General features: G+C 42.9%; 12 protein-coding genes, 1 long non-coding RNA gene and 1 other non-coding gene across 22 annotated transcripts in view; 5 read left to right on the forward strand and 9 right to left on the reverse strand.

Moving 5' to 3' along the window:
* Positions 1-3,410: 3,410 nt before the first annotated feature.
* LOC130190649 (E3 ubiquitin-protein ligase SMURF2) lies at positions 3,411-60,009 on the reverse strand. Its single transcript, XM_056410171.1, has 20 exons — positions 59,622-60,009; positions 36,663-36,701; positions 34,801-34,909; positions 30,441-30,574; positions 26,073-26,138; positions 25,272-25,356; positions 24,764-24,847; positions 23,272-23,483; positions 21,592-21,676; positions 20,115-20,273; positions 19,195-19,248; positions 12,812-13,025; positions 9,799-9,902; positions 9,569-9,683; positions 8,910-9,088; positions 8,149-8,286; positions 7,868-7,988; positions 7,565-7,766; positions 6,755-6,830; positions 3,411-6,625 (listed from the first exon to the last, which is right to left on the reverse strand). The coding sequence occupies exons 1-20, from the start codon at positions 59,671-59,673 to the stop codon at positions 6,526-6,528; spliced, it is 2,328 nt and encodes a 775-aa protein (XP_056266146.1). The 5' UTR covers positions 59,674-60,009; the 3' UTR covers positions 3,411-6,525.
* A 1,238-nt stretch (positions 60,010-61,247) lies between these two features.
* LOC130190259 (importin subunit alpha-1-like) lies at positions 61,248-63,961 on the reverse strand. The gene is made up of 5 exons (XM_056409578.1): positions 63,943-63,961; positions 63,484-63,716; positions 62,999-63,181; positions 62,351-62,500; positions 61,248-61,567 (listed from the first exon to the last, which is right to left on the reverse strand). The coding sequence occupies exons 1-5, from the start codon at positions 63,959-63,961 to the stop codon at positions 61,478-61,480; spliced, it is 675 nt and encodes a 224-aa protein (XP_056265553.1). The 3' UTR covers positions 61,248-61,477.
* Positions 63,872-70,293, reverse strand: LOC130190653 (importin subunit alpha-1-like). Of its 2 annotated transcripts, XM_056410175.1 has the most exons (11): positions 69,945-70,293; positions 69,549-69,667; positions 69,325-69,459; positions 68,897-68,985; positions 68,305-68,573; positions 67,963-68,057; positions 66,890-67,153; positions 66,090-66,323; positions 65,613-65,795; positions 64,965-65,114; positions 63,872-64,184 (listed from the first exon to the last, which is right to left on the reverse strand). In XM_056410175.1, the coding sequence occupies exons 2-11, from the start codon at positions 69,612-69,614 to the stop codon at positions 64,095-64,097; spliced, it is 1,575 nt and encodes a 524-aa protein (XP_056266150.1). In that variant the 5' UTR covers positions 69,615-69,667; positions 69,945-70,293; the 3' UTR covers positions 63,872-64,094. The 2 variants fall into 2 exon arrangements, with proteins under 2 accessions (XP_056266150.1, XP_056266151.1); XM_056410176.1 differs by having other exon boundaries at positions 69,549-70,293.
* Positions 70,294-70,678: 385 nt separating this feature from the next.
* Positions 70,679-70,751, forward strand: trnar-ccg (transfer RNA arginine (anticodon CCG)). The gene has a single exon. It is a non-coding gene; the product is annotated as a tRNA-Arg (tRNA).
* Positions 70,752-72,537: 1,786 nt separating this feature from the next.
* On the forward strand, positions 72,538-76,324 carry LOC130190656 (UPF0450 protein C17orf58 homolog). 2 transcript variants are annotated; one of them, XM_056410179.1, is made up of 4 exons: positions 72,538-73,185; positions 74,077-74,163; positions 74,329-74,520; positions 74,810-76,324. In XM_056410179.1, the coding sequence occupies exons 1-4, from the start codon at positions 72,780-72,782 to the stop codon at positions 74,995-74,997; spliced, it is 873 nt and encodes a 290-aa protein (XP_056266154.1). In that variant the 5' UTR covers positions 72,538-72,779; the 3' UTR covers positions 74,998-76,324. The 2 variants fall into 2 exon arrangements, with proteins under 2 accessions (XP_056266154.1, XP_056266156.1); XM_056410181.1 differs by having other exon boundaries at positions 74,077-74,154.
* A 3,737-nt stretch (positions 76,325-80,061) lies between these two features.
* LOC130190644 (nucleosome-remodeling factor subunit BPTF-like) lies at positions 80,062-119,967 on the reverse strand. 4 transcript variants are annotated; one of them, XM_056410160.1, is made up of 36 exons: positions 119,172-119,967; positions 114,924-115,746; positions 109,738-109,789; positions 109,353-109,521; positions 107,401-107,619; positions 106,539-106,733; positions 105,415-105,594; positions 104,847-105,013; positions 104,317-104,493; positions 104,012-104,193; positions 103,697-103,828; positions 102,843-102,972; positions 101,997-102,132; positions 101,319-101,621; positions 99,033-101,118; positions 97,530-97,654; positions 96,966-97,094; positions 96,657-96,807; positions 96,411-96,450; positions 96,036-96,261; positions 95,398-95,547; positions 92,213-92,343; positions 91,710-91,824; positions 91,294-91,505; positions 90,915-91,155; positions 90,455-90,723; positions 90,179-90,292; positions 89,902-90,063; positions 89,382-89,464; positions 87,016-87,241; positions 86,444-86,766; positions 85,436-85,609; positions 84,757-84,949; positions 83,914-83,998; positions 81,980-82,166; positions 80,062-80,119 (listed from the first exon to the last, which is right to left on the reverse strand). In XM_056410160.1, the coding sequence occupies exons 1-36, from the start codon at positions 119,743-119,745 to the stop codon at positions 80,083-80,085; spliced, it is 8,898 nt and encodes a 2,965-aa protein (XP_056266135.1). In that variant the 5' UTR covers positions 119,746-119,967; the 3' UTR covers positions 80,062-80,082. The 4 variants fall into 4 exon arrangements, with proteins under 4 accessions (XP_056266135.1, XP_056266136.1, XP_056266134.1 ...); XM_056410161.1 differs by having other exon boundaries at positions 90,461-90,723; positions 105,415-105,597; XM_056410159.1 differs by having other exon boundaries at positions 105,415-105,597.
* Positions 119,968-123,326: 3,359 nt separating this feature from the next.
* Positions 123,327-126,493, reverse strand: LOC130190662 (uncharacterized). 3 transcript variants are annotated; one of them, XR_008831011.1, is made up of 5 exons: positions 126,350-126,493; positions 125,056-125,524; positions 124,687-124,714; positions 124,034-124,491; positions 123,327-123,951 (listed from the first exon to the last, which is right to left on the reverse strand). It is a non-coding gene; the product is annotated as an uncharacterized LOC130190662 (long non-coding RNA). The 3 variants fall into 3 exon arrangements; XR_008831012.1 differs by having other exon boundaries at positions 124,447-124,491; positions 125,056-126,493; XR_008831010.1 differs by having other exon boundaries at positions 125,056-126,493.
* A 7,950-nt stretch (positions 126,494-134,443) lies between these two features.
* cep20 (centrosomal protein 20) lies at positions 134,444-139,582 on the reverse strand. The gene is made up of 4 exons (XM_056410185.1): positions 139,524-139,582; positions 136,803-137,000; positions 136,413-136,497; positions 134,444-134,917 (listed from the first exon to the last, which is right to left on the reverse strand). Exons 1-4 carry the CDS (start codon positions 139,549-139,551, stop codon positions 134,788-134,790), a joined length of 441 nt encoding a protein of 146 aa, XP_056266160.1. The 5' UTR covers positions 139,552-139,582; the 3' UTR covers positions 134,444-134,787.
* A 279-nt stretch (positions 139,583-139,861) lies between these two features.
* abcc6a (ATP-binding cassette, sub-family C (CFTR/MRP), member 6a) lies at positions 139,862-166,938 on the reverse strand. The gene is made up of 31 exons (XM_056410163.1): positions 166,545-166,938; positions 163,934-164,110; positions 163,675-163,800; positions 156,403-156,540; positions 153,753-153,875; positions 152,605-152,666; positions 152,341-152,472; positions 150,856-151,062; positions 149,590-149,767; positions 149,008-149,169; positions 148,827-148,919; positions 148,151-148,354; positions 147,586-147,732; positions 147,400-147,487; positions 146,767-146,836; positions 146,549-146,675; positions 146,144-146,320; positions 145,884-146,051; positions 145,583-145,766; positions 145,380-145,464; positions 145,161-145,278; positions 144,867-145,074; positions 144,459-144,769; positions 144,059-144,258; positions 143,728-143,854; positions 142,950-143,051; positions 142,680-142,826; positions 142,434-142,592; positions 142,106-142,272; positions 141,803-141,997; positions 139,862-141,335 (listed from the first exon to the last, which is right to left on the reverse strand). Exons 1-31 carry the CDS (start codon positions 166,584-166,586, stop codon positions 141,227-141,229), a joined length of 4,533 nt encoding a protein of 1,510 aa, XP_056266138.1. The 5' UTR covers positions 166,587-166,938; the 3' UTR covers positions 139,862-141,226.
* A 13,199-nt stretch (positions 166,939-180,137) lies between these two features.
* Positions 180,138-183,003, forward strand: coq7 (coenzyme Q7 homolog, ubiquinone (yeast)). 2 transcript variants are annotated; one of them, XM_056410182.1, is made up of 6 exons: positions 180,138-180,325; positions 180,849-181,027; positions 181,389-181,503; positions 182,267-182,406; positions 182,568-182,636; positions 182,840-183,003. In XM_056410182.1, exons 1-6 carry the CDS (start codon positions 180,256-180,258, stop codon positions 182,915-182,917), a joined length of 651 nt encoding a protein of 216 aa, XP_056266157.1. In that variant the 5' UTR covers positions 180,138-180,255; the 3' UTR covers positions 182,918-183,003. The 2 variants fall into 2 exon arrangements, with proteins under 2 accessions (XP_056266157.1, XP_056266158.1); XM_056410183.1 differs by lacking the exon at positions 180,138-180,325 and adding an exon at positions 180,350-180,531.
* A 12,139-nt stretch (positions 183,004-195,142) lies between these two features.
* notum2 (notum pectinacetylesterase 2) lies at positions 195,143-203,371 on the forward strand. Its single transcript, XM_056410187.1, is given in 12 exon segments — positions 195,143-195,345; positions 195,448-196,150; positions 196,323-196,375; positions 196,943-197,038; positions 197,155-197,215; positions 198,279-198,391; positions 198,492-198,594; positions 198,877-199,073; positions 199,383-199,472; positions 200,727-200,874; positions 200,982-201,029; positions 201,988-203,371. Coding segments are annotated over 11 exon segments (1,917 nt in total). The 5' UTR covers positions 195,143-195,345; positions 195,448-195,449; the 3' UTR covers positions 202,295-203,371.
* A 1,942-nt stretch (positions 203,372-205,313) lies between these two features.
* On the forward strand, positions 205,314-207,312 carry rps15a (ribosomal protein S15a). Its single transcript, XM_056409580.1, has 4 exons — positions 205,314-205,331; positions 206,305-206,442; positions 206,605-206,684; positions 207,223-207,312. Exons 2-4 carry the CDS (start codon positions 206,310-206,312, stop codon positions 207,310-207,312), a joined length of 303 nt encoding a protein of 100 aa, XP_056265555.1. The 5' UTR covers positions 205,314-205,331; positions 206,305-206,309.
* Positions 207,313-228,611: 21,299 nt separating this feature from the next.
* LOC130190262 (uncharacterized) lies at positions 228,612-233,023 on the reverse strand. The gene is made up of 4 exons (XM_056409581.1): positions 232,712-233,023; positions 232,197-232,389; positions 231,366-232,120; positions 228,612-228,836 (listed from the first exon to the last, which is right to left on the reverse strand). Exons 1-4 carry the CDS (start codon positions 233,021-233,023, stop codon positions 228,612-228,614), a joined length of 1,485 nt encoding a protein of 494 aa, XP_056265556.1.
* A 32,400-nt stretch (positions 233,024-265,423) lies between these two features.
* The window catches only part of xylt1 (xylosyltransferase I), a 121,415-nt gene continuing 98,480 nt past the window's right edge, over positions 265,424-288,358 (reverse strand). The window contains exons 8-11 of the mRNA XM_056410165.1: positions 285,411-285,676; positions 279,560-279,758; positions 273,042-273,375; positions 265,424-268,288 (exon numbers count right to left, since the gene is read on the reverse strand). Coding sequence (XP_056266140.1) covers positions 267,966-268,288; positions 273,042-273,375; positions 279,560-279,758; positions 285,411-285,676 — 1,122 coding nt within the window. The 3' untranslated portion in view covers positions 265,424-267,965. The remainder of the gene's footprint in view (positions 268,289-273,041; positions 273,376-279,559; positions 279,759-285,410; positions 285,677-288,358) is intronic.

Genomic DNA, 288,358 nt, shown 5'->3' on the forward strand with positions numbered 1-288,358 from the left:
TGGTATGAGAAAGTACTCGGATCTTTTACTAAAGTAAAAGTACTACCACAGTTACAAGAAATAGTCTTGCATTAAAACATATAATTAGCAAAATAATACAAGTTTTCCCATCAAAATATACCGTGAGTACCAAAATGAAAGGTCGGAGTCATATATAACTAGTCGTAACTAATGTCAAATAAATGTCATGTTGCTGGAGTAAAACATGCAACGTTTCCCTCTGAGATGTAACTGGTGGAGTTAAAGTACGAAGTAGCAGAAACAAAGTAAACACACCCAACATGTACACGAGTACCAGAGCGGGGAGTACTTGTACTTAGTTGAGGTGAAGCGCTGCTTCAATAAGATCAACCCTCGCAAGGCACCTGGCCCGGATGGCATATCAGGTCGGGCCCTCAGGGGTTGCGCTGACCAGCTCGCGGGGGTCTTCAGCGACATCTTCAACCTCTCCCTCAGCCTGTCTGCACTCCCCACATGCTTCAAACGGACCACCATCGTCCCTGTGCCCAAGAACACCAAGGTCACCTGCTTGAATGACTACCGCCCGGTGGCACTGACCTCTGTGATCATTAAGTGCTTTGAGCGGCTGGTCAAATCATTCATCTGCTCCTTGCTGCCTCCCACCCTGGACCCGATGCAGTTTGCATACCGGTCCAACCGGTCTACAGACGATGCCATAGCCCTGACCACGCACACCGCCCTCACCCACCTGGACAAAGGGAATACATATGTGAGGATGCTGTTCATTGACTACAGTTCAGCATTCAATACCATCATCATCTCGTGGACCTGGGACTCGGCACCTCCCGATGCAACCTCATTGTCAAGTTTGCTGATGACACAACCATTGTGGGCCTCATCACTGGCAATGATGAGTCAGCCTCCAGAGAGGAGGTCGCTACCCTGACTACATGGTGTCAGGATAATAGCCTCTCTCTCAACATCAGCAAGACAAAGGAGACGATTGTGGACTTTCGGAGACGGCAGGTGGAGGAGCACGCACCCCTGCATATCAACGGTTCTGCAGTGGAAATGGTCAGCTGCTTCAGGTTCCTCGGGGTCAACATAAATTTCCCTCGGGATTAATAAAGTATCCATCTATCTATCTATCAGTAACGACCTCACCTGGTCTGCTCACACAGACAAGGTGGTCACAGCGGCCCGGAAGCGCCTCTTCTTCCTGAGGAGACTGAAGAAGTTTGGCATGGATTCAGTCATCCTCACCAATTTCTACAGATGCACAATAGAAAGCATCCTGACTGGGTGCATCACAGTGTGGTCTGGGAGCTGCACGGCCAAGGACCGCAAGGCCCTGCGCCGTGTGGTCAGGACTGCGGAGCTCATCATCGGTAGGGAGCTCCCAGCCCTGCAGGACACATACCACACGATGCCTCAGGAAGACTGGCAGGATCCTAAAGGACGGCCATCATCAGCCTTCAGCCTGTTCACCCCGCTGCCTTCTGGAAGGCGGTACCGTAGCATCCGGTCTCGCACACACAGACTGGAGAACAGTTTCTTCCCGAGAGCCATCAGGCTGCTCAATGGACACCGACACACGATCGACACTTTTGCACTCGTCACTTTACATACACTGTCACTTTCAGATCACTGCTTGTACTTACACTTACATACTGTCTCTTACACGACAAATACATATTTATCAGAATTATTGCACTACCTGCTACTCCCATTTGTCTGTAGTTTAGTTTATTATATGTTACCATATGTGTAGTATATGTTATATGTATATATGTTAGTATTATATGTATAGGTTGGTATATGTTTTAGCATATTGTATTGTATATGTATCTTGGATATTTAGTAAGGTCATTATATGTTATTACATGTAAATTATGTACAGAGTGTATGTCATGTTATGTTATATTATGTTTGCTATGTTATGCTATGGTAGTTGTGTGGTGCCTTGTCCTAAGAATTTCAGTGCCCAGTCTGACCCTGTGTCATTCTGTGCATCTGACAATAAAAGACTTGTAACTTGTAACTTACATTCTACCTGTGGTAAGTGGTCCTACCATCTAACAGCGCATGCGCGCACACACACGGCTCTGACTGGTCAGCACGTATCTGTTGGTCAGTTCGTCAGCTGGTCATCGACTTCACGTGGACACGTGAGCACACCGATGACGCCTTTGCACACGGCGTTACGTCATTGGTCATTCTAATTCACGTTATAGTCAGTTACACCGATACAGACCTGACGTCACATGTCCGGTCGTGCGAGAAGCATCTTTGAGTCCGTTGTTTTAATCTCGCGTTGTTTCCTCGCGCGTTGCCGCCTCGTGACGGGAGCTCCCGGTTTTCGCGCCTTGTGTCACTTGTCGAGGCTCGGTGGTCTTCCTCCGAGCTGACCCTCCTCCTCTGAACAGAACGGGCGAAGCTGACTTCTCGGAGGCTTTCGCCACCGTATTTTTTATCAACAGCGTCCTGACATCACTTCCGGTGGAAATACTGATGAGTTACAGGATGGGGCGCAACACTTGCTCGTTTATTAATGAGAATTAAATGCCCGATTTGTTTTTAGTTAATATGTACTTTACGTTTTTACATTGTATTAGAAACATACAACTAATTTACACTACGACTTTTTTTCCACATACTATAATACGTATGTTCTTTTCCGACAGACACTTTTATTTTTAAAATTTACTATATTACTTTTTTGACACCGATTCTGTTTTTCAAGCAATGCTATGACTTGTTTCGAAATAGTTTACTTTGGATATTTTATGGCATACTGCACGAAGCTTTTTTACATTATTGTTTTATTTGACATTAGACACAGCAACTTTAACACATATTAGTGTTTTTGACATTGTATACTCTTGACTTCTGGATTCTCATTTTTATTCGACAAACAATAATATATATTTTTTATTGGGAGTTTCTAATTTTTTTCCCCCGGCATACTTTTGTTTTTTTCTTCTACTTACTATCCCATTTTACAGTATAATACACAATTGTATTATCCATGTTTATCCATTATTATACATGTTTTTTGTAAATACAATTATGATGCCATCTACCTGTCTTTCAAGTGTTGTTTGGCTGCCTGATGCAAAGCATACTTCTAATCTTAAAGGTGCATTATTGTTTAGAATAACAATTAATCTGGCAAAAGTGATCCGAAGAAAAGACTGGGGTCAAGCTGCACTTCTTCTCCTTAGGGTTCAGAGGTCGTCACCTCAATCTTACCTAATGAAGCCCAACACATGCAAATCTAAATCCAACATAAAGGAGCACTCCACTGTTAGCCGCTGTCTGTGTATTTAAAAACTACAGAGATGTTAACAGTGTTGAGTTTGTCACAAGGCTACTCCCACTTAACTCCTATTAAATATTTACAGAAGGAAAACTTTCAGCATAAAAAAAAAAAGACAGTAGCAAACATGGTTCTTATCAAACATAATGCTGTGAGGTCCAAACAGCATAGTTTTATTGCTCAGCTTTCTGCAAGGGTACAAGAAGTTTATTACTTTGCTTCTTTAGTGTACAGGTGTCAGTTACACGCTCACAGAGCAGCTGATGTGAAAAACTATGAACACATACAGTATACTGTAATAATAAATACAAAAACAGATAGGAAATCAAAAGAAATAAAACATGGTGCAGTAAAAAAAAAAAACTACAATTTTCTTTTTACTGTTTTGTACTGAATTTAATAAAAATCATTCTCAAACACGCGAGCACACATATACATTTGTACTTAAACTGTGGGGAGAGTGTCGAACATTACACAGCTTGTTCTGGTTCATAACCAATTAAACCAGCATGAGAGTAAATCAGTGTGGCCCGAGCTGGCTCTCAATCTACTCAGATTCATCAGACAAAAAACTTCATATCACAGGGTTTCAAAGCTTGAAAAAGTTAACAATCTACCCTTTTTTCTTCTTTTTTTTTTACCAACAACACAACCCACTGTATTCTTGAACATGTCAGATCAATTTGGCTGCTGCACTGGGGGAAAGTGGCATTTCCCCAGTCTGGAAGCTCTCAACCCCCAAAACCTTTGCACTGAAGACTGAACCAGCCAGAAAACATGGTGCCAACTAAAAGTTACAAAGAGCAGAGGACTGTGTGCACTGGACAAACATACATGTGCGCATATCAAGAACATGTGTGTGTGTTTATATATATATATGTGTGTGTTATCTACATTAAAACAACTTGATCAGTCCATTAACTATTTGATAAATAGAAGGAAGTGTCTGATTATAACTTGGAGCTCAAGTGTGCATAATGTGTGTAAAAAGAAAAGAAAAGTGTAATGTATTTGTTTTCTTCCTCCCAGTCAGGTAATTAAAAAAGGTAAAAATCAAATAACTCCTATTTAACTTTACAAAGATGACAATTGTATCTGTTGTTTCTCGGTTTCGTCTCATTACTACAAAATGAAAAACTCAAGCTTTCTGAGTATCAGCTAACAAACTGTTTGTGGTTACAAATAAATGCAGGCAGTATACATATACATATAAAAAAGGAACATTTAACAGATTCTTCCAATTCAAAGAGTAATAATTATGCAAATAAATAGGCATCATCTCTCCAGCGTCCATTCATGCAGAGGTTTTCTTTGGATGGAGGCGGCGGTGACGGAGCTGCTGCTCACTGCCGCCTGTCGGCCTTTTGGTGACTTTTCATTGTGATTGAACATTTTCACCGCGTAGCACCCGCGACCCGCAGCACTCAACCTCTGACATTTGCAGCTCTGAGGGTTTGACGCCACCGTCAGCATTTCAGTCCATTCCGTCGCTTTAAAAAAAGATTCATGTTGCAGCCAGACTGCTCGGTGCAAATGAAATACCATTGTCGTCTGTGCTGTTCAGCAGCGGCACAGACCTCCAGAGCAGCAAATATGGCCATGCATGCCTCCTATGAAGGTGTGTGTGTGTGTGTGTTAATAAGTGAAAGCGATTGACCAAAAGAAAATATCACTTTTCAACTGCCAACCTTCAGGCTCCATCATGGGTTTAAAGACAGGGCCCCCGAAATATAGTTTTCATTACAACCAGATGTACCCTCCTCACACACCGACCGAATGAATGTGAAACTAAACAAAACGACTTCACCTGAGAATGCAAAGAGGCCTCTGACAGACACCAACATGCTTGCATTTGAATAGAAAGGAAAAAAGAAAACCATATACAAAATAGCTATGTATTTGTACATATATACTTAAAAAATGACAGGTGTATAGATATACTTTTACTCTGTATAATTCTAATGGCGTCACATAGCGAATTAAACGATATATTTCAATCCGACGTGAAGAAAGCACTCCTGCTATCACTGCTCAGTTTGTAAAGTGCTCTAAAGTGACGAGAGAGAGAGAGGAGACTTCGGCCTTTTTAAACTGAGGGCAGGACTAAAAACATCTGGTCCCATCTGGACAGCTGTTTCCTTTAACATATCGTCTGACGGGAAGTGTGCCGGGTTATTCTGAATTGGATGAAACAAAGACAAATAAAAAGACAAGCGTACTTGTACCTGCCGGAGACGAATGTGAGAGATGGAAGACGAACCGGGCTCCACGAGTGAGGCTGAATGAATCCCCTCCGCCGCGAGGGACGATGGGAAACTCATCTATGAACTGTCGATCTTCCTCGCACACGAATGTTGAAGCATGCAGAAACATGTTTACAAGTGCTGTGGCCACACGGCAGTGATCATGGGAAAGAATATTCACCTTCCTCACCCCCCTTTTTTTTTTTTTTTTTTTTAACACCACAAAACCACAAAATATCAGACCCCCATCCAAGCACGAGCATGTCAATGAAATGCTTCTGCAGTTGAAAAACGACTGCCGCTATGAGAATCAGACTAATTATGATGCAATGTTGTGGAGGAAAAGAAGAAAAAAAAAAAGAAAAAAAAATCTATTCTGAATTTGAATTAAATGAGCTATCGATACACAACATTTTGGAATGAAACCCTTCAAACAGCAAAGGATTACACAGAGGTAGGATGAATTTGTGGCGCCAATACAAAATATGTGTTGGTTGAGGTTAAGATGGCAAGTAAGGGCAAGATATGGCTACCTGCATTGTTAAAGATTCAGTAGCATGACATGGACCCATTCAATCGGTTTGAATTGAACAACAACATCGTGACTCTGCTCTCATGCCTGGGGACGACTTTGAAAACGCTTTTGTAAGATGTTGAACTGTAAGTCGATGAACTACTTCCTGGTTTGATAATCTGTAAAGTGAGATGACCGGGCGGCGCCGTTTCTTTTCTCCGAATGCAAAAGGAGGCGTGGAGAAAACCCACAGCTCTCAACTGAGCCGCCGTCACTCTGCCCTCCGTACTCCACACACACACACACACTACACCAAAACTAAACCCAAACAAATAAAAGGAGCTGTTCAAACAGACATCGATAAGGGGAGAACGTGGAGCGCGGCGAGAGAAGAGGAAGACTGTCGGTGCGCCGCAGTGACGATAACGGTCCATCAGAGTCCTGCACATGTACACACACACACCCCAACACACTCTCCAACGGGCCTCTCACTCCACGGCGAAGCCACAGGTCTCCTCGATGGCAGTCAGCAGCTTGTCGTACAGCTTGTCGTAGCTCTCGTAGGGCGGGATGTCAATCCGGTTGAAGCTGGGAGAGAAGAAGAAAGAGATGGTGTGAATGGAGCCGGGAGACACTCGGGAGACACTTGTGCCTGCAGGTGTGTGTGTGTGTGTGTGTGTGTGTGTGTGTGTGTGTGTGTGTGTGAGAGACACGCACCAGGTGTGGGCTTTGGGCAGGTTGTTGGCGTTTGCGTCGATCTGATGAATGGTGAAGAGTCTGGGCCCGGCAGCGCCTGCAGACAGAACACAAATGGGACGCATCAGGCGGAGTTCAGTTACGTGACCCACCAGGATGACAGCCAACTGAGGCCGACGCCTTTTTAATCCGGCCTCCGCTGCATCGGCGGCGGGCGGAGTGCTTTTTCATCAGAGGGTTGTTTTGCAGGTCAGAAATATGCTACTGGTCAAAAGTTTTAGAACACACTCATTTTTCCAGTTTTTATTTAAATGTCAGCAGTTTAAGTCCAGTGAATAACCTGAAATGGTACAAAGGTCAGCGGGAAACTGCCAGAGGTCAAATTAAAAAGTTTAGATTACCAAAAACTGAAAAATAAAGTACATGTCAGAGTTATACAAAAAGGCCTTTTTCAGGGGAACAAGTGATGTGTTCACAACTTGCAGCTACTCTGCTCAGTGTTGGGAAGAACTTTCTGAACAATATTTGATTTCCGTTGTAGAAAGAGTGTGTTCGGCTGTTATATCTGCACTGGGTGGCTACTTTAATGATTTTAAAATGTTGATTACATTTTGTTAAACAAAACGATTCCATGGTTTATTTTTTTATTTCAAATTGTTTATTTGTTCTACGCTTTAATTTCAGAGTACATTGAGAAATTAAACTGTGTGCAGATAAAAAAAAATGGAGAAATTGAGGCGTTTTAAAACTTCTGACCAGTAGTGCACGCTCCTGGACCTTTCTGTATTCCAAAGGTCATGACAACTGGTCTCTGCGTATGTTGACACGTACCCTGGAGAGCCTTGAAGCCTTGCAGTGGGACTCGGGAGGAGCCGGTGACAAACTGCAGCAGCCGGGCCCTCCTCTCCTCGTCAAACGTCTCCACGGCTTTCCAGAACCACTTGACGATGTTGCTGTCCAGGGTGCAGTGCTTCAGGCGGGTGTTGGACTTCCAGTCAGCGACGTCGATCTTTCCCAGGCCGCACACGATGAGCTGGAGGTAGAGCGGGAGATGGAAACTTCTTTAAGACCACACGAGACAAGAGCCTGTATCTTTTCGGAGACATACTAGATGTTTCTTCTCTTATCTCCTACCTCCAGCTCTTTTTCATCAAAGGATTTGAGCAGGTGTTGAGGGATGACCTCATTGAAGCCTTTCTGCAGAGCCAGAAACTGAGCCTCGATGCCGTGCAGGAAACGCCAGTTCACATACAACCTGCAGGGGGCATGCGAGAGGAGTGAGTGGGGGAAACAGTCGGTTTGCTGCAAATACAGATCCAGCTCCGTGCCACGGAATTCCTTTCGTGACGGTCTGGAATGACAGAGAAGCCGTATAAAAACCGGGATCCATGGCTCTGAAAACTGAGCTTGCTGACCTGACATACTCCTTCTTAGTGTCCTCTGTGACCGGGAGACTCTGGCCGTTGGGCTTGAGCTCGTGTTGGATGATTTCTCCGTAGGCATTGTGCTCGACACAGAAAGTGTGGTCCAGGACGCAGGTGATGTCATTGTCCCTGAAGAGGTTAGAGAGAGAGAAGCAACAGTAAGAATCAGCTCTCAGCTTCTGCAGACATTATTTCTATTTATTTCACCCTCATTTCTTCTGGGATTTGATCCGACAAAATGAAGACACGGTAATCTGCAACTCAACAAGTACACTGTGTTTATATAATGGGTTATATTGTAGTTATTTTTAGCAACTGCTCCCCTGTTGAGTTTAGCAGTTTCTTTTATCTGCTGCAATTACAAAGCAGCGTTTATCATCTTTAACCTGCACATGGTCAGTGACGGCTCAGCAGAGATAACTATTCAACAGACCAAATAGTTATTGACATGATCATAAGTTATGATTTCTGAGATCAGAAGTCATGAGCTTCACTGGCAGAAGAGGGCGCCGCAGCCAATAGATGGCAGTGCGGTCAAGTTGTTGTGTGTGTCTTAAGTAAATGTGCAGATGCTTTTTGTGTATGTGTGTTTTTTTTCCTGTTCCCCTTCTCACAGGGCACACCTGCAAACAACTGCTTTCTGATTTACTCCACAACATATAATCACAGCGGTATCAGTGTCCTCCAACTTTGAGTTGCCCCTGAGATCATTTAGAAAGTGGAACGGGTTGCTTAGAAGCCAAAAGTCTCACAGGATCCAGACGAGGCTGTTGTGGAGGTCCGGGTCGACGGACTCCATGTCGTCCAGCGTGATGGGTTTCCCCAACAGCTGTCTGTAGAAGGGCAGCGTGAAGCCTCCGTCGATGTAGTGGCCGTGGAACACCGCCATGCCCATGATGCGACCCACGAAGTGGAAGTACGACAGGTGCTCCTGCACATTGAAACAGGGGCATTGTTACGAAGGCTATCATTCATATCAGATTTTGTTTTATTATTATAATAAGATCAGATTCAGATTATACAGCTTCAGTTTTTTCGCAATACCAATAACCCTAAGAGTTACATACAGAAGAGGTGAGTCGTTGTTATTTTAAACTTTAGCAAAATATAGAGCATGCAAAAAACAATCTATTCAACCAAATAAATCATGATCAAATTCAAATCATAATGATAAATCTCTCAAACCTTTCTTTTGAATCCACATGAAACTCAAAGTGTCCCATGGCAGATGAAGTTAGTCTGTAGATTTACTGCCCTTTAAACTAGGCTAAGCATTTCTTTAAGTAGTTTACTTGATTTAGTTTAATTCTAGTCTAGATAACAAAACAGCATCCTTGTAGAAATAAATGTCCTCGCTCTGTGTGGATACATAAACTATCATCGCATGTCTGTAAAACTAAATAATTCCCACCGGGTTGACGGCAGAGTCCGGATTAATCTGTAGAGTGTAGATGTCGTCTCTGGAGTACTGGAACAGGCCGTAGTAGGGGTTCAGCATCTCGTGGGACAGCAGGTATAACCATTCCCTGACACACACACACACACACACACACACACAGATTGACTGTGAAAAAATGTACTTCAAACTAAAATGTTTGCAGACATGTAAAAACACATCAACATAAACATGTGAATAAATACCTTGCCACCCCACCATAGTCCAGACCCTCTTCGCCTCTGAATTTGATCATCAGTCTTTTCCAGAGGTCCTTTGGACGCATCTTCATCACCTGCCGGTACGACTCCTACAACCCAACACACAGAGCACATTTCATACACTGCAGCACACACAACAAGAGATGTACCTTTTCTCTGGGAGTGTGCACTCATGAGGCTCTCTGGACTGAGATCAGTGGGTGTGACAGAGCAGCAGTCGACCAATCACCAGCGAGACGTGCAGCTGTGAAAGTGCGTACCTAATGACCAATCGCTGAGCCCCATTGTTTCCATTCAAAATGCTTTAACTATACTATCTACGATTGATTTTTTTCTTGTCAAAAAAGACAAATGTGAATTCATCTGCAATGCTGCAGTGCAAGGTCATCGCTCTATTCACGGTACTCCAGTTTCAGAGTCAGTCCAACAGCCTGCACAAAGCGTTTGATATCAGAATATAGCTAGTTAGTTACATTCACACATACATGTTCATGTGAATGTTGAATGACTCACACCTAAAACAAAACACATCTCACTAGTAGAGTATTGATCCCAGTGCATCCTGGTAATTCACTGTCGGCCTGGCTAAACAAATAAACGGTCAGTGTATTTCCTTATCGTCATCCCTCTGCCTGTCCTCTCAGGAGTCAGAAAGACTCAGCGGCCACGCCACAGTAAACAACTTCCTGTCTGCAGGAACAGTAATGCTGCAACAGTGAAAGCACGAAGGAGACGAGGCTGCACAGTCAGCCGTGAGACGCCATCACACACATCGATAGTCTCACCTCAAGTGGTCCAACATGTTGAGGAGCACAAACATTTGTGTGCAAAGTGATACACAACACTGAAAACCCCCATTGGACCTTTGATGGCCCGTACACGGAGTGACGCATGTCGACTCGTGGCACAGAACACATGTAGAGGAGGAAACAAGCAGCAGTCTAAGTACATGCACACATTTGCGTGAACACACTGCCAACGCGTCACTGCAGCGCTGGGTTCTGCACAAAAACCCCAAGTGGCTGTGCAGGGCTGGTTTTCACACTTCACTTTCACCTTAACCCAGCTGTCCCTTGGAAGGGGGGATGAAGTCATATTTCTCATTGCTCAACTTGTAGTTCTGAAGTTATGCCTGGCCTCGACTACTTGCCACTGCTGCCTTAAGCTCCTTTCCTCCCACCCTTCCCTCTTTAGCTGCTGAAATCATCCAGAAAGAATGCCTCGCTTTGGTAGAACAAATGATTGGGAGAGCAAGAAAGAGAGAGAGAGAGAGAGAGTAGAAAAGAATCGGAGAACATTTTTTGTGGTGTTGTGAAGGCTGTTCTGCTTTTCCCTGGAAATCATAAAGCGGTTTTGAGTAGTGGTTCCGTGTTGCCCTGGGCGCTTTTCTGGTGCACGTCGTAAACGGGGTGAAAGAATGCCTGTAAAGTGCAGAGATCTGCGTTTGGGAGCGTTCTGCTTTTGTTTTCATGGACGTGTTCAGTTTGTCAGCGTGTGATGCTTTGGTGAATGCCAGATGGGAAATTATAAGAATCCATGGTCAATGCACTTTATTTATATATATATATATATATACATACACTACCGTTCAAAAGTTTGAGGTCACCCAGACAATTTTGTGTTTTCCATGAAAACTCAGGCTGTGTCTACTACCGGACACTTGAGCACTTCGAGCACTGACTTTCAGTGCTTAGGGCGCCACACTGACAAAACCAGCAGAATTCAGTGCACTGAAAGTACCCGGATGGCGCACTGCAAACGGGCAAAAAATGTAGTGTAAAACGATGGACACTACTCGCCCTAAACGGGCGCCATCTTGGCTACGTAGTGGAAGAGGAGGAGCCCTTTCGCCAGCTTTTCATTTTATTTCTAAAACAATGGCGGACGAGATGGCTACGGTAGCACAAGCGGTCGACCACGGAGGCTCCTGCCGCGATTGTGGAGGTATCGCAGTTTCCACATGGGGTGGAGAAAGGGGTAAACAAGGGACAACAAGAGGGCAAGAAGTGCATTCATTTTGTCAGTTTAAGTTTCGCGGTTATCGCAAGCAGATTTGCGTACTTCACTCCCGGCTTAATTTCGCGGGTGCCGTGAACAGATTTGCGTCCGTCACTTCCGCCAAGTGGTTAACGTAAGTGTTCCATTTGATACAGCACTTATCAGCGACGGCATGCACTACAGATGTCAGTGCACTGTATTGCAGTGTACTTCGTAAAGTGTCCGGTAGTAGACACAGCCTCACACTTATTCAAGTGAATTGCAGAATTAATAGAAAATATATTCAAGACATTGACAAGGTTAGAAATAATGATTTTTATTTGAAATATTAATTTTGTTCTTCAAACTTCTAGCTCAAAGAAAGCCCAGTTTTATAGCTTTTCTCACCAGCATAACTGTTTTCAGCTGTGCTAACATAATTGCAAAAGGGTTTTCTAACCCTCCGTTAGTCTGCTAAGGTGATTAGCAAACACAATGTACCATGAGAACACTGGAAATGGGCCTTGATACACCTATGTAGATATTTCATTAAAAAACAGATGTTTCCACCTCGAATAGTTATTTACCACATTAACAATGTATAGAGGGTATTTCTGATTAATTTAATGTTATCACTATTGAAAAAAACAGTGCTTTTCTTTGAAAAATAAGGACATTTCTAAGTGTTTCTTTCTTTTTCTAAGTGACCCCCAAAAATGTTATGGTAGTATATATATGAAAATACATAACTAATGCTGATTTTGCTTTTGCATTCATTTAGGCAAATGTGTTCAACAGTCAACTAAACGTTTCCTTTTATGTTTTAAAGCACTCCGTAACTTTAGGTTGCCTTTCAAACATACCCTTTGGGTATCAGAGTGGTTCATAATCTATAAACAGAGAGAAGTAGAGTTTGTGTTCTTCTTGACGTTTTTTAAATGAAGATTAAACCAGTGCATTCTTAACATGTGGTTTGTGTGTGTTTCAGTGTGTGAAAATGTCATCCTCTTGTTCGTTTTACCTCAAATATCTCTTCACGGCAGACCTCGATGCGACAGTGGCCGGCCTGGGGTTGCTGCTGGGACAGCTCCTGCCGCAGGATCTTCAGCTTCTGCACCAGGTCCCTCTTGTACTTGGGCACCGTCAGGCACTCGGCCTCCTCGGGCAGCTGGGCGGGGGACAGCGCCTGCTGGGGGACGCCGGGACCACCCTGGTCCTTCAGCGGCGGCGGATGACTGAAGGGACAATAAGGTTCAAGGGGAGGCGCAGGATGAGCAGTCGAGGAGAGATGGAGGAGAGTCGTCGAACAGACGAGGTATGAGTGGGCAGATATGGGACAAGAAGGAAGGGAAGAAGGGAGGAGACAAAGGAGAAGAGTAACATGTCAGTACGATTCACTGTTCACTTTCACAGTACTATTAAACAGTTTGACCTCAGGAGCTCTTCTCACATGTATATTTGGTGTGCTTCAGCTATTTACTGTCATATGGTCATTTTTATGAGATTTGTTTTCTTTGGATGCTGCTTTGAGGCAAAAGATTTATACAAGAAGAAGGAGGGATATGTCTTGTAGGGAAATCCCCAAGCCCTCCAGGTCAAACATCTTCGAACCGCTGAACTACGACCATTTGTAAGAAACTTCCCTCTCAAGCCCTCCTCACCCTCCTCACGCCTCTAAACGGAGCCCTAAACTCAGAGTACATCTGATCCAGACCTGTGGACAGGCTGAGCCTTTGAGCAGACGGTTGGTAAATAGCACCACCAGGAAAGACAGAGAGCGGAAAATAAATATACAAAGGAAGGTGTCAGAGTAGCACCACTGGCCAACTAGTGTTCTCTTCAAGTCTAACACATCAACTAAATTATTTTAATTTCCCCTAAATCATTACTCCAGCTGCCAAGCAAAAAAAAAGCTGACAGCCAAGGTTAATTAGCCCCCCCCCCCCCCTGCCCACCACCAACCCCCAACTGGAACTTCCACCAGCCGACCACTGGAGCTGCCACCCTTCCTCATACTTTGAGGTGAAGGGGAAAAAAACAGCAACATTTTTGTAAACTTCCAGTCTTGTTTCTGTCGATCAGACCAAATACTGAAGATGCCTTTCTCTTGGCTGCAGACGGTGGTCTGATAAATGTGGATATTCCAGCCGCTGATCTGAGTTCATGATTGGCCGGCCAAAGGGCTGCCTTGTTTTGAATTTTGTTTTGATAATTTGGCAAAGTGTCGTGAAGGCGTGAGCAGGGGAGTACGCCTGTTGCACAGCGGCCCGAGGAAGTAAACCCAAGGAACTTTGCTCCTGACCTTCATCCCTTTTCGCTCTCTTGCCATTCAGGGCCTTTATATTCTAAAACAGACAACTATAAAATACAATCTTGACTAAAGTGTGCCATGGTCAATGTTCTAGTGCTGGTCTCCTCCAGCCCGCATTGTGGTGTTGGCGGTGGGACGCCTGGGTGGGCCTCGTAAAAACAGAATCCATCCCTCCCGTCAACGGGACAGAGAGCCCTGTGAGGAGACGCTGAGCCAGCAGAGGAGTTCTTTAAAAGAAGCTACTGTCCTCTGCTGGGAGCGGAGAGTCGAGGCTGCCGTTGGCCAAACAAAGACTCAAGTGGTGTATAAAAAGGAAGGAGAGACCTTCTAAGGTAGCAGGACATAGCCACCCACTTATTCCGACACTTGTACATTTGGGTTCTCTGGTTCAGTCGGTTGAAAAAGGCCTCAACTATTTGGGCTTTCCAAACTAAACGGGTGCAGTGTTTCGCCCGTTTATCCCTGTATAATCAAGACGGCTGCTATTTGTTTTATTGGCAGGCACTGGGGCTCCTAGCATGTCAAAGAAAGGGTAAGACTGCAACAGAGCAGTCCTGAAAACCGCTTTAGGAAGGAGGAGGGGAAGAAAAGATGGCCTTAAAACAAAATCAAATGAGTTGCCTTTGGCTGGGAGGCTGAAAAACCATATAATAAAGCGAAGTTTCAGCGCCCCTTTTTTTCCCTTCGGAGGGCACAATGTAATTAAAAATACGTTTCACCATAGTTCATCGTCTCTGGTTTCCAAACGAGATGAGTTCTGCATATTTGATGGTAAATATAGAAAATACAAGCCCAGCAAAGCTAAAAGAAACTGCCCCAGCCAAAAGAGAGAAATGATTCCAATTGGGTTGACAGTTTGAGTAAACTACTACTTGGGGAGAAATATAACTTTTGAAATTCAATATCGGAGCCAAGGGATTTTATCATTGTTATTCCAAGGTGGAAGGAAAAGAAGCTGGAGAAGTGGAGAAATGAAGGGGTGAACATTTTGCCAGAAGTGGGTCAACTGCACCTGAACCTGCAGTCATGACGGTCCCCCAGCCCCGTACTGAGGCAGACGGGGTGTGTGTTAGGTGAGAGAGTGCATGAACAAGAGTGTGTGTGTGTGTGGGAGGAATCTTTTTCATGGAAGCTGCCACAGGTGGGCTGTAATGAGTGTTGAGTAGGTGCCACCCCAACACCCGCCCGGCCTATAGAATCAAAGGGCCCTTAATGAGAACGAGCCGTTGCGTTGCCCTTTCACACAGCAGAGCACAGGGAGGTTGGCAGTGACGCCGACTACAGAACATAAAGTCAAAGTGTGCGTTCGTGCATGTGTAAGCAGAATCATTTATTTGGACAACGTTTGTGTTTTGACAACAAATGTGTGATCTCCATCATTCTTCCCACCTAACAAAGCTCCACATCAGCATCTTTCAGCTGGCTTCAAAAACACAGGAACGAATTATAGCGCTGCACACCATTTCCATTCGAGAACACAATCTACTGTACGTTATGCTTTTATTTTATCATTAATCATAATGTATACAGCATATATAACAAAGAAAGCAGCTAGCGCCAGCTGCACAGTGCAGTAGATTGTGCACGCAAATTAAACAGAAGAAAATTTCTGTTTGTATGGAATTAAGATTTCAATTAGCCAGACCAAGACCCTGTACTCCTATATCGACTTCCCTTTAATGCAACACATGCAGACAGATTGACCCTGATATATAAATACACTGTCTAGAAGCTAAATAACTGGAATGTACCGTTCCATCAAGTTAGATGTGAGGTTTGAAAAGTACAGTTGATGTTAAATACTGTATATATTGCACACACTATATATATATATATATATATATATATAGCTTACCCAATAATTTGCATTTATATTTATCTTTCACATCCATCCATTATCAATACCGCTTCATCCTCATTAGGGTCGCGGGGCGCTGGAGCCGATCCCAGCTGACATTGGGCGAAGGCAGGGGACACCCTGGACAGGCCGCCAGTCCATCCAGGGCACACAGAGACACACAACCATTCACACCTATGGGCAATTTAGAGGTCAATTAGCCTGAGCTGCATGTCTTTGGACTGTGGGAGGAAGCCGGAGAACCCGGAGGGAACCCACGCTGCCACGGGGAGAACATGCAAACTCCACACAGAAGGACCGCCCCGACCGGGAATTGAACCCACGGCCCTCTTGCAGCCCCATCTTTCACATGTTAAATAAAACACACAACCATAATGTACCAAACTGAATATGTAATCTCTTTTAAAAATATCAGTACAAATGTTGATGTAAATGGCATGAAGATGTATAACTTGGTTGGGTGAATACCTGCCGATTCCCACTGAACCTAAATCCAGCAGCAACTAAAAATACCTTCAGCAAACACTGATGTAATCTCTTAAACATATACCATGTGCTGGTGCAAGGAGGAAGTATGTGAGAGACAGAGTGGCAGACCACAGTAATGTAGCCGTGTCTGACAAGTCAAGGCCTTCATTAGTCCAAGAGTCTCATTTAAACCCAGATGCATCCTGGAGGGCCAGGAGACTGAGGCGCAAACTGCAACTCAATGTAGTATAAATTCAAATGATGATTTAAACGACTCAGAAAATGTAATTATGAAAGCCTTAACCGAGCCAACACAGTGATACGAGGTATTTTTCTTGTTTATGGAAACATTGGAACAAGTGTTTGTATGTTTTTTTAACCACGAGTGACTTTTTAACTGCAGTGATTGTACCCGTGTCCTCGTATTGTTTTGTATTTCATATATTGTTGTTGCATTTGTTGCTTTATGGATTCAGGAGTCTGGAATAAAAGAAATTTACGATATCTAATCTCCCAGGCACAACACAACCCGTTTCTACTGACTTAGAGTAAAACCTGCACCCACGAGAGAACGGAGTGGGCTAACAGATGCAAGGAAAATCAAAAAGTGTTAAGTTCTGTCCTCACCCAAAAAAACCTGTTCAGTTTGCAGTTTTTGTGCATCCACAGTATGCGTCATCAGACGGCCGTCTCCTGCATGCGTCCCCGTGTGGTCTGTGTAATTCCGCTTGCTGCTGTTTTTGTTTATGGGCTTGCCGTCAGTGCGTCAGGTGTTTAGAGTTGGCCTCTCACCCAGTAAACAATCCAACATTATGTCCGTTTTGTTTGTAAGATTTAGCACACCCTGTTACATTTTAAGAGGCTTACATTCAAAATGTGTTTTTTAGACAACTGCTCCACACTAATCTATTCCAAGACTGCTCGGAGGAAAATCTGGACCAGGTTTTTTGACAATTAGCTGAGGCTCTTTTTTCTGGCCACAGATTTATCTCCAATAAAATACGGAATAATTTATTAAGACGGATTTCGGGAGAACCGACATCGACAGTTTTTTGGTCAAACAGACAAATTTAGCTCAACAGATGAGATTGAGCTCATTAACCTCTCCAGTGGGCCTATTATACAACATCAATTTCTTAAGATAAAATACAAATTCTCTTATTTCTCTTGCGAATAATACGTTTGACTTTTACACTCTTTAAAATACAGTTGGCTGATAGTCTTAAAGGAACAGTGTTTATGCTTCAGGGGGATTTTTTTATACAATATTCCCAACTATGTCTTCATTAGTGTTTGATCACTTGGTCAATGGTTGCGTTTCATTCCCTTAGAATGAGCTTTTTATATCTACTTAGGGAGTGGGTCCTCTGCACAGAGTCCTCCATGTTGCACCTCCATGTGTCTCCAGTAGCCCAGAAGAGACAAACCAAACACAGGCTCTAGAGACTTTTGCCTCTTTACGTTAGCTGAAGGCTACGTGTAGCTTCTCTGGCACGCTTGGAAGGGTAGGATGAGCAAAATTGAAAAAGGTGTCAAGTTAGATGGAATCTACAACATCACCTCTTAATGCCTCTACATCCAAAACACTGATCCTTTAAAAGACAGGAAAAAAACTGCCTTACTTCAGGATCTATTCCACTTCTTTCCAGAATCTAAAATACAAGCGCTCCAAATTTGGATGATCAACATTTTTCATATAGATTTACTTTACTCTTTTATTAAGAGTGTTGGACATTGCACATCTTATGCAGTGGCACAGACTGTATTCAGAGTGAGTTTTAATTTTGTTTTTGTAAATCAGTGTGTATCACAGAAAACGGCATGAGAAATTGGCCTGTTAATTTGGACCTTTCCGAAGTTCTAAAACGTTGTCTGGACTCTCTCAAATGTCTCCTAATAAGGACTCAGACAAGCAGTTAATGATGCTGACTGGATAACATAGCTGAGTTTCAGCTCACAACCAGAGGCTGTTCTGACACATATGGATACTATTTGACCAAATGACCAGATGTTGATTTTCCAAACATGTCTGTCGTGCCAGCCGCTGTTATTGAAAGAGGGTTTCACTCAGAATTTGCACTAAAAAAGCAATGGCGAAAATCTCTACATCGCTCCGTGTTCCTCTTGTTCTAATGATTCAAAAAGTACAGTGAGCTTCCTGACAGCCCAAAAAATCCAGAAGAACCATCCTAGAATCCAGTTTATCATATCAGGGATTTGCATTGCTCACAGGTTCACTTCCATACACATCACAGTTCAGTCATCATTCTTTTCTAAACTACTCCGTTAACACACCGCTAAAGTATCTATCCTAACTACGAGTGTTTGACGAGGAGATCAAAACTAGTGCTAAGCTAACAGCTGCTGTGCTAACATGTGTTTAGTATTATTTTCCCGAGCGAGGTCAGCCTCACTAGACCTCTCCGCCTACGAGATTATCTTCAGTGGAGGCAGACTGCTGACTGACAGGACAAACACACTAAAAGATGGACTGACAGCCACTGTGTTTGTGCGTGTGTATGTGTGTGTGTGTGTGTGTCTGTGTGTGTGTTGAACTTTAAGGACATCCACATGAAAGTCACCACTGAGGAAGGTTATGCATGTACAAACACAATGCATGTCGGACATTCATTCTCCTGTGGAAAAGTATCTCGGTCAGCATTTTTTCTAAGAGGGTAACGTATGTGTGTGTGTAGGGTAACAGTGTGTGTGTGTGTGTGTACGGTGTGTGTGTGAAAGAGAGTGTGAGTGTGTGTGAGGGGGTTACCTGAGGTTAGTGTTTTGGCTGTCCATGGCCACACGGGATCCATTTGGACTTGGGCTATTCGAGGAAATCGGGAGGAGAACAGTGAGGAAAAAACAAAGAATGAGAAAAGCGAACGAAAAGAATGTGAATGACAGAGACGAGGATGGGAGCATTTAAAACAACATGGGACAGGATTAAAAAAGGACAGATGGGACAAGAAGAAAAAAAGAGCAGCGATACAGCGGTGGCAAGTAAAAGCCACCAGAAACAGAATGCAGGTAGATGAAAATAGCAGAGGGTCAGTGAGAAAGGCAGGAGGAGGGGAAGGGACAACAAGAGGAAGATAAACATAACGGTGAGATTATTAAAACCAAATGCTATTTCTAAACAAAACAATAAACTGATAACAATCCGCCAACAAAATCCAAACCGAGACAGACGATACAGTCGTGTGTCCGCAGTGAGCCAAATATTGGACTTGTTTTAGAGCCTTAACGTGTAAGCATCAGCTCATTTGCTGCCTTTAAAGGAAAATGTCTGACTCTCTTCCAGGTCGTTTGCCCTAATTTGCCAAATAAATTAAAGTCTTCGCACGCAACGCTTGTTGGAGGGTAAGTCGTATTTTAAAAGCCATCAAATTAAATGGCTTTTAGTTAGAATACCCTGGCTGCAGTTGGTTCACAGCAACTATTGTTGATCTCTGCATTTTTGTCCCCTCTAGCGTACATTCTCAGGGTAGAGGGGGCTGTTCACATCATTTGTATTCAGAAACCATGTCAGTTTTTGAAGAGTTGTGTTAAAGTACACTATTGCTTTTACACTTAGTAAGACGCAAATGCTGTGCAAACAGCAACGTGCTCTATGTCCTAAACCACAGCCAAGTGATGTCCTTGAATATCCTGTCCCGAGGGCTCAAACGCATCTCTGATTTATACACTTACTTGAGCACACGATGCAGGTTAGCGGATAGCCGCGGGTCCGTGAACTGTGTGGTTCGATTGTTGTGGTCGACAAAGTAGACGCGACCTGTGGCTGTGTTTCTGATCTCCCAGCCTGGTGGCAGTGGACCCAGCTCCTCACAGTTCACGTTGCTTAGGTCCCTGAATGAAGACAATGGAAACCATCAGAGAACACACAGACCAAAACAAACAGCATTGATCATCAGACTGAGACTCGCTTCAGTACCGTAGAACCGATTGGTCTCAGATGGGATCAAAAGTCCTCCTTGCATGGATAATAAAGTTATAATGTAATTAACCGACTGAACAAACTTCTTGGATGCTGATTCCATTCAGTCGCTTCAGTTATTTTATTGCCGTTCAGATTTTATTGAAGTGCAAAATTAAACAAGCATCCCAGCCCTGCTGTGGTTTTACATATTTGTAGTTAGGAATCATGTATCGTTAGCTGCTTTTGTTAAGTGTAATGGTTTGCATTACCTTTTACATTAATACGTTCCCAGAATTATTTCCTTTTCCAGGACTCAATCAGACCACAGACCATCAAATAAATGAACATTGTCATTATCCTTCTGACAAAGCATGTGCTCTAATTTCTTGACTCCCTCTCCTCTTCTCTCCTGCACCGACATTCCCGTCAGTCGGAACCTACGCCCTGCTCTGGGACGATGCTGTAGCCTGAGGACGACCTGTGCGAAGTGAGGACACATCACTCGGGGACAAACGCACATGTCTCGCTGCACTCATCACAACCCACTGGGTCATTTTAGAAGCTCGGTCCAAAATGGCCCAACCCAGAGGTTGCTGCTGTGTGCTGGATGTTAAACGCATTTGTTTCCTCACCGAGCGGCAGCTTCACCGAGACACGGCCAAAAATGGAACGCAATAGCAGTGCCTGAAGTCTCTGGTGAATTAGCAAGTGGACTACTGAGAGTCGGTGAAACAGTTTGATTGAATGCAGAACTGCGAGTCCTTGGTGTGTCCAGCTCAACATCTGTCCAAAAATGTTTATCCAACTCCACATCGGATTCCGAGGTCATTAGTTTGGCTGACCCGGACTGGAGTATGAAATATGACGATAGTGTTTTTAAACATAACTGAGAAGTTAAAAGGAGAAATTAGGTCTGATCTAGACGAGTCAAGTCCAGTCAGCTTAGATAATATATGTAAAGCTGTACAGTAGGATCAAAACATAACAGGCTGTCAGCACTGCAGAACATGTATCATGTATGTCTAACATATTAAATCTATTAATAAATAATAAATACAAATCTAATTTTATTAATCTATTTTGTCTGTCTAATGTGTATACACCAGCCGCCAAGTCAAATTCTTCGTGTGTCTAACACACGTAGCTAATTAATGTTTCTGTTGTGTTTTAGTAAATATGGAGCTGAGCAAATAATAACTGCACAAATCTCGTCAATAAACATAAAAAAACTGTAAAACAAAAAGTTACCTGGGCACCCGAGGGTCATGCCAGGTGCTGACTCCAGTCTGTGTGTGGAGGAAGTAGACTTGACCCTGCTGAGTTGTTCTTTGCTCTAAAACAGAGAAAATATTATTTGGAATTAATATATGTCGGAAATGCAAAAACAGCACTGGTACACGCTTGGTCCTGTTGCTAAGGCAGTTAACAGTCTAGCGGTGTGGGCGCTAGACAGGGAGTTTTTGTATTTGATTGAACTCTGTTTATAATTGCAGGGACAAGAGTTTCTCGATGTGTGCGCCAATGTAATCAATTGGTTCCTCTCCAGTCGGCCTGTCTCAAGAGGATGGGGGGGAAATAAAACGCTATGGAAATTTATCAAAGACACCCATGAATGTTTTTCCTTGATGCATCCTAGATTTTCTCTTAACAGGTTGGTGTGTGTGCTATGAAAGTAATCTCTTCCCATTCCCATGTCCAAAACCAAAGGAAAAAGAAAATGCTGTCTCTCACTCAAAACCCACTAAGAAAATATATAATAAACAAATCGGGGAAGAAATCCAAAGAGAATGGACCATCATTCACTTGTTGGATCTCTCATTTCATCCATCTTGTGGATGAAGGGAGAGTGAGCATTGGCACAAAGTGTGTGTGCTGCACAGGCGTGGTTTCAGTGTGTGTTCATGGACCTACTAATCCATCACTGTCCCCCACCCCAACTTCCTACTGGCACAACTCATTTCCTACCCACGTCTCCCTCTTTTTTTCCCCTCACGCACTCTCTCCCTCTCTCTCTCTCTTCCTCCCTCACCACGCCCAGCCGCTGGTTCAGGGGGTTCAGCTGAGGAAGAAAACTCACTCGCCGTTGGGCCTCAGTGACTCACTTTGTCCGACCTTGGCCAGCCTCAGTGGACACAACAGGACATCTCAAAAGGGGGCACAGGACCAAGCGTACCATTCTCAATCACTGGCAAAGAGGACCACGGTTAAAATAATTATTGCTATCGAGAAAGTTTGAGTGAGCCCAAGGTCAGCAGAAAGAGAAGAAGAGGGCCGAAATAAAATGTTCAAATTATCACTTCCTCCAGGCTACAAAGAAGACACCACCGAAGGATGACTCAGGTCATTAAACAGTACATTATAACAACTGCATACTCTAGTATGAATCAGCGAGTTAAAAGCATTCACTTGGTGTCCCAGGTGTTAAGTATTCCCTGACACGTCACCTTGACTACCAGTGGGAGGGCCCTTTGCACTGAAACATCTTGTAACATGTAAACGTCAACAATGATTATGTACTGGCAATGAAACGGTAGTGACAAGGCGGAGCTCTGTCAGATATAAGCAACATTTGTTGAAAACAGCAGACAGGCGGCATTCAGAGGGGTGAATACATATTCAATGTTTTCCAGAACGGCATTCATTTCCAGCGCGTCGGCTTATAACCGCTCATGTAGCTAGCATCAAGTATTTACATGCTTCTGACCGTCAGCCAGCCAACACACTGCAAAACATTACACAAACGGATCAGCGGCTACATGATTGTAATCGCACAACCTTTTTTACAACTACTCATATTGAGGAAGATGGAGATGACATGCAACAATTTATTGAGACCATTTCTTCCTATTCCACCAGATTGAATAAATGGTAAGCAGTCAGCAAAGTGAGGGTGTATGTGATTGCGTGTGTGGCGGCGCTGTCTCTCACCATAACCCTCGGGCAGGTCAGGCGGTGTGTGCAGGTGTGTTCGACTCATGTAGTTGCGATGCCGCTGCGATCGAACCCGTCTCTCCTGGATCCGCGGTTCGCCCGGCGGGCAGCTGGCCTCGGCCCCATTAACCGGCGTCATCACTGGCGTGTTCTCGTCCACCACGCAGCTCAGCGGCCGCCCGGATGGGCTGGAGTACTCCGACGCCGGCCTGGGTAAAGAGGAGTGTAAGTCCATCTCTCTTTTCCAAGATAGGATTTCTAATGAGCATTTTGTCTAAACAATACAAACTTTCTTGCGGTGAACTGGATGAATTGACACAGACGACACAAACGTTTGTTTTCGTTCCAAAGAGTTACATCCATGTGAGTGTTTCAAAATCTTATTTTGTGATCTGCTTTCAGGAACCTGGGTGTGTTACTGTGCGTTATATGTGTGAGGACTTCAGTCATAGGTGTCGCCAGTTTATTTGTTCTTTGTGTTGTGTCTAGACATACACACAACAAGTATCGTGTAATTATCTGCAAAACAGCATGTGTCATCAGTCCGAGAAGAAAATGGATTGTATGACTGAGATTAAAGTGGCACAAAGGCTTATGGGTAACATAAAAGCACACACAAAGTTCTCACAAGACTCCAGTAGACTCTTTAGTGTGTTTGAGTGCTACTAAATTGCCGGACTTATGAAAACATAAATCTGATAAGCTGGCATAAACCGAGACAGCCTGACTTAGTGTGTGTGTGTGTGTAGTGTGTGATCACCGTCTGGATGTCCGGAGTCCCTGACGCCATGGCTATCTAATACCTCCTCCCACACACTCTTCCTCCCCCCTATTTCCTGTCTCTCCCACTTCTCTTATGTCCCACCTCCCTCTCCACTTCCCCTGTTCTTTCCTTCATGTTAAACCGCTCTTATTTACAATGTCTGAGCCATTTCCCCAAATCTAGACCCACAATGTCTCTCGACTATCTCGTTGTCCAGCTTACACTTGTACATGGTATTTATTGCACCTGCTGTCGCAGAAAATGGGAATAAAGCAATCCTTCTTCACTTCCCCTCCCAACTGTTATTCTCACTCTTCGCTACTTAACCTCTGACATCTCTTCCTCATGCACAGTCCCAAGGTGGTCATCTTCCTTTTCAGCATCACCATTTCCACCTGTCTAAATGACCTGCCACTAAACCCTTTCATCACCATCTGTCATACTGCATTCCACTATGCTGCCTGGGGCCCACTGGTGATGTGTGGCAAGAGTGGGTTAGGCGGTGGCGGTGTGGGTTGGGGCGTTACTTGTTGGAAGGAAATTGACAGCAGTTCACTCATTACCGACATGCTGTTTGTTATTTTTGTGAGTTAAGCTTGTTGGAAGTTGTTTCTGGAAGGGCAGGTGGGGGAAAGTACAACCACTTTAATAGATTCCTGATGCGTTGTTATAAAAGGTCATGTTTGTTGTATTTGAAGTCCTAGTTGAGGATGTGTGCAGATGTACCTCGTAGGTCTCTCCCACTGGGTGGTTCGTGTGATGTGGTTCAGGTACTGTATCCTTCCAGAGGCGGTCCTCCTCTCTTCCCAGCTGTTTTGTGGTAGAATATAAAAACAGGTGAGAAACAAACATTAACATTGTACTTGTAGTAAAACAATATCACAAATAAAACAAACTCATATTTCATCATTGAGAACATGTTAATCTAACAGCACTGTAAACAATGTATCCATAATGTTATAGGCAGTACACAGAAGAGAATCACCAACGTGCGTACAGCTGAACATATACATATTATACATATCAAGGATTGCACAGGAATTAGCAGATGGATATTTTCCCTTTCCAAACCAGACCAAATTATCATAGAACAATATGATGTTAACATTAAACCACTGATTACTTTAATGATATAATTTGTCTCTGACATAGTTTAAGATGGGAGACTTCAAGAAAAGAAAAATAAAGAATAATTTGTGCGCTCAGTTCTATTAAAACCTGTGATAATACTGACCCATCGGGTAAGTCATTGTCGAACAAACGACTGCAGTCCACCACCGGCCCTCCTGTCCCAATGCGATCTCTGGACTGAAGACTTACTGCACAGTGAACAGAAGACAAGGAAGACAATAGATCAATATCATTATCAGAGCTGCACTATATTGGTAATAATTAGTATATTTATCATTTTTGAATTAAGTCCCAATGGAATGTAGTTTCACTAATGTTTTTCATACATGATGTTTTCTTCATTGTTGTTTTTATCTTCCGACATTAAGACAAAGGACATTTTAAAAAGCATTTTATTTTCTTATTTTTCCTAAGTAATGACCCGAGTCGTAACCGAGCATATTGACACAGAGGATGCAGTCTGGGTCAATTTGTGTTCTCTAGTGTTTAAATAATACAATGCTGCGAGACATCCAGAATGAACTCTTGCAGGACACGGTTCAACCGCTGATATCAAATTTATAAAATTTAAAATGTTTAATTATTAGAGCGATTAATGATAATTCGCTTTAAAAAAAAATCAATAACTGCAAATGAAGTTGCAACACTGTCTTCCAGCTGTTAATTGGTTCAGTGGTTTTAATAAATGTACAGTGGAAAGAGTCTCTGGGATTTGACTAAAAGTGTCCATCTGAACTTCTGTTTTGACGTCATGGAAAACTGGATGTAGACTAGAGTGTCAGAGATATGCAAGGCAGACTGACACAAAACTGCACGTGGCTTGATTTCTTTCCACTTAAGATGACATTTTCCATTGTGACATACAGTATGCGACTGAAAGTGTGTGTTTGTTTGTGTTCCTTACCGACTATTTGTCCTTTCACAGTATCGTTGTCATTGGGGCCCAACTTATTCAGGTCCAGTCTCTGATCTGCAGGGAAAAACCAAACAAGACACATAACGATTGATTAAGCATCTGCCCACATGTACAACCATGAACACATCCAGGTACTGAGCAACTTGATATAATTCTCCAAATAACATGTTCAACTTATATAACAATTAAGTAACGTACTAGGAACGTGTGCCTAACGTATTTGATTGGCCAACACGGAACATTGCCGGATAACTTCACATTGTGTTGTGCCAGACAACGTTGCAGCGTCAATGCTTTGCCAGTGAAAGGAATGTGGAGGCTGTGTGTTCTTACACAGCGCTTATGACAGACTGAAGTGTCTGCAATATGTCTGCATACAAATGTGCCTTTACAATGTAAAAAAACCAAAACATTAACAATTCTTTCTGCAGAAGAAACACTGCTAACGTTTGTGCTTGAGAAGAGAAAACTGGGCACAAAAACAAAAATGTTTGGACACAAAAGGTGTTGGCAGTTGTTGTTTCTGGTTAAGATATAACTAATTGTCTGCTCAGCACGAGAGAGCACTGCCAGACATGGACAACAAAACCCAGGAAGACTCGGAACAAGATCGACACACGCACACGCGCGGCAAGAGTCCTGCAGGGGCTTTGGCTTACTAAAAATGTAAAACCTAATCAGACCTCAGAGTGTAGGAGGTGGAGCGGGAGGGAAATATGCAGAAGAGGCCGCGAGAGTGGGAGTGAAAGAAGATAGAAGAGATGCCACAGTTCTCCATGTGCAAGACTAAAACCAAAGCCAAACTGAATGTGTCATGTCTTTGGTTGCCTGTGTGATGCTGTGTGCATATAAAATGGTGTGTCTGCTTCGATAGATTAAGCAGATTAACCCTATAGCTTGTTTCCAGAGGGGTATGTGTGCGCGCGCGTGGGCGGCCGTGCGTTTGTGTGTGTGCGCATCTGTTCCGGATACGTGTCTAGACTAAAACAGGGATGGTCTAAGCCTTACATGGCTGGAATAGTAAGCAGATTTTTCTCTTCAATAAGAGAAGGCACAAACGGAGAGCAAGAACATTTGCAGACCTTTAACCACACGTCCTCACTGCACCGTTCAATTCCTCAGAGCTAGGGAAAGTGGCTGCTACAATAAACAAACCACATAAAGTTGTGTAAATATGTGTATGTTGACCATTATGAGTGTGTCAAGTGTCAATATATATATATATGCACATCTGTATCTCTGTGCACGTTTGTCTTTATGCCTGAATGCATGTGTAAAACCATCAGCAGCATCACAATCAGCAATTCAGTAAATATAAAAAGCCGTTATATCAACACTATAAATATGACACAAATGAACATCAGGGATCAAAGCGAGCCAGACCATCACGTGTAGTCGGTGATAATTTAGTGGGTTTGTGGTTTACGAAAGTAGGACAGAGGAGTCAGAGATTTGTGTCTGCGATGCGGCAGGAAGTGGAGCTCAGTGTAGAGCCAGACAGACTTCTAGTAAACTAGATGATAATGCCAGATCTACTTTTGGTTTGCACTGTGTGTGTGTGTGTGTCTGTGTGAGAGAGTTAAATATGACTTCTAGGAACCATTGCAGTTTTAGTAGCATTGTATTTCATTGAGTTTGTATCTTTGTCTCAATGTGTGTGTGTGTGTGTGTATATATATATATATATATGTGTGTGTGTATATATATGTGTGTGTGTGTGTGTGTGTATATATGTTTGTATGAGTGCGAGTGAGTGAGTGAGTGTGTGTACAAGGACAGGGGGGTAATGTGAGCGCCGGTGTCTTGTCATAGATCATGAGCCGTCTCCATGTCCTCTTCCTGTGGCTATAAAAAAGTATAATTCATGCCAGGTTGGCGGAACAGTAAGTGGCTGCTCTGGAGCCGAACTGGAGCCGATACTGTCGGTTTCTGGAAGCTGTGGGTAAACCTAAGAACAAGTCATTTGGCACCAGGCTTTCGTGGCCTTTTGTGTTGTTTTTGTGGATGAGGAGGTGAACTTTAAAGTATGTTCCAAGCATGCCATTAAGGAGCAAACATGACACATATTATGTACTCTTATTTAAAGTATTTAGCTTCTTGGAGTTAGCATAGGAGTCTATTGCATTTGGGCCAAGAAAATTCTGACATTCATGGAAGTATCCAACTATGCAGTTTGGATAAAAAAAAGCATCCAACAAATGGCAATTATATTCAGACAGACAACTCCTTTAGTGGTTGTGGCCTGTGACGGTGTAGAATGAAAGGATGGAAAGAAGAAAAAGGATGGCTAAAGGAAAGAACATGTAACCCAGTGGGGTTGTTCTGTTACATGTCTGACATTTTTTTATTCAAGACAGGCAGAAAGATGGATTGAAAAAAGAGATAAATGTGCAAAAGGATGTTAATTTGATAATATGTACAACAGTGTATATGAGCGAGTGAGAATCAGTTGTAAATAAAAAGGGCACAACACAAGAGCCGCAGCAACGCAGATCTAAAAACTGTTTGAGAACATGTCTGTGTTCATTGCTGTTCTTTTGTATGTTCCACACTGGCCTGGGGTCATCTTTATGGTCACACAACTATCCCAAAAAATCATTCATATTTCCATTTTTTCATTAATTTGCGCAAAACCGTGCCACGACGAGCAGGAATTTGTTCCCAAGAATAAAAGCGTTTTGCTTCGACAGACATTTGCATTGCTGTAAAAATGAGGATTTGCTTGTGTATTGTAGACATAAATCTCATGGTAATGCATGTCTGGCACCAAAGCAGCAGCAGGCTGCAAGCGGAGGATGGGACCGCTGAAAGAGCTACAGTGCCCGACAGAATTATTGGCACGCTTTAGTAAACATGAGCAAAACGAGATGCGAAAAAATTGCTTTATTGTTGATCTCATGATCTTTCATAAAAGATATTCACAAAAATCTAACCTTTAACTTAAGTAACAAATAAAATAAACACAAATTTGTATATTTGCCACAATTATTGGCACCCCTTCATTTAATATTTTGTGCAGCGTCCCTTTGCCAAGATAACAGACGAGTCTTCTCCCATAATGTGTGATAAGGTCGGTGAACACATGGCACTGGATCCGTGACCAGATTCAGAGGTCGACGGTTGTGGACTCTCCTCTTCAGCTCATCCCAGAGATGTTCTATGGGGTTTAGGTTGGGGGTGATGGCCAAAGCACCACCTTTATTCTGTGGTCAGTGAAACATTTATGTGTACATTTTGAGGTGTGCTTCGAATAATTGTCCTGCTGGAAGGTCCAACCATGGCCCATTTTAAGTATCATGGCAGAGGCTGTTGGGTTTTCATTTAATATCTGCTGGTATTTGATGGAGTCAATGATATCATATCCTAAGAAGATGTTGAGGGCCTTTAGGAAGAAAAAATGCCGCACAACATCAAAGATCCGCCCCCATATTTCAGTGGGTATGAGGTGCTTCTCTGGATGCCTATCTTTCCATCTACGCCAAACCCACCTTTGATGTTTGTTGCCAAAAAGCTCTATTTTGGTCTCATCTGAACACATAACAGTCTTATTGAAAGTCCCAGTCAAATTTGTCAAACTGTCGGCGCTTTAGTTATTGATTGACAGCAGACCAACTGGCAACCCTCCCAAACAACTTATGGTGATGTAGGTGGCGTCTGATAGTGGTTTTGAGACTAAGAGTTCCTAATCAAACAGGTGAACTTAAACATTTAACATATGACTGGAATAATACTTCAGTTGGATTTTAACCATGGGATTTTTCTTGGGGTGCCAATAATTATGGCACATGTGTTTTGGAGAAAAGTATTTGTTTAATGTCAACATATATATTTTCTTTAATTAAGTTTACTTCAATGAAAACGTAAGATTTCTGCAAATATTTTTGCGTGAAAGACCAAGAGAATAAACAGCAAATACATGTTTTCAAGACCTGTTTTGCTCAGATTTACTAAGGGTGCCAATGATTCTGGAGGGCACTGTACACATGTAGCAGCAGGCTAGATCGCTATCAAACTGCTGCAGGCATACAAAATAGAAGCGCATGAAAGGTTCCTTAAAATTAAGTTTATGCCTGTTGTTGGAGACACTATGTCTTTCTGACTATGTGTGCTGAGTACAGGATGAGTGTGCATAGATGTGTGAAGAGAGGTGAACATGACTCACTCAACCACTTTTAAGTTAGTCATTAATAAATTCTGTATTTGCCAGTGGAAAAAGAAAATAGAGCTATCACTCTTCACTCACAAGCCAGGCTGGCCCCAGGGTAAAGGCCATGGTAAGCATGCAGAGGGAGCATGAAGAGACGAGACCGCAGCACCACACAGAGCATGCACACAACAACAACAACAGGTACTTACAGCCAGTGTCTTTGAGTCTGTTGATGGCGTTGGACAGGAGGCGGACACAGCCGAGGAAACCTGCGCCCTGCTTTTTGTGGATCTTCTTGTGGTTCCATACACTGATGGTGATCGAGTCTGCCTTTCCAATGTATCTGTCAGAGGAAAGAAGGATTGAAGGAAAGCAGTTCAACCCACTGGGTATGAAAAATGAAACTCAAGAAAGTTTCCAAAATTTAACAAATACACAGACTAAAAAAAACAAGAGTAAAAACTGAAACTAGTATTTCACATCTCATCAAACTGATTCTCCCTGACAGCAAGAGAACAATGCACACCATGTTTGCGGCGTAGACTTTCAGACTGTGTAATGAGACCGATTAGCTGATTCAAAGTACCGTGTGTGTACGTGCTCGAGTGTTTGTGCAGATTAAGCGCAGCTGAGGCCCGTCTAGTCGTGGTTGAAGTACAGAGGAAGTCCCCGTGATGGGCTCCACCACTGTCTGAGACCACACACACACACACGTGGGGTTTCCAGGGATTCCGTCTGTTGATGCTGTATTAAATGATCGGGATGCGGTAGCAGTGGGTAGCATCTTGGCACGTCCACTTTTTCTCTCTCAGCAGATGCTGATGTGTCGGCCTGGGCTTGGACACTCGTCGAGATTAGGGTCTACTAAATGGATAGTAAATAGTCAGTTAACATTATTAGAAGAAAAATAGTGAAAGGGCATGTTTTTCTGAAGCTGAACTTTACATTTTCTGCTGAAATAAAGAGTTAATTAAAGGCTTATTTCCCAATAAATGGATACTCATAGACTGGAACCAACTGGAGGAGAGAGGTTCCAAATGCTCCTATGTGTCATGCCATAATATGTTATTATACAAAATAGTTTACAAGTCAGGAACATTTTACCAGCAACTAGTCGTGAGAAAATAAATAAAACGGCTGAATGGATTTTTCCTGTTATTTGTTTATTTGCATTTCTAATTGCAGCAGTGCTGTTTATGACTAAGCTCTGCCAGCTTTGTACCGTTAGGGTTCAATTTGGTTCCCTGCATTCTGTGTGCTGTGGGGAAACTCAAATGCTCTTTCTGAGCACAGTGCCGTTTCAAGGTTAACAGGTCAACGTGATGCAAAGATGTGATGTACAGAGCATCGTGGAGCAAAAACTGAAATTGCTGACAAGACAATGAGCGAGTGTCTGAATGATAGAGAAAGGTAAAACATGTTGTTTCCTCACTAACAATGTGTTGGGATAGCTCGTGCTCCGACATAACATTGCAGGTACTGAGGCAATTATTGCAACACTGCTATCGACAGCAGATTAATACAGATTGGAGTGGGTTTAACAGTCAGCACTGATTAGTAAGTGGGCTGCGAAACAGATGGCGGAACGGTATCTACGCACATGACTACAGACTGGCTGACTGTGACTGCCTGTCTTTTACAGGTGGCTGGTGTTGCTCTGACAGCCACAGGATACTTGGTGTGCAAACTATCGAGAAAAGGGCAAACTGGACCATATTTATAAACGGGACCAGTTCACACTGTGTCGACCATCTGAAACTGTTCAACATCTCTTATTGGCTGTGTCGCCATGGAGAGATGTGTCTCTGTTCAAGTTCATCACCATTAATTGCATCGTAAAGCTAAAATGTTATCCATAATTCCGCCAAAACATATCTCGGCTTGATTTTGGAAAAAACGCAATTTATAAAGATCCTCATGTCTTTGCACAGGACATAGCATGCCAGCACAAATATTATGCCAGCATGCTCAAAATAATTAAAATATGTCCAAGTAAAGATAAATATGCTCCAGTACGATAAATATAACCCTGAATATTATGCCAAACGTAATAAAAGCCATTAAAGTCATCCATTTCCAGAGAATGTTATGACATTGCAGAACACATACCGTGAATTAGAAATGAATTAATAATGACATGATGTAAGCCATTATATTCATCTTTTTCTTCCCCTTGTGAATACTGCTCAGGACTCAAGCAGAACAGTATGTGCAGGGTTCGCCTCGTGTACTTGGCACACTCCTTCTATTCATGGTGTTGAATTATTCAATTTCCAGCACTAAATCTACTTTAAAAACAAGAACAAGAAACTCTCATATGATTCACGACCAAATGCTGTAGGGCAAGCACAGAGACAACACAATTAAAAACAGTCTTTCACTTACGCACTTCATAAGGTAGTTAAAAACTAAAAGGATTAGCCCTCCTAATGCTACAGACAACAGCAGATGAGGGAAATATTCTTGGGTGAAATCCAGATTAGCTTTCCAGGACGTACTAAATTCAGACCCTCGACTTGCCACACTTTCTTGCCATGGGAACGCACATTACATCGGGATCTCACAAATACGATTTAGTTCCCAATCGAATAGATTTCATATTAATGTTTGACAGCCTTCAGTTGTTAACATCTATTAAAAGACACAGATAAATCAGAGAGGAGATTCTACAGCGCTGGCTCATCCATATCAGGTATCTTGATCTGATTTATGTAAACTGGGTTAATGCCAAAACATTCTTCCTCGATTCCACTGTTCCTTGCTGTTACATTGAGCCGACCACCCCATTTCACTTCTACAGACTTTTCCTGTCTCTCATTACAGAAAATTGTGAACATTTAAGCAATAACGTCACTAAAAAAGATTTCTGGCCGCAATGTAGGTATGTCTGGCAGGAGAGCTTCTTGAAGGTAGCTGAACCTTTGCAGTCAATCCAAGACGGAGAGAGACAAAAATAAAAACACTGAATATACAACCAACACCATACCTGTTTCCAAGCACAGAGCAGACAAGTTGTTCTCTTTTTGCATTCTCCTGGGTCAACCCACGGTGTTACTGCGCCAACTCAGAGCAGACAGGAATGAAGTCGAAAGACATCTTCCGACGGTTAGAGCACTACTAATCAATGTCTGGAGGTACTTTTCTGATTATACTGTCGGTGGGTATGTCTGCCAAGGTGTGATAGGTAGGCAGTAATAAAGCGGCAATTTGTTGGCTACCGTCAATGAATTTTTTATATGGATGGCCACAGGGGAGAAATCTGACTGCCTCACTGACTGCTGTGTTCAACATCCTATTACTGGGCACAACCAAATGTTGCTCAGGCCGTATTTGTGAAGCCCTGTTAGTCGACACAGGCTCCCCCATTAGGCAGCATGGCATGTACAGCATTTATTATAGCGTGAATGTAGAGGGAGCAGTGAAGCACATCTGACCCTCTAACCAAAGCAATGCGAGGAGTTTATACTAAAAGGGCTGGAAACAGATGCCAAGCATGAGCAGGCAACATGCCAAAACCAGACCTACGTACATATTACTGCAAGTTCATGAACTTTCAACACATGCAAAATGTTTTCAAAAGGTTGTCTGACCCAGTTAGCTCTTACACATTTTAGGAGCATCAACTATAGCTAAGAGATATGCGTTTTTGCAGGGTATGTATGTAATGCAGAGCACCAAGGATGATGGTAGTATCAGTGTCATGTGACAAAAAGACCCCACACGTGTTAGCCACTTCCTGAACCAAAGGAAGAGGCCAGGGGTCGCTGGAGGGAAACAAACTCCTCCGAGAGGGTGGGGACCGAGAAGGGAGAGAATTATGTAAAGGAGGGGATGTGAGGTTAATGTTGACAGTGCACAGGCACAGGTGTGTGTGTAAGTATGAATGTGTGTGTGTGTGTGTGTGTGTGTGTGTGTAAATGTAGGTGTGCCTAGAAAGGCAAGACGCCTCAGTTGTTATTGTGAAATGATAATGAGATTTTGTTTGAAATAAATCATCTTAATTTACACTTTATTTTTGTAATCACTTAAAGCTGCACTCTAAATGTGTGTGTTGTCCGATGTAAAGACACATTCGGCTCAGAAAAGTGAGCAAGCCAGAAAAATATGATGATATTTACTATTTAGCCAACTCCATCTTCTAATATCCAAAACAGGATGAATCTGCTATCTGAGGAAGAAGGAATTCATAACAGTACGTGTCATATTTTTCTCCCAAGAAATCTCATATGCATTTGACATTCGTCAGGGTAAGGCCAGAGGTAAGCGATGTCTCCAATCTCACTCTACAAGATGTTTTGTTCGCACATAAAACAGCTCAAAAGCTTTATAGATGGCCGTCTGCACAGTGAAGAGACGACTCAATCTGCATTCCTGAAACACTCGTCATAGCAGTTCCACACGGAGACATACGACAGAGCAAAGCCAGCATGGCATCTTTCTGTAATAACAATGCTTCCTGTACGGCTTCAGATTTTCAGTCGCGTATGACCTCATACACAAATGCACGCACAAATACTCGCTGCATTTGTTTCAAAATGAGGCATCAGCACAACAGGATTGTGAACTTACAGATCATAATGTTGATTCCACTTTGGGTCCAGCGTATTTCTCACAGTATCTGTAGAGTGGCATTGTCCTGAGCCGTCCACCACCACTTTGGCAAAAGGATCTGGCAACCCTGTAAAACCAAACAGAGGCAAGAAAAAAGGTTTAATTGAAAACATAAAAAGGTCTTTAATGAAGCAACCATGTGACATGTTCAGCCCCCCATTTGACTGATTTATATGAGACTGCAGTAGCAAGTTTATCTCACAATCCAGTTATTCGGCAGCACACTTATCACATTTCAAACAGAATGTTTGGCCTGCAGCACCAGCCTCGGAGAATTTCCCCTCTATTGCCTTTTTAGCTGTTTCTCTGCAACCTTTTTACCTGCCAAGAGAATCTCCTAACATATTTACCACAGTTGTTTATATCACCGTAAAGCAAACGTGCAGCAGCAGCAGCTCACAGATCATATCCCCTGATGCACCCATCTTTATTATGGGTGATTTTTTTAGCTGCTCTGTGGATAAGTCCCGTAGTCATATTTTCTTTACACAATACTTGGCCTACAAGACATGTTATTGTGTTGGACCTTTGATGTGGGACCATCAGGGGAGTCTACAAATCTAATTGCAAAGTTCCTCTGATCATAATACTGCTCATTAAGTTAGTTCTCCCAGACTATTTTTCATGAGATACTAGTATCCAGTGCAGATTTAGCCATTTTTATTCATAGCATTTAGTAACATTGACTGACGTATGTGAAACAAATCTCCTTTCTAGGACGTTGAAGCTTTACTCTACACTATACGCTTCTCTATAACAATTAGGATAACCTTGAAACAGTATCTTATTTTGTTGGAAGTCTGACAATCTGATAATGAATCCTTTCCGCCGTGTTTATCTGGTGTTCTCAGTGTGGCTGTGCATGTGTACGTCTAGGCACCGATACTTCAAGTCAAACCTGTTCAGTCACCCTCATGCTTTTGTGAGACTTCCCTTTTTGTGATGACAAATTAACTCGCTATTGTCCGTGTTCATGACTTCTAGGTTAATGGAGAACCAAACCACAAGCTAAACACCAAATACAATTTAACACTTTTATTCTGGCCAATTAGTTTAAAAGACGCAAGTTGCTCAGGAGGTATTCTTTTGTGAGAAATGTCTCATGAGCGAAATAACACGTCTCCTCTTACATTAATGCCAGCGACAGGATGAGCGGCATACACCTAAACATTAACTAACAGTAAATTAGAAGCCAGAGAGAAAACAACACACCTATTCATCCCACTATGACCTCCAACTATCAGTATTTCAGTCTTCGTACATTTGTTTTCACTTGTGTTTTATAGTCTACTCTCACTAAAAGGGTGGAGCACTGTTTAGTCTCTCTGTATTCTCATTGGCTCGCTTTCTAAAAGAAAGGCACACATGGCAAGCAGGGCCTACTTGTATCAAACGGAACATATTGAAGTCTCCTTTTTTCCATACTTTGCAAAATTAGCATGATACGACTTGCCATGTGATGCTTTTACAACAAAATGCTAAATCAGGAGACGAAATGTCTTAATTACACAGTGAAGTTTGTGTTTATTATTAGATTATAAGATGTTCTTTTTATCAAGTTTAATTAAAGCCTTTTTTTATTTTTAAATGAAGTCTACTGGCTGTTTCAGTGGACCTGATATGTTTTGCTGGAGGTTTGGGTAGCGGTGGGTCCATCTGCGTAACAAGCCTCCTGGTGTGTGAAACAGACACACAGCTCCTGAGGGACTTCCTTTACAGCACGGCTTCAAAAGGCCAGCAAGCTGCCACTGCTGACAAAGCCCGTTTCGATGCACAAGGGAGGGAAAGGGACAAGAATAGCAACATGCAAAAATACTTACGGAAGAAGTCTTTTTTTGCCAGGTTCTTTGCACACAGGACTGGAAGAGAAGAAGTACAGAGATGTTAGTGTCAGGCAACAAATTAGATGAAAAATAGGTGATAAAATAAAAAAAACAAGCCAGAGATGATTTTTACAATCAACTTGGCTGTGATCATATATATAGTCAACTTTAAATGGCACGTAATCGTTATACATCTTTATACACCTGCAATTAAAATGAAAAATTCTCCAAAATAATCTTTGAAATTATGTTTAAAGCACAGTTGTAACACATTGACGGTTTCTTTTGAGTGATTATTAATCACATCTTTTTGCTAACATATAGCTTAGCCCATTCTCATCGTCCCATCACAGGCAATGGATCAGTCGTAAGAGTTCCTCATTTTTAAATATCGAGTGAAGGAGCACTTTTTCCTGTCTGAAGCAAGTCCTTCGGGGTTTGCATCACAGACAACGTGCAATAGCTTTCAACAGAGGCCAACAAACTAAGACAAGTCTGTAAGTCTGTGTTTTGTCTGCTGTTGTCTTTTTTTTAATCTTTCTTCCTAAACGTCTACCTCCTTTGTTAGAGAGCCTGGGTAAACTGAAGCAGACCAATGCTTTGTTTGGAGCTGGCTAGACAATCCTGTGACAATTACAAAGCGAGACAAAGTAGGCCCTAGCCCAGCAGCAACAACTACGAGCAGTGGCAGACAAAACCAAAAAGACAATAAAAACGGGTCAGATTGAGAGATGTGACGGACCAATAACTTCTCTATATGAATCCGAGTTGGTGCTAAACTCAAAGCACATTACAAAGCTATTTATAAAACTGCTCAATCTCTCTGCAAGTGCTTCCAATCATCCGTCCAGTTTTTTATTTTTCAAAACTTTTGATTCATGGAATGTGAAGGTGATATACAATGCAGGTAGACTTTTGGACCACGTCAGATGTTGATACAAGCACAGAAATACACATGTATTAGATTAAGATCCCAAACAATGCTGTGCTGAAGACATGTACATGGTTTACTCAATAGATCATGTTAGAGCCTGTGAACCTGCCACGATGAAGAAACAAGCACCACTTCCGAAAAAGATATGGACAGGCCTGGGAAACCAACCTAGCATTAAACCCATTCAGTGTGGAGACCTTGACAGTGACCAAAATGACAGTCAAGACCAATCAGACAGAATCACAACACGGGAAAATAGACGATCTTAACACAAACCAAATTATACTGACTGAGATGCCTGGATGAACACTAACCATCAGCTTGTCAGGGGAAATTACACTGCCAAAGCCGACAGTATGGGCACAGGCCAAATCAGAGGCCGCCAGAAAAGCCTCATGTGGGACTAAATGGACACAGTGTTGACGGCAGACGGGAGGAAAACAGCAGACAGAGGCCTGAAACCTTGGCAGACCATTTGTGGACAGAGATTCCAACCAAAGTTAAAATGGCTCATCATCTTAGGCCTTAACCCGTGCCTTAAAGATACATGTATCAGCCTATTCTTTCCACTTGTATTCCAAGATATTAGCAGCAGAGGTTTAGTGACAAACTGCACGTTGTCTATTGGTTTGGAAATGTTATTTAAAAATAAGCTTTTTGTGGCGCTTTCTCATAAACAAACAAAAGTCATGTTCACATTTAGTGTTACCAAAATGCAGTGTGTTTATCTTTGAGGTCTAACGGGCATGTAGAGTGAATTTCCTTCCTCACAAAACATTTGCAACGCCGATTTATTCCCAGGCTAACAAACTACTTCAGAAAAGTTTTGAACCATGCTGTGTGAAATTCACCTATTATTCATATATATATATAATATATATATATAAAGAATTAACGTTCACTGCTCCAGTGGCTCAGACACGATTGCCACAGAGGGGAAAAACCTTTCAGGCATCACTCACGACTAAAGCAAAGGGCAAAGTGTAATTTAAAACAAAGTAAGGCAGGCTGAGAAATGTCCAGAAAACCTCTATTCAGCTAAATACTGCTTCCATAGATTTCAATTTCATTTTAAAAGGAGCCCCACAAGGATTTAGATAAACATTCCTAAATATGTTCATAATCTTATCTGGGCTTATGCAGACTCTATAACTGTGGACCCGAGCATCAATGAAGAATCAAATCTCATCCCTGTAGGGATCCAGCAGTGTTGAATAATTGCCACGTGAGCAGGCAGGCCATGGTGACCCGGATCTGGCCGAGGACCAGACTCATTCGGATCCGAACACTGAAAGCTAGGTCAACTAGGAATCAGTGAACGACCAGAAAGCCGTGGGGCGAAGCTGCCCTCAGTGTCCGTGGATCATCCACCCCACCACTAACCCCCATTTTATCAGTAAGAGGAGAGGCAATACATCCGGCTTTAACACCACTGGCCTGTCAACAACCAAGCAGATGAGTAGATGATAACCATTTCCCCATCACCACACTGAAATATTTTGGGAGGGGATTCTTCTAATCACATTCCTGCAGACTGTGAGCGAAAGACTGAAATTCATTCTCGGCCTTTTGAGTAACTTTTGAGCAATTCTCATTTTATCACCCCTTTTTTTTTTAACCATAAGAAGGTTTCAAAACATAATGACTAAGACAGAATACATAAGACAGATGAGTCATACCCTGAAGTTACAATTTAATCTTTTTATATTCGGCTACCCTTGACATAAGAAATCTGGTGTGGCTGAATACTGGATGAGCAACAAGGTCTCACAACAGCATTATTATCTGGAGAACGTTCAGACAGCTGATCTTCCCACCAGCTTAAAGATATTGATGGCAATAGCAATCCTTGTAACAGTACTAAAGCCAGATGAACTGTTCTCTAGCATGCCTCTGGTGGTGATGTGACTCTTTCCATGATCAACACATGAGAGTTCACATTAAAGTCTCTGCAAAATGACAAATACCCTTTCTCAGCTTTAATCTTGGGTCTGTAGTCAGGCATTTTTATTCAGTATCTTTTGTAATTCAAATCCCTCTCTCGGCTTCAAATTGTCGATGACTCATCCTCCACTCGGGGTGTTTACAGCTGTACACCGTTCAAATATTCTGTATTTACTGTGAAAAAGGGTAACGGCACAGAAACTTCATTGACCACCCAAAGCTGCACTTGCGTTAAACCAAGCTGTAATAGTAGTTAAAGGGTCAAAAGGGGGTCAACTCTGCGCCATTGTTTATCAAAAGGATCTGAAACAGCTGTCGTTTCAGGACCATTTGTAGGCGAGTCACCCCCATTCCACAATGTGAAACAAGCCGTAAATCAAACTGTCACACTAAAAGCAAGCCTATCCATCTCAGCAAGTAACGTGCTGCGATGCCTTTACCACCGTCTGGTAGCTTAAAGAGGAGGAGGCAGACAGCGGCCTGTCATTTTTTTATTTTTCGTTTTAGGATAGTATCTTAATTTATAAAGTATACAACAGCACAGGTGTAGTATTCAAATTATACCATCCTGTCTTTCAAATTAAATAACATTGAACATTTTTGGGAGAGTGTACATACAAACAGAAAAATACATCAGACAAGGGGGAGACTAGGGAGGGAGAGGGATAGAGGTCGGAGAGGTTTCCTAAACTAAAGCAGCGTTGCAGGGTCATTCATTTATTATCTCCACAGGATCTGTCCGTTTTGGATTTGCATATTTCACCCACTTGTCCCAGAGTTGAATAAACATACTTCTCTGAAGGCGGAGGGAGAAGGTAATCCTTTCCATAGCATAAATGTCATTTACGATGTCTATCCACTCCTGAATCGTGGGGGGCTCAGGAAGCAGCCAGCGTCTGGTGAGCGCTTTTTTACAAGCGGTTATTAAAATGCCAAACATGTGTTTATCTTGTCGCCCTGTTTGAAAATCAAATTTTCCAAAGAATAAAGTTTCAAATTCCAGGGGCAAGTCAGTGTTAAGTATGATTTCCAATATTTTATGAAAGTCTGCCCAGAAAGGCCTGATGACAGGGCACTCCCAAAATATGTGCCAGTGATTTGCTTCCTGTCATTTGAACCAGACAATATGACCGTAGGCCGACCATCGCTTCCCATCTCCAGGGGAACTGGTAGTGTGCCGTGTAAGCCCACCCCTTTATTAAGCTCCCAAACAAGCATGTGAAGACATTGAAAGTAGAGAAACTATTTATTATGACGTCTCAGTGCTTTTAAATATGTGCAAATGACTCATGGTTAAATGTGTTTAAAGATGTCATACTCAACCTGTGTGGGTATCACGATTGACTCGTCGCCTCATGTTAACAATCAGGGCACTAAAGAGTTGAGTCGGTAATCCGACGTGGATGAGTACGGACGCGCCTTGTGTTCCACGATACGAGTTTGCTTGACTCCCCAAACACCGTCTACATTGTGGGAGAATCGTCTGACCATGATCTTAAAATTGCTTCAGTCCTTACTAGCCGTCCATGTTTGTTGTGCGGAAGTCAAGCCGCTGCTCTGTGGTCGCCTGTGTCCTAAACAACATGTAGTACTATTACACATCCCTCTGAAATAGGACTTATGCTAAATATATATACACAACACCCTGATGGAACATTGACATATACATACATCACTGCAAAAGTATGCACACTAATAGAGTGCCCGTTCTAGTTATAATATGCATTACAAAAAGCAAGGCCCTAAGCATTCATGACAAAATATGCACAATGGGCCCTTAGACCACAAAGAGAGGCAGTCGGCGGGGTGGGGGCTTTGTCTCGGTCTGTCGGAAGACAAAAGGTCAAGCTAACGGGTAGCATTAGTTGTGGTCAAAGGGTGAAAGGTCTTAAACTGTCAGGCATGGGGGGGGTGCCCGTTGTTTTCTCGAGGGAGTCTCCATTTGTAATGGATGCTTAACGCCTCGCGCAGTTCGTTGGAAAGGGGCGGTAGTTGTTCAACTCCTTTAGAGCCGAAGAGGATGCTCTCTTTGAAACCTGCACCACAGTTTGACGGGTCAGGTCATTTAGCTTGATACTCAGTGGAGTGTCTTTAAAAAATAATTAAAAAGAACAAATACTGCTGGGAGGGCTATCAGAAAGCATATTAATGAAGACATTTCATTCTGAGTGGTTTGAATCGGCCCTTCATTAATGGTGGTTATTATTAATTCTGAATAAGAATTGAAAGCCGTGTGAAAATGTGCAGCACAAGAGCAAAAAGTTTTTAAAAAATAGTTTGTGCCATTGGTTAACCCTTGTGTTGCCTTCGGGTCATTTTGACCCGATTCAATATTTAACCCTCATGTCGCCTTCGGGTCAATTTGATCCGATTCAATGTTTAATGTCGGTGTTCTTTCGGGAGTCAACAAACAAACATAAAGTACCTCACACTTAAACTTGGAAAACAATATTAATTCTAATAATTTTCTGGAGATTTTAATAGCTGGGGTCATATTGACCTCAAGGGTAAAATATGTTAGTAAATATAAAGGTAACAGGAGGGTTAAACATTGAATCGGGTCAAATTGACCCGAAGGCAACACAAGGGTTAATGGTATCAATGCATAAAGTAGCATATTTTATAGAGAAGATAAAGATTGATCAAATGACCTGAAGGTCTTGTAAATTCATTGTCGTGGGGAAATTATATTTCGTCTGTGAGGAAAGGGGACGACAAGACAAAAGGACATGGGCTGCACTCGAGTTCACAATAGCGTACGATTTGCACTCGACCACCAGCACGCCGCTAGCCTCTTGAACATTATTAAACCACAGAGCTGGGCTGCTCTGCCCAAGACCAAATGGTTTGCGGTCAGTAGCTCCACTGGACCATGATGTGATGCGTGTGCACTGCCAACTCTACGGTCAAGTGTGGCCATTTTGTGGTCCATTTGTTCAAATAATTCTCAGACAGCGCTATAAGGACATGAAAGTAGACTCGCACTGCATCAACATCCAGTTGCTGAGCGTAGCTGCTGATACGGTCATGAAAAACAGTGTTTGAGAGCAGTGGTGATTCTAGGCTCTTTTAATTTCATCTGTATTTGGTTCCGTCAGTAAGTGTCACCAACATACCATTAGTCAAATTCAAGGTGTCATCCTGAAAAGAGATTATGTGATTGTTTATTGCTGTTTTCGTCTTTAATCAACACCATTCAAAAGATGAGAAGTGTCACCAAATATTAACTTGGTCAACAGTGTGAGTGCCATTTAATGCTCAGCACACTGGAGTGTGACTTTGGCTGTGTAGGAAACTCAAAAAGATTTAAGTCTCAGTTAAAACCCCTAAGGGCGACATCTTTTCGGGTGAAAATAGGCTTATTACATTTCATTTAGCTGACGCTATTATCCAAATCGACTTACAATCCTGTTGCATTCATACACCATAGATACAGCTACAGGGAGCAACTCAGTTAAGTATCTTGCTCAAGGACACATCGACTGATTGAAAGACGGACCTGCTAACTACTCACCAACAGTCGCCACTGTAGTCTTGCAGTACTTCAAATATTGTTTTGCAAAACATCAGTTCTTTCCAAAAAGCCTTTCTAACACACAAATACAGAAGAACTCATTTCCAACAAAACAAAAACACAAGACAACAACAACACACATGTTCAATGTCCAGAAAGAGGAACTGGAAATATATCCTGGTGGAGCTAAACATCAAATGTGATTCATGAACCGTAGAGACATATTTCAGGTTGTGGTGTCGAGCGTGATTATCAACTCGATAATTGTAAACTCTACTTTAGAGTGCAGAAAGCCATAAAGTTGATCATGACTCTTTCAAAGGGTACTGCTGCTTTTAGGTCATAGGCATGCGATGCCCTAAAAACGTCCTGCCTATCCACAAGTAGGACGTTAGGATAACAATGTTTTTGGAATCAGGTAGCACCACTGACAGGACATTGTACCAAGACACCATCAAAGAGGGAAGATGAATAATGCAAGGGAAAAGTCACACACTGAAGGAACATCAATATTCTCCAAAAATCTAGGTTACCGAGTAATGAAATGTGCATGTGGGCCACGGCCAGAATTTGATTCCCATTACCTGTGCACACTCTACCTGATGCCAGCCAACGCGGGCTCTGTGCAGAGGGCTGCTTCACTGATTCCACAAAGACAAGACACTTTCAAAGCATCCTATATTTCTGGAACCGCATTGCTCGATTTAAAAATCAGCTAACGTAATCTTACTTAAAACAAATAGGCCATTATTGAAGCATAGCACAGTTTTAACAATTTTTTCAAAACAAGAGACCTCCTACATTTAGAGACGCAAACTGATTTTGGAGTAAAGAAAACCGTAAAAACGAATAAGAAAAATCGGCAAACACACCCCACTGACGTCCCCCGACTCATTAGTGTCAGTCAATCAGATTTGAAAGGGAAGGCCCACATCCTTCGCTCCTGTTATGACTCTTGCTTCAGCCCCATGCTGTCTCATTCACAGCATTGTTCAACAGTGAAACAAAACACTTCCTTTTCCCGTCCTCACGCCTCCCTGGCGGGCTCGCTCCCTCACTAGAAAACCCTGAGAGTACATGTTGGAAAAAATGTCGCGCACAAGCGCACTGTGTGTATGTTGCCAACTTCATGCTACAGCGGCAAGTACACACATTGATGAAGTAGGAATTAGCATTTAGGTGACTACAACTGAGAAATGTTGCCTAAATGGGGATCTGTTCTACAGTGAACTTCCTCTGGAAAGCCATTACTACATTTCCCAACCTCCCACTCTGAGCCGGGCTCCAGCCCAGTGAATGCTCAGGATGCCAATTATGTCATTTATTTGAGAAGCCAGCCGTCTACAGCTGACACTCCCCTTCCTCTCTGCTCCCCGAGGAGACGCCAACAATCTGGAGTCAGGAATCTGGAGTTGAACGTAGTCACTACCCAGAGGAGGAGGGTTGGTTTCGAGAGGGGTGAGAAGGTAAGGACGAAATGTTCATCTGGAGACATCTACGGTGGAATGGAGGGAGGAATGTGGGGAGGGTGGAGAGAGGTCCATCTAGTGTCACACATCTGTGGAATGCAGACAGTCGCGGGGGGAGAAAGGGAGAGAAATATGGGAGAGCAGTGGGAGGGAAAGAACAGGGAGAAGTTAATTTGGACCAGACTTTTGATGGTGATGAAATTCTGGCAACAGTGGAAACACTAAGGGAGTAGTAGCAGGGATGGGGGAAAGAGATAAGGGGAGATGAGGAGCCATACAAGAATGAGCAAAGTAGACTATAATCTAGAAACAAAAGGTATGGTGTGTGTTGGGGTTATTCAGCATTTAAAATCAGTGAAATCTCCAATATTGGACGTCTCAAAATTTGTTAGATGACATTTACCATCCCATGCTATTGTCATGCAGTGATATCGAGAGTCATCTCATCTATCAAGATGTATGCTACTCTGAAATACACCTTTATACAATACACCTGAAAGACACCTTTTTTAAGTCTTTCATAAATGCTTCTACAAACAACACTAAATAAAAAAGAAATGGCCAGAGATGGATAGGAGGTAAGCGGGGAAAAAAAGATTTTTAGGTAGAGGCAAGCTGCCACATAATGAACAGATGGTGAGTTTTGATGGTAGGAAACTAAAGAAGAAAGGTGATATAAAGGAGAGAGGAAACGGATATGGGGGGGGGGGGAGAAACAAAAGAATTAAGAAGGTGGAGAAAATAAGCCAGAGGGATTCAAGTTTATCTGAAGCCTGAGTCACAAAGTAAATGAAATATTCATAGGGAAGCTGACACTGGACTTAGAGACAGCCAGGTGTAATATCATACCACGGGAAAGTAATTCCCATATGACTCATTTGGTACCGTAATCGTGCGTCAACATGGGAGATGTTTCAGTCCAGTTTTTCCAGTAACCATTAGCTTGGCCTTGTGGATGCTGCATCAATAAGTTTAATCAGTAAACAAATACATAAAATAGAGGCCACAAGGTAGAAAATCACACAGACTGTATAATTAATTCACCTAAGCATCAGTGCATGAAAGTATTTTGGCCTCATCAGAATTAAAAGGTACGGTTTCTTTCCTTTAAGATTGTAGTGCGTATCGGGCTCAAAACTGCAACTACCTGCAGCTGTTTGTCTAAACCGTTCACATAGTGCATTCGAGGGTGTATGTGTATTCCCATATGAGAGCAAGGATTCCCTTCTTCAGTCTGTGTATGCCCAATTAGCCCTTAGAAACAAGGGAATGAGGGATGACAGAGGGAGAGGAAGATAGCGACCATGACTGTGGAAAATAGTATTCAGAAGTTGTGGTGGGGAGGTGGAAATCTAGAGAGCGCTAAGGAGGAACAGAGAGCAATAAAAAAGGAGAACTGCAGTGATGGAAGAGAGGACAGGAACAAGGAAAAGAAAAGAAGAAGGCTGAGAAATATGTGGGGAAAAATAAAAGCAGCAAAGAGGCGATACAGAGGAGAGGGTGTGATGGAGAGAGGCAGAGAGGAAGCACTGGGTAATAGATCATGTTATCTCTGCATCCCACACCTACTGAACAACAAGGGATAGTTGTACTATTGAACAACTGTTTATTTAGTATAGACTCCACAAAAGCGCACACACACGTATTATGCTCAGACATATATTGATTTCTACAGACTGAGACTGTAAAAATACATCAAATCAAACCTCCATCAGTCTCTCGTGTATTGTGGTCCATGCCAACTACAACAGAAATGTCCACATTAATAATGTAGTGTTCTGCAGTCAGTGGTTTGTCAGACAGTTTTCAATATGACTTATTGTCAAGAGTTGTTGAACTTGTTCAAGTTCCTCAAATTGCTACTGCTAGCATTGCAGTTTGTTCAGCTTTCCACACCTTTTTAACCCACACATATCCATGTCGTCTACAGTCCACATGTTTCAACTGTGCTTCAGACTCAAACACACAGGTGCAGTAGAGTTGCTGCTAAACAGATACCAGATTGGGAAATGCCTGAGAAAGCTGGATCGGGTATCCGAGTACGCACCAATAAGATATCACCATATCACAATTTATCTCCAAAACGTGACACTCGCTACCGGAACAGTTAGCACGATGTGTTCGTTAGTGGTGTAACTGATCATAAAAATCTTGGTAGGGATCGGAGCAGCATCATTAATGATCCATATTAGCAGATACAGATCCCTTTGTTGTATGATTATAGCAGCTGGTATACAAGTCTTCAGACTATTTACTTTGTGCAACCATCCCAAAAATGATTTCAACCAGTCTGAAGTCAGTGAAAAACATCAATGTTATTGTCCTCTATAGTAGTTATGTTCTTCATAAAAGGCAAACAATTCAAATGATAAGGAAATAAAGGATTGTAGTTTTGGGTATCAGAATTGGTATCGGAAAGGAAACATTATATCAAATCATCTCTACAATGAACCAGTTTAAAGTGGCAAATATGCTGAAACTGTCAGGAATTATTCAGTCTGATGTGTACAGATAGTGGGCCATACACAACAGTCTGCTGTTGTAAAGGGTTAACGGACTTGTACACTCAACGCGCTTGTGTTATACATATGGGCGTATGAAAGTTCACATGCACAATATGGCTAAGCCACTGGGGAAGTGAAATGCCATTACAATTACGGTAAATGCCAGTTGTAGCTAATATCTCTCTATTTGTGCTGTGTTTCTATTCACTATCCTGAACAGAAGAACAGATTGAGAGGAGCAACCCTCAGAGGGAAGTGTTTAGAAGTGCGAGACCGAATGGTGAGAGACAGCGCAGTGTGAGCGATGAGGCAGTGTTTGCCTGGTTTCCAGTCGCTCTGAGAATGAATGACAGAGAGAGAGGTTACTTTAGGCTACAGTAGTTTTCCTCATCTCTGGGTACACATAAATATGCAGCGACGCCTGGCACAGTTTGATGGTGGAATCCAGGGCTGTTTGTTGCCTGTGGGTGGGAAGTGGTGCCGTGTGGCACCGAAGGACATCTATGACGAGACAGCAATAACCTGACACTGAGCAAATATAGTTCTTATGGACTGAAATGATCCAACAACGGAACATCTCATTACTTAAATTAGCATTGGTTGCATAAAAAACTAGAGCGGGCACTCGGTAGAGTGCATACCTTCGCATATCATAAGATTGGGCATTGAATTATGAACATTTTGGCATTAGTTGCATGCCAATTGGATACAAATTGACCAAATTTCATGCGATTCAAAGAAGATGTTGACATTTTCATGACCTTGACCTTTGACCCGATCGATCCCAAAATCTAATCGAATGGTCCCCGGATAATATCCAATCATCCCACCAAATTTCATGCGATTCGGTTTAATACTTTTTGAGTTATGCGAATAACACGCATGCACACAAATAAATACACGGCGATCAAAACATTACCTTCCGCATTTTCAGTGCGAAGGTAACCATCAACTCTAAAAGGGCACCGACACACCAGGCTGACAGTCGGCCATTGGCGAACGCCTGTCATCCCACTTCTTGGAGCGTGTCCCGCACCGATGGCACTGGTCGGCCCTCGTTGCGGTGCGTCAGCCGAACGCTGCTCGTTCTTTGATTTGTCGGGTTTAGGCCTTCATTCACATTTTCATGAAACAGACCAGGCCCTTATACTGCTACATTGAAAAAGGGATTCAAACTAAAGTGTGTCGTCAGGTAGCTGTAATGCCATGCATGCAGGCATTTTGCTAAATCTTGTCAAATCTTTTACAATTCCTAATATGACGATTACAGCCTTTAAGAATGCAACAACGTCTCTCGCATACACATGTGAGCTTTTAATTGCTCTAAAACTAATAGACTAATTAATTGATTTAGTAGTAGTATCAAACGTGTCTACTGTTGGTGCAAGAGGGGTCGAAGCCTTTGTTTCTCACACAAGATAGTTAGCATGTAAGCAATCCTCTTTCATCATTCTGGCCCTTCGTAAACAGGCGGGAAATCCTGCCCTCACTGTGACGATGTAGAGTGGAGACGGATGGCGTGGCACACCGGCGCCGTCCTAGCAACTTGATCCTCATGATTAAAACCACGGAATCACTCACGTCCTCCGACTGTCTCTCTCTCCCACACTGAAAACAGACTCGGAGCAGGGGGATGCAATTTGAGTGGCAGTGAAAGTCTGCGTGTGTGTTTGTGTGTGCGTATAGCAGACATGCTGAGTGGTCTACCAGACACACACACACAAACACACACAGGGCAGTCTGACTGCAGAAACAGTAGCAGGAGAACAGTGAAGGTGAGGAAAGGGTGATCCTTAGAGTCTAACACTTCTGTTATTATTATTTTCTTTTTTTTAAACCACCACTAAAACGTCATCTTTTAGTCTTTTAAGAAAAAAACTAGTAGAGTTAAAAGTTTTTGGTTTCGTTTCATTCATTATAAGAGCATTCCAGTTAGTTTGGGATGAAAACGTTTTTATTTTATTTTATTTAGCAACAGATTCTGTCGTTTCCCCTCGTTTCAGTTCTTATTGAAGTTAAAGGCAACTAAGTATTTTGCAAAAAGACGTCTGGACTAGATCAGCGGGGGGTGGGGGGAGAGGAAGGAAAGAAAGAGAGAGAAATGACAAAAAGAGATGAAGGACATCCTGTTTAAGAAAGAAAAGAAAACCGAAGAGAAAGAAGGAGCATTAAAGTCAGACGCACATAAAGAGACACTGCAGTGGGGTAGAGAGTTCAGGCAGTGAAAGGAAGAGGGCCAGGCAGGATGCAGTTAAGTGCAAAAGAAACACTGAAGTTAAATCACATTTGTAGACCGATTACCTGCCTTTTCACGTGTTCCAAATGTAATTTCTGAGAGAGGCTGTGAGAGATATAATGCTCTTGCCCTATATAAAGAAAAAAAGGTAATATTTTTTCTCCATATTCTGCAGGGAAATCATCCTGAAGCCCTTGGAAAGTTTAATGTGTTCTGCATATTGAAGACCACCTCCGTTCCAGTTGGAGGCTGTTATGCAATAGTGAGGTGTTCAGTCTTTCCATTTTCCTTCTCAGAAGTACGCGGATGCCACCAAGTTCAACAGTAATTTGAAAAGCAGATAAAACGAAAAGGGCTGACCGCAGTCAAAAAAGTTGCACACTGCAAAAGCCATATTTATAGGCTTTATTGTGATACAGTTAATAAGAAACCAATACATAATAATGTAAATGCATTCCATCAACATGTGTTATTTGTAGGGCTGTCAATCGATTAAAAAAATGTTACTAATTAATTGCACATTTTGAAATTCATTAATCGCGATTAAAAGTTTTTTTTCTTCTAAAGACGAAATCTTCTAAATGAACGAGTAATCCCTTCAGACAGCGTGTATTTTAGACACTTGTTTAATTGTATTCTTTTTAAAGACAAAACTTCACACAGAGCTGTGTTTTCAAAGAAGCTCCTACCTATAAAGTGCCAGCGAGGTATTTAATATCGTGGATGATAAATTGTTTCTTCAGTGAAACATCCAGATTAGTAAACAAAGGTGTATTTGAGACCCCATTGGTCCTGTCATCTTTAACACTGAACAACAGCAGAACCAGTGGCCTTGGTAAACTGACAAATATGTCACGTTAACCCTCTGGAGGCTGGGCTTATTTTCTCGATTTTACACAAAAAATGTAAATTCACCTTTTAAAGTCTTTTGCATGTGACACATCCCAGTGTTTCCCCCACCATTCTATCAGGGTGAGGCCCCGCCCCCCTGTAATGTTCTCTATCGCGCCAGATTACAGCAGAAGTAATGTACGGTTCTTTTCTTCAAGACGTCTTTGTTCTTTTATTAAACTAAACGTCTGTTGTTGGTCGTCTCTACAGCAGCATGTCATTCTGTCTCCACGTGTCGGTCACTCTTCTCGGCTCTCCGTCTCGCGCGCCGCAGAGCTCCATGCCGGAGCAACAAAAAAAGTCACCTGCACCCTTCCGCCCCGCGTCACCGACACGTCGCCCTCTGTTTCTCTGTGAATATCGAGGAGCAGACGGGAGGAAGGCGGCGGACTGCCGCGGCTTGACACTCACAGGAGTGCAACAACTTCAACGCACACCGGAAGTAAACAAAGTTGCGTTAATTGCATTAAAATATTTTAGTGCGTTAATCGCGGCCAAATTAATCGCATAGATTAACGCGTTAACGCTGACAGCCCTAGTTATTTGTATTGAATCGATTCAGTTGTTGTCGTAAAGTACCGAACTGAAGTTTTTTCGGCCAAATATCATATGCACAAAAGGTTTGAGTCCAATTGAAAGCACGTAAGCTCCCAGTGTTGCTCATGAGTGAGAACAGTAAAGCTGAGTTATGAGTGTGGCAGCGCCCCGCGAGATTTCATTACAGAGTCAGTCTCTCCTCACATGCCAAATACTTCCTAAAAACACAGCACTGTGTCGAGATACGCAGACGGTGGCTGAAAATGCTGCGCCAGCTGGAATTTGTCATTTTTAACGGTAATGTTTCAAAACAAATAATTTTGGGCCAATCGGATATCAAGTTTCATCCATCTCGAGTTAATAGAGGGTTACCAGCTGCACACATCTGACATATCTCCAAAGCAATGCTCCTGTATGTCTGAGATACTGTGGTCGTGTTAAATGTGCTAAAACCTTGCCGGAAAATCCACAAGTCAACGAAAAACAAATGTATCAATGAAACAAAAGGGTAGAATTCAACCCACCAGAGACCCAGGGGTCCCCCGCTGCATGACATATGAGCAGAGGAGAAACTGAGATGACCACAAACTGTGCGGAGCTCTGCGTTTACTTTTTTTCACCCGCATTATTGAATTACATCCCCGTAAATCAGTATCAGCAATACCACAATCCAAAACAAAAACCCATACCAAGAGCTTCATTTCGGCAACTCAAAGATGGACAGCGTAAGGAGAGCAATTTAATAATAATAAAATATGCGTGTGGTGTGTCCACTTTCAGAGGCCGTCATGTTAATTAATACATTTTTATTTATACAAAAAAAATCCCTTCTCGAACAACTCTTCAAACCAAACCGTAGATGTTGAGGGCAGTGGGTTTAGGTTATCTTACCGAGACTCTAGCGTTAAATCCACATTGTGATACTAAAAAGACAAAAACAGCCTGCTGTGTGCCACCATCACAGCATCCAGACTGCTGGACCTAAGCGACTGCTGGCCAGGAGAGCCGTGGGTTAGAGAATACTGCATTGGCTCTGGCTCAATGTCAGCAGATTAGTGGAAAAGCAAGAAAAATGGGTGAGCCAGCACTGTGGCGATGTAAACTCCTCTCTGCATGAATGACTCAAGGAGTCTCACAACAAAAAGGAGCCCCATAACATAAACAAAGCAGCCACTCAATTACCATCCACATTCCCTGCACTTGATAGTGTGGCGCTAGCGTGTCAAACGCAGTCGCATTCAGCAGGAAAGCAATGGAGACAAAAAAAAGTGCTAGACTTGGCAGGATAATCTCGTCTGTGAATCAGACAGCAGGGAAATCAAAGTGTACAAAACGTACAGTTTCCACTAAAAACATCCTGCGTTCTTCCAAATGTTTCACCACACAAACACGCAGAGGCCTGTGCTTTGCCACAGCAATACACTTGCATAAATCAAAGATTTTATTTTGTGGAAAAACATTCAGATGAAATGAGACATCATACAAGTGTCACCATCCTGCTATTGTCCAATTTAGAAACATTGGGTTTGGATTATCTCGGGTCGGTGAAGATATCCGAAAGTAAAATATAGAAACTTGTTTTGGATTAACACACGAGCAGAGATCATTTTTCATGTTTCCACTACAAAGTAGGCACAATGTGCTGCACTGTTTCGTGTTGTCTGCTGCATCTGAAATCCATCAAGCCCTGCATTCTCCCTACAGATATACAGATAACGATAAATACAGCTGGGACAGCTGCATGACAAAGTGAATACAAATGCTTCAATATGATGAAAAGAGCCCCATGAATACTGAAAGAGTGTATAGTGTAGTGTGTGTGTGTGTGTGTGTGTGGTCAATTGAAGTACGTGCTTGTGATGCAGACTAAACAGAGCGGGAGGAAGTTTGGGTATAGAGCTCCACCACAACACAGCGACCCCAGACACTAGAGGCAGGACCAAGCAGTAATCCAGACAAAGAGACTCAAGAGCATCTTCTTTTCCTTGACATCTGTGCACAGAGACCAGCCGTTTTCCCGAGCGCCTATGACAAATCCCGAGCGCCTAAGGCAAAAAAAAGTCTGCGATGGAAAAAAATTTAAAAAAATCGCCGCTGAGCGAGGCGCGCGCGAGCCGAGAAGAGTTGTTGACGGGGGGGGAATAGTAGGGGAAACACTGGAGTAAATAAGCGTGTCTTCTTGTCTGATCAATACGCAACTGTGAGGTGCGCGAATGTACCGAGCGGACAGCTGCTGATCACTCACTCAACAGCCCGACCTGCATGAATAGACGGTGCGCAGAAATTTTTTGGGAGCACCGAAGACCCATTTTGACCCAGGAAAAACCCTGGAGACTAACCTATAGTTCAGAATATTGACACGAGAGGACACACACACACACTTTAACCAGCCTTATTTCTCATGACCATGAATTTTTACACGGAGGCATGCATCCCATAAAGTAAGACTAGTTTACACTTTATTAAAGAGTCTGCCACTACCTCCTGCCTCAAATGCCCTGGGCAACAGATTTAAGCATAGACTAATGTTCTTTTGTGTTTTTAACATTTAAATGGAGCCTTTTAAGATCGGAAAAGGTGCATGTCATCAGTGCGAAGGCGTCCGTCTTGTGCCAGACTTCTCACTGGGGCTGCGCAATATATTGTGTCTGAATCATTTGCCCTATAAGCACATGCTTGCAGATGAATAGCATGTGTCCAGTAACCTGTAGCACTATAGTGCAATTTTTGAGATAAAAAGGCACTAAGTCAATGTTTTATATGAAAACACAATTGAATTTCAATTTTGCACAAAAGAAAAGTATTTTGAAATGTCTGAAACAGATGAGACAAATGCAATTGGTGCATCCCTAAAAATTGGAGACCATCTTGTGACGGTCAAACCAGAATTTCTGCCAAATGGGACCAGAGGCGTGAAGTGGGTTGGCCAATGGCCCCTTCAAATGTAGCCGTCATTTTGATCTCACCTACAAACCTGTAACGAAACCTGTGTGCGAGGTATGTTGGAGGGCACAACGAGTAAGAGAGGACTTAAACACGAGAGAAAACTCATTACCAGAGACATGATGAATGATAAATGAGAAGAGTATGAACGTGAGATGGGCGGAATGACGACAGAAGGGCTGATGACAGCGGCGGCGGAGGACTGCCCCGTTTGGGCAGCTCTCTGGTCTTGGCTGATCAAATGGAAAGTTTGAGCTAAATCACATAAACACAAAATAGCAAAGAAACAAAGAATGTACACAGACATTGAAAACCTCTATACCCTCGCAGATGTCTAAAGACGAGGAGTAAAACGTTGTGATACACCATATGATCACAAAGACACATTTATAAAAGTCAAAGCGGATGTGTCTGTTTCTAGAGAGCAAAAGCCAGAAGAAAGCAGTATGCGAATGTGCATGTAAGCTTGAACATCAAACTTTAGTGCATGCTGTCGACAACAGAAGGCTGAACCTCAGACATCAGAAAGGCAGAGGAGTGCAAAGATCAATTGCCCATTGCCCACCCCAGACGACACACTGCGTTTCCAAAGTAGAGTAGAGTTGCACACGGAATAGCTCAGGGTTACGAGGGACTTTCTACATGGGGTCGTCCTTATGATACGAGATTCAATCTGCATCATATTATCAGATTTCCTTCCATCATCTTTACTCTTTCCTGACAACATATATTCTGTTTTATGAAATGCACCAACTAACCATCAATGTTGTTGGTGCAGGCGATGTTTTCAAGGCAAGGCAATGTCACCCCCCCCCCATATTTGTCAATCTCTGTGGTATTTTATATTTTATTCTTGTGTGTTTAGTTTATTGGTGCTGCTACTGTGACGACAAATTTCCCCTTGGGGATTAATAAAGTATATCTATCTATCTATAGCAGAAATGTAGGCTGGATAAATCTGGGGGAACCCTTAGGAAACGCTCAGTATTTTAAAAAGGCAATTTCTACAGGAATATGGAATTTTGAGCAGTGCCTATTAATTACCTCATAACTGGGTCAAACTTCACTTTCTGCCAGACTCGAGGCATCACTTGTTCCGAAATTAAGCTGGTGCCAGGGATACATAAAACAGAGAGCCACAACACAGACGCGTCACAGCATGACTCAGGTCCATTGTGTGCGGATGAATCATAATCCCCAACTCTGTTCCACATTTCAACTGTCAAAACTCAAATAAATTACACACATGCATCGTCCAAGTCCCTTCGCGACACGCAGCTCACAATGTGTTGATTGAATGTGACCATCTATGTAATTAGCTTTCATTGAAAATCATACAGGGAGGCCAAGCAAGCAGAAATAATATGACCAACTTAATGCATTCGAGGTGAGGATGAAGAAGTGTCAGAGACCGATTATAAATACAAAAGAATATATGTCTCACACACCTGCCAGATTGGGGCGAACAGAGAGAAACATTTCTAAATAATTGTGTTAATTTCCTTCTTTAAATTTTTTTTTTGATCAAGAACAAAATCCAAAAAAGGCAGTTCATAATTACCATTTAATAATAATAATAATCCATTTCATTTATATAGAGCTTTTTAAGATACTCAAAGAAGCTTAACCTGTTGCATGTTACATTTCATACACCGTAGACACAGCTACGGGGAGCAAATCAGGGTTAAGTATCTTGCTCAAGGACACATCGACTTGGGCGCGGATTGAACCGTTTGAAAAGCAGACCTACTAACCACTGACCGACAGTCGCCCCAATTTTGTCTCTACTGCGTGTGGGAAACTTGACAACTCTTGTCTGTTTCTCACCATCACCACGGCGCGCTCGCCATGTATCATTCATTCCAAATATTCTAGGAAGCCGACAGGCCTCATTTAGCTCAACATCGCGTGCCGACAGTACATCCTGTTGAAGCTCAATGTGGACCGGAGTATCTGCAAGCATGTGTGCGTGAAATTGTGTGTTTGTCTTCTGTTTTGGGAACACACAACACCACGCTTGCACATATAAACAAGCTGACCCACACAGCTGTACTTGGTCCGCGATAACTTCCCTGCAATGCAGTCTGCCCCAACACCGGGCCAGGGACGGAGGCTTGATCCTTATTAACAGCGTACTGACCTCGGGACAAGATTCTCAATGTTAAAATGAGGGAGAAATACACACACCGCATGAGAGATGAACCATGTACATGTGGGCCTCCTTGCTTGCCTGTGTGTCCTGCACTCACACTCAACAGGAGGAATCCTGAGATGATTCTTCCAGTCGCTCGCTGCATGCCAACAGGAGATATGTGCAGCCAAGAGGCCATATTAGAAAAGGGGGGCGAGCGATGGATTCATCCCCTCGTATGTCTCATGTCCTTCACTTTGAGAAACTCCAGATTCCATCCAGTGAAGGAAAGCAAGCGAAAACACCCTGTTCCTGTTTGAATTCAGTAGATCATACACCAACTCTCACTGAGTGGGAGACAGAGGGGGAACGACACCAACAGCTCTGGAAATCCAACATTGCTTGTTTTTACAAGCTTGGCAGCGAGCTCTGTGGGGACACGACGACACACCGCCTACAAGCAAAATCAAGCGAAGATGCATTTTGTTTTATTATTATTAATTGAAACTTTAAAGGGCAGCTGTCGCAGATAAATATTGCAAGCAGAAGGAGGAGCTCCAAAAAAATGCCTTTGTGAGAAGTCAGAAGGTGGCATTTGAATGCAGTGAGGGATGAATAAACTGGGGATGAGTTCCATCAAAATCCTGCGGTGCATGTGTAAACTCACATTACGCAAATTCTAATCCACTGCCATGACGAATCCCAGTGAGGGTGGCAAACTAAAACAGCGGCACACTTTAAATTCAGCTGACGCATAGCTAGGAAAAGCTTCATTTTAGTAGAGGATAAATTTCAAGAACAAAGCCAGTCCAATTGTATATCAGAGTGAAGAACACAGAAAGTTGTTTTTTTTAAATAGCGCTGACCTTTAGTTTGCATCAGCAGTAGCAATAATTAATGTTTTAATTTTAATTAAGACAAAGCTGCAACTGAGAAAAAATGGGAATAACGTGCAATCATGTATTTGTCTGAAGGGTTACCTGGCAAGCTGGATATTGATCAAAGCTTTATTATTGACAGCACTGTGATTAGACTTGCTAGTGTTTCTGCAAGGATCTACAGCCACATGAAGAAAACTGGAAAAATTGGAGGTTAAGCCTTCAGAAATCTACTAATGAGTAGGGATGGGTATCGTTTGGGTTTTTTCCGATACCGGTGCTAAACCGGTACTTTTAAAACGATACCGGTGCCTAAACGGTGCCTGAACCGATACTTTTTTTTAAACGCACAATGAGGACATTAAAAACCTCTTCGGCCATATTCCCTGTAGAAGCCGTTATCATGGAGCACTGACACACAACGGATATCAGACTGTTAACATACACAATATATGTTCTCCATTATATGTGATATGTATTGTCATGTCCAGAGTTTATAGGGTTAATCCTGTCACTGTGTTGATGGGCAAAGAGAACAACCAATCAGAGGTACTGAAGATGACACGTGACAAATAAAGTTTTGCTTCTGACAGCGAGAGTTACACTGAAACAAAGTGATGCCCCACGGTCTTTATTCCTCCGTCATTATATTCCCGGTAACACCGGGTATACAGCCGGGACCGCTGGACATAAACACATCTGCTAGCAGACTGTCACGCTCATAGCTAGCGCTAGCTACGAGCTACGAGCTAGCTTAAACATGGTTATAATGGCTAATTTATTATTTCTTGGGCTACTTTTATGAATGCAAGACTTGCAATCAACGTTACGGAACTAATCTGAGTTCAGGCTGCTCGTCATAATCGGTCTCCACGTGTTCAGGGGGACCGGTGACGGTCTGCCATCGCGCCCAGCCTGACGCTGGTGTGCTCGACGCGGGCTCACGTAGTCACACACGGCGCAGCCTCCGCTGTCAGAGTTAAATATGAGAGGCTCGTAACCTGCTGACAGGGCGGAGTCACCAGAGAAGTTCACAACAATAGTTTTTTTCAATTTCAATCGGCTCAGGCACCGGAATTAAGCACCGAAATGTGCGTTGCGGTCCGGGTAATACCGGTTGTATTGGAACCGGTACCACATTGGCACCGGTTTCCGGTACCCAACCCTACTAATGAGGTATTAAAATTATTCATTCTAAAAAAGAATTATGTTACAGAATTCTAGTTCAGATAAAAAAACAAAAGCCCTGTTTGATGCAATCAGTGTTTACTTTGATTGGCTCAAAGTTACAGAAAATATATGGTGGCCAACAGGGATGATGACTGGGAAAAGGCCACAATGAAGCTACAAACTGCATTTATCAGATGCAGTCACATAACACTCCGATAAGTCACCAACCAGCACAACAGGTCCATCTTTTCTTTTTTTTATGTACTTTATTATATTTTTTGTATGTGCTCTGTGAAAGAAAAAGAAAAACCTATGAGAGAGACCGCATAGCAGACAGACTAAACTGGGCTTTGACTGGAATGCAACGTTGGGTCTAAATGCACATGGTCTACGACGTATCAAGTGCGGCCACAACTAAACACATACAAACACTTAAAGTGAATTCTAAAGTCTAAACGCAGACTTAGCATCACTGATCATCACTGTGTGAGCAGCAATTGGTCGCTCACAGCCATATGAACCCGAATGTCTGTCTGTCTGTCCCCCCCACACACCACACAGCTCCCCTTATCCTTTCTCTCTTGCAAAGGATAGACAGAGGATGTGTCTATAATCGGGAAAGACTCACATTTCCTGAGGTTTTACATTCCTGGGATTCCGTCTGTAGACCACTGCAGCCCATTTAAAACCATTCCCCATATGGAGGGGGGAAAGACCCTGGGCAGGAGAGCTGGGTAGATTTTAGAGCTTGAAAACTCATTTCTCTTTACAGTATTACTCAACGTTTCGAGGTCAATGAACCTGCTCCCGACCATTAATATGATGACTATCAATAATAATGCCATGATAGAACACCTGTCCTTATTCCCTGCTGTGGGAATTAAAAGTTGTTGTGCACACTTTAAGTCCTTAAAGAACAGCAGTGATCCATTACCAAATACAGAAAATGAGACATTAGGTGCTCGCTTCTGTCTTTCAGCTCAGCAGTTCTACCTTCTAAACGCTTTCAGATACATCATTTGAATCAGAAGATGATGGGGGTGGCTGGATGTAAGTCTGGCTTTGGCATACATCTATTCATGCAAGTTAAAACACAAGAAGCCCTCTTGCTCCTGTCAGATCACAGCTCCTCACAGCTTCAATTAATGTGTGTAGCACACACACACACACATATATATTTTAGTTATGATAGTAAGATATTCGTACAATTTCTACATACATAAACGCAATGGTCGACCAAAAATTAAACATGTAATTTATGACTCCACATTCACTAAAGCCTAATTATAAAGCCCCACACAACAAGTTCCTACCTCCTGAAATATTATCGGAACATGAACACACAAAAGAGGACCAGTGCTAATAACTCATTCAATGACGATACGGATAAAAGTAGTGTTACAGATATCCATATCAATTAGACTGACAGGCCATCGGGACAGATGGACTTTATCACAGATATGTAGCGTACGTATTTCATCTCAGCTAACTTTTGAGAGAAGCCTCATTATGAGCAAAGATGCCAAGTAGCGTTGACGTTAGCAGCTAACGTCAACGAGGTTGATGCAACACAATCAGCGGCGTTTGCTAACGAGCTCGCGGTGTCTGGAGGCTGCTCGGTAGGTTCATCGGGAGTTACATTCGACTCAACACATAATTAATTAAATGTTTTTAAAACATAAACATAGATATAATACGAGGGGAACATTGTGTATAACACATAAGACACATGTACCGCCAGCAGACGTTAGCCGGGTAGGCTAGCAGGCTAACGGCGCAGGAGCAGCGGGTTTACTTTTGCTTACCGGTCAACCGCAGCTTCACTGGGCCGTTTCTCCTCACTCCTTGGCTAGACATATCCCTTTGTGTTCCAGCTTGATGAAAACTCACAAAAAGCGTCTAATTCATGTGTCACCGTACAGGTCTGGAAAATGTATCTCCCAAAACAATCCCTCTGCTAACGTGGGGTAGCTGGTAGTATCACCATAGCAGATCACACTAACTGTGTCTGCAACATGATGGGATCATCGTCTCTGGAATATCACTTTCACGTGAGCCCCTCTTTCATTAAGCAAATAGCTAATCCTAAATACGTGGCCGAATGTTGTTCACGCCGCGAGCGACGGGTATTGCGAAGAATCAACTGGACCGCTTGCCCTCCATCCAGACAGGCGTCTGCTCCGTCCGTGCTGCTTCAGTTGAAGTTAGTGGTGATGATCGTGAAGACGGAGCTACTGTGGCAGGATCCGGGAGGCGAGATGAGCACATCCGGTACAATCTTTCAAAATAAAACACATGCCCAACATTTTCCTCATACTAACTACGATACATATTAACTATTCATTATGACTATAATAATACAACCGCCATAAACTTAACCCTTGTGTTGCCTTCGGGTCAATTTGACCCGATTCAATGTTTCACCCTCCTGTCGCCTTCGGGTCAATATGACCCGATTCAATGTTTAACCCTCCTGTTACCTTTATATTTACTAACATATTTTACCCTTGAGGTCAATATGACCCCAGCTATTAAAATCTCCAGAAAATTATTAGAATTAATATTGTTTTCCAAGTTTAAGTGTGAGGTACTTTATGTTTGTTTGTTGACTCCCGAAAGAACACCGACATTAAAACATTGAATCGGGTCAAATTGACCCGAAGGCGACAGGAGGGTTAAATATTGAATCGGGTCAAAATGACCCGAAGGCAACACAAGGGTTAAGGTAATAGTATTGCGTAATGTCTACCTTGTTGCAATTGATTGTACAATCGTCACATTATTTTACTTTGAATTTAAAATGGTCCTCATCCGGCATTTATCTGGTGACGGTGTATGGAGACACGAACAAACTGGACAGTTTCTGCGAATAGTTAGAATATACATCTATAATTAAGTGGTTAAAACGTCTGGCATAAATATATCAATAGATTTCGAATAATATTACTGTAGTTCAATCAGCTATGATCGTCGTAATTGCATATAGGGGACCAATTTATCCATTGTAAATTATACATATCTTCACAAGTAAATGTAATTTAATGATATGCTGGCTTACGACAGAAGGGTCTAAAATAAAAATGATCAAGACAAGTTAACATGTAGGTCCTTCCACATTAAACCAATACGCATAATGATATTTGTTCTGAAGGTAGATAAAGTAGATGCAGGTCTACAGTGGAGAGTTACTTTAACATTAAGTGTCAGTCTGGTTCTGCTCCTTCCCTTTAGATGATCCATCATGGCCATATAGTGCAATGCTTTCAAACGTACTAAAACATATATTGCATTTGTAAAATAGTGTGTGATGTACCATGAATAAAACAGGGCACTTAAAACATGTAGGCTTCACAAGTATAACAAATAACCACAGTGTCACCTAGTGGTGAAGGAACAAACTCAAATTCTCACAATAATTAATTCTCAACACATTCACATATTTTCAACATATACATTAGGTGCTTGACCCTGTACAGAGGCTGTTTATTTCTGAAACAGAAATCCATACAGAAAAGTAACTTGTGCATGAATACCATTTATTTACAAATCTTGTTTTGAAACTGGGAGATTTAGTCCTTGTACTGTCACATACAAGGATGAAATGTCTAAAAAAAAAAAAATACAAAAATATCAACAAGGTACAAAGAGACGGCCGAGTATGTTAAAACTGGAAAGTGCTTTGGTCATTGGCCATCTGGAAGGTATAGCCATCTGCAGTAGCTTCAGGAACCACAGACTCGTCATTTTCATTCTGAAAGACAGGAGAGAAGCATTACAGGATTTACCAAGTCTTAGCGTGTTTTAAGGATAATTTGCTGGAATAAAAAAAATTCGTCAACGAGAAACATTTCTTTCAGCCGATAAAATAGTCTACTGTGAGTAGCATTACATAAAGTAGGCAACAGAAGCCTTTGGTCAGTGATTTGATGAGAAAAAAAGCTAAAAACACCCTATTAACATTAAAATGAGCATTATGTCAAAGAATCAGGAACTTTCAATAACCAGCACACATCTAGCTCAGGAGACTATTGTTTCGTCACACACGGCACATTCTTCGGCAATAAGGAGCGATGATCTACCAAGACTGTGCTAATTTAATCTGTGAATACAAGGATGGTATTAACATCCTCCTCCTGTTCACTGTTATTCTATGTGAAAAACTGAATGAAAAAACATTCTCTTCCAGTGGGGAAGCACATTCACATCTTCACACTCGCACGGTGAACTTTCAGGCGAATGTTGCCCCTGCAGGCGATCTAATAATAGACAACTTAGTCATACTTCCGATGCCGGTTTAAATTATTTTCTTGTTTGTGTTGAAGGGTGTGATTAACATCTCAATTGCAGCAAACTATCCAATTGCACAGAGGGATTTTTCTCAGCAACGTCTTCAGCTCTTGTGAATTTTTTTTATAAAAAAAAAAGCATCACAGATGCAGAATACAATCCAATGTAAACTCAAGTATAAACAACATGTAGCTCTGATTTCCGCTCGTCTAGTCTGTAGGGACCCCCGTTACGTAGTAACACTTACCCCGTCAGAGAAGAATCTTTCTATGATGTTGAGAGAGGATTTGTAGACAGATTCATTGTCGTGGGCCTGAAGTGCCTCAATCTTGTCCAAACCTCCCACCTCCTCAATCATTTGGCAGAGATTTTCAATCTCTCCAGTTTTTCTTGCCATCTGTGTAGTGAAAAAGAAAAATCGGTAAAACTAATACTTCCCGTGATAATCCACTTTAATCTGCATTATTCAGACTGAGATTAAATCCTGCAAATCTTCCTGTTTCCTAATCTCAGACAGCCACCGTTTTAAATCCCTATTTCATCTGGACCTAAAAATAAAAACCCGTCTGCTGGCAGAAGAATATGAAAGTACTTTGAAAAGCATATTTCTTTTGAATTATTTTCTTTCTGGAAGTTATAAGCAGTCGTCCACCATCTACGAATAAATTGCAGATAGTGTATAATGTGATACATCACCGACAATTTACTCAAGTATGAATTGAGTGCATGCAACACTCAGATTAATGGATAGGCTGTACAGTAAGCCTCAGAGGTCACCTGCAATGCCAGTCAAGTGTTTGGTAAAAATCCACTTGACAAGCAGCATTTTGATTGAACCAACCGGACACGCCTGCTGCAATCCACTCCATGTAAACACATGTTCTTGACAATGTACCTGTAACATATTGTAGATGGCCTCCAGGATGACCAGGGTAACTTTGCTGTCATTGGCTGTCAGCAGGTTGAGCAGAGGCTCCAGCACATTGCAATGGACCAGGTAGGCCACTTGCTCTACCGTTCCTCCACTGGTATAATTGGTGACAGCCCACACAGCCTCCCTCTGAGACTTATAGTCACCCTAAACAGAAAAAAAGACATCCGATGTTAAACTAGCAGAGACGCAAAAGTAGTTTATGAGAATCATGCGTAATCCGTAGCAGGTTGGAAAGTAGAGTTAGAGGGAAAAGGCAACGGACTGCGTGCTGGTCAGGTAAAATCAAATTAAAGAATACATCTATACTCTTGAGATTTTGTAAAATACAGAAACTCCCCCCCTCCCACACCAATCAATAAAATATAACTTGATTTATCCATTATTAGAACTCATTTAGACTATTGTAACAACCCAGCTATATGTTCTTTCTGCTCTTGTGTTCTGACCTGTTGGAGGATCTCCACCAGCATGGGTATCAGTCCAGCATTGACCACCTCCTGAATCTGGGTGTTTTTGCCAGCAGTGATATTGGACACCGTCCAGGCTGCCTCCTTCTGGATGTTGGCCTTATGGTGACGCAGCAGGCTGGGGAACATCACCAGAGCGTCGGCATTCAGTACATATTGTGTCTGCTCATCTGTCCCAGTCACAATGTTGCCAATTGACCAAGGGTTGGAGTCTGGGAGGTGACGGAGAGCAAGACAATCAGCTCTAGTGTTCACAATTTAGGAAAAACATGTAGGCTTCACAAGTATAACAAATAACCACAGTGTCACCTAGTGGTGAAGGAACAAACTCAAATTCTCACAATAATTAATTCTCAATACATTCACATATTTTCAACATATACATTAGGTGCTTGACCCTGTACAGAGGCTGTTTATTTCTGAAACAGAAATCCATACAGAAAAGTAACTTGTGCATGAATACCATTTATTTACAAATCTTGTTTTGAAACTGGGAGATTTAGTCCTTGTACTGTCACATACAAGGATGAAATGTCTAAAAAAAAAAAATACAAAAATATCAACAAGGTACAAAGAGACGGCCGAGTATGTTAAAACTGGAAAGTGCTTTGGTCATTGGCCATCTGGAAGGTATAGCCATCTGCAGTAGCTTCAGGAACCACAGACTCGTCATTTTCATTCTGAAAGACAGGAGAGAAGCATTACAGGATTTACCAAGTCTTAGCGTGTTTTAAGGATAATTTGCTGGAATAAAACAATTTCGTCGACGAGAAACATTTCTTTCAGTCGATAAAATAGTCTACTGTGAGTAGCATTACATAAAGTAGGCAACAGAAGCCTTTGGTCAGTGATTTGATGAGAAAAAAGCTAAAAACACCCTATTAACATTAAAATGAGCATTATGTCAAAGAATCAGGAACTTTCAATAACCAGCACACATCTAGCTCAGGAGACTATTGTTTCGTCACACACGGCACATTCTTCGGCAATAAGGAGCGATGATCTACCAAGACTGTGCTAATTTAATCTGTGAATACAAGGATGGTATTAACATCCTCCTCCTGTTCACTGTTATTCTATGTGAAAAACTGAATGAAAAAACATTCTCTTCCAGTGGGGAAGCACATTCACATCTTCACACTGTACGGTGAACTTTCAGGCGAATGTTGCCCCTGCAGGCGATCTAATAATAGACAACTTAGTCATACTTCCGATGCCGGTTTAAATTATTTTCTTGTTTGTGTTGAAGGGTGTGATTAACATCTCAATTGCAGCAAACTATCCAATTGCATAGAGGGATTTTTCTCAGCAACGTCTTCAGCTCTTGTGAATTTTTTTAATGAAAAAAAAGCATCACAGATGCAGAATACAATCCAATGTAAACTCAAGTATAAACAACATGTAGCTCTGATTTCCGCTCGTCTAGTCTGTAGGGACCCCCGTTACGTAGTAACACTTACCCCGTCAGAGAAGAATCTTTCTATGATGTTGAGAGAGGATTTGTAGACAGATTCATTGTCGTGGGCCTGAAGTGCCTCAATCTTGTCCAAACCTCCCACCTCCTCAATCATTTGGCAGAGATTTTCAATCTCTCCAGTTTTTCTTGCCATCTGTGTAGTGAAAAAGAAAAATCGGTAAAACTAATACTTCCCCGTGATAATCCACTTTAATCTGCATTATTCAGACTGAGATTAAATCCTGCAAATCTTCCTGTTTCCTAATCTCAGACAGCCACCGTTTTAAATCCCCATTTCATCTGGACCTAAAAATAAAAACCCGTCTGCTGGCAGAAGAATATGAAAGTACTTTGAAAAGCATATTTCTTTTGAATTATTTTCTTTCTGGAAGTTATAAGCAGTCGTCCACCATCTACGAATAAATTGCAGATAGTGTATAATGTGATACATCACCGACAACTTACTCAAGTATGAATTGAGTGCATGCAACACTCAGATTAATGGATAGGCTGTACAGTAAGCCTCAGAGGTCACCTGCGATGCCAGTCAAGTGTTTGGTAAAATCCACTTGACAAGCAGCATTTTGATTGAACCAACCGGACACGCCTGCTGCAATCCACTCCATGTAAACACATGTTCTTGACAATGTACCTGTAACATATTGTAGATGGCCTCCAGGATGACCAGGGTAACTTTGCTGTCATTGGCTGTCAGCAGGTTGAGCAGAGGCTCCAGCACATTGCAATGGACCAGGTAGGCCACTTGCTCTACCGTTCCTCCACTGGTATAATTGGTGACAGCCCACACAGCCTCCCTCTGAGACTTATAGTCACCCTAAACAGAAAAAAAGACATCCGATGTTAAACTAGCAGAGACGCAAAAGTAGTTTATGAGAATCATGCGTAATCCGTAGCAGGTTGGAAAGTAGAGTTAGAGGGAAAAGGCAACGGACTGGTCAGGTAACATCAAATTAAAGAATACATCTATACTCTGAGATTTTGTAAAATACAGAAACTCCCCCCCTCCCACACCAATCAATAAAATATAACTTGATTTATCCATTATTAGAACTCATTTAGACTATTGTAACAACCCAGCTATATGTTCTTTCTGCTCTTGTGTTCTGACCTGTTGGAGGATCTCCACCAGCATGGGTATCAGTCCAGCATTGACCACCTCCTGAATCTGGGTGTTTTTGCCAGCAGTGATATTGGACACCGTCCAGGCTGCCTCCTTCTGGATGTTGGCCTTATGGTGACGCAGCAGGCTGGGGAACATCACCAGAGCGTCGGCATTCAGTACATATTGTGTCTGCTCATCTGTCCCAGTCACAATGTTGCCAATTGACCGAAGGGTTGGAGTCTGGGAGGTGACGGAGAGCAAGACAATCAGCTCTAGTGTTCACAATTTAGGAAAAATAGAGAGGAGGACTGATGGTGACAATGAATGTGATAAGATACCTACATTCTGAGAATGTTAATGTGACAATGGAGCACCATATATCTGAAGCCGCTAACAATGCATCCAACAGCAGACTAAGCTAGACTTACAATGGTCCACATGGCACACCTGCACCAAAGACTTAAAAATATGTCACCGTAATCGGTCCTAAACTCAGCCAACAACCCACAGGACTGAACACAAGTTAGAGAAGTCATGAGAGCACGAGTTTTAAAAAATTGACATCGACAGAAAGTGGTTTCCTTCAACTTTAAAAAGGGAAAGGTCAAATATAAAAGGAGGATGTACACCAAAAGGGAGGTGTGTGTGGGTTATGACAAAATTATTGAAGAGGGTTGTTATTTATGACCATAAAAGGAGAACTCTTGGATCCAATGGAACCGGCAATTATGGTCAACGTTCATCAAACACCGTAACGAATTCAAAATCCACAGATGGATGAAGGTAATCTCCACTGAGACGCATACCACAATGGAGAGCTCCCCACAGCCGAGCAGCTGCACGAGGCGGGGCACCAGGCCAGCCTGCACCACCACCTCTATCCTCTCATTGCAGCCGTCGGTCAGGTAGGACACGGCCCAACAGGTGTCGGCCAGAATCTCCTGGTCGTCGTGGTGCAGGAGGCGCACCAGGGCTGGAAGCATCTCCTGCACCGCCTTTATAGGAGGGGCGGGGTTCTTGTTGCGACACAGGTTGGACAGCGTCCAGGTGACATTGCGCAGGTAGCCAAACTGGTATGGTGGGTAGAGAACAAACCATTATGTAACAACATCCAAGTGTCATAACATTATTGTTGTCAGAGTAACCGACGAGGTCATGGCAATAATGCAACATGATCATTTATAATCTTTGATTGGAAACATAATCATGATGAAATTATATATCAAGATATCATAAATATAAGTACTTTGTATATATTGCTAAATAAGCACATACCAACTCAAACTTTTCAACAAATAAAACCCCTCAATTTTGCAATCGCAAACATGCACGTAAACAGTCAGGAAATTAATTTCACTTCAAACTGTCATGTTCATCTTGGACTAGAGTTCTTTATCAAATTTAGTACTTCTTATATTTGTCAAACATTTTTCACACAGGAAAAGGAAAAATAGCCGTTATCCTGTAGTTATGTTAGATTTTTTTATGAATACTTTTTTGAAATGTATCAATCCATGAAACGGTGACTTTGATTCTCTTATATGCAGAATCTGTTTTCTGTTTGTAGTCCCAGTTCTATTAATACATCAGGTTTGAGCAGGTTTTGTTTGAATACAGATAAAGAGGTCATGTGCAGAGCAAGTGAGGCAGCTCGCATTGGCCGCAATGCTTTTTATCGGTTTAAAAATGAGCTTATCAATACATTATTTATGACACGTGATCTCTCAACTCAAGTCTCGCATCTCAACTTGGTAATCGGACTTTGAACGCTGAGCAGCACACAGAAAAGGCAGTCTTGGCTCGGATATCACAACATGCCAGGGCTCTGCAACATGAAAACGTCTCATAAAATCAGCAGTTTAATAAATTCGAAACTCACAGGATACATAGACAGGTCAGGAACTGTCATCAGGGCTAGGAGTGGCTGGAGACCCCCGTGTATGATCACTAGGTCTCTGTAGTTGGATCCATCACCTAGATGTGGGACGAAATACAGTTGGGTTATTTCAATACTTGGTTGAGCATTTCAGAGACAGACAGACAGACATTCCCTCAACATTAAAGCCTGTAAAGACCAAGAACAGCCTAGTTACACACAACAACAACAGATCCTCACGTCTATAGAGGCAAATAAACTGAACATCATAACGTAATGGAGGGTCAAACGTAAAACAAGAGACTCAAACACACAGAGATGTTGAATGTCATCAGCATACAATACCTGCGATGTTACCAAGGGCCCAAATGGCCTGCTCGCTGATGTGCGTGTGGGGTGATCCCACCAGACTGATGAAGGCTGGGATGGCCCCACAGTCCACTACAGCAGTGGTCTGGTCTGAGGTGCCCGAGGCGATGTTGGTCAGGGCCCAAGCCGCCTCAAATTGGATGGGGGGGCATTCAGATAGAGCAAGAAAGCTAACAAACTTCGGGATGAGGCTGGCAGCAATGATGTGGTCAATAGGTGGATGCTTCTCTCTGGAGAGGAGTCTCCTGTACACACAAACAGTTTGGGAGTTAATGAAGAGAAGGTAACTTCAAGGAAAGAGAGAGTTAACTATGAGCATTGTTTAAATGTCAGAGTAATGACAAGGTTGAACAACTTTATTTAAACAAGTCCACAAAATAATATGCTTGAGACATGGTGTGATGAGGCGTGTCATAATGCATAGAATAGATAGTGTTGCAGATGAGGAAAGGCTGGAGAATACAGAATTACTGCCATACTCTATGACAGTATAACTGCTAACCAGTCAAATTGCAGTTTGCATCCATGTATGTCCAACACTCCATCAAAGTCTTTAAAGTTATTTTACCTGGCTGCCTGCGTGGCCTCCAGCTGGTACTCTATAATCTGGCTGTTTACTCCTCCTACAATCTCCTCCAAAGACCAGGGCTGGGGAGGCTAGGGGAAAAGGAAAAGAAGCAGATTAAACTTGTCCATGTTGAGGATTATTTGTAACAAGTTTCTCATTGACCTTTGGCCACCGGCTACAAATAGAGTAGGCATAGCTTTACCAGTCTTTAGGGTTGAAACTGACCAGATTTATTCTCTTAAAAGGTTTGTTGAGGCTGTTGTAGATAAATCATTTGTGGTCGACTAGCTAAATGATAGAACCAAATATAAGACATGTAAACCAGTTGCGTTTATTTAAAAAAGGTGCATCCTGTTTACTCTTTCTTCCCAGACAAATCAAGAAACTAGTGCATGAGACGGGAAGGAGAGCTGAGAAAGATCAGCTACCTGTGCGTTGGGTTCTTGCAGAGGAGAGGTCGGGTCGTCCAGAAGAGTCTGGACGTTTCTCCTCTTCAGGATCTGATCATCCTTCTTTGCTTTTCGTAACTCCACATTGACTTCCGCTCTTCTTCGTCTCAGCTCCTGAAAAAGTCAAACCCCCATAATATTATATGGCGGCATGCATTACGATGAACGTACATGTTCGTGTTCCGGGGCTGTCTGTTACTCACGTTGGCGTCTTTCCCCTTGTTCTTGAACTGGGGGAGACGATCTCCGCTGTCGTTAACCGCTGACATTCCTGACCGTTAAACAAGACAATCGATTCCAGCAGAATGGTTGAAGACAATTCCTGTTTAAAGATAATAATGTAACGTTACAAATTGACCGTACAAAAACAGCGGCTGCCTTCCCCTGTTAGCGCGCTAGCTGGGCGGTGAATCAGCGCGAGCTAACGCTAGCGGTCCACCGGCTGCTCGTCTAGAGGCCAGGCCGGTTATCTAACGCCATGTGGCGCGTCGCACACGGAGCCTCTCTGGTAACGTTAAACACTCACAACCCCGCTAGTCTTCAGAAGAGGCACGGTATAAAATCGGAAACAATAACATTAACTACTAATGCTACCATACATTCGCAGGGCTCTCATGTTTTGAAGACAGGCAAGCGTGAGATTTCCATCAGCACCCGATACAGCTGACCGTTGCGCGCGCCGGCATCGAGCCGAAAAGAGTTGTTGACAGGGGGGGGGGGGGTGCTAGTGACTATTTTTTTGCTCCATCCCAATGCTCGCAGACCGGCGTCGGAGCTCTGCAGCGGAACAATCGATCGGCGTATTGAGCATCCCTGCATTCAAGCATTAAATAGCCGAGAGGTTTTTTCAGCGTGAGGAATTCGATGTGTGGCGGGAGTGCGTGAGATAAGACCGAAATGCGTGAGTCTCACGCTCAATGCGTGAGACTTGAGAGCCCTGCATTCGTTTAAAATGTAAGCTACATGTGGACAACAGCATGGGCGACGTGCTTACCTTGGGTTTCTTGTACATTTTTTTTTTACTACAGACCTGACGTCATTTATATACAGCCTGTTTTTCATGATTGTGATTGGTCGGTCGGGTGCAAGCACCGCCCATTTAAAAACAACAAATACGTTGTCAAAGGCAACCGCTGTTGGTATCGCGAGATAAAACTCCCACATCTTTGTACACTGGTTGGATTTTATTGTGCACCTTTGCGGCCATGTCTGAAATACCCATTGTAGCGCGGGTAACATTTACTCTAAATAACAATGTGGAATTATATGTAAAAAGTGCACGCGACGATGTTTTATCTTTATAAAGGTTGTTTTCCCACATAAGCCACGTATTGACCCAGTGGCCTAATGGATAAGGCATCAGCCTCCGGAGCTGGGGATTGTGGGTTCGAGTCCCATCTGGGTCGTATATGCACTCCTTTTCAGTGATGTTTAAAATGGAATGAATATAGTCTCTTGGTAATGGCTGAAATCATCCTTAATCGGCATTCTAAACAATCTCGTACAAAACTCCTTATTAATTAAATTAAACTACCAAATACAAGTTAAATTGTATTTTCTATATATAATAATTATATACTTAAATGTACAGCACTTACATAAATAAGCAACATTGATGATATACAAATAACCTCACTCAAGCCATTATGTAAAAGTGAAGAGCAGCAGTGTTCAAATACATGTTCTTATTTATGCAATAAAGAATTTTAAAAAACTGTGACCACGAGAGATCAACATTCATTTGATGTTAATTTGTTATCGTATCGGATTGCTTTAAAACGATGCTAATTTAATGATGTAACTAAATGATGCGATGCAGTTTCTCAATGTGGCCACCAGGGGGCAGTGGCACCTCGTTTTTATTGAATACACTGATAAACCAACACCGATCACCTCCACGTCGCATCAAGGTGCGCCAAAGCTACGAGATAAGTTTATAGTATCACTTACCCTAAGGTTGAGTGTATCTAGCCAGTCATCTAAAAAATAAGAGCAGGAAAACTATCATTACCGAATGTTTTGATTATTGGATGTAGGCTACTAGAAGATAAACTCATTTCTCTTTAACATAAATCCTATTGGTGAACAAAATCAACACATAACCGTATTTCCCCTCGTATTGTAAACAGCGACGGCAGCATTATGAGGATCCATTCATGAATGAAAGGCGTGTCACTCTAACGTGTTTACTTGTGTTTCAGGACCTCCCTCCCTCTCCCTCTCCCTCTCCCTCCCCCTCTCCCTCTCCCTCTCCCTCTCCCTCTCCATCGCTGAGCCGCTCGTATAAAAACGTCCGGGATCCGGTCTCTCTGTATAGCAGACCTTAAAGCGTGTGCACACTGAACATCTATGATGACAGGGATTATTCTGTTCATCTTGTTTCTATGGTTTCCTCTTGATAAGACAACAGAGGTATATTTTATTACATTGTACTATTTTTATTTTAATCTAGTATTTGTACTTCTGTAAATTTGTATTTTTTTGTTGTTGAGAAAAACGTTGTTTTTTTCATGTTTTTTTCATGTTCACTTTACATCTTGTCTATATGTTTACATGTTCTTTTACTATTTTTGCACTTTATGTTGTCTATGCACTTTATGTTGTCTATATGTTGCACAATTCACTTTATGTTGCACAATTCAATTCATGTTATGTTGGACAGAAGAGAAACGTAATTTCAATCTTCTGTATGTTTGCACATATGAAAAATTGACAAATAAAACTGACTTTGACTTTGACATGTTGCCTTCTTTTAATTGGGTCTATTCATTTTACAAGTATAATTTCAAAGCAACATGTTTCGACATGAAATACAATGTGAATAATATTTGGCAGCATTTCATAACTTTGATGGATTGGGCTTCATTATAAAATCTAATATCTGGGCTGTAGATTCTTATCGAGCCAGACATTATGCTCAGACCAATGAGGGTCATACTCGAGAGTAGTTCTCACGATCAAAGTTCCTGATAAACCTCCAGCCAAGGTACTAATAATAACCGTTGCCATATTTTATTAATTAAACTAAATAAGATTATAATATGTGTCAAAGGACGTCATTTAAATTAAATGAATACATTGTTGTACCTTTAGAAGAAAAGGGCCTTCGATGTCACCTTAACATGCACATTGAAGGAGTTGTAAAGTGAAGCCTGCTCTGTGTTTGTGTCCACGCAGAGCTGTACACGCTGATGGAAAAGGGTCCGCCCGGCTTCGTGGACCCGGCTCCAAACAACCAGAGCTGGGTGCTGGTCAAAGAGCACTCCCTGCCCATCAATGAGCTTCTGGAGAAGAGCAGCAAGCCCGGCGAGTCCAAGTTCTCCCTGCACCCTCTGCCCTCGGCCGTCTGGCCGAAGCACAGTGACCTGGCCCCCGTCCCTCGCCACCATGGCCCCCACAACAAGGCCAAAAAGGGCCCCAAGAGCGACCGTCTGATGGAGCACAACAGCGAGAAAACCAGAGGAGAAATGGCCGGACTGCTCCCCAAGACTCCGCTGACCGGAGCCACAGCTGCCGCCACCAACCGCACAGTGCAGAAGAACAGCCAGGAGACCCAGTCCAACAACAGTCCTCCTCAGCAGGGGGAACTGGATGGACACCCCAACTCCAGACCCAGGGGTCCGGCCCTCACACAGCTTCAGACCCAGCCGCACCAACCGGCCCCTTCCCCACGCAGAGACCCCCCCAACCGACGACTGGACCCAGAGGAGAACCGGCCGGGGAAGTCCAGTCTCTATCTGTCTGGTATCTGGGCCGCGACCCGGAACAACAGCCGCCCGCCAGTCGTCTTCAACCGGCGCTCCTCCAGCCTGCTGTACCACTTTGACATCCTGAGGCGAGGTACGGGGAGACCTTTTGGGATTATTTCCAAAGATTGAAATTATGTAAGAGTTTAGCCATCTGGAAAAAATATAATTAACGCTTAATATCCTTGTATTTATTGCCAGTATTTTAATAGGACACTCTCACAGTGACACATAACTTTAACCAATCACAACATGTTTGTATTAGTCACTAAATTAAACCACAAACTGTCAAATAAGACAACACAGTCAGAAAACTTGTGATGCAACAAGCTGTTCGTGCAGGTGCTCATAGAGCTGGCAGCTTCCCAAAATACAAGTATGAACCGGAACATTAGAACGATATGTCCCTTTTAACTATTTCTTCAAATGTCTAATTAATCTCCTGCAAAAGTTAGAAGAGGAATAACATTTGAACACAAAGAGGACCGGTCCTGACAAAACTACAAATGTAACACAATTAAACAAGTGCTCAAAAGCCAAATGTGCTCCCTGGTGGCCTATAGGTTCAACATATGTTAAATGTCACAGCATTGTCCCCCGGGTGGAGTCTGGCCGAGGGCCTTGGTCCCTCATCTCTGTTCCCACATTTCCCGCCACTCTCCTGTGTCTTGTCCAATAGAAAGCTCCGAAAAACCACCTCATAAAACGCCTAAAAAACAAGACACGTTAGTTTTGACCTCTGTGGGAATGAGTCAGCCAGGCGGTGATATCATGCACTCTGGAGTTCACACAGTTCACTCAGACAGTGATAAAGACAGCCGAGGCTCCGCCTCCCCCAGTCCCGCGTGGAGGAATGCGACGCCTGGGTTTTGTAACGGCAACCGTGTTCTCTTCTCGTGACGCTGGAATGAGAGTCTGGCAGCCGACTGTCCCTCTTTTTTTCTCATCCCTCCATCCTGTCGTCTGCTTGTCTTCTTCTCCGCAGACTCCGACTTCACACACGACGCCTTCTGCATGAGCGAGTGCAGGAAGGAGAAGGAGGAGAGAGAGTATTACTGCTACAGTGAGTTCGGTACGTACCCAGCCAGAGGTCAATAAAGGTCAAATAATGGCCATGCCTGAACATGCTTGAACACATCCATGGCTTAATGGAGGTATAAATCAACTCATTGCTCAATATCTACTGCTTAAAAGGAGAGTTGGAGAGATAACGTAGAGAGTTGTGTGTGTTCGACAGCTGTCAACGGGATAGTTCACGACATCGAGGTGCTGCGCAAGGGAATCCGCCTCATTACGCTGATGGTGAGCAGCGACGGCTTCTACAAGATGAGTCGCCTCTACGTGACCCCGGACAGCTTTTTCTTCAAAGTTCGCCTTCTGGTCCTGGACACCTACAAGTGCAGCAAGCCATGCCCCGAGATCAAGCTCGGTGAGTGAAGCCAACTCTGTCTCGTTTGGTCCAAAAATAAAGAGAACACTAGCAACTGTGAAAGATAACTTTTAACTATATCATACATCTTTATTCATTTAGAGGTTTGTTAAAATTTGTTTTAAACTTGTCTGATAGTCAAGATCGGTTCCGATTTAAGAAAAGCTGAAGTGTCGTGACCCATGTACGAAGTTTCCGCCGACGTATTTGTGTACGGGATGTGGGAACTCGGTCTTCCTGGGGTCAGCGGCGACGTCGTTTCAACGTGTACCCCCCATTCCTTCTCAAGGGACCAGATACATCATTATGGGTCAGATCTACCACCGGAGGCGCCACCTGCCCAGTGACCTCCTGAACCTGCTCGGGGGTAAACTGAAGCCCGGAGACGGCCTCCTGCGAAGCAACAACTACATCAAGAGATTCAACAAGCGGAGGCACCAGAAGGCCCTGGAGGCCACCCGCTCCAGGTGTAGGTGAACCAAAGATAAGGACTATCGCCCCCTGCTGCAAGGGAAGAGACATTGCAGCTCACCTGAACTGATCGTAACTACCCCCCCCCCCAGTATTATCCAAGACGGAAGACATTTTGCAGAAGGCATGGATTTATTTTCACATGGACTGCTGTGACGTATCCAAACCCCGGTTAATTTTTTTTTTTACTCCTCCGTAAAGTTCCTGAAGCACGGACTTGTGCTCTCTTTGACAGACGACACGAGCAGCTTCAATTAAATGGGTTTCGCATCGTCAGCTTTTTACTGTAATCTTCTCCAAATAGCAAAACTCCTCATTCATTCATGGCTGGTTCATGAAGTCCCGACATTAATAAAAGTATAAAACTGGCTCGCTTTTAAAGGAAATTTGTCTCATCTGAAGAAAATGAAGCCATGAAATTTAGTTTTTAGAAATGGGTATATTTTGTCAGATAACATCAGCGGTCACATGTGTGTTTAGCAATAATTTTTTTCTTCCCGCTGAGTCAGATCCAGCCTCTGTGTTCCCGCTATAACCCAAGCACACATTTGAACATGCATACAGGTAAGGTCATTGGTTTAATGTTGTTTTTCTGGCTAGGGCAGTAACTTCTTAAAGCAGGCTCCCATATTTAACAACATACAGAAATACAGAAACTTAATGTCAATGCAAACACACACTGGCTTTTCAGTCCTGTTGATTCCTTTGATTAAATAATGCTCCTAAATTGATGTGAATGCAAAATATTGGATAGTAGCAAACAACACTCTTTTGCAACACTCAATCCCGTGCATGTTGTCACTGTGCTTGTTATTGGTGAGCAGGAAATGCACTGATATTTTTACAAGAACCAAAGGGAGGGAATGGAGGGCCTGAAAAAGCAACGACAACCTCCAGTGGAGAAGGAGAGAAGAAAAGGGATATATTGCGTTGGGCCATTGCTTGTTCATGAGAACGGCTTTTTTCCCCTTTAATTATGTGTCCACGATGAAATATCTGCCCGAGTACACTGGGGCATCAAAAGGGGCCTTGCTGAGGTGGGGGTGGGGTTCTTGTCGGGACTCAGCCATACGTCTAATCGCAGGAAGAGACGTGGGCAGGGTGGCGGAGAAGTAAATGTGGTTACGTAAGATGACACATGGAGGGGGATTGAAGCAGGAGAGGGGCAGTCGGGCCGGGCTTTCTAAAGGGATAGCGTCTTATTTCATCGGAGATCTGTGGCTTGATTGCTGTACGACCCTGAGGTCATGAGAGGGAAACCTTGCACTGAACGCTTACTTTGCTTACCTAGACATGAACCCAATAAAAAATGTGTCTATTTTGTACTCAACGACCACGTGAGGAATTTATTTGTCTTCAAACCAACCCCTTCCACGCATGCTATTGCATACATCTGACCACTGACCGACACATCGCTCCTCATTATCTTTCCCAGTGGTTGCCTGGGAAGGAGCCCCCGAAGTAAGTCACTCTAATTGAAGTTCAACAAGCGTGGTCTGCGTCTGGCCTCCGGGAAGAGAGCTTGGGAACTTGGATGTGGAGGCCGGCAGTGCGAAGCCTCTTTTCTCCCCTTCTCTCCGCCCGGTTCCCAGGCTGGAGGAAGCCTCTATCGGAGATCAGCGCTGGAGGGGACAGATGCAGGCGGGCAGGAAACAGGAGCCTGTTCCACATCTTGGCTACTATCGCAGCGGGAGGACATTCCTCATTGCAGAGGATGTAAAGGAGGATGAGAAGTGGAGAGGGAGAGCGAGAGTGGGTTGGAGAGGAGAGGGAGCTGGGGAATATCTCAGTTCCTGTGTGATAGCCCCCAAGCCACAAGGGGGGGGGGGGGGAGAAAGAGACGAGGGCGGTGGATTGGAACCACATCTGCACCCGAGCTTCTGGATTCATTTAGCGGTTTGTGTGTGTGTGTGTGTGTGTTGGTGGGGTGGGTGGGTAATCTGATCTCAGGAAGAGTTTGTATGAGTGTGCTGGAGGTTATGACCTGGTCCAGATAATTGATCCGATTGAAGAAAGGGATTGAACTTGCCGTGTCGGGTCAGGTTATTCACTAAGAGGCCCTGGGGGGTGCTGGGCCCGTTATCTGTGCATTGTAAATAGTAATTAGTTTGTTGTTTCTTGGTTCATTTATTTCGTACATTTATTTTAGAGAATACACACTCCATAATGTTATTCCAGAGATAACATATTATCTCTGGAATAACATATTGCTATGCAGGCGATATTCAATTAAACGTCTCACTAAAGCCTCACAATTGTATCCTCATAACTTCCTAAACTCTGCAGAGTTTATTTAGTCATTATGAAACAGATGTTATTTCTGCCACACATTGTCCCAAAGGCATTGGAGGGCCTTTATATTTTCCTTCCTCCGACGTTAAATGTTCTGTACAAAATCTTGAGGTATCCCTTTGGACCAGGCAGACTTTTGCCAACATGACATCTCGTCTCAACTCCATCTCGACACGCCTTTGCAAAGCTTCCCAGTATGACTTCACAAGCGGTCCAAAAAGCTGATGCTAACCAGGTCCTCCAAAAAAATCTGGATTTATGTCCACGGCCTCGACATTACATTCAGAAATCAATTTAAGATTCTTGAGCTCACTTTTAGAGCTCAGCAGGGTCAGTTTGGTAGAAACGTGGATAAGATAAACTCCTCTTCAGGGTGACCTTAATGAGCAGAGACAATACAAACACAAAAAAACACAAGTCTTTGGAGAACTGGTGTCAAAAACATTACTTTATTATCTAGGATGAAATGTCCTATAAAGTACAAAAGAGAATCTCTTCAGAGTGGCCACAATCAGTTAAAAACAGAGTATTTTTTTTATCTGCGGTTAAGCTTCCTCAACATTACAAAAAAAACTAAAAACATTTCATTGATATGAATAAATAATACAAGAAATGCAATGTCAATATAGAAGTCATGTTGAACTGGTTTTTTTTTTTTTTTTTTACAAAAAAGAGAAAAACTCTTTGCAAGAGTTACCTGTCGCTCTACCCCAGTATTCAATACCTGTATGCTCACAATATGCAGCGCTTTTAATATAAAGGGCAATTTCACCTAAAATGTAGAGTTCACTTCAATTTAAGAAGAAAAAAAAAATAGACAGTTAAAATATACAGACGGGCTTAATTGCTGGTTCAAAGAGTGGAAAATAAAAGTTTCTACTGCTCTAAAAGAATTTCATTTCTACATATTCGGACAGCCGTATTATACAATAGAGATTACAAACAGTGGATGCAACACGTCGTCATCAGATTACAAAGTAACAGACGTTTGTGTGAGACACAAAGACGGTAAAGAAGACGGCAGCAACATTATCTCTCAACTCTGCGAATACACACACAACAACTGACTGGAACCAAAACATTTGCTTAATTTTAAAGTTTTTTTAAAAACAACTTAAAGAGAACCTCATGACTGCTCCCCAGCCTACAAAACTGATAATCAGTTTACAATTTTTTTCTCCCAAATATGATATAAATGCAGCTATAAAATGTTCATACAAACCCCACGGTAGACTCCCCAGTCCCCACTCAAAGTTAACTCCCAGACATGCTGCCGCAGACCGCAACATAACTGAGTCGATGCTGAGTGGAAAAGTCCATTATCCAATTACTTAACCGTGCTTTGAGGGCGAGTTGAGAGACATGTGAGCCAACCTGTCAACTTCAATGAAATATGTTGGAAGTGTCTGACAGATAAGGGAAAATAGACTTAGACTCAGTCGCTGAGAGAATCAGAGCTTTTGACGAAGTGTGTATGTGTGTGTAGGTGTGTATGGAGGGAAAGACAGTAGACCTGAAAGCCTCAAGGAGAACAGAGCTCGTTAACATTCTTCACTTGCGTTTCAGAAAAACACAAAATGGTAAAAGGTCAGAAGAGAGACAGGAAGTGGTGGATGGCCCGTCCCACCCCGGCTGTTTCCCTCTGGAAATTAAAGCGACCCTCGGACCACGTATAGACCCCCTTGAATTACTCCAGTGAGTGACCTCATGATTTCTTTTGAATTGTTTAAAAAAAAGAAAAGTTTGACATTTGTTCCTACAGCAACAATAAAACGGTGCTTTCAGGCATAGTCTGTAAATAGCAGAATGAACTCCAAGGTCCTGTACATGAAGGTGACGCCCACTTTCAGCCACATGTGACGCAAACAAAAGAGTATTCTCATATCGACCTCATGAACATCTCCGTGCGAGGCAGGGACTCGGCTTTAATGGGATGTTTGTGTCATCGAAATGTGACGAGGATGAAATGACAGTTGCACCTCTGGGTGGGAAGATCGAAGCTGACACTTTGCTATATAGGACACACAAAAATAGTGATCAGCTACAGAAATAAGACATAACTCTTTTTCAAAATTCCGCTGCTGAAGTGAGATCAGTGAACATCCAGCGAGACAACTTCTTTTCTTCTCATGGATGGGACGCTCTGGTGGGGATGAGGCAGGCTGCCCGCAGAGTCCGAGGCCGCCCTGCCCCGGGCCTGAAGGTGGGACTCCTCTGCCGCTACGTCCCAATGACACTTTGGATGAAAAGGGGCTTCTCTCTCTCTCTCTCTTTCTCTTGCTTAACCCTTGTGTTGCCTTAGGGTCATTTTGACCCGAATCAATATTACACCCTCCCCCCGCTTTAGGATTAATTTGACCCCATTCAATGTTTAATGTCGGTGTTCTTTCGGTAGTCAACAAACAAACATAAAGTGCCTCACACTTAAACTTGGAAAACAATATTAATTCTAATAATTTTCTGGAGGTTTTAATTGCTGGCGTGAAATTGAACCCAAAGGGTAAAATATGTTAGTAAATATAAAGGTAACAGGAGGGTGAAACATTGAATCGGGTAAAAATGACCCAAAGGCGGGGGGAGGGTGTAATATTGATTCGGGTCAAAATGACCCTAAGGCAACACAAGGGTTAAGGGGTTGGAGGTTGGGCGCTTCGACACCAGAGCGAGCTGATGTTCATCTGGGAGCGTGCTCTGCTCCAGAGAGGGCTCGGACCACGAGGCGGAGTCATTCGGAGGGAGCCTCAAGGCGTGCTTTTTTTTTTTGACGCTTGGATTTTAGGGGTGTGGGTGGGGGGGGAGCTAAGAGGCTGCTGATTGTAGTTTGTTGTTATGAGACCTATAGAGACGGGCAAAGAGAGGAGGAAGAAAACAGTTGGAAAACGTCTTGGTGTTTCCTTTTTTTATTAAAAGCTTTACAATATGACAAAAATATGCACTAGGGGGAAATACAAAAACAACAACAAAAACAAACAAAAAGGTGAATTGGATGCCAGTGGGTCAGACACTTCGACAGACCAAGCAGCCATGTTGGTGAGATGTTATGTACGGTGTGATGTCGGCCCAGCAGCGTATGTACAAGGACTTTCAACTGGAGACTGTCGAGCTCGCCATATTTAGAACAGGAAAGCTAAACTATATCTTTCTCCAATCTATCTTTACAGATCCTACCATTATTTTTCTTTAGAAAATAAAAATAGTCCTTCACAAAGAGATATAATATGCACAGAAAATAACATTATACATGGGAACCGCCAATAGAAAGAAACGGATGAATGTCGAATGCTTTTTAAAATTCTCGGCTAAGAAATGAGGTAAAATGTTTGGCTGCAGCTCGTTACGATCAACGAGGGTTGTGTCCAATTAGAAGATCACTTATCGGTGGCTGTTTGTGGAGATCAGACTTTACAATCAAAATCAATAGCTTTATGTTTGTTTTTTCAAAACTAAATCGTAAGAAAGAGATTAACAAACTTCATATTTTGTCTTATATTCAACTCAAACATTAACAAAATATCAGTCATCTGTTGCGAGAACTGTAAGAAAATAACGTTGCCCTCGAATGCTTTGCGTTACCAACATGGATGCCATTGTTCGACAGTAGAAACTTTTTTTTTCCTTTCCTTTGCTTCTAAAATAAAAAAAGAGCACACCTACAGTGCGGCTCAATAGATGCACTCTTACAAAGTTCTGAACGCTGTTTTAAACAAGTAAAAACAGCAACGTCCGGGGGGATAGCAAATTATTGTTTTGTTTGTTTTAGGAGTGACCCCGTCACCCAGGAGTTTGACATCACAATCTGCAAGAGAGAGAGAGGGAGGGAATGGATGGTGTAAATACAAACGGGTGGAGCACATAGCTGGATGCAAACCACAAGACTTTATGAACTAATTAGACACCAGAGCTAAGATGCTTAGAGACACTCCACGTGTGTGTGTGTGTGTGTGTGTGTGTGTGTGTATCTCACTCCCTCCAGTTTAACTCGCCATTAAATGTTCTTCAGTGAATAACCTAATTGAAGCACAGCAAAGGCATGTACACAACTGGTGTTGTATGAAAATATAAATGATATAAATCTTGTAGTGTGCATCCACCTAAAGCAATGCAGTGAGGTGAGTGAAGAGGCACAGCCCGATGGTGGAGTGATTAGGGCTCTTTTGTTACGGCGCAGGTGGTCAGAGCATCGAGGACACGACGAACCGGGGAACACTTCTTAAAACGGCTTCACGTCCTCTGGAGGAACGAGAGCTTTGGTTCTCACCCTGAACACGAAAGGCCCCGATTTAGCAGATTTAATTTACTGTTCTTTAGAGACAAACGAGCTGACTAAAGGCGGAAGAAAGACATGAATCTGGAGAGGATCAAGAGAGTGAAAGTCTATACAGCAGGAAGTAGGGAGGATACGGAAAGGCCTCCCTCGCAGGGCATTTTAAATGGAAGCATTTTTTTGCTTTTTATTAACGGCAAAAATATGCCTTTATCAACAACTCAAACTCGACCCTTCAGAAAATACATTTTATGACTCATTAGAGAAAGTGCGTATCCGCCCAACCTCCAAGGAGGTCAGAGGTCGGCGTCTGCTCCACAGCAGCACAGCTGGAACTACTAATGAACTCTTACATCGGGACACATTATTCTCTTTCCTAGTTCCCTGCTGCCATTTTCGCGTTCCCTTTCCTCCTCAGCGTCCCCGTCTTACCTGCTGGCTTTGAACCCTTTGAGTTTCTGGACAAAGAAGGTCTCCAGAACCTCGGCACACTGGTAGAAGGGCGAGTCACTGGGGTTGTAGTAGCGGCAGTTGTCGAAGATTTTTGTCATGTCGGCTACAAACTCGGTCAGCTTGATGTACTCGCGCTTCTGTATTCTCTCCTCCATGGTGGAAAGGTCTAAGAAAGGGGGAATAAACAATGGGAAGTCATAGAAATTAATGAAAAAAACACTAAATATTTAATTATGTGCGTATGTGGAATGTGTTTGACAGACATTTAAATACTTTCTCGGGAGCACAGTTCATCATTTTATGTGCGACAGCTGAAATCCTAAACGGTTGCCAGCTTTAACCTCGACCCAGTCAGCCTTCCAGACCAGTTACTGGGATCTGACCGATGTGCCATGACTGAGGAGAGCGCCCATTATCGGAGTGTCAAATTAGCGCTCCCAAGTCTCCGCCCACCGTAGAAAGGAGCTTCCAGTGTTACTAACGGGTTAGATCCAAGTTAGGACCAAAAGGTCAGATTGAAGCTAGGACGGCTTCATATAATCTGCTGCTGGTTTGCTCTGCACGGCGTCCCCAGGGCTGCCTTCCAAACAAACATATCCCACTCTTAACCTCCTTAACCCCCACCCAGCTGGCCAGGAGCTTACAAACCTCCTAGTCAATATCAAAGACCTCCTTCTTCTCTGTCATCAGACTTCATCTCAAAACCTTCCAACGGCTGCAGCTACACAAGTCAAATTCACCCTTTTTCCCCCCTCTTCCTGAAAACCAACAAGGTCTTTTTTCTGGCAGTGGAGGGGAGATGAGAGGACTTGAGTTTCCAGCACCAGGCCAACAGGAGCTAAGTGTGGGGCTGGTCCCTTTCCACAGGGAGCCCGGCAGACCCGGACCAGCTCGTTAACGGTTTGTTTGTGTGGAAGTTCAAAAAGGCCCTGCTGACGCAAGTCCCCATTTACATGGCCGGTTTGATCTGAGTTGGAGGGCTTCCTCCCCGCCTGGCCTCCTGGTGGCTGGGGTTTCATGTTTAAGATATAGAGCCTGAGTGTCGCTTCCAGCAACCTAAAGCATGTATGAATTGAAAAACAGCCACTTTGTCTTTTATCTACAGCAACCAATCCCAGTTTTGGAAATTGAGATGCAATTTTTACATTTTACGACATAACAGAGCCAAAAAAGTGCAAATTTAAAAGTATCTTAAAACCAAAAAAGCAAACACACAAAAGATATGTTTTTAAGTTCACTTTCTTTTGATAGTTACCAATAAAATTTCATATTATGTCCTAAATTTATTTTGTGTGATATAATCTGGGGCTGCAATCTACTGACCCATTATCAGTTAATCCATTAATCACCAATCATGTCAGTGAAATATCAGAAAGAAAAAACAAACAAATTCAAACATTCGAAAGAAACTATTTATATTAAGTTTTTTAACTTGATGATATAGTGTTGCTAATAATAATTCACAATTAAATGACAAAATATGACCGACACTGACACTCCCTGGGATGATTGTTATTATAATTGTGTCGCTTTGCAGTTTGATGGCTTATAATAATAATATTCTTGTTTAAGGGTTTTACCCAAAACATACCAACAAGCTAGTTTAATTTTTTGTTGTTGAAAAGTGCTCTGAATAACCAGCCTCACCAACCTCATGACAATTGTCAGTAAAACGTGCAATGTTTGTATGATAGATTTTTCTCATTGATGCAAATAATATTCCAAAAGGCTATTAATTGGAAACAGTGGGGAAAAAGGCTTCCTGTTCAGGTCAGCGATAACTCGGTGAAGGAGGTGGGGAGCATTTAATAAGATCAATATGAGCTCAAATACAGGAGGTGGGATCGGGGGTAGCTGCTCCAGTACCGACTCAACCGGTACTGGATGTGTTTTTACACCTCTCCTCTACTCACCCATTGGTTCCTTGATAACCCTGTAGTAGTCCGGGGCGTCGTTTGGGTCCACCGGCTCCAGGAACGGCCATGCCATTTTATGCGCCTGGAGGGGAGGGGAGGGGCCACGAGGGCGAGCAAAGAGAAAGACAAGACACTTGAGAAAGCTGAAACCAATGAAGGAAAACAAACAGCACCATGAAAATGACCGTGGAGGCAGGTGGGTCAACACAGATGTTCCCTCTTACTTTCTTCCACGGTTCACACACACACACACAAGCACACAGAAAGCTGTAAAAAAATGCAGCGGCCAGGCAGCTGTCCAAGTAGCGCTCTGCGGAGCCGAACCCATCAGATAAGACGGACAGAGGACTTTTGTTTGCTGCTCTTGGGCCACAATGAGCTGTGTTAGTGTTCGGCTATCGCTTCTAATTAAACTACTGCAGCGTGTTCATTAGCCTGAACAGTCAAATGGAATTCAGTTCACCACCGATTCAGTCTGCAGATTAGTTTTACTGCATTTGTAGAGTTCCAAGTGTACTGGAATACGCGTTGTTTCCTTCTTACTGTCGTCTTTTACACCTGAGATGCCAGGTAAGTGAAATGATCTAGCTCGATTGTAGTCTGAACATTTTATTCACTTCTACAATACTTTGCATTAGGGCTGGACAATATGGCCGAAAACTACAAGCCTCGATTTCTTTCCCATCACAGCTGATTTACGATTTTAATTACAATTCTGAAAAAACAAACTAGGCCGAGAAAAAGACAAAGAACTTTTTTCTTAATAAAAATCAACATATTGCCCGGCGGCTTTACTGTACACGGTAAGCGGTAAACGTATGCGTTTGTGTAGCCGTTTACCTGTAAGGACCGCAGGATTCTCCGCAGGCCCTCGAAGTCCTTGTCGGTGAGCGGCGTGAAGACCGTCATGGCGTCCTCCGTCGACTGACATTGTGGACACACGTATTGGTCGATGTGGTTGGCCTCGCTCTGCAGGATGCCCACACAGCGGCCGTGGTACCAGTTCTGACAGCGGTCACAGCCGATGTAGAACCTGTGAAGGTGAGAGGAACTTTGACTTGTGATGTGACTTTAACTTTGCATTGCCCGTCTGTGTGATTCATAGATAAATACATCTTTATCAATAATCAAGAGTGAAGAAATGATGGGAGGATGCCGTTCAGCAAAAACAGATCTAAATTGTGATTTTCTAAAAAGTAAGGCAAAAAAGACTTTTCTACACAACAGCTCTTAGTGTTGATTTCTCATCAGATTAACTTGTTACACAACTTAAGCGCTTGTTCACAGCTTTGTTCTGGGTTACATTCTGCTACTGGACATGAGTTCTTATTATTGGATATGATTTTTTTTTTCTCCCAAGAACATTTGCAGTATCTGGATTCTTTGTTTTTCCTAAAACCAAGCTTTACTTTTGATACTTCACATCCTCATCATTGTGGATGATTCCACAGTGATGCTTGTTGGAAGCCTGTTTTATTTTTTCTCCAACAGAAGCAGAGTGAGGGACACAAGCACTTACTGGGACTCGTCGTACGGCGTCTGACAGATGCAGTACAGCTCCTCTGTGCTGGCCTCTTGACCCCGTTTACACTCCACACAGATGTAGTCGTCCATCTTCTTGGCCTCCTTCTCTGTGATCCCCACACAGTCTCCGTGATACCAGTTGGTACACAAGTCGCAGCCGATGTAGAACCTGTCGAGGGGAAAAGGACACAAAGGTGTGTCAGTCACTAACACTTACAGCATGTCAATAGATATACAGCACTATAATGGATTGTAATATGATGATTAGATGAGGTTTTCATTCAATAGATAGCTCTTTTTCTGAGATAGTCTTCACATCTACAACCGTGTCAAGCACATACATTGGATTGTATTTAATAACTTTAACTTGAAGTGGGAACGGTGCTAGTTTACTAGGTAAATACGATGTATCGGAACAGGATACTCAATAGGCAAAATGTGATGTTTTTTAGGGGGTTGTTTTTTCACTTCAGTACATGACCACATTGACACAATTAGCAAACAGTGACGTTTTGGGTTAATTCGTTCTTTTTATTTGTCAGGAAGTCGGCCGCATAAGTGACGTTTAAACATCAACTTCTAACGAAATTCCATCCCTCGTCCTAATATTGATTCTACAACCAGAGCACGCTCCTCACAGGATGAATGAATGCTCTCCGCTTGTTGCTGCATTCATTCATCCTGCAGTTCGTGTTTGACCAGTCAGCAAAGTTCAGGGCATTAAACTCTTCCTTTATAGTTTCTGGACTGTTGGAAAGTACAACATCAGTAGCTGAGAGGCAGGAATAAAAACTGAAACTATATTTCTTCAGATGAAAGTAGATGTTCTCACTGAGTTCCTACAAGAGGTGATTGGAAAGTTTCACCAGTCAAATGGGTCAGTCTGTTGTTGTTTTTTGGGGAATCTTTAAACTGTGTTTCACTGGGCCTGCTACAACGATGCCTACCGCACAGGGTAATATAGTATTTTAATTCGAGAGTACTCCAGAGATCATTGTCATACTTGGTCTCGTCGTAGGGCGTCTTGCAGACGCAGTAGAGGCTGATTTCTTTTTTGCTCTCCTTGGTGCTCGTCGTCGAGATCATCTTCTTCTTCTTGGACTTGGTTGGCGAAGCGGTCTCCCGCTCCTCCTCCCGTTTCCTCTTGTGTGAGGGGGTGCCGCTCACTGTGAGGTGGTGTGGCGGGGTGATGCCATGCTTGTGTGCCAGAGTATGTTGCTGCTGGTTGTGGGCGGCGGCGGCGGCGGCCTGAGTTGCCTGCTGGGCTGCAGCCTGAGACCGCTCCTTCTCCCTCCGCATCCGCAACAGGTCTTTCTTTAGCTCGTCCTGAGGAGTGGAATGTCAAGACGGGTTAAAATGGGTGGAGGACACCTTTATGAGCTGAATTTATACTTGGTTAGTCATGATTTAGAATGTTTTAAATAATTAAAGGTGCTTCCAATGCAATTTTAATCTTCATGCTTATTTTTTATGTACTTCAAAGTTTTGAAAATGTATACGTTGGATAATGTTTGAACACATATTTCTCCCACATGTTGCAGCTTTTTTGCCCATCCTCCCCGCCTGCTTCAATACCTGGGCCTCTAGCTGCAGCTCCTTGTCGAGAAGCGCCCTTTTCTTCAAGATCTCCATCTTGAGACTTTCTTTGTGTCGATAAAGGAGCGAGGAGAGCTTGCTGGCATTGGCCAATCTCCTCTTTGCCTCCACCACCTCCTCCTTCTTCTTCCTCTTGGTAGCCTGCCTCTCATCCTTGTCTATCCGGTCCAGGATGTACTTCATCACCTGGTTGCATACGATCATCCTGGACAGACAAAGACAGAGGAAAGGAATTCATTACCAATTTATCCTCCTGACCTTTTTAAAATTAGAGGATCATAAATGCACATTGTATAGAATAGTGAAGTACTGTATTGTGAGGATGGATACAGAAGAAAAATATCAAGTCTCGCCTAAAAACACAGCTCAAGGATTTAGCCCTACTGAATTTAATAAAATAAAATAAGAGGCATAACACTCCTGCTGAGAGAGGAAGTTAAAGGAGCATGGCAGAAAGGATTATCACCTCTGAATCTTGAATTCAGAAAGACCGTACAGTTGAAGTCACAGAGGACACACCAGCACATTTCGTTAATCCAAAACAATGCATCAATGTTTTAGAGAGGCCAACCAGCACGGCTATTGGCTACTTAAACATTTTTAACATTTAACTTTCCACGCGTAAGAAAGGGAAGTGCGTGTAAATGAACAATGAAAGTATTTCACAAGTCCATGAGGGTTTCTGGTTGCTCAGTTGTGCAACTACAAACTCCAGGGTTCTGAAATTTCCTTGTATTTCATCCCTATCCGCCTCTAAACATTTCCATCTCCTGCTGTGCAACATAAAATAAGCTAGAACAACTTTCACTTGGTAAATTATCATAGTTTCTATTTAATTAATTCCTAAAAAGCGATGCTGCCGTGTCATCATCACGGTGAGATCCATCAGTCAGAGTAGTCATGTGACTGGGCCACATGTCTTACACATGTTCGAGGGATATTTGGTTGTTGAGAATGTATTTGTGTGAGACTCTGTGCTTCAGTAGAATGGGAGAAGCACTGAGGGTTAAAGAGGGGTATGGTGAGAGATGGACAGAAATATGACGACTGGGAAGCCACGCTGCTCTTGTAAACATCGGAAAGAGAGGAAGAAAACGCACATGGGGATTCAGGGTCATGTGTAGGGTCCTATACTGTTTGGTGATCTAACTTCCTTCAAATCAAAAGGAAGTACAAGAAACATTAATCAACACTATGAAGACTAAGCTGAATAGAAATGTGGCTTGAACGTCAGAATGCCAGTAAATCAAGATAATTAATGGCTCCGTGTCCCGAGTATGTTCACTTATGTTCGCCAACATTCACAGCTAAGATCGAAAATGGTTGGTCGGCGTTTAGCGGCCGAACGCCGCCGCGTTCTGTGCACGTTTGTGTGAATAACGGACAAACATTTACTGCGGCTGAGGTCAAACGCGGGCCAGGGTCTCTACAGCGCGGACACGGAAAGTACACGCTGCAAATGTAGCATGAAAGTGTGGATGCTGATGAAACTGGACACACAAACGCTCACAGGCGTCAGAGCTCGGTGTTGTTACTCGCGGAGCCGTGTTTTGAAGGAAAAGCGAGAGAAAAGGACGACATGAAGAAATGGAAAAAAGGATTTAAAAAATATGCAGAGAGACGGACGACAGACAGAGCTGCTGTAGTTATGTCACGGTAGTCTGGGGTTGGTATTTCAGTTTTGTGTGAATGGGTAGTGTTGACACACTGTCTGCAGACATAAACACATGGTTGTTAGGGTCAACTGCAGGTCAGAGTCTATCTATCTATCTCATATTAAAGTTATTAAACGTTCTTCTACTTTGACTTTTATTTAATAGATTGCGGTTTGATTTTTATAGGAGTCATAGTATTCCTAACTGTTTTTTGTTGTTCTCTTTCTGACAATATGTACTGAGAGGGAAGCGGCATTATCTTTTTAAATTGTGGGAAACCAAATTTAGTTTTGATAGAGAAGTGTAATCCATCTATATCCCCAGCAATCGGTGCAGGGTTTGAAGGGTCTTTGATATATACATGAGTTTGTCTTTGTGCTCTCTTTTGCCGGGTCACAGTGAGTGCACGCAGCTGTTGGTGGTTACACACCCAAGAGTTCCCACGCTGTGTAGTACCTCCCAACATGGTGTTTGGACAACAGTGAAGTGGAGCGAGAATGACAGATTGCCCAAGTGAGATCCATATGATCACAACATGGACACACAAGAATTAAAAAAAGGAACTGTGCCGCAGGTAATCAGCATGACGTCTGGTGCTGCTGTTGTTTTCATTTGTACGGCGCACATGCCGTTTCAAACACATGTTACCGCAGTATGTTCACTGTGATTGGTGACAAACTGCACACACACCTCTGATTCTCCTCCCTCTCTACAGGCGTCATGGTCTTCTTCTGCTTCAGGTGCTCTATCACAGCATTTTGTTTCATCACCACCTGAAACACACGACGTGGGAGGGCGTCGGAACAAAACCACGTGTTTAAGAGCAAAGAAGATATTCCATTTGAGAGGAAACATCTACAGTGAAGCAATAAAATAACACTTGAATAACATATTGAAACCACCGTGTGTGTGTGTGTGGGGGGCACAATTAAATTGAAAAAATACCTTTGGAACTTTATTGATGTTTGTTACAAATATCTGTAGAAATGGATTATTATTGAATGTGACTTGGCAAAATAGTGTGTCAAAAACACACAGATGTAGAGGCAGTATTAAGGCCAACAGACAAAGACGGGGCTGAAACTTCTCGGAGGGTTGGAGGATGGTGACTGTTTATGTACTAATGGCAGGGAGACAGCATCACTTGGCCTGTGATGGATAACCTGACTGCAATGGGTGCCCAAGCACAGACGCCTGTGCGCACGCACACCTGTTTCTGAATGATGTCGCTCTGACTGGCTGCGTTGAGGGCTTGCTCTCGCTTGGCTTCTGCGGCTTGTTTCTTCTTCTGCTGCTGCTGTTCTCTGAGCTGCTGGATCCTCTGAAGCTGTTCCTGGACGGAAGCTGCCTGGATGGTGACTACGTTCCCAATCTGTGCAGACGGCATGGTGTGATAAGGTAAATCATTTAGAAAGTTTAAATGTGTGAAGCAAGTCCTATGAAGATAATATGAGTTGGGCTCTGGTCCAGATGACTTGCTGCACTACCTGTCCTCCCTGAGCTGAGGTGGTCCCAGCCTGTTGTATCTGGATAGGAAGCTGAAGTTTGATGTGCTGTGGCAGAGAGCCTCCACCCTGCTTGGACTCCAGCTGCGCCAACACCTGCAGTGCCAACACAGAAGATACACACATTTAACAAAGCTGAAAAGAAAACCAGGTTTGTGGACAGTAAAGTCTCCGAATGCTGGACACCATCCTAGTAAGTGCGACGATGTTATGAGGAACGTTACAGAACCGATCACAGGGCCTCTTTGCTGATCATACCTGTACCTGCTGCTGCAGTCCGGAGATGCTGATGACCTGAGGCGTCTGCTGCAGCTGGGCGGCTTCTCCCTGCGTTTTCACCTGCAGCGAGGTGGGAGACTGGATGGGCATGTGGGCCTGCGTCTGAGGGGGTAACTGGCCCTGTGGGGTGACCGACGAAGGGGTACTGGTGGTGGCCAAGGGGGTTTCCCCTGCCTGGACGGGGGCGGCAGCCTGCTGAGCGGGCTGCGCTGGGGCTTTGGTGGAGGTGGAGCCGGGCACTGTGGTTGCTGGAGTATGAGAGAGAAAAAGGGTCAGAGAGAAGCATCATCAAAAAAGGTCATCCTCATTCAATGCAAATATCCCAGGAAGCCGCATCAACTTCATTATTTATTTGCACAATCATATCAACATTTTGCCCAAAAGCAAACATCCTAAAATGAATATCTGTTGAGTGATTCAAGCTCACTTCTCATCATACCTGTGCTCGATGTGGGTGTGGCAGCTGGGGCCAAGGGGGTGAAGAGGAAGCGCTGCACCTGGCCGTTAGGCAGCGCCGCCTGCATGAGCTGCTGACCGGGTCCTGGGATGACGGTGACTCCTTGAGGGATGACCTGCAGCTGACCAGTGGTCTGGCCCTGACCCTGAACCATCACCGTCAGAGACTGTTGGGTACCGCCCACACCAGCCTGCCGATCAACGCCTGACCCAGCCTGCTGCTTCTACGAGGGGCGGAGTAGAGAGGGGAAGGTGAATCACAGCCTACGGTCTAATCCAAAATAAAGTGCCTTTGGTGAAAAATGACAGACGTGTCCCATTATCCATCATCAGTCATCTGAGATGTGGCACTTTTCACTAACCTGCGTCAGCTGGGTGAGCTGGGCCAGCGTGAGCTTAACCTGGCCCTGCCCCGGCACCCGAGGGACCCCGAGGGGCATTTGGCCTACTGCCTGTCCAGCTGCGGTGGCCACCCCCTGGCCAGTGACCGTGGCGACGGGGCTGGTACCAGATAATGCTGTGGAAACTGCCTGGCCACGAATGATCTGCGTCACTACCTGTTGTCCACTGTGACCTGGAAGAGAAAGGTGTAAATCGGTATAATACGTATAATTGTAAGTTCAACTAGACTTTGCCACATGCAGTGAAGAGTTACAAGACGCCGTGTAACGGTTACAATTGAGCTCTAAATGTGCTGCTAGTTTGCCGTGATTCTTTAAGGGTGGGTTGCTATTTGTCCATTTGAGAAGTTTTCAAACTCCCATAAAAAGTACATTACCTTGCTGGACCACAAGGGGTGTGCGGAGTATCGTCTTTCCCATTGGTCCCGTCTGCTGGATCGGAGTTCGGATCACTGTCATTCCTGGACGGATCTGCCCACCAGCTGTCAGAACCTAGAGTGATATTTACATGAAGACTTATTAATAAGTTTCAAAGGTCTCATTCTCCTAAACGGTCAGAATCTGACAAAAAAGAAAGAGGTCAAAAATCAAGGTACGGTACAAAGGAGCAGATTATTTAACTTCATAATTTTAGATAATGCTGAGAAAGTTACTTACTTCAAAGAAAGAACCAACAGCACAGTCCAAAAAATAAGTAATGACGCAGCTTTTCGCAAACAGAACATTTTAAGTGAACAAAACAAAGCAGAAGGCACTAAGACTTGAGGAAGCACAGCAGAAAATGTGGTTGGGGGAGTTGTGGTCACAAAATAGGATGAACCAATTGATTAAGTAAAAACAACTCTGTGGATACTTCAGAGAAAGGAGATGACGGATGTACCTGCTGCTGTGAGCCTGGGGTATTGGGCCTGATGTTGAGCGTGGTGGTGCGGGGCTGGAATGTGGTGTAGGTTTGGGCACCGCCCGCTGTGCCGGAGGGGATGATACCCAACACTTTCTGCTGCACCACACCTTCAAAAGAAAAGAGGAACAGAAAGATACCCGAGTGAACAAATGAGAAGAAAGGCCCGCGGCGAGGGGTCGGGTGAAGAGAGGGTCTCCCAGGATGCGGATTGTCAATACTCGCCGTCAGTCGAGACAAAAACATTGAGGGTGGAAAGACGAGAGGGACGAGGAGATCATCTTAGCGATGACTCAAATGGCATGGCGGAACAAGTGAGAGAAATACTGCATTTTAATTGCACTTGTAGACTTATATTTGTATAAATAATATATATTTATTTGTCTGCCTTTTACAACATCAAACACATCCACCAACACATTTAAAAATGCTCAAACATCCCTAATACAATTACCGGTGTGAAGCGGTGGCTACGCGTGTCACAAGCGAGCCGTTGTGCAGAAGTCCTGCATTGATGCAACTCAATACATTATTTGTGGGCTTCTCTCCGGGCTTGATGGCCAGCGTTTGATCACAGCGACGGTAAATATGAGTGAAGCAGGTAAACAACATCTTCAAAGGCTCACTGAAAGCTTAGTTGGGTTTCCCCCAACATACCTGAGCCCCCTCATAAATTATGCATGAATTGAGATCCTACTTTTCAAAACTTCAATCTGACAAAGGGAGCGTTTCATATTTGTTCACTGGGCCGTGCGCCTTAATGCGCTCACGTGAAGCTGATGGCAGAAATGGAAACCAGAAGAGTGTCGCTCTTTCCGCAGCCCCTGTCGCTGCCTTCTTCCTGCGGTTTTTCAACCGCAACCGAGCAGGTAAACCTATTTATCAAGGGGTTCCCTCTTCAAACAGGGACGTTAAACCCGCTCGTAAGACCGGACGAGTCGCTGCTCGGCTCGCATCAAACATGCTTTTCTATAGACTGGCTGTTTGGAGAGGTCGGGGAGTTGGGACTCCGGAGTTGAGAGGTACACTTTCATTCAGAAAGACGGAGGGGAAAAAGAGAAAAATGGAATCCCGCTATAGAGGGCTACCTGTCTGGGACGCAGACCTCAGGGTAAACTTGTTTTCATGCCTAACTTCCTTGAGCCCTTCCAAAACAAACAGGGCGCCCAACAGTCATGCTGGATAAATACACATGTCTATTAAATGGTTACACTCCACCTGAACTTAGTTTCTCCTTCATGGGGACTTCAAAGGTAAGAAAAATCACTTTCTTTGTATCGTTGGTGAATATCTTTCTCTTTATCTGGTGAATGCAAGGTTTAATGAAAGTAAGTCTGTATTAAATGGTCTTTTTACTGCATACTATGATGTCATATTTAGTGGCATCACTATTGCATCATGTTAAAAAAAGATATCCATGTTTGTTTTAATTTTTTTCGATTAGTTAGCCTGAAAGATTAAACAGAGTTTAACCTGTAAAAAGTGTATCTATCGAAACCTGGACACAGCTTTGAAAAGTTATTTAGTCTCCAGAATAAATGTTCTGATCCAATGTTTTTGTCTTTTTCACTGAAGCATATTTTCAACTTGAAATGGCACAGTATCATTAAAAAAAACATCTAACAGCTAACAGCTTGTAGTCACGGAATTCTGTGAAAACTGAATCTTACCGATATAAGCCACATGAAAAGATGTGAACAGCTGAGTGTTGAGCAATAGCCGTCATGTAAGAATTTGACAGAACCACAGCAGGCCAGCTGGTGCTCACGACAAGCCATCACCTCATCCGCAGTGTCAACGTTGACATTTCAAAAAACGTTGAAAAACACCTAACTTAAGAGTACAAAACTGAATCCGCAGTCTTGCTTTAGAACCTCAGACTACACAAGTCCAACAACCAAAAAATCATCCGAACAAAACAATAGTTTTCTTTTAGATTACCATGCCGACAGGACACAGCCAGACATGATGTCCAACACCAAATTAAGCTGCTGACTCATGATGTTGGCTCATAGTGGGCACCACAACGACGTTGATGCAGACCCGGCTGCCACAGTAGCACAATACACAGTGCGTGGCTGACTGCTACTGAAATGGTTTACATTTGTTCAGCTGGAAACAGATGGAAAGAAATGGGCTTAGAGCTCAAGCATACAGCAACATTTCATTAATTTACAGTCCATTTGTCCAGAAGGTGATTATTAGCCCAATATTAACTCTCCTTTTAGCCTTTTCCCCCCCTCCCCCCACCCTTATAGTCTCTATAGATGATAAATGCTGCACTCTGCAGACTTGAAAAATCTAGAGAAGTGAAGAAAGTTACAAGATACGATACATACATAAATAAATATCAGGTAAGAGGGTTGATGAGCACATTCTCCCACAAAAGAACATTTGAGTAAATAAGCCTTTTGGAGCGATATAAGTTAGCTAATTTTTACTAGTATAGCTAGCATTACATATCTGGAAGGTTGCTCAAAATATTCTGCCACATTTTACATTCTGTTGTTCTGTAAAGCAGCGGCTGCTGTGCCACTACCAGCAGCTTATTTGATTATTTTTTGTTAAATACACCGCTGCTTCTAAAAACACTAGTATGAGAGTTATGTAAATACATTCAGACATCTGGAAGCAGGCAAAATGAAGTGATTAATTTCGAGCATGTAAAGAAAAACATGGCTGCATTAGTGCCATGGTAAAACTAACTAAGACGACTGTGTGACGGATTCAGGGAGCGGAGGGGCCAGTGTGCTGAACAGAGCTCAACACTTATAGTTCTGCTAAGTTGTGGCCCTTTAAAAGTAATAAAAAATAAAGTCGCAAGTCTACTTGTGTACTTGGCTCACTGACAATGGCAATCAATGACAGGGAAATGTCTAATTTGTCTCTAATGTGTGGACTTCAAAATATTTGGGCCAGTGGTAGCCGGCAACAACAACATTTAAATCGAGTGGGGACAGACTCAGTCCCCCTAGAGCGCTGTGTGCGTGGTTGGCACATTAAATTGCTTACAATGTCATCCAAGTAATGAGCCAAATCTAATTTGAGCTGTGGGTCCGAGGTGAAGCAATGAAAACACAAACATTCATGCATCCTGAAATGGTGGTGGCTGGAAAGAGGAAATGTAACCGTCTGCCTGTGTGACTTATTAAAACCGGCCGTACCTCCTTGTGAAGTCGGCACGTTGACTGTGACGATCTTGCTGTTGGTGGGCAGAGGCAGCTTGGTGGTCACCACCTTTCCACCCACTGAGGTCCCCGTGATCTGGAAGGTGTGCCCACCAGACGTGGTCATGGTGGTCTCCGTGCCCATTCCTAATGAAGCAAACAAACATCACAACAAGGAATGTCGTTCCAATAATATCACTACTTCTAATTCCTTCCGATAACCACCATGGCGATGCCGGCGATCGACACTTAAAAAGGCCGTATACGTGAAACAGAAATACAACCCATTTTCAGAAAGCTTTGCACTTTGTGGGGGGAAACATGTCAACATTGTTGAGTTCATTAGAGCCAATCGACTGACACACTGCGTCTAAACTAGCACAGCTGCAGTATCAAAAACATAGCAAGAGCACATAACAGAAAAACGTCTGGCAAAACAATGACAGATTATATATATATACAGTATATATATATATATATAGGGTGAATGGCGTATTGTGAACACACGTGTAATGATTTGTTCTCACATGCCTTGCCGCTTAATTTAAGTAAGAACAAAGAGTACCCTGTACTTCTCAAACACTCCTCCAGACTTAAGTACAGCTAACTATTAGTAACGCTCCTCTGTAAAGTACCTTGTGTGCTTTGACCCTGCTTGACCCAGGTGGCGAACGACTGCTGGAAGTTTTTGTTCTGCTGGAATGTGACGGGGGTGCCTATCTTGGTGGACAGCACCACCTTGGTGGTGGGGGTGCCCTGGCCTGACAGTGAACCAATGATGACTTTGGGCGTGGCGATAGGTGTTGCGGGGGTCCCTGTTGGGGTCGTTGTGACTATGCCCGTTTTCTGCTCCAGGCGTTTCTGAGAAAGAGTAATTCGGTACATTAACATAGGAACCCATGACAGAGTAAATCAGTTGAGTAGAAAAGTAAGATGCAAGCCTAAGTTAAAAAACTTTAAAAAAAGAGAGAACATTTAGTGGAAATACTGCGTAACTGAACCACACTCACCTTGGCCTGCTCTGCTGCCTGAGCTTTCTCTTTCTCCACCCTATACAAATAAATAATAACGTCAAGCTTAAGATGGAGCAAACATTTGTAAAAAACAAAGAAAGTTAGACTGAAGTAATTTGAAGGGGATATATATATATATTTGGACTTCGCTACTGAAACAGTTAAATCACCATCCTGAATAAAATTGGACTCTCCAGTTTGACATATTTTTTAATGTAGGCATGGCATGCTTGACCCTCTGACCTTTCTGAGAAGGCTCTGATCTCCCAGAGGTCCAGCTCCTCCTCAGCCACCCAGGTCTCAATCACCACTGGTCCCGTCTGCTTGGCGGGCTCAGGCTTCTTGGGGCGCAGAGCACTGGAGCGCAGCCCCTTCCTCTGAGGGGTGTGGGTTTCTGGGATGTTCAGGGAACAAGAACAGATCAGTTTTATTGTGTCTAATTATTAAACACTGCAATACGAATAAGGGGCAACGCAACTGATTTATAGAAATAGACACGAATGATTTATCATTTTATCTTCTACAGTGTCAGGAATAAAAAGTGCCTCTAACCTTTCGGAGTCTCAGGCACTCCCAGGGGGCAGATGATTTTGCGGATGCAGTACTCTGAGCGAATGCCATAGGGCCCCACATCGCGGCGCTTGATGATCTCTGTGGTGGTGATTTCAGTGTCCGATGTCTCTGTGGCATTGAGTGGGGGATAGAGCTGGGTTGGTAAGGTGACAAGGAGGAGAGCCCGAGAAGATGGAGGAGAAGCCCTCCAACAGAAACACAGTGGCGCCTACATGAGACGATGGTCTTTGTCTTTTCAGACCAACATGTTTATAGCTTTCTCTCGGACAACCGAGCAAATACAGGAAGAACGTTGCTGAACCGCGGAAATGCTCCAGTTTTCTGATCACCAGCTTAGAGTTGGTCAATATTAGTAGAAACACCAGCTGCATCTACCATCAACAATATAGGAATATGGGTATAAATAAAGCTGAAGATTTATCCAGAAAATTAGTTCTTTAGCAAACGGCACCATCATCTCCGGGTGAAGGACATCTTTGTCTGGAGGCGGTTGAATGGTTTGGGTGAGTTGGTGGGGTGGGGCTGGGGCTGGGGGGGTTGTACCTGTCCTCGTGGTGCCGACAGCAGCGGATGGTTTGACGGCCATGTCGTCCCATCTCAGACAGGCCCACAGGAGCCTCAGCATCAGGCTCACACCAGCCAACGACTTCACCGTTTGCAGGCGATACCTGTAACACAACCCAGAGGTTCAAGTACTAGTCATATATTTATAGGAGCATATAAACATTTGTCCAAGTATTGTGTGTCGTTTACAGCTTTGCACCTGCACATAAAAAAAATGTTGGCGCCCCGCTCTGCCCCCACCCTGGTGTCAAGCAATTCATTAGTGTCAGGCAACTGGCCACCCGTGACTCCCCCGGTGTGTTACAGAAAACACATTGGAGCATGATCATGGGACAGGAAGAGGCAGACTGAGGTTTTTGGTGGTGTTGCTGGACCCTCAGGACTGTTTCAATACAAGGGCTGCCATATTAATAATAATTGTATATGCTGGGGCTGCATGGTGGTGTCGTGGCTAGCACTGTCCCCTCACAGCGAGGGGGGCGGTACTTCTGTGTTAAGTTCGCATGTCTCAGCTGTGCATGACCTTTTATATGTAATGAACTATTTTAAAGACTGACTGATCTGAGAGCAGAAGTATTCCTTCTGTGCATCATTATGGCCATGACAGATATAAAAAAGAAAAAAAAGAACTTGGCACTCGTTTAACAAATCTACAAAAACATTTCCACGCGGCTGTGTGTGTTTGGGGTTTGGTAGAGATTCCCTTTCCCATGTGAAGCCACCTGCAGGAAAACATCCCTGGCTTGCAGGTCTGAGTCACTGCATAACATGGACATCCTGACTCTTGTCTGCCTGGTGATTCACGACTGCTTCAGATCTGAGGTCCAGTTGAAATAACATGTGTGACACCAGGATCAGAGCCACAACATCACACTGGGCCAAAGTCACAAACAGCAGGGAGGGCGACATAATGAAAAACAAAACAGGACAGGGCACTGTGACAAAACCAGAAGAGGGCTTACATTGGCTGCAGAAGTGACATAACTAGAAGCCTTATTCCTGCTGTTGTAAATATCACAAATGTACATTCTTAGTTGCTAAAGAAGTGATTGGTCTAAAACTATGGGGTACAAAGCGACACTGGCTTTGTTTTGTCATTCGATATCTACGTCATGGTGAAGGATATCAATGATAAATGCATTTGGAATAAAGTTGTGTTTGTCTGTGTGTACAAGATCCAAGGTGTCTATTTTAAGCATTGGTTTCCTCTGATGTTTGTTTTTTTTAACCCCCGACACAGCGTGACGGTTACACTGCAGCCAACGCCCTTCAACAAGACACTGGCCACAAACGTTGCCACAGAATGCTTCCCACTGATCACCGACGCTAACATGGGACAAATGCAAAGAATGACTTTAGTGCTACTTAACCGGCGACTTTGTCAGTGACTGCCGAAATGCACAGTAAGCACAAGGACAGAGGGAATGAAAACATTCAACAATGCCTGCGGTTTTGATGGTTGAGAAGCTTGAGCGTGCTTACCTCCAGGTGATGCCAAACGTGGGCCTGGGTGAAGGATACGGCCAGATGTCCAGCGCTGGCTTGGCATTGTAGTTAAATATGGACACCTCGCGGAATCCGCCTCGCCTCGCCAGCATCTTCAAGTTGTCGTGAGGCAGAACAAAAATACTCTTGCGCTTGCTCTTGGTGACAAACTTGCGGTAAGAAGGAAGCGCGGTGTCCGAGCGCATCTTCTTGGCGCGGGAGAACTTGAGGAGGCGGACGCGGCCCTTTGTCGACGAGGAGTCCTCGAGGCTCACAGTGACAGACGTGAGGGAGGTCTTACCCATGGTGTCCCTCGTTGACTTACTGATGCAGGCCGAGAGCGCCGTCTTCTGTTCTTGCGTCACTATCTCACTCTTGCTGTCCTCCGACTGACCATCGAGACCGGGTGAACAGATTTTGGTCACAGTTGTTTTGGTCACGGTGGTCAGAGTGGACACCGCACTGTTCTCTGTGGTCGACGCCACGGCCTTCGCAGTCACTCCAGATGCCTTCGACGGCACTTGAGCCGTCTTCATCTCTGTGGAAACGACCGTTGTGGTGGTTGTGGACGTCGTGGTTACCTGGGTGATAATGGTCTTGAGTGGCTCTGTCGTCCCGCAGTCGGAGCGAATCTCCTCCAAGAAGTCGCCGCTCAGACTGGACTCTTCCGCTGACGGTATAGGAGATGGTGCCATTCTGATGATCTTGATGGCCGGACTGGGCATGGTCTCTGCTGACTGAAATGGTAATGTGATGCTGCGCTGCAGAGTGCTCTGAGCATTCGCTCCAAGTGCGTCTATGTTGTTCTCCAGCCTCGTCATCTTCAGGGGAGGTGTGTAGTCCTGCTCTGACTTCATTGTCTTGCTCTCTACCTCTACCTTAGAAGCGAGGCTCGGCCCATTGCCCCCAACCTCTGTACAATTATTGAGGAGAGCCAAATCTCCGTTCACTAAAGGCTTTGGCTGTGCGCCGTCCTTGACAACCAGCCCTTGCTCTTCGATGTTACCTATGCTGTTCACTTTGGGCTGTGGACTATTGGTAAGCACACCATTATTACTCAACATGCTTTCACTACCCAAGCCGTCATTACCATTTACCTGAGGGAGAGGAGAAACTGGCTTGGGAGTGCTATTGCCTTCGGGTCTACCTTGTCCACCGCCATGTGTATTTTCTTGGTTCTCCTCTAGCCCTGTGCCATTTTCCTCTGGACCTGAATGCGCTGAACTTGGGGTTTGCTGAATACCTACTTTAGAAGGAGATGTGTTTTGATTGCTTATTTGATCAAGAACACATGAGGTTCTTAGAGAGTCTGTTTTTAAGTCGGGTACCTCAGTCCCTGTGTTCTCCATATGTGCAGCCTTGGTAACATCTGATGGTACACTGGCCGTTTGTCGCTCTGAAGAGCCATAAATCCCCCCTGCTGTTGCTTCATGTACACCAGGCAGCGTGACGCCCTCTTGCCCTGAACAGTCTCTTTTGATCTGATCAGTTTCTTTTGGCCCCATAGTCCTTTCCACTAAGTCTGCCTCCAATACCTGCGGTATGGAGGCGGTTTGGTTTTGTATACCTGTACTGCAACTGTCTTTGGGTGTTGAGTCTGTAACGGGAGAAGGAAGAGGAAGAGGGACAGTCTCGTCTGTAGCTTTAGGGAGTTCAGCCGGACTCTCCCCTTCGACCTTTCCCTCTGCGAGTTTTCCTGCCGACGGAGTTTGTGTTGTGGAAGACTTCTCCTCCACCTTCACAGATTTGCCCAGTGCAAGCTGTGTCTGAGCGAGAGTGTGGGGCTTGAGTGGTGACCGCGGTCGGACTGGAGTGATCAGCGCAGCGTTAGAAATGGACAAAACTGGTGCGGGAGTCTGACAGTTGGGGGCAGACACCTGCTGCCGCTGCCTCTCCTCAATCACGTGCTGCTTCACTCGTCGCTCCAGCAGGATGTCCAGTTTGGAGGACTTGACCTTCTTCTTGTAGGCAATGTGGGTGAGGAAGCCCTTGCTGACATCCACTACATCGTAGTTAAAGGGCCGCGTCAGACTCTCTGTCGACTCCTGCTTTATGGAGGCCTTTTCCTCCTGAATATTGGACCCTGGAGAGAAAATTAATTCAGATTTTAATATGTATTTATGTACAATTCTTCTTACAATCAAGTTGAAAACGTTTGGGAAGGACACATAATGGTGAAGTAAATGTTGTAATTATAAACTTTGTATATACGTTTAAAATAAAGCACAACTCATGAGCCACATGCAAATTAATACAGTGCAAATTAGTGTCACTCTGTCATACTTTGCTCTTCTGATCGTGAGTCGGTGGGGTCCACCTCCATCACCACAGGCGATTCCTCTGATGACAACTCAGACGTTGCCTTTTTATCCACCCCATCTTTCTTTTCCTCTTCTATCCTCTCATTAGATTCCACATCTTCAACAGACATCGAAGGATCTGGATCTGGTGCAGGCTTGGAGAGACTGGAGGAGTCCTGATCTTTTGCCTCACTGCTCAACACAGCAGGTCCCGGGGCTTCTGGTGCAGCCACACTGGCGTGTCGACTCAAATCCAACAGAGTACATTTCTTGCCAAGTTTAGCATCTTTGGAAAACACAATGAATTAATTAGAAAAATAATCACAACTTCAATTACATAAAGAACATGTTTTAGACATTGCAGTTAATCTGCAGGTTTGCTGGACATTTAAAATAATTGGTAGAAGCCAAAGGTAAAAGAATAAGCAGGAACATAAACTATCAGTAAGAATAAACAAGAATTTAAATTATTTATGAGATCTTTGATTCTCACTTTGAGTCAACTCAATGACATCCACATTAAAAAAAACATGCCTAATTCACAGAATGTCGAGCAATGACATTGTTGAGATTACCGAGCGAGAGACTAATTCCCTCTTAGAGTCAAAGAGACTTTACATTATAGAAAACCGAAAACCCCAAAAAGTCTCCCATTTCAGACCTTCCAGTTCTTTGCGGTAGTTGGCGTTGGTGTTTCCGGGAAGCTTGGGGAGGAACTGCTGCACATAAGTCTTACTGATCCAACTCCAGCCCCCATAGCCCGTAACGCGATACTCCTCTCCTTTTTGCTTCCACACCTTCAAATAGGACCAGAAAGTAGAAAACAAATTAGTAAAAAGAGAGATAAAGAAGTAATAAAAGATTTTAAAAAGTTAACACAGGAGAAAAGTGAGTTGGGAGAAACAGATAAAACAGGGAGCGCAAAGGCATAAAGAGAGTTGAAAGGTTATTCACCCACTGATCACAAACTGCTGCTGGAAATTACTCACATCATAACTCAACTTGCTGCATCAAAGAGCCCTTGATGGTTACTCCCCCGCAAACACACAACATACACACTGGGTTTTCCCAAAGCAATGCCTCAGATTACCAGGCAGCAAAGTCTCAATCTTAAAGTGCACCAGAATAAAATAGTATTGTCATTATCAATATAGTTGTAAATTGATGTGCAGAAGTAGAATAGTTTGGGTGGCGATAACTTATCAAATCAAGTCGTCTCTGCATTTACGGAATATCTTATCTCCCAGCATGTGTTGGTGCCTTGTGTGCTTTTCGATGCTCATACATGGGGAGTGGATTTGTATCGTCTTGTGCGTAAACAAAGGTTTTAATGGCATGTAAAAATGTCCGGCATGCAGTCAACAAAAAAAATCAAAAGACCGTGGCCAATAAAGAGTAGAAATGCACATCGATGGTGGTCCAATCTCAATCTGATATCTTCAGAATGTATCCTGGTGTGCATTAATGACTATAGAATATCTAACTTCTGACATTTGGATGCACATACCTGGTGTTTAATTGGAAAGGTGTACTTGACCCAAGTGGCCTGTTGCATCGTCTCCTCGTCCTCTAGCTTCTTCTCCCTTTTCTTCACTTTCTCTTTCTCTTCACGCTCTATGGATGTCATGCGGTTTAACCTGAAAACATTTATTTAATTGTCATACAGTATACTGCTGCTCTTAAAGTTTATCCGCATTTGATCCTCCTTCCACAAAGACTACCACACGTATCTTGTGTATATTGTCAACACTTCAGCTCATCTCATCAGCCATTTTGGAAAAACATAATATGTAAATAATTATTTTTCTTATTATTATTATTATGTGTGAGTAAACAATTGGAAAGCTTCTTGGTAAATGTAGAAGTATAAATAAATCACTGACTAAAGTTTAAAATATAATAGTTGCTCTTAAACACAACACAATTAAACACAAAATTGTCTCCATCTCTCTCAATTACTTTGCTCACAGTTCAGTTACACACACACACACACACATACACACAAACACTCGCACACAAAATCTTGGACAATCACCTCTTTAAAGGGGCGTTGTGGTGTTAAAGCGGTAGCAGAGGCAGAGGTGGGTGGCACTGGTAGTGGACTTGTAGTCTAAATATTATGCCTCACAGCTCGGGTGGGCCTGTTGATCTGATCTGCTCAACTAACAACACAACCCCTGTGTACACGGCGAATACACACTGCATATAAAAATCTTGAATTTCAAATGAAATTGTGGAACGATAATCGTTATTTTGTTTATACGTGTAGAGATATTACATCACATAGGAAAAGCACAGATTTCTGAATATGTATCGTGTGTACACAGCATGTACAGTAAACATACAAACACACTGCACTACCTGGTGTGGCCCAGTGAGTCCTTCCAGAGAGGGAGCATGGCCACAGGTTTGATGGCACACTCCAGGATGGCCAGAGCCAGGGCAAACTCTCTGGCTTTACTGCACATCTGAACGGCTTTGATCCAATTGGTCCTACAAATCGAGCAAAGAAACGGTGTTAGGGTGTGCTTTTATTTTTGTAAAAGTGATTTAATTCTGACCTTTCTTTCATCACCAACGTCAACAAGACTGACAGCTTACAGAACATTTTGTGTGGTTTCTAAAACACATAGCAAGCCAAGCGAGTATCGGACTTCACAGTGCCTGAATCAGTACCTGTGTGAGGCCCAGTTGGGGTGCATGAATGGTGAAGGAACGTTGTTCTCCAGCTGAATGATAGTGATTCTCAGTGTGGAGATGGTCAGCAGCTTGGAGCCATGGATAGACCCATTCCACTTAAACTCTCCTGCAGGCGTCATGCAGAACTTGTGGGAAAGATGCCGCCTCTTGTCGTGGTCCTGATGAAAAGACAAATAAAGTAGGTTTGAGAGAGGGATTAAGTCAAAGCATCTCAAAGACCGGGGACATTTCAGTGCCCCATTCAATATCGGTTCATAACAACAAGTTGTCGTGTTACCTACCTCTCTGTGTTGGTGCTTGTTGAGGGCCACAGTATTGGAGCTGTACTGGTTATGATAGACGCGGTATTTCCCCTCCTGGCCAAGCTTAAAGAATTGGCTGAGTGTCCCCTTCATCACCACCTCCTTGCCCCGCGTGCTCACACGGGTGACGTCACCTTGTGCATTTACTACTAATACCTGTAGAGGCAGGGAAAATGATACAAGTCATTTTGTTAAAGACTGCCTTCATATTCCCATCTTTTTCTATTCTCTGTATACAATGAGACGTCTGCAACGTCATTGTTTGAGATGAGGATTCATTACAGACAGTGACTTTGCAGACTTGAAATGAGCCATAGTAGAGTCCTATGTTTTAACATGTAACACGTTAGTTAGGGACAACGTATAAAAGATTGTAAGCTAAATCTCGAATTCTTTCGCAGAAGCCTTTAAAACATACACTACCCTGTGCACCTGTGTGTTTGACACTATGCAGGCTTTTATTTTTGTGAAAAGAGAGCAGAAGCATGATCATCCATGGTTTTCCTCACCTCTTTGCCCTCCTTGAAGCCCTTGTTGGCTTCATGAACAGCAGCAGCCACCTGTTGGTTCTTCATCTGGCTCAGTTTACTCTCTGGGTTCCTCAGCCGGGTCACCATGCGAGTGGCTGCAGACTTCTTACTGCAGAGACCCGTATCGCCGTCTGCTTTACAGTCTCCTGGAAAGACCAAAAAAAGCCAAGTCTTAGACTGTTATAAAGTCTACGAAAGGGTCTATGATGTGCAAGGATCACTGAAAGAGATAACCTCATAACAGAGGTTGCGTAACACAAGTAACTAAAAACGTTGTTTCTCATTCAAAGAAAACTATCATGTGATTTCTTGTCAGTTTTCAGGCCTATTTAATGGGATATAAATTGTGTAGATGACTAGTACGATATAGAGGACAGTTGTGTTTCTGTCATTAGTTTAGGCTCGCAAAGTTCACATTTATTTACTTAAGGAGTGTCATTAAGATCAAGATCTTCTTTGCTAGACATAACCGAGTACAGAGGAGTACAGTTTTCAACAGTACAACAGAAATTTAAAGCTAAAATTAGATGTCATTATGAGGTCCGACCTGTGTCATCCAGGCTGGCCAGGGATGACTGGGAGGACTTGTCAGCCAGGTCTGGAGGTTCAGGCCCTTGGGCCCTGGCTCCCGTGCTGCCGTTACTGTTCTCCTCGCTGGTCTGGGATGGCTGGCTCAGGCTGGGGATGCCATCTCCACCGGCATGGACAGAACCCGATGATGGGTTTTCTGCTACACAGACAACAACAAAAATCAAAAAGAGGCTCAACCGTTATATAAACAAGATCAGCTTGTCTGGATTGTGTTGTTCATAATCTGAGACATCGTTAAGTACACCGGCAAAGTACGGCTGAATTCTCTGATCTAGAAATAACAGACTGTCAAAAATGAACACAGAGTAGAAGCGTAGTCTTAATGAAGATAGAAACATTCTTGGATAGATCTTCAATAGTAAAGGCTACAGCTCCCTCTACTGATGAGTCCCATTGAATGCATGCGCCAAATAACCAGCACACATGGAGGGATGGGACACTTGAAAGCAACTGGCGACCAGTCCAGGCAAGAATAGGGAAGGCTCCAAAAAGGCTTACACAACTACACCGACCACAACATGGAAAAGGTGAAGCTCTGTAATCATTCAGGATGAATATGTGCAGTTTTTCAACAAAGGCACTATCAAAACAGAAAGCTTATTAATCAGAGGTTTACAAGCAACCAGCCGAGGAAAAGCTTATTGAGAAGAAATATTCTGCCGGGCAATGTAAATGCTGTGCGAGGCTCGGTTCTAATCATGCCGAGTGCGGTGACAATGCCATCTGATTGCAAATCAAATCGATGCAATCAGCTTCTAAGCTCTTTAGAGAAAGGGAGAGCATGAGCATTTAAGAGGTCAAGTTCACAATGGCTGGAGTTGTTCCACGGCTGACGCCAGGTTCAAGAAATAAAAATGTGACAATTGAACACAAAAGCCAGCAGAAGGACTGAGAGCCACATGCGAAGAAGGCAGCTGAGAAATGGTTAGAGGAACGCCAAAGCACCGGCGCTAACAAACACATCACTGCGATGAGCTTCATCGCACAATTCTGCAAAGTTGCGGACTGTGACAGTTAAGCAGATCCCCACCCAAAAAAATCCCAATGAGGTCAACTTCCCCCGAAAATGTCCTTGTATACCTTCGCCGTTGTTAGAGACCTTCATATGGGAACATCCCGCTATCAGAGCTGCTTCTGTGGTGGCCGAGGGCTTTGGAGCCTCCGAGGCCGGGCTCACAGTGGTGAGGAGGGTTTGTGTTGGGGCAGAGGTTGCTGGAAGTGCAGGTCCGTCTGAGAAGTTACTGCCATCTTGGCCAGTGGGTGGAGCTTCAACAACTACAGGTGAACAGCAGCAATGTTGTAAATATTGTGGATATTATGGTATACTGCATAGAAAACTTGGGAGACAATGAAGAGAAGCAGTAATGGTTGCTTCTAAAATATCCTTCAATCATCAATAATAAAAAAATCAGCACATTTGGCAGAGCTACCTTAGTTAGCTTACACTTAGCTGCATTACTACCTTTAGTGAATGCAATCATGCATGTATTGGAATACCTAGGCATTTATATTATTTATACTCTCGAGGCCATTACGCTTCCCAAAGATGGAAGTGTTTTGTTCTGCTGCACATGCAATACATGCGTTATCATTCTGTATAGGGGCCTCTTTATTGCACCGTATATACCATATCCAGCAAGTCACAGATTTAAATGTAACGTTATGCTTCATGAGTACCAAACTAGCTCATCTTGAGAGAGCACAGCATTGCTTATAGGTATCAGAGCCAAATAACAACAGGAATGATTCTTAAAATCAATAACTAATCACACCATTGTGATGATGTCCTTTTCTTCAGAACTGAATAGAGGAATCGAGACCCAGACAAACAGCTTTTCAGGCCAGACCGTACAATATTTTTACTACTATTATCATTACTTTGGGCTACATATTTTAATCGTGTTTGTAAGAATACTTTGTGAAATACCAACATCACAATTACCTTCCACATCCTTTTTCTCTTCCATGGTCTCTTCTTTTGTCTCCTCCTCTTCGGTCGCTTCTTTGACATTAGCCTCTTGTTGCCCATCTTCCCTCAACTTGGCCTCTTCATCTTCCTTCTCTTTCTCCAGCCGCGCTTTCTGCGACTCCTCAGCAGCCCGTCTCTTCACCTCCTCAAGCTCCTCCTCCTTCTTAGCCCGCAGCCGCTCCACGATCTCCTCTGGATGACAGACGCAAACAAAAGATAACAGAAATGAAAGGATGAGCAAATAGATTGCGTGTGATTATCAGGAAACCCCAATCAGGGATGTGATCAACAACACTGTAAAGAAGACTAAATAATCCATTGAAATATTATACAATGTGTCTAAAAAAGCAATTTGGGAAGTTACAACAGCCTTAATAAAACTAAACCGAGAGAAAACAAAATGTGTTGTTATTCAACTGTGATAAATCACAAAATACCCATTAAAAGCCAGACTGAATTAAACCGATTTGAGTTTAAAAGGAAAGGTAGAATAACAGCATCAGACAAAAATTCAGTCAAAAAAATCTTCAGGTAACAAAGACTTAAGGAACCAAACAAATACTGAAGGACAAAGAGGGTTCGTTATCCTCATTCATCTTCTAACATCATACCAGTTTAAGCCGCTTGCACTGGTTACATTTTAAAGTCTCGAAGGCTTTTACATGAACTTTTAACTCCTTGGACTTATTGTCCAAAGGGGCCACTCAGATCTTGTTGTGAGGCTGTTTGGTGTTCGCCACTACACCACCGTGCAGTCCTAATAAAAATAACAAATGATTTGCTTGAATTTAATATTAAAACCCCAAACTAGGCAAAGTAACAGAATAACCTTCCAAAGGCCCTCTATGTTTAGACTTAACAAACGGTAGAAGCAACAGACTGTTTACAGTATTCACGTTACAAATATGTGCAAACAAATGAGTAAATTGTTGTTGATGTTGACGAGGAGCATTTAACATCCAAACATGCTGTAAAACCCCAAAATAAAAGTTGGATTCTAGTGTGTGGTCAAAGAGCACAATAGCATCACGCTGTGTTTAGATTAATCACAAAGGTGTTAATAAGTGGAGCAGCAGTGATAGTCGCATATTGAGAGATAAGCACGATGTGTCATTTGATCCACAGCGGAAGACTCTAAAGTCCTTCAGATCTTTATGACTCATCTGTCGCACCATTACCGATTTAACATCAGCTGAGCAATAGAAAGCCTCCATCTGCACCGCACAGGACAGCATAAAGAAACCAAAAAAACATTCGATAAAAACAGAGCGACGGATTGACAAGCACTTTTCTGTTGGGCACTCCTGTCAAGTCCAATCAACCACTTGTGTATCTTAATTATCACGTGTGCGATGTGGACATCATACACTGTTGCTGTCAGTGGGACAAAAGCTGTATTCATACAGGCATACAGCTTTGTTAAAGTCTGCAGAAAGACCCTTAACTAAACGGTGCACCGCAGATGATAGAAGTGCCATCTCCCACTCAAGCTTTTCACTGCACAGCAGACCAGATGCTACAAACATGATGTGCTCACAAGAGCATCATTCTCACCCACAGCCGCATGCAAAAAGAAACAAACACACACATTTGGTGGACTTCCTGTCTGAAGCAAGGAATAGATGAGAGACTGAAAGGGAAGCTCGAGTGCTGGACACTGGCCAAACTGGGACCAGAGTATAGTTACATAATAGCTGGGTTGATTCCTACGGCCCAGCCATTTATGACTGGGTGCCATTCATAAGTTTTAGGGGGAAAGCAGGCGGAGGAATGGGAAGACAGAGAGAGAGAGAGAAGGAAGAAAGGAAATACTTTTAAGAGATCCTTCTTCCACTGATTCCAGGATTAAATTCAGCGACAGAAAGCGTCTCAGATCCTCTGAAAATGAATCTTTTTTTAAACTGAGAGAGTGAATAACTCCTTACCGTTAGCGGCAGTGAGGAAACACTTGTTGCTGCCACGGGCCTTGTTGGTTAGGTCCTCAGTGATGTCCATATGTGCGTGCACCTCGTCCCTTATCTCCTCCAGCGCCGCATACAGGTCGGCCTCCCAGTACTCCTTATCCAAACAATCTATGAGCTCGGCTAGCTGGACCTGGGGGGAGATCAACAAGAGCAATACAAGATTGGCTCACAGCAGCACAACAGGGAATGTTGGGATGAATTTTCGTTAATTAAAAGGAAGAGTGAGATTGGGACACACAACTATCAGTCAGTAGGTCAAAGAGAAGAGTAACAAGAAAAATGATCAAATGTTATCGTGTGACGAGCACTGCTCCGCCAGTGAGACAAAATGGCGAGTTGCGTCTACCTTGGTGCTGTAGTACCAGATGGCTTTGTCCTCCTGCTCGCCTTCCTCCTCCCTGTAGGGGAGACAGGAGTGGGAACATGAGACACAGCGGTGATGGGTGGGACAAACAGGAAAAGATGATGGGATCCACATACACCTTCTTTCTATATACTTCTGTGTGGCTTCATACGTTAGCCATTTCTCTAAATGTAAACATTTACGTCATGCTGATGTCAATGAATGTGTCCATGACACATAAACACGTGATGAAGCTACGCTCTGGCAACTAGACGATCATATTGATCCCTCCGTTACAAATGTTCATTGCATGGTTAGCCAGCTCGAATGATTATCATGTGGACCGTAAAAATGTGTATGCCGAATTTCATCTCTCTGTGTGAATATAATGCCGTCACATTCATGTCGTAGACAACAAATTACACGGCCACTATAATATGAGCAGGTGTTAACAGCTGAGCAAAGGTGTCATAGAAAAAACACAGGGCAATAAGTCCTTTGAAGAATCTTGCACCCTTCAAGACACCGTGAAGTCTTTAGTTGTTCTTCAAAAGGTTTTCTCATCTCGCGTTGCTTACTCAAGACTTACTCCTCAGTTGGGAGGCATGTTTTATGCTACGGACAAAAATGATGTAAATATTTGATAAATAGGACGTTCGTTGCAAGGGTGTAACAATTGTTAACGAGGTAAAGTTTTGGTGTACAGGTCACCCACAGGGCTGGCTGGAGTCTCACAGGTCCATTGGCAACTATTTCCAGGTAACAATTGATTTAAGGGTATTTTATTTAAAGCGTTTCTATTTTAAATTTGGCATCTGAGCTAGAGCACTTGTTTGGCTGTTTGGATCCTCTTCAACATTCTGGCTGTCCATGGTGCTGAAGAGAAAAGGCGTGAAGGGACTGAGACCTTCAAATTAGAGATGCACCGATCAGCTTTTTGGTGCCGATCACCGATCACTGAAATCAGTACCTGCCGATCCGATAATACCGATCACGGTGTCGATTGAAGCATTCTATTTATTGTGTAGCATTATTGCCTAGGAATATGAGGAAATACATATATAAAGCAACTCAAACATTAAAGAAATTACAGATTTCTTTAAACATTTAGGACTTTTACTTTGAAAAATGTCCTAATTGATACATTAAAATTGTTTGATTGCTATTGTAGGGGATTTCAGATATGTATGGAACACATCTGCATTATTCATTTCCTGGAACTCTTGGGGAAATCTATTTACAGGACTTTTCTTTACATACAAAAGTCTGACTTATTTTTATAAACTCTTCCTTGGTACAGTAAAAATGTTTTAATGTTAGCATAATTTTAGCTAAATCTCAGAAACGATCTATAAAGATACAAAATCAGTTCATTGTTTACTTTTATATGTTTGTGTATGATTTGTCGACATCTTATTCTGAAAAACGGATGTTGTTTCACGTGGTTCTTTCCGCTAACTTTGCAAAACCGGATGTTGTCACTTAAATCCTTCCGCTAACTTTATCAAAACCCTCGCGCTCCCGATCGAATGTGTTTACCGTGAGCATCAGTCTATAGGGGCTCAGACATGTGAGAGTCGGCTGAGTTGACCCAGAGATTCAACTCGGGGGACGGGGACGCCGCTCGGTGCGTGAGGATCCCCTCGCGGTCCTCTCACTCTGCGGCCCTCGCCGGGCGCATCGTCTCCGTTGCTGTGCGCGGCGATTGAAACGTCTGATAGTTCTCGCAGATGTGACGTCATCTGATCGGCCGTTTTGAGAACGCCGATCAAAACCGATAATGGGAATATCGGCCGATATGGATCGGCGCCGATCAGATCGGTGCATCCCTACTTCAAATAGTTATGCAAGGCTGATCTTAAGTACCACAACACTGTATGAACCTAGGGAGCCCGGGAATAGCAATAAAGAGAAAACAATTATAAATTGAGGCCGTCATGTCGTAATTCAGGCGTAGAACATGTAATTCATGGCTTCAATTTAAACGAATGGTTCCCATGAGTTGTTAAATGTGTGTGCACGAGGGAAGTGTGTACAAATCTGCTCTCCCATGAAATGTGTGTACCTTTAGGGGGAACAGTACTGGTTAGAAGAAAGCCTACACTTATAAAGACCCAACACTAGAAGGAATATTTGAAAGAACATTTGAAGAGTGTTAGAGTTTAGTGGAATATCTGACAGCTTCATTCTCTGCATGCGCCACGCAGAGGCCGTGTAACAGTAGTGTCTATTCAGCACATGTGCACACAAACACACACACACACACACATACACACTAACCATACTTGTGCGCAAATCATTCACTGCACGTACATCCAGTCACACAAACTTTCCTCTGTGCACATTACTTATATGCAAAAACACACACACAGCCTCTGAAGGAAGAGTGGGGATCAGTAACACAGCACCTGCTGGGGGCAGATTTGGAGAGCAAAAAAAAGAAGCGAGAGGCAAATGTAACGCTGACAAACCTCAGGCCACCACATCTAAATCTGATAATGTGCAGGTGATCCATACTCTTTTATGGTTTATGGAGCGGCCTTCTGCTGCCACTGACCCAGCACACACACACACACCATCTGTGACTGCTCAATACTGAGATAATTTACGGAGACATTGGACCAATACTGTTATTTTTGGTTTACCATACATCTGGTCCATCCATCATGCCGTATGCTGAACTATATGAAGTCTTTTGACAAGTGGCTAGAAGAAAGTAAAGCGACCCACAAATAATGTGGTTACATCTAGGGATGCACCGATCTGATCGGCGCCGATCCATATCGGCCGATATTCCCATTATCGGTTTTGATCGGCGTTCTCAAAACGGCCGATCAGATGACGTCACATCTGCGAGAACTATCAGACGTTTCAATCGCCGGGCGCACCGCAACGGAGACAATGCGCCCGGCGAGGGCCGCAGAGTGAGAGGTCCACGAGGGGATCCTCACCACCGAGCGGCGTCCCCGTCCCCCGAGTTGAATCTCTGGGTCAACTCAGCCAACTCTCACATGTCCAGGGTTTAGGGGCGCACCATCTAAGTCGGGGCTGTTGAGTGAGTGATCAGCAGCTGGCCGCTCTGTCAACTCGCGCACCTCACAGTTGCGTATTGATCAAACAAGAAAACACGCTTATCAACTCCAGTGTTTCCCCTACCATTATAACAGGGTGAAATCTGACCACCCGTCACCCTGTAATTTACCCATCGCCAAAATGATTTTTACAAGTTAAGGAGTTGGTTGCTAGCAACACTTGAAACACATTGTGTCGTGAGAAGACATGAGAGTTGAACAAAATGACATGTTTTCTATTAACAATTACAATATATTTTCATTTACAAAATAATAGGAGCCAAAAATGCCATATAATAAACAACGTACTAACCTCGACCGTTCGGTCATGCCGGGAAATATCAAACTTCTGTACTAAAAACGTTATAAGGCCTCAATCTGATATTTCCCAGCATGACATCACTCTTGGTTAGTAAGAAGCTATTACAAGTGTTGTTTTTTCTTGCGTTTACTCTTTTCACCCTCTGCAATTACTCATACAAGATTGATCTTTGTAAAACTGGAACAGACAAAACAAAGAGAAACATACCACAGAAAACAATGTGGCACATGGATAGCATGACACCGAGAGCTATTGTTAGCATAGTTTAGCTGCTCTGTTCAAGCTGTGAATTATTGTGACATTTATAAAATGAATTAATAAATTCAACATACTATCGAAATTGTCTAAATGGCATTTATAAAACTCTCTCTATCTAGCTCTATTTCTATCTCTCTCTCTCTCTCAAACATGAAGTCAGTAAACAGCTGGACTAGGCTTTGAAATCACGGATTTCGGGAATTTGTGTTAGTTTATTTTTTTTTAGGAAACGTCGGACCAGTTGTGACGTAATATTTTCAGTTGTGGTTGATTTATCACCAAACAACGTCAGGGGACTTTTTTTTGCCTTAGGCGCTCGGGATTTGTCATAGGAGCTCGGGAAAACGGCATAGGCGCACGCCCAAATGTTCTCTATGCAGGAAAAACCCTGATGTCTGAGCCCCTATCGACTGATGTTGACGGTAAACGCATTCAATCGGGAGCGCGCGAGGGTTTTGATAAAGTTAGCGGAAGGATTTAAGTGACAACATCCGGTTTTGCAAAGTTAGCGGAAAGAACCACGTGAAACATCAGTTTTTCAAAATAAGATGACAAATCATACACGAACATATAAAAGTAAACAATGAACTGATTTTGTATCTTTATAGATCGTTTCTGAGATTTAGCTCAAATTATGCTCACATTAAAACATTTTTACTGTACCAAGGAAGAGTTTATAAAAATAAGTCTGACTTTTGTATGTTAAGAAAAGTCCTGTATATAGATTTCCCCAAGAGTTCCAGAAAATGAATGATGCAGATGTGTTCCATACATATCTGAAATCCCCTACAATAGCAATCAAACAATTTTAATGTATCAATTAGGAAATTTTTCAAAGTAAAAGTCCTAAATGTTTAAAGAAATCGGTAATTTCTTTCATGTTTGAGGTGCTTTATATATGTATTTCCTCATAGTCCTAGGCAATAATGCTACACAATAAATAGAATGCTTCAATCGACACCGTGATCGGTGATCGGTATTATCGGATCGGCAGGTACTGATTTCAGTGATCGGTGATCGGTATTATCGGTGATCGGCAGATACTGATTTCAGTGATCGGTGCATCTCTAGTTACATCAGCTGCATCAATATCAGCTGCATTACAAAATTCATCAAACAATTACAATACAGGTGTGTACAGAATGGATAACTGGCGTTATCCCGCTCTTCTGTTCATGCAGATGGTTTGTGACATTGATGAACACTTCCTATGACACCGAATTATGTGACAACTTTGGAGACTCTTGAGCTGATTGAACTGTGTTACAGCACGCCTATTACTCTCGCTTGTACTCCCAATCTTGGAAAAAACATCATAGAAATTCTGTAAATTGGTTTCATGGTGGTCGTGTACTACAATTAAAATATCCTCACCAAACATTTCAGTGTAATGTTCGCATATTTCAGGTACTTCTACTACAAATAATTTGGTATTTTATCAGTATTCACGACTGTATCAAGATTAAGTCACCCACACTGACACCTCTTGAACAATATGCTAAAGCATTTGGCGCATAAATGAAACATTGTAAACTTACACGACAATGCGGCGGTTAAGGAACCAGTATTTTCGGTTGTGTCGGTCAAAGCTGACAGGCAGTTGTCGAATAAAGGGTTTGCTCCTCTGCACTTCTGGGATGCAGTCTGCCACACCGGGTACCTTGTGGGCCACACACACCTCACACTGCCACTCGTCCTCCGGTACCTCTAGCAGAGGCGGCTTCACACACTCCAGATGGTAAACGGCTGAACATGTCTCACAGCACAGCAGGTCACCAAGGCGATGGCATACCCTGCAGTGGTCGTCGTAGGCAACCACACCTTCCGACATTAGCTCCTCCCGGGCAATGTTAGTTGCCAAGAACTGGTCCACCAAAAACTGGAGGACTTTGATTTTGCTCTCCAGCGGTTCAAACGGGTAATCCTCACACTCCTGGAAAGGCAGGATGTGCCGGTACTCCGGGTCACTCTCACAGTACGCCCGCACCACCTCCGGCCAGGTCATGCCATCCACAAAATACAGAGTGGAGTTGACAGAGTCCTTCACATCGGTGGGACCAAATGTGGTGTTAGAAGTGTCCTCCTCTCTGAGAATAGCTTTGAGCAAGGTGATGTGGGTCTCTGCCAACAGTGTGCACTGCTCCTGGCTGGCCACCGCTGCACAGAAATCCTCAAAGCGGAACGGCGAGAGCCGCAGCACCGAGCCAAAGTTGCGGAGGACCTCGTAGACGGCAGACACATTGAGGAGCTGGGAGGTAGGAACCTGGAGGTCCTCAGAGGACTTCGGAAGCTCCAGGGACGGAATGTCCTTTGCCTCAAGGATGGGAGACTGCGGTCGCAATACACGACTCTTTCTCCGGCCTGCAAGAAGTGGAGAAAAAAAAGAACCAGGAGTCAAAATAAGGATGGCACAATAAAGGAAATGAAGAGCAAATATATACAACAATAAAAGTAAATGTTTTGCTTTGCGTCAACACTAAGTGTTAACCATGGTAACTGTGTGATATACTGTAGAGTGTATTTTTAGAGGCTTGTACAAAAACATTCTTTTAGAGCAGGAAAAGGCCAACGAAGAGCTCATAGTATATATTGTGGGGAGAAAGAAACACAGCTAAAAACAAATCGATGAGCACTTGCCATCTTGCTGTAAAATGTTGCAGGCTGCGTTTTCTAACCCTGTCGCCCCAAATGAGGCAGTGAATTTTTTTTCATGGATTTGAGAATTGCTTTCTAAAAAATATATATATATCTCACGCCCTACAAAAAAATATATATCGAAAATGTAAGTCTCTCCGGCATTGAGGGCCAGTGCTCCGCCGCCATTCTGGTCTTAAGTGCCTGGTTACATGGGGCTTTCAACAGTCGTTTTGATCTTCAGGAGTTAACCACGTGCACGCAAATTCTTCCAGCAAAAGTGGCCCTCATTATGCGTTTGGAGAACAGTTAGGAAAACGTTTGCGCGTGACTGGTGGCGGCTGTGCAGCCATCACCCACGATCAGAGCCCAGCTCCTCTGATAACAACAGCTTGTCAAACGTCCCATCAACGCGGGGCTGACCTCCTATAAAGTCCACCTGACGAAGAGTCGCTCTGCCATCCCCTGAGCGGGATAGTAAAGTGCCTCTTGCAATCCTATTTGTTCTAATAAAAAGGACACAATAAGAACATGCACCCTATCAATTTCAACACCAATTGAAACACCAATGTAAATGTTTTGTTTTTTTTACAGTGTGAAACAGAAGAGCCACTTTATGAAAAGGTAGACAAGCTAGTTTTTGTGCCAAGACAATAAGCTGAATGCTCCCACTTGATTCATACGGCTGCTTTTCTTTCTACTGTGAAATGTATGTATATGGTGCAGCATATTTACTGTACTTTGAACTCAGGAACAAGTAAAATCCTGCAGTTGTATTTAATGTATTTAACCTGGCCTCATGACCCCGCTCCTTACCAGGTCAGACTGCATGGTTTTGACGTGAAAGAAGTATTTCTTGAATTCCCTGTCAGATTAGTATACTGTTGCTACTCACGAATCAGAAGATTACTATACACTTGGTGTGCTCTTCTAGCCTTCTTACTTATGTGAAGCTTGTTTTGTAGAGGACAATGGGTGTCATATGCTGTATAGATTGTAACGCCTTTGCCCCCCGAGGCAAATTTCTGATTTGTGATATAAGGCGATGTTTAAAAATGTAATCTGACTTGCTTTGACTCATGAGCTCTTTGCCATTTAAAAAAGACACTAACATTACCGTAGACGTTGCTACATTCCTTTTCATAAGTAGGACCACACCGACAAATCCTAGAAAGTGACACTGTTTGTTCAATGAAAACACTGCCGTGCAGCTGATGAAGCGGAAGTTGATAACTGCTCAGCAAATATATCTGTATTAGGTCTGGTACGAGTCTGTGGTTTAGCATTACTATGTAAATAGTTAAACGATAATGGGAGTAAGCCGGCAGAGTTAGCCGCTTCACAACCTGGGACATCAGTCTGGTATGAATGGGTCAAACTGTTTTTTTTTGGCATCAAACACCGGGATGGTGTGATAAAGGAGTTTGTGTGCGAGAAAGCTGTGCATTTAGTTTGAGAAACACATGGATGTGTGTTTCTCTGCGGGCTGTGTTCCCATGCCCACACAACTATACTGTTTAGTACACCAGAAAAAGATTAAGAATGTCTCAATGCATTGGATGTCAAATGCAGTTCGCCAAAAAATACCTGCTATTACATATATTAAAATATATAGGAGTACAAGAGTCAACATTCATGATGCAATGTTATTACAATGTAGTATGTCCCAACAGTATATACTGTCCCAAAAGTATGTGATTTGATATGACAGGAAAGTGCCAAAATATCCAGAACAGTGATTTTTTAAGTGTGGTCCATAAAAGATTTTCATTCATTTCAATGATCATGAAATAAAATGTGTATCTGTCTAATATAATTAACTTGTTTTGTTCTTTCCCATAACTAACACTAGAGACGTGTAAAAAAAAAAGGCTGCGTCAAATTACCCCAAAGGACATATCCTGGGGGGGTTCCCCAGGTATATTCTGTTTTCCAAGGGTCCTTGGCTGAAAAAAACCCTGGTCCAGGCCATTGGTCTTACAAAGGACCCCTCGCAGGTGGATGCAAAATGCTGCCATGTTCCCATGTCATTATTATAAAAAAGCCGGGGCCATTCCATTGGAAGTCGAGAGGTATGCAAGTAATCCTTGAACCACGTATATAGGGTGAACAAATCAAGAAACACAATCTACATTGAAGTGTTTCTTTCAAAAGAGCATTTGTGTTTCAAATATAAATTGATCCCAACAAGAAATCAAAGCTGATGCCACAGTGATATAGCAAAAAGTGTTGCGTTGACCAGACACTGAAATGCACCAAACACACGAGTCATAGCCATCCTTTCACTATATGGTGTTCTCTTCCTTTATAGATTTACTTCCCGCGCATTGCACAACATGACAGATGGGATGTAAATTGATGTTTGCAGCCGCCACCTAATTAACACAACTGTTCACGAGTGCTCGCTCACCTGATACACAGTGCGGTTACTATGGTAACGGTGACCCACGTAATATTGTAACGAGTTGGTGTTTTGCAACAAGTGAAAAAAAGAGCGCCTTGCTTCAAAACAAAAGTCCGTCAAACTTATTTAGTAGCGTTATGCAACAAAATGCGACTTCTGAGATAAAGTTGAACAGATCTGATGATTGTGCATTAATACAATATAATTACTACTGTTGTTAATGAATAACGGGCTAACACTTTCCCTTTAGTACAACAGCCCTAGAAAAAAAAGTAGATCTATGAATTGTTTATCCGAGGCCAATGGAAAACAATGTTTATAATAACCACGTGTATTGAAGGAGTAGTGTGTGACAGTGTAAAATACCCTTACTGTACTGTGCATAACAGTAACACATGTATAAATGTTGAATGAATGATAGCTACACATCCACACACTAAAACACGTTAAATACCGCGCGCTCGGAGAAGTCCGGTAAAAAATAAGAACAAAAAGGTATGAATTCTAAAATATAAATAGACAACCAAAATGTGCTGATCCCACAAAAAGTCAAAAACACCAGAGCCGGTTGAAGCGTGGAGCAGATCTGTAAACCAGTGCAAGCGGAGCACACGGTAAACAAAGGCCTGTTTCTGAGTGCAAGCTCCATTTTGAACAATGCGGCTTGGTTTCAGTACTGAGCTACAAAAACATAATATGCACACTTTAAGTAATGTGGTGAAGTGCGTGCACTTGCAAACAAGCCTACCTGGGGTGCTCCCAAGCGTGCTATGACTCTTAAAACTACTCTCGGTACAGTAGCTGGCATCATCATCATCTGGTAGTTCCTCCAGATAGTCAGACTCGTTTCCCAAGGCCTCCTCCTCTTCAAGATCCGACGAAGGGTTGTCGTTCAGGAGTTCATCATCGTCTGACCTGTAGCTTAAATTATCATCATCCTCGTCGCTGTTGTCGTCGTAGACCACCTTGGTTTGAGGCCGCCTCACTCCGCCTCTACTGCCGCGGCTGCCTCTCGACCCCCTGCCTCTCGATCTGCCTCCTCTGCCCCGCGATGCCGCGGCCGCCGCCGTGGTTGAGGCTCCAACTTTCCTGCGGCCCCGAGTCGGATGAAAGTTCTCTTGGCCGGAGATTTCTGTCTCCACTTCCGCAGAGCCAGTGCCAAAAACGCCGCCAGTTACACCCCGTCCCCGGCCGCGTCCTCTGCCTCTTCCCCGTCCTCGCATCCCTCTACTCCGGCTGCCCCGGGAGCCGCGGACTGGCCCGAGTGAACCTTCCCGCATCGCGGCTGCTTGTTTGGGCGGCCTTCCTCTTCTCCCCCTCATTATGGGAGAGAGTCTCTTCTGTTCCGCTTCAATCGCGGAGCTCGAATAAGCCACGCACTCCAGAGAAAAGCGGGGGAGAAAGAACCTAACGGGTCTGGAGACGGTTCCCGACAAGACTCCACCAAGCCCCGGTCTCAATTTCAGGGCGGAAAGCTCAAACCGAATGGCCGGTGTCCCGCTCTGGGTCGCCTGCAGACGCCATTTTTCTTCTTAGCTCTCCCTCCGTTGAAAACACAGCAGGCCCCAGAATTGCATAAAGCTAACTATGGCTACCAGTGGCGTTACCGGAAGTAAAGCACGCGTCCCTTCAAACTAAAGGCAAAGGGGAATTAAATTATCCAATCCAGTATTTAATACCAAGATGCACATAACATAGCATGGGTATTGAACAAGGTTACAGCAATTATTTGTTTTCAATGCAGCCGTTATATAACCCAAATGTACACTTTAAATGTTTTTGTTTTAACGAGCTCACTGTCACAGATCGGAAAAGGCGTTTAGTATCCTCTAACTTGACACTAGCAGGCCTGAGTGGATGCGATGTCACGTGACTCACTATTTTACAATACACGCAATTGCCGTGCTAGTTCATAAAACGAGTTATCCATGCAATTGCTTTATGCCAATAACACTTTATTAGCGCGAACTGGTTTTGGCGGTTGGTTTTAATCGCAGATGGGTCGAGTGTAGTGGATCATCGCTCATTTTCGGCCATGTCGCCATCGTCGTCACAGCAAAGCCAGACGAGAACATAAGCATACGTCCCGACATTTATCTTTAAACATTAACCTACATTTGCTATAAAAGTAAATAGCACACGTACTAGATGACGTAAATGTTCAAAACAGCTGTAAACTAATTTTTTTATACAAATGCATTGAGTATTACTTTAAATGTACTGTTCAGTATTACCATGGAACACAATTATATTTTCAACCAGTTCAGCCTGTTCAGTTGAAATGTTATTGGAGCGATGCTGAACACCTGCTGATCAAACCCGCGCTGCAATCGTGTTATAATGCAGCCGCAAAAAGATCAACCACAGAATAGTAATAGAGTTGCAATTGCAACACATTTCAATCTTGTCATATGTCTCTGGGTTTGACTTGAGTTCGGTACGTTCACGGTAACTGTTCGTCTTTGCTCTCGTTGCCTCTTTTTTTCGCCCCAATTTGGCCACTTCAACAAAAGACTGCACACAACCAAAGCTCCGGCTTTTCCCGCATAGCTCGCCAAACTATCCTATGTACTGACATCACATGGAATCACATTCATATATTTAGTTTATTCCACACATATCTGTTTTGCACTTCAGTCAGTTGTCGTGGCCGAGTGGTTAAGGCGATGCGCTAAAGCTGGGGAACAATAGTCCATCAAGGGAGAGGGGGAAGAAAAAGAAAAGGGGGAGAAGGGGGAAAGAGAGAGAGAGAGGAGAAAGAGAGAGAGAGAGGAAAGAAAGTGAGCCGGGTTCAAATCCCGACACCAGCGCGCTAGCGCTAGAAATCCATTGGGGTCTCCCCGCGCAGGTTCGAATGCTGCCGACAACGAGCCCTTTTATTATTATTGTAGTCCTAATATATATTTGTATTATGGAGGGACTCCGAGCACATACACAGGTGAGATCGATCGTTGGAGCGTTGGAGCATTGGTTATTGCGACCGCTTTACCCCATTAAGAATGACATCATAGTTAGCCCAATCTTGTAGAGATGTATGTATGTTCCACTTGCTAAATGCTTGTTCTACACCAAGTAATAACTTGTTAACTATGTGTTAACTATATGTTAACTATATATCACTGAAATCCAGACTGTTTGCTGTCCTTGCTCCTCAGTGGTGGAATGAGCTCCCCACTGACATCAGGACAGCAGAAAGTCTCTACACCTTCCGCCGGAAACTAAAAACACATCTTTTCCGACTATATCTGGATTAAAACACAGATTAGCACTTCAGTGGCACTTAAATGGCTCTTATTTATGGTACTTTTGTAGTTCGACTATGTTGAGGAAATGTTACCTCCTGTATTCTTGTTGTTCTTAGTTTGTACTCTTGGTTGAATGCACTTATTGTAAGACGCTTTGGATAAAAGCGTCTGCTAAATGACATGAAATGTAAAATGTAATGTAATATATGTCTGCAACTGTTTACAAATATTTAGCGTTTTTTTATATGGCCAGATAAGCAGAGGCATAATGATCTCCCCCCACATACTCATACATACACTTTTAAACAGTGTACATGCTGCTGTTACACATAGATCCAGACTGAACTGTGTAGAAGTACTCATTCCAGGGGATAATTCAATTCAGTTCATGTTGTATCGCCAAAAATGTTGAGCTTTAAAATTTGTACATATACGACATCCCTGTCCCAGGACCTCACATTGGATCAGGAAAAACTCCCAAGAAATAGAAGAAAACATTTCACAGGGAAAAAAGGGAAGAAACTTTCATGAGAGCAACCAAGGGAGGACCCGTCTCCCTGGATGGACAGAAACAATAGATATCATGTGTACAGATGAACAGTTTTACAGTTAAACACATTTAATAAATATGATAGAAATATAATGATCACAGTAAGTCAGGCGTGGTGTCCACATATATCTCGGGGGCTGATTAAGTGTTAATTTAATGTTACTTAACGGAGAGATCAGCTGTACTAAGTCAAACTACATCACAGCTCTCATTCACATGGCCTACTGACAGAGACTGAGACCGTTGGTGGTGAGAGATGCAGTAGGAGACAAGAGGAGATTATAGTGTCTAGATTTGTTGAAGTACTAAAGTTTAGAATTAAGACTTTTAAACTTGTGCATATGGACCTTAAGGTATCAGTCAAGATACATATGCATAAACTAGTGAAGGGCTCCATTTTTTAGACTCTCAAAAGCTTTGATGATGTTTTTATTGTGAGGGGATGTCCAACATTGTTGTGCAAGCATCGTTTCCTGTGACTGAGTCTGTGTAGCTGAGGACTCCTCCACACTCTGCTTATTCTAGTGCACACACAGAAATGTTCACAACCTTCAAACCCACTCTCATATGACCTCTGAGTCCCAATGTCCCAATGGAGTTTGGATTAGATTCCCCCAAAGTTCAACCCTTTGTGTTAGTTAAATCACCTTCAATAATGCATGGCAGAAAGGGGTTTTAAAAAAGTCGCATCCAATCTGCAAAGATATTTCAAACTGGCCCAAAGATTTATCATAGGTTCTCAAAACATTAGGAGTCACGAGGGCAGTGTTGCATCCGACACATTGTCAAATCTCGATGACAAAAACGAGACCCAAACATCTCTGACTCTCCTCTAGAGGCCGTGGGGAATCTTTGCATTGTTACGTTTGTGTCGAGTCACTCACAAAACCACATCTGCATACCTGTGACCACGTGTTTCAGAACATCCGTTTCTCATTGTTTTTGAAGCAGTCACACCGTGTGGACGTTGGCACACCTCATCTGCTGCGTTTATACAGACGCCCACCACCGATGACATCACTAGGAAGCGGTCATGCAACTTCCCCTTTCATTGGTTGAGGTTGAGTTTATTACGACAACAATCAAAACAAGGCTTGTTTTCCCAATGGTAGCTTTAAAACATTTTTATTTAAAAACAGTGCCATAATTTAATGAATGATTCTATAATACAAATTTCAGAAAGCAGACAGAGCAAACAGAATAGGTTTATATTACACATTATTGTATCCACGACCTGAAGTGTATTTATAAAGTATAAAACATTTAAATAGATTTTGGCATATTCTATTCCATTATTTTAACCACTCATCCTATTTTGGGGGTGCTGGAGCCGATCCCACCTGACATTGGGCGAAGGCACGGTTCACCCTGAACAGGTCACAAGTCCATCTCAGGGCTCACAGAGACGGCCGACCATACACACTTACGGCAATTAAGGGTCCAATTAACCTAAGATGGATGCCAATAGACTACTGGCAGGTTGATTATTATAAGTCTGAGATTGCTAAAAAACGGTTTGTTTTTGGGACACAAACACCACATGTGGAGAACATTAGCAAGGGAGAACGATTATATATATATATACATAAAATAGTTCTCCAAATAGACAAAAGAAAACAAGAAGGTATTTCTACACCTTCCCCGCCTCCTCTTCAGCTGCACGTTGACATGGGTCAATGTTCTGCATCTTCACATCGATGTAAAGGCATTGGGGCTGGCTCCGGTTGAACGTCCTATGAATAGATAGAAAACATCATCAAGCCGTGCTAGATGAGTGCACTGCATGCCTTTTATATACTGTGAATGAAAAGATACCTGGAAATTCTATCTTTGAATTTGCAGTACAGGCAGAAACAAAGGAGCCCCACCAGCAGGATAACAACAACAGTAGCACCAACAGTAACAGAAATCTCTCAGAAGGAAAGAGAGTTTGACAGTTAACATATTTATATTTTACATTTTTATTTGACCTCGAAACTCCAATTGTTCATTCATATACTCGATAGTGATACATGGCATTTTATTTTAGTTTACTAGCAAGCATGCAAAACTGAGACACCAGGGAGCCATGTAGCCCCCTTACACTCACAGTACACACTTTAAAGAGCATAAGCATTTCACAAAATGTAAAAATATATATAAAAAGTAGAATGTCTCAAGCTTGGGCTCCAAAACACAAAGAACGAGCGACAGAGTAGACGGCAGATTAGCAAACATAATGTATCTACCTTTTTGCTTCCGAGACCTCTCGAGGGCAAGTAAAGTGCAGTTGACTGTAAAAAGACGACAACAGAACAGTAGATAATTGAAAGACACATGTATCTTAAAATAAAATGTATGAAAACCATTAGAACTGACGGTACTACTGGATGGGACAATCTGACAAGGTAAATGGCTGAACAAAATGTTGATCATGCTAATATTGATTTAATATTTTGAGTTAAGTCTGACAGGAAAAGATTACTCACGTGTACAGTGAACCCTGTAACCGATCCCCTAAGGAGAAGAAACAAAAGGGCAAACCAGTGAGTTTATTACCGTCAGGAAGAAGACATTTGAAAATCAATATCTTCAGCTCTATGTTTTTAGTAGTCAAAAGTTATCACAGTTTATCTATGGTGCCATTATCCGATTCCCAAGGGACCATAAACCCTAATCAGTCTCCGAAACACATTAATTAGACTAAAACAGTTCACCTCAGAGAATTCTGAAAGTTATTTGTTATTTACTGCACTATTATTTATTTTCCACCATCGCTTATATTGCATAATAAAAAACTTTCCAATAAGCCTCATCGTGTGCAGGAATACTTTTTAGCATTGATAAAAGTGTATTACCTCTTAGAGGCAGTTTCTTGTGTAGATGATAATGTCAGAGCAATTCGGGGTGATGAGATCGTTGATGCTGTTATTCACCACCAGCTCAGGGTTACTGTCAATTTCATTAGCAAGCACATAGTTCTGAAGTCAATGTGGAGAGGAAAAAAATTAATCAGTTCGTTACACAAACCATAGAACAAAAACCCTCATGTGCATAACTGTACCGGGGAAGCGACAGTTTTGTGTTCATCCGAACAAGCTCAGCTATCACACTGCAAGTAATTTATCATTTGTTGTGAGTCATACATGTATTTGAAAACCAGCTGGCCTAAGTCACATCATTTGACCAAGAGTATTTGCAGTCGGACCCAGTTACATCTGGGACATGAGTCGTTCGAGATGCTGTAGGTTGTTTGATCAGAAAAGGGGGAGGAAGGCGAGGCGGTGCAGTCAATGCTCCACACACTTCCAAGCTGTAGAAAGTCATCTGGGTACAAAGAAAAACTTTGGACTTTGAAACTGACACATTTGCACAGAGTAGTCGTCCTAACACCACTGTTCAAAAGATAACCATCAATAATCCCTTTAATAATATACTTAATGCTTAATTGTTAGCTATTAGTCTCATGTTTAATCTAAAGATTATTATTGTGTGCTTGAGAATCATATTGCTTATGATTATAAAAACGAGGGTTTCACAGAAAGAAAGAAAAAGAACAAAAGACGCAGGCACACGTTTACATTTCTACAGAAATATATATTTACAAACACGCGCGAAGAAATCCAAACGAGGTCTGGAAACTACAAGTAGCCTACAGATCGGACAAACAGGAAGTGGCTGTTTCTTTGACTTCCTGTCTAAACTTTCAAGGCGTATCCAACACGCCAGAAAATGCTAGAATAAGACCAGAACCAACGCTAACCTCTAAATTTAACAATACGAACCGAGGAAAATGTTAATTTTCATTTATGGCCATTGGTAAAGAATTGTTTCTACTTTTTAATGTATCAATACAAAATATTTAAAAAAATATTGACATAGTATGAATACACTATCAATGCGCGACATGCAGTATAGAAACCACTTAGACAGTCACATGTCTCTATATGATACGCTTTCTTCTAAAATAACACTTTACTTTGTAAAAAAAAAAGACATTATAAAGCTGAGTACATCTGACGTTACGACTTGGTCCAGGTGATAAAACTAGTCAAACTTTGAACACTCACGTCTTTGTTTTTCACTGAGCAGGTAACAGGCTTCGGCTTCAATCAAATTAATCTTTTATAACAAAACACAAAAAATACTCACAGGTTAAAAAGCACCAAGCAACAATCAGAGCGACCAACTCTCACGGTTTCGCCGTGTGACACATGCTTTTGCATGTTTTCACACGCTCTCATGCCACACAACCAATTTCTCACGGCAAAAGAAATTCTGATTTTGGGCCGAGGCGCGTTGGTTTCTTTTAGAACTCCCCGACGATAGATGGCGCTATAAGGAGCGCATCTATAAACCTATTCGCTGCATACACATTCTATTTACCCCAAAGAGTCCCGAAGTTAGAAAAAGAAGAGGATTTTCAAACAGACACAACGAGCCCCTGGAGTTCTGCTGTGAGGTGCCACTTATCCGGCAATCAAAAAATAGAAATGGGCGACACAATAGCCAATCAGAAAAAACCGTATCTGTTGTATCTGTAAGATTTAATCCAGCAACCAATGAAAATAAAGCATCCTGGATAGATATGTCACTCTTGCCTGTCTTCAAAACGTAAGAGCCCTGTTAATGACATGTGGTTCAATTAAGTTCTCACTCTCTTAAACTTTAAATCTTGAAATAATGTGTTGTGTTTGTGCGTGTGATTTTGTGTGGTGATGTAAACTCAGCTGTCATAACAAGCAGCAGGAGAGCACCTTGTTAATCTCTTGGTATACTGCATGCTCAAAACATCATCGCATTGTTTATTAAGGCTGCCCATTTATCACTTTATTTGCAGGCCTATAGGAAAAGGCCCCTCTCAAAAAATTTCAAAACAGCTCTTTGAACAAATAAGATGTATTATAAAGAATTTAACATAAAGACAGGACATTTGTGCAATATAATTAGTCATGTTTTTGTAAATGAGAGTAGAGTTATTAAAAAACATTTTAATTATTTAAGGTAGCAAAGATGCCTCGTAAAAGACCTTTGCCAGGCCAGAATGCAGGGTACAACATGGGTACAACATGGGTACAACATCGGTACAACATGGGTACAACATGGGTACAACGCCACATTAATTCAAATTTCCTGATATTTGAGCCACCAACGTGTGTGGCTGCGTGCGCGGCAACATTTTGGTCACCCCCGACGAAATCTCACTCCAAGGTTTTTTGAAAAGTTGGCAGCTCTGAACAATACGCATCTTCTCCCCGCCAGCAGGTTTCTGACTACTTGACTAAAATGCCGGCCGGTGTTCTTCTTTTTCTTCTTTTCTTTTTTTCTGGCGTATGGCATCAAACAAAAGGTGCATTACCGCCACCTACTGTACTGGGGTATGGACCAGAGCTAACTATATCCCTCCCAAAAAAAATCAAAAAAATAAAACCCAGCCTATATCCTTCCACTCAACCCGGTTTCCTTCAGATATTGCAGTACCTTTCCTGTCCCAAAGGTTATTGCATCCTTTACCTGAATTTCCTTCACTGCCAGTTTCCTCTTCAACCTTTCTCTCTCAACTATGCACTTCTGGCATTGGCACATTAATGCTCTACTGTTTCCGGCATATTGCAGTGTTCAGTCTTGTTGGGTGTTCATTTATGAATTGCATAACAAGCTGATCACCTTTATACTTATTATTATTCTTTTTTAAATGGCGGATCGCAACCAACTTTCCAGGTGCATACCGCCACCTACTGTACCGCAGTGCATGTGCAGATACATGCAATACTCTGAGAACTATACCGAACTACATCCTGCGCCCTAGTCCCGTTTCCTTGATGAAACGCAACAGAGCCCTGTCGGAGTCACGCCCATCTTTTCGGGCGGCTGTAGCTCAGTGGGGTAAGTGGGTCGTCCTGCAACCGCAAGGTCGTGGGTTCGATACCCGCTCTCCCCATTAGTTGCAAGTCGAAGTGTCCTTGAGCAAGGCATTGAACCCCGGGCGCATCACTGCAGCCCACTACTCCTTAATAACTAAGGATGGGTTAAATGCAGAGAACTAATTTCCCCTTGGGGATTAATAAAAGTGTATATTTATTTATTTTTTATTTATCTTGGTCCACCAGATCTCCCTCCAAACTCCACCTCCGTCCTATCTGACACACTTTATGCTCCAATCTGTTTCTTTCTGCATTGAATGTAAATGGCACTTCATAATTCCATGCAATTATTACTATATTACTATATACAATAGTCGGTGAACTTACGTCAGAGTCAGATGAGGGCTGCTGGAGAGCAGGGTCCTGAACTGGACAGCTCACTGTGCGTCAGCTGGATCACCTGCACTGGTGCATAGGGCTGGAAAGTCCCCAACGTCTCAATATCCTCCTCCTCCTCCTCCTGGCTGCAGCCTTGTCCTGAATGGTGGATGTTCCATCCCAACATGAAGATGACCATTTGCAGAATATGGCAGTAAATCCTGCAAGATCATAAAGAAACTAGAAAGAGCATTTCCTTCTGAAAATGCGTTGGAATGCTAACATTTGAAAGCTTGAAGCTGACAAATAAAAACAAAATTGCTGAAAAAGGTTTGAAAATAGCTGAAAATATCTGAAATATGAAATGAATAACTGAAAATGTCTGAAAATAGCTGAAATATGAAATGAATAACTGAAAATGTCTGAAAATAGCTGAAATATGAAATGAATAAGTGAAAATGTCTGGAAATAGCTGAAATATGAAATGAATAACTGAATATATCTGGAAATATGAAATGAATAACTGAAAATAGCTGAAATATGAAATGAATAAGTGAAAATGTCTGGAAATAGCTGAAATATGAAATTAATAACTGAAAATATCTGAAAATAGCTGAAATATGAAATGAATAACTGAAAAATGTCTGGAAATAGCTGACATATGAAATGAATAAGTGAAAATGACTGGAAATAGATGAACATGTCTGAAATTATCTGAAATAGTTCTTTAAAACGCTGAACATAGCTGAAATAGGCTGAACATAGCTTAAACATCTGAACATATCAAAAAGGGAAACTTCTTGCTGAAAATATTGAAGCACAAACATATTGGGTGGAAATGTATAACTGGAAAAGATAAGCACAACTTTATCTTCTAAATATTCAAAGATATGAATCACAAACAAAGAAATGAGAGAGAGGGGGGAAAGTCAGACATGGGAACCAGAGAGAAAAATAACTAAATAAATTGAGAGACAGGAGAAAAATAAATGAAAAAAGAGAGGGAGAAACCATGGTGAAGGATAGATGAGATCTAAACACTGAGTGGATTTTCTACAAAAGCATTTGTTAAACCCTGTCAAAAAAACATGATCAAATCACCAAAATGGTAGAATCAATAGAGAGGAAAGATTGAGCCGAACACGCAGATATGTTTGTTATTTTTGTGGGTTAAATGAGACCTGAGAAACTAATGCTGGTTCTCTTCTAATATCTTTCCATATATAGACACACGCGCGCGCACGCGGCCACACACGCGCGCACAAACGTTAGTCTGTGTGTGGGGGGTTCAAAATGTATGATAAACAAGAGTGTGTGTGAGATCCACAGACTAACGTTTGTGTTCCCGTGTGTGGCGTGCTCGCGCTTGTGTCTATATATATATTTCAATCAGGATTTAGAAAACACCACAGCACCGAGACGGCACTGGTGAAAATTACAAATGACCTCTTAATGGCAGCAGATAAAGGACTCCTCTCTGTCCTGGTCTTGTTAGACCTTAGTGCTGCATTCGACACCATTGACCATGACATCCTGTTACAGAGACTGGAGCAGTCGATTAGCATTTCAGGCACGGCACTAATTTGGTTTAAATCCTATTTATCAGATCGATCTCAGTTTGTATTTGTAAACGATGACGCCTCGATAACCACCAACGTTAATCACGGAGTTCCACAAGGTTCTATGCTTGGACCAATTTTATTTACCTTATACATGCTTCCTTTGGGAAATATTATCAGGAAACATTCCATAAACTTTCATTGTTATGCAGATGATACTCAACTATATCTATCGATAAAACCAGAGGAGAGCAACCAACTCGGTAAAATTCAAGCATGTCTTAAAGACATAAAAACATGGATGACCTGCAACTTCTTGATGTTAAACTCAGACAAAACCGAAGTAATTTTAATCGGCCCTGAGCACCTCAGAGATCAATTATCTGGTGATGTGGTTTCTGTAGACGGCATTGCCCTGGCATCCAACACCACTGTAAAGAATCTTGGCGTTATCTTTGATCGGGACTTGTCCTTTAACTCCCACGTAAAGCAAATCTCAAGGACTGCATTCTTTCATCTCTGTAATATTTCAAAAATCAGGCACATCTTGTCTCAAAAAGATGCAGAAAAATTGGTTCACGCGTTCGTTACATCGAGACTGGATTACTGCAACTCCTTATTATCAGGCTGCTCTAATAAATCTCTTAGGTCCCTCCAGTTGATCCAGAATGCTGCAGCTCGTGTTCTCACTAAAACTAAGAAAAGAGATCACATCACTCCTGCACTAGCTGCTCTGCACTGGCTACCCATAAAATCAAGAATCACTTTTAAAATTCTTCTCTTAACCTACAAAGCCTTGATTGGTGATGCACCATCATATCTTAAGGAGCTTGTAGTACCATATTGCCCCACTAGAGCTACGCTCACTAAATGCGGGACTACTTGTAGTTCCTAGAGTCTTAAAAAGTAGAATGGGAGCCAGAGCCTTTAGTTATCAAGCTCCTCTTTTATGGAACCAGCTTCCACCTTCAGTCCGGGAGGCAGACACAGTCACCTCGTTTAAGAGTAGACTTAAGACCTTCCTCTTTGACAGAGCTTATAGTTAGGGCTGAATCAGGTTTGCCCTGGTCCAGCCCCTTGATATGCTGCTATAGGCCTATAGCTGCCGGGGGACGTTGTAGGATGCACTGAGCACCTATCTCCTCTTTTTTCTCTCCTTAAGGATGAATTTTCATCTCTCAATCACACGTTACTAACTCTGCTTTCTCCCCGGAGTCCTTTTGACTTCACGTCTCATGGGGTCATCGGACCCTATGAGACGGCATAGATCCTATCTGCTGATGGATCATCGAGGTCTGGGTCGTGGAATTCCTGCTCCTGACTACGCCACTGCCATGTTGAGACTCCGCCCACTGTTGAGACTCCGCCCACTCCTCCTCCCCACCGCCATCTGCCTGATGGATCGTGGAGGTCTCCATCGTGGAATATGTCTCCTATGAACTATTCATACACTCTGTCACATTCATTGAATGTATTTAAACTCTAAATCTGTCCTTCTGTACACATTACATCTATTGCATCTGTCCATCCTGGAGAGGAATCCTCCTCTGTTGCTCTCCTGAAGGTTTCTTCCCTTTTTTTCCCCCTGAAGGGTTATTTGGGAGTTTTTCCTGGTCCGATGTGAGGTTTTGGGGCAGGAATGTCTATGTGTACAGATTGTAAAGCACTCTGAGACAAATTTGTAATTTGTGAAATTGGGCTATACAAATAAACTGAATTGAATTGAATTGAATATGGAGAGATATTAGAAGAGAACAAGCATTAGAGTTTCTCAGGTCTCATTTAACCCACAAAAATAACAAACATATCTGCACGTTCGGCTTAATCTTTCCGCTCTATTGATTCTACCATTTTGGTGATTTGATCATGTTTTTTTTGACAGGGTTTAACAAATGCTTTTGTAGAAAATCCACTCAGTGTTTAGATCTCGTCTATCCTTCACCCTGGTTTCTCCCTCTCTTTCTTCATTTATTTTTCTCCTGTCTCTCAATTTATTTAGTTTTCTCTCTTGTTCTCATGTCTGAGTTTCCCCCCTCGATCTCTTTTCTTGGTTTGTGATTTATATCTTTGAATATTTAGAAGATAATGTTTTGCTTATCTTTTCCAGTTATACATTTCCACCCAATATGTTTGTGCTTCAACATTTTCAGCAAGAAGTTTCCATTTTTGATATGTTCAGATGTTTAAGCTATGTTCAGCCTATTTCAGCTATGTTCAGCCTATTAAAAAACTATTTCAGCTAATTTCAGACATGTTCAGCTATTTCCAGACATTTTCAGTTGTTCATTTCATATTTCAGCTATTTTCAGTTATTCATTTCATATTTCAGCTATTTCCAGATATGTTCAGTTATTCATTTCATATTTCAGCTATTTCCAGACATTTTCACTTATTCATTTCATATTTCAGCTATTTTCAGTTAATCATTTAATATTTCAGCTATGTTCAGACATTTTCAGTTATTCATTTCATATTTCAGCTATTTTCAGACATTTTCAGCTACTTTCAACAAAAAAATAGCAATTTTGTTTTTATTTTTCAGCTTCAAGCTTTAAAATGTTAGTATTCCAACGCATTTTCAGAAGGAAATGCTCTTTCTAGTTGTAAACGTACTTTTGTCGATTTGTGTTTTCTGAACTGCTGAAAGGAGGTCAAGCTGCAGACGACACTTCAGAAGAGGAGAACAAGCAGGAGCAGATAGCCGCATGAAAAACAATCTGGAGGATTTTCTATTCATCTCGGCATCAACGTGGGGATTGCCAGCTATGCGAGACAAAAAACAAAATATATATTTAATGAGTTAAACAAGGGCCGAGGAGGACTGGGGCTGCACAGACCATCACAATGAGGGCCACAATGTCCACACAATCCCAGGAAAGAAACCTAACGTGAAAATAGAAACCTTTTAAACTTTAGTGGATAAAGCTAATGCTCAAAAGTACCAATTTTACCTACAAATACAGTTTCTGATTAAAAGCAATTGCGAGTTTACAAAAGGTGTAAAATAAAAAGTTAATTCCATATCTTTATATTGTTGAACTAACATGAACATACCTGCAAACTCATGAGGGGTGAAAAAGGTGACAACGGGGGGGGGGTGATTTTTTTTTTTTCACCACACCACATCCACGTTGTTTGAAGCCTCAAAGCTTTTAGAACCACAACTACAGTCATTTTATTGTTCTGACCACAAATCTAAATTGTGATAATAAACAGTTTAAGAACAAAAGGTTCTCCGCTCTGACTCAGCCCTGTAATGATGGTAATAACAAATATACATTGTCATTATATATAATATGGTTAAAGTCATTCATGAACCAACTTCCTTTTTTTTGCCTGAACAGTCCTCATGGACTTTTCCCTGAATCTGTTCTGTCTCTACCTGTTTGTCACGATAATCATATTATAACTTCTATACATATTACATACCTGCCATAAATATCATAATACCCGATACCAGAATTCAATACAATAAAAACAATATGGTACCATAAATACGAGACTGGTATATTTATCTATAATAGTAATAAATAAAACATCTGTATGGTTCACTTTTTACCAACTTTTTCAACACTTAACAAATGTCAGTAATATTAGTATTAATACAGCCAGATATGAATGAAACTACATGGTTCCATCATAGCATTGATTATACACTATGAGGCCGTTAGTCTCTGACCAGATGATACACAGTTCATCAGGATGAGCAGCTGTAGTTACAGAACTTTACAGACTGAAACATTTCACTTCTGGCATCTTTTTATTTGTTAAGCCGAAGTCTCTAAAGCTGCGCCACTTCTCTCGCTGTGAGCTGCGCAGCGCAGTGTGCGCAGACAGCTCGACACGGAGCAGCGCGTGCGCTCTGATCGCTCTCTTAATGAAGTATCGATACTAAAAATATGGTAAATCACATCGTGTTTAACGTACGGGTACTTTGTTAGCATCGCTACACCGTGCAGCGTGACAGCAGCAGATGTAGCGGGCTAACATTCAAGCTAACCTGAACCCCCAAACGCTGAAGACATCTGAACGCTGATTGGCCGAGACGCGACACGTCCCATCAAAGATGTTTTATTGCGAAGAGCACCACTTCACACTTTTCTCCGCGTCTCACTGCAATCTCAACGGCAGCGGGCCAGGTGACCCCCACCCCCTCCCCAAAACAAAAACTCTTCGGATCTCAACGATTCACGTGGATGACCTATTTTGAGTTCAAAACGGTGAATTTCACCGAAAGGTGACAAGTTTGCAGGTATGCATGAAGTCAGTAAAATGTTTCTAACCACCATATAAATCCAGTGGGAGAACCCTGTTTCATGTCAGGGATGAACAAGATAGAGGCTACTTCAACAACAGGCTCTTCATCCGTGTTTTAGGTGAGGCTGCCACCTGGTGGTCAGCAGTGAAATAGCACTTTAAAAAAAGTTTTGATCCAATGAAGCAAATAAATATAAACATATTTAATCTGAGACAATATGAAAGTATAAAACATGTGTAGATTCAAATAGAGAAGAACTCAAGGAAGCTTATCTCAACTATTGAGAAAATGAGAAACTGAAGCCAGATGTTCAACGCTAAACAAAAAAAAAGGTAATCTGGGATCTTTAGGAAATTGCAGCATGAGTAAACAGTAAACACAACAAATATAATGTGTATCAGCAGCCTTCGTGTAGTCCATGCTGTAGATGACACTCAGGTGGAAATACAGTGGAAAAAAACTATGGACAAGAAGATTCTGTTGTGTGTGCAGGCATCTTTTTAGTCCATCCTGTGCCAGTACTATGTGCATCTACTTTTCGGCATCGGGTCCAGGTGCAGTGTTGCCTGCAGCAGCTGGCAGAGAGCCCCCCCGCAGAAACACCTTTCCACCGGTATCACCGCTGTTCACGAAGTGGCACATCAAGCCGTAGAGGAGAGGTCTGGAAAGGAAATGGGAAGAAATTTAACTGGTGGTAAACCAGGATAGGAAATTTACATATTCTTTAGGGGGCAATTTTCCCCCCACTGACTGAAATCTAAGGGCATTTAAAAATAAATTGGGCGCACTTTTTGAAACTTGTGAAATAACCTTTAACCTTTGTTCAAAAATAATAAATATACTTATTTAGGCTTACAGTATCTGAGCATCTGTCATAAACATTGCAATAAGTCTTGCCTAATAGTCTTATTATTGCCATTTTTATGACAATTGCTCATATACTGTAAGTCTGAATAAGTATATGTATTATTTTCTGCAGTCTACAGTGTTTTCTTAGATTTTTTGAACAAAAAACAAACAGAAAACATAAATCAGACAATCATATTGAATTGTATTCTTTTTTCTTTGTGATTTTTTGTTGTTATTCCATTTAAAAAAAACAAATATTAACAATTATAACTTATTTCTCTCTTTTTTTTATAATTCAAAATAATATTTATAGATTTGTTTTGGTCTACCTACCAAGTACAGGCAGTACATATAGGACACACACAAAAAAGAACAACAAAACACTTTTAATTTATTGAAATTATGGGGGCATTTTTTGCCCCTCTCCTACTGATATCAGGGGCAACACTATATTTCTTAGGGGCCGTTTTGCCCTTTGCCCTGGTGTATTTCTGACGCTGTAGTAAACATATTATTATTATTATTATTATTATTAAGCAAAGGCAGAGAGAGAGAGAGAAAATGGGTTGACTGATAAGGTCCTGGGCAGATTAAAACCAGGATATTTTGGTTACATTAAACTCTCTATCCATATCTTTTAGTTTTCCCTGATGGCGGACCAATTCAATTCAATTCAATTCAATTCAGTTTATTGGTATAGCCCAATTTCACAAATTACAAATTTGTCTCGGAGTGCTTTACAATCTGTACACATAGACATCCCTGCCCCAAAACCTCACATCGGATCAGGAAAAACTCCCAAATAACCCTTCAGGGGAAAAAAAGGGAAGAAACCTTCAGGAGAGCAACAGAGGAGGATCCCTCTCCAGGATGGACAGATGCAATAGATGTAATGTGTACAGAAGGACAGATTTAGAGTTAAAATACATTCAATGAATATGACAGAGTGTATGAATAGTTCATAGGAGGCATATTCCACGATGGAGACCTCCACGATCCATCAGGCAGATGGAGGTAGAGAGAAGGAGTGGGCGGAGTCTCAACAGGCCAGTGGCGTAGTTGGTAGCAGGAATTCCACGACCCAGACCTCGATGATCCATCAGCAGATAGGACCAACATATGAAAACGACACAAGCCAGACTGCAATCTCTGGTGCATCAAATGTTCTAAGCTGTCCAAAGCAATGGTGTGTGTGTGTGTGTGTGTGTGTGTGTGTGTGATGTGGGGGGGACATGTTGTTGAAAACCTTGTGTTTAGGTTGGAACAGAGTTTATCAGATCCGTTGGACAGGACGGCACAACACTTACACAGACTTGGAGCTCGAATCCTCTGTGACTTTCAACTCATTCGCCAAGAACTGTCTGTCCAAGGCAACATCAGGTTGGCCTGACTCTGAGAAAACAAACACAGCTGAGTTTAGAAGTAGTGCACTTTGCTCTACAAACAATAGTCACTGGTTCGGTTTCAAGTTGTAAACAAAATTACAAAATAAGAAGAAAGGCAGCTTTTCTTTATTCTGCTTCTTTTGCATAAAGCATTCTTCTACTACTCTTTTTTTCTCATTGACCATACATGATCAATAAAAAACAAAAACTTTATATTTACATTATTACACGGACAGTAAATGTGACATCACCATGTTGTGGTAATGTCCTCCCCCCTAGTTGTGACGTAACTCCTGTAATCTCTTCACCCACCTGCCGTGAGCACTGACGCGGTGTACCTGTACTTGTTGAACTCCAGGTACTCCCGGATCAGCTCGTTGATCAGCAGGTTTTCGTGGGACAGCGGCGGCCGAGGTTCCCGCTGGTCATCCAGGGCGCTGAACACCTCGGCCCGGATGCGAGCCTTCAGCTGGCCCAGCACACCGCGGGACTCCAGCGTTTCCCTCACGGCTACGACACAAACGCATATTATTGGATTAATACAGGGTTCTTACACATTTTGACCAATGGATTTCCAGGACTTTTCCATGACTTTAAACCAAATTTCCATGAACAGACTGAAATCTCTGTATAAACATGAAAAATGTTGCGTATTGAGAGAGTACGCCGGCTTATATTTTGAGCGTCTTTCTTTAAAAAAACATTAATTATTTCAAACTCGGCGTAAATGAACATGAGATTATAACAAATTTCCATGACTTTTCCAAAACTTTTATGATTTAAGTTTTTTCCATGACTTTTCCAGGCCTGGAAATGACCATTTTAAAATGCCATGACTTTTCCAGGTTTTCCATGACCGTACGAACCCTGTTAATAACCAGTTGGGGTAATAGGTGTGTTAACTGACCCCGAAAAATTTACCTTTATATGGCGACGAGCGAGGTTAGGAGCCTATACTTAAATTAGTTGAATTCGCGTCTACCCAAATGAGCGGGCTACGGTGTTACGGTTTAAGAAGCGACCGTGTTAACTGGCAACTTTGAACCAACGCGTCCGTTGTTGCCGTGGTTACAGACAGCTGTTGGAAATAGGAAATAACTCGGAACGCTAGCTTCTCTCGTGAACATCACAGTGTTTGATTTGTATTGTATTTATTATTAGGTTAGTTGACACTTTATTTACAAAATTAAACCAAGCGGCATTCGCGAGGACAGCTATACGTGAAAAGTGAGCCAGTTAACAGGGTCACCTGTTAAACCGTAACACCGTACTCCACTCATTCATTTGCGGATTTAAGTAAATTATTTGCGCTTTACTAAAGGAAAAAAGATACAGAACTCTTCAAATAAGTTTTAATGTCGTAACCGGAGCATTATGAACCGGTGTTACGGTTCAACCTGAGACCCTGTTAACTGGCGACCTTCGGTCGAATGCGTCTATTGTTGTCATAGTTACGGCAGATGTTGATAATAGCAAGAGAACATGCAGCTGTCCTCGCGAATGCCGCAATGTTTAATTCTACAATTCAATGAGAAACCTTCTCGTGTCGTGTCTGGTCTGAACATACCGGAGGAGACGATGTAGAAGAGAAAGCGTCGCGTGTTGTTTATGGGTTGAAACAGGAAGTTAGCAAACTGCCCTTCCTTTGAAATACATTTGGTCAAATAAATAAATTTCAACCAGCCAAGAACACAGAGAGGTCAAACAGTTCAGGTCACTTATTTACTTTACTTTACTTTAAATATGACAAACGTAATGTGGTCAATGCCCATGGTCGATGGACAGATGGTAAACAATCACATATGGGTGTAATGTTTGGATATTCATACATGTATGACCATGTCTGGCCTTATTGTCCAGATTGTGTATTTACCTCATGACAACAACACAAACATTTTCCTCATTAATGTGCAGCCCTTTAAAGACGTTTTGAATTGAAACAGCTGAATATTTGTTTGAGAAGCCATCACTATTGTAGAGTGCTCCTTCGTTCACGTCAACATGCTCCATGGTGGTCAGCAGTGTGCTTCATGGTCACAAGTTGATCTGGTGGTTCTCTGCCTTTCGTGGTGACCAGTGACTGCAGTGCACGTTATTTAATTGTGCGAACAGAGTAAATCGTGTTGCTCTTGGCCTAGTGGTATGAAACCCGACAATTAACCTTTTTTCCACCCAAAGACATGAGTTCGAATCCCGTAACATCCATATATATATATTGTTGTTTTTGTACTACAGAGTTATTCTACGTGACACATGTTTGCATAAAACAGGCTCCCAATTGTATGTTGATTAAGTGTTTATTTATTTGACCAAATGTATTTCAAAGGGCAGTTTGCTAACTTCCTGTTTCAACCCATAAACAACACGCGACGCTTTCTCTTCTCCATCGTCTCCTCCGGTATGTTCAGACCAGACACGACACGAGAAGGTTTCTCATTGAATTGTAGAATTAAACATTGCGGCATTCGCGAGGACAGCTGCGTGTTCTCTTGCTATTATCAACATCTGCCGTAACTATGACAACAACAGACGCATTCGACCGAAGGTCGCCAGTTAACAGGGTCTCAGGTTGAACCGTAACACCGGTCTTCTAATCGGTATCCATTTGATTATCCTTAATTTCTAATGTGTTCCTCCAGACGCAACGTAAACCTCGCGAGCTAACGTTGCTAGCTAGGCTAACGGTAGTGTTCAACGTCTGCGAGCTGTGTTTGTAACCCACGAAAACCAATAATTGCGTGCCAATGTTGTATTTACATAAGCCGAATTTACAAGTATATATCTACCAGCAGATAAAACCGTTGGTCACACTTTAAGGTGTCATATTGTGGAGCACGCGCTCGCTTAGCTTTTACAATTGTTGAATTTGTGAATGGAGACCGATTCAAACGAGAGCGCCGTGTTGTCGTGAAGCTAACGCTGCCAAAGTTAACCAGCTTCAACAACATAAATACAACCATCTGTCGTTTATCTATTCCAGTTTAATTCAAGAATATAATATGAGACGTTAAACAAACGACAGTGAGCGCTTACCACACTTCAGTTCAGTGATGGTCGCCATTGAAACAAGTGTAAACACACAACTGTCTGCCACTGTTGGTTACGTAGAGCTCTGCCATCTAGTGACGGAGTTGGGTACTGCATGGTCCAAATCAGTATAAGATGTATTATTTGTTATAACGATTTAAGTACAAATTAAAGTCGAGTATTTTTTAGAAGACAAGCTAAATTAAATGCATGTGGATTCAGAGACAATCCCATCCCCTGGCTGCATGCATCAAAATATGGTCATTTATTATATAACCTCCAATGAGAGATGTAGATTTGAGAGTTGAGACCTTGAATGATGTGAGTTTACAGTACATCCCAAATAATTTTTTTGTTAAAACATTTATTTTTAAGAGCTGTACACGTTTTGTACTAAGTTGCAAAGACAAGAAATTCAAGCATAAATACATTGTAGACTCAAATAACATTTTATTATTCAGCATGATGCATGGAACAAGACAGTACATTAACAGTAAAAGTGAAAAAAATCAACAAGCTTGTTATAAAAAGTTTAAATATAATACAATCCAAAATCTTAAGGACACTTGATACATTTTGTCATATGACATAAATAGGATTCCTCTTACAATGTATTGTCTAAACCAGTAAGACAAAAACAGTGAATGCCTCTTCTCTTTAAAAAAAGTTCATAGGGTTCTTTGAATCGAGACTAAAGGTCAACGTGGACTATTTACAGTCTGGCATGTCAGCGCCATAAGAACAACACAGATTTTTTCTTCTTCTCTGCATATGGCCTGAGTTGTGTGGTGGAGGCAGAGTGACAATCACACAGAGATGTATCACAATTGTTTTGAAGAGGCATTCTCTTCATTCATGGAGGTTTTTACTACCAGCGTCAGGTTAAATCTGACCAGCAAGGTCTCTACTGACTTTTTTTATGTGTTTACTTTGACAGGAATAAACAGCCACAACATAGTTTGACGATTGCTTAAGTCTTGGCTCACTTCAATTTTTTTCCACTTTCTCCCTGACATAAAAACTCCACAGTGGCTGCTTCCAGATCAGCTTTTTTAAAAAGCCGTTAAAACCTCACTTCCTCTGCGTTTGCCAGGGTGATCTTTTTGAAGGTTAGTGTGTCAGACTATTTCCTGTCCCAGTTTCTGGGAGCAAGAAGATGAAATATACTTCTCAATTACAAAAGTGCCTCTTTCTTGGTATACAAGGCTTTAAAAAAAAAAAAAAAAGAGTAAACATCGTCGTTTAAGCCTGAGACAACATCAGCAAATATATCATGTGCTTATAAAAACTACAACAATATTATAATCCATTCAAAAAGAGAATGAGAATCTTTAAGATTTGTGATAGTCTAAGCTTGTAGCTCTGTGCTAAATCTTTTCATGGATTAAACTGACTCCACGACTCTATAAATGATATTTAGCCTCTCAAATAACCCACTGGAGCTTTCTTCTGAATGTTCATCATGTGAGGTTAACAATGTCTTCAGGACAGCATCTCTGTGTGATAAAAAACCAACATATAAGGACCGCGTCAGCAGCTGCTCTCTGAGATGCATCGACAATGCCCTCGTGGAGAGAGGAGCCTTGAGCTGCCGCAAAGCTCGGAACGGCACGTTTTTTTTTTCTACGTGTGCCGCAGAGCCACACAAACAAGATGCCACACCCGTACACCTGGACACCGGCTCCGTGGTACGAAGCCCCGCCGGAGAGTTAGATCACCCCGGCTTCCCGGCACATTCGGTAGAACTGTCCCCGCTGTGCGATGAGGTTGGCTGGAGTGTCCATCTCCGAAATGTGACCTCTGTCCATGACGATCACTCTGTAAAGAGGCAAGAAAGAAAAAAAGGAAGATGGGATTTTAGAGCCATCATTTATTTTTTCACACCTGATCAAACATTTATATGTTTCATGAAGCTATGGGTTGTGGGTATGTCTCGACCTATGACATGTGATTTGTATAGTATTCATGATTAATTATCCTTGATTAGTTCACTAAATACCATACAAATTCAATTTATTTTGTATAGCCCAATATCACAAATTAGCCTCAGAGGGCTTTACAATCTGTACACATACGACATCCCTGACCTTTGACCTCACATCGGATCAGAAAAAACTCCCAAGAAATAGAAAAAACCCTTTCACAGGGAAGAAACTTTCAGGAGAGCAACAGAGGAGGACCCCTCTCCCCAAATGGACAGACGCAATAGATGTCATGTGACCAGAAGGAAACATTACAGAGTTACAACACAATCAAATATCCACACTTCACAGATTCTAATGTACCTGGTGTAGTCCATGATCGTGTTGAGGCGGTGAGCGACGGTCAGGATGGTGCAGTCTTCAAACTGTGTGCGTATTGTGGACTGGATGAGCGTGTCCGTCTCCAGGTCCACGGCGGCCGTGGCCTCGTCCAGGACCAGGATCTTGGTTTTTCTCAGCAGGGCCCTGGCCAGGCACACCAGCTGGCGCTGACCCAGACTGCAAGGACAAAGGAGACACTGCGAATCAGATTCTCTCCTGTGTGTATCAGCAAACTTGTTTGATTGACGACTAGAGAAATGATGGGTTGCGGTCGCATCTCTATACCTGAGGTTCTCTCCTCCCTCGGAGCATTCGTGGTTGAGTTTTTCGGGCAGATTAGAAACAAAGTTTTTGAGGTGAGCGAGCTCCAGCGACCTCCAAACCTCCTCATCTGTGTAGCTGTCGAAGGGGTCAAGGTTCATTCGCAGGGAGCCCGAGAACAGCACGGGGTCCTGGGGAGGGGGGGGGGGCAGATGTTATTCATCATCACGCGCTTCACACTGGTAACACGACTATTACAATTTGTTCTCCGTTGTACACGGACTGTGGCTACTGCAAACAGTTTATATGATGAAAGCCAAGGCTCCCGCTTCTGTTATTGCTGCTGTCGCACCTGAGGAATGATGGTGATGCGCGACCGGAGGTCGTGGAGTCCGATGTCGGCGATGTTGACTCCGTCGATAAAGATCTTTCCCTTGGCCGCCTCTAAGATCCTGAAGATTCCCAGGGCAAGGGAGGACTTTCCCGCTCCTGTACGACCCACAATTCCAACCTGAAAAAAAATAATATTTTTCGTTCGAATGTATGTTTAACATAATTCAAGCACATTTAAACCATCTATCGGCATAAAACGACTCACCCTCTCCCTTTCATGAATCTGTAAGGTGATGCCCTTCAGAGCCAGCTCCAGGCCTTTACGGTACTGCAGCCCGTAGTCCTGGAACTCAATAGTACCTCTCTGGGGCCAGTCCAGGGGCAAGGAGCTGCCTTCGATACTCCAACTCGCCTGAAGGAGACAATAAGAAAGAGTGAGTAGAGAACAAAACACCCTTTGTGTTGTACAGTGTTGGATGTAGTGTTCGGAGCCGTGCTTTGTTCGTGTGTGTGTGTGTGTGGTGGGAACACTGACCTCTTTAGCCGTTTCAGCATATTCGTTGACTCTCTCCACCGACACGATGTTGTTTTCCACATCAGTCCAGGCTCTCACGATCCAACTCAGGATTCCAGTCACCTGAAAAAATATCCAACACACCGAGGTTTACTTCCCTGCGTTGAAAAAAAATTCCTTGTGCTGATTGAGAAAAGCAATTCATTTATATTCCACTTCCCCCCAGTTTAACCTCTAATTGCAGTCCCGCAATGCTGACTGACGAATCCTTCTTTTCAGCAGCATCTAATGTTTTACTACGTATACAATGGTCAAAACAAGTTTGAGTACTGTCTGCTTCATCGACCTACAATGTCACACCTGTACTCAAATATGGACCTTCAGTTCAACTTATACCGGAGAGGATAAGGCTCGCAGAATCAGTGACTTCTTTTAAATCACTTCTTAAAACCCATTTTTATAGAACAGCTTTTACGTGATGTCGTCCTTTTATGCAGAACTTTGGTCTGTTTTTTATTTTTATAATTTAATATTTGCATTTTACTATTCCATTTGTTGTTAGCCTATACTCTCTGGACAGCACTTTGTAAACTTTGTTTTTAAAGGTGCGATATAAATAAAGTTATTATTATTATTATTATTATTGTGACACTTTAGTATTTTAATTACTTCAAACCTTTTTGTGAAATTATGGAATATTTATCAAATTAAATTGTGATCTTTTTTTGTGTGAAGTCGGGGTTTTGGGAAACCTCCAGAACCGCTGTGTGTGAGTGTGTGTGTGGGTAGAGCCTCTTACCTGGAGGGAGTGTGACACAGCCAAACCCACTAAGCCCGGTCTCAGAGTGCCTTTTCCCATCACAGAGAGAATGGCAGCAGCTAAGACCACACCATTACCGACAAACTCCAGGTTCACTGCCAGCCACCTGTGGGTGTAATATTGATTTAGCAGCGGGGAGGCAACGAGCAAAATGTGTCGTTATTACTAATGCCAGAAGTCCTTTTGTGTAACCATGTAACATGAAGCAATCCACAAGTTGCTATTGTGAACCTCATGAACTGCAACGGAGCGATGCATTAATGGAATGAAAAAAAGCCCATTGCAGTCGTCACACGTCGTCTCATCTCACCGGGTGGCCACGAATCTCGGGAAGTAGGAGGTCTGATTGAAGTCGACCCGCTTATTGGCCTGCAGGATGAACCGGGGCTGCTCTCCGAAGGCCCGGATCACGCTGGCGCCCTGCACCGTCTCGTTGAAGTGGGTGTAGATGGGCGAGCGACTCACGGCTTCCAGCCTGCGCAGCTGACAGGAAGTGGCGACGTAGAAGCTCTGTAGCCCACGAGTGGAAAAGGTAGGTCAAAAAAATAGTTGAAAGAGTGAAACCAAGAGGGAGCACGGAGGGCTTTCCCATAATTCATAGTGAATTATAGAGGCGTGTCACATCGACGGGTTTGTTTTTGGAGCCTTCCAATAATACGCTGCAATGGAACCAAAGTAACATGTGGCGAACATGAAGAAGAAAAAAGTACCTGGACAAAGGCGTAAAGGAAAGCGAGCGGCAGGATGACCACGGCCGCGAAGGGCGTCGCCATCATCACGATGATGCAGACCTCCATGAGTTTGAAGACGTAGCTCAGCATCATCTTCAAGCCGTCGGGCACCATGCAGTCGATGGCGTCGATATCCTTGGCGAAGCGGTTGAGGAGGTTGCCGCTGGGCGTGCGCTCGAAGAAGGACATCGGGGAGCGCAGCACGTTGTTCAGCAGCTCCGTGTGCAGGTGGCGGGAGGCGATGATGCCGCAGAGGGAGATGGCGACGGTCGTACCGAAGGTGGCCACGCCTGAAGAGAGAGAGGGGGAGGAGACTTTTGAGTCCAACCTCAACGCACCGGTGTCGACTCGACTTCGAATGACGATTCCTAAATCTCTCTGACGGACCTTGCGCGAAGCCGAGCGTGCCAAACACGGTCAGTTTGAGGTCCGTGTCCATCTGGGTGCCGTTAACTATCGGGTCGTCGGCCCACACGCTCAGCCAGTAGTGGTAGGCCAACGAGGCGCCTTGCTGGAACGCGTACAGGAAGACGATGGGGATGATGATGGCCAAGCTGATGGTCTTGAAGTACTTCTTGTACATGGCCAACCGCACCTGATGTGGAACGACACACCATGTACCTGTCAATCTCAACCAATCAGACGATGGTGATGTCAACGACTGACCGTGCGCTGACTTACCCTTCCAGTGCAGGCCTTGTCGGCCTCAGTTAGCTTGCCCAAGTCCTCTGGTACCTGCTCCTGGTCCGCTTCAGACACGGGCTCCATATTCTGCAGGTTGGTATTCGTGGAGTCACCCCTGCACAGGATACAGAGAGCTCAGAGGTCAGAGGTCACGCTCGGGACGCATCAAACTTCTTTATGACAAATTGGCTTCGTTTACATGTTTGTCTCACACACCCAATGAGCTGCTCCTGCGACAGGTCTCTGGAAAACGGCATGAATTCCACCACGCTGAGACGAGCGTTGGACCTCCTGGAACCAGCTTCGAGGAAAAAGGGAACATTTTCGTGGTTTTAAATTTGAAGATTTCTCATCTCGAGCCTGATGTTTAAATTACAGCGTATCGTCCCCCCCACTATCCGTATGGTCGTCTTTCTCACCTCTCTGGATGGCGCTCTCTTTTCGCTCCGTGCTGACGAAGGTGTGGATGAAGTCGGCGAAGGCGCCATGGCGGCCGAGGAGCTCCTGGTAGGAGCCGCTCTCTGTGATCTCTCCATCTCCCAGGACGAGGATGAGGTCAGCCTGTGGCAGGAAGCTCATCCCGTGGGTCACCAGGATGCGAGTCTGTATAGGAGGCCGCACAAGGGGGAAAATGAGCAATCCAATACTTAATTGAGGCTTTCTTCAAAACAAAAGCGTCCGTAAAGTAGCGGTATGATAACATGCCTGTAAATGTATTACCTTGTCTCGAAGGACTCCTTTTGGTCCAATGACTTTGTCAAAGATGTGTTGGCCCACGTGAGCGTCGACGGCAGACAGAGGGTCATCCATGAGGTAGACGTCAGCCTTTCTGTAGACAGCCCTGGCCAGACTCACCCTCTGCTTCTGCCCACCTGAGAGGTTCAATCCCTGCAGGGGCACGGCCATTCAAAAAATGTAGATAAAGGATTTTGTAAAGACAAAAAAAACCCCATATAATATCCATTTAGCCATTTCAATACCTTTTCTCCAATTTCTGTCGTATCTCCAGCGGGTAGGATTTCCAGGTCGGGCAGCAGCGCGCACGCCTCGAGCACTCGGTGATACCACGTCTTCAGTTTCTCACGGCCAAATAACACGTTGTCTTGGACCGTGGCGTTCTGGATCCAGGCCTGCTGGGGCACGTACGCCACCGAGCCCTGTGAGGAGACGCAAAAAGAGACGACTGTCGGTATTAATTCAATGAAACTCACAAATAAGAATACAACTTTCATCATAGGTTAGGGCACTTATAAGCTCGATAGCTTCAGCCTTGACCCTTTCGGTCAGCCACTTTCTTCTTTTGTTGAATTTTGATTGTTGCATATTTTGCTGATCGAAATGAACTAAACTAAACTAACTTTCACGTGGGAACACAAGCTTGATACCTTAACAACGACGCGGCCGCTTCTTTTCTCTGTTTCACCAAGCATGGCGGACAACAAAGAGGACTTCCCGCTGCCCACATGTCCGACTACAGCGACGAGGGAACCTCGTGGCACGTGGATATTGATGCTGTCAACGAATTTAAAAAAAATTCTATCAGTCTCTTTGTTTTTATTGTAGATTTAGTATATTTTGTCTTCTTTTTTTATATAACTCTTACTTTTTAAGACACGGAGGGCCCTCGGCAGACCAGCTGAACGTGCCGTTTTCTATCACCAGGCCTTCCCCGTCTAAACGAGAAAGAAAGGTTGAGTGAAATGAACAAAACCTGCGGGACATGAACGTGAGCCACAAAACATCCTTTCAAAACAAAAATCCCCCTGAAAGTTTCTCGTCAGAGTGCAAGTGGGCGTAATTACAAGTGAATTAGCTCAATCACGCAAATTACAAGGCTGTTGCTTTTTCACGACTGTCCTCGGACGTGTTGACAGATTACAGGCTGAGGACGGCGGGGTTTTTCTCTCTCTCTTCTCTTTCTCTATGAATCATACGTCTGAATTCATGGTGTGATTTACATTCAAACCACTAAATGGGAACATCCTATCATTACCCCGTCTACCAGCTCGGCAGGGACCAACCAGGAAGTGACCATGCACATGACCCATTCAAGGTGGTGGTACTCCACAGATATAAAACAACAACATCTTGTTGAGCCGTTCATAAAGATTCTGACAGCCTATGATTTAAAGGTTAGTATAGAGAACCAATTGTGGAAATGGGTGAAATTAAATCGCGCAGAATAGTATTTTTTTTCCATTCAATGTTCAAGTTGATACATGGGTGGGGTTCTTACCAGGACTCAATGGAGCCTTTAAAACATTGTCCCCTTTCAGCTCCTCTGAGCACAGGTACTTAGCCAGACGTCTCAGTGAAACCATAGCCTGAAACAGAGACGGCGGTTAGTTAACTGAGCTAGATCCATCACACGGGAACAAAAACATATACCAATCCCAGGTTATGACATCACAATGTCACCTACCTGCATAGTGGTGCTTATAGCGAATGGAAGCTGGCTCAGTGGGGTCTTCAGGATGTTGATCAGCGCCATTGAGACGAAAACCTTCTGCGCATCCAGGACGTTCCTGTTGTCGATCGTCACGTAGACTCCGAACATGGAGAAGGCAATCTTGGGGGAAAGAGAGACTCAATATTACATACTTGTGTGATGGAGGATCTTTAGAAACACAATTTATAGGATTACGCTGGTTTTATTCTAAATTTCTCAAATTTGTTTCTCCCAAATTCACACTAAAACCAAAACCATTAATCTGTCTCTCAGTACTCTCTGAGCCTCAAGCCCAGTTGTTCCTACTGAAGATATATATATATATATATATGTACACAAATGTTTGCATGTCTACAATGTATGTATACAAATATGTATTTGTATGTTTTTTCATGCTTGGAGCATGACTCTTAAATTAGTCCAATATCTTTTTTTCTCGATTCTATAACGCTAACAGACCTCAGTGCACCAAACACGGTGAGTGTGAGATCCCCATGTCCCCTTTTTATTGGGAGCTCCTTGACTTTCGTGCCCTTACCAGGAAAGAGGAGGAGTTGAAGGATGCGATGGAGATGGAATAAAGGATCTGAGACTTCTTCAGGGCTTTGAGCTCCTTTTCTCTGTGGCCCAACACCTTCTCCAGGAAGACCTTCTCCCAGGCGTAAAACTTCAAAATCTTTATTCCATTCAGGATCTCGTTCATCAGTCGGATGCGGCTGTCCATGAACTTCATTTGGACCTCCTGTTGACCGGACAAAGAGTCGAAAGACAATCATCAGACCAAGGCAAATACATGCATTTGTGAACATGGGTTTGTCTGTGCTCTGTTGTAGTTTTCCTGAACATGACATAACGTGTTCAATTCAGTAAGAATGTATTGCTTTTGACATTTTTTTGTGATTTTTAAGACAAGGAAACAACAAGTTTGATTAAATTGGCATACAAAGTTACATAACCGTCTGTTGTTTTTCCAAAGAAATGAAAAACGATGCCCCTCCTACATGCCCGCCCTTTTCCTTTCATTGTTTTTCACGTTATATGGGGCAGACATCAAAAGGACAAGAAGGGAATGTACCAACCAGGACAAACACCACCCACGCAGCTCTTCAGCCACTATCTAAACCAGCTGTGGCATCCCTGACCTGACCTCGCCAGATGTCAAAGGGCTACCGGAGCCAAAGTGTGCAGTGTGATTCACGTTCCCAGCTTTTTACCTGCAGCTTGCTTCTTTTCTTTGCGATGAATCCGTTGAGGGGGAAAATGAGAATGACGGTGGCGATTCCTGCCAAAGCCGAAGGGCCGAGTTGCTGAATACCACAAAGGAATAAGAATGGTGTCAAGGAGCCTGTCGGTTAATACACAACGGAGCATGAAAACGCGGCATTGTGGACGTACCTGCCAGAGGAAGAAGAGACAAAGAGATATTTCTATCGGAGCCAGCCAGACGGCGTTGAAGTACACCACAAAGTCCATGAGCTTCTGAGTGTCTGCCGAAACCAGATTCACAATCTCGCCCACGGTGAAAGTCCTCCTGGCAGAGTTGTTTATCACCAAAGACTGGATTGATGACAAAAGAGACAAAGACACTTACCCCTTAAATAAAATAAAAAATAAATATCCACTTTTATTAATCCCCAAGGGGAAATTAGTTCTCTGCATTTAACCCATCCTTAGTTATGAAGGAGCAGTGGGCTGCAGTGATGCGCCCGGGAAGCAACTGGGGGTTCAGTGCCTTGCTCAAGGACACTTCGACTTGCAACTAATGGGGAGAGCGGGGATCGAACCCACAACCTTGCGGTTGCAGGACGGCCCTTAGTTATCCAATATACATTTACACCCCCAATAAAGATGTCAGACAATCATTAATTTGAGATAAAGAGATTAGATTAGATGCTTTCCCGTCTAAAGGGAGATACAGCTGTTGAAATGCTGTCTAGAGGTTAGTGGCTACATGTCTGTGGATGTAGATGTACCCACCTTCCTGTACACTAAGCCCATAACAGCCGTCTTCACCCTCATTCCCACGGTGAAGCACGTGTACATGTACTGATGGATAAAGAGGGACTGGAGACAGGACAGCAGGAACATCAGAGTGGCGTAGAAGTAGCCTTTCCACAGCGGAGCGTCTTCGTCTCTCATGAAATCCAGAAGAAGACTGTGGGGGAGGAGATTAACACTTAATCAGGATGTTCAAATCAAATCCCAAAACTATTCTTATGTTTCCATGTGCAGTTTTCCCTCGGACCACAGTGCACGAAACCGTCAAGAGCCGACGCAGGCGGGTTTTTACCCTGTCAACATCATTCTTTTATTCAATGTGGTATTATGTGTGTCGCCGTTCAGTGCTGCTGTGGCTGCTGGCAGAGTGGTCCGCACAAAGCATCTCGGGTTGCACAACAGTGCTCAGCTCGCGGCCGGGCTGCCCTCACGCTGGGCCAGCGGTTCCCTTATTGTGGTCCACGACTGCCATTTTAGGGCCTCCGTCTCCCCCTCTCGGGCCCGTGCTCCTCGCTTGGAGAACAGAGGGCCGTGGTCTCGTCTCGACTTCATCTGCTCGAAGCTCCTCGACCGTAATTAACACTTCTTCTGATTCTGTGCTGTGCATGAACAACAACATTCCAGTCTGGCTGGTGGGATTGTGCGGCGGGTCAGCCGTAAGCGGTTTTCATTGCTGCCAGCTTCTGTTTTTAGTTGAGTCTCAAAATCATTGAAAAACATGATAATTAAGGTGATATCTAAGGAGTTGTTTCTACAATAAAGTATATCTATATATGTAGACCAATGTTCAGCAGGAAAATATCATCTTTTCCACTTAAAATCCCTAAATTAGACAGTTTCGCCCCCAAAAACCACAATAAAACCTATTTTTACTCGAGCCTGGCCTGCAGTGCATCCAGGTAATTTCAGTCCGAGCTGAGGTTTTCAAATATTGGTTTCAGCTTTCCTTAATACAGTGAATGCAATACCATTTGGTTTGTGGGGAGCTATATTTGGTAAAAACTCAATAACAACAACAACATCTCTTTCAGAATATAATGGCGCAGTCACTTGCGATCTTGAACGCAACCATCGTCACGCAGGATGAGCAGAGCACAGAGATTTGTGGATTCTCTTATTATTCGTGGTGGTCTTTGCACTATAAACCAAAATAACCATGGGCTTCATGGTACTCGGTCGAGAGACAGCTAATCTCTACGAAACATTGGCAAATTTAGATTTAGGATTTCTCCCTGGAAGGCTTACCTGAGCACCTGGGGGATGGCGAACATGAAGGCGTCGTGGAATACGATACACAGGGTACCGGTCAGAAAGTAAAGGCCGAACTTGCGCGCCAGCGTCCGGAGCAGGAAGAAGCCGGAGCTCTGCTCCTTCTGCAGCTTCCTGAGGAGCTGCGCCTGGTCTGGCAGCCGGCTCCCGAGCGCCACACCCGACACCAAGGCCTTCTCCTGCCTGCCAGAGCGAGAGAATGTACGCAAGTTACAGACGAGCCATCTGTGTCAGAGATGCTCCCAACCATGATGCTGCGTGGCGCCTTTCAAGTCCTTCATGTAAACCAGAGTGTAAAATAAACTCTGTTGTTATTCGTACCGTCACTGATGGACAGGAGAAGTCGGCAGCAGTCAAAATAAAAAAAAACATTATTCACATGATTATTGGATTTAACGAGGGATCTTCAAAGCTCTGGTTCATGTTAACAAGCTGTGACACACGGTTCTTTGCCTTGACATTATGGTGCTCGAGGGACTTCTTTGAACCTATTTCTGGCCCCAGAATGCCTTGGGTGGTGAGACATTCCCGAACTCCCAATTTACCGTAATCATGGCTAAATGCTCCGCTCGTGTCATTAATTCACCGTGACACCGTGCTGATGTTTGGGCCACATTGCAATAAAATGGAATGGATTCTTTGAGCAGACACGTGCTTGTTGTTGTACAAGTTTTCTTTCTTTGTGAAGATTTTTTTTTTTTTAACTGCACGTTTTACTACTAGCCAACACACAGAGAGGATTCGGCAGCCAATCACAGCGCTCATTGAAGGGGAAGATTATGTGCAGTAAATGTACTCATCATGAGGAGCACTACATGCCATTTGAAAACAGAATGTGCAGCTATCCATATACTATCTGGATGGAGCTTTTCTAAGGTCCAATAAAATAAGGTGATTTTATTTGGGTTAGGATTCCATCGTGTTGGAGACTTAAAATGTGTGACATACAGTTTGTGTTACAAACTGCGGGCATGGGGGGGAAATGATGCTATTGGTTGCATTCTGGGAAATGTAGTGTTTTTGAGTTCATGACCAAATACCTGCAAAGCTGTTGACATTCCCATCAGCTTCAGCTGTATTTAGTTTTTTTTGCACAAATAAGGAAATGTTAGCATGCTAATTAGTTATTATAGTTATAATTAGAAGTTTGAATGCTTTTGGACTCTTTATCATGTATAGTCTTTTTTTTAATTGTTTATACTTGATATTTTATTTTGGTATTTTTACAGAAATACAACCTTCAAAAGTAAGAGTGCATAATAATAATAAAACATAAAATAAGTATAATAAAAATTAACCATGCATCTGGCCAAGAAGGGCCATAAGGAAACACAAACATTAATATGTTAAAGCAGGAAAATAATTATTTTAGAGTCTTCTAAAGTTCTAAATGTTCAATACCAAATTGCTGGTCTAAAAAAAACCAAACAGTCAGACTCAAATCATCAGGCGTTTTCTCACTTTTGGAGTTCGGTACATTCGTCCATCCAGTCCTCCTCCACAGCAGAGATGATCTTGCGCGATGTGTCTTCCTCTCTCAGGGTCCACAAGTCCTCCGCTGCCAGCGGGGTGCGATATCCTTTCACAACGAGCCTGAAGGAGGATGATTCACACACACACATACTTGTCAACAATACACAAAAAATATTGTAAACAAGCACAAACTGTCACTGTAGTGACTCCGCCAAAGCCAACAAATTGAGGGTTTTTGAAGAACCGTCTTACCCGGTGAACCACCAGAAGAGGATCTTTGAAAGGAAAGAGGCGTCTTTCACGGGACAGGGATTCTGCAACGGATTAAAGACAAGACTCAAGAGTTGTTTTCGCAGTTAAAGCTCTGACCACTTTAAAGCTTTCGAGACACACGCACAGCTTCACAGAGGCCGTCGGTTGATGGTTAAATGGCGAGGAGTGTGTTTAAGAATGCTAACGTGTGTACAGTCAGGTGGTCCATCGTGGGGAGCAGAGGCCGTGAACACAGGACGGAATAAATAAAGTTCAATGTCACGGGCGGCAGATGACGTTTTGAGGTCTAGCTCAGACAGAGCGGAAACGTCTCATCACAAACTGCTCCAACAAGTGGATAACACACACACACACACACACACACGCACACTGGCATCCTTTATGGCATCTCTCCACCCTGCCACGCCCTCACCAGGGTGTTTGCTCACTTCATTACCAGCGCCCTCGTCTCTTCCTCTCTTCCTGTGAGTAACGAACCAAAATGTGGGCCGGAGAGGAGGAGAAGAAAGGCGGAGGAAGACGAGGAGGACACACCAAGGAGGAACGACCAATGAGTGCGTCCACCGCGTCAGACTGTGGCTTCTGCCCCCTCATCCTCTTCACCACCAACCGGGGGCTTGTCAGGGACTTTTCCAGCTATTTTGATTGTTTACCAGCGGGGAAAATGTTACATTACACGTCTGTTTGATTGATTAGAAGTTCATTTTCAATAATCTGTCAGGTGTCCATAATCTACTTGCTATTTTGGAGCTTCGGTGTCACCAGGCTCATGTTTGATGAGATAGTGAGATGTGTATTACGTGTTGTTGTGTGGTCACAGGCTCTCAGCAGTGGTGCTGATGTTATCCAAAGCGGAAGTGAGTGAGTCGCGGTGATGGTATGCAGGAGAACCACGCACACATACATTAACACCCTACTGATAGGAAGCCAAAGCGGTGAAGTGAGAGTGGAAGGGGAGGGAAAGGGGCGGAGGGAGGTGAATCACATCATTTCCAGCAAAAGGGAAAAATGTCTCCACAACAAAAGTTGAAAACCACAAGATAGCCGCTCAGGCGTTTTTCTTTCCTGGGTGTTGGATCGGAGCGGATGTTTTTGACGGAAGCGGGGATATATTCTCCTCTGCCCACCTTTTCCAAGACGGTTTCCCCCTCCGGAGCCTTGTCAGCAAAACAGCACAGAAAGAGCTGAGCCAATTGGATTGTGAAATAGGAGAAGAAGGCGAGGTATCGGACGATGTCTGAGGCAATGCCCTGTGGAATAAGAAAGCACAGATGAAGGAGGTTGCTCTAGAGGGCTGAAAAGTACCAGTATTTGAGTTCATTCAGTTTATTTAGCAAGCTAAGGAATTAATTGGCTTTGTGGTTAAAGAAAAAGAACATTGTTTTTAAATCCAGACATGAGGTTTTCAACAGGACCAACATTACTTAACAAATCACACAACATCCTGTGGTAGACATTTAGCTCCACTGTGGTTTGAAAATACATAGCTTTTCCCATGCTTGCACATTGTATAGCAAAGGTCCTGATGTTATCATTACACCAAGATTACAGACACAATAAAGAGTATTTTGGACCTGTAGGCTAAATCCGAGTTAGAACCCAGTCTTTAATGGTGCACTTTATATCAATGAAGTGATCGTTAAAGCTCCCTCTCAGTCACGCTAGGAGCCCATATCTGTAAATTGGGAGATTGTGGTTTCACAAACCAGTACCTTTACAGTCAATCAAGGGAGCAGCTGCGATATTAACCGCTCAGAGACTTTCTTGAAATGTAGAACTCGCTTGTTATTCTTGACGTACATAAAATTATGGGGTTTGGCAGATGCATTATTTACGACTGGGTCAGGGCCACTGCCACAGCCAGTATGTCCAATGTGCATGGAATGGCTTTGCATGAAAGGCGGTGCCATGGTAAACAGTAGGCTAATAAAAAAACTTATTTCTCTGAAAAGTGTGGTGCTGTGCCCAGAAAGGAGATATGAAGGGGCCAAATGGATCCGGCCACACCGTGAAAAACAGGGTGAGGATGGTCAGAGAGTGGGTGGGAGAAATGTATGTCAGGCGACTAAGAATGGCCAAGGGTCGACAAACTCAGTCAACTCGAGCCATCAACGCTGCAATGTGAATTAAACACTTTCTTTATAAATATTCACATCTGTGTCAGTACAATATTTGATCCGAGTTGACACAGTAGACAGGGAACATCTGCTTAACCGCCCTGCACAACTTTTCTTGGCATTTTTTAACAAGATTAAAGTAGGCTACTTTTTTAAAACTATCTGAGATGAATTGTACTGCAACTGTAACATTATCAGCATCGTAGTAAAAAATTCAGCAAGACATAGGCCTACTTTAACACTAACACATTATAAAAACCTGTCAATGACAATGCTAAAGCTAGCAGCCAGTTAGCAAAAACGGAAAATAGCTAACCTAGCTTTGTCCAAAGGTAGCTAGCCTAAAATTCTCCCACCAGCACACTGTAAAACCAGTGTTGTTTTTACCCTTTGTGTTTGTCCATATTTGTCTTTGTAGCCTACTAAACACAAGAGGTATAATGTTTTTGAGAAGGTCAGGTTAGCTGTTTCTCCTTGTTTAAAGTCTTTGTGTTTAGCATATTAGCTTATTTAGCTAGCATACATCTCAAACTATTCTATGTAACAGGAGTTATTCGATTTGGAGTGAAAGTCAATGATAACTTCCTTAGTTTGTTGTCTTTAGTTTGTAGTGAACGGCTCTTGCGTCATCTTATTAGACATCTGTTCGTTTATGTAGTTCTTAATTATCTCCAGTCCAACTTTGACTGTAGGCTATCTTGTGCAATTATTTCCCCTCATGGTCGGCTCCTATTCAATCTCATGACCAAGCAAAAAACTCTGGATGGCATTTAGATATTTGGAGATATTGATGAACAGCACATTTTGGTTATTTAAGATTTAGAGATAAATACCATAGCCTATGGGGGAGAAATATATAAGTGGTCACGCGTGCCTCCTATGAGCAAGTGTGTGGCTGAATGAAATGAAAACATCTGTTTCTGAATTCTAAATGGCATCGCATTGTGTGCAGATGCATTGATTTCCATCTGGCTTTGTTTACAGCAGTGTAGGCCCATAAACACAGCGCTGACGTTCCTCTGGTCTGACCCTGGACTGCCGTGTCTCACCAGCATTTATCCAAGGGCCATCATTACTCTCCCCCAAGCAGTGTGGGAATGTCACACCGAGGACGATAAAACAGAAATATGGATGTGTGTGTGTGTGTGTTTGTGTGTTTTTATAGAAATGCAAATGCGACTGCCCTACGGCTGTGCACGCTTAAATAGAAACGTACCCCATACAACAATGATTGCAGTGTCTGACGCGAGAGGCACAGGAAGAAAAAGGGAAACTTAAACACACACAGGCTTGACCAGAATTGGCAGTGTCATCCTCCAACACTGGGTTAACTTTGGCTACCTTGGTTTAAATTGGGGGATGAAACAGAAACTCTTTTGCTGACACAGGATATATCTCAAGCTGTGCTGCTGGAGTCTTGTGTATAGACGATGGGTTGGAGTGGACCTGATTAGATATCCCAGCATGGTGTTTTGACACCGCAAGTTCACAAGTTCAAACTTGACGAATACGCTTACCTTTCCTCTGAATTATTTCATATTTTCAATATTGAGCATCTTGGATGCTTGGAATATATTACATTACATGTTGGAACACTGTGTTCATGAAATGATATGTTATTGTGTTAACCCTCATATTGATCAATAGTCAAAAGAAATACCTCATCCATGGCCAGCTGGATCTTCGCTCTCAGAGGCACCAGGGAACAGACCACAGCCAAGACCCAGAACAGGAAAAGGAATACAGAGGAACGACAGCCTCTTATTCTTTCCAACTGGATGATGCATAAGGCCAAGATCTAGAGAGAAACAAAGAGAGACAGAGATAATTTATTTAATAATCCACATGTGGGGGTCTTACAACACGGGAGAGGAAACAATTCTCGAGCTTAGAAAACACTTAAATCTGCGAGGCCTTGTTTTGAAGCAGCATGGAGCCACTCGTTAAGAACAAGAAAACATAATTTCCAAGTATGAATGAGCTTTTTGTAAGTAATAAAAAACCTCTGTCTGAGTTGCTATTCAGTGTTACTCACACTTTAATTCAGTTGAAGAAAATAAAGCCCTAACTCTCCCATATTAGGTGCCAGGTGGTATAATTAGATTCACCCTGATTTAATGCAACCGATGCTGTTTTTTGAATTTCCCTGGCTGCAGCCACATATGGTATCTGGCTGACTTTTGCCTAGACAAATAAATCAATGCATGGTATGCTGCATGCCTTGCACACATTGCTTAATGTTGCTAAACACTTTACTTAAAAAAAAAGAAGAAGAAGCGAACTCAAAACGAGGCCGGATTTGGACTGTCAGGACATCTGTATGTTCTCAAAGGAGTCCTGCATCTGCTGAACAGGTTCCCTTTCTGAAGTCAAGTGGGGAGAAAGTGGGTTTAGGTTTCACGTTGAGTACCGCATTTGCTACTTTGGGACGAGCCACAGAACTGAATTCAATTCAATTCAGTTCAGTTTATTTGTATAGCCCAATTTCACAAATTACAAATTTGTCTCGGAGTGCTTTACAATCTGTACACATAGACATCCCTGCCCCAAAACCTCACATCGGACCAGGAAAACTCCCAAATAACCTTCAGGGGGAAAAAAAGGGAAGAAACCTGGAGGAGAGCAACAGAGGAGGATCCCTCTCCAGGATGGACAGATGCAATAGATGTAATGGACAGATTTAGAGTTAAAATACATTCAATGAATATGACAGAGTGTATGAATAGTTCATAGTAGGCATATTCCACGATGGAGACCTCCACGATCCATCAGGCAGATGGCGGTGGGAGGAGGAGGGCGGAGTCTCAACAGGACAGTGGCGTAGTCATGAGCAGAAATTCCCACGACAGACGATCCATCAGGCAGATAGGATCTATGCGTCTCATAGGGTCCGATGACCCCATGAGACGAAAAGTCAAAAAACTTCGGGAGAAAGCAGAGTTAGTAACGTGTGATTGAGAGATGAAAATTCATCCTTAAGGAGAGAAAAAAGAGGATAGGTACTCAGTGCATCCTAAAACGTCCCGGCAGCTATAAAGCCTAGCAGCATATCAAGGGGGGGACCAGGGCAAACCTGATTCAGCCCTAACTATAAGCTCTGTCAAAGAGGAAGGTCTTAAGTCTACTCTTAAACGAGGTGACTGTGTCTGCCTCCCGGACTGAAATTGGAAGCTGGTTCCATAAAGAGGAGCTTGATAACTAAAGGCTCTGGCTCCCATTCTACTTTTTAAGACTCTAGGAACTACAAGTAGTCCCGCATTTAGTGAGCGTAGCTCTAGTGGGGCAATATGGTACGACAAGCTCCTTAAGATATGATGGAGCATCACCAATCAAGGCTTTGTAGGTTAAGAGAAGAATTTTAAAAGTGATTCTTGATTTTACTGGGAGCCAGTGCAGAGCAGCTAGTGCAGGAGTGATGTGATCTCTTTTCTTAGTTTTAGTGAGAACACGAGCTGCAGCATTCTGGATCAACTGGAGGGACCTAAGAGATTTATTAGAGCAGCCTGCTAATAAGGAGTTGCAGTAATCCAGTCTCAAGTAACGAACGCGTGAACCAATTTTTCTGCATCTTTTGAGACAAGATGTGCCTGATTTTAGAAATATTACGTAGATGAAAGAATGCAGTCCTTGAGATTTGCTTTACGAGGGAGTTAAAGGACAAGTGCCGATCAAAGATAACGCCAAGATTCTTTACAGTGGTGTTGGATGCCAGGGCAATGCCGTCTACAGAATCCACATCACCAGATAATTGATCTCTGAGGTGCTCAGGGCCGATTAAAATTACTTCGTTTTGTCTGAGTTTAACATCAAGAAGTTGCAGGTCATCCATGTTTTTATGTCTTTAAGACATGCTTGAATTTTACAGAGTTGGTTGCTCTCCTCTGGTTTTATCGATAAATATAGTTGAGTGTCATCTGCATAACAATGAAAGTTAATGGAGTGTTTCCTGATAATATTGCCCAAAGGAAGCATGTATAAGGTAAATAAAATTGGTCCAAGCACAGAACCTTGTGGAACTCCGTGATTAACGTTGGTGGTTATCGAGGCGTCATCGTTTACAAATACAAACTGAGATCGATACTGTCCATAAACAATAGTGGCTTAATTATATACGTTTTTCACGTCAACGATCCTATACATCTCGTGGGGGAGATGTCTACAGATTTCTGTGTGGTGACCGTGAGGGTGAAGATCTTCATGTGCTCTGGTAGACATAAACAACGTACAGGGTTTCCATTGACTCGCTGTGGCGACACACCGATTCATTATTCTTGTGTTCATTCATTTTCTCTGCACACTTGATGCTTGCCGGTCTCTTAAAGGAGGAATACAGAAAGACAGGCACTTATAATCATACCTATGGGGAATTTAGAGTCTCCAGTCCACCTGACTGCATGTTGGAGCCGAAAATACACCTCAAGAGATAACCGGCCAACTCAAAGCCCATGAACGTCCAAGACGTGATAATGTACCGAGGACAATTATTCTAATTATAAATGACGAGCTTTTTTACTTTCACGCTTCTTTTTGCAACAAAAGTTGCATCAATTAATTGTTTTGCCACTTGGGAGGAGGGGCACAACACACTGTAAACCATTCATTGACTTATAATCACCTTATGAAGGTTAAATTGCGAACATGTTGGCAAACAGTTGCTTGTTTACACATCCAGCCAACATGAAGCAACATTGTCGTGTCGAGTCGTGTTTGTGGGTCTCTCCTCTCAGCTCCAATTTGGGCTCCACTAACTTCAGTAAACTGTGTCTCTGTAGCTGCTAAATGCTCCGCTATGTTCACCAGTTAGTCTGTCTGCTGATTGGTGCTAGACGTGTAGCATACAGGGACTCTTTTTGCGAGTTTGTTTTCTAAAAACAGCTTCCTCCATGTCTGGAAACGAGGCTGAGGTCGTAAAACCCACACAATTAGTTGAAAGAGGTTACAAAAGTCCAGAAGAGCTGAGGGGAACTGTCGTCTGTGTTTTGATCACTATAGTCATTTGATTTTAAAATATACATTAGTGCAGCTGTAATTAGTATTTACATTAATAAACAAACATTTATGATGATGAGAATACAGTTTTTAAAAGCTAAATATATGTTCCAACACTGTTCATTGATTTGTTCCCCTCTAGCTATGATTAATTTTTCGTTTTTTACGGTACTGTATACGTCTACATCTCACAGTATGCAGCATCAAGCTCATGGTAGGAACTTTATGTCCTCGACTGCTGGTACTTCATGTCTTGAAGAGGTTGAGGCTGCATTCCAAACCTCAACATATGTGGGGGAAATCATAAAGCTGACCTCGGGTCAGCATTCGAGGGAAAGGACCCTGCTATTCCTAGACTTCCGCTCTGACTTGGCCATATTGCTCAAAACCATCAGCCATCTGTTTGTCGAAGTCAGTGGGTTGAACTAAGTCCATCACTGAGCCCCCAATCGAAACCCGGCCTTATAATTACATGGGAAGTGTGCAGCGCTTTTGGGATAGAATAGGACCATAACGTTATGGTATATGGCTGATTATAGTCAGTGACCATCAATAGTGACCACGATTTGTGGACTGAGAACTTTTACCATAACTGAGCTATACAAGAGCACAGTGTTCCAGGCCTGCGCCAGGGGAACGGGCTACAATCAGCATCAAGAAAATGATATCCTTTAATAAAGATAGCACCGGCAAATAGATTAAATGATTGCTGACAAGCTCTTCAGTCGATGTTTGTTGTCTGTCCCTTTGGCCTCATAACTTATATTCTCAAAATAAATGATCTTTGTTGAACTTTATCCCTCGAGACAAGAGACATCTTAGTGTGTTTTTACCCAAACACGTGCGGTTATTGACTCAGGAGTCTGAAAAGACCACAGGTGGGCGAGGCAGTCTGGACTTGGAGGCTGTGTAGGACCTGTATACGGCTGCAGAGAGTGGACGCTTTGTGAGTAAACCCATACACAGCAACCCTTCCTGTCCGGTCTCAGCACCCTGACTGACCTGCTTTGTAAATGTGACATCACTTTTACAGACAGCGTTTCAAAACGTGCCATGCCACCCATGTTGTCAGCTGCACCCCTCTATTCTTTGCACCTACTCATCAGGGTGTAGTGTCAATTAAAATCTGCAGAAAATGAGGGGGATCAATGTTTTGAGAAACGATCAGGGTTGTTTCCATCAACAAGAGCCACAGAAAACATTTCTCTAATTTCACACCAGCCCTTTTATTCTGTAAATACTGGATTATAGTTTGATTCAAACTGTTTGGAGAGGAGGAGAGAGTAAAGATCTCATCTACGCTGCATAAATCTACACAGACCGTGCACTGATTTTGGATCTAAACATTTGAGTTGTTCTCATTGTTTCTCCTCGGACCCTAGGAAATCAATGTGCACTATAGATTTTGGGTATATGGTCTTATTTATTCAAAAACTCAGGTTATTATTCCAAGGTAAATTGAATGAATGTTTTGTGCTCTATCTTTTTTCTGCATTGCAACAAACAAGTGAGTCAATCCTCACAGTTAATGAGTATGATCGGCCTGCAACGGCAATTGTGTGGGGAATAGTCAAGAATGAGAGAAGAATTTTGGGTTAATATAAATTATTCTCTTTATCACATATGGTCTCTCACTTGCACAGCACCTACCGAGCACATTTTTCTTTGTATTTAAACTTTGCACATACGTATGTATTTAAATTCCACATTAAATAAAAGCTGATGTCACTACACATGTCCTCTGCACCCTGATGAGTGGTGCTCAAATACAGGCGGCATTTACAAGGAACTGTAATATTTGCGTTGCCTGCAACACGATAAATCTAACCCTGGTTATGCATCTTTGCACCTCAGTGTCTGGCCAACATACTGGACATAGGATATAATATATTCTTTCATTTGCTGCACATTGATATGTGAGCCAGCGGAAGAATATTCCCCAAACTTCTGTTACCCAGAGCAACACTGGAAGGATGTCAGATGTGCGATATGAGCTACAAATCAGTTTCATAGCTCAATAGTTCAAGCTTTTTACATACAGACTCAGGAGTGCACTGGGACTCTGTAAAACTATCCAACTTTATCAAAGATAAATAACAGGGAATTGTGAAATTCCCTTAAAGTAGAAAGCTATTTCCATTACTTACAGACTTTTCAATAGTTTAAACATGTTTATAAGTTCAACAATTCACACAGATGTCAGTGGTGTGGGTGAAATGCACTTTTCTGTCATACCCACACAGTGCATGCACTCGCTGTTTCAGGTCCACACACTGACTTAAAGTTCCAGTGTGATAGATTTAGTCGTCTCTATTGGCAGGAATGTAATATGATATTTAGAACTATGTTTTAATAAATGAATAACCAACTCAAATTAAGACGTGTTTTTGTAAGCTGTGGGGCCTTCACGTTAACATCGGGAGCAGTAGCTCTTCCCGTAGTCTGCCTTCTTGAACCGCCGTACCAAACCTCCAATGGAAGTCATTGTCGAAGTGCCGAACACTTGCATTCTCTCTAATGGCCATCAGGGGGAGACACCTCTGGTTACAAACAGTAGTCTTGATGTAAGTCTGTGAGAAATTACAACACACTTATTTGACATGAGTTCATGGTCTCAATTCCTCGTTTCAAGTTTTCTTCAATGCAGCATGATGTTCATTTCGTATATTATGGTCCATTTTGAGAAAAAACGAACACAAAGCAGGGTATGCTTAGAGCGTGGGTACCGTCTGGGAGTCGTCTATGTTTATGTCTTACAACTTTAACACGTTCACAGTGTGTTTTCACTTCAGGAAAGGTAATTGTAACCTTTTGGTGAACTAGAAATGTAATATTCAGTGTCGACGTGGGCAAAGAACCAAGATGGTGATGGACAAAATGGACAAAATGTCAAACTCAAGACTTAAAATAAGCAGTCCACAAACCACAGGGTTAACTTGATATTTTCAGTCAATGGCTTCTATAGTAGCCCAGAGGGGATAATCCAACCCCTGACCACAGAGAGCGTCTTTTGCATATTTTAAGGCCACTGCATGATCTTCAAGAGGAATGGGAGTGGAGATGTAATCGGTCATTAACTTTAAAGCCCCATATTGGAGTTTTTCCCTTTTAGCGCCCCCTTCAGTTTTGGAGGTATTTAACGTTTACTTCAGTGTCGTAAATAGCCAGTTAGGATAGATGCAGCCTCGCATACACTTGTATTGATGACCAGAAGAAGTCAGAAACCAAGAAATGATGTCAACCGATAAGCTAAGAATATTCAAAGATTTTACATAAATATGACTGCATAGTTTTATTCATTGTGATATCGGAGATGAATGCTAACATAACCAAAAGAATGACAACATTTAGTTTAGATGAAATACCGATCGCGTTTTCAGCCTATAGATGTTGTTTTCTAAATGTTTGAATGTGGAGTACGTGTGATCGAATACAATATTGTTGACAACACCAAAAAGCTACATATTCATAATTTACATTGGAACGTGTAATTCATTACAAGAGACTTCGCTTGCTTCGCCCTTATACTGGAGCTGCGAGCGTGGACTGGCACTATATGACATTGCGTAATCACTGCCAGAAAGCAGGTCGAAGTACATCCGCCCCGGATCGGGTGGCCCCAGAATCCTACATAGCGGAGTTATTTCCCCACAGACCCCCGATGGCAATGGCGGAGACGCAAATCGCCATATTAAAAGTCATTGTAGCGGCACAATTTTTTTCAAGCTGTTATTTTAAGGTACAATTGTTGCATAATGTTACTTTAAGCCGATGGTCATAGCTAGATGGACCTTGATTTAGAGATTCGTCATTTTGCAGGATTCTGCTTATCCACAAATCCTAAAGTTTTAAATGACTTAAGTCTGATAAATCCCTGTTTGGACCGATATAAACTTTGTGGGTAAACACGAGAGTAGAATCGTAAAAGAGCCACGGTATTTACCACAGTCATGCTGCGTATGATGGGGCTGAGTAGGAAGACCATGTGCTGCTGGATCTCCTGGCTCCTCTCCAGCAGGATGTAGAAGAACTCCACAAAGCCAAAGGAGGCCAGAAGGAAACCCAACATCTAGGAGAGGAAGGGAAAAAAGCGAATAGAAAAACTTTGTTTTCAAATTCGTCCGTCTATATATTTCTTTTCTGTTGGTATTGTGTTTTATGTTGACAGGAATGAATATCATTCTGCCTTTGTGAAGTCTCACCATCTTCGTAATGCAGAGGCAGGACATTCGAATGCGTCCGGAGTCATGGCAGTAGAGGTGAAGGCAGTAGAAGGGCACCAACAACCACAGATAGATACAGGGCACCCACACCAGTACTGTGTTTTGGAAACACTGGGTCAGGTCTGGGTTGGCTGTGTACCACGTACGGTTCCAGTCCTACAACAACAAAAAAGAGAGTTTCAAAGCCAGAAGTTTAGATCAAGAGAATATATACACCTCAATCGAGCTGTGAGATTACATCCATCATCTGACAGACAGATATATTATGAGAGCCAAGTCCAGAGAATTCAGAAGCTCAGACCTCAGTTTCATCCATCAGGGCAGATCCTGACAGTGTGTGAGTTGGAAGGTTTCTTCTCTAGCTCAAAAAGCTGAGTCAGTTTGTGGCTTTTTTCCCCTTCTGACCACATCTTTGGCTTGTTTCATAGGACAATGTAAGCTGTCAACGGATTTAAATGTGAGGCCAAGGACTATACTAAGAGTACAATATGTGTTGTCTCCCACAAAAAAAACAATACCGGGGGCTAAGTGGCCTGTTTATCACTTCTCTGGCCTTAATGAGGGGCAGGGTGTCTGGCTGTGCTAACGAGGCCGCGCCGCGGAGCCACCGCAGGAAGTGGTTTAGAGCTTCTAGCGTGGCGGTGTAGTCTGGGCCCTGCTGGGAGACTCGCAACTGGAACAAGGAAGAGAGCTTGTTGTTTATCCTGTGTTTTACACTTCTTGCTCTAATGGTGTATAACTAAAATGAGCATCTAAAAATCTGCACTTGCAATGTCAACTGTCTGAAAGACATCTTTAAATGTATAATTGATGCCTACTTTCAATAAAGAAATTAATAAATGCACTTAGTTTGAATCACCTGATGCTGCGTGGTCAAATCAAAGATTGCACTCTTTGCCTGCATCAGAGTGACAAATAATGTGCACAGAGATATAAATCTTTATAACGGAGGTGGTTTAGGTTATGTTCCTGAACACACCATTTCGTATAACACTGGTCTCTGTGAGCACTGTTTAAGTGATACATCTCTTGAGGGAAGCAGTGTGTGGGAGGCTACTTTCGCAGACCCTTCTGATTCCTGCGGTCAGTGGCAGGCAGTGAACACAACACTTTTATGTAAGAAACTTGTCAAAACCTCTCCGAGCACTCTCTCTCTCGCGTTACTTTTCCTGTGGGTGCAGTAGATGCCACTAGCTTATATAGGTGTCTATTTTGTTACCCGACAAGCACAGTGATGTGAAAGTAGAGGCTTTAATTCTGCTTTTTTCCACATCCTTAGAAAATCAGTGGCTAATAATGAGTTCAATAAATGAAATCTTATGAGGCAAAACGTCGTTATTCGATTATTGTGAGAATATGTGGTGTATGAATTGAGGTCTGGTGAGAGTCTCACCTCGACTTGGACACAATTCACATTACAGGATGGCTTGATTTAAAAAAGAAGGAAACTAAAAAAACATGTGTAGCTCATAATGATCCCTTACAAATTAGTCCAGCAGCCTAAAAAGCTCACATGCATAATACAGTTTCCTTGTTTCAAACTTCTTCTGCTGAGCTGGATTGTGAATGTTCAGTATTAAAAAGCCATATAAATCCCCACCGCTACCCTGAGGCTGTGACCAATGAGTAAGCAATGAATGACACTGTTCAACAAGTATGTGGACGGATAATTGCCAAAGTTAATAACTGAAAGTACTTTGCAGTCAACACGATACAAAACCTCTGTTAAAACACATTATATATTCATTGTTATTAATGCATTGTGGCTGAGAACATCACATCTCTATCTCTGCACAAGACAACAGTCATTTTCACTTTCCCAACGAGGTTTGATGACCATTGTTTTTGAAAGTTTTGCAGGAGCGGAAAAAAAAAGAGAAAGAGCTGTAATGAGAAACAGAAACGCAAAGAGGGGGAACGAGACAAGTTAAGAGCGAATGCGTTCAATAATCCAGCTGGATTCCTGGCATGTCCATCCTTCTTTTTTGGGAGCAGAAAGATTAAAAAGCCTTTCCCAATAACAGCAGCTCACTCATTGCGATGCATCTCCAGCTCTCAGCAACTCATTGTGAATCACAGAGAGTGACATTAAAAACTATTTTGGCAGGCATGAAAGGAAATTCTTTTTTTCAGACTTTATTTAATTGAGATTTATCAAGCGCTTGCATATCTGTGTATATCTGAGACGGCCACCATACGAGGATTCTCTTCTTGTACTGGTGCCAAATGCTAACATTTGAGATTAAATGACTCCCCTTTCTCTTCTACACACTTGCTTGTTCTTTTTCCTTCTATTGTTAAGTAATGGAAACCAAAAACCTGTCGAATGAGCAGCACGTAGCCAATGATACTAGAACGACATGCTAATGTGGCTAATGCTAATTGCTTTAATCACTAAATCACATCACTGGTGAGGATTATGCATGAACATTTACATAAACAACATTGCTCATAATACAGAAAAAAAACTAACTTTGACATCACTTTTACACATTATTCATATTCTTATTGGCTTATTACAAATCAGCTTCAGCTCATGTGACATCACCAACTTGCTTGATGTCAAATATTCCAGCCGTCACAAACTCACCCACAGAGGGTCCAGGCCGCTCAGTCTGCAAAATGCATCCATCCACTCGCTTGCTCCGTCCTTCCTGAGGCTCCACTTGTTGGGATCGGTCAGCCCTGCTCTACACGCCGGGGGTAGCACACTCTAAGCAGTGTGTGTGTCTGTGTGTGTGTGTGTGATGTGGGGAGAAAGAGTTTAGACTTTTCCTCTCTGACTAATGGTTGTAAGTCTTGGGGAGAAGCTGGTTCCTGTATGTCTGTTTGGCTGCCAATTGCTATGTTTATAAGTGTGTATGTGTGTGTGTGTGTGTGTGTGTGTCTGCGTAACTTTTCCTGCCCTTTAATAAAACAGCTTCTCTCAATGAAAACTCTGTTTCTGTCTGCCTCGCTGCTTGAACTGCTGCTGTCCTGAGATCCTGAGTCTATCTGACTCGCACTCTGTCTGCCTTCTGTTTATGAGCGTGTCTCCTAGTTGGGTGGGTGGGAATCTCTCTCTCTCTCTCTCTCTCTCTCTCTCTCGCCCTCCTCTCCCACATCTGCTGGATTTCGATCAAAACACCACAGCTACTCCCCTCGATGGGATGACAGTCGTACACCCGGCTACTCTCCTCCCATTTTTACTCACTGCCACTCCTCTTTTTCTCGCTCCTTTTTTGCCCCCCACATCCCAAACCCGACGTACCACCACCACCATGCGTCTGTTCCTGCACACGCTTACCTTTCAAAACCAGCAACACTCAGACAAACATCACGATTTAAAACATTCACTGTACTCAAAATCCAGGATATTAGCATGTGTGTAAACCCCTTTGCAAGTGGACACTAGCACTAACATTTAAAATTATGCATAAATCACAACATTTAGTTTTTCAGGCCAGACATTGAATGGAGAAAGCGTCACAAGCACTTCCAAGTATTGCAAAAATAGAATTGCTGATATGGTAAGAAATTGTAATGTATCCGTTAATAAGTCATCGTTTTAGTCTGAAACTTGCACTGTCAGTGGAAAATGCTAAATTTAATCACGCAGCCTGGTCACAAAGTGCCATATTTGTTACCAATTTTCCATTTAAAGGAACAAAAGGTGGATTATTGGTGCTTTTTTGTTTAATTTGTGCATGTGCATGTGTGCAGGTCTGAAATACTGACATACAGGAACTCAAAGGGATGTTGTTGCATTAGTAAATAAAATAAAAACACACAATAAAATCCATCCTACACATGTTCATACACGGTTTAGGAGAGGAAAAATAACATGTGTGTGTCCTCAAAGCTCTTTGTAGTCTGCTGAATGGCGTGATGATGGCCACGCTGGTCAAGACACGGTGGGAAATTTCAGCACAACAGCTGCATAGGGAAAGTATGACGGCGTCTCCACTGGAACTAATACACCGCCGCCATCGGTAATACCATCATCACCGCAGAGAAGAAACATGGAAACATGGAAAGTTCGGCACAGAGAGGCGGACCACCACCGGGTCCTCCTGTGTCTCGCCACGTGCAAATAGGAGATTATTATTCTTTAAAAAATAAATAATAAATGAGTCATCGCTTTCTGTTTCACCTCCAGGCTGGATGGAGAATGTTTTTTTCTACCCAGCGTTCGAGCTCCTGGTGCTAAATGAAGTTGTGTAACACGACACATGTCGATTAAAGTTGGATTTAAATGTTTTGTTTTGCGCTACATTAGGACAGGAAACTGTAAACTATAAAATGTGGTTAAAAAAAATCTCGATTCTAAATAAATATTTGTGTGTGTTGGGTGTGTTTGGTTACGAGGTGTGGTCGGACGGGTCAGAAGATTCAGGACGACCTCTCGCTCTCCCCGACGTTTACCCCGCCGGCTTCAACGATAACTAATGGAAGGTTGAGAGAACACAAATTAGTCTGAGAGAGCTTCATGTCGCCGTCAGACAGACGTAAACAAAACAAAAAAGATATCTGTGGGCCAACCTGACTGTTGTGTTATGTCTCCGTCCCACAGCATGAGTGGAGAGTTGCTACCACCGAGAAATGGTCCGACACACCTCAGGCAGTGTACCAAGACCAGTGGGGTGGGCGGTGTGTGTGTGTGTGTGTGTGTGTGTGTGTGACTATACCACAGGCTGCAGTGTTTACAGTGCACCTCTTTGACCCAAATAACAGAGAGAGAAAGAGACATAGCATGTCCTCCCGTTCTGTTTTAACTCACACAAGTTACACGCTTGACTCTCTCGTGTTTTTCGAATCAACAAGTAGACAGATGACAACATCTGGTGCTCGGCCGCAGGAACGGCTCTCTCTCCCCGCTTGTTAGAAAATGTGCATATTAAATATTCAATGTTTTTTTTCCTTCTCCTGTTTGGAGGTGAGATAGTTGAATCCCCTCCAGCCCCCTCTGCGTGCACCCAAAATAAACCCCTCTGCCGCGTCGGGAGCCAATAAGACTCCTCGGCTGATTGGTCCCAGACTGCAGCTTGAGGTCGAGGGTGTTGCAACGCGAGGAGAATAAGTGGCACACAAACAACACGAGTGCAGAGAGAAGAGCGAGCGCTGTGCACGACCGGCCCGAAAAGGCCGGTTAACACACGTAAACATACACACAGCCGGCTTGCAGATATGACCAAAATGAGCTCCGGGGCCAGCCGATGGCCAGACAGCAGACTGTTTACACCGGCGGGGGGGGGGAGGGGGGGAAGAAAGAGAGAGAGAGAGAGAGAGAGAGCATGGAGCTCGATGGGAGGCTGGCACTGGAGCAGGGCCACTTGTGGTCATGGCGTGTAGCAGTTGTAATGTAGAGCTGGCAGGCGGTGGATGCAGAAGGTGGCTGCGGGGGCGGCAGGGCCCCGGCCAACTGGTGGTACGGCGGTGGTTAACCAGTCTAGGTCACCTACACTTCCTCTGGCCTCTCGCTCCGTCTAGCCAAAATAATTGTGTCATTTTGGCCGTCTTATGTCCGAGCGAGGTGGAGACGGATTTAGCAACGGCGAAGCGAAAGGGAGGGGCCTAAAAACAGGTTAAAGAAACAAGGGGACAACATATCTGCTGTTTTAACTTAAGTATAAATAAGCAGTTTTAGATGAGTGGCACCGCTTCGATGCAGCCTGTACATTCAGATGTGTCAATCAAAACTTTTACTCACGGTGCCATCTTCATGTGTCCTGCTTTGCTCTTGAGACAGACGTTGGTCTGAGCACGGATGCTTGAGATGACGAGTTACAGTCAGTGTGTGTGTGTGTGTGTGTGTGTGTGTGGCCCGTCTCACACGCCTCTGTGAGTGACACAAGCATTCCAGTATTTATCACCTTGCTGCCTTCGCACCTGCCGAGGAGTCATTCATAAGAAGTCCGATTGATACTTTTATTTCAGACTCGAGGTCCAGATAGTACAACACATTTGAAATAGAATAAAATACATTAAAAAATCACAAGTAGAAAAACATAGAACTACGAATGCTTTATAAATAGACAGCTGTACCAATGTCTCCACAGCTGGGACTGGTAGCACGTAGAACTAAACTTTATGTTTGATAAAACCATTATGATTTAATTTTCAGAGTCATCAACCCAGCCGATACATTTATACATATAATTTCTCAATTTACTTACATACTGTTTAAGAAAATTGGTTCACACACAATCTCAATAACGTTTTTGTAAAATACACATTGTCATGATCCGGAGTTTTTGTGTCTTGTTTTGTGTCTTATTTTGAAGTCCTTGTCTCTCGTGTCATCTGTTTCCCTGCACTTCCTGTCCCTCTGATCGTCTGCCCTGGTCCTGATTGTTTCCACCTGTGTGATTGCTATCCTCGCCCTCATTGTGTCCACCTGTGTCTCGTTACCCAGTGTCCAATCACCTGCACCTTCCCTGTGTATTTAAACCCCATTTGTCTCATTTCCCAGTGTGGCTTCGTTCTGTCGGAGAGATTTGACCCAAAAGTTTGTAAAGAAGAGTCGATCCTTTACAGAAAACAGGTCAAGGTCAAGGTCAAGGTCAAACACAAACTAAAAAGTACGAACAATATTTAAATACACAGGGAAGGTGCAGGTGATTGGACACTGGGGAACGAGACACAGGTGTACACAATGAAGGCGGGGCGAGCAATCACACAGGAGGAAACAATCAGGAACAGGGCAGACCATCACAGGGACAGGAAGTGCAGGGAAACAGATGACATGAGAGACGGGGACTTCAAAATAAGACACAAAACAAGACACAGAAACTCCGGATCGTGACACTTATTTTGCTTTCTTTAGATTATGATGAGAACATTGCATATCCTATACATCCAGCAGCTGGTTATCTTGGAATGAAATATGGAACAAGACGATCTCTACGCCTCTAAAGCTGTATGATGGCACATCTTAAAGGAGGCATATTAAGCCAAAGTAAAGACAACGAGTGAATTCACGAACTGAGGCACAGACGAGTGTGTCAGAGCGGAAAAATATTTGAACTTTTCGTGAAAAATGATGAATCCGCTTCATTAATGGTCGCAAGGCGAGAGGAAAATGATGATGTTCCCTTCCGGATGGAGCTTTTCTAGCTATAGCCGTCTCCAGTCTTTAAGCTGAGCTAACAGGCTGCCGTCTGTCACTGAGTGTTTACCGGATTGATGGGTCTTATTCTTCTCATCTAAACCTCTGGAAAATAACCATGTTTCCCAAAATGTTGAAACTCTTGCTTTAAAGCCACACGAAGGAGCAGGATTGGTTTATGGCCCACTCAGACCAACAATGTAAATAAACTCGTCAGTGTGAGTTATTTTGTTGTTTTTTGCTTTTTGTTGTGCTTGTATATAAGATGACTGGGGAAAAAAAAGGTGACTGAAAAGAAGAGGAAATGCAAAGAAACAGTGAATGTTTACCAAAAATAATTTGCTTTCCACTTCCTCTGGAGTTTAAATCGCAGTTTCCTAAACTGGCAGGCATGTTTTGTAATGCATGGTCTATTTAGAAGCATCACAATGTGTCATGTGCGCCTCGAAATGTCTAAACAAACACATCTATTCATTCTTACCCAGCAAACACAGTGGTTGGAAGAGTGGGTTGGTTTTGCTTACGGAGGCTACAAAAGGTCACGATGATGACGATGATGATGATGATGATGATGATGATGATGATGAAAGACTGAAAGTTTATCTTTTAATGTCCAAACTTAATTTCACTTTTTTTTGTAATGTCTCTTATAGTAAATAAAATGACAATAAGCTAAACAAATTAATCAGCTGAAGCAGCCAAAAAACTATGACGTCATATTAGCATTTTTATTTGTGTGATGACTTATCATCAACTGAGGTCGGCTGCCAGGATTTCAGTGATGGACCAGCTCCCCAAATAATGCCAACATATGTATATGACACATCTCACATTAATATATTCACAGTACAGGAATAGAACACTTTTTATTCTACGCCACAAAGTAACTTTAAAAAAAAATGATATGATTGAAAAAATGTAATCTCATATCAAAATTTAACATCATTTGGGGAGGGGGGAGACTTAATTTCACTTTTTATGTCCGTTTAATGTCTCTTCTAGTTACAAATAAATAAATAAAATGACAATAAACTAAAAGAAATTATCAGCTGGAGCGCCCCAAAAACTATGAAGTGATATTAGCTTTTTTTATTTCTCTGTGTGACGACTAATCATCACATGAGGTCGGCTGCCAGGGTTTCAATGATAGACCTTTGCATTGATTGTTTCTGTGACACGTTTATTTTATCTTATTTCCATGAATCATGTTAAGTTGTAAGATACCTGAAATATCTGCCTACAGTATTCCTGAATTTGAAATATTTTATCTATTGAAGCTGCAGATTTATCTGACACCCTTGTTGGTTTATTAATGTAACTTTCATAGAAATCATTAAAAAAACGTATTGGAGAGTGCTTTTCACTTTTAACAAGGCGTCATTATTATCTCCATCTACAGCCTCACTCTGTGCTGTATTTGCATCACTTGCCAAAGTTGCCACATATTCCCTTTCCAAGGTTAAAAAAATATACTTTTAAATGTACATACTTTGCATTAATTGTTTCTGTGACGTGTCTATTTTGTCTTATTTCCATGAATCATGTTAATGCCTATAGCATTCCTAAATTTGACATACTCTAAATTGAATTTGACATATTTTATCTATTGAAGCTGCAGATTTATCTATCACACTTATTGGTTTATTAATGTAACTTTCATAGAAATCATTAAAAAAACGTATTGGAGAGTGATTTTCACTTTTAACAAGGTGTCATATCCCTCAATCTACAGCCTCACTTCATGTTAATGCCTACAGTATTCCTGAATTTGACATACTCTAAATTGAATTTGTCAATATGATTTACAATTAAAATTGCAGATTTATCTGACACACTTGTCATGTTCATATAAATCATTAAAACAAACTGGTTGGAGAGTGCTTTTCACTTTTAACGAGGTGTCATTACCTCCATCGACAGCCTCACTCTGTCCTGCGTAGCATCTCCGGACCCTCAGTTTAAACAGACGGGCCCTCGGAGTAAACACTGCCCCAATTACTTTAACAATGCTTAATATGATATTGTGGCTTCTCTCTAAACTCAAAGCAGACCTAATATAGCAGCAGACTGGAAGTCCACGGGACGTTCTCTGGTCACAAGTTGCCCAATAACCCGGGTGACTGGCTCCCCACTTAATGGAGCCCGGAACTCGACTCCCACTCACTCCTGGCCCCGTGTGACGTATGGAGGCAGCGTCACAGTGTCACCGCACTGAGGCGGTTAGACGGCAGATCAACAAAAACAAACAACTCCTCGTTGTTTTCCCTGGTGGGCCGATCTAAAAATATCACAGAGAAAAACTTGAGGGGGAGGCCTGGATTTTGCGGCGGTGACGTTTATTAGGGAATCATCCACTCCCTGCGCACTTTAAAAAACGTTGTCTTTTTTTTTTCAGGGTGTGATGAGTACAATGTGGTAGAATCCTGTCCAGCATACTTCTCTGCACTGCTGTTGTTATAATATCATTATGTCTCTGTTTCTGACTAATTTAGAAATCAGCCACAGCTTTATTTCTGGTCTGGTTCTCTTCTTGGTTTATGTCTTTTGGATTGCACAATAACAGCAAAAAAGAAAGTTAACGTGTGTTCGCTATAGTCGCCGACCCTGCAGGCCAAAAATATGAAATATAAGAATTGTTTTCATAATCTGGCCTGAACTCTAAAATACTGGAAAAATGAGAACCATACCCTCTCGTAAATCCTCTATCTGCCCACATGACGCACCCCAAATGTAACGCGTGTCACTTAACTTCCATTTGTTCAGTGTGCACTCATCCACTGGCAACCCGCAGTTTGTACCCTGTAAATCAAAGGGTACAAACGAGACTTCCGGAAAACCGTTTAGGACAACAGAGGCCAAAGTAAAGGGAGCCACATCCTGTGGCAAACGGGAAAAGCTGGTTAAATGACATGTTTGCGTACATGAAAGGCCGCTCGCACCCTTTAAACGGATTGTTTCCTTCGACGTATCTGCCTCTGTGTTCAACACGAGTGTAAATGTGAAAACGTTGCGGTACCTCGATCCGATTATAAAACGATAAACATGCGAGTCAAAAAGAAACTCTGTTAACATATGGATGGAGATTTACAATGTGGAGAAGACTCATTTAAAAGAAGAAGTAAGATGGAGGCGTCTGTCAACTACAAACTGGAACAGTTTTTGACATATTGGGAGAAATGGGTTACATACATAACAACTCATAGAGCTCATTTTATTTTTATGAATTAATGAATCTACAATAGAGAATGTACATTAGAGAAAAGATCAATCCTGAGTTACACGTTGTTTTCTTCTTGTTTTTTGTGTCATTCTGTTTCTCTTTTGTTGTTTATCCTGTGTTTTATACATATCTTGCTATAAATATGTATTGTAGGTGGCAGCGGGGGGTGTTTATGCATGGCTGCAGAGTGGGTGGAGGTTGGGGTGATTCAGGGAACTGTGTCTAATTGGCCTCAGCTGATGGCTGATTGGTAATCAGCCATCAGCTGCGGCCAATCTGTGTGTGTGCATCTGTCTTCAAATGATATTACCAAATATCCTTCTTCGTATGCCTATCCTTCGGTGCGTGGGGTAGAAAGCTACTGGTGACAGTCACGATGTATAACTCAAATGAGCATCATCTAAAAATCCTTCTTTCAATTAATAAAAGAAAAGAAACATTATTTCTCCTCAGGTGGGAGAACAGCTTCTTTTGATAAAACTAGCTGATATGTCTGAGCTTGCCGTTGAGGTATCTCTAATTTCTGTTGACGAGGCTGCACTTTGGACTCATTTTCCAAAGTTTGTTTCCTTGTTTGTCTCAAGTGGCCATGAATGTGTTTTTTCCCTCTATTGGCTTCCTATCTGAACTTCATCTTCATTCATAAAATCTATATGATGGGGACCGCCAAAACGTGCACATAGTTTTCAATCCCCCCCACGACGAGGAACACATTTTAACATTATCTCTCGATAGAACTAAAAGAAAAAAATAGAAGTAAAAGGAATAGTGCTAGACAGACGAGGGCTATTTAACTTGTACCAGACAAAGCTAAATACACTCCTCGCTGTCCATGAAAACAGGCGGTTTAGAGTGTGATTTAACTAGGTCTGTACAAGATAGATTTTAAAGTGTAAACAATTCAATAACGGGGGAAAAATCACTTTCTTCTGGTTTTAATCTCGTACAGCCGTCTATAAAAAGGGTTAGGTGTTGTTTTCTTTTTTTGGAGACTTTGTGAATTTAAATCAGATTTATTTCACTATTTTACGAGACATGTTGCCCAGAGGGATACCACCAAACCATAAAAAGGGTTGGCTTTTTTAAACAATGTTGCATAACTTTAATTTCTTTTCTTTTTTGCATCCATTTGGGTTGACTAACTGTTGTTTTCATTCAGTTAAAGAATTTATATTGTCGAGGGGCAGCTTTCGCCAGTATTTGTGGGTATCAACAAACGCTCCTCCAAGTTCATAAATAAAAGTGACTTTTATTTTAATAACTGTGGTTGTGACAGTATACAGGCCATTTATTATTTTAGGGCACTTTCGTGTTGCTGATCTTGCACTTTGACCTCCCAAATGAAAAAAAACAAAAGTGATTACACAAGGAAATATAATAAAGAGGACGAGGAGATCTTGCAGGATATCGGAATCAGAAATTCTGAAATACAAAGAAGGTAAAAATCAGACGCAAAGGTTCGCCGAGCTTTTAGTCACAGATTAAAATGTACGTGGTTTTGGTGAATTAGAGCTTTTTCCTTCGACGTGACAGAGAATATATTTGTTCCAGGATAGACGCCAACTCCTGACCGTGTCCCTGAATGAACGTAGGAGGATATGGAATATTTATGTTAAGCGTTTAACTGTATTCACGGCCGGCTCGCGCCATAATTGAGCAGATCCTTGGGGTTATTTTTGAAGGGATATCTTTTTATTTTTGCTTGTAATAGGAGATGCAAAAAAAAAATAGTGTGACCATGAGGGTGTGGAGATTGGAAGAAAGAAGTGTTTACCAGAAAGGGAAGGTTTCAGGTTGCATCATGAGAAATGGATTGACCCACACCTAGGGACTAAGATTGAAAAATACAAAGTAAGAAGAGCTTAAATATCAAACACACACACACACACTAGACTAAGGCTAAGCTCAGTTTTGAACCAAAATTATTATTTTCGTACATTTTATTCAAAGAGTGGGACGTCAAGAGCAGCACAGACACTGACGCATGTCAAATTTGTGTAAATAACACATTTGACATACATGCCACACACACACACACACACACACAACATAGAGCATCCAAAGACTCATGAAGGCTAAGCTCATAAAGCTTTGAACCAAAATTATTCTTTTCTTACATTTTATTCATAGAGTGGAACGTCAAGAGCAGCACACTTGCCACACACACACACACACACACACACACACACACACACACACACACACACACACACACACACACACACACACACACACACACACGCTGTAGACGTCCCCCCACCTTGCAGTCGGGGACCAAACCGGGACAAGACCTACCATGTGTCTCCTCAGTGAGAGCAGACTGTGTTGACTCACTGCAGTCTCAGCCTGCGTCCCACCACAGCTATGCCCCAGTCTGACCAGAGCCTCGGAGCAAGGGTGTGCGGCCTCGCACACACACTTTTTTTTATGGCTGCATGCAAACATTACACAAACACAGTTTAGACACACATACATGCAGGTATATAGACACATGTCTCACTCTGTCTCCAGCTCTACAGTAAGACTTATTCGCTTTCTCTTGGTCTTTCTGGTCCTTCAATAGCGTTACCGATGATTTCATATCCGTGATACAGTCTTCTGAGTGGTGAGTGTTCAACTCTTTGTTGGTGGACATTACACCTGTCACACAAAGGGTCAGTTTACCCTCCGCAAAATCCTCTGACCGTGTGAGCCAGACACGCTCCAGTCAGACATCAAGCCCCAGTGTAAGACTGGAAGGCTCAGTAGACCTGATGTCACAGTGAATCAAGACGTGTTCAGTTCAGGTATTCATCCTCACACCTCACACCCATGTCTGGATTCACCTGTTACAGGGCCGCAAAACCAAAAATAAGCTTTTTGTTGTTGTTGTTGTTGCACCCCCCCCCCCCCCCCCTTTGTGCACTGTGTACTTTGCCACTAATTACAGTGCACACGGCAGACTATAAATGGGCCGCTTCATTATGAGCCAGAGAAATGCAGAAAACAACCACTGCACTCCTGTTCTGGATTTAATACGACCGGGAACCAGGTCTTTTCTAAATTTGGGATCATTTGATTTATCACAATTGTATCTAGAAATGTGCACAAAATACACTACCGTTCAAAAGTTTGGGGTCATCCAGACAATTTTGTGTCTTCCATGAAAACTCACTTTTATTTATCAAATGAATTGAACATTTCATAGAACATATAGTCAAGACATTGACAAGGTTAGAAATAATGATTCATATTTGAAGTATTAATTTTGTTCTTCAAACTTCAAGCTCAAAGGAAGGCCGGTTATATAGCTTATATCACCAGCATAACTGTTTTCAGCTGTGCTAACATAATTGCACAAGGGTTTTCTAATCAGATATTAGTCTTCTAAGGCGATTAGCAAACACAAAGTACCATTAGAACACTGGAGTGATAGTTGATGGAAATGGGCCTCTATACACCTATGGAGATATTTCATTAGAAACCAGACGTTTCCACCTAGAATAGTCATTTACCACATTAACAACGTATAGTGTGTATTTTTGATTAATGTTATCTTCATTGAAAAAACAGTGCTTTTCTTTGAAAAATAAAGACATTTCTAAGTGACCCCAAACTTTTGAATGGTAGTGTAAATGTAAACAAATAATGAAGGGCTGAAAGGGTGGAAAGGTATAGGAGGCTGATAAAAGACACATTAAAGCAGCTTTAATCAATAGAGCCGATAACAATGTGATAACAATGTGAACGGGGTTGCTATAGGGATGAACATACAACCTGTAGTCACCGAAATCTGTCCGCGACTTTACTCTTTTTGGTTTACCCTCACTGCTCTTTACTGTTGCCTTCAGGCGCAGCAGGAAAAAAGAGTCTTAACCCTCCTGTTACCTTTCGGGTCAATTTGACCCCATTCAATGTTTAACGTCGGTGTTCTTTGGGGTCAATTTGACCCCAGGCTGTTTTTCACTGTGTCAAACATATAAGAAATATCAACTTTTTAATATATTTAAAGGGCTATTTAGGTAGTCAACAAACAAACATAAAGTACCTCACACTTAAACTTGGGAAACAATATTAATTCTAATAATTTTCTGGAGGTTTTAATTGCTGGGGTCAAATTGACCCCGAGGGTAAAATATGTTAGTAAATGTGAAGGTAACATGAGGGTTAAAACACACGTTGTACCTGCTTCGACGGATACCCGGGGCTTTGGAGACCTGTTGTTAATCCAGCCCGACTCAAATCTGTGACCTGCACACACACACACACACACACACACACACACACACACACACACACACACACACACACACACACACTCAGACAGAGAGGACAACAGCAACCCATGTGTACCGATGTGCAGCCCCACATGCGTAGCCACATGCAGTCAGACAGCCAGATAGGGAAACACTTAACCAGGGTCTCACCACAAACACACACACACACACAGACCAAACCGACACACATACACCCCGACAGTCACTGTCCGGGCCTTGTTTACTCATGACCGTCACAGCTCCCGCAACACTCAACCCCATCATTCCAGATTCCACAAGTCCCCCAGCACCATTTTATGAGCTTTTCTAAAAATACTTTTTAAACAAGAGCCACATATGCATTTCTAGATAATGCTGACTAATATATACATATAAAAAAAATTGTGACAGATAATATGGAGGCTCAGAGCAATTAAACCATTTGGATTAGGTGGAATCTAATTGTTTGGGGGGCCACACTGCAGTGAAATGATAGACTAGACTTCACAGAACAAAAAGATGCACTTGTGATTTGTTTGACATAGAAAAGCGAGAGAACGTGTCTGGCCAGGGGGGTAATTTTCTGTATTTACTTTATTATTTTAAATGCCTGGTTTCCTCCTACTAAGCAAAGTGATGTTGGCCAGGTGAACTTTGTGAACTCTAACTTGCGTGCTGAGTGTGGATGTGCATAGCAGTGTGATGGATGCTGATCCTGTGACCCTGCACAGCAACATGAAGAAGAGCTGGATGAATATACAGTAGATCTCACTGTGCCACACTTGTTTTTAATCATCTCATGTTCATTTCATACAGCTTACATATATAAATAATCATAAATTACAAAGCATATTGACCAACTATCACAAAATATAAGACAGACACAAAAAAAACATACAAGAAAACAACACAGACATAAATCATCAACGTCCATATTGAACCTGGTATAACAATTAAATATGAATGAATATTGTACACTTTGATCCCAAAGTTACAAACCCTCACTGTGCTCATCTTATTCATGCAGTCCGTAAGAAAAGAAAACATTAAGAATGATGTCAACTACAACAATAAACAATTCTTAATGGTCATTTATACCTATTTCACTTCTCTATGTCACTTTTAAAATGTATCTTAGCAAGTTATTGACCTATTTTTCTTTAACCTTTCATCCTTAAGTTAAGTGTAGTTCTTGCACCCATACAACTGCATGGACCGTCGAGCACATATTAAAATCAAGATGAACATTAAAGAAAGCTGACGCCATCTAGCGGCAGAACCTGGATCTGCACCTGGATGACGAGCCTAGAGCGAAACTCATTGATGTACAGCTGTAAGTGTAAACCCTCCAATCGTATAGAAACAATGGGATGTATTTTTCTTCTTTTTTTAACATACAAACACCAAATAATCTATAAAGACAGTCACATATAAATTCACTCTCAAACAGAACTGAGACTGGTGTTTATTTTTATTTTTTAAATACACACAATGCCACATAATAACTTTTTGATATCTCCTGTAAGACGTGCCATGAGTTGTTTCCAGTGTTCCTTAATACTAAGTAGCTTATTATTAGGTCAAATAAAGTGTGCTCGGGTCAGCGAGGGCGGCGTTCTGCGCGTCGCTGAGCGCCTACGTCATAGACCTGCGCCACCGCCACCTTCTGACAGTTTTTCACTGACAGTTTGCGCACAGTTTCTCGTCCGGTTTTTCTTCGATAAGACGGGCAGCTGAACCGCAAAGCGAGTTGTGCGCCATGCAGAGAGCCGCGTTCACCGCGCTGCGCGACGGGTCGCGTGGGATTCGCCGGTGTTTAAAATGCAGAGGTGAGCGGTGACGTCAGCGGCGACGGCGAAGAGCTAGCTACAGAGCTACAAAAACAATGCTAACGTGGTCGGGATGTAACTTGCATGCAGCTGCGACGTCAGCGTTGTTTTACATTTTTATAATGAAATATTAATAAATATAAAGTTAGGGGTCTACCAGCAGCGTCACTGGGCACACGTGTTAGCTAACGTCAAGTCATTTGAAAGTGAGATATTGTTTGTTTATTGTCATCATTTCTTTAGCACAGAAAAACAGAAAATGCCTGTATATTAAATTTATATCAATAAGACTACTATTACTGAGGAGACTTGTTTTTAAGCATCTAGCTAAACGCTAAACTTATAACATAACACTTTTGTTTTTCTCACTAAGGTCAAATCAATCGACTGAAAATGTTCGTTAATGTGTAACACACGTTTAAAGAAGAGAAACATGCATCCTCGTGGCTTCAATGTTGTCACGTGTTTGTTAATTAATGTGTAGTAATCCCTGCCTGTATATATATATATATTCATATAATAGTGCCCCTGCAGCTGAGCGCACGCGCTTACGGTATAGTCCCGACCCCGCGCGACAGTGAGGAGAAGGACATGTTGGACCGGATGCTGCGCGTGGACCACGCCGGGGAATTCGGGGCCAATCGCATCTACGCGGGCCAGATGGCAGTGTTGGGTCGATCCAGTATTGGACCCCTGATCCAGGTGCGCGCGCAGTGCCACACACACACACACGTGACTTTTACTTGTTGACTTGATCTGTAAAACGCTTCATTGGCCTACAACTTGCACCAGTTGATAGCGATGGCTTAAATTAAAATGTCTAAATGTTAAAAAAGTTTTCAATATGCAGAAGTCATGGAAGAAACTCGCATAAAAAAAGGTTTTTAATTCATTAATAATTATATTTTCACTTACAATCTTGCTGTGACTAAAAAGTGTCATTAAAAAGATAATTTTTTTTGCTGTATTGTGATCCACATAGAAGAAAACAAATATGTGTGCAACCAGCAGTGCCTCTGCATACTTTTTAATACTCCTGTGTTCACGTTTGTTTTTCTTTTAGGAAATGTGGGATCAAGAAAAGAAACACTTAGCGAAATTCGATGAGATTCTGGCGGAGAACAGAGTTCGTCCCACAGCGCTGTTACCCATCTGGAATATTGCTGGATTTCTTTTAGGTTGGTACCAGCCATACGCATACTGCAGATTTTTAAAATAACGTTATGAGAGACTTTTATTTTGAAGGACAAACTCATGCAAAGAAAAAAACGATTTTGACACAGTACCCGATTGAAAGTGCTTATAAAGTAGCTTGTTTTATATCATGCTTCATTTAATGTGTATAAAGTTAGCGTAGTGGCCATTTGTCCAATAAACCAAATAAAACTAAATCAAATTGCCGCTGACGCACCGTGAGTTTTCGGAGTTGACACAGCCAAAAGAAAGTAATCCTATTTCCGTATTCCATTATTCTTATTATTTATTTACAAAACAAACTAAATGTTGACACTGCCTCTCATGAGCTGGCAAAAAAAAAACATCTGTCACCCCAGTGCATGCTGGTCCTGAAGCTACCCCACACCTACGTATAACCACAGGAGCCCAGTGTTACCCTATCAAACAACAATGACAATGAATTAAACTAAACTAAAAATATCATGAGAAAAAAACTCTTCTAACATATCAAAATATAACCAAAATAAGCAATGATTAATCAATATTACTTTACAATAAAACTAAATACAAATGTCAATATATATAGTTGGAGTTCTATCTGGTGTTGTCTTGATGGTGCATTCATCCACCTGCATATTATTACTGGATGTAAACAAATGATTAAGGTCACAGGTTGTTTTCACTACTTTTTAGCCAATACGTAGTCAGTTGCTGCTTTATTAAATCTTAAATGTGTATTTATTTTCTTTTTAAAATCTACTCCAGGTGCGTCCAGCGCACTGCTGGGGAAAGAGGGCGCTATGGCCTGCACGGTGGCGGTGGAGGAGAGCATCGCCGAGCACTACAACAGCCAGATAAGAGCTCTGATGGCGAAGGACCCCGACAGATACACACAACTCTTACAAGTGAGTCGGCCACCGTTTCCTCCGTAACCCTGGAGACTTTGCATTTGTCGTGATACATAAATCATGTGAAGGAATGTTGAAAAAAAAGAGGCCTCCTCAAAAGAGTAATATACTCTTCCTGTTTGTAGCCTAATTAATGTTATTGTGTTGCATTTTAATAGGTTATAAAGGAATTCAGAGATGAAGAGATGGAGCATCATGATACAGGATTGGCGCATGATGCTGAATCAGTAAGTATAATATATAATATACTCTTTCACTGCATTACCTCTCACAAAAACTTGATGAGAAGATGCCCTTTTGTAATCAAAGTACACTACAAAACATAAATATCAGTAGTCGTTAAACAGTATTGAGCTGTCTTTGCAGTGTTTAATTAATGTCATTTAAAGTGACACAATCTAAGCATGTTCTATTTGTTTTTTTCTCTTAGGTTCCCGGATACTGGCTCCTAAAAAACGCGATACAGCTCGGCTGCAAAGCTGCAATATGTATTTCTCAGCGTGTTTAGCATTTATATTTCAAATGATTGAAAAGTGGCTCCACTGTGTGTTTTGATATGTTGACTTGGTTTGTATAAAGTTATTTGAATTTGAATCCTGCTTCATTGTAAATTAAACGCACCGTCATGCTATTTAAAGTATTGTACACAAACATGCATAGTTCATTCATGAAGCAGCATTGTACTGCTCTGTAGTGTATAATATTACACAGAATCATTGTTCCTGGGTTAACACTCCTCGTGTACGTCCCCCCCCTCCTTACTTTGACCGATCTGTTTAAACCGCTCTTACATTAACACAAAACGCATTAATCATCAACACATTTTTTTAAACTGTAAACAATGTCTTAGAATATAATATGTTTTACATGAATAACTGCTGTTCATATACAAAGAATAGATATGGGAAGGGAATCGCTAAATTCGGTTCAGGGCCTCTGACAGAAAATTGCCGACTCAGAGTAAAATGAAAGCAAGGCACAAATAAAGGTTTATTTAGTGTACGTGCGAGAAAAGCTGCAAATAAATATCTCTTTCTCTCTTCTATAAAGATATGTAAACATGCTGCCTTTCAGACATGTTTCTGCTCACCGGGCAGTTGCATGTAGGCAGCAGTACTATTCATTTATATTTATTTTGTATAGCCCAAAAGGGCTTTACAATCTGTACGCATACGACATCCTCTGACCTTTGACCTCACGTCAAAGAAACCTTTGGATCCCTCCACCTCACGAAACAAGCACACTTTTTTATTCCTTTTTTTGTTACTTTTATCAACTAAATATACAATGAATACTTGTAGACGTATTACAGACCATACTAGACATTTAGTTAATTACTTTTTGTTTTGCTTTACTCGTCATGCTATGCCATTACTTTTGTTTCTATACTTTCTACACCAGTGATTCTCAAATGGGGGTATGTGAGATTTGTAAACAAGATATAAAATAAGAAATCATTACAAAATATTTAGTGCAAGGTTATAAACTAAATTTGTTGATATTCTATGTGAAATCAGACACTTGATAGCACAGCGCTGTGTGTTACATCCTTTTTTCAACCAAAAATGCTTTTTCGCTGTTTATGGGGTACACACACACACACACACACACACACACTAACAAGAGGCCTAGATGGGAGGATAGAGTGAAGGTACACAGGACATCGAATGTCCACATGTATTAGTCCAGTGGAAACAGTATTTAAGAGAAAAATAATAGTAAAAATAAATAATAGAACTATATATAAAATAAAAATTATTAAAACATATACAATTTAAAATATTTAAAAAATAAAAGGAATAGTAAAAATATTAATAGTAAAAAATTTTTTTTTGTAGAAATAGAACAAATTGTAAAATAAAAGTAGTTAGAAAAAAATATTTTTTTAAAGTCAATCTCTGAAAAAGTTTTGAGAACCACTGGGATAGATCATCTGAGCCCTTTGGATATGCACCAAATGTATTCACAATCTATCCAGAAGTTGTTGAAATAGTTTGCTAAAAAATCAAAACCTGCTGGTGGCTATTTGAGGAGTAGTCAGTGGATATTTAAAATCAGGATTCAACAGTTGTTGAGATATTTCACTCTGGACCAAAGTGGTGCCCTGATCCCTAAAGCCCAAAATAGTTCTTTATTCACTCTTTAAAAAGTTTGACTTTAAGATTGAGATGAAGATTTCATAAAGAACCTGAGGACATTGTAATAGTTTGAAGGAAAGTCTGTCAGATGACTGAGAAAGAGTTGGTATTAAGTTTAGTATGCGTGTACACATAGTACCTTATCAACGATATGAGTGTATTCAGTGGATAAACTCCATCTTTACAAATAAACAAATACAATGATTTATATAAAAAGTATCCCTCCTCCTCTTCCAGTCCATCGATTGGACGAGACCTCGTTCTGTTGTTCCTGATCACTTTCTCCATGGTAGGTGTTGGTCAACCCAACCCCCATCCACATTCATGAGCCTCAGGCCTAAGTGCGTCCTCTCATCGGCTCCATTCTCCAGGCTGTGTCCTTGCTTAACCTATTTGGTGGGGGCTTTGGTGGGGGAAAGGGATTGAAGAGGCTTGTCCAGGAGCCCCTCATCTATTAGAATCAGAATCAGAATCAGAATCAGAAACAGTTTTATTGCCAGGAATGTTTACACAAACGAGGAATTTTTTTTGGCGGAAGGTGCAACATTTGGACATGACAAACAAACAACAATCAACACGACAGAAAGACAACAAATAATGTGACAGTGTTTGGGTGTGTGCTTCAAGTGGTGTGTTTTAGTTAAAAGTGTATGTTACGCGTGGCGTGTGTTTAAGTTAAAGTGCATGTAAATAAGGTGGCATGTGTGTGGAGGAGGCCTCAAGTTAAAGTGCATGTTAAAGTGACGTGTGTGGAGGAGGCCTCCAGGAGGGAAGAAGAAGGAGGAGGGAGGAGGAGTAGGAGGAAGAAGGAGGAGGAGGAAGAGGAAGGAGCGGGAAGAAGGAGGAGAGAGGAAGGTGGAAGAAGAGGTGGTAGTCCTGGGGGTGACAGTCAGTCAGTTCCGGGGTCCATTGATGAGCCCGACTGCCGACGGAAAAACTTTGGTGTGGCGGGTGGTCTTTGTCATGATGGACGCAGCCTCCTCCCGAGGAGGGACTCGAACAGGAGTGTCCAGGGTGGGAGGGTCAGCGACAATCTTTCTTGCCCGACTCAGTGGCCTGCAAGTGAACAGGTCCTGGAGGGATGGCAGATTGCAGCCGATAACCCTCTCGGCCGAGCGGATGATGCTCTGCAGCCTGCGCTTGTCTTTGGCTGTGGCTGCAGGGTGCCAGACGGTGATGGAGGAGCAGATGATGGACTCAACGATGGCCGTGTAGAATTGTACCATCATTCTCCCTGGCAGGTTGAATTTCCTCAGCTGCCTCAGGAAGAACATCCTCTGCTGGGCCTTCTTGGTGATGGAGCCGAGTTCAGCTCCCACTTGAGGTCCTGGGAGATGATGGAGCCCAGGAAGCGGTAGGACTCCACAGCGTCGACGGGGGAGTCACACAGGATGAGAGGGCGGGTGGGGCTGCATTCCTCCTGAAATCCACAACCATCTCCACTGTCTTCAGAGCGTTGAGCTCCAGGTTGTTCTGGCTGCACCAGGTCACCAGGTGGTCAGTCTCCCACCTGTAGGCGGTCTCGTCCCCACCAGAGATGAGCCCAATGAGGGTGGTGTCATCCGCGAACTTTAGGAGCTTGACGGACTGGTGACTGGAGGTGCAGCTGTTGGTGTACAGGGAGAACAGCAGAGGGGAAAGAACACAGCCTTGGGGGGAACCGGTGCTGGTGGTCCGGGAGCCTGAGACGTGTTTCCCCAGCCTCACGTGCTGCTTCCTGTCGGTCAGGAAGTCTGTGATCCACCTGCAGGTGGAGTCGGGCACGTGCAGCTGGGAGAGCTTGTCCTGCAGCAGGGACGGTTCAATTGAAAACCTCGTACTATACAATATATGTGAACACAGATGGGTGATAAATTAAAGAAAGATTATAGCATAATGTGTCAAGCGGTTGATTAACCAGGTCTAAGCTTCTGGATATCTGGAGGAATATTATTATTCCCTTATTTGGTGTTTTGATGACAGAAGAGAACCTCTAGTTTCCAGAGGTGTCAAGTTATCAATGGAGGTCATATCTTTTACAAAATAAAATGAAACAAATAAATATATATATATATATAAAGAAATAAAATGCTAATTTCTATTTATTTTCTAAAAATAATAAATCATGCACCAGAAACTTGACAGGAGTAAACATTTTAAATGCAGCAACAAATTAGGCAAAAATAGAGATGCACGAATGGCTCGATACCATTTTTATTTTATTTAAATAATAACAATTCAGTAAATGTGTATCTATGTATTTATTACATGTTGTTTTGGAAAATTTAGGAAAGCAATGTTTACGTCCAGGCTGATGTTGCCTGACACATAAAAGAATGACTTTTCCACACAGCTTATTAATCAAACTCTGCTATCGGATCGAACGTTTAAGCCAAAGAAAGACGAGTTCAAGCCTCTCGGTTGTGAGAATATGTTCTCTAACTGAATATCATCAACGTTGGTCAGAACACACACTTTGAAGAAGTCCATGGGCCTCAGGAAATTGGGATTGCCAATTTTTTCCATCATTTTCTGCCAATTCTAAATAATCATTATCCTAACTGATATATTCAGGTATTTCCTTTATTTCATCACCTGGCTCTGCATGAAGGTCTCTGTTAAAAGTGTTTCACCGAGAGGAGCCGAGGTCCACAGACTCCGATCTATTCAGCCCGGCTTCAGGTGAGAGGAGTTCATTTAGCTGAGGTCGGCGTTTACACATCAGACCTGACCTCTTAATGTGCCTATTTCCCCCATTTCTAAATGATAGGTTCTTCTTTACTACCTATCAGCACAAGTATAAGCTGAAGTTAAACACCAATACAGATGATGGTGGACATTATATACTGATTGTTGAGGGCAGCCTGTTATCGGTAAAATACCTGAAACCTAAAAATAATGTGTATTGTAGGTCAAGTTAAGTGATCATCGGCTTCTCTTCTTAGCTTTAATGCCCACCATGAAATGATCATCGAAAGCTGTTTAAGTGGCCGCCTCAGGGTATAGTCATCCACATCTAGTAATACTGTAACCCCTTTCATCTTTATTTATCTGTTTTATAGACAATTTATTAATTGGTTAGATTTTCTGATCCCAACAATGACCTTGTATGACCTCGCTGTTCTACTACAATTGTTTCTACATTTTCTAATCCATAAAAAAAAACACTCAATATATTGCCTGCACTAAATAAAACAAATTATTATTATTTCTTCTTGTTTTGATAGAACAAAAAGTCACAAATGTCACTGAAAGTCACAAGAGGTCACCTCACTGTGCATAAGTAATATGAGACAGTGGAAGGTAGAGGATCATACATTCTCTCTGCCCATATTAATAGTGCTGACAGTTTTATGGTGGGGCGTAACAATAAAGAAGCTAAAGTACAGCTCCATCCGAAGCATCGTACTGGTAAATAAAAAGAGGAAACATGCAGGTATTAATAACCGCGAGCCACCAACTTTACATCTAAACTAGCTGTCATTGTTTAACTATTGATGTAATACTTTTTTATTATCCCTTTTAATTTTGATTTCACTTAATCAGAAAGTCACATGTCAGGAGTTCATGTGAACTCTTTACGTTCATTTCTCCGAAAACCAAAAGGAATCTGCTGAAACACTGACTGAGAAGTTGGCAACAATAATTTTGAAAAAAAGCAATAAAACTAAACTGGGTTGTAAATTTTGAGCACCAGGAATAATACAAATCCATATAAGTCGTAAAAGCTTTCGGACACAGATTGTATTGCCTCTTGGCTCGGCTGTGTGCAGACTGTCAGTCAGCAGCCGGTCTGAGGTTCATGGTAACTAACAGGCAGCACAAGGTCCATCTGTAGCATCGAGTGGCCTCTGGGGATTGAGTCGATATTGTTTCACCATAAAACGGTGCTGTAGTCGACTCACGGTATATATTTCACATTTTGTAAAGGGCACAAACACACATGGAGTTGTATTTCCCATCAGTCAATTTAAAATCACTATAATGAACCTCCAGAATAATTATCAAACAAACATCTCCCGGTCTGTGATGAGATTTGAGCGTCATCCTTTTGAGAAGCAAAGACCCTGTGACACAAGACGCAGTATTGTTCCCTTTCCCCTCGAGGACAGGGTGTACCTATCTTTGTGTATTTAAAGGTGTGCTTATATTTAAACGTACTCCAGCCGAGCGTTTTATATGCATCGTCCTGCTGTTGTAGTTGTTGTAGTTGTGTATTTTATTCAGTCAATCATTGCAATACAATATTATTCTATATAATATACAAAACAGAAAGACTGAAAAGGTATAGGTAGAAGCAAAAAATGCTTAAATATATATTCCTATCCTAAATTATTATAATCAAATAAATTAGAAAATTAATATAAAATAAAGAAAAGAAAAATAATATATATATATATGTATATATATATATCCACATACATCTTCCATATACATACGTTTCAATCACACTTATAACCCTCAAAATTTGTTTTATAAATAATCCTTTTTAAAACCGAAAACTAGTTGACCATTCTTACATCTATTTTAACTTTTTTCCATAATTGGACTCCCACAATAGAAATACATCTTCTTTTTATCCCTTTTTTTAGTCTGCAGAGTGTCCTCCCCAACATGAACAGCTTTCTTAATGTTGGACCATCATGGTGAATCGAGGTTCAAGCCGGTGGACACTCTGACGGGATTGAAAGGTAATAGTTCGACATTTTGGGAGCTGCACTTATTTGTGTTGTTGCCGAGCGTTAACTGAGAACCCCGAGAGTGGTATCATCCTTTTCATCTAACTCCCAAATAAGCATAATGTTCCAATGTGTCTTCATATTCATGCTTTAAAGTATTGATACTACATCTGCTTGTATTTCCCCATCGCAAATCTCCTTAATACAGAGAATAAGTGTCCACATTCACTTTCCATGGTTGTCCATTATGCTGAAAAGTCTGGAAACCTTCTGTATCCTGACATGATATATGGCTAAGCATGGACGTAATGATGTCATGTTGTATCTGATATTAGTAGACTGCCTCGGGCAATGAAGTTAACGCAGATCCTAACTGTCATGTCACAAAAAAGTTCATGAGCATAACACATGAATACTTCTTAGAGTATGCATTGCCTCGATCCTTTAACACGGGGTTTCCAGAGGTGAGGGGCCAATAAATCGAACTGACACGGTGGTACTTTTCATATATTTTTGATTATTTAGGTCAACAATTCACATACAGAAAATCAGCCCGACTTAGACAAGCAACTATTAATAGTAAAAATGTTTACTGTTCTTTGGTATGTCTCTACATATAAATACACCTGTAGCGTGATGTCACCATATGCGTGAGATTACTGTGTTACGGATTGGTTCTTGGTTCTTGGAGTGTGTTTCTTGCTTGTGACACAAGAATATTTCAAATTGTTCTGCTGAAATATGCCTGTGTGCACGTCCGCGTGCATCTGACTACTTCTTAGACCCATGATAAATCTTTTGGGTGACTGAGGCGTGTGTGGCCTGAAAGAGCGATAAACCACGTGTCCACATGTCTTCACAACCCATCATGCAAAGGGCTGACATCACTTCAGCTAGAATGTCTGATTTACAGCCTGCCACACTGCGGCATCTCCCAAACGTTTTGGAGAAAGATAAAACACCAAGGTCTTCGAGGAAGGTTCATCAGTACAACATTTCTCAAATGTAATCTTGTGATGTTGTTTTCTTTATATCATTACAACAAACGAGCTTGCAGAAATGAATCACAAACACAATAATGATAAAAAGAACCATGATCATGTTTCAGATATTTGACAAGTGCATGTATAATCTCTTTCTTTTTTTGCAGTTTTAGTATGTAAAATATAGAGCTATACAAACAGACCTTGTTACAAAACGAAAGGACTTTTACGTGAGTTTACACGTCAAATGTAGATGTGATTATTTATGTGCACGTAAAAATAATTGCTACAAATCACGGCCAATTAGATGGCAAACTGATTTTTTTGGAGGGTGTATAGTGTGTAAAAATGTGTTATTGTCATGTGAGGTAAACATAATATAAACACAAAATAGCATATCGACATATGTTCTATTTGATTCACCACTTTGGTCCGAACTAAAATATCTGAAGAACTATTGGAAGGATTCTCATTGAAGTGTGTGCCAGCGGATGAATCCTGTTTTTGTGATTCCCAGAGTTTCCCTCTCGCACCATCGGGGTATTGACGTTGAGGTATCTAGTGAAATGTGCACTGGATGGATTGTTTGGCCTTCACAGTGTTCCCATAACATTTGTGCAACCTCGTGGTACCATTATGTCAAAGTTGTATGTGTCCAATACTTTGGTGAATACATATAAATCTCTGGTAGCTTTCTGATTGCATATTTCTCTCGTTGACATAATAGCTCCAGCTATACCAAGCTAATTGCGTGATATTCTTTAGATCTGAGTATTTAAACACTTGGATCTTTTCTCCTTTTAGCGGCGTATCGCTAAAACCGAACAGTTTTATTTGTATATTGTTTACTTCTGCTAAAGTTAGCTACCATACATAGGCTACCAGCTCAGCAGCTAGCGATGGCTTCCTTCTCTCCCTCTCCTGCTCTCTCTTGCTCTGTGTGTCTCATGGATAGCTATTCCTCTGCCTCCCTCAATGATAACAGCACAAGCAATAAGTGTAGTTCATTTGCTAGATTGGAGGCAGTTCTCAGTGATTTAGAAGCACAGCTCCGCACCATCGAAGCTCAGACGTTAGCTACATCAGTTAGCCTGCCAGACGTTAGCTTCTGCTAGCTTTTCAGTAGCAGCCCCCAAGCAGCCGGAAGGCTGGGTAACTGTTTGAAGGAATAATAAGCAGAAGCACACGCCAACCTCTTTACGTTTCTAACTGGCTTTCCTCACTCAACAAAGTAATAAAATCAGGTTATTGGCAGCTCCATAGTGAGAAACGTGAAGCTAGCTAGCTAAAGATAAACGTAAATACAGTAAGATTGTAATACACGGCGGCGGTAATGACTCCCGACTACGCCGGTCACTAAATTGAATGTGGAATCAGTGTGTAGGCTACTTATGGCAAGACCACGCGGTAGTTTTCTCTGGTCCTTTAACCAATTTTGTAAATGTTGATATGTAGCCTATAGCCGCATGTCATCATTCAACCGCTGGTTGTTGAATTGGTGCCCAGCAAACAATGTGCGCTACGTAGATAACTGGCATACCTTCTGGGGGAAACCTGATCTGATGAGGAGAAATGGCATTCATCCCACTTTGGATGGAGGGGGTCTCATTTCTGCAAACATGACCAAGTTGATTAACGGACACATAGCTAAATTAGCAAGATGATTTCTGATTTCCATATGCAGAATGTCTGCGTTACGGTGTGGATTCTGAGGTATATGTAATGAACCCAAGATACTAAGTGCACAAGAAGACAGACATCAAGGTGACATTTGTCTGAATCTTCTCTTATCAGATGGGGCTTGAGCAGCTGTTTCCACCCGGTGCTGTGCGATAGTGGAATTGTTGATCAGGTGTGGAGACATATGTGTGGACCTCCCGTCAAAGCATATCATGGCGTGACCCCACTGCTGGTATCCATCACTGCCCTGACAGGCCTGGTGGTTCATCCAACACGACTCCAAGGCCACGTTGCTGCTCCACTGTGTCAAAAGTCCCAAAGACGAACTGATCCCCCGAGAAAACTGTATGCACCCACCCACCCCACCCCTCTTGAGAGCCTTTGGCAGGAGAACAACATTGAAGCAAAACCCTGATGGAGAAGATAATATTTTCATGGCAGAAATTGTTTAAGAGAAAAAAACGGGGCATATGCAAGTTGCGTGACTTGATATGTATTTCACTTGAGACGTGAATCTCACAATGTGTCCTCTACACCTCATTGGCTGTTTAGGATTGTGGTTTTGGTATTCGTATTCGAGGTGGAACATATTTTGCCCGGATGATGTCTGGCACGCCGATAAGGTGGACAGAGCACATCGTTTGTTTCAGGAGAGTAGGCTGCTGCACAAAACGTATTTGCTTGTCAGCTCTCCGATGCTATGCCTGTTACATCACCATCCCAACCCTCCTAAATCCAACACCTCGTATTCGTGCCATCGACCCCTCCTCCATCTCTCACACTGATGCATTGACAGCCTGCAGAAGGTTACCACGCAAGGCCTCGAGACACCTGGTTTTAGGGATAGCTTTTTCCCACCTGCTAGCCTCCTGCGATGGCCGAGCACTTCCCGCTGATCCCGCTAAGATCTGCCTGTCATCCTCACTGATTGAACGGAGAGTGTTACTCCAGCCAGGTCTCATATCTCTCGCCTGAGGCTCGTTTTCATATGGCTTGTAAAGATGCCACTCCTATCTCCTATTAATCTTTTCCTAGCAATGTGCTGCAATGCTGGTGACAACATAGATTCAGAAGGATGCTGTTGTAGATTGTAACAATTACACGCAACAGGGCAGAGGAGGCTGCAAGGCACGATTGTGGAATGCTTCACAACCTTATTGACGCATTTTTATACAAACATGTGTTTTTATTAACCTGCCTGACACTCTAAGGTTCGAATGTGTTGTTCGCGCGGTTGGATTGTGTACTTGTTACCTGTGAGTTGAACCTTTCTGTGTTGTTGTGCGGTGCGTAAGAATCCAGCACATGACTGGTGTCTCTGGTTCCCTCGTTCTTTGAAGCCATCGGCCGACACATATTCTTGCTCGCGGCCCAGGCCCTCAGGCTCTTGAGGTTGGCGATGACACGTATATTCAGCAGATAAAGTGCCCGGACCACCCTGGCTTTAGGTGTCCTGACCTTGGAGGTTGGCTGTGAAAAATAACAACACAAGGGGGAGAAAGAATGCCTCCGGTGCTGCTCACGGGGTCAAGCTGTTGCCCCGGTTGGGTTGAAGTTAAACGTGTCTCGTGAGCTCCTCACAGGTTACGTAAAAAGAGACAAAATGCAAAAGAGACAAATTTAATACACTCCAGAAGTTTGTTTGGGTCTCACTTTGTGTGTTGTAGATGCAGAGAAGGACAATGTTTCACAAGTTCGATGAGTTGAATCACTGGAGGCCGAGCACCCAAATTCACTTTAATCCATTGATCTGAAGCCTGCCGTGAAAAACGTATCATGCCGTCCAATCCCATATGAAAGAAAAACAAAATAGTAGCAATGCCATCTCTCTGTTCGTGACATTCTCGCGAAACGGTGATAGATTTACAGCAACTTCTTTTGCTTTTCAGCTATTTGAGGTATCTGTTAAACAGATTGTTGCATTGATTTCTGGGAAGACAGATGGCGGCGCATGCTTCAAGACAACTGAAGGAATGAAGAATTGTTCAGCTCGGTAGATCAAATTCAGGATGGCTATGTCCTTAGGGTACATTTTTATTGCGCGTAGGTGCATACGATCTCACAGACATATTTTTCAGTAGCTTTGTTTTTCGTTCTGGGCATAGTTGAAAGTAGATCAAATAGCTTGAAATGTTTGAATATGAGACTAAAAAATTAAAAAATTATGCCAAAGCAATGAGACAAACCTTGATAAATATGTCTGCTTTGTTTATAAACGGTAAGCTCGTTATTGCGGACAACATTACGTCCAATTGGGCAAAATTGCCAATTTCCAAGAGAATGAAAATCTTCAAGACCACAACAACAAAGACAAATGTTCTGCTACCGATTTTACTGAACACCTTTGACCTAATCATAATGTGTAGATGGTTTATTGGCTTTTTTTCTTTCCCTCTGTACTCATTCTCCTGCAACCCGGCCGCCTCAGCAGCCTCTGGCCTTCTAAGCAATCACCATTTGACGTGATTGACACGACAGGATGGTGTACATTTAATTGTTGACAATTTTAGAGCCCTTGACCTCATGAACCCTCAGCGATTAGTGGTACGTCACCCTTCAGCCATTCTTGGTGGCACGAGGCTGGATTACCAACTAGTCAAAGCGGGCCACTGCCCCGGGAGCCCCCCAAAAACACGAAGTGTGCTACATGTCAGTGACACAATTAAAATCAATTTGAAGTAGATCGTCAACTGTGATGGGTCCTGCTTCTCGTTGTTCAGAAATCAAAAAACATCAACGGCAATCTTTTTATTTATTTTTATTTCTGCGGCTTAAAAATAAGGAACTAAATCCCTTTTTTTTATAAGACGTTTTGGACTTGTTGCCACAGCCAACTGTGTCCACCATCTGTGCCTTGAGAGTGTCCGCTAAATTGTGGACCATGCGGCAACCCTTTACGGTGCTATACATTCCCACGTCGGAAAGTCTTTGAAGTGTGTACTCCAATGACCTCGGGGTCACCTACCACCCAGAAGGGCTATGCAGTTATGCTGACCATGTCGATGTTTAAATAAAAAATTCTGGCAATCAGAGATGGACGATGGAAGGGAGACGGAGAGAGACAATTGGGGGAAGGAGAGCTCGTTCTTGAGCCACAGTCACATGGGAGATAGCTAAGTGGTGTGTGTGTGTGTGTGCAGAGACTTGAAATGTGTTGAGTGTGTTATCGTTTCTCCTCGCCGCTGGACGTCCAGTACCTCCCCTCGCGGTGTGTCGTCATCGGTTTATATCAGGGTCTGGCTGGAGCTGCGACTGAAAATGGGAGGAAATCTGATCCATATGGTGGCACTATAAAGCTCACGGCCGATTTCCAGGCTCCATCAAAACCTGCTCGAGGCTTCATCTCTGCTCGTGGCCGGCAGCATCCTCTCACTACCTGATCACTGAGCTCTGAACTTCTCACTTTGTCCCTCAGCAGCACCGCTGAGCCCTGGGGTGCCTCAGCCACCGTCTTCAAAGCTGATTCATCTTGGAGAAGTAAGTCCGTTCCCTGGTTGGAAAGTGTTGGATTAAAGTAATTGAAGTATGAATGAGTAATTATGCATCGCGTGTGTGTCTGTTCTCATTGTGTTGTCTCAGACATGAAGACCCTCGGCACGGTAACTCTCTTGCTTTTGCTCTCGGGAATCTGGTGTCAGAACAACCCGAATTCTAAAGCTGGTGGCAAGTCCACCAAGAGGTCTGGTGGGAACCAAGGAGGTGATGTGCACCAGTCTCCCCCCGTAGTGGATCTGAGTCCGGGAGCAGCTGGAAGCAGTGGAAGCACTAGAGGCACCGGAAACTCTGGAAGCGCTGGAAGCTCTGGGACCATTGGGAGCTCTGGGAGCACTAGAGGCACCGGAAGTTCTGGGAGCTCTGGAAGCACTGGAAGCACTGGGAGCTCTGGGACCATTGGGAGCTCTGGGAGCACTCGAGGCACCGGAAGCTCTGGGAGCTCTGCAAGCACTGGAAGCGCTAGAGGCACTGGAAACTCTGGAACAACTGGAAGCACTAGAGGCACTGGGAACTCTGGAAGCACTAGAGGCACCGGAAGCTCTGGGAACTCTGGAAGCACGAGAGGCACTGGGAACTCTGGATCCACTGGAAGCACGAGAGGCACTGGGAACTCTGGAAGCACTAGAGGCACTGGACGCTCTGGGAGCTCTGGAGGCTCTAGAGGCACAGCTGAAGCAGGTCGGGAGGGCGCCGCAGGAGCTCGAGCAGCTGGCCGACAGACGGACGACATGAGGCTGCACTTCCTCAAGAACAACCAGGTCACATGTAACGACGGAACAGTGGCCGGGTGAGATGTTCACGATTTTTTTGCTTTCTCTTTCCCGAGGAGGAAATTATGAGATATTTGTCATTTGCTGTCTGTTTGCTGATAACAGTGATTTCTTAACGTCAGTGTGTCCATACATGGCTGCTTCATCTCCTCCCCATCTCCTCATTCCTGTTTATTTGGGGTTCTGCAGGTTTTACCTAAAGGAGTTCAGAGGAAGCCGCCGATGGCTGTTATTTCTGGAAGGTGAGTTTAAAAAAAGCCAACTGGTTAAAATAAGTCCCCAAAGGTCAGCTGGTTTTGGCGTGATGCCCCCATTGGAATTTTGATGGGGATGTCATCTTGTCCCCTCATCTTCTGTTATTATTCTCCTTTTTTTGGTTACTGCCTGTCACTTTAATAGACTTTGAATGGGGGAAATGTATGTGGAGTGTCCTTCAGCTAGATGTATGTACGGCATGCATTCTGAGTGCATCGCATTTACAAAACTATAAGCATTTTAACTGGAATTTCTTGACCAGTATATTTGATTTATTGGTGTATTATTATAAGCAGGAGAGTGTAATCATGTTTTATTTGTATGTCAAACCCCTTTGCACATGCTGAAAGTCAATCAACAAATCAGGTGCTGATAGTTTTCATATTAAAGGAATCATTTGTCTTTATTGTCCATCTCTGAGAAAAGAAAATAGTCTCGTCAGCAGACCGAGCTACAGGTGCATTCCTTTCCCTTCTCCATTCCTCAAAGGCCTCTATGGTGGGCTAACAATGTGCCTGATGTGAATGTCTAATATTAGTCTCTATTATTTGTAGGCGGCTGGTGCTGCCACAGCAAAGATACCTGCGATGCCAGGTACCAAAATATACCCAGACTTATGAGCTCATCGGAGTGGCCCCAAACAAAAAGAGGTCAGCTTTGCCTTGTTGTACAATGCATGTCGTCCGGTCCCCGTGATGTTGCTTGTTTTAACTTTCTGTGAGACACATGTGACATGTGTGTGTTCTTTTTATTTCTGCATTTACAGGAACTGGAATATTGTCTTCTCAAGCGCAGGAAAACCCACATTGGCATAATGCAAACATTGTGTAAGTGCTTGAGTCTCCTCACTGTGTATCCTCTGGTGGCGACTAGTATCACATGCAGAGAGTCTTTGTTACCTTCGCATTGAAAATGCGGAAGGTTATGTTTTGATCGCCGTGTATTTATTTATGCATTCATTTATTTATTTGTATGCGTGTTACTCGCATAACTCAAAAAGTATTAAACCGAATTGCATGAAATTTGGTGGGATGATTGGTTATTATCCGGGGACCATTTGATTAGATTTTGGAATCGATCGGGTCAAAGGTCAAGGTCATGAGAAGGTCAACATCTTCTTTTTACCATAGCATGGACAATTTCTATCCAATTGGCATGCAACTAATGCCAAAATGTTCATAATTCAATGCCCAATCTTGTGATATGCGAGGGTATGCGCTCTACCGAGTGCCCGTTCTAGTTTGTAAATGTTTGTGAGACAGAGACTTCCCCCCCCCCATGTATCATCTCATGGCAGCTAGAATATTGTTTTTTAGTTACTTTCAGCTAAACCTGAACAGCACTTTTTATTTTTTTTGTAATTAAAAGAGGGTGGCGATAGTGATAAAGTTGCAGTCTGTAAAACCAAAACAACGAGACTAAACATGTCTCGTTGTTTTGGTTTGACAGAAGAGACGCCCTTCATTGAGGAGAGGTGGAGTTGTTTTGATGGTTTCACGCTTTCTTCTAACAGTAAAATATTTTTAAGGAACAGCAGCCAAAACTTGTGCACAAAGTGCACTTGAACATGTAAGTGTTGCTTAGATTTAACACATTGTTCAATTTCTTGAGTTCAAAGTGACAAACGAGGCACCAGTGTAAATCACAGAAACTAACTTGTGTATGAAAATGAGCAGAAACATACATGAGGCACATGGGCTGCAAAATATAATATTTTTAATACGCAATCAATTAATTATACCAGGTGACAATTTGAGAAAACAGAAAAATATATATATATATTTATTTCCAATGGCACATTTTTATCTTTCTGTTCATTATAATCCGATAAAGCCCATATACAGACATTGTATTGCATTTAACAAATGTTGATCGTCTCTTTCCCTGCAGATTCATCCCTTACTGCTCCAGTGATGTATGGAGTGGCATGGGGGTTGCCCCGACCCCTCCTCCAAGGTCCCGGCAAGGCAGGGAGAAAGACAGCGATGGAAATACTAATGCGAGTAAGTTTTCATCAGATCCTTCAAGTTTTTTCTTCTTCTTCTTCCTCCTCCATGTGTCGTATTCTGCTCCTAGTCATTTGATGTGTGTATTTGTTATCAGCGGAGTACACCTTCATGGGATCCCTGATTATCCGCGAGGTCGTCAAAGACCTCATTCCCAAAGGAATCAAGCAGGCCAAGGTTGTCATGCTGTCTGGCACCAGGTGAGTTTGTTTTATCGCTCTGCAGCCGACCACTTTTGGACACAAGCCTGCATCCTCTGGACCATCTGGACCATCTTCATGCCCAACATCAAACCAGAGACGCTCTATTGTGGGTGCTTCCTCCTGTCAACAATAAAGACATAATGTCTATTAAAGGGCCTCGCCAGCATAGTTGTTCGCACTCTGCGAAGACCTAAAACGAGATCCACTGTCTAGCTGTTATCATGATACCCCGAACAATAATGGCCACACTATTGATTGAATGTCTTGGCTCTCCCGCAGTGCGGGAGGAACGGGTGTTTTGCTGAACATCGAGCGGGTGGCCGGTCAGCTGGAGTAGCTCGGCGCGGCAGACGCTCAGGTCCGAGGCCTCGTGGACTCGGGGTGGTTTCTCGAGAGCAAACAGCCGAGATCGCCCATCTGCCCCGAGACTATTTCCTGCTCGCCTGAAGATGCCATCAAGATCGGACTCAGGTTAAGTCATGCATTCTTCAGTCAGCCCATATAGATTGTAAAAACACATTCATAGGCCAGATACAGAAAACATCTCACCTTTGCCGGACCAAATATAACAGTCCTTCTTATATTAGTTTTTTTGTATTATGTATTAATTTGTATTGTGAAAGCGATTGAGCAATATAAGTACAGGACTGTCTCAGAAAATTAGAATATTGTGATGAAGTTCTTTATTTTCTGTAATGCAATTTTTAATATTAACACCTGCAAGGGTTTCCTGAGCCTTGACAAACACTCAGCTGTTATAAATCTTTTTTTTAACTTGGTCTGAGGAAATATTAAAATTTTATGAGATAGGATTTTAGAGTTATATATTGAAGGTGTGTGCTTCTTTGGGCACAAACTGTACTCGACCTTGACCTGTGAGTGCTGGCTGGAGGCCTCCTAGGGTGATCATGATGAGTGGAGTGACTCTTGAAAACACACCTGTTCAGTCCCTCGGTTCGAAAAACTCGTCCTGTGGTGTTGCTGCTTGCAGAGAAACACACCTGGCGCCTGGCGATACATCACACATCCAAGTCCCAGGTACTCTGGGTCAGAAACAGGAATAGGCTGGCACACATGAGGAAAAAAAACACACCAGGAACAGACCGAACATATTACAATTAAATCATGATAGAATTGAAAGCTCAACCATGAACGAACTTTACTCCAGAATATTTTTATTTGAAGGCAACAATGCCTTCATCAGAGCGTTTTTCAGCTGCTCACTGAATCTGGATGCAACGCTGATGAGAGCCAAACAAATACATTTCAAAACAACACATTTGCTTTTAGTAAGACTAAAACAATGAGCTTATATAAGGTATAAAGCTCCATAGAGCTGAGGGGAACAGTAGTGACCCGTTTCTCATTGCACATATAGCCATCTGACCCATTATTTGCATGAATATGTTGATTAGAGCAGTGGTTCTCAAATGGGGGTACGTGTACCTCTGGGGGTACATGAAGGCACTCCAGGGGGTACGTCAATTATAAGATATATATATATTCATTATTTTATTTATTATTTATATATATATAAAAAATTAGGATCCATTAAAAAATCCTTTAAAAATTGTAAATATTCAATGATATACACATGTGTAAGTTTATAAACTGAATTGTATATATTTTATATATATACATATATATATACATATATATATATACATATATATATATATATATGTATATATATAAAAAATTAGGATCCATTAAAAAATCCTTTAAAAATTGTAAATATTCAATGATATACACACATGTAAGTTCATAAACTGAACTGTATATATTTTATATATATATACATATATATATATATATATATACATATTTATACATATATATATATATATATATATATATATAAAATTAGGATCCATTAAAAAATCCTTTAACATTTTTTTATATTCAATGATATACACAAGTGTAAGTTCATGAACTGAATTGTATATATTTGATATAAAATCAGACACTGATGACACAACGATGTGTATAACAAATAAAAGTTCAACCCAACATGCTTTGTGCTGGTTAGGGGGTACTTGGCTGAATGAAATATTTCACAGGGGGTACATCACTGAATCAAGGTGGAGGACCACTGGAGCATCTTTCAAACTAAACTCTTTCCCCTGCAGCTCCTCTGTTTGTCGTGCAGTGGCTGTTCGACGAGGAGCAGCTGAGAGTGGAGAACATCTACATGGGGGGACAGAGTCTCTCTGAGGAGCAGTGGCAGTACATTCAGAACCTGGGCAGAGAGCTCAAGATCTCCCTGAGAGATGTCATGTAAGAAAACTGATATTTAATCAATCTAATAAGCACCGTGTTCAAATTAAAGACGGACCGGATTTCGAGAGATGTCCGTATTCTTCTTTTTTTGGGGTGTTTTTCAGGGCAGTGTTTGCTCCGTCCTGCCTCTCCCACACAGTGATTACCAAAAGGTAAGCCTGAATACATGTGACTTCTTTTGAATGCACTTTCATGCATTCCTCCCTCACGTTATCCTGAAATCTACTCGTAGTCTCTACCTGGTGAGCTCGTGCTGCTTTGTCATCACGCCACATTCTTCACGTCACCAAAATGCCATTTCAGACTTTCCCTCACCGTCGGTACACCCTTACACTCATTATTTAGCCGCACGGATAGATATATTGACGGGTCGGTGCTCGGTTTACAGAGTCAGGCTGCGAAGTTAAGTGTATTCAATGAGGGTGAAGATTCTTTATGGGAGGAGCTGAAGGTCCAAGGTCATTGGAGGTCGTTTTGCAGTTGCTGCTCTGTGACGTAACACTTGCTGCAATAATATGTTGCAGAATAATTTAAAACTCAAAGTACACGTACTGCTTTTAAATATAAAATGAAAGAAATGGAGGCAGGTTTCCAAAAATGTCCATTAAATTAACTCTGTTATGTCACCGTCTCATAACTTTTAGTTTCTTTTAACTCGCCTTGTTCTGTGTTTTTACTACGTGTTTCTTATGTTGCTGCCTTTCCTTTCCAGGTTAATCTCGATGGGATTCACCTGGTTAATTAAAGGTTTAAATAAAAAAAGTTCACCTATATATGCGAACCTTTGTATACTCTGCATGTGCATGAGCGAAAGCCAAATAAAATATCCAAAAACATCCCGAGCTGCAGCCTGGTTATCATGCAGCTATAACTTTCTTAGGATAAATAAAAGGTTTAAATAATAATAATACAAAATAAAATGATGAGCCAAAAGTGGCCAAAGCAAACTGCAGATCTTGTGATCGACCCAGGAAATCATTGATGACACTTTCCTGGTCTTTACTTTTCTTTCTGCCACCTTTTCACTCCACTTTTTCTTCTTCTTTCTCTCACCTTTGCGCATGTTTATTTCTAATCCCTATAACTTCCCTCTCTTGTTGTTTCTTCCAGCAACTGGATAAGTTTCCACGTGAAAGGCACCTCTCTGCCACGGGCGCTGCACTGCTGGGACCGGAGTCTGGAGGCGGCCCGCCACAACAGAACCCCAGCCAAAGGCTGTCCTTTCCACCTGGTGGACTCCTGCCAGTGGCCCCAGTGCAACCCCACCTGCCCGGCCTTGGTGGACCGGGCCACGCAGCAGGAGCTCACCTTGCTCCAGATGATGGTCGCCATGGGCCTCGACCTCCAGAAGCTGGGTCTGGATCCCCAGGGAGATGCAGAGTCTCTGGCCAGCATGGTTACTAGCAACGGTGGCTAAATGTAAAATAAAGTGTATCGAAGCTCGAGCTATATGCAAAAAGGCTTAATAGAAGAAATAATGTGTTGAAATTGTAATGTAACCATCGAATTAGTACAGGAATCGTCTCGTGCTGCTCAGTGTTCCATTGTGTGCTTCATGTGTCTGTTAATGTGGTGACCGGTGGTGGTGTCACTGGGTCGGAGTGGTTTGGCCGTCCCTCTACTGGACACGAGAGGGAACAGCGCTTAGGTCCAACTCAAAGGTGTTTGAGTTGTGCTGGTTGAATAGTTTTGACAGGCACACGTACTGACGGCTCTCTCCTTCAACACACTTTCATCGCGATCACAGGAAAATCAAACTTCAGAGCGTAGCAGTAGAGTTGATGTTTAATGAATAGAGGCTCCTTCAAAAATATCAGCACCTGTTGCTTTGACAAGGCTCATGAAAAATAAACATTTGCACACACTATACTATCGTAGGTTAACATTTTAATATGCTTTAAAGAAAGATGTATGTACTGGGAAGTACTTTCTACCAAACAGTCGATAGTTTTCATTCAATATCAGTTATTCATGTGCCAACTTTTGATTATTCTGATTTGGATTCAGACTAACCTGATAATGTTTTTTTACAAGTTCAAAAAGACACTGGTTGTGATTTCTGCGACTCAGTTTTAGTCTCTCGCTCCCGATGGTGAATGTGCACGGTGTTCTTCTGTAAAGGCCGGCAGGAGTTCAACTATTTAAAATGTGCCGTCTGCATTAAATTAATATAATCGCCTTAAAAACAAACAACGCTGTGGTTATTTACCGCTCAGTGGTCAGGACCACGAGGGACATGCATGGACATATGTCAGGCTACGTATTGCAATCCTTAATAGTTCTCAATATTGGCAACTTATGGCTTCTTTCCCAAATGGTGTGCATGGCAAGGCATTTTCAGATGTGACTGTAACTGTGTGTTATATTTTCATCGAGGTGCAGTAATAACAAATGATAATAATGTGACAATAACTGTTCCTGCTGTTAAGAAGCATCAGACTGAGTTGTTGCTCATGTTGAAACAGGGAATAAAGATTTTAATTGGCTCTGACAACATGGACTCATGTTTGTTTGATTCTCTTCATTTTAATACAATTGTTTGAGCTATTTATTTTGACATTTGTATAGTTTGATTGTAAAGTAATATTGATTAATCATCGCCTACTTAGGTTATATTTTGATATGTTAGAAGAGTTTTCTGATGATAGTTATAGTTTAGTTTAATACATTGTGATTGTTGTTTAAATGCATTTAGTTTTAGGATTGGTTCACTGGGCACCCGTGGTTATAGGTGTGGGTAGCTTCAGGACCTCTTCTGTTTTACAGATATTGTGCTTTTGGAAAAACTCACAAACAAAGACCCCCGAATTTACAATTCTTATTGGAAAATAAAAGGAGAACATTCAACGTGTCCACTTTCCTTTGCTGCCAAATGACAACATCATATCCTCTTTTTTTCACTGGAATGTACTAGGCATAAAGCAATGAATAGGCTTGTTTTCCATATCTTTCAGACCTCCTCCCCCTCCACGCTCCAACCCGTTGCCTCAGGTCCGCCGGCACAAACACTCTGAAGATCATCAGGACCAAGCGCCGGACCTGGGGTGACCGCGCCTTCTCGGCAGCTGCACCCCCTCTGGAACGCTCTCCCCGACCACATCCGTCAGGCTCCCACCCTACCTTTATTTAAGCAAGCCCTCAAAACACCAGTAGGGGCGAGATCCCCCTAGCGACGCTGGCACTCAGTGGCACCTCAGTGGGCAGTCCTTGGCAAGTGCTGTGGCAGTGCCCGCAGCACTCACTCAGCAGCGACAACTCACTCCACTGCACCTCCACTGGCACACCTCAGTGGCAGCAAGTGCCACAGATACAGACAGACTTAGATTTTTAATAATATTTTAAAATACTTAATAAAAATATGCAATACGATATTGCTGTACAAATATATTGTACTATATTGAATATTGTTTTTGCTACTCACGTCACTCACTTGTCTAAAGTTTAAGCACTGGCACAAGTGACACACTTGTGCCGCACTTGCCATCAGTTGCCAGCAGTTGCCAGCAATATTCAATATAGTACAGCAGTATTGTACAGCAATATCGTATTGCATATTTTAAGTAAGTCTAAAAAAATACATTATCTGTGTCTCTGGCACTTGCTTGCACTTTGCCACTGAGAGGCCACTGAGGTGGTGTGAGGGTGCAGTGAGGGTGCCAGTGAGTTGTCGCTAGTACTGGGCCCGGCGCACTGACACCCCACAGACTTGCCACTGAGGTGCCACTGAGGTGCCAGTGAGGTGCCAGTGAGTTGTCGGTGCCAGTGATTGCACTCGCCCTCTCTCCAAAACACACCTCTTCCAAATTGCTTTCACCTGCTAATCCCTTACCCTGATACGACTCATACAGCTTCCCCAGTTTGTTTTCCTTTCTTTACGTTACTGTTCCTGTTTGTTCGTCTTGTCTGCTATCTTTGTTCTGTCTGTCTCTTGTTCCCTGTAAAGCGTCTTTGGGTATTTTAAAAAGCGCTATAGAAGTCCGAATTATTATTCTTATTATAGTTTTTTAAATGCTGAAAATTAATATTTGTTTGCCCTCAACAGGGAATATTGCTCTGGATAAGAACATTTTAATATGATTGTAAAATACATTATGCATGGTAATGAATACAGATGTATGCATGCAATTGTACACCCATACTCCTGGGAGGCGCTGGTTTAATTTTGACACATATTTGGCAAGTCCTGCACGTAAACCGGGTTGCAAATATTTCGCTTTTTCCGAAAAAACTCTTTTTGGAAGCCACATTACCGGAAAACATGTAACGTGCAAATATTGTCTTAACCGTTTTTACATTTGCACAGCGGGTGTGCAGTGCGTTTCTTATCGTAAACATAAATACGGTGATTAAACGGCGGCGTCGTTCATCTCAACTTTTAAAAAAAGTCTTGGATTATTTCCCATAATGCACCGCTGTTCGCATCCACTTCCTCTTTCCGCCATATTGCAGAACCGGTAAGATGCCTGATTCCACTGCCACTCTCAATCTTTAAAGTATCTTAAGCATCTGAATGTCAAATGTTCCATTTATGTGATCATCTCGAAGCCAAAGTGCTTACGAATGATTTGTGGTCATTATCGCTTCGATTAACGAGACGAATTAAACACAACTGGACCACCAACGGTCGCCGAAGCGGTCCCTCTGCTCGGCCCAGGGAATCGGTGCGTTCAGGGACGCCTGGAACTGTTAGCTTTGAAACCGCGGGAGTGTCTTTTTACTCCAAATGAACGAGACGTAACACGTTCTCTTGTTAAAATGCGAGTGTAATGTCTGTTGTCCGAGGTCGACACGTCGTTGAACGCTGTATCTGGCTGAAGGGGAGGGATGCTTCGCTACTTTGTCAACGTAACGTAGTCGGCTAGGTGTCGTTAGCTTCTCTGTGCTCATGAAGGACCGACCATGCTTTGTTGAAATCGTACTTATTCGGTGTTACGCGGAACAAAATTGCGAGCTGCACCGACTTTGCGTAAAATTCGGCTCGAATCTGGTAAAATAGCCTCCGGAACTCACAAAATATTAGCCTAGTTGCTAGTAACGTTACCTGTGTGAGAAATTCTCTCGTCGTGACAGGCAAAGGGCTTCACAATACTTTGATCATTGGACTTAATTCGCATGTTCTTCACTTGTATATTCATTTCCAATATATAATGACGGTCAAACGTCATCTTTGGTGTCATAGTATGGAGTGTGATGCTCCTTTTTTAAGTAAAAAGTAAAATGCTCCAGCTCAGAGGTTCATTAATCCACGTTGTGAAAACACAAGTATTCCTCTCCATAGAGGGTGAAGCAGAGTGTAATACCACTGTAATGAAGTGGTGTGTGCATACTGTTCACATACAGTGGGACGTGGAGCTATGCACAGCGTAGTTTGTTAACTCTGACTCACACATATCACTCTAATCATCTCATCTCTCTATTTGTCTGCAGGCATCATGGTGCGCATGAACGTTCTCGCAGATGCTCTGAAATGCATCAACAATGCTGAGAAGCGTGGGAAACGCCAGGTCCTCCTCAGGCCCTGCTCCAAGGTTATTGTGCGCTTCCTAACCGTCATGATGAAGCACGGTGAGTGACCGCTTGTTTTCAGATTTTCATTGAGGCGTGTTTTTGGTATTAAACACTAGGCTAATCGTGTGGCAGTGCTTTCTTCTGTGCATTGTGTACGGTTGTAAAGCCGGATGCACCTGACCGTTAATAGTATTCTCTTCTTTGTCGTCGTTCCTCCAGGTTACATTGGTGAGTTTGAGATCATTGACGACCACAGAGCTGGCAAAATCGTCGTCAATCTCACAGGCAGGCTGAACAAGGTAAAATGTCTTTGTGGATCCAGCTACACCACTTGGTGTAAGATGATTTCACTTAAATCAGGGTTCGTACGGTCATGGAAAACCTGGAAAAGTCGTGGAATTTTAAAATGCTCATTTCCAGGCCTGGAAAAGTCATGGAACAAACTTAAATCATAAAAGTTTTTGGAAAAGTCATGGAAATGTTATAATCACGTGTTCATTTACGTCGAGTTTGAAATAATCAATTTGTTTTTTAAAGAAAGACGCTCAAAATATAAGCCGGCGTACGCTCTCGATACGCAACATTTTCATGTTTATACTGAGATTTCAGTGTGGTCATGGAAATCCATTGATCAAAATGTGTAAGAACCCTGTTAAATGCAATGTTTTATTTGTCTGGCTGCGTACGGATTAACATAAATTACACTACGAATTAAACATAACTCATTGATGTTAAAGAGTGCCTTGTTTTCAAAGTGGTTAATGCAACAGGGGAATGCTCACGCCTTCAGATGCTGCATCTTGCTCTATGTTAACAATGTGTTTTTGTGTCTTTCAGTGTGGAGTGATCAGTCCACGTTTTGATCTCCAGCTCAAGGATCTGGAGAAGTGGCAGAACAACCTGCTGCCATCAAGACAGTTTGGGTGAGAATTGTATTCACTGACCTTTGTGTATATTGTTTAATATATGGTGTGTGCATAACTCGAACCTGAATGATGGCATTGATGTAGTGCTCGACCTTAAATCCGCCAGTCTTGCTCAGAGTGGGCTTGGTTTGCAGCTCATCTTGCCTGCTAGATGCTTTCTGTTGCTTTGTGGTCCTTCGGAAATAAGTTAATTTAGTTTTCTCTCAAGAGATTTGAAGATATTGTTCATGAGTTTGTTTCTCAGAATCCCAATTTGCTGTATATTGGAATAGTTTTTACTGGAGAAACACTTGGAGGGCAGGTCGCCCTGTTTTTATTTATCTAATGACAATTACTGTATCGTCATTTGTAAACAGATTAGCTCATATTATCTGAGAAGACACGAGTTGCTCGTCGACCGCTGCATTGATCTGTTAGGTGGTCATTCACTCAGCTGTACATTTCTGTGCCGGTTTTCCTGTGCTTTCCAAACGGGGAAGTATGAGGACCGCATCTAAGTCACTAACATTACTTAACACACCATAAGGATGTATTTATACTGCATGTGTAGCTTCATCATCAACGTGCGTTAGGTCGGATATAACATTATTTTTATAATGATGGGAAATTCCATTGATAAAACCTTTTATATTTAGGCTGTTTCTGAGATTGCCGTGAGGTTGCTTCATGAAGAACTTACACCATAGAAATATATTATTTTTGGGGCCAGAGCAGTGGGCCTATTTTTTTAAATATTTGTTAACTAATAGTTGGGGCTAGGTTAGACGCCTCACTCCCGTAGTGGTTCTGTCCCAAATGTTTATTGCTGTACGTGTTTCAGCGCAATCTGTTAATCGGTTAAGAATCGTCAGACCGTCTAAAGAGCGTACACGCTCGAGCGTTCATCAAACAACCTGGATGTGGTGAGGCAATTAAACGGCTTTCACAAATGCAGACTGCCTTTTACAAAGCAAAAATAATTATGTAAACATCAAATCTCCAGGAAGAGGTGTTTTTTTGTTTGTTGTTTTTTTGCTGTGGTGGCACTTTACGCTCTTTGCTGTGTTCCAGACAAAGATGGCAACGATGCTGCAGTTACAGATAATAGAAATCGGTGTTTTCCATGACCCTGCGGCCACATTGAAATTGATTTAGCAAAACCTTTTTGTTCAAGCCACTGTTGACCACTGTAGAAAAGTTGTTTTCATGTTTCTAGGAAGCTTTGAGATTCACCGCGTTGACGCCACAAGTTGGACGTTTTCTCCTGCGTGCAGCGATGCTCTAAAATATGCTTTGCAGGCGTCCACTTCCTGTATGACACGATCTGATAAATTCCCTTCATTAGGATTTTGTTAACGCATTGTGTCAAGAAATGGCCAAAGCAATGGAAAAATCACACAACTCAAAATGGCCGACCTCTGGTAAAGCTTAGAGCGTAGTCCCAAGAGGTTTACATTTTGTATTTGTCGGAATTTTGTAGCGGGCGATATCAAATTGTATAGTACGACCACATTTGGGAGAGTAACTGCGTGCTAGGTTTGGGTGTGTTTTGAGGGTTGAAGCATTCTATTTATTGTGTAGCATTATTGCCTAGGACTATGAGGAAATACATATATAAAGCACCTCAAACATTAAAGAAATTACCGATTTCTTTAAACATTTAGGACTTTTACTTTGAAAAATGTCCTAATTGATACATTAAAATTGTTTGATTGCTATTGTAGGTTGTATTTCAGTTATGTATGGTACACATCTGCATTATTCATTTCCTGAAACTCAGGACTTTTTTTTAACATACAAAAGTCTGACTTATTTTTATAACTCTTCCTTGGTAGAGTAAAAATGTTTTAATGTTAGCGTAATTTAAGCTAAATCTCAGAAACGATCTATAAAGATACAAAATCAGTTCATTGTTTACTTTTATATGCTAGTGTATGATTTGTCGACATCTAATTTTGAAAAACGGATGTTTAACGTGGTTCTTTCCGCTAACTGCAAAACCGTATGTTGTCACTTAGATCCTTCCGCTAACTTTATCAAAACCCTCGTGGTCCCGATCTAATGTGTTTACCGTCAGCATCAGTCTATAGGGGCTCAGACATGTGAGTGTCGGCTGAGTTGACCCAGAGATTCAACTCGGGGGACGGGGACGCCGATCGGTGCGTGAGGATCCCCTCGCGGTCCTCTCACTCTGCGGCCCTCGCCGGGCGCATCGTCTCCGTTGCGATGCGCTGCGATTGAAACGTCTGATAGTTCTCCAGATGTTACGTCATCTGATCGGCCGTTTTGAGAACGGCGCCGATCAGATCGGTGCATCCCTAAAAGTTTCATATATGTAGCTCAAATGTAGCGCTGGTTCTGCATAAATTAATATTTATACTGGGCGTATTGAGCCAAATTGCCATTAGCTGGTGGTTTTTCTCTGTATCAAGATGGTAAATGTTTTCATGCATATTCTTACACGGTTTTCTTACTAGTTTTCTGGTTCCACCAAACTAGAAAACACTTAACATCCAACACTTGTGCAAATCTATACAACCAATCTGCCTGGAGCTAGATGACTGTCTCCTCCCTCTGGATACGACATGCAGTCTGATATGCTCTAAACGCCACTATCTTCCACATCCTGTTGGCTAATCACTCCACCTCACACATCCTTTCTTCAAAATAGATTTTCATAACCGATATTGACTGGACAAACTTAATAAAAAGCTAATTAATTGCAAAAAGGGTAGAGATTGTGTTTTTCCGGTGCAATATAGATGTGTGTGTGTGGAGACCGTTGATAACTTTAATTGTTTGTGTTTATCTCACGCTGCCGGGAGCTGGACCTCTGAGTTGGTGATTAACGCGGTTGTCTCCCTCGCCAGGTTTGGACCACCGGGCCGGCCATGGCATCATGGACCACCGGAGAGGCAAAGGAACACACACAGGAGGCAAAATCCTTGGATTCTTTTTCTAAAATGTAAAGAACTGCAAATAAAAAAACGACAGGTGAAAACTTGAAGTCTGCTGTGTTTTTTTAATTGTATACGAAGAGGTGACTTTTGAAAGGAATGCAGCTTTATGAGTTAACTAACGTTCTTTGAGACATAAATCCTTGTAGAACATCGTGCTGGATTGTATTTTTATTTTTCTTCTAACGATTCAACTGACACCTGGAACAGCTTTTGACTTTATCCTCATAAATACAAAGTAGACGCATGGAAAACACATTCATGCATTTTATCTGATGAATCATTTGAACAGTTGGTTGAGAGTAAACGTTAAACTAGAATCTTCTGTTCATTTAAATATTTTGTGCAGGTTTTCGATCATATTCATGGCACAAACATCTATGTGGAACAGAAAATATACATTTAAACTTCTATTTCGATGTGCAATCGGTGACAACACTCAAAAGCCATTATTTGGAACACTTAAGAGGGGAAAAATAAGGAAATGCAAAATGAATACGAGAAATCATGAGCTTGGTAGAATACTTTTTTTCTTCAATTATTCAATGAGGACGTGGGATGTAAAGTGAGAACTTAAAAGTGTCTGACCTGAGGAAAGCATTGTGACTGCAGCTGTTGAGCTCAAAGTACACGAAGCAAGATGTCCATCGAGACCGCAGAACCATTAGAACCGACACAAGCCTCAGAGTTCCCTCACACACGACCCACCTGACTGAAGAGGACAGCAGTCACACCTCCACGAGGACATCCCATAATGCTGCTGAGGGCCCAGCAGCCATTAGGCCATCTTGTAAAAGAACACACGTTGACCTTTTCTGGGGGTCCTCTTGTGTATTTTGTCTCATCCCCAACCTCTGAAGAGGGGTAACAGGCTGCTGATGCAACAGCTCTGTTCAAGTGGGCTGAGAACACACACACACACACACACACCGCCTGCCTCTTGGGTTCACAGCGCTCGAGGCGGCCGTGTAAAAGAAATGCGAAAAACAAACTTCTGCTTTTAAACTCCGAGACATCAGAAGAGCTTTCTCGCTCCGTTAGGAGTGACATTTAAAATGTAATACAGGAGGTCGGCTACAAATGAACCGGTTGATCAGATGGCCTGTAAACGGTTTGAGAGTTGTATTTAAAGTGGCGAGATTCTGTAAACTATCAAAGAGCATAAACTAAAAGACGCAGAGCCACATCTTCCCGAGGAGCATCTTATTGAATGAGTTGTTTCTCTTGTGAGTTTAACGTCTGTCTGGGACCTTGAAAAGCCTCGAATGCCTCTCACTCCCATTCATGTTGTCTTTTTCTTCTAACCCCCCCCCCCCCCCCCCCAGTAAGAAAAATTACCTTTACCAGAATTCATGCCAGACTCCAGAAGAAAGACGCTCCCCTTGGGGAGATATTTGTAAAAAATCGGCTATTAAAAAAACAAACCTTTCTTTCTTTGGATGGTGGCATTTACAGATACCCTTTCAAAGGGGGTAGAATCTTTATATTTAAATGTGTCGCAGCTCGTATCTTAAAAGTACAGATATTAAATGAAAGAACTTTGTTTAAGATTAAGAATTCTTAGTAATTCTGAGTGAGCCAAATTTACTGTAGCACCCTTACATTTTGCACAATGTGATTGTTATTGTTTTCAAACTTTGTCCATGCTTTGTTGCACGTGTCTTTAGCTGTATTGTTGTGTATTTTAATTTTGTTGTGTATCTTATTCAGTCAATCATTGCAATACAATACAATATTATTCTATATAATATATCAGAGACTGAAACGCTATAGGTAGAAGCAACAATGCTTATATATTCCTATCCTAAATTATTATTATTAAATAAATCAGATAATTAATATAAAATATAGAAAAAGAAAATAAAAAGTTATATATATATACATACATCTTCCATATACATACGCTTTAATTAGATTTATACTGTAACCCTCAAAAATTGTTTTATAAATAATCCTGTTGAAAACCAAAAATGAGTTAACCATTCTTGTTGTCCCATAATTGGACTCCTATAATTATATTAAGTATTCATATTTCCATTTATGCATATTGAGAGCAACAGAACGAGAAGTCAACTTCCTTGTTTGTATTCACATACTTGTCCAAAAAAGCTACTTCGGATTCACAATTCAAATTTTTTTGTCCGAAAGGGGATCAGGGTCCACAACCTGGCAGCCTCCATCATGCTCCTCCAGCCTGCCCCACATGTCAGCTGGATCCCCGAAGATGTCCCTGAAGGGTTTCGGAGCACCGCTGTGGAGGAGAGAAAAAAACAAATAGAATATATTAATACGGAAACCAAAAAAGTCTGCTCGCTTTTGAGAGGCAGGGCGAACGAGAGAGAGAGAGAGCCAGGTTGGAAATATTGTGCTTGATACTAACATGTTCAATAATTATAACTAAAATAAAGACGGTTGAACCATTTCTCAAATAATGAGTTAACGGGTCAGTTCGCCACCAAATCACCCCCCAAAAAAGGCCGGTCCACCAGGCAGGAGGCATCAGACCCAGCCGGGTCCAATGGACCCTGTGAGACGGGAAGTCACAAAGACTCCGGGGAGGAAGCAGAGGTAGTAATGTGTGATGGAGAGATGTAAATCGCCAAATCAATAGGTCTTGTTGGTTTTCTTAAAACGTTTAAAGTCAACAGCGTTTCAGTTGCTGCAGAATGAATTCATCACTGAATTTGAATGTTTTTTTTCTCTCCTCTTATTAGAGTTGTGTTTCCTTCTCCACGTTGATTTGTGTTCTCCTCGCTAACCTCTGACCTTCCTCGCGCACACGATCTCCATCGCCTCCAGTCATTTCTGGCCCCCGAGAAACGAGCGAGCGCCGTGAGATGTGTTGTTCTCCCGGTGCTCTTTTCCCCAGCGTGATGTCGATGGAGTTCCAGCAAAGCAATTCGGGGGCTGTAAATTCCAAGCAGCAGCCAGGAAAGCATTTTACAGTTGACACCGAGGTTCCCTGTGCAAACATCACATCCATTACCACGGGGGGGGGGGGGGGGGGGGGGGGGCGAGACGGCCCCCTATTGGAGTCTGGAAACGTATTAGCTGCTCGCTATAATGCCATCACTTTTCACAGAGCTGCCCTTGTCCAGCTGCACTGAGGAGAACAGATGGCGTCAGGGGAAGGGTCTAATTCCTGGAGCTCTATTTGCGCTGCAGTACCCTCGTCTGACCACTTGAGGGCAGTAGAAATATATCTAATCTTGGGTATTCCTCCTCGTGCGCGGCATTCACGGCCAGGCTAATTATGATTGATTCAAAGATAACAGAATTAATATTGGATAGGCAGAAAGTGTGGATGCAGTCAAAAGGAGCGACGTTTTTTTTTACGTTTTTTTTTTTACGCCATAAAATCACTTAGCGGGTCGCGCAGCGACACGAGGGAGAGAGACAAAGACGATGTGAAAGGTGAAAAAGGGGCGTGGGAAGGGAATTGAGGCAATTGTCTTGCGTTAGATTATATTTTTTTATAACAATATTCAAACACAGGGTTGGAAAAGAAAAAAGTCACACGCATATTGAATCTGACTCTCAGATCTTTGAGTTGTTCAGGAAACAAACACAACTCAGTCAGGTTTTTAAAAAATGAAATAAAAATGTGATAAAAGTCAAGGATTTTTTTCAACTTCTGTCGGAATATATCTATGGAGAAAGAAAATAAGACGAACCCCTTTGTAAACAACATTACATTCATAAGGTCACCGCAGGGCTGCGTTTGTGCCAAAGCAAACACGGCCAGCGTATGTTACACACGATGCTGCGTGAGGTCGCACTCGGCACCGCGCTTCCACTTCCTGCCGTGTGATTTATTCCCACCAACGCAACGCCGACGGACGCCGTATCTACAGAGAACAGAGGAAAGTCTGCTATGTGAATGGTGACCGGCTGAGAAGAAGATATGAAAATGTATCTTTTTGAAGGGGGGGGGGGGGGGGGGAGAGAGAGACTGTTGTATCTTCAAATACGGAAAAATTCAACCATTCCAAGGTGAAACAGAGGGCTGTGCATTGTCATATGGTCATTGCACTGATACACTTATCTGGTGTCCCCCCCCCCCTATCTCTTGTCTGTGTGCCTTATTTACTATAGGAACCAGGGAGGTGTAGGAGTGTGCCGGGTGGGGAAGTGTGCTGTGTGTGTGTGTGTGTGTGTGTGTGTTCACGGCTGCAGAGGAGTGTGCCGTGCATATGATGAATGAGATAGTTAGGAAGCAGAGAATTTATGGCCGTGAATGCATCCATCCATCCTGCCCTGCAATCGCTGGCTGTCCTCAAGGGCATCGCGCTCCTCCGGGTCCCATCGGCGGTGGATCACCGGGGGGATCTGACTGCAGGAGACGTGGTTTACCGGCAGCAGCCCCCCCCCCCCCCCCCCTATGCATGTCAAACAATGGTTAATTAGCAGGTAATGAACACAAGCTGTTAATGCACACTGTAAAAAAAGAACGTAGATTTTAATTCAAAATAGGTTATATTCGTTTCTATCACATTGCAACACCGTATATGTATATATCAGCCCAAACAGTAATTTATGCATGTATTTCTTGTAGAAAATACAATACACCGTATTATGAACAATAATCAATAAAAAATACAATCTGTCACTGTTAAATGTATGGACTACTGTGCTGACAACTGAGCTATAACGTTTTATAATTTTCACATTTATTGTTTGTACAAATACAGTTTATAACTTTTAATTGCACTAAACATTGTACTGATCACGGAAATATACCGTAATATGAACAACAATTAATACCGTAGTTTTGCATATCTTACTCTTTAAAAATACATTCTGTTACTGTTAAATGAATGGAAATATAACAGCCATGACCTGTATTGTTTGCATTTATTATTTGTAAAAGATACAGTTTGTCACAACTTTTAAAAATACAATCTGTCACTGTTAAATGTACGGACTACTGTGCTGACAACTGCATTTATTGTTTGTACCTTTTAATTGCAAAACATTGTACTGATCACGGAAATATACCGTAATATGAACAACAATTAATACCGAAATACATTTTGTTACTGTTAAATGTAATTTAACAGCCAGACCTGTTTTGTTTGCATTTATTATTTGTAAAAGATACAGTTTGTCAAAACAATCAAAACTGTCATTTTACATCCAGAACTTTTAGAAAATACAATCTGTCACTGTTAAATGTATCATGACTGTAACAGCCAGCTCTGTAATTTTCACATTTATTGATTGTACTAAACATTGTACAGATTATAGAAATACACCATAATATATCTAGGAAGGCTTGACCGATCTTAACCAGAGTGGTGTCTATTGAACTTCTGTGCTGCCCACGAGTTTGTCCATAAACACCATTTTCGAATATAAGGTGGATCATGAGATCAATGATCGACTTTGTAATTGTATCATCTGATATGTCTTGGACACTCAGGTGACCTGTTAGTGAGGTGAATAGGAATGTCTGGCGGACGATCCTGTCTGGCAGGTCTTCAACTCCCACCTTTGGAAGAACTTCTCACACTTCCCGAGTAGACCATGTTCTTTGTGAACCCAGGAGAACCTGGTGGTGGACACTGGGTGTGTGGAACGGGGGTGTGGGCCGTCAAGCTGAGGGTCTCCTGAAACACAGCTCTGTAAAGTAGATGCTAAAACAAAGGGATGGAAGGAGTTCGAGGAGGGCATGAAGAAGGAGCACTGGACATTGTTGGGCTGTCTTGGCTGAGATGCCTTTTCTACTGAGTATTTTTATTTTGGAAACATTGTTTTGTAAAATAACTGCTTTCAAGGCATTTTACAATGACAACGTTAGTCAAAGATTGACAAAACGTATCTAAAGGGAGCTACGCCTTACACCAGCCTGCCAAACATAAATATTAACATAAACCATAAATAAGACTCTTTTTGGAAAGCAAACCACTGTCAGACAAAGCCTCAGAACCACATTCCAGTGAAAACTGAAATGTGACTTACTTATGGATTAAACAATACTTGCTTGGTATGTATTGGTGCATCTGTAACAGAAACCCCTCTGTTGTGGAACCACAGGCTTCCAAAGTCAGGAAGAAAGTTATAATCAAAGTAAAACTTTACACAATGCTATTTTATAGGAGGATATGCATAGTTAAAAGGAAATACAATATGAACATATGGTCTGTGTCTGCGTCATAGGAAAAACTAACAATTCTATTGGAAATAATGCAAGATAATTCAATCTGATTCATGTTTATACTGGTGAAAGAAATGACTGTATTGTGATTGACTTGACTTTATTTGATATGGACATCACCATTGCATTAGAATTGTAACTGTGATGCATTAATCTTGTATCGCTTAAAAGCTTTCAAAGTTGAACATAATGTTTTGCAAGATCTGACAATGGTGCCACCTCATTGTTTTTGTCCATAATTTTGATGGGTTGTATAGTTGTTTGTACCAGGTGATGCAGTATGATAGGTGTGAGAATATCATGGCATGCATGTAAAGAAATATTTTTAACTTTTGCTGATGTTGAAACGTGTTACAGTGCAACACTTTGATTTTTGAAAGACGTTTCATCACTGTTTCAACATTCAACATGAACTAAGATTAACCAACAAACAAAACAAAATAATAAGTTCTAGTTGCCATTTAGTCTGCCCATTCAAAGCAGTCCTTGCTTAAGTTCTCCTTGTTTTGACGAACTTTTGCAGAGCCTGGGAGACAGACAGACAGAGAGAAAGAGGAGAGAGAAAAGAGAGATAAGTGACTGTTAAAAAGAAAGAAAACACGCGTAGCCTACATGACGTTTGGAGATTGAACTTTTCAAGTCATTTTAGCGCCATTTCCTGCATAGCTGGAACAACGGCCTGACTCAAGCTACATTTCTTCTTCCATAATTATCTCAGCTATATTTTAATTTGAGGCTTTGTTTTCTAAAAACGTTGATGTAATGTAGGTTATGGGTTTCTGCATTGAACATTAGCTAGCTAACGTTAGTTTACCAAAGGTTGGCTAAGAAAATGTTTAATTGAAACACAGAGGGTTATGTGCTTCATTGCAAACTTCATAGAAATGAACCACGTTGTTTGTTTAAGTGCTTTGAAGCTGGTTGAAAACAGACCTTTGTACAAACGTGTTTTGCAGGGACAGTTGGAGGGCTGCTCAGAAGACGTGCTATTTTGATGAAATGCCTGTCACACCATGCATCATTGTATGTGGTAAGTTGAGATTCAGTTTTACTGAAGAAACCTCTAATATAAGGAAATATTGCATGACATACATAGTCTTGTTATGGTGTAATAGATCCTTTAAGTTATACCGACTCTTCTGCTCCAAAATAAATGAAATGGACCAGCAATCTTGAGCTGAAAAAGTTTAGAAGAATACACATTTGTTCATTCGGTATTGTTATTTATTTTCAAAGCCTTTACCAGCCCAGAATGGTGTTGTTTTTGGAGCAGAACAGTCCCAAACTTGGAGGATCTGTTACACTTGTATGGAGGAGAAAATACAACTGGATGAGGAAGAACCACTTTTTATGATCGATTTTGGAATGGTAATGGCTGGTTTACTGTTAAATATTTTCAGGCAGTTCATGCTAAGTGTAGATGGCAAGGTTGTGAATGACCAAATCCCAAACTTTGTTTCTGCCATCTGTTTGATGTTTTATATTTTTTTAAGCTAATCACTGTATACAGGACTGTCTCTAAAAAACAAAATGTCATACATTCTGGATGAAATATTGCAAGCCTTTTATTCTGATTTATTGCTGACTCAAATATCCTATCTCTAAATTAGAATATCATGAAAAAGTATACTTCCTGAGCCTTGACAAACACTCAGCTGTTATAAATCTTTTTTTTTACTTGGTCTGAGTGTTTCTTCCTGATCAATCCAGGCACAAAAGTTGAAACCAAGAAAAACAAGAAGCAACTTTCAGTGAACTTGAGTTCCTTCAGAGGTAAAGTAATATATATATATTTTTTATTTTATTTCCTCATTTAGAGCTAATCACTGTATATAGTGTTTGATTATAGAAGGGCACAAAAGTTGAAACAAAACAAACTTGTTATATCTTGCCAGAACAAACTTTCAGATAAGCAAGGTAGGTAAGCTACTGTTGACTAGCCATGCATTTGATTTAATAAAGCTGTGAAAATTCAAGCCTTTGAAATATTTAAATTAGTAGAAGAGCAGTTTGAACAGGTAATTAAGACAATGTACTCTTATCTTGTAACATTTAATGTAAATATATTTTTTGTCATTTGTGTTTTATTGGACAACAGAAGTAGAGAGAGAGAGACACTGGATTGAGAGGAATGATCTGCAAAGAGCAAAGAGCCCCAGGAATCAAACCCATTTCATTTAAATTTACAAAGTCAAAGTTGATGCTTTGTTTTTTGTTTATCTCATGGTTTGTGTCTCCTCGACGACATTTATAAATACTAGAATAAAGCACCTGTGTCTTGTATGCGCAAGTCAGTGCCCCCTAATATAATGGTATTTCATTCTAAGACATCTCTTCTTTCCCAAAAAATCAACTAATAGATGTGCTGTCGTCTTTACTTAGTTGGGTTGCAAAACGAAACCCGGTAGTACGGTAGTACCCATTCAATACATACCCGGATTCGGACGCAGCATAGGTGCTGCTTTGCTCGCTCGATGCCTGGGGTTGAAATAGAAAAAAACTTGTGTTATGAACTCAGGTGACGTCCGCCCTGTGTCAGCGGGTTGCGACCTCTCACTCCCTGAACGGTGAGGCTACTGCGTGTATTGACTTCACAGTGAGCCCGTGTGGGGCACACCAGCGTCAGGCTGGATAGCGACGCAGACCGTCACCGGTCCCCTGAACTGCGGGGAGACCGATGATGACGGTGGCAGACTCGAATTAATGCCATTATTGTGATTGCAAGTCTTGCATTCATAAAAGTAGCCAAAAATAATAAAATAATATTATAACCATGGCAAAGCTGCGCTAGGCACAAGTGCCACGAGCTACTACGGGCGTGACAGTCTGCTGAGAGATGTGTTGATGCTGTTGGTCCCGTGTTACCGGTGTGTTATTCCGGAATGTGTGGAATAAAGATGCAGGGCGGCGTCCACTCGCCAGTTCAGTGTAACTCTCGCTGTCAACATTATTTTATTATTTGTCGTGTCTCCCTCTGATTCTCTGTTCTTTGCCCATCTTTTGCCCATCAAAATTAACCCAGGATAACCCACATGGTCTGCATGACAATATATAACATATAATGGAGAACATATTATGTCTGATACTCCAGTGTGTATGGTGCTCCATGATAGCAACCCGACAGGATATATGGCCAAAGGAATTTATAATATTTAGATATGCGTTTAAAAAATTGTCGCAAAAATCAGGCATATGCACAACTTGATGTCGTTTAGCACGTTTAAAGTGCTTCCCGGTACGCATAAATCGATAAAATATTAAATCCCTAGTCCTAGTCTTTACTGTCCGTACTCTTATGCTCATTTAATGGTAAATGCAGGAGGCATTGGACTGAGTCTTATCAACAAAATCTAACTATGGCGGAGGCAGATATAATATCTTTTGTACACTGAGTATTTAAAAAATTCCAGGATCTGGACTCAGGCAATCAAGACTATCATCACGTGAAACAGTCGAGGCATCTGTGTAGGCTGCAAGATGACAGAAATTAAACACATGTTGATGCCTTTGTACTAAAATGTGTCCTTTAACATTCAACCTGACTCTTATTAATTTTGATTAACTATAAAAGTGTTCAGAGTGCTGGTTTCTTCTAGGTCAGTTCCCAAACTCAAGAATGCCGCGCCCAATTTGAAATCTGAAAATCTTCTCATGCCCCCCACAGCGTGTCGAGCCAGAGAGTGGGTAGTGTGTGGGCGCATGCGGATGTGTCGGCGTGCATCACGGCAGAGCGATGCGACCGAGAAGTGTTAAACATCTCTCTTGTTCTGCCTGTTTTGTGATATACATGCCAAAAAGGCGCCTAATATTTCTTGACTGAAGTAATATCGGCATTATAATTATTATAACTATGATGATTTTCTTAGTTGCCTATTTTACGGCAGCGCGTGATGAGCTTTGGGAGGCGGCGTTGATCAAAACATAAACTAAGATTTCCGCTATTGACGAGATACAAGACCGTCACGGATCAAAAATAGGTCAGATAAAAGAATAACACGTAATTTAAATCATAAATATTTTAATATTAATTTCAAACTTTTCAAAATTGAAAATTAAAAACATTTTATTTATTTATTGTAATGACCTCTGCATACCTGCAGTACCTTCACTGGCCCACACTTTGGGAATGGCTGTTCTAGGTCATTGAAGCTCAGTTTAACACCAGAAGGCAGTTAATGTTTCTCTGCTCGAGGACTGCATCCATCTAACTTTGCCTTTGTTTCTGTTTTGAGGCTGCAGAGAGGATCCTCCCAATCCACAGTGAAGATGGTCAACATGCAGTCCTCAAGCAGAACTTCCTGAACAGCTCCGCTTCCTGAACTGTGTGTCCGTGTGAGACCCTATGACTCGTTATGATCAAGTGGCTAATCTTTCATGTTTATTCATGATATACCTTCATGTCCACATGCTGTTTCTTCAAGATCTCAACAATGCCTTGTGAGTATACGGTTAAGTTATTGGATCAGTGCAACCTGTTTCTCACATAGAATGTTAGTTTCTTAAGGTTTATCAACGATGGTCTGTATCTTGATTTACAATAGGCGTTATTTGATATTTCCATTGTAATTTACAATAAGTGAATGTTGACTGTAAAATCTATGCCAATCAATTGTGTTGTACCATATTTTTGCTGCGAATTTGGGCAACTGCTGGCCATTTACTTTGAACTTGGTAATAAAATACCGTAACTCATACAGTTGTACTGTGTTTATCTCTCGAAGACTGTAATTAGGTTTACAGTATAACTGCTGTTTTCAAAACATACGTAATGTATTATACGTTGTCACTTTACTTTTTACGGTGAATTTCTGGCAACCATACGGTAATTCACAGATCGTTAACTTTTCAATAAAGTACCGTAATATATTATACAGTTGTTCTGTGTTTTCACTGAGAGACTGAATTAGCTTTACAGTATAACTGCTGTTTTACAAGAATTTACTGTAAACACGTTTATAACATAGCTGTTTTCTAAAGCAAATAACCGTAAACAGTTTATGATATATCCGTTTTTTTAATAGTAATTTACCGTAAACAAAAGCAGTTCTCAACTGTGAATTTTCAACGGTTTCGATACCGTAATGTCTTATACGTTCTCACTTTATTTTTTACGGTGAAGTTCTGGCAACCACAGCTGCCAGTAATTTACCGTATATTTCACAGAATTTTTTTTTACGGTGATTTGCTTTTTTAATAGTAATTTACCATAAACAAAAGCAGTTCTCAACTGTGAATTTTACGGTTTCAAAAACGTAGACCGTAATGTCTTATCGTTCTCACTTTATTTTTTACGGTGAAGTTCTGGCAACCACAGCTGCCAGTAATTTACCGTATATTTCACAATTTTTTTACGGTGATTTGTTTTTAATAGTAATTTACGTAAACAAAAGCAGTGAATTTTACGGTTTCAAAAACGTATACCGTAATGTCTTATACGTTCTCACTTTATTTTTTACGGTGAAGCTCTGGCAACCACAGCTGCCAGTAATTTACCGTATATTTCACAGATTTTTTTTTACAGTGCACGTATCAAAACGTGGGGGCCGAGAGGAGCTGGGGAGGGGCCGCTGTTATTCATCAGGCCTCTCATTTGTCCGCAATAGATCACCTTGAGCATCATGGGAGAGTTCTGCCGGTGCGGCGCGCTGACAGCCTGAGAAGTGAGTCCTGGTTGGGCTTCAATAAAACATTAGTTAGTGCGTCATGCTGCTCCAGGTTTTGTGTCCCATCACATTTACTAGACCCAACCCAACACGATGATGAGCGTGGTCTGTAAAACCACCATTACAAACTGGTTTCTGATCCCCCCCCCCCCAGTTATAACACAATAATAACAGTTATACATCAATACTAATGATCAGTTATAATCCAGTGCTATCAGTTATAACCCAGTGATATCAGTTATAACCTAGTGATATCAGTTATAACCCAGTGATACTTCTTATAACACAGTTATATCAGTTATAACACAGTTATATCAGTTATAACCTAGTAATATCAGTTATAACCCATCACTAATGATTAGTTATAACCGAGTGATACCAGTTATAACACAGTGATACTTGTTATTACCCAGTGATACCAGTTGTTACACAGTTATATCAGTTATAACCCAGTAATATCAGTTATAACCCATCACTAATGACCAGTAATAACACAGTAATATCAGTTATAACACTAATATCAGTAATAACCTGTCACTACTAATGACCAGTTATAACCCAGTGATATAAGTTAGAACTCATTACTGCTAATGATCAGTTATAACCCGTTAATATAATTTATATCCTGGTAATATCAGTTATAACCCAGTTATTACCCTGACTCCATCTCTGAACTCCAGTTGTTTATTTGGGAGGTTTCACTTCCAGCTGTAGACGACGTCTCGCTCTCGCTTCTCTTAATATTAAACGCATTTCTCTTCGGACAAGTCATGAATGTGATGTTTAGTTTTCAGTAAACACAAAGTAGAGCTGAGGCCAACGACAGTGTCAGCATCCGATCATAAACGTTAAACACGTTACACACGCTCTGCGCTCCCCACTCCCCACCCTGACCTCCTCCCTAAAACCTTCTCCACATCCCAGAACTCCTCCCTCCTTATCTCCTCACAGACACCGGTTGTAATTCACGCCGCCACGAGACGTATCCGTTGGACAAATGTTAACAGGTCATTTCTTGCATTTGAAGCACGCGATCAATCAAATGGCGCCCGCAGCACCGTATTGTATCGCGTCACATTTCATTACATCATCAAACTATACCGGAGGATTATTTTAAGAGGTGTCGGGGCGCTGCGGCTCCTTCAGCTTTTTCTCGTGTCGTATACTTAATGGACATCTCCCGCGTCGTTTCCACTGCAGGCTTCCCATCTGCTAATATACGAGGCGCTTTATTATTCGCAGGTGGTGAATCATCCTCTTTAAGATGGCGTATTCCCTGTATCCTTAAAAAAAAACACGACTTTAATGCCCCTTTAAACATCAGCATTGTGTTGACAAAGATTATGAAAACGCATTGAAATATAAAACAGTGTTCTGAACGGTTTGTTGATGGTTTTAACAAACCCTCCAAGCAATCTGGGGATTTGGGCCCATTAGAGAAGAAAATACACACAATTTTATTTTGAAAATGCAATTATTGGAAAGATCCCATTTTATTTCATCTTGGTATTTCTCCTTTACTCACCATATTGACTCATCTTTGCTTTTAGAGCAATCCGCTGTTGGAAAATTCAGCATTTAATCTCAGGGATTGTGCGTTTGGTGTTTTTCGTGTCTTGATTAGAGACACAACAAATAAATAGAAAGTCAGTTACAACCTCTAAGTGACTCTTTCTCTTGCCCAGTTTATTTCCGCTGAGATCTTTGAGGTCACCATGTGGCCTCTGCCACCGGCCTCTCGACACTCAAATGACATTACGTCCACGATGACATCATCCTATCTTTGCGGGCCAAAAAAAAAAAAAAAAACACTTGTAAATGTCGCGGGCCATTAAAGCGAATGAATGCTTTGACTTTGTGTTTTGATGGGAGTGAGGAACACTAATGGTCTGAGGGCCCGTGTGACCATACACACACACACACACACATGGCGCCAAGCATGGGGAGGATGTTAGTGCTCCGGGGTGCGTGTGAACGCTCGTGCTTTCTACGCTCTTTTCATGCAAAGTGTTTATGTATTTGTGTTTGTTTGACAGAGAAAGAGAGAGAGGTAGCAGCTGTAGGAGCTGGGGGGGGGGGGAGGGGCCGGGGCTTTATAAGATGCCAGACCCAGCTGGACGCCTCGGGATGTGTTGACAGCTTCCCGAAGCAGATGAGAGGGCAGAAGTGGCTCTGCCTCTCATCTGCAGCGCATGTGGAGGCCTCTGAAGATGGCACAACACATCGCATCAGGTTTCATCTGTAATTAACACTTTTTCAAGGGTTTTGTTGAAGGGCAGGTGTGTGTGTGTGTGTGTGTGAGTGTGTGTGTGAGTGTGTGTTTGTGTGTGTTTCATCAATTCATGTAGAAGTGGCCAAAGTCATTGTTAAAGTGTAAACACGCAGAGCAGATGTGCATCGTGACTCCTGGAGCTCTTATTCATGCGACGTACCCTTGGTATTCACGCTCGCGTGTAAAGGTTACGAGGGAATATTTGATAAACGATCACTCCCCCTCTCATGCAAATGGCCTTTTTATTATTTGAAATTGAAAGTAGACGTTAATTAGACATTTACGGATGTCTTTCAGACAATTGACGTTGCATGTGCAGAATTTTAGATGATGCTCATTTAGGATAAACAACAACAAAGAGACAGAATTAAAGAAAAACAAAAACAAAATGTATAACTATGGAGTAATCTATTCTCTATTGTACATTCATATATGAAAATAAAATCCGGTCTATGAGGCGTGGAACCCATTTTCCCCAATATGCCAACATGGTGTTGTTCTCTCTCTCCATGTTGCAAATGTCCATCCATCTATACTTCCTGGAGAGTCTTTTTTTTTGCCAGCCATCAGAAGTACATGTATTAAATATTTGTCTCTTTTTGACCATGTTTGAGGTAAATAACCTCAAATACAAATGACCATTTAAAAAAAGACAACACGAGCCCTCAGATGTGATCCTCCGGTTCTCTGGACCCAGCTGAGTGATGACGGAGTCTACCTCTCTATCGCTCCATCCCTCCCTCACATAGAGATCTCCATCTCCATCGGGGGCCACAACAGCCTCCGGGTTCAAAGGTCAGAGGCAGCTGTGATCCAGGCGGCCGTCCCGGCATCGAGGCGTGCCTTCCTCTCTGCTTGGCGGCTTCCATATTGATTTGATTAGTTGCTAATTAAAACTTGGCGGGCCGGGCCGGGGCACAAAGGAGATCGCTCAATTAGCAGAGGGTGTCAGAGAATGTAATTCTCTCTCTATTTCAGCCTTCTTCCTCTTTCTTTCTCTCGCTCTCTCTCCCTTCTCCCGTCCCACTCGATCACACGTCTCCATTAATGAGTATAAAGGATGAGTGAAAAGGGAGGGGAGGATAGCCCTCCCAGGAGAGAGAGAGAGAGAGAGGGGGGGAGCTGAGAGCATCCAGCCCTGTAATCCTTAAACTAATCTTTTGCTTAAAGATGCAGTTTTGTAAGTTGTAAAGAAAGCGCCGGCGTGCCGGTGGACGTTGTGTTGGGGCGCGTTGCCTCGGGCACGCCGTGATGCTCCCTTCTCTTCTCCTGACAAGTCACACACACACACAAAGCTGTTGCATTGTTAGCGCTTCTGGGGGCAAAGAGTTATGAACTTTAAGATCCACTTTTTCGTCCCGAGGAGGAGTCTCCCCTGTCGATCCCGCTCATGTCATGATGTCATGATGTCATGATGACATTTGACATCTTTTTTATTTCTCTGAAGTTATGTCTCACATACTGGCGTCGTTTTTTACGGAAAACGTCTCCTGTGAGAATAACAAGTGAGGAGGTAGATTCTGTTATCACATTTGTATTGAATAGAGTAAATCGGGTCCATTTAAGGCACAAGCGTCAAACACAAGGCATATGATCACTTTTTCTTAAAGAAAAAATAAAGAAAAACACTGTGCTTTTATTTTGAAGGTTTCAAATGAAATGTTATGTTAAAAAAAAGAAGACATTTCTTAAAAAAAGAAAAAATATGAATACTGTGCTTTTATTTTGAAGGTTTCAAATGAAATGTTATGTTATAAAAAATGTCTTAAAGAAATAAAAAATATAAATACTGTGCTTTTATTCTGAAGGTTTCAAATGAAATATTATGTTATTAAAAAAAAGACATTTCTTAAAGAAATAAAAAATATTAATACTGTGCTTTTATTTTGAAGGTTTCAAATGAAATGTTATGTTACAAAAAAAATGTCTTAAAGAAATAAAAAATATAAAGACTGTACTTTTATTTTGAAGGTTTCAAATGAAATGTTATGTGATAATATTAGAGACATTTTCTTATTTACACTATTTCTACACTCAAATGAACAATAATCGAATGCAAAGAGAGTTATATAACAATATGCCCGGGAGTAGTTTATACAGTGTTCCAGTTACAGCCGGCCCTTTAAGAGGCGGCAAGGACGCTGATGTGAAATATATATAAATATGTGCTCTTATTCTTTCATTTTTTAAACCACAGAGGGTGGAATATATGATGAAGAGAGGAAAGGCAAGAGGGATGCATAGCCGGGACTATTTGTTTATGTTGTTATCAGTTAGCAGCAGGAGGCTTGACTTTTTTGGGGGGATTTTTGTTTTGCTTCAGTCAGCACCCACGTGAACCCCCCGCGGCTTTTCCATCCGCTCCCCACCAACTTTAAACGGGGAGGAGGGGGGGGGGGGGGGGGGGCCATCGTCAAAACAGATTTAGACACCGGATGTGACTCCTCTGATTTATGTCAAAACATATATGAGCACACACACACACACACACACACACACACACACACACACACACACACACACACACACACACACACACACACACACACACACACACACACACATCCATGGGGAGGAGGGCTGTTAAGAGATTAAAAGAATAGATGGATAAGGAGAAACATTTGACTGCTCTCTACAGAAAGAAAGAAAGAGTCAGAGAGCATATTATATTAAATATAAGATGAAAGAAATGGAGGCAGGTTCACAACAATGTCAAATAAACTACTTAAATTAACTCGGTTATGTCCCCGTCTCTTCACTTTTACTTTATTTTTACTCGCTTTGTTGTGTGTTTCTTGTGTTGCTGCCCGTCTCGTCCAGGTCACCCTCGAAAAATAGATTTTTAAAATCTCGACGGGATTAACGTGGTTAAAATCAAGGTTCAAATATAAACAAATTAAGGGCAGATTGTATGAATCATCCATTCGTATCTGGTTTACGAAACAAAGTCATTTATTTGTGTTGCCCGTGAGGCTTCAAATGAAGGACACCTCAAACTCCCACCCACCCACACACTCACACACACACACACACACACACACACACACACACACACACACACACTCACACACACACACACACACACACAAATCAACTCTCCTCAATGTCCTCACGGTTACGCCATGGTCTTCATCATCTCCTGTTCCAACTGGACCAGGCCTGCATCCATTAGTCCACCTCCTACTCTTATATAATATTCCCACGCAGCGGTATACGTTATATCTGACTGCACACAACCGGGCGTTTCGGCGCCGGCTCACCTCGGACCCGATTGACTCGATTTGGCTTTTACACCGTGCTTCCATTTATTTTTTTGTTGCAGTGGAGCATGCGCAGCCTGAAATGTCAGCAGTCACCAGTTGCCAATGGCAATTACTCACAAGCTGGAACTGATTAGCTGTGAACGAGCCTGAAAGGCATTCTGGTCCGCGGGACTGTTGTCTGGTGCCGGATGCACATGAGGAGGAGATCCCCACGACAGGTGTGGATAATGTGGACGGATTAGTGCTGCCATTCATATACAAAGGAGAGGATGCCCTGCAATGTACCTGTGAAGCTGGAGGCAATATGCCCATTTATTATCCACACTGGTGTGAGATTATATATCATCTGGGATTCTGTCGTCTAGTTTGAATCCCATATTGTTCTCATCCTAAAGGATTCATCTATTTCCTCAATCATCATTTTTTTTAGGTTTTCTTTTCCTTGTTTTTGTTTTGTTTTTTGGGAGTATGTATGTGTGTTTTACTGTTTTTATGTATGTAAGTATGTATGTGGGTGCATGGGTATATATGTATGTATATGTATGTATGTGCATATGTATGTATATGTATATATATGTATGCATGTATATATATGTATATATATGTATATATATCATTGTGTCCTGTTTTGTGTGCATGTGTATGTACTGTATATGTGTATGTATATACAGTATATATGTATAAGTATATATGTACGTATGTATATATATGTGTATGTATGTATATGTATGTATGTGCATATGTATGTATATGTATATATATGTATGCATGTATATATTGTGGCACCCGGCGGGTGCCCCGTGACTGAGAAATAATAATTAAACTGTCCACACCCAATTTACCATCAAATGCAAAGTCTTTTATTTCCCAATACCAGAGGTTTTAGTTCAATCGGGCGTATCGTCGTCTCCCCCACTTCCCTCTTGTGGGCTTCTGTCCTGTCTTTTATCTGCCACGTACCGGGTGGTGATTGGTTGCCGGCCCGTGCCTCCAATCACCCCAGGTGTTTTCACTTTGTCGTCTGGCTGTCGGTGTTCCGTTGGCTCCTCTCTGGGCCGCAGTGGGAAGTACAGGGAACAGTCGGTATTCCATCCCTTACTTCCCTCGTGGTCTCGTCCGTGGCTGGCTGCCACACACCCCCCTCCTCAGCTCCAACCGGGAGGGCGGGGCGGCCCATCCCCCCAAGGCGTCTCTCCGGGACATGGCATCCGCGTTCCCATGCGCGGCCCCGGACCTGTGGACGACGGAGAAGGCAAAGGATTGGAGGACAGGAACCAGCGAGTGACCCTGGCATTAGTTTCTTTGTTCCTTGACATCCAGACGAGAGGGCGTGGTCCGTGACAAGGGTGAAGTGCCGTCCCAACAAATAATATTTTAACTCTTCCAACGCCCATTTAATGGCTAAACATTCTTTCTCGATCGTCGAGTAGTTTTGTTCTCGGGGTAGCAGTTTTCTGCTGATATACGTAATGGGGTGTTCCTCACCTTCTTGCAGCTGTGATAGAACGGCACCCACCCCTGTTTCCGATGCGTCTGTCTGGACGATGAGGGGTTTGGAGAAATCGGGGGTCACCAACACTGGTCCTGAGCAGAGCGCCTCTTTGAGCTCTTGGAATGCCTTCTCCGTCTCTTCTGTCCACAGGATCCGGTCGGCCAGCCGGCTCCTGGTGAGGTCCGTGAGTCGTGCTGCGAGGGAGGAGAAATGGGACAAACCGGCGGTAATAGCTGGTGAGCCCCACGAAGGTTCGCACCTGCTTTTTGGTCTTATGGCGGGGCCAGTTTCGTATCGCCTCGACCTTGCCTGCCTGGGGTTTGACGCATCCACGCCCTATTGTAAACCCCAGGTAATCTGCGTCCCGAAGGCCGAGGCGACACTTCTTGGGGTTGGCGGTCAGCCCGGCCCCTCTCAGGGCTCTCAGCACGGCGGTGACCTGCTGGAGATGGGTCCCCCACTCCTCCCATGGATGACAATATCATCTATGTAGGCTGCTGCATATTTCTGGTGGGGCCGGAGGACGGTCCATCAGCCTCTGGAAGGTGGCCGGGCTCCATGTAGGCCAAACGGAGCATTAGGTAGTGGAACAACCCGTCGGGGTGATGAAGGCGGTCTTCTCCCGGGCCGCTGGCGCCAGGGTACCTGCCAGTACCCTTGGTCAGGTCTAGGGTGGTGATATATCGGCTGGTCCCCAGCCGCTCGATCAACTCGTCCACCCTAGGCATGGGGTATGCGTCGAACTTGGATATCAGGTTTAGTTGCGGAAATCATTACAGAACCTGAGGGTTCCGTCTGTTTTGGGGACCAGCACAATGGGGCTACTCCACTCACTATGGGACTCTTCGATGATCCCGTTCTGTAACATCGTTTTAACCTCTTGCCGCACGGCTTCTCTCCGGGATTCGGTAGGGCCTCAGCTTTACCTTCTTCCCGGGCTCGGTAATGATGTGATGTTCCAGAAGGTTGGTATGGCCGGCTTCCGTAGAGAACACATCTCTATGGCGGTCGATCAGCTCTCGGAGGTCCTGGCGTTGTCTCTCGGATAGCTGCTCGCCCATAGGTACCACTACGGCCTCCGTTTTTGGACGGGCCTGGTGAGAGATACAGCACACAGCCTCCCGGCGACCCATTTTTAACAAATTGATGTGATATACCTTCTCTGGTGGTCTTCGCCCCGGGCTGCCTAATGCGGTAGTTGACCTCTCCCACCTTTTCGATCACCTCGTAGGGGCCGTGCCATTTGGCCAGGAACTTGCACTCCGAGGTGGGCACCAGCACCAACACTCTGTCTCCGGCGCCGAACACCGGGGCTGTGCACTCCTGTTGTAGACACGGGCTTGGGCGGCCTGGGCGGCCTCCATGTGTTCTCTTACCACGGGCCATATAGTGGCCATTCTCTCCTGTACCTCCTCCACGTGTTCCACCAGGGTCCGATGGGGTGAGGGTTGTTGCTCCCAGGCTTCTTTGGCCAGGTCTAGGAGTCCTCTGGGTTGTCTCCCGTATAGCAGCTCGAAGGGAGAAAATCCTGTGGAAGCCTGGGGCACCTCACGAATGGCAAACATTAGGTGTGGTAAGAGCTGATCCCAATTCCTTCCGTCCGCGTCGATAACTTTCCTCAACATCTGTTTCAGGGTCTGGTTGAAGCGCTCTACCAGCCCGTCAGTCTGAGGGTGGTATACTGACGTTCTCAACTGGGTAATGTTCATGACTGGCATAGGTCTTTCATGATTCGGGACATGAAGGGGGTGCCTTGGTCTGTTAATATTTCCTCGGGGATGCCTACCCGTGAAAACATTAGCATTAGCTCGCGAGCTATTCCCTTGGAGGCCATGGTGCGTAGGGGAATTGCTTCGGTACCTGGTGGCGTAGTCTAGGACTACTAGGATGTATTGGTGTCCTCGGGCACTTTTGGCAGTGGCCCGACCAGGTCCATCCCTATTCGACTAAACGTACGGCAATTATAGGCAAGGGGACTAGGGGGTCGCGGTGATGGGGTCTGGGTGCCACCTGTTGGCACTCGGGACAGCTCCGGCAGTACTCTTCTACGGCTTTCTTTATGCCTGGCCAGTAAAACCTGGCTTTAATCCTCTCTAGGGTTTTCTCTACTCCTAGGTGGGCTCCGAGCTGGTGAGTGTGAGCTAAGCGCAGCACCGTGGGGATAAATGGCCGTGGTACTAACAACAAGTCACTAGTTCCGGAGGCTTTCCGGACAACCTGGTATAATAATGCATTTTTAATGGCAAAGTGAGGATATACACGTTGTCTCACCCCTTCGACGAGTCGCCCGTCGATCACAGAGACTTGCTGCAGGGCGCTGGTGAGGTTGACATCCTCGAGCTGGGCAGAGCCGAATCTCCCGGCTAGAGGCTCAGCCCTTGGGCCCACGTCGGTGTCGTTGTTGAAGGGGAACATGTCCCATTGGTCGGCTTCCTCTCTGCTGGGGGAAGCGTCTGCCTCTTCCTCGAGGGGGTTCCTTTCCCCTTCCCTCGTCTCCCCCGGTCCCTCTTCCTCTTCCGCCACTACCTCCCCGGTGCTGGACTCTCCTTCTGAGATGGGGTCGGTGGAGCCTTGGGGGTCGACGTCCTGCACCGCACAGAGGCGGGGTGCCGAGTGGCGCTGCCTGGGAGGCGGGGCCGAGGGGCCCCCTCGGGCCTTCCGCGGCCCTCCCCTGGCCAGGCGCAGCCACAGCTGTCTGAAGAGGGGGAAGTCCCGCCCGATGAGCACGGCTACTGGTAGGCCTGGTACGACCCCGGCGGTGCCCGAGTATGTTCCCTTTATTGTTTTTAACGTGATGTTTGTAGTGGGGTACTGACGGTGCTCGCCATGTATACACGTGACACTCAGTGTGTCTTCCAGGAGAGGGGTCTGGGCGAACTCCGGTCGCACCAGCGTCACCACGCTTCCGGAATCTATCAGGGCGATGGCGTCTCGCCCGTTAGCGGTGACCGGAATCGAGGGTGAGTCCCCGTCTCTTCTGCCCAGCCTGTGGTTAGTAACCCATAGGGTCGTCCGCGGGTTTCTCGCTGGTGGCGAGACCATGTGCACATCACCCTTCTGGGGACAGTTCCAGGCGATGTGGCCTCCTCCCTTTCGTAACACCTTCGGTGGTCGGGTTGGTGGGGGCCGTCTCCATGGTGTTTCCTGTGTAGGTCTCACGACGGGCCCCTCCTCGGGCTGTCGCTTCTTGGGGCGCGTGGGGCTTCTGTATTCCCCAGCCGTCCACTGCGCAGTACTCCTGGGCGGCCTGGTACCCTTCCAGCAGATCCACCAGCTGGTCCACGCTCTGGGGATTCTGTTGACACACCAATTTCTTGGCGTCGTGGGAAGTGACCTCATGAATCGGTCCATGATGATCCGTTCGATGGGAGTGAGGGTTTTTGGCTCTGAGATCAGCCAAGCATTGGTAAGCCTCACTAGCTCATGCATCTGTGCTCGAGGGGTGACTGTGGGGTCGAATACCCACTCGTGGTAACGCTGGGCTCGGGTGATCAGTGTAAACCCATGGCGTTTCAAAATTTCCCGTTTAGGGTGTCAAAAGTGGTAAGGGGGTCAGTGGCTACGTCCTGGTAGGTGGTCTGCGCTATGCCTGACAAAAATGGGCTAATCAGTCCTACCCATTGGTCGATAGGCCACTCTTCTCTGACCGCGGTCCTCTCAAAGGTTAGCAGGAAGACCTCAATGTCATCCGCGGGGGTCTGCTTGGTGAGGAAGCGTGCGGGGTGGACCCGGCGGTCCCTCTCATAGCCAGCCTGCTCCTCCTGGGCTTCGTAACGCTCCGTGAGTTGGGTCCGCAGAAGCTCGGTGGTTTGCTGCTGCACCAGCAGGGTCTGGTCGTGGCGCGTCTGCTGCTGTTGATTGTTAACTATGAGCTGTTGATTGTTAGCCACGAGTTGTGCAATCAGCGCCGTTAAATCCTTTGATTCCATTGTAGTTGGGGGGGTTTAATCATTATCTTCAGTCAGAATGCGAAACCCGCATTCTCCACCATATGTGGCACCAGCGGTGCCCGTGACTGAGAAATAATAGTTAAACTGTCCACACCCAATTTACCATCAAATGCAAAGTCTTTTATTTCCCAATACCAGAGGTTTAGTTCAATCGGGCGTATCGTCGTCTCCCCCACTTCCCTCTTGTGGGCTTCTGTCCTGTCTTTTATCTGCCACGTGCGGGTGGTGATTGGTTGCCGCCCGTGCCTCCAATCACCCCCAGGTGTTTTCACTTTTGTCGTCTGGCTGTCGGTGTTCCGTTGGCTCCCTCTCTGGGCCGCAGTGGGGAAGTACAGGGAACAGTCGGTATTTCCCATCCCTTACTTCCCCTCGTGGTCTCGTCCGTGGCTGGCTGCCACAATATATATGTATATATATATGTATATATATCATTGTGTCCTGTTTTGTGTGCATGTGTATGTACTGTATATGTGTATGTATATACAGTATATATGTATATATGTACGTATGTTGTTAGAAGTGGGACAAATAAATGCGAATTTTTCTGGGATTAGCGAGAGCAAGACCAGGCCGGGAGAGAGGTCAGAGGAGGCGTTTACAACAGGCTAGACACGACAGGACAATGGCACCTCTGGTGATATTCAAATGAAGACCTGGATTCATGTGTGTTAACCTGCCTGTAGATCAATGGTCATTGATATGATAATGTGATATATGTCTCCCAATATGTTCCGTATCCTGACCCCCGGTTAGAGTGTGTTCGATGTCACTGGCACCGGGAAGTCTCACCAAGTCTGAAAGGATCATAGAGTGGGGACCCTAAGTGCCTGAGAGGTCAGAGGAGGCGTTTACAACCGGCTAGACACGACAGGACAATGGCACCTCTTGTGATATTCAAATGAAGACCTGGTTGATTGTGTGGTAAGGAGCCCAAATCCTGACCAAAGGGGCCAGAGAGGAAGTTACTACGAAAGTGGATAAATACAAGCCTGGATTCATGTGTGTTAACCTGCCTGTAGATCAATGGTCATTGATATGATAATGTGATATATGTCTCCCAATATGTTCCGTATCCTGACACCCGGTTAGAGTGTGTTTGATGTCACTGGCATCGGGAAGTCTCACCAGGTCTGAAAGAATCATAAAGCGGGTACCCTACGTGTCTGAGAGATAAGAGGAGACAACAGTCCCCCTCTTTGAAGTGGGACGGAGAGTCTCTCCAGAACCTCTCAGGAAGAGAGGGAGGGGGGGGATGAACCCCCCATCAACACCCCAAAGAGGGGGACGAATATCCGGTAAAAGTGGGAGGAGCCGAGGGTATAAAGGTGACGGACAGGCTGAAGAAAAAGAGAGTTTTTAGAGGTTTTTTTGAGGGTCTTTGGGGGAGTTTTTTGAGAGGTCAGAAAAAAGGGTTTTTTAGTTGGTGTGATTTAGCGTCAGGCTTCCGAGAGGGAACTGACTTATAATTGTACTTTGTTTATTTCTTTCTTCCTTTTTTGAATAAAATACTTGGCTGCCTTGCAGTCTTAAACTTTACATTCGGTTCGTGGACCTACTTTTTTTTGTAAGTCCTATTTCTTCACCCGTCGACCCACCCGAGGAGACGGAAGGCGGAGACCCGGGAGCGGACCCCCCCCCCGCAGCCTCCGAGGTGAGTCTGCACGGCTACCCCTACTGACCTCAGTCCCCCAGGGACCATTCTGAGCCCTCACACTCTCCACTGACATTTTGTACGGACGAGAGAAATCGCTGCAGCTGGTAGACCTCCGGCTCTCGGCCGAGCCGTGGTTGGCTCCGGGACCAAGAGAGGACTCGTAACACTCGAGTCCTCGTCGCGGAGTTTGTCCTAAGAATAAGAATATTAATAAGTGTCCCGCCAGCCGCTCTAAGAGCCTCGTACCCTCGAGCGTGTTTGGGAGGAGACTAGATAATTGAATACCCAGCATTTCTCTCCGCGGAGATCGATCTGACATCATCCGGGTGCCGCGTGCGAGAATAACAGCTACCACTGTCTATGTGCACGCGTCATGCATCAGGCCCGATCGATCGCGGAATCATATAGAGGGAGTTACTGATCTCCGCCTCCTCTCCCCTTAACTCGGTCTTCGCCCTCGCTCGAGTTTCCCTCTCCCCCTCGAAGCGTACGGCGCGGAGACCGTGACCGGGGCCGTTCGTCAGAAGAGAGGACAGGGCAGCGTGACCGGTGTGGCCCCGTGTCCTCTCCAGTGCGACAGGTTAGTCGCGGGGGGTGACGCGCAGCGCCTGGGCGCCGCCGACGGCTCTTCGACAGTTATCTACAGGTCTGTCATTAGAGCACGATTATTTCCCTCAATAAAGTACCCGGTGTGAGCCGGCTCGCACCTCAAACCTTTCCCCCCCTCCTCTCCCGTCTCGTTCCCGTTCCCGTTCCCCTCTCCCCTCTCCCCGCTCCTCTCCTCCCCCGGTTTCCCCTACCCGAGAAGACTGCGGCGTGCCTTTTTCTTTCCGTCTCTCACCCGAGGCGACAGAATTCGGTTCACGTACGTCGTCTCTCTTAACATGGCACCTGAACAGGGACCTGAGAGGTAGATAGGCTTGTGTATGATACCTTAATTAATCAATACGCGGTTAATTAAAGGGAAAATAACGATTCAATATTGAAATCTGGTTTTCTCAACTTCAAACACAAGGAGCGGATTCCTCTCTCTCAGGTTAAAACACACGAACCCTCCCCGACGAAAAACTGTATGAAACCAGTGAAAACGAACTGAATTGATTTATTTACTTAGCCAGAGAAGGTAACCGGTGATTTCCCGGCGAGCACTCGGACTACCTGTATGCTCGTCCCCCGTGCCGGCGAACACCCATTATCTCCCCTCTGCCCTCATCACCGAGGCACTCCACCTGTTTATCGGGGCAATCGAAGCCCGTAATCTGGCCGTCCTTTTCCCTGGAAAAGGAATCGTCCATTTAACGCGGTACCGATCGATTTTCAGCGTTTTGGTAGTTCCGGAGAGGAGGAAATCCTTTAAAACTAGAAGTACTTCACGAGAGGGCGTTTTAAAGGGAGTTAGCATAAAGTAAATAAATCAGTGCGCAATAGGTTGAAGAGTTACCTAGCTCGTTGGAATAACCCGCTTGGCGAGGGCGTACATTTCTACGCTCGTCTCCCGTCTAAAACCCAGCTTAACCCTAAAATGCGTTATTGGCACACAGAGAAGGCCGAGCTGAGCTGATCCCTTAGTGCGATAAAGGCCGAGGAACTGAAGAGACGAAAAAGGCACAAAAACTCTCCTAGTACTTGTAATTAATTGAGTTTAATTACAAAACTTTAAACACAAGCCGATGAGTGAGGCTCCCCGCTTGGAGATAGCCGTTGCTTGGCATGTGTGTTTAAATAACTAACCATGAATAAAAAGAGTGAGCGTATCACCATTTATTCGGCTGATGTGTGTGTGTGTGATTGTCTATAGTGACGCCGTTCTAACCAGACTGCGGCTGTAACAATTACCCTAATACCTATAGGGGTCGAAATCCGTCTGGGATTTCTCCTCAAACATATTCCAAGAGGTGTGTGCGTGGGATCACAGCCTTTTTATTTGGAAGAGAGGTGCGCGGTTCAAGCGGAGGCTGAGAGGAGAAAGAGGGCCGTATACATCGTCACCACGGCTGTAAGTGACGTCCCGCTCCCACCACAGTTGTATCGCTCAGACACTGGCCTCCCTCTTCCTTTATTGTGCATATTGATGTGCAGGGTGGCGCGAATAATACTGTAATAACGGCAGTGTTGTTTTGACCATCTATGATAAATCTGGCAGTGTTGGATAAACAATCCTTGTGTTCCCCCAGGACATGTGGAAATAAATATCTGACTAAATCCCGATAGGAGGCTGCAGTGTGTTATATGCTGGAGCTTTGTTTTCATTGTTTCCCCCCCCCTCTTCCCAAACAGGCTCTTGTCAAATGCATCATGCCTCATCCTCCCGACATCACCGAATATAGCAGTTTATGGACACTCAGACGTCCTAGTTAAACAGGAAAATATAACAGGAACCTAGAATAGGATAACATATCCTCCTTTTATTTCCGAAGCGAGTTGGACTACCTTGAACAGGTGTGATCCTCCTAGGTTGTGAGTGTTCGATTGAACACACATTATTGACTTTAATTTAGTTGATAGTTTACATTAAAATAACCGAAGGACTTTAATTTGATTTATCAAGTTTAATTTGATGCATTGAGTTTGATTTGATTTATTGACTTTAATTTGATTTATTGAGTTTGATTTGATTTATTGACTTCATTCTTATGAAGTGTTTTTGTTCAGGTTGATCCATTGATTGCAAATTATATTTTTGACCGTTTTAATCAGTTGCGACATAACTACTACCGTTCAAAATAAAACTGACAGATCGTGAAACCAAAACAAATTAAATAAAAAGAGACACTGATAAAAGGAACAGGCTGGTGCGCAGGCACGGCACAGACAGCTGAAGTAAATGCCTTTTTGGAAGACCTCTTAGCAGCTAAGAAGAACAACACTTCTAAACCAAGACTTGTAACTGACAGAGATTACTGTCACAAAACAGGTACTCAGGAATTGGAGTACTGGACATAAAGAGATTTTACAAATGTAAAAGGCGAACCACTCGCCCATGCGCATTTGTGGAGTCTGATCGCAGAAATAACTCGTTCTATATACCTAGATTGGAATCATGTTAATAGTCACACCGACGTTAGAGATTACGATCAGAAAGGTAATAGACAAGTTAACCTAATGGCCCAGACACGACTCAAGGTGGCCAAACTCTCCCTGATATTTCCACCGGGATGGAAGGGAGAAGACGCATTCACTAAGGTGCCACCTGACGATGCCTATCAGGTGGTCACTGAAGTGCACGACGGACTAGGGCATGTGGGTCATGAGAAGATTCTAAAGGTTCTGAAACATGATCGGCATCCCTGCTCTGAACACACACACAACACAGGTCAGATCACGATGTCAGCAATGTGCCATGGTAGATGGGTTTAAGAAAGCTACGCCGTAGCGACTTAAGTCGAATGGCAAGTCCTTAGCCCATCAATCCTGAACTTGAACTTGACATCGGTGACCTGACCACACACACAACACAAGCCGTGGGGACGCTCAGCTGCTCGGGGGACAAAATCTGGGAAGGCGAAAGCCTGAGTAACCTGAAATTGTCTCTCAAAGGCAGCCAAACCCCCTGTGGGTTTGGCCAGAGAGGGCCTCCCCTCCTGTCGCATGATTTTTTGTGGGCCCTGCGTTACCACGTTTGGCCTAAGAACAGTAATGGGGCGTTATGTTGTAACGACTCAATAATAACTTTGATAGACGATTTAAGGACGAGCGTCCTATTTTTCTTTGATACGTTTATTCAGTTTTGTTTATTGTTTTGACCTCCCAGGATATTCCTGGTGGCGGAAATATCTGATACCTGTTCTGATTATGGTGATATTGGTTGCCATAATTGGTCTACTGCATAAATTAGGTTTGTTACCCTTAGCCCGATACATCACGGCTAAAATTCTGAAGGGGATATGTTATGTCATCAAACCCACCATTATCATACTGTTCCGTATGTTAAAATATGGCGTAGTGGCTCTAGCAAGTGCACTACATTCAACAGGTGCGAGCCCGAGGAATCGGCTCGTGCAGACCAGGGGTAGATCTCCGAAGGTGAGATTTGAACTTGGTGCTAAACAAACAGGTAGGAGAGCAACTCCCACAGATGTTCCTTAAGAACAGGACGAGGGGCGCGAGGAAAGGAGAGAGGGTGTTAGGGGAACGGCGGTTCTCTTAAACAGGATCTCCTGATGACAGGTAAAACAACAATTTTTTGACAGGTTTTTAAGACATTTTTAACGAACTGACTGATCGACTGAATGTGTGGATTTTTGTTTTTGTTTTTAATTTTTTATCACTTTTTAGCCAGTTAATGGTAAATGTTTAAACGGGGTAACTCTTTCGTTTTGAATTTTGGGGACGGGCGATCTGTTGACCTTTTTGTTTCTCTCACAGGATGACCTTGTCACCTGGGGGGAGTTGACTTTTGAACCAGTGCATGTCCCGCTATATTTTTCTTTTTGTTAGTTTTTCCATCACATTTCACATTATGTCGTTTGATAGAATTTCAGTAAATCATTGATGCTGGCGCGGCTATCTAATAGGAGAGCACCGTAAATTGGAAGTCGCGTACGGAGTCATTTGTTCGCGCCAGACCTGGCCGTAAAAGGGCCCTGACTGTTTAAATGGTTAAGTTTAATTTTTAAATTTACATTTTTAATATTTTAAATTTTTATTATTTTAATTTTTAATATTTTAATTTCTTTATTAGTTTAAATTTTAATATTTTAATTTATTTTAATTTTAATTTGTAATATTTTATTATTATTTCCATTTTATATGAAAAACTTAAAAAAATAAATAAAAAAAAACAGGCATTAATTAGTCCAACAGAAGGTTTCTATAACTAGCTTTCTGTTTTTCTTTGATATATTCTTTATTATTAGCTTTTGTGTTTATTGTTTTAACCTCACATCACCCATCGGTACTTTGACAAGTTCACACCCTCCGCCCAGAATGGGTGCACCATGAATCCCAATGTCAAGCAGGTCCAGGTCGGTTCGCGTCATCCACACAGCGAAGCCTGGATCTGAAAGATCGAGAGAGAAGCCCTGCATGTGCATCCTGTGACCAGAACCAGTGATCCGTCTTCCTGAAGACCGAGCAGCGCATGCAGTGATGTTCCGACCTCTACCTGGGGATCAAGACAGACTGTCACGGATCCCACCAAGGCCAACGGCGTTTCGAGAATCCCCCGAGCTGACCTGCCTCTTGGAAGCAGAGCCCACGGACGTGGCACTACCAGGACCGCAGGGGAGCAGCAGAGATCGAGCAGTATGAGGCTTCCTACTGGGGGCCCGACGTTGACAACCAGGGTCAACACAACAACAGTGTGGGCTCCACCCACATTGTTTTTCTACAAGCAGGACCGGGGCAGACGCGTCCCGGTGCTGACCTTTTCGAACTGAACTGTTCGACCGGGGGGACTCAATTGTAATTCGTACAGAGGGTTCCCCCGAAGGAACTCAATTGCACCCGGTGCAGAGGGTTCGATGAAGAAGATCCGGCTGTACATTGCACAGCGGGTCAGGACAGTTTGTCTACGAACGGAATATTGGACTTGATGGGTAATCATAACTCATAGACATTTGGCGGTCCTGATTTCTGGACTATGTGGATTATATGGTGACAACGATGCGGAAGAGACACTGGGACAATGGAGGAGTACCAAGGTGATTGAGCGTGAGTAACATGGGAAAAACGGAAAAAGGGAAAAAAAATATGTGATATGACTTGTATTGAGGTATTCATTTTATGTTACTGATTTCAAGGTTTTCAATGGTTTATGTTGTATTTTGGTTTTTATGTACATGTAGGGGTTTTGGTTGAGGCATAATTCAGGTTTTGATGTTAAGTATCTGTGGCTAATCCGAGAGAGGGTGTGAGGAGTAGTCGGGTTAACACAGATAACTGATAATAAGGGAAACAGATTAAGTACCATTTGCATAAAAGTAATTGAAATATTAAAGGGGCTTGGTTTATCAAAATTCACAAGAGAGGGTGTTAGAAGTGGGACAAATAAATGCGAATTTTTCTGGGATTAGCGAGCAAGACCAGGCCGGGAGAGAGGTCAGAGGAGGCGTTTACAACAGGCTAGACACGACAGGACAATGGCACCTCTGGTGATATTCAAATGAAGACCTGGATTCATGTGTGTTAACCTGCCTGTAGATCAATGGTCATTGATATGATAATGTGATATATGTCTCCCAATATGTTCTTATCCTGACCCCGGTTAGATTGTGTGGTAAGGAGCCCAAATCCTGACCAAAGGGGCCAGAGAGGAAGTTACTACGAAAGTGGATAAATACAAGCCTGGATTCATGTGTGTTAACCTGCCTGTAGATCAATGGTCATTGATATGATAATGTGATATATGTCTCCCAATATGTTCCGTATCCTGACACCCGGTTAGAGTGTGTTTGATGTCACTGGCATCGGGAAGTCTCACCAGGTCTGAAAGAATCATAAAGCGGGTACCCTACGTGTCTGAGAGATAAGAGGAGACAACAGTCCCCCTCTTTGAAGTGGGACGGAGAGTCTCTCCAGAACCTCTCAGGAAGAGAGGGGGGGGATGAACCCCCCATCAACACCCCAAAGAGGGGGACGAATATCCGGTAAAAGTGGGAGGAGCCGAGGGTATAAAGGTGACGGACAGGCTGAAGAAAAAGAGAGTTTTTAGAGGTTTTTTTGAGGGTCTTTGGGGGAGTTTTTTGAGAGGTCAGAAAAAAGGGTTTTTTAGTTGGTGTGATTTAGCGTCAGGCTTCCGAGAGGGAACTGACTTATAATTGTACTTTGTTTATTTCTTTCTTCCTTTTTTGAATAAAATACTTGGCTGCCTTGCAGTCTTAAACTTTACATTCGGTTCGTGGACCTACTTTTTTTTGTAAGTCCTATTTCTTCACCCGTCGACCCACCCGAGGAGACGGAAGGCGGAGACCCGAGCGGACCCCGCAGCCTCCGAGGTGAGTCTGCACGGCTACCCCTACTGACCTCAGTCCCCCAGGGACCATTCTGAGCCCTCACACTCTCCACTGACATTTTGTACGGACGAGAGAAATCGCTGCAGCTGGTAGACCTCCGGCTCTCGGCCGAGCCGTGGTTGGCTCCGGGACCAAGAGAGGGACTCGTAACACTCGAGTCCTCGTCGCGGAGTTTGTCCTAAGAATAAGAATATTAATAAGTGTCCCGCCAGCCGCTCTAAGAGCCTCGTACCCTCGAGCGTGTTTGGGAGGAGACTAGATAATTGAATACCCAGCATTTCTCTCCGCGGAGATCGATCTGACATCATCCGGGGTGCCGCGTGCCGAGAATAACAGCTACCACTGTCTATGTGCACGCGCGTCATTCATCAGGCCCGAACGATCGCGGAATCATATAGAGGGAGTTACTGATCTCCGCCTCCTCTCCCCCTTAACTCGGTCTTCGCCCTCGCTCGAGTTTCCCTCTCCCCCTCGAAGCGTACGGCGCGGAGACCGTGACCGGGGCCGTTCGTCAGAAGAGAGGGACAGGGCATCGTGACCCGTGTGGACCCGTGTCCTCTCCAGTGCGACAGGTTAGTCGCGCGGCAGCGGCGCCTGGGCGCCGCCGACGGGCTCTTACGACAGTTATCTACAGGTCTGTCATTAGAGCACGATTATTTCCCCTCAATAAAGTACCCGGTGTGAGCCGGCTCGCACCTCAAACCTTTCCCCCCCTCCTCTCCCTCTCGTTCCGTTCCGTTCCCTCTCCTCTCGCCGCTCCTCTCCTCCCCCGGTTTCCCCTACCCGAGAAGACTGCGGCGTGCCTTTTTCTTTCCGTCTCTCACCCGAGGCGACAGAATTCGGTTCACGTACGTCGTCTCTCTTAACAATGTATATATATGTGTATGTATGTATATGTATGTATGTGCATATGTATGTATATGTATATATATGTATGCATGTATATATATATGTATATATATATGTATATATATCATTGTGTCCTGTTTTGTGTGCATGTGTATGTACTGTATATGTGTATGTATATACAGTATATATGTATATATGTACGTATGTATATATATGTGTATGTATGTATATGTATGTACAGGACTGTCTCAGAAAATTAGAATATTGTGATGAAGTTCTTTATTTTCTGTAATGCAATTAAAAAAACAAAAATGTCATGCATTCTGGATTCATTACAAATCAACTGAAATATTGCAAGCCTTTTATTCTGATTTATTGCTGATTATGGTTTACAGCTTAAGAAAACTCAAATATCCTATCTCTAAATATTAGAATATCATGAAAAAGTATACTAGTAGGGTATTAAACAAATCACTTGAATTGTCTAATTAACTCGAAACACCTGCAAGGGTTTCCTGAGCCTTGACAAACACTCAGCTGTTATAAATCTTTTTTTTAACTTGGTCTGAGGAAATATTAAAATTTTATGAGATAGGATTTTAGAGTTTTCTTAAGCTGTAAACCATAATCAGCAATATTAAAAGAATAAAAGGCTTGCAATATTTCAGTTGATTTGTAATGAATCCAGAATGCATGACATTTTTGTTTTTTTAATTGCATTACAGAAAATAAAGAACTTTATCACAATATTCTAATTTTCTGAGACAGTCCTGTATATATATGTATATATATGTATGCATGTATGTATATATATGTATATATATCATTGTGTCCTGTTTTGTGTGCATGTGTATGTACTGTATATGTGTATGTATATATGTATGTTTGTATGTATGTATATGTGTATATATGGGTGTATATATATTTTTATGTCTGACATTTTTGTATTTATTTTATGTTAATATGTCTAAACGAGTAAAAAAAAAAGTAAGTGACAAAAAAAAAAATCATCATTCTAACTATGAGGGATGGTTTTGTTCTTTTTATAAACACATTTTCTGCATTATTTGGCATGTTTGTGCTCTTCTCGCTGGTTTGTAGTGAACGGGACTGTGAAAGAGAACATGTGTGTGTGTGTGTGAGAGACAGAGAGACAGTCTACGGAGTGTATTCAAGCGTCTTTGAGTATTTTGAAAAGCGCTATAGAAATGTAATGTATTATTATTATTATTATTCAGACCCCTTTAAATGTTTCACTCTTTGTTTCATTGCAGCCTTTTGCTAAAATCAGAGACCTGAACATGTCTGTCCACCAACGTTCAGCATCCGACCTGACGGGACTGGAGAGCATCCCCAAATCCAGGTGTGAAAAACGTGTTGCGTCATTCCCAAGAAGCCTCCTGGCTGCACTCGCTCAAAAGGCTTCTTACTCAATCCTGAGCAAAGGGTCTGAATACTTATGACCATGTGATATTTCAGTTTTTCTTTTTTAATAAATTTGCAAAAATGTCTACATTTGTTTTTTTCTGTCCAGATGGGGTGCTGAGTGTGTGTGTGTGTGTGTGTGTACGTCAGGTGACAGAGAGGGATGGGGACATGGGCAGGTCCTGTTAATGAAGGACTGATAAGTCCTTCTTTCCTGGGCCGGGGTTAATTGTGCCTACAGATAAAGGGTAATAAATTGTCAAGGGGTAATGGCAGCAGCCCGGGCCAGGCCGTGTTCCACATTCATCACGACGGGCGGCACCTGTGAGGACTGAGACTGGTGGAGGGATTGAGGGAGGAGGGGAGGAGGAGAAGGAACCTCACAGGGATGGAGGAGGATAGATGATGGTCTGTCTCACTTCCGTGTCGGAGCAAGGACAAGAGATGACCTGGTAATGGAGCTCGTGAGAGGAATGAGAGGAAGATAAGGGGGCTGAGGAGCGGAGAACGGATTAATAAAACTATGGCGTCTTATCATAAGCTTTGGAAACTTACAACACAATGGTGATAGAGCCTTTGGGCCCTGCTGATGAAAGTATTGCAATATTTATATATACACTACCGTTCAAAAGTTTGGGGTCACTTAGAAATGTCTTTATTTTTCAAAGAAAAGCACTGTTTTTTCAATAAAGATAACATTAATCAAAAATACACACTATACATTGTTAATGTGGTAAATGACTATTCTAGGTGGAAGTGTCTGGTTTCGAATGAAATATCTCCATAGGTGTATAGAGGCCCATTTCCATCAACTATCACTCCAGTGTTCTAATGGTACATTGTGTTTGCTAATCGCCTTAGAAGACTAATGGATGATTAGAAAACCCTTGTGCAATTATGCTAGCACAGCTGAAAACAGTTATGCTGGTGATATAAGCTATACAACTGGCCTTCCATTGAGCTTGAAGTTTGAAGAACAAAATTAATACTTCAAATATTAATCATTATTTCTAACCTTGTCAATGTCTTGACTATATTTTCTATTCAATTTTCAATTAATTTGATAAATAAAAGTGAGTTTTCATGGAAGACACGAAATTGTCTATGACCCCAAACTTTTGAACGGTAGTGTATATATGTATTTATATATATATATATATATATATATACGTTGTATTTTACAAAATTGGTGTCTATGGAGACATTACCGGGAAAAAAATTCAAATTGTATAAAATATATAAATTAATTACAAAATAAAATTAATTGTATATGCACAAAAGATGTACTGTACTCAATTCGGAAAATAAAAATAAATATAGTGCAGTTAAATGTATAATCCCCCAAAGAAAGTCAGAATTAGAATAAAATGTACAAGTGAATTACCCCAAAAGTGAACTAATGTTCACCTACAAGTATTAATAATCTACAATATAGAGAAATATTGTAGCCAATACTCGTTAATCTCATTTAACACGTGATTAATTCAGTTAGCCGTGGAGCTCACTGGTGGAAACCGTGTGTTTCCAGTCTCTGTAATTGTTTCCATGTTTTTAGATATTATACATTCACATATAACATATTTAGTATTTAGTATTGTTATCGTGTTTTATTTTGATCTTTTATTAATGCTCTAATGTGCACCCGCTGCTGTGATCCTGAAATGTCCCCACTGAGGGACTAATAGAGGAATATCTAATCTAATCTAATATAATCTGATATAAAGACGTTGATGTGACCTTCAGCGCTCGTAAAAATCTTCTCGGACTACATCGATGTTACGTGTGCCGGAACGTGATAAATACATTCAGGGAAAAAAACGTCACACACACACACACACACACACACACACACACACGACAAGATTGAGCGTTAGTCCATTACGCAAAAGAAACTCTTCCACAGTGCGTGTTTTTTTCTCGTGGAACTCGGCGTGACGGACCACTTCTTCACGCTGAGGGATGGCGCCGGTGGTTTCGGAGGATGATGCATCCCACACGTTATCCAGCGGGAGGAAGTTGACGCCTCCCCCCCCCCCCCCCCACGCCATGATGACACTCGTTGTGCGTCGTGACATATGATGTGTGTGTACAAACAGTAAGCACATAGGCGGAGGGGTGTGTGTGTGTGTGGGGGGGGGGGGATTTCGACTGTTCTATGTGGGTCACACACACACACACACGTTTTTCATGCAACCCATTAAAAGGAAGGAACAACAACGCCCTTGAGACGCGACTCGTCTCACAGGAAATCACCAGCAGAGTGATGTGTGGTAAACACGGTGACATTGAACCGCCGGGAACAAAAGTTTCTCCTTTTTTCTACTATCCTGCATTCGTGACCTTTTGACCTTATTCTCTTGTCACTGAATCTCCTCTCCCCTCTCTCCTCTCTCCTCTCCCTCTCTCCTCTCTCTCCCCTCTCTCCCCTCTCCTCTCTCCTCTCCTCACTCCTCTCTCACCTCTCCTCTCTCCTCTCCTCTCTCCTCTCCTCTCTTTCCTCTCCTCTCCTCTCCCTTCTCCCCTCTCCCCTCTCCCCTCTCCTCTCCCCTCTACACTCTACCTCTACCCTCTCTCTCTCCTCTCTCCTCTCCTCTCTCTCTCTCCTCTCTCCTCTCCTCTCTCCTCTCCTCTCTCTCTCTCCTCTCTCCTCTCCTCTCCTCTCTCCTCTCCTCTCCCCTCTCCCCTCTCCTCTCTCTCTCCTCTCTCCTCTCCTCTCTCCTCTCGTCTCCTCTCTCTCTCCCTCTCCCTCTCCTCCTCCTCTCTCCCCTCTCCTCCTCTCCTCTCTTTCCTCTCCTCTCCTCTCTCCCCTCTCCCCTCTCCCCTCTCCCCTATCCTCTCTCCTCTCTCCTCTACACTCAACCCTCTACCCTCTCCCCTCTCCCCTCTACACTCAACCCTCTACCCTCTCCTCTCTCCTCTCCTCTCTCCCCTCTCCTCTCTCCTCTCCCCTCTCTCCTCTCCTCTCTCCCCTCTCCTCTCTCCTCTCTCCCCTCTCCTCTCTCCTCTCTTTCTCTCTCTCTAACTCAGCATTACAAGATGCACGTAAAAAGAGGAGAAGAACATTGTTTTTGACAAGCAGGATGGGAGCGGAAGAGAATTTCACAGTGCAGAGGAGACGACAGAGGATATCAAGGGAGGGAGGAGGAGATGAAAGTAAAACAAGGAGATGGAGAACCAATGAATGCTGAGATTCATTTGTCCTCTCTCTCTCTCTCTCTCTCTCTCTCTCTCTCTCTCTCTACCTGGCTGCACACGCCCTCTCTCCGCTCCACCGGCCGGCGTTCCGCGGCTATAAATCTCGGGAGTGCCATTTTGTCCGGCGAGTCCCGCGTAAACACGGCCGGTGAAATGTCAGTGCAGGAGTCAGACAGGCCTGACGCAGGAAGAGGGAGAGCAGAGGCAGTAATGTCACCACACTTTAACACCGCGCCATCGCTCAGCGTGACATTTAAGAGATCCACTCCTCCGATCGGCCGATGGCGCAGAGGGGAAAAGTTTGGAGAGGAAGTTGCGAGGAGCTGATGAGTCGGGAGGTTGAAGAGGTCGATCTGACCATGAAGCTAGATAGCCCTCAAGTCAAGGGTGCTTTTATACCAGTCAATGGTATAAAATATAGCATATATATATATATATATATTTCAATATATATATAAATATAGACTACCGGTCCAAAGTTTTAGAATATATATTTTATTAATAGAAATATATATATATATATATATATATATATTATATACACATATATATATATACTACAAATTTATATATATATTTTTATTATTATTAATAGAAATATATATATATATATACTACAAAAATATATATATATATATATCGGGGGGGCGGGGGGGGGGGTTGATTTCCAAATTAATAATTGAGAAAGAAGGCTGAACTGCCCTTTTAAGAAAAAATCTCCCCGTCCTCCTCTGATTCTCTTCACCTCCCTCTCGTCTTTTCTTCCCTCGTGATATACACCCTTCCCTCATCACTCCATCTCCTCACATCTCACCTATATTCCTCTTTCCTCTCCTCCCCTGACCTTCCCCTCCTCTCTCCTCTCTCCTCTTTTCTCACTCCTCTCTTCCCTCTCCTCTCTCCCCTCTCCACTCTCCTCTCTCTTCTCTCTCCTCCCTCCTCTCCCCGCTTCACTCTTCTCTCTCCTTTCTCTCTCTCTCTCTCTCCTCTCTCCTCTCTCCTCTCTCCTCTCTCTCCTCTCTCCTCTCTCCTCCTCTCTCTCCTGCTCTGTGATGGGTTGTTCAGGAGGGAATGGGTTCTCCTCGCCTGGCTGCCCGGCCGGCCTCGGCGTCTCATCCGTCAGCGAGACACACCGTTGTTCCAGAGTTCTGCTGGGAGCCGTCTCCTTGTCTCTGTCTCTCTCTCAGTTGCTTTTCCCTCACACACACACACACATATACACATACACATACACACACACACACACACACACTCCCGCCTTGTTTTTGTCGGTCTCCGTCTCTCTGATTCCTTCTCAGTTGCTTTTCCCTCACGTACACAAACGCACCCACGCATACACACACATGCACGCATGCGCACAAACACTACACTTACCACACACACACACAACCGCACGCACGCACGCATACACACACATACATACAGAAACGCACACACGCACGTATATACACACACACACCAACACTACACACATACAAACATACACACGCACGCACGCACGCAGACAAACACCACACACACACAATTGCAAGCATACACACACATACACACACGTGCACGCACACACACGCACACTCACACAAACGCACGCATACACACATACACAAACACACACGTGCACGGACACACACGCACGCACACTCACACAAACGCAAGCATACACACACATACACACATACACACACAAACACACGCGTGCACGCACACACAAACACTACATACACACACACAAACGCATGCACGCACGTATACACACACACACGCACACACACACAAACATTACACACACACACACGCACGCACACACACAACCACTACACACACACACACACACACACACACACCTCTTCCCTGCCTCTTCCCCCATCTCCTTCGGTCCCCGTCCTGACTTGTTTCCACAACTGGACACACAGCCGGTCAGCGCTCTGACATCGACCCCCCGGCTCTTTGAGTCAGTCGATGGCTGAGTTATATATATATATATATATATTTTTTTTTAAAAATTGTATATATATATACAGTATATATATTTATATATATACATATTATATATGTATATATATTTATATATATACATATATAATATGTATATATATAATATTTATATATATTTATATATATACATACAGGACTGTCTCAGAAAATTAGAATATTGTGATGAAGTTCTTTATTTTCTGTAATGCAATTAAAAAAACAAAAATGTCATGCATTCTGGATTCATTACAAATCAACTGAAATATTGCAAGCCTTTTATTCTGATTTATTGCTGATTATGGCTTACAGCTTAAGAAAACTCAAATATCCTATCTCTAAATATTAGAATATCATGAAAAAGTATACTAGTAGGGTATTAAACAAATCACTTGAATTGTCTAATTAACTCGAAACACCTGCAAGGGTTTCCTGAGCCTTGACAAACACTCAGCTGTTATAAATCTTTTTAACTTGGTCTGAGGAAATATTAAAATTTTATGAGATAGGATTTTAGAGTTTTCTTAAGCTGTAAGCCATAATCAGCAATATTAAAAGAATAAAAGGCTTGCAATATTTCAGTTGATTTGTAATGAATCCAGAATGCATGACATTGTTTTTTTAATTGCATTACAGAAAATAAAGAACTTTATCACAATATTCTAATTTTCTGAGACAGTCCTGTATATAATATGTATATATATATAATATATAATATATATATATATATATTAGTGCTGTGAAAAATAACGCGTTAACTCAGTTAATTCAATTTCAGGTTTAACGAGTTATTTATTTTTAACGCATTTAACGCATGCGCAGAATGAGCTTCCAATCCGTCGGTTGTTGGTCGTCGGGACGAAAAAAAAGTCACTTGCAAAATGAGCTTCCAATTAGGGCTGCAACAACGAATCGTTAAAATCGATAAAAATCGATAATTAAAATAGTTGGCAACGAATTTCATTATCGATTCGTTGTGTCGCGCGATTATTACGGCGCTCAATAAGTCACGGAGTATAAACAAAGTTGAGTTGAGCGCAGAGCGGCGCAGAGCGGCGCAGGAGAAACAAGAGCGGAGGGAGAGGAGAGACGAAACGCTGCGTTGTGAGAGCCAATCAGCGCTGAGCTGCTCCTCTGTTGATGAATCTAATTGGCTGCTGCTGCTCACGTGGCGCTGGATGCGGAAGTCCTTCACGTCGTCGGAGACATTCATGGAGCTAAGTGGGCCTACGGGTGACGTTATGACCCCAGACACCAGGGCGCTACATGTCACGACGTGTGTGGCATTTCCACAAGAGTATAACGTAGAAAACGTGGTTATTTATTCCGTGGCGGATAGCGGAAAATATTTTTCCATGGAGAAAGGCAACGGAGATAAGCCACGACTCGCTGTGATCGCTGCGCTGCGCGTGCAGACAGCATTTAACGGAGCGGAGCAGCGTGCGCTCTGATCGCTCTTTTAATGAAGTATCGATACTAAAATATGCTAAATCACATCGTTTTTAACGTACGGGTACTTTGTTAGCATCGCTACACCGTGCAGCGTGACAGCAGCAGATGTAGCGGACTAACATTCAAGCTAACCTAACTTCCCAAACGCTGTGGACATCTGAACGCTGATTGGCCGAGACGCGACACGTCTCATCAAAGATGTTTTATTGCGAAGAGCACCACTTCACATTTTTTCTGCGTCTCACTGCAATCTCAACGGCAGCGGGCCAGGTGAGAAAAATAATAAATCGGAACGCGTCTCTGATATTGTTCAGGGGGTCTCTGATATTGTTCAGGGGGCCACATGGGGACCACTGCTCAGGAGAGGAAAGCTGTCAGTCTGTTTGTGACGGTTCATCACCATGGTGACCAGTGGGTCTCCAGGACCTTTCCATGACTTTAAACCAAATTTCCATGATTAAACATTTAGTGAAAACTCTGTCTATACGTGACAAAGTGAGAAGATGTAGTATTTAAACTAACAATGAGAATTCCAAAGCATACCGTATATATACCGTGTAAATTAAAATGTGAATAAAACAAATTTGCATTACTTTTCCAAATATTTTGGGATTTTATTTTTTCAATTACTTTTCTAGGCCTGCTAATAGCCATTTAAAAATTCCATGACTTTTCCAGGTTTTCCATGACCGTACGGACCCTGTTTTGAAAAAAGGGTTGAAAGTTAAGGTTTTTTTATCCGATTAATCGATTAATCGATAGAATAATCAACCGATTAATCGATTATCAAAATAATCGTTAGTTGCAGCCCTACTTCCAATACACCACTTCAATCTGAACTGTGTCCGCTCTCATGCAGACGGTCTGTTCATCGGTAATGATCCTTCCGCAGGTTCACCTACGGAAACCTTGTTACGACTTTTACTTCCTGTAGATCAGGGTCTCAACACGTCGATCGCGACCTGCCAGTCGATCGCGGCGTAGTGTTGGTAGATCGCATGACATTAAAAAGATTGGCCCGCCCCCTGACATGTTCTCTATAGCACGTCTTTGTTCTTTTATTAAACTAAACGTCTGTTGTTGATCGTATCTCCACAGCAGCATGTCATTTCTGTCTCTTCCCGTTGCATTAACACTTATCGATCTCCGTCTCGCGCGCCACAGAGCTCCGTGCGCGCATCGACCGAGCAAAAAAAGTCACTTGTCAATCTGTCCCGTGTCCGGGCCGGTGAGGTTTCAGCTTTGCAGCGGTGTCCCCGTCCCTTTCATCACGGCCCAGTTCATGAAGAAAACCCACACAGTCAGTTTGCCTCAGCAGCTGCTAGAGGAAGACTAGAGGCCTTTAGATTGTATCATGGTGGAGTTCATGGTTGACAAACAAGAGAGAAATGCTCTGTTTAACCCTCCTGTTACCTTTACATTTACTAACATATTTTACCCTCGGGGTCAATTTGACCCCAGCAATTAAAACCTCCAGAAAATTATTAGAATTAATATTGCTTCCCAAGTTTAAGTGTGAGGTACTTTATGTTTGTTTGTTGACTACCTAAATAGCCCTTTAAATAAATAAAAAAGTTGATATTTCTTATATGTTTGACACAGTGAAAAACAGCCTGGGGTCAAATTGACCCCAAAGAACACCGACATTAAACATTGAATGGGGTCAAATTGACCCGAAAGGTAACAGGAGGGTTAAACATTATGTTTATGATGAAGATGTATTAATGTTCCATATGGAAGAAAACTGCTAAATAACTGCTGAGTTGCAGCACCATTGTATAGAAGAATGTATAAATGTATATATCCGTCTTTTGTCATAAATCTCTATGTTCTCACAAAATATACCGAGAACATCGGTAATATGTGATTAATCATGATTAATCCACAAAAACCTGTGATTAACCCGATTAAAATTTGTAATCGTTTCACAGCCCTAATATATATACATATATAATATGTATATATATATATATATTTATATATATAATAATACTCCTGATGTCTTCATTCAACTAAAGGAAACACGTCTGTTTTTTTTTAGGATGAAGCTTTTTTTTAAAGTCGACCACTCTGCTCTGCGGCCTCTGCTCCTCTTTATTCCACCAGAACGACTCGGTTCAGACTTTGAGCGTAACTTCTGCTCACAGCGGTCACCGTGGACTCAAGTGGCAATTTTGGGATAATGGTACACGCTGAAACACAATTAGAGGAACATAAAGTCAGCAAACTGACTCAATGATGTCATCACACATCAATAAAAAGAGCTCCCGGAAGCAGCCGGTCATACCAGAGCGACGAGAAGGAAAACACGAGTTAAGGATTTAAACGGGAAGAAAACATTTTCTATTTATTCTATCAGAAATCATAATCAGAAAATTTATATAAAATAAAGAAAAAATAAAGAAAAAAAGAACGAAAGAAAAACTCTATATATATACATACATACACACATATACATATATATATATATATATATATATATGTATATATTCTGAATATGGACACAACTATAATGGGCTATGATGCATTCAGGCTCTCAGGCCTTCTGCCTTTCATTTGTTTTATTCTCCTGTTAATCAACTTTATCATTAAATGTTATCAGTCAACCGCATGATTTACTCTTTGCACTTTTTTCCACCTTTGTATTATCTGAGGAAGTAGCCTCTCTAAACGTGCACATTCCACCTTCTCACCCCGATGATTATTTTTTACATTTCATGAATATACAACACGCTGGACTTTAATAGCTCGTGTGTGTTTTATCATTCAAAACATGGCCCCGCATCTCTGCTTTGGTCTGAGATTAAATAGTCGTGACATTTTGAGAATAAAAAAATCATAATTTAAAAATATAATAGCAATAATATTTGAATCCCTGAAATGCAAACAAAGAGAAAACAAAAGTTTACCGTTGTGTGTGCAGGATGTTATTTCTGCTTGTGCTGGTGAGCCATAACTAGCATGTTAGCATCTTTTAGCTAACAACATCAAATAGCATCAAAGAATGGCCCAACGGAGCGTCCATAGTTTTCAATAATACCATCACCACTCATATATTTACACACACACACACACACACACACACACACACACACACACACACACACACACACACACACACACACACACACACACACACACACACACACACACACACACACACACACACACACAGCCGTCCTCCGGTCACCTCACCACCACAGACAGCTTTCATATTACAGCTGGAGGCTGTATCTCACGGTGAAGGCTTTTTAGGAAATGATTATAGAGTTTGACCTCGTTGACCTCAGAGCGGGCGAAGGCAACGGAAGTGCATTGCTCTCTCTCTCTCTCTCTCCCACATATCAATTTACTGATCGGACTGTAAACAACATCAGCGCACAGGGAAAAAAAGGAAGTCTTGGCCCGGATATGAGCTGGCTGCACCAGAACCAGATAATTAAACGCCCCCCCCCCCCCCCCCCCCCGGCCCCGTAGGACCACAGCCGATAGCCAATGAGTTCCACGATTGATTACTATGGGACTCATCAGTTCAGTTCACGTCCCCCGGGTCGGACAAAATAATTAAATGAAGTCGACGATCAATGTGAAAGACAGATTGTGCACCTCGTGTTCCCCGTGTGGTCCTGGGGTATGAACTGGACCCCTTGGGGCCACTGTGAAGATAATCTAGGGTCAATGTGTCCTTAGATTACCCTCACACACACTCTGGGTGAAGGGGGGGGGAGAGGGGAGGGGAGAGGGGAGAGAGGAGATAGGAGATAGGAGAGAGGAGAGAGGAGAGGGGAGAGGGGAGAGAGGAGAGGAGAGAGGAGAGGAGTGGAGAGAGGAGAGAGGGGAGAGGAGAGAGGAGAGGAGAGAGGAGAGGAGAGGAGAGGGGAGAAAGGAGAGGAGGGAGAGGGGAGAGGGGAGAAAGGAGAGAGGAGAGGAGAGGAGAGGAGAGAGAGGGGAGAGGCGAGAGAGGAGAGGGGAGAGAGGAGAGGAGAGAGGAGAGGAGAGAGGAGGAGAGAGGAGGGGGAGAGGAGGAGGAGAGGAGAGAGGAGAGAGGAGGAGAGAGGAGAGGAGAGAGGAGAGGAGAGGAGAGGAGGAGAGAGGAGAGGGAGGAGAGGAGAGAGGAGAGGAGAGAGGAGAGGAGAGAGGAGAGAGGAGGAGAGGAGGAGAGGAGAGAGGAGGAGAGGAGGAGAGGAGAGGAGAGGAGAGAGGAGAGAGGAGAGGAGAGGAGAGGAGAGAGAGAGGAGAGGAGAGAGGAGATGAGAGAGGAGAGGGGAGAGGAGAGAGGGGAAAGAGGAGAGGAGAGAGGAGGAGAGGAGAGGAGGAGAGAGGAGGAGAGAGGAGAGGAGAGAGGAGAGGAGGAGAGAGGAGATGAGAGAGGAGAGGGGAGAGGGGAAAGAGGAGAGGAGAGAGGAGAGGAGAGAGGAGAGAGGAGAGGAGAGTAGAGAAGAGAGAGGATATAGCCTTGAACCAGGTTTCTTGTATAAACTGTTTTCTATTTCATTTTTCATGTCTGGGTGACCCCCCCCCCCCCCCATTCTTCTTTATACATACATTTATGAAAACTGCGTTTTAAAAAACTCACATTAATCTCAGTTGGGTTTTTTCCCCTCCCTTTGAGGTTGTGTTTCCTTGAAAAGATCTCACACACACACACACACACACACCTTTCCGTCAGTGGAGACTCGGCGGAGGCCCCTCTGATCGATACGCCACGTGGTCGTGACCCACTTCTCGGCTCTTCGCTCTCCCCGGGTGTCGTTATCCGTTTACGATCGCCGATGTTTCCCCGACACTTCCTCGTTTAACGCCGCCCACCTGTCGCCCCTCGCCGTGGGAGCTCCCACGCCGTCTGGCACCCAAAGGCCTCGCTGCGTCTCCTCTCTCTCTCTCTCTCTCTCTCTCTCTCGCTTTAATTGAAATATTTAGCGCCCCACTCCGGCTCCCGGGCGTCACACGCCGCCTTTCTTCTGCCTGGCTGGAAATATATCGTCCCCCCCGGCAGGCACAGACATGTCGGGGGCAGGTGCCCAAACCCCAAGAAGGGCACCCATCACCAAAATGATCCATCTATTCATCACTGGAACTTGAATTTAGCAAGTAATTGGTTGCTACGCAACACCTGAAACACATTGTGTCGTGAGACATGAGAGCTAAACACAACGACATGTTTTCTATGAACAATTTATTTTAATTTACTAAATGATAGGAGCGAAAAATGCCATATAATAAACGCGCGAGGAGGAGGAGGGAGGAGGGGCGCGGCGGGGGCTCGTGAGGCAAAATTATCACAAGAACTCAAATAAATGCCTCGTCAGATATCAAAACACATTTGGGGGGGAATTGATGACGGAGAGGATTTTTTATTCTTAAATATTTATTAATGAAGAAAAATTGGCCTCCAGCAGAAAGGGCCACTTTTCTCATCCAGTTCAAAAGGGGAGGAGCTTGAGCACCACTAAGGGTCCATCTGTAGAGAGAGCACGTCGGCCTTGAAACACGACGTCATCGTTCTGATCAACGTCGAACCGCTTCCATCTCCTTTAAATCTTTTAGCGGCCCCGATGATGGTGACCTTGAAACCCTCGCGGTTTCCGATCGATTCTCATCTCAGCTCGAGTGTTTTTGCATTTAAAAAGTTACAAGGAAGACGACGTATTCAGGGCAGGAGGAATTATTTAAAAAGGCAGAGCGGTGGGGTTGGACCTGAACACACAGGCAGGGAGAGACTCAGTGAAGCGTGTTTCCATATTCAGAGTAACCGATTTAAATAGTAGATGCAAACCCTGGAGCTGTCAACGATTCTTCAAAATGAGTAAACGTCGTCCTCCTGGATTCGGGAATAGTAGGAAGAGAAACTTTGTTTTTGTGAAAAATGACCTTTTTGTTTATGATTGTTAAAGACTTTACTGGGATCCTCTTCAAGATGTAAATACAATGTTTTTTTGTATGTTAAAAGAAAAGAAAATATACACGTAGTATTTGTTTTTATCATTGTTGCATGCTTTAAAAATATATATATATTTCTCAAATATTTTCTCAATGCAAGAGAACATGCAGAGCTACACTACATTCAACATTACGGACAGTTACTCAACAAGTTAGAAAAAAGAATAAAATAAAAATACACAAGTTGTTACGACTTCATAGTTATATTCATCCTGCCTGCTTCATGAACTTTCCTGTCATTCCAGATCCATCATCCTCACCTGATGGTCTCCTTCCCTTCACCTGGTCCTCACGCCCTTCTCACCTGCCTCTGATCACCTCGTTAGTGCCTCATTCCCTTCACCTGGTCCTCACACCCTTCTCACCTGCCTCTGATCACCTCGTTAGTCCCTCATTGCCTTCACCTGGTCCTCACGCCCTTCTCACCATGCAGCCACCCCCCTCATTAGCTCCCTCACTTCCTCTTGTCCTCTGCCAGATTGTCGTGTGTTGTTGCCGAGCTCTCCAGTGTATTCTAATATTGATTCTGATATGCCTGTTCGGACCCTGTTTGCCTATTTGTTGTGAAGGAAGACATCATGTGCAATTATATTAATTTGTAAAAAGTTTTGGACAAAGCATGAAAAAAAAGAGAAGAAAAGAAAAAAACGCGACATCAGAAAAAGACAAGATTTGATATGAGAACGACTCGAATGTGATTAAAAAAAATATTTCCATAGCTGTACTTGCAGTATGCAGGATAGTCAACGTATAGACCCAGGTATTCCTACAACTCATAAGGGAAATAAGGCAAAATCGGTATGACAATCAGGCAATTGTGTTTATAATGTAAATTTTTTTGGGGATTTGCTTCCTACACGCTACATTCTGGACAATCCGTCCATACTGCCGGTTTAGAATCATCCTGTTGACATTCAAGTCGTTGGTTCGCAGTGGATCGACTCTTCAAACGTGGGAAAGCGTCAACAATCGTCCATCTGCGCGTTGGCAGGCGGACGTCCAGATGGAAACTCGACGCGTGACTTGGCGGCGAGTTCGTGGTCAGACGGCCGCGAGTTTGACTGATGAAGTCTTTCTTTGTTTTCAAAAGGCAGAGTGGCTTTGAGCAGTCCGGACATCAAGCAGAGCACCATGTCTGTGCATGTGTTAGAATCATATGGGAACATTTAGTTTTGTTTTCTGAAGTACACTTTATAAGTTTTAATTCAAACAAATTAACTACATTTATTTTTGATGTGATAAACAATATTTTATATATTCTAATTAAATATATATTTTATTTATTAAATTACAATTTTTTAAAAAGCATATATTTTTTATTTATTTTTGATGTGATAAACAATATTTTATATATTCTAATTTAATATATGTTTTATTTATTAATAAATAAATAATAATAATAATAATAATAAATGTATATATATTATATATTTTTTATGTGATAAACAATATTTTATATATTCTAATTTAATATATGTTATATCTATAAATAAATACATAATAATAATAATAATAATTTTATATATTTATTTTTTAATGAAAAAATAAATATATACATAGCCTTTGCTTGGGCCTTAAAATACAATTTTGAATTTGTGGAAATGTTTGACATTTTGCATTCAGTGTTCCACGCTGGTTTGTTTTTACAGATACATTTGAGTTTTACCAGCTGGGATGTGAAAATATTGATGCTCAGTACCTCAGAACTGCAAACTACATAAATATAGATATAGTGCCAGAGCGTAAATTATAGGAGGAACAAAGGAATATGTTCCCCTAACCACTTATTTTTTAGAAATTATTGGACACCACTCATAAATATTGTTTATTCAAGTTCCCAGTCAACAATCACCTAGTCAAATCAGTTTTTGTATCCTTTCTTTTCAACATACTACAATCTGACTTTTTTTGAAAGTTTAAGTGTTATTATGTCGTCCTTTGATAATCTCTATACTCTGGCTTTTTTATTTGTTTTTCTTGACACTATATATTACACGATGCTGAGGGGGCGTGTCTGCCTTTAAAAACACTTCCTGGAAGGCTGCTCCCGTGCATCCTCGCTCCTCGCTCATGTCTCCTCAGAGATCGATTGAGGAAATGACTAATAAGAGGCTTGGGATGTGATCCACTGCTGGTCCAGATAAAGGCCGCTGTGGCCTGTAAAATGGCCGATACAGCTTTAACCTCATTATGGAGCTATTATCAGGATAGGTAGGAAAACGTCTGGATGGAAGACGTCCCATATTTATAGAAGACATGTGTGTTACACTGCTTTGAAATCAAAGGTTCAGCCTGCATCTCCACCCTCAGGCCCGTCTGAGTGTTTGAGGCCTCAGACATGAACCCGTCCCATAAATTCAATTCAATTTATTTTGTATTGCCCAAAATCGGAAAAAAATTATAAATTTTCCAGACTTTGCCGAAGGGAATTACCCACAATGCAACAGCAATGTTTCGTTAAATGTGCAGGTACCAGTGGGAGCATGGAGATGTAAAAAATAGAAAAGAAAGGTAAACAAAGAGAACGGCACAAATTACAGTTACACAACATTAAGGATACAAAATTAGGCATAAAAAAACACTCAAAAAGAGACTATATTTATTCACATTTTCTTTTGTTATTGAAGCTGTTTTGACTGGAAGACTTTCACATCAGGGAGTAAAAAGTACAACATGAATACCCACAATTGTACACCATATTTTGTGAGTGTTGCCATGGTAACGTAATATGTTGCAGCAAAGTGCCGTACCATTCAGATACACGCCATGTCAAGCCCTTACGGTGGGGGGGGGGGGGGGGATTGTGTCATAGACTCTTTAAGTTTAGGAATCCGTAAAACAAACTGTACGCTGCTCAAATTATTCTGTATTTAACACAAGTGTTTTGCTAATAAAGTTGGAGAAATTAAACCTTCGTCAATATTTATGAGCAAGATGTGATCAGAGACGTACTTTTCTCAAAAGTCGACAATGACGTTACAAACTAGGAATGAAGGCATGAGGATCTCTTTGGTTTAATAAGGTTTCAATGTTTTTGGAAGATCTATATTATTTGTAACATGTATATAAATAGTGTTTTGAAGTAAAAACTGCCACTGAACAGTCAACATGAAAACAGGAAACACGGAGACCGCCTGACTATGTCTTCATCAGTTGTATCGTGTATATATATATATCTATATAGATATATATATACTGTATATATGTATATATATACAGTATATATTTGTATATATACTGTATATATATATTAGTGCTGTGAAAAATAACGCGTTAACTCAGTTAATTAAATTACAGGATTAATTAGTTAATTTTCTTTTAACGCATTTAACGCATGCGCAGAATGAGCTTCCAATCCGTCTGTTGTGGGTCGTCTCTACAGCAGCATGTCATTCTGTCTCTACGTGTCGCGTTAACACGACTCCGATCTCCGTGTCGCGCGCCCCAGAGCTCCGATGCCGGCGTGTGCGCGCACATCAGGACGAAAAAAAGTCCCCCCCCCCCCCCCTTCGGCAGAGCTCCGAAGGGGGGGGGGGGGTGCTAGTGAGAGTGTGCTCACCTGTGTGCGCGGATGTGTCGGCGCGTATCACGGCAGAGCGATGCGCGTTATGGGAGCGGCGGCGCTGGGCTTAGCCCAGAAGAGTGAAGCAGCGAAATTTGTAGACATAGAAACACTCTCAGACAGCAGCTTGCTGTTACGTGCGCCCGCTGCCAGTCTGACTCCGCTGTTTTGGGTGAATGACGTCACGTGCGACCTGGAGGTGTTAACCACTTGTGTGCCAAATCTTTTTTTTTCTTTTTTTGAAATTAACATTGGGGGCTAATTAATAAACATCCGGGGCTTTAGCCCCTGGTTTTTTAGCCTAGGGACGCCACTGAAATGTATATATGTGATTAATCATGATTAATCCACAGAAACCTGTGACTAACCTGATTAAAAATGTTAATCGTTTCACAGCCCTAATATATATTTATATATATATATATATATATATATATATACGATACAACTGATGAAGACATAGTCAAGCGGCTCACAAGAAACTTAGATTTGACTATAGGCAAGGATAAAAAGCGTATATTTTTTTTCTCTATTTAAACTCCAAAAAGTAATATAACCAGAGTTGACCGGCTGCACGCGCTCCCGCTAAACGGCGATCAGTTGTTGGGAGACGATCACTTAGGCCCTGGATGCGCTCGCCATAAAGGCAATGGCGCCTTTACTGTGTGAAAGGTCCGTTAGAAAGAGGAGTGAATAAGAATGAAGCAATAATGTCGAAGAAGCAGCGCCATGTTGGGTGCTGAATAAAAACTGCTGTCATATATGACTCTAAAACTCTAATTATTTTAAATATATTTGACGTTCTAGAAACCTTTGCAGCTTTCCATCGAGGGCTGCAGAGCAATCGCGTCCCTTTCAGAAGCTTTCTAATATTTTTTTTGTCGTATCTTATTTATAATTTATTGTATCTCCTGCTTTATACATTTGATATATAAATCTAGTGACATTTCTTCACAAGATTCACAATTTTAACCCTGAAATGACTCCATCCGGGTAATAAAAACATACGTTTGATGCATTCTCTGTATTATCAGGGAACATGGGTGTCAAACAGGCGTCATGTGCACCTTGTACACGTTCTCAAAAACACCTTTTATTACCTGTCTGATCCAGACAGCTGACCCCTCACTCACCTAACAGCACTGGTTCAATTAAATTCAGTTTATTTTATTTCATATAGGCCAGTATCACAAATTAGCCTCTAACCTGTACACATACCACATCCCTGACCTTTGACCTCACATCGGATCAGGAAAAACTCCCCAAGAAATAGAAAAAAAACCTTCAGGGGGAAAAAGTGAAGAAACCTTCAGGAGAGCAACAGAGGAGGATCCCTCTCCAGGATGGACAGAAGAAGAGATGTCATGTGACCAGAAAGAAGTATTACAGAGAATATGACAGCATTTATGAACTAGAATGGGCACTCGGTCGAGAGCATACCTTCGCATATCACAAGATTGGGCATTGAATTATGAACATTTTGGCATTAGTTGCATGCCAGTTGGATAAAAATTGAACACGCTACACTCAAAGAAATGACTCTTGGATGAACTCAATTAAATTGTTGGCAGGTTTTCCATCCAATAATTATATGCAACTCCAACTCAAATTTAGCACATCAGTGCAATACAATGTAATTAAGTTAGTCCAACTCATTTGTATCAAATACATCTAAAATAAAATAACGATATTCATTAAATTAAATTAATTTGTGTTTGTCCAACTCAAAATATAAACTAACTAACTAAGAAAATATGCAAACTCCACACGGAAGGAAAGCTCCGACTGGGAATTGAACCCACATACTTTTGGCTTTGAGGCGACAGTGCTAGCCACTACACCACCGTACAGCCCTGAAAATGTCTTCACCTTGTAAACAACTGATTTTCAGCTGGCGCATGCGCAAAGTGTAGTCCTCAATGAAACACATTTATTTTGAGTTATATCAATTTTTGTAATTGATTTATTTAAATGTATCAAACAATATTTAAATGTGTCACCTCGAAGAAGGGCTTGAATCGTTTTTGTGAGTGTAACCTAAATAAATCTAATAAATGAAAGTATTCATACATTTTGTGTTACACCCATTCAAAATAAATATATTCGTTTTGTAATTGATTTATTTAAATGTATCAAACAATATTTAAATGTGTCACCTCTAAGAAGGGCTTGAATCGTTTTTTTGAGTGTATGGTAAAAAGAAGATTTTGACCTTTTCATTACCTTGATCTTGACCTTTGATTCGATCGATCCCAAAATCTAATCAAATGGTCCCCGGATAATAACCAATCATTCCACCAAATTTCATGCGATTCGGTTTAATGTTTTTTGAGTTATGCGAGTAACACACATACAAATAAATAAATAAATAAATACACGGCGATCAAAACATAACCTTCTGCATTTTCAATTTCAGCAGGGCCATGGCAGGTCCAATTATTCTTTAAATCACACAATACAGCGGTGGTGTCTGCACATGCACCTGATGGAGGCGCTCTCATTAAGGCTGCTCTCATAAGTCTCTTAGGTCCCTCCAGTTGATCCAGAATGCACTAGCTGCTCTGCACTGGCTCCCAGTAAAATCAAGAATCACTTTTAAAATTCTTCTCTTAACCTACAAAGCCTTGATTGGTGATGCTCCATCATATCTTAAGGAGCTTGTAGTACCATATTGCCCCACTAGAGAGCTACGCTCACTAAATGCGGGACTACTTGTAGTTCCTAGAGTCTTAAAAAGTAGAATGGGAGCCAGAGCCTTTAGTTATCAAGCTCCTCTTCTATGGAACCAGCTTCCACCTTCAGTCCGGGAGGCAGACACAGTCACCTCGTTTAAGAGTAGACTGAAGACCTTCCTCTTTGACAGAGCTTAAAGTTAGGGCTGAATCAGGTTCACCTGGTCCAGCCCCTTGATATGCTGCTATAGGCCTATAGCTGCCGGGGGACGTTTTAGGATGCACTGAGTACCTATCTCCTCTTTTCTCTCCTTAGGGATGAATTTTCATCTCTCCATCACACATTACTAACTCTGCTTTCTCCCCGGAGTCCTTTTGACTTCACGTCTCATGGGGTCATCGGACCCTATGAGACGACATAGATCCTATCTGCTGATGGATCATCGAGGTCTGGGTCGTGGAATTCCTGCTCCTGACTACGCCACTGTCCTGTTGAGACTCCGCCCACTGTTGAGACTCCTCCTCTCTACCGCCATCTGCCTGATGGATCGTGGAGGTCTCCATCGTGGAATATGCCTACTATGAACTATTCATACACTCTGTCACATTCATTGAATGTATTTTAACTCTAAATCTGTCCTTCTGTACACATTACATCTATTGCATCTGTCCATCCTGGAGAGGGATCCTCCTCTGTTGCTCTCCTGAAGGGTTCTTCCATTTTTTCCCCCTGAAGGGTTATTTGGGAGTTTTTCCTGATCCGATGTGAGGTTTTGGGGCAGGGATGTCTATGTGTACAGATTGTAAAGCACTCTGAGACAAATTTGTAATTTGTGAAATTGGGCTATACAAATAAACTGAATTGAATTGAATTGAATTAATCAAGCAGCACCGTGTGTGTCGTTGAGCTCCAGTTAAAAGCTGAAGTTGATCATCCCGGTGTTGATCTGCCATAAATTCCGAGTGATTTCCTCCTAATATCAGCAGAAATTTAGCTTTTACTGTTTCACATGCAGCCGAACAAACATCCAACCGCTCGTCAAGCCTTAAAACCCACAAGAACCAGAACCAGAGGGAACATCATGGGGGATGTAAAACGAGCTGGACCACGTAGAACACGGGTCTGAACATATTTTCTAAATCCCCCTCGAGCCAAAGATCTGAAATGTCACATGACCGTCACAACGGGTTCTTCTGGTTGGATTCGATGTCACATGACATATCTGTCACAACAATATTTTCATCATCTTTTATATATAAATGTGTGTGACAAACACGGTTAGAATAGTTTAGTTTGGATGTGCGTCGTGTTATCGAAGCGGCGCAATTGTTAAATGTGTTGAAATGTATCTTTGACAACAAAAAACAAGCTTCTGTGAAAAGTGCTGACTAGCACAGGCGGCCATTTTGGAACGTTCAGTATGTGTCACTGAAATCAAGGATAATAAAAACAAAGGATATTTAAAGTGTCACTAGCCACACATGCATATTGTTATATGTTATATATATGCTTCACATTCACACTCACAAGGGAACAAGTGCACAGCGGAGTGAGCCAGGACTTAGTGGGCCGCGGTCTCTTTGTCACCGTGTTGTTAGACGGCGTAATAAAAATAAGCTGCACTTCATAGCTGCATTTATGGGTGAATAAATGACTTGAGGTTGTCCCGTTTACAGGAAGTCATCATTGGTGGCCACGTATAAAGAGCGTTGGGAAGTCGGCGGGGCGAGATGAGAGAAGACGATGGTTGAAGCTAGTTTCATGGAGAACATGTGGGAGCAACTAGCTAACGACGAGCTGAGCTTCAGGGAACACTTGAGGCGTGACGTGATGGTTAAAACTCAACATGGTGTGTAACTATGAGGCTACAGAGACTTCAGGGAACATCTCTTAGACAGAGTATTCTGTCTAAAATCTTTCAAAAATATATTTTCTTAATTTATGAAGTTTACAGTATGTTATTATTGAGAATTTTTATCTCATTATTAAGACTTTTTATCTAATTTTTCAGACTTTTTATCCCATCATTTTGATTTTTCACCAAAAAAACAAACAATGAGCTGAAAAACTGCTCAGGAATTACAAATAATATAATTAAATACCTTTACATACTAACTTTAAATACCATTTTTGCATAGACAGTTTTGTTTGTAACCACATATTTTGAGTTGAAACTTAACTTAAAATAAATAAATATGTATATATAGATATATCTATATATATCTATATAGATATATCTATGTATATATATGAATATCCCTGAAATTAAAATCTAAGAATATTATCTTACTCAGTTAATGGACTTGGGACTATATTAACCCTTGTGTTGCCTTCGGGTCATTTTGACCCGATTCAATGTTTAACCCTCCCTTCGGTCAGTCAATTTGACCCGATTCAATGTAATGTTTAATCTTTTCTTTCGTCAAACAAAACAAACATAAAACTAAACTTTAACTTGAAATAACAATATTAATTTTTCTAATTTTTTTAATATTAGGGTCATATTGACCTCAAAGGGTAATAAAATATGTTAAATAAAATAAAAAGGTAGGAGGATTAAAATTCGATCAATATTGACCAAGGACGGAGCAAGGCGACTGAATTGAGGAAACAGAAATGAACCAACAAGGGTTAAGAAAGCAACGTGTATTTGATAAGCAACAATAACATCAACAATGGAAAGATGCCTCAGCTCTTCTTTTTTTTTCTCCATATAATTTTATTTCCAAATAAAAGTCAGAGAAAAGTAAGACAAGCCAGTCAAGTACAACAAAACAAATCCCCCATTGGGAAGAAAACAATAACAAATAAAAAGCTGATAAAGCCACAAGGCCTGATGATATATACAACAGCAGACATCTTTTTGGTGTTGCAGTACCAGTGACTCACTCGACAAAAAACTCATGGTATTCTTCACATAAGATAACAAAAAAATAAAAAAGATAAAGTAGTTTTCTTCTTGTTTTAATGGACAGAGAAGGTTCTAAAAGTCAGCTAAGGCACACAGAGCCTCCCCAGAACAAAACAAGGGGGGAAAACGTCAGTTCAGAATCATTTGTGCAACAGTTACTCAACGATACATTCCAGCAAGAACAACAACAATCTGGCGTGTTATTTTTCTCCGAGAGGCAAAGAGGACGTGGTCGTCGTCCCGGCTGTCCAAAAAAACAAAACACTGAAACAGGTTATGCACTTTGATCAATAAACACCATCAATTCACTCTTTGTGCCCCAGTTATTGACTCATCGAAAAAAGAAAACTCTTAATAATTCAAAGTAATTTGTAACCACATCTGTATTTACACGTACAATACCGTTTTCGACAATATCTCAATACAAAATAACCTATGTACATCTTCTTCATCCGTTATCTCATTTTGTTACAAAATAGGACTTCCACATTGAGTTACATTGATCTTTTGTATTATATTTTTTTCTTCCAAAAAAACTTTATTGAGCTCACGTGATAATATGTATTTGAGTGACGTTTTGTTCTGAGCATGGCGCGGCACCGTGAAGTTAAGAAGGGGCCGGCAGACGCCGGCCAATGGGGGAAAAAACTGATTACAACCCAGAAACAATGTCGATGAGAGAGGGAAAGTGAATTAATGGACATTAATGTCTCTTAATCAACTCGCTTAGCTCGTGCGGCTAAACAATGGAGACGATCATGGATTGAACTGCGGATGAAATTTATGTCGGAGTCATTTAAATATCTCCTCTTGTTCAGGGCGTGTCGTGGTGCGGAGATACTCATAAATTAAGTCTCAAATGTCCACGGAAAAAAGGTACTTTCGAATGTTGATAAAGTCGTTCTAATAAATTAATGCATTTTTGCAAATCGAGCCACGATATAATATTCACGTGAAATTTAGTTTGGATGTTCGCAGCACGACGATCACGAACCGCTCACAATCGTCCTGTAAATGAGAAGTTTCCGGAGGTTTGTCGATGCGGTCGGTCGCGAGAGTCTTTTTTTCTTCCTTGTGTGTGTTTTCCTCTTCGCTGTTTGCTGAGGTTGTTAGGTAGAGCTGACCTTTGACCTCTGACCTCACGGGTCAGAGCGACTGTCCTCTTGCGATGCACTCGGCAAACAGCCGATGTTACGAAAAACCCCAAAACAAGAAGATCTATTCAGACGGGACGACACTGACCGAGGGAGCGGTGTAGGTTTGGGAGAGTTGGGCCTTTGTAAATAAAGGCAGCTTTCTTTACAAAAAAATAATATCGATCATGCTGCCAAGGCAGCGTCGCAGTTATTTAAAAATATCAGTTTTAATATAAACGTATAAATAAATAGCGACTCATGGACCCCACCGCCACTCATTCACACAGACTTCTTGAATAATTATGTAAAACATGAAATTACAGGAATAAAGTAAAACACTGAAAAACATGGATGTGCATTTTAAGGTCAGCTTGAGATGATTGTTTCAAGTTTGAGGGAGAAAACCCAAAACATCTGGGCTTCACTAAAATAAACCCGTAACTATGTTAAGTCTTGAAATACTTTTTGCAGAACCTTTATTAATTAAGAACACTAAAATGTCTATATTAAATTCATTTGAAAATCCAAATTGGTGTAATTATTTTAAAAAAGGCCTCAGTATTTTTGCATTTCTAGTTTTCTATGATTTATTCTACTGATAACTGAGAGTTTTAAAGGAATTGGCTTTAATAATGCTAAAATATTTGCTATTTAAATTCCTCCATACATTTTTTTATTTGTTTTAAAATGTTTTTTACATTTGAGTCGTACCAAAATAATATTTGTAGATTGTTTTTGGTGCTTCTGAACACTCGAGATATCGTCTCGTTTTGTTTACGTGGAAACACATTAAATTTAATAAATACCAGGCGAGCTCCTCACGTCCATCTCACAGCTAAGACTTGTTGTTTTTTTGCAGTGCTTTGTCCGTGTCACATGACCGGTGACCTGAAAAGCTGACTTCATATTTCATAAATGCTCGAAAAAAATCGCAACGTTTGATCACAGTAAAAACTAAATAAATACACTGAGAAACTGAAATAGCAAAGCCAGCATAATCCCCGAAAAGGAGGAAACCCCCGTGGGAGGAGCTACAAATCATTCTCCTTTTCTTTCTGTCCAGACAACAAAACCTCATAAAAAAATTTAAAAAATCCACTTTTTCTTTTTTTCTTTTCCTCCCGAGAAGGAGGAAGAACCCGCTGCAAAAAAAACCAAACCCAGTGCCGAGGCCTCCCGTCCAGCTGGAGGTCCTCGCTGCTACCTGATGCGCCCGTCTGCGCGTGGCGTTCCCAGGTGGGATTTGGGGTCCGGGCTCAGGGAGCTCCAAGGGTTCTTGACGCAGGCCTGCATGACGGGGCAGGCGGTCGACCCCGCGGCGCAGACGTCGGCCGCCTCCCACAGCTCGCCCACCAGGCCGTCGGACCAGCGCTCGAGCTCCGGGCCGGTCAGCGCCGCGTTCCTCTTGGCCTGCTCCACGCGGCCCGGGCTGACGGGGATGTTGAGCGCCGGGTTGAGGCCGTGGAAGCTCTGCTCCATGTAGCTGTTCTTCGCCGGCCCGTTGTGGTGCTTCAGAGTGTCCTCTGGAGAGGAGGAGAGGAAGGAGAGAGGAGGAGGAAGAGGAGGTAGAGGGTGTTTTAGAGGATAGTTTTTATTTCTTTTAATACTATTTGTAGTGGCCACGCTGACTTCAGAATTCTTTCTTCCTACACGACGGTCAAGGAGGAGGACGGAAAAACGTAGACGCGACTTCCCCCCCTCAAATCACTTTCTCCACCCTGAGCGCCACCGAAGCTGCACATTCCTCACCGGCACTCGAACTGGGGCGGCGGCCATCTTTGTTTTCTCTGAGCGCGGCCGAGCACACATCGGCGCTTTTCATGCACCGGTGACAGAAACGATGCAGTCAGACATGAGGTGCTCCACCGCAGGGCGAGGCGATGGCCAGAGCATGCCAGCTCGCCTTGTGAGTGGAAATGTGAGGTTGTGTGTGTGTGTGTGTGTGTGTAGAAGGCCACGTCATAAAGTTTTACTGGCACCGCATGTCGGTGGGAAACCTGGTGCCAGACATGGCAGTAAATTAAAAGGCGGCTAGATGGAACAGCTAAGACCAAAACACACACCACAACACACAGTAAGCCGAGCGCGCACGAGGTTATGACATGATGACTATACTCTGCTTTTAAAAAGTGGAAACTATATATAGATCTATCTTATTATGTATCCTTAAATTGTAAAAAATATGTGTTTATCATTAAACCCCACTTAATGTCTGCCATTGTCTACGGTGTGTGGACTAAAAGTGCAATTCAACAGGTAACAATGAGGAGAGAAAGCATGCAAATATATATATACACATATATATGTATATATACATATATACATACAAATAATATATATATATATATTGTTATTACATTTTTTAAACAACTATTAAACATAACTTATTTCTTTTTAAAAAATAATTTTGAAATTATATTTATTGATTTCTTAGGCAATACAGATAGGACAGACGAAATAAAAAAATAAATATTATTAGAGTAAATTATGGGGACACGTGTTCACGTGATATCCGGGGCAAAAATATCTTCCTTCGTGTATTTCCGACACTTTCCTTATGTAACAAGACTACACACATGAATGCATCGAGGGGACGGCATTCTCCAGCATGTACATTAGTAGCAATCCCCCATCATTATAAACCTAAACAGCTGTGAAGCCCCCCCCCCCCCCTCCCCTCACGAGACTCGGGTCAAAGACAAAAGCTCTTCCCTTATGTGTTGCTCTTCTTTTTTCCCCTCATCAAAGGGCTCAGAGAGATTATTAAACGGAGGAAGACTGACGATGCCGAGGCGTGCGTCTCGACTCTCGGGGGGGGGGGAGGCCAGAGCCGAGCGGCCGCTTTACAGACTCTAACGACGCCGCGTCGCCCCTCTGTTGCACGCCGGCTGATTTATTTAATTGTGCCGTTGTTTTTGGGGGGCTAAGTGCACCGTTGTTTAACATTCTGTTCACCGAGCGTGAGCAGCGGGTATTAAGGGTGACTTGATGACAAACAGCCGAGGTCTGCAGAGACCCAGAGGCTTGATTAGAAAGGGCATCACTGCGAATACAAGGCTGTGTGTGTGTGTGTGTGTCTGCAGACATTTGTTATTTCACAGGAAATGGAAAATCACTCTTTGAAACTGTGTTGGTTTTTTTCGCCTGAAAAGAAAATTCTGAAAATGTCCGTCCAACATAACCACGATGAGGATTCTGTACATCTTGTATTATATATAATATAATATATTTGATCTAAAAAAAAAAAAAACTCAAGACACATCGACGTGGACGAGCGGAGCCCGGGATCGAACCGCCGATGCTCTGCACTCATCATCCAGGATGGCCCCTTTCACAACGTTTAATTATAGCTATCGGTGATATTATTGGGTTATTATCAGCTATAATATTCACAATGCCAAAAAAAAGGTTATATTATAATTAGATTATTTCCTATATAAATAAACAAAAATGTGACAAAAATAAATAATTAAACCAGTTCTATTATCCCACTTTCCTTCTTTTTCTTTCGGTACTAAGTAACTTTGACGTCTCACGAATACAAAACGTACCTGCATTGTTTGGAATATGTTTAAATTTTAATTCACAAAGTAACTAATAACTGTATATATTATAACTAAGTATAAAGTCCAACATTACATATTCTCTAACATGCAGAAGTAGTAAGGAATATACAATATAAATACTCCAAAGGTTATATTATGATACACAAATAGTGTATTGTTATTATTATTATCGCCGTTGCAGCTGCAGCTGAGTTTCCTCTGTGTCAACAAAGTCATATCGCTGAGGTGATAATAATAATGTAATAATAATGTAATAACCTTCACTAATCCAGGCTTTATTGTAGGACTGTGTTATTGGATTGTCTTATTTATCCGTGCAGCGGATCCACCGAAATCTACATTTCATGTCCTAAAAATGTGTTCGGACTTGTTTTTGACGAATTATCTGTGGGAAGGAAAGAAAAGTGCAGCGCTGCGAAACAAGTCTCCAAAAACAATTTGTTAAAAAAACACGATCAATAATCATTTAGAGAGACACAAAACAAACTTCACGAGAGAGGCTCTCTCTCTCTCTCTCTCTCCCTCCCTCTCTCTCCCTCCCTCCTTATCTCTTTCTCCCTCCCTCTCCTCTTCCCCTCTCTCTCCCCCCCTCACCTTGTTGTATGGGATGGTCCCGCCCCCCTATTCTCCCCCCCCCCTCTCACCTTGTCAATGGGCTGGTCCCTCCCTCTCTCTCTCTCCCCTCACCTTGTCAATGGGCTGGTCCCTCCCTCTCTCTCTCTTCCTCCCCCCCCCCCTCACCTTGTCGTATGGGCTGGTCCCTCCCTCTCTCTCTCTCCCCTCCCCTTGTCATATGGGCTGGTCCCTCTCCCCCTCCTCACCTTGTCGTATGGGCTGGTCCTCCCCTCGCCCCCTCTCACCTTGTCGTATGGGCTGGTCCCCCCCTCGCCCCCTCTCACCTTGTCGTATGGGCTGGTCCCTCCCCCTCTCACCTGGTCATATGGGCTGGTCCCCCTCACCTTGTCGTATGGGCTGGTCCCCCCCCCTCACCTTGTCGTATGGGCTGGCCCCTCTCACCTTGTCATATGGGCTGGTCCCCCTCACCGTTCGTATGGGCTGGTCCTCCCCTCACCTTGTCATATGGGCTGCCCCCCTCACCGTGTCGTATGGGCTGGCCCCTCTCACCTTGTCATATGGGCTGGTCCCCCTCACCGTGTCGTATGGGCTGGTCCCTCCCCTCTCACCTTGTCGTATGGGCTGGCCTCCCCTCACCGTGTCGTATGGGCTGGTCCCTCCCTCACCATGTCGTATGGGCTGGCCCCTCTCACCTTGTCATATGGGCTGGTCCCCTCACCGTGTCGTATGGGCTGGTCCCCCTCTCACCTTGTCGTATGGGCTGGTCCCTCCCTCCCCTCACCTTGTCGTATGGGCTGGCCCCTCTCACCTTGTTATATGGACTGGCCCCCTCTCACCTTGTCGTATGGGCTGGTCCCCTCACCTTGTCGTATGGGCTGGTCCTCCCCTCCCCTCACCTTGTCGTATGGGCTGGCCCCTCTCACCTTGTCATATGGACTGGTCCCTCCCCTCTCACCTTGTCGTATGGGCTGGCCCCTCACTGTGTCGTATGGGCTGGTCCCCTCACCTTGTCGTGTGGGCTAGTCCCCTCCTCACCGTGTCGTATGGGCTGGTCCTCCCCTCCCCCCTCACCTTGTCGTATGGGCTGGTCCCCCTCACTGTGTCGTATGGGCTGGTCCCCCCTCACCTTGTCGTGTGGGCTAGTCCCCCTCCCTCACCGTGTCGTATGGGCTGGTCCCTCCCTCTCCCCTCACCTTGTCGTATGGGCTGGTCCCCTCACCTTGTCGTATGGGCTGGTCCCCTCACCTTGTCGTATGGGCTTGTCCCCCCTCCCCTCACCTTGTCGTATGTGCTGGTCCCCCCTCACCTTGTCGTATGGGCTGGTCCCCACCCCACCTTGTCGTATGGGCTGGTCCCCCCTCACCTTGTCATATGGGCTGCCCCCTCACCGTGTCGTATGGGCTGGCCCCTCTCACCTTGTCATATGGGCTGGTCCCCCTCACCGTGTCGTATGGGCTGGTCCCTCCCCTCTCACCTTGTCGTATGGGCTGGCCTCCCCCCCTCACCGTGTCGTATGGGCTGGTCCCCCCTCCCCTCACCATGTCGTATGGGCTGGCCCCCCCTCTCACCTTGTCATATGGGCTGGTCCCCCCCCTCACCGTGTCGTATGGGCTGGTCCCCCTCTCACCTTGTCGTATGGGCTGGTCCCTCCCTCCCCTCACCTTGTCGTATGGGCTGGCCCCTCTCACCTTGTCATATGGACTGGTCCTCCCTCTCACCTTGTCGTATGGGCTGGCCCCCCCCTCACTGTGTCGTATGGGCTGGTCCCCCCCCTCACCCTGTCGCGTGGGCTCGTCCCCTCCTCACCGTGTCGTATGGGCTGGTCCCTCCCCCCTCTATCACTTTGTCGTATGGGCTGGTCCCCCCTCCCCTCACCGTGTCGTATGGGCTGGTCCTCCCCTCTCCCCTCACCTTGTCGTATGGGCTGTTCCCCCCCTTCTCACCTTGTCGTATGGGCTTGTCCTCCCCTCCCCTCCCCTCACCTTGTCGTATGTGCTGGTCCCCCCCTCACCTTGTCGTATGGGCTGGTACCCCACCCCCACCTTGTCGTATGGGCTGGTCCCCCCCCTTCACCTTGTCGTATGGGCTGGTCCCCCACCCCCACCTTGTCATATGGGCTGGTCCCCCCCCTCACCTTGTCGTATGGGCTGGTGCCTGCTGTAGGCCAGTGGGGCGATGAGGAAGCTCATCTCGGCCACGGGGCTCCAGTGGTGCAGGATGCGGACGCTCCACACGCCGGGCCTCAGCGGCTGGTTGAGCGGCGGGCGGTAGTGGGTGAACTCAGCGGCGGCGTCGATCAGGATGTCGTAGGTGGCGGCGATGACGTTGGTGGGGTCGATCCACACCACGGTGACGGTGACGTTGGGGCCCTTGCTCCACCTCTGCATGCCCATCACCTCGTCCGCGGGGCCCAGCAGGCCGCCCAAGTTACGGAACAAACGTTCTTTGGCGTCCCACTCGGTGCCGATCTGGAGAGAGAAGGAGAGGAAAAAAGAAATTAAGAGGGGGAGAGAAAACCGGAATATTGTACATAAGAAAATGTCTCTAATATTATAACATAAATCCATTTGATTTTAAACCTTCAAAATAAAAGCGCAGGATATTTATCTTCAATTTCTTAAAGAAATGTGTCTTTCAAGCCGTCAGGGGCCACATGAAGTGACGTGTCGGGCCTTGTGTTTGACGCCTGTGCCTTAGACACTGAAAATAAGTGCAACATTTAATGCAATATGCACTCTTTGAACAAGAGTGAGTGACAGAATGAGGTAAAAAGAAAGACAGCAAAAAAGCACGAGGTGAGTGTGTATCAACGCACTCTGCATGTGCAACATAAATAAGTAACAACCTCCGTGTATGCGTCACCATTCTATTTCTAGAAAAAAACGTTCTGTGCACCGCGTTATCACGGGGAATATAATCTTCAGCATGCATCAAACAGCAGCACACCGACCGACCCTCCTCCTCCTCCTCCACGCAGCCGTTATGTAATGTTGTTATAATGCGCAGACGCTGATTGTTTCATCCGTCCCACGGTCGCCGGTCCTGAATGTCTGAGTGGATCTTTGAGCATATGGGTTATAGCATATGACGAGACCCAAAACCAGATCTCCCCCCCCCCTCCTTGGGCTGAAGATCAAACGCATGTTTTGCTCTCCGAACACATTTTAAGAGAGAGGGAAGGTGATGAAGAGGAGCATCTGGAGTGAGCAGCATTTTGTTTTTTAATATAAACAGTGGAGAAGATTTCAACCTGACATTAAAAAAAATAAAAAAACAGAGGAAGACACTGTACATATTAATATGACTGAGTAAAAAGGTTTCTGTGGAGCGAACGTCTGTAAAAGTATAAGGTTTTATAACGCTGCATTCTCTCCGTGACAATTTTGAGATGAATACACTCAATATATAAAAAAATTGCGAGAGAGAGAACACAGAGTGGAATATCTCTCTGGTGGATTATGAGACGTGCGGCGAGCCTCAACATGGACACTGGAGGACTGCCAGGGATAACACTGAGCCAATTTAAGATGATTATATCCAGTGAGCTTACATAATTAACATTTAGACATACATTAGTACGGTTGTTTGGAATGAACTTTTGAATTTAGATTTATAGGTCGTGTATTTAGAACTCGTCAATAGAGGATGAAGATTTTCTCAGTCTACGAAGAATTAAAATTACAATAAAGGAAAAAAAAACGAGAACAAAAACAGGATAAATACACAAGTGCAGCTAAATGCATTTAATGTCTTCATTGGAGAGGCGTGGCCTGTGTGTGGGATCGCAGAGACTGTAAAACATGCGTGTGCTAAATGAGACGCATGGAGCCATCGAGATGGAGTGAGGTGATAGAGAAGACACACACACACACACACACACAAAGTGAAAGATGTCTGGGGTGTTGGCAGGAATGTGAGCGTGATGGCAGCTTTAGGAGGCGCTCGTCCTCACAATAGGAGCTGATTAACAAAGCGTGACCATGCTGGACGATCCATGGCCGACCGGAACCGACTCATCATCATCATCAACCTTTGAGGATTGAGATTGCGATGTTCAGAATATACGTAAATAGGCATAACATGGATGAATTAGCCAGTGTGTGTGTGTGTGGTGTGGTGTGTCTTTGCCATCTGTTAAAGACAACTCACTTCCATCTCCATTATTGGGCTGACCTTGGCCATGTTCTGCCCCTTGGACCTTGGTTCTTTTCTCTTTAAACTACTAATCAACTCTCTTGTCTGGCAGCTGTGTAGCTCATTATATTATATATATGTTGACTCGCTGGCACACACTCCATCCCCCGATTGATTGGTGGGCGCTCTCGTTCGGAGCCCCGGAAAGAAGTGAAGGAAGTATTGACAGAGGGAGTTCGCTGTAGCAACGCCTGCAGGAGGCCGAGTGAAGTTAGAGTTATACGTACACACGGTTTACATTAACTCTTAACCTCAGGAATACTGACGTCTAGGTCATGGAAAGGATCACTTGTTCCCTTCGTCTTCAGAAAAATGTTTTCATTCAACTCTGGGACAAGTGGGTGGGATACAAAAAAAACGTAAAAAAAGATTTCCTGGCATAATTAATAAATGACCGTCTAAAGTTGCTGAGTCAGCCATATTGACCTCTCAAGTCCCGCCTCTACAACTGTTTTTTTTGTTTATTGGTGCACTCTCCCGAATTGTACTTACAATTTAAGAAAAATAAATTAATACTGAGCAGAAGAACTTCCTACCAAACAAAAGTATAAAATACAAACACTCTGTATGACATTGACCTTTTGTGTTTCTGTGCAGAGAGCTCCGGGTCCTCATGCCCACGCAAATCCACAGCCTAGTTTTCAAGTCAGCTAAAAGTTTGGAAAAACTACATTCATAAAGTGCATATTGCTTTAAATGTTGCAATTATTTTCAGTGTCTAAGGCACAGGCGTCAAACACAAGGCCCGCCACGTCACTTCATGTGGCCCCTGACGGCTTAAAAGACACATTTCTTTAAGAAATTGAAGAAAAATATCCTGCGCTTTTATTTTGAAGGTTTAAAATCAAATGGATTTGTTATAATATTAGAGACATTTTCTGATGTACAATATTTCGACACTCAAATAAACAACAATCAAATGCAAAGAGAGTTATTTAACACTATGTTTGAGTTTATACAGTTACACCGGCCCTTTAAGAGGCAGCCGTGATGCTGATGTGGCCCACGGGGAAAATGAGTGTGACACCTCTGGTCTAAGGTATCACTCTCTTGGAATATCTGCACATTATATAAACGAAGTCACCAGTAGCTTATGAACTTCTCTCACTTATAACTACACTTAGTTTTATGTAAGTAATGCTGATCTCATTGCGACCTCTACCCCCCCCCCCCTTTTTATTTGTGTTACCCCCATGTCTCTACTTTCGTCTTTACTCAACCTCTGAAGAACTCATACTTTCCATTCATAACATGCACTTACTGACAACCGCTGTCAATTTGACCTGACGATCAGAAAGAGAAACTCCTGTCTGATAATGGCCCATACATTATACGTTTATACATTATCAGTTTTCTCCGCATATGCCTCATCTTCCCTGTCGAGGACCCATATTACTTATTTCACGCTCCGCTAAATTCCCTCCCTGATTTAATAGAAAACATAAAATACTCCCATCTCATAATCCACCTCCGATCCATTTCTTCTTTCTGACCCGGCAACCCTGAAAACGTTTTTTTTTTTTTTTTGCCGCCGGCTTGCTTGGCGCCCACACCTCAATTAAATAAGACAGGTCAATTTAATCAGGCAGGGGTACGGACAGTCCCGGTCTACTTCTGGCCCTGCTGAAAAACCATAGGGCACCAAACCTTCCCCCCAGGGCCCAATTCAGAAGGTTATTAGTGGCCCTTTTTTTGTGAGGATAATCAAACACAGGTGCTCAGGAGCTGCACTCGAGGACTCCCCTGGGACACGTTTGCACTACTGAGGGACGGGATGGGCAAGACCGGGCTGGGAGCTCGCTAATGAAGACACACTGTGACGAGAGGAGGGATGGAGGGATGAGAGAAGAGTGGAGGACAGAGAGAACGGGACGTTTTCTGTGATGCATCAAAACGGACTTTAATACATCGTTTTTTTGGGCATTTTGGGCAGTTTGGTTTATTGGCCTGCAGAGTTACATGAGCCATGAGGCCATGATTTCTGCTACGATACAGTGTGGAGGTTTTATAACAGACTCAAGGTCCATATAGTACAACACAATAAAATATAGAATAAAATACATACAGAATCACAAGTAAAATACATAGAACTACAAATGCTTTATAAATAGACAGCTGTACCAATGTCTCCACAGCTGGGACTGGTAGCGCGTAGAACTAAACTTTATGTTTCATTAAACCATTATTATTTCATTTTCGGAGTCATTAACCCGGCAGATAAATGTGTACATAAGATTTCTTAACAGCTTGTAAAGTATTGACTCCTGCAGCCACGAACATTTCACTGGCTCTACTCCACCTCTTCAATAATATTCACATGTTATCATTATGAGCGACTTGAAGTCTCTGTAAGCTTTTTTTGTAGAAGGCCTTTATGTACCCCCTAGAGGGCCTTCACGTACCCCCTTAGAATACCTTCACATACCCCCTAGAGGGCCTTCACGTACCCCCTTAGAATACCTTCACATACCCCCTAGAGGGCCTTTACGTACCCCCTAGAGAGCCTTCATGTACCCCCTTAGAAGACCTTCACGTACCCCCTAGAGGGCCTTCATGTACCCCTAGAGGGACTTCACGTAACCCTAGAGGGCCTTCATGTACCCCTAGAAGACGTTCACGTAGCCCCTAGAAGACCTTCACATACCTCCTAGAAGACCTTCACGTACCTCCTAGTGGGCCTTCATGTACACCCTAGAAGACCTTCACGTACCCCCTAGAAGACCTTCACGTACCTCCTAGAAGACCTTCACTTACTCCCTAAAAGACCTTTAGGTACCCCCTAGAAGACCTTCACGTACCTCCTAGAAGACCTTCACTTACTCCCTAAAAGACCTTTAGGTACCCCCTAGAAGACCTTCACGTACCTCCTAGAAGACCTTTAGGTACCCCTTAGAGGACCTTCACGTACACCCTAGAAGACCTTTAGGTACCACCTAGAGGACCTTCACGTACCCCTAGAGGGCCTTCAAGTACCCCCTAGTGGGCCTTCATGTACACCCTAGAAGGCCTTCACATGGGCAAACAGCTAGCATGGCCTCATCCTATATATTATATTCCAGTCAACCATTGTCTTCTTGCAGAAGCGACAGTAAGAAGTCACTCCGACATTACAGGAACATGCGGCAATATCCAACACGATAGCGTTGCACCTTTTTTGAAACTCATCATGTCAATATTTTTGAAACTCTGTCATAATTTGTTCATAATGTTCGCGGCTCTCGGTTGTTCATCGTTTGTTCCTGACGTGTGTGCATAGAACAAGGCTAAGCCATCAGTCAACGTCAGTCACTCTACTGTAAAAGATGTGTCCAACAAAGAGTAATATACCTCTCTATATGTCAGTCTGACTGGAGGTGAAATGCTAATTTTAACTGTGTGGGCTGTAAGTGGCCCTCCACTAAATCATGCTGTAAAAAAGGGGCCTATAAAAAGGCAGCTGGCAGTTGGCGGTTGAGCACTGAAAAGAAAGACATATCTGTCTTACTTTATATCTAAAGGAGGACAGGGAACACATTGTTAAGCCGAGCATATGGTTTATCTCGCAAACTCCAGCGTACGGCGGTGCTAGAACGGGTCATATCTGCTAAGTTGACACAAAAAAAGTGCAGAGTTACCGCTTGCCTTATTCACGCTCTTTCTGCTCGCTGTTCTGAATGACAGATGGACAAACCGACTGAGTGGCAGTCGATGCTTTCTCAAGGCTGAGCCACATCCTCACACGTCACTCGTCTGTCACTCAGGGTTTCATATATAGGGCTTAGGGGGGGGGGGAATGGCGACTGGCTGTCTGGATAGACACCGCTAGTAAAGGTCGACCAGTGTCAAGGTGTGCGAGTGTGATTCCCGACAAACTAAATTCAGTCACGATTTCGTTGGCATTTTCGACGAAGCGGTGCGATAAACCGGAGAGAAAAAAAAACAAAAGTTCAGTTTACGTTCACTCGGTTAATTTTGTCCCTTTTTAAATAAAACCGGCACTCGTCGCAGCCGAGCCGCCGTATCCTAAACGGGCGCCGCGTGGTAAACAGGAACACGGATTAACATAACAAGACAATCAAGGGAAGCATTCCAGTGTGAAGGTGAGGAGACGTTCTATTAGGGAAACAACAAATAAACAGAACGTGAGGCGCTCATCCCGATAAACTCGGATGAATTCAATCAATTTACATTTTACAAGGCCATTACGGGCACCGCTTTAATTGCAGGCGGGGATGCGCCGCTATGAGACTTGGCAAGGTCGCCATAGCAATGATTATAAGGCCGCCGTGGCAACGAGCTGTACATCTCGTCTCCAATTATATGTGTGTGTGTGTGTGTGTGTGTTTCCTATGTGGTGATTTGGCTTTGTAAATGGAGCTAATTCTCTGACATTGGCAACGGCCAACAGACTCACGCCAAACAAATGACTTTACAATGTCAAATTTTTTTTTTAAAGCAGGCCAATATATGACGACTCACCTCGGCGAACTGCAAGCGGCTGAACGTGCCGCCCGGAGGGGACATCAGCTTGAAGCTCTTCTTGGGCGCCACCCAGGTCTCCATGGTTTCCAGCTTGCTGGTTGCCAGATTGGTGGCGTGGTGCTTCACCAGGTAGCCCTGGAACTGGTCCGACTGGAAGTAGAGCTGCACCGACACCGGGTGGCCCATGGGGAAGTACCTGGAGCGAGAGAGAGAGAGAGAGAGAGAGAGAGCAAGGATCCATTAGAAAACCACTTTAACAGTGGAAGAGGAGAATAATCCAGATGCATCTGGATAACGTCTGGAAGGAACCAGCCGTGGATATGTCCACGTGTCTGGATGCTAATGGAGCCTCGCGGTGAGATCAGTGGGGAGTCAATGTGCTCGGTGATTGTGTGACATGGCGGAAATCAATTCTATGACCCTCAACAGGTGACCAATGTCGAACACGCTGATAATTCCCATTGAGCATTTACTTGTCGTGTGCTATTCAATTCAGTTTATTTTATAAAGCCCAATATCACAAATTACAAATTTGCCTAAAGGTGCGTTCACACTAAAAGCGAAACTATTTTTCGCGTCGCCCAAAACGCGCGAGTTTACTCGCTCGACCATTCACCGTGTTCAAGCCATGAGCGTCGAGACGCTGCGCGAGGGGCGGGGCTTATCTCCGTGTCTCGTCTCCGTAAAGACCGTTATCATTTCCTTCTTCCACCATAAAGAACTAACCACTAGTTCTGCTTTATATTTGTTGTGGACGTCCCACACACTAACGCCCTCGTGTTTGGGTTCATGACATCACCTGTAGGCTCTATCAGCTCGGTCACTTTCACCGATGAAGTTACTGTTACGTCTGAAAGACTTCCGCTTCCAGCGCTACGAGAGCGGAACTCGAGAGCTGATTGGCCCGAGTTGCGAGATGACCGCCTCAAAGTTGAAATATTTCAACTCGGGGCGAAAATTGTGCCGCTGAAAACGCGTCGCTCACATGGCGTCGCCCCAAACACGCCGCCCGGGAAAATATCGCGTCTATCGCAGCCACACGCGTCTGTACGTTGACTTTTCATGGGATTTGGTCGCGTGAATTTTTTCCCCCGCTTTTGGTGTGAATGCACCTTAAGTACACATACGACATCCCCGACCTTTGACCTCTCATCGGATCAGGAAAAATTCCCACAAAAAATAGAAAAAAAACCTTTTACAGGGAAAAAAATTGAAGAACCCTTCAGGAGAGCAACAGAGGAGGATCCCTCTCCAGGATGGACGGAAGAAGAGACGTCATGTGACCAGAAGGAAACACATTTAATGAATATGACAAGAGTGTATGAAGAGGTCGTAGTAGGCGTGCTATGCTATGCCAACACACATGATGTGGTCCCATTTAGAGTAAAATAGACGATACGTAAAGTATGCAATAGGGTGTGCGACCTTGCAATTAAAAGGTTGGAAATTAGTCTTTATGATTTGTATTTTCCACCTTCATTTGTATATCTCCTGTGTTTCAGTAATGGCTGTGTTTCAGTCAACTGTGAACCCTGAGAGATGGTGACAGTTGTTTCTTTGAGAATCAAGGTATCAAAGAGAAATTGTGATTTTGGAATCATCTGTATTGTTTTGCATGCAGTGTAATCTAGTCTGGGTAGTTGTTGTGTTTTAACCCCTCCGCAGTGTTTTTAAAAAATGTACTTGTTCTCGGTTGGGTCAACTAAAAGGTTTTATTCACTCCAATATCACGTGTAATTTCTGTTTTTACAAAAAGACAAATATGGCAACAGCCAAAAAAACAAGATGGCGAAGGCCAACATGCTGAACTCGAGGCGTATAAACTGTGGCCCGTAAACCAATGGATGAGGTCACAGTGACTACTTCCACTTCTTAGAGATAAGTGAGAAGCCCGAGCTCCGCCACGTATGTAAATAAAACTCCTCCCGTGCACTTTTCTTCCCCTTTTGTGCTCTGGAAACGATGGTTAGAGAAGACGTTTGCCAGTTGAGACCACAGCGCTCTGCCGCATGGCTACAGAACATTACAGAATAGTCTATAAAGGTCTTTACTGGCAGCAGATTTAAGATTAGTCAGAGTTCTGAAAACACGGATGTCCCACCGAACACATTACAAGTCAAACTGGGTCAATCCAGTCAACTGGAGCTGAGTGGAGGCCTCGCGCCCTCCTCATGAGTCTGTTTGTATGTTTGCGTGTCGCCTCGTATGTGGCGGAGGGTTCGGCCCCCGAGGGCCGCTACAGCCCGAGTGACTTCTGGAAAAACACACACACAAAATAAAGGAGCCCGGGTGCGCACTGCTGGAGAACAACGTGCAGCTGCTCTCGCATCCCGAGTCCTTCACGCCCAGATTCCTCATCCTTTCCCTTCTTCTGCTTCCCTGAAGTCGTCTTTATCCTCCCTCTTTTGCACACACACACACGCACGCACACACACAGATTAACACACACGCTGTGCCTCCGTGCTCCCCGGTGCCCGTGGCCTCATCAGTATTCAACTAAAGGGACCAGGAGTCAACCCGTCCCGGTAAATGCTACCCTGACAAGCAGAACAGCAAATATTTACACCCACAAGGACCGCAGAGCACACTCCCTCGTTCGTTCCCTCCCTCGCTCCCTCCCTCCCTCCCTTCCCCCTCTTTCTGTCTCCCCCTTTCCACACTTTTGCTATTTCCTCCTCTGCCTTTCCCTCTCTGCTCCTCTCCCATCTTATCCTTCTCTTTCTGTCCCTCGGCTCTCGTATCCCTCCTTGTCTTTCCCCCCCAAAAAGAGTTGGGCTGCCAGTCAGGGAGGAGGGGTCGGGGGGCGTGGCCTGCACAGAAGGTTCCGGTTTTTTTCTTCTTCAGGCGTTTAGCTCACAGTCTCTCCCATCGAGAGACCCAGCGGGCTGCTAACAGAGACAAATCCGCTCTTTTCAGCATATGTAATGGGCAACATGGCTGCTGTAGCGTTAGCCTCGTTTTCTGCCTCCCACGTATTAACATTACATTAAAGTCAGAGATCCTCCTCCTTTCAGAACAATAAATATCTAACAGTTGGAAAAAATGCTTTTATTATTTATTGGTCTTATGGTATTTCCAGAATTCTCAAAGACTTTCTCTCAACCTGTTTCTTAAGTTTGGTTTTATTTATTTATCCAGATAGTCAGATGTGATATATGTCCTTTTTCAAAATATAAATGCAAGTCTTAAAATAAATAAATAAATGCATTAAAGGATAACTTTAGTATTATTTAAACATGGAGTCTATTCTCCAATGTTGTTGTTGTCTAAGTAAGTGAAAGAAAGAAAACTTTCGCTTTCTGTTTGTTATGATATTGTTATCGTCATCTGACTTGAATAAATAAAATAGAGGAATCACAAACAGACCGGATCAAGAACTATAAATCTGAACACTGATGTGCTCAATGGAAAACACTACGATGAAATGGGAAAACACCAGTATGAAGGCCTCATCAGGAGCATTATGCCTTTTCATGTCCAGTGGTACTGTACGCTTTCTCCTGTTGTAAAATATTGTAAATGTATAGTGTTTTAACTCAAAATATAAAACAACACACAAATATCCAACAAAAATATTTCTTTCTTTTTTATAATTGTATCACAGAATAAACAATAGAAAATAGACCACAACAGTCAACAACAACAACAAAAAAAGTGTAAATAAAAAAGGATGAAAAAAATTTGTCTTCGTCCTGTCATCGGTTCCTGTCTGGCCACAGGACCTCATCAACATCCTCCTCCTCTTCCAACTCTTCCTCCTCCTCCTCCTCGTCCTCATCCTCGTCCTCTTACCCTTACTCCTCTGCCTCTCTAGTCTCCTCTACCTTCCATGTTTTCATCCATTCTTCTTCAAATCAGGAGGTCACCTGTGGCCCTTATATTGCTAAAGCCTTGATTCCAAATTGCACAACAGCCATGGAAATGGAAGTTTTGCCAATTGAATAGCAGTGTGTTCTGTCTAAACACAAGGAGGTTTTGGCATTGATGAAGTGTGCAAAGTAGAGAGGATGGTGTTTAGTGTTTTGAAGAAAGTGTGGCTAACAATTGAAATCTGTGTTTAAAGCAGATACTTGTGCTTATAGTTTAGCAGACTTGGTTTAGGGAGTTGGCACATGAGATACAGAGTGTGGTCATTGTGTTATAAGTTCCAGTTTTTGTGTGGAATCAATCGAGAAAAACTGTAAGAGGAAGCAACACTTTAACACACACACACACACACACACGTCAACAACATCACGCCTGAGGAGCTTGCACAACACACACACACACACGTACACATACGCAAGTACACACACATGTACAAACATGTAAATAAACTCACACACACACATACGCACACAGGCACACGTACACACAAGCACACACACATGGACAAACACGCACACACGTACACGCACACACGTACAAACACAAGCACACACACACGTACACAAGCTCCATTTCCTGTCTTTTGACCTATGACCTCTCACCTATCTCAAAGTGTCTTTAAACAGAAGTTTAAGAGTTGTGGAGCCCTCCACCCACCCACACACACACACACACACGCACACGCTGTATGTAATCACCTTCTCCAACAGCTGTAGCCAATAGATGGCTTTGAGGTTTGACAGATGAAAAACACGCTTCCTTTCTCTGCTCGGCTTTAGCCGCAGGACTTTACAGAACACCCACAATGCAGCAGCATAGGGAGGGGGGGGGGGGGGGGCGGTCGAACACGCTGCCGGTTAGTTTACCTGATGACTTCTGAAACTTTCCCCGAGTAGAACAACACGACTCTGCAGCTCGGAGATCAATCTGCCGATAGAACAAACGTCTTTCCTTCCTGCTGTGTTTGACATTATCCTGTCTCACGTGTGTGTGTGTGTGGGGGGGGGGGGGGGGGGGGAGTCCTCTGGATGTTTATTGATGTCATTAAGATGAACATAAAGACGCCATCTTAATCTTTGCTGCTATAGTAGGTGTCGCGTTTGTTGTTTTATCTTCGGTTTCTCGAGGTAAGACGCCTTTTTCTTTTACGAGGTACGCAGCTTCCTGTCACACATTAGCCTCGGTTCCAAACCGCCGCGTCACATTCGTCAGTTTTATTCACCTGGCTTCAGAGTTTCACCGCGGTGGAAATAAACTAAAGGAAAGTTAACCTAAACGGCTCCTGCACCAGATGCTACTGAACACATGCACTGTTCAAGAACCCGCACGCAGCGACTCAAGGCCTGGAGGTTTTATTTGGCCATTAAATATGAAACATTCCACTTTAACTACACACTGTGTGTTAACAGCACCGGAATTCATCCATTCACACTGATAACAAACGGGACTGCGGGGACAGCTTTCAGAGCTTTGATCCATGTCACCTCATTATCTCTGGGATTAATTGACAAAGAGTCGTATCGTGTTCCCAAAATGAATCGCGTTACCCACGGAGCTCCCAGCTGCTATTCATCGTTATTCTATTACCAGAACACGCGGGGCCAGATGCGGGGCCGATGCATCGGCACCAAGCACTTCTACGTACAGGAACGTCGTGATTCCTCATGGATGTGGGCTTGGCCGGCCTCTTCTACATACAGGAACGTCGTGATTCCTCATGGACGTGGGCGTGGCCGGCCTCTTCTACGTACGGGAACGTCGTGATTCCTCATGGGCGTGGCCGGCCTCTTCTACGTACGGGAACTCGTGGCTCCTCATGGACGTGGGCGTGTCCGGCCTCTTTTACGTACGGGAACGTCGTGGTTCCTCGTGGACGTGGGCGTGGCCGGCCTCTTCTACGTACGGGAACGTCGTGGTTCCTCGTGGACGTGGGCGTGGCCGGCCTCTTTGATGTCGTGACGAGAGAAACAAGGTAACTCACCTGCAGCTGTGGTCTTTGGGGTTCCCCTGCAGCGAGGCGGCGGCTCTGGCCAGGCCGAGCCGCGAGAAGGAGTGGAAGTACGTGAGCTGCGTGTCCGACAGGCTGCCGACGCCGTCCGGCTCGTCGTAGACGTTCTCCCAGTACGAGTTCACGCTCGGCGTCGCCGGGGGAAACGGGCCGAACAGGTAGGCGTCCAGCTGGTTGACGATCTCCTGGTTCACGCTGGCCTCGAACTTCCTGGCGAAGAAGGTGGGACGCACCGTTTGCTGCAGAGGGAGAGGGGAAGGAAGGAAGGAGGGGGGGAAGGAGAGAAGCCAGGAAGGAGGGAGAGAGGGTGGGAGAGAAGGAAGGAAGGAGGGAGGAAGGAGAAAAGGAAGGAAGGAAAGAAAGAAGGAAGGAAGGAGGGAAGGAACAAAGGAGAGAAGGAAGGAACAAAGGAGGGAAGGAAGGAAAGAAGGGCAGAAAGGGAAGGAGGGAAGGAAGGAATCAGGGAGGGAAGGAAGCAGGGAAGGAAGAAGGGAAGCAGGGAAGGAAGGAAGTAAGGAGGGAGGGAAGGAAGGAACAAAGGAGGGAAGGAAGGAGTGAAGGAAGGAAAGAAGGGCAGAAAGGGCAGGAGGGAAGGAGGAATCAGGGAGGGAAGGAAGGAAGGAGGTAGGGAGGGAAGGAAGGAGGGAAGGAAGGATGGAAGGAGAGAGGGAAGGAGGGAAGGAAGGAGGAAGGATGGAAGGAGAGAGGGAAGGAGGGAAGGATATATTAGATGTATGTGTTATGTGGGCAGAAATATAAAAACAAGGTACTCTCGAGGTGGCAGGAACAACAACGTAAATAATACATTGATTAAATAAACGACTTCTCAGTCTATCATTTTAATTATTTGACAGAACGAAAGCTCTCTCTCTCTCTTTCTCTCTCTAAATATATATATATATATTCATAACATCGTGTTCTCTGAGGGTCGTGAGGTGGTTAAACGAGTAGAATAGGAGAGGATATTACTGCATTCATCCCCAGGCGGGGAAGTGTGTGTACTCTATAGATTTTGCATTTCAAAATCTATAACATTGTCAGACCTCACAAAAAAAAGAAAGAAAGATTGAAAAATTGATGCGGCACAATCGGCGATATTGTCTTTTTTTTTTATTCCACGCATTCTTCCTCCCTGTCAAAAGGCTGGTGCCTATATTACCCACAACATCACCGGGAGGCCATTCATCAGCCTTTCCTTCCTTCCTTCCTTCCCTCGCTCCTTGCCTCCTTTGTTTCTTCCCTCCTTACTTCCTTCCTTCCTCCTTTGTTCCTTCCCTCCTTCCTTCTTCCATCCTTACTTCCTTCCTCCTTTGTTCCTTTCCCCCTTCCCTCCTTTCTTCCTTCCTTCCATCCTCCTTTGTTTCATCCCTCCTTTCCCCTACCTCCTTCCTTCCATCCTTCCCTCCTTCCTTCTCTCCTTCACTCCTTCCTTGTCTCCTTCCTTCCTTCCTTCTCTCCTTCCTTCCTTCTAATTTACCAATTGGAGGCGGCGCAGTTCTGAAAGCCAATCACAGCGTCGTTGGCAATCTTTTAAATACGTTCTCCTCTCTGCTGCCGTCAGTTTCACGGGAGGCTTTAGTTTTGCACACATTCCCAGATCCGGTGTGTTCTGACACGTCCTCGGTGCAGTCGACCTGTCACAGCCCGTCCATCCCAACATGCATCTCACTCTGAAACACATTACTGAACAATGATGTTCTGAGACAACAACAAAAGCCCCCACACACACACTCTCCTCCTCCAGAAACAACCCCTCCAGCGGCTCAAAGCCACACGACGCCGAGGAACTCCACCGTTTTACCGTGAGTTATTCTTCTCATCTGCAAAACCAAAAGGCAAGAAGCCGACTAAACTTGTCTGCATCTCCCCCCCCCCCACCTTCCCCCACCTCCCCCAGTGTTGAGGTTCACAGGGAGATATTGAGTCCTATTAATACCGAGGAGGCCCGGCTGGCTGCTTTTGTTTCCCAAGGTTGTACTCTCCACTGATACCGGAGCACCAACCAGACCCAGCGGGCAGTGCCAAGGAGCTTCGGGTAATGTGTTGGCACCGGACCGCCAGAGACTAACGGCGAGACAGACGGCAGACGGGTCTGGCAAAGTGAGGACCGAGGCCTGGCTCAGTTCTCCGGTAAGTGAAGGACGGAGAGAGACGACGTGAGCAGAGGCACTTAAAGGATGAGACTCAGGGCGATGTTGAAGTGTTTTCTTTTTAGGAAGCACATCGAAAAATCTAAAGTCTGACACAGACTTTCTCTGGGGTCCTGGAGTCACTGCCACTCATCCTCTCCCCTCATACTCAGACAGAGAGGATGTAATTACTATTCCTTTGTTTCCCCCTCTCCGGTTCATAATAATGGAGACATCATTTTGCACACATTGATTGTGAGAGCGGTGGGACTTTTCATTTCAATTTTGTTTATGTTTGTTTGTTTATCTGAGCTCTCTGATTGGCAATCACTGGGAGATATGGCCTTTTATCTGAGCCCAGGGTCTGTGTTTATCAATCTACTAAAAGGAACATTTAGAATAATTAGGATTTAATAAATAAAAGTCCTTTACTTTATTTATACATATATATATATATAAATACTTTCTTAATACATATAAACATATGTATATATATATATATTTTTTTTTTAAATAATTTAAAAAAGTAAAGGACTTTTATTTTTATTTATATATATATATAAAGAAAAAGTAAAGGAATTTCATTTGTTTACATATTTTCATTATATATATATACACTACCGTTCAAAAGTTTGGGGTCATCCAGACAATTTTGTGTCTTCCATGAAAACTCACTTTTATTTATCAAATGAATTGAAAATTGAATAGAAAATATAGTCAAGACATTGACAAGGTTAGAAATAATGATTAATATTTGAAGTATTAATTTTGTTCTTCAAACTTCAAGCTCAA

This window comes from Pseudoliparis swirei, chromosome 24 (genome assembly GCF_029220125.1).
Source record: "Pseudoliparis swirei isolate HS2019 ecotype Mariana Trench chromosome 24, NWPU_hadal_v1, whole genome shotgun sequence".
Taxonomy (NCBI): domain Eukaryota; kingdom Metazoa; phylum Chordata; class Actinopteri; order Perciformes; family Liparidae; genus Pseudoliparis; species Pseudoliparis swirei.

Excerpts from the sequence above, each read along its gene's own strand:
- LOC130190644 (XM_056410159.1), bottom strand. The coding sequence starts at position 119,745 with ATGAGGGGGAGAAGAGGAAGGCCGCCCAAACAAGCAGCCGCGATGCGG. Across the intron at positions 102,133-102,842 it reads CCTTTCCAATTAAACACCAG|GTGTGGAAGCAAAAAGGAGA; the intron begins GTATGTGCATCC and ends TCCTATTTGAAG. Across the intron at positions 86,767-87,015 it reads AGCTGCAGCTAGAGGCCCAG|GACGAGCTAAAGAAAGACCT; the intron begins GTATTGAAGCAG and ends TCCACTCCTCAG.
- cep20 (XM_056410185.1), bottom strand. The coding sequence starts at position 139,551 with ATGGCGACCATCACTGAACTGAAGTGTG. Across the intron at positions 136,498-136,802 it reads CGCGTCAGTGCTCACGGCAG|AGTCAGGCCAACCTGATGTT; the intron begins GTGGGTGAAGAG and ends TTGTTTTCTCAG. Across the intron at positions 134,918-136,412 it reads GATTCGAGCTCCAAGTCTGT|ACCTCTCCTCTACGGCTTGA; the intron begins GTAAGTGTTGTG and ends TTTCCTTTCCAG.
- LOC130190656 (XM_056410179.1), top strand. The coding sequence starts at position 72,780 with ATGGAGCACAACAGCGAGAAAACCAGAGGAGAAATGGCCGGACTGCTC. Across the intron at positions 73,186-74,076 it reads CTTTGACATCCTGAGGCGAG|ACTCCGACTTCACACACGAC; the intron begins GTACGGGGAGAC and ends TCTTCTCCGCAG. Across the intron at positions 74,164-74,328 it reads TTACTGCTACAGTGAGTTCG|CTGTCAACGGGATAGTTCAC; the intron begins GTACGTACCCAG and ends TGTGTTCGACAG.
- LOC130190262 (XM_056409581.1), bottom strand. The coding sequence starts at position 233,023 with ATGGAATCAAAGGATTTAACGGCGCTGATTGCACAACTCGTGGCTAAC. Across the intron at positions 232,390-232,711 it reads AGTGGCCTATCGACCAATGG|AATCCCCAGAGCGTGGACCA; the intron begins GTAGGACTGATT and ends GTGTGTCAACAG. Across the intron at positions 228,837-231,365 it reads ACGGGCGACTCGTCGAAGGG|GTCCGGGGCCGCGCATGGGA; the intron begins GTGAGACAACGT and ends CGTCGTCCACAG.
- LOC130190649 (XM_056410171.1), bottom strand. The coding sequence starts at position 59,673 with ATGTCTAGCCAAGGAGTGAGGAGAAACGGCCCAGTGAAGCTGCGGTTG. Across the intron at positions 23,484-24,763 it reads CAGTGGGAGAGACCTACGAG|GCCGGCGTCGGAGTACTCCA; the intron begins GTACATCTGCAC and ends CTCTTTACCCAG. Across the intron at positions 9,089-9,568 it reads CGGACTCTGCCGTCAACCCG|GAGCACCTGTCGTACTTCCA; the intron begins GTGGGAATTATT and ends TTCAATGTGCAG.
- LOC130190653 (XM_056410175.1), bottom strand. The coding sequence starts at position 69,614 with ATGTCAGCGGTTAACGACAGCGGAGATCGTCTCCCCCAGTTCAAGAAC. Across the intron at positions 68,986-69,324 it reads TGCAAGAACCCAACGCACAG|CCTCCCCAGCCCTGGTCTTT; the intron begins GTAGCTGATCTT and ends CTTTTCCCCTAG. Across the intron at positions 68,574-68,896 it reads GAGGCCACGCAGGCAGCCAG|GAGACTCCTCTCCAGAGAGA; the intron begins GTAAAATAACTT and ends TTGTGTGTACAG.
- coq7 (XM_056410182.1), top strand. The coding sequence starts at position 180,256 with ATGCAGAGAGCCGCGTTCACCGCGCTGCGCGACGGGTCGCGTGGGATT. Across the intron at positions 181,504-182,266 it reads TATTGCTGGATTTCTTTTAG|GTGCGTCCAGCGCACTGCTG; the intron begins GTTGGTACCAGC and ends AATCTACTCCAG. Across the intron at positions 182,637-182,839 it reads TGGCGCATGATGCTGAATCA|GTTCCCGGATACTGGCTCCT; the intron begins GTAAGTATAATA and ends TTTTTCTCTTAG.
- rps15a (XM_056409580.1), top strand. The coding sequence starts at position 206,310 with ATGGTGCGCATGAACGTTCTCGCAGATGCTCTGAAATGCATCAACAAT. Across the intron at positions 206,443-206,604 it reads AACCGTCATGATGAAGCACG|GTTACATTGGTGAGTTTGAG; the intron begins GTGAGTGACCGC and ends TCGTTCCTCCAG. Across the intron at positions 206,685-207,222 it reads TCACAGGCAGGCTGAACAAG|TGTGGAGTGATCAGTCCACG; the intron begins GTAAAATGTCTT and ends TGTGTCTTTCAG.
- LOC130190259 (XM_056409578.1), bottom strand. Across the intron at positions 63,182-63,483 it reads TGGTGGAGATCCTCCAACAG|GGTGACTATAAGTCTCAGAG; the intron begins GTCAGAACACAA and ends TTTTCTGTTTAG. Across the intron at positions 61,568-62,350 it reads AAAGATTCTTCTCTGACGGG|AATGAAAATGACGAGTCTGT; the intron begins GTAAGTGTTACT and ends CCTGTCTTTCAG.
- abcc6a (XM_056410163.1), bottom strand. The coding sequence starts at position 166,586 with ATGGATGCATTTTGCAGACTGAGCGGCCTGGACCCTCTGTGG. Across the intron at positions 153,876-156,402 it reads TCCAGCTGGCCATGGATGAG|GGCATTGCCTCAGACATCGT; the intron begins GTATTTCTTTTG and ends CTTATTCCACAG. Across the intron at positions 142,273-142,433 it reads GCATCACCATCATTCCTCAG|GACCCCGTGCTGTTCTCGGG; the intron begins GTGCGACAGCAG and ends CCCCCTCCCCAG.